Source organism: Pleurodeles waltl, chromosome 9 (assembly GCF_031143425.1).
Source record: "Pleurodeles waltl isolate 20211129_DDA chromosome 9, aPleWal1.hap1.20221129, whole genome shotgun sequence".
NCBI classification, from domain to species: domain Eukaryota; kingdom Metazoa; phylum Chordata; class Amphibia; order Caudata; family Salamandridae; genus Pleurodeles; species Pleurodeles waltl.
Genome location: NC_090448.1, coordinates 788,820,344 through 789,108,701, shown reverse-complemented (window position 1 = coordinate 789,108,701; position 288,358 = coordinate 788,820,344). Strand labels below are relative to the sequence as shown.

The window sequence follows — 288,358 nt, the reverse complement described above, 5'->3', positions numbered from 1 at the left end:
GGTGGTCTTGTGGCAGCTGTGGAGCCTGTGGACAGTGAAGAAGAGGAGGCAGAAGAGGAGTATATCGACAACAGAAACAACATAATCATGCAATACTTCCAGTGAGACACAGGTAAGAAGATGTCACTGCCTCCCATATCTCATACTATTATTGGAGCTAGCATTAGTCTGTCATTTTCACTCAGTGTATGGACCCTGACTTGTCACTTTGGCTTTCCATTTCACAGATGTGGGTCCCACTTTGTGCCCTCTGCTATATTTCCTCCAGGCCTACAGCTGTGTTACATTGGTATGTGCACAAGTAAATTGACATTGCTATATTCCATGGTTATTGCAATTACACGTTTGTGAAAGCACAGACTGACTCCAGATTGTTCTGCGATTTAAGTGTGTTTATTTCTGTGCAAATAAGTGGAGGGGGTTGTAAAATGGGCTGGGGGGATGGTGGAGAAATGTCCATGGCGGAGTCTAGTCTATTTGTTTCACAGGTGCATTGTCCAAAGGGGCATAGGAAGTGGAGCAATGGCAGTTGAAGGATGGACAAGGTGACAAAGTGGGGCAGAAGGGTGACATTCAGGGGGGTCTCATTTCCTGGCTGGGGTCTTGGCAATGTTCTGTCTTGTTCCTGGATCTCAGGGACCGTTTGCGGGGTGGTTCTCCATCTGCAGGGGGTGGGGTGCTGGTGTCGTGTTCCTGTGGCGGTGCCTGCTGATTGACGTGTCCTGGGGACAGCGGTATGGGCCCGCTGGGTGGGTGCTGTGGTGGTGTTTCCTGAGAGGGGAGGCTCTGTGGTGGCTTGTCCCAGTGTCAGTGGAACCGACTGTCCCGAGGTTTCTGATGGGCCAGGCTAGTCATCTTGATCCAGTTGTGCAGAGCTGCTGTCATCACTGTGGGTCTCTTCTGTGGGGGGACTGGATATGACTATTACCTCCTGTCCGGTGACGTTGGGTAGGGTTACTGCAGGGGTGTAACAGCATGATTATTGCATCTGTGTGTGCCATCGTGTGCAATGGGTGAGTGACCCTGAACTCCAGTGCTTGCATTCTTGGCTTGGTCCCTGTGTGATATTTGATTTGGGGTCTGTGTGGGTATCTGTAGTGGACATGCTTTGGTGATGGGTGTCCATGCTTTGGTGTTGCATGCAGGGCTTGGTATTGGGATGGGTGGGTTGGGATAGTGGGGCATATGTGAGGTGTTGGAGTGATGGGGGTGAGGGTGTAGGTATGTGATGGCATGCAGGTAGGGTGGGGGATATAGTAGTAAAGCTTTGACTTACCAGAGTCCAGTCCTCCTGCTACTCCTGCGAGGCCCTCAGGATGCAGTATTGCCAAGACTTGCTCCTCCCATGTTGTTAGTTGTGGGGGAGGAGGTGGGGGACCACCGCCAGTCCTCTGTACAGCAATCTGGTGTCTGGAGACCACGGAATGCACCTTCCCCCGTAGGTCGTTCCACCTCTTCCTGATGTCATCCCCAGTTCTTGGATGCTGTCCCACTGCGTTGACCCTGTCGACAATTCTGCGCCATAGCTCCATCTTCCTTGCAATGGAGGTGTGCTGCACCTGTGATCCGAATAGCTGTGTCTCTACCCGGACGATTTCCTCCACCATGACCCGGAGCTCCTCCTCAGAGAACCTGGGGTGTTGTTATGGTGCCATGATGTGGTGTGGATGATGTGTGAGGTGGTGTCTGTTGTGATGTGTGAGGGGATGAGTTGTTGTGTGTTGTTTGAGGTGCATGGATATTGTGTAAGTGATGGTGTTGTGTGTCTGTGGATGCTGGTGTTGTTTAAGGTAGTGTCTCTCTCTGGGTGTTTTCAAATTTCTGGTAGTAAGGGTTTGTGGGTGATGTGGGTGTGTGCTTTATATTGGATTGAGTGTGTGGGTGTGGTGTGTGTATGTATATCAGGTGTGTGTATTTCGATTTGTCCAATGTGGTTGTGTTTTGTAAATGTGTATGTATTTTGAGTGCAGCGGTGTGTACCGCCAATGGTTTACCGCGGTTGAAAGACCGCTGCGTTGATTCGTGGGTCGTAATAGTGTGGCTGTATTCCTGTTGGCGTGACGGTGTTGGTTTTGTTATCGCCAGTTTATCACTGACCTTTGGTGTGGCGGACTTGCGTGGGTGTCTGTATTATGGCGGATTCCGAGCTGTGGGTCGTAACACCTGTAGCGGAATTCCACTGCCGCAGCGGTATGTTGGCCGGCTTCTGCACGGCGGTAAGCGGCATTTACCGCCAGGGTTGTAATGAGGGCCATAGTCTGGATTTCACATACTGCCGGATATAGACATCGCCCGATCACGTCAGGCGATCTTGCACTATTTTCCTATGAAAGGCGGTGTGCGGATTAGTCCAAGGAGAACACCACAATATTAAGGGAGCTAATTTAATGGCATCCTCTGCATAATCCACCCCAAGCTCACATGGATAATGTGTGTGGTGCATGTTGGTGGGACCCCCGAGAGTCTGCATAACACCCTATTCTGCTCACCTTGAAGGGGCTTAGGATTTGAAACGCCCCTCAAGCCAACATTGTATAATAGGATGGGCAAGCACATTCCCTTATAAATTTTCAACAAGGGGGACCATGGCTTTTCTCACAATGCAACATCACAAAACAAAATAATATGCCCAGAGGTGGGTCCCTTGCTCACTGTGCCACTGGATTCAAGCTAGCCCGGCTGATGAAGGGTGATACCCTGAAACCGGTGCCAGGATGCTTGTTTCTGGTGCAGGGAGGACCTGGCCTGGCATTTCAGGCTGGGCTGTTCCCATGAGGAACAGGGTCAAGACTGATTTGCATATGGCTGGGTCCAAACTGGGGTGGCATGGTGAGCAAAAGAACGATGGATTAAACCCAGATCTGTGACTGGGGGTGAGTGTTTGCATTGTTCAGCACTCCATCCATCATCCTTTTGTATTGCTAAAGTTGTCCTAAGTGGGAAGGGTATGCCCAGATGTGGGTCCCTTGCTTACTGTGCCACTGGATTCAAGCTAGCCTGTCTGATGAAGGGTGATACCCCGAAGCCGGTCCCAGGATGCTTGTTTCCGGTCCAGGGAGGACCTGGCCTGGCAGTTCAGGCTGAACTGTTCCCATGAGTAACAGGGTCAAGACTGATTTGCATATGGCTGGGTCCAAACTGGGGTGGCATGGTGAGCAAAAGAACGATGGATTAAACCCAGATCTGTGACTGGGGGTGAGTGTTTGCATTGTTCAGCACTCCATCCATCATCCTTTTGTGTTTTCTCACAATACACCATGCCAGATTGAAAGTAAACACAATAGAACAAGCACATTTATGCCACTCAATGGAAACACAAGGTCTCCTGGTCCCCTTCGAGTCAAAGACAATATCCAAATAAGAAAACTCTGGGGTAAGGCACACAGGATGCCCCACTATCTTGATGCCCCTCATTTTTGTCTTCCCTAAATTACATGCCATCGTAAAGATTTTGGAGCGGTTAGTGGCAAGAACCAGGGATCACATGAATGAAACAAACCCAGCAATGAGTATTTTCAGGCTTCTGGGTGGTCTGGCCAGCAAAACTACACCGTCAGAATAGAGCAGGATGGGAACCTTTTCCCCCATCTACAACTGGATCATCCACAACTCTGGCGGACAGGACAGGGACAAGGCTGTTAATATAGAACAAAAATAGCAGGGGGCTCAAATGCACCCCTGCCGGACCTCATGGTCTAGCTTAATTTCCCCTGTCCTTCCCCCAGAGGGGCCATACCTAACTGGGGCAGAGAGGTCAAAATGAAGAGCTCTAATGAACATGACCAGGTCACTATCTAACCCCTGGTGGATAAATAACTCTCACAACTTAGATCTCACCACGCTGTTGAAGGTGCAGGACAGGTCCATGAAGACCAGGCACATGGAGCCCTGCCTAACGATGGTATGCTTGCTTATCGGCAGGTGCAGATTTAAACACTGTTCCAATATGCCAAGCCCCTCACGAAAGCCATAATGTACCTCTGACATCACACAAGTACCCCCCACCCACTCCATGATTCACCTAAGACCATCCTACCCACTATTTTAACTGCTGAGTTGAAAAGTGAGATTAGACAATAACATACAGGCAACTGCGGATTGTCTTTCATGAAAACAGTGACGATGACAGCAAAGTGCCAGGACTGGGGTAAGCCAGTCTTGAATAGGGCATTAAAGCCATCCAAAGGTCAAGGTCCATAGGCACACCATCTGGACCAGGCCTTCTTAGATGGACTACTATTGATGGCCTCCTTAACCTCCTCCTCAGAAAATTCCAGGACCAAGAAGAACACCACCCCCTCGTCCCAGTGTCATCTAGGGATCCATAAACTGATTTGAAGTGATCACCCCATGACTCCTGCCTAATAGTGGTAACCACTGTATTTGATTGGACTGCTGCCGACCTTATGTGCCTAACTACTGCCCAAAAAGCTCTAGAATCCTTCAGCCTGCAGGCCCGCTCCACATCCCCCAATGCTCAGCTTGCAATTGCTTCTGCCTAGCCCTGTGATCATCCCTGTAGGCCCGTCAGCACTGACGCACCCTTAGCACGTCCCTCGCAATAGTCTTCAGGGCTTTGTGCCGGTCCCTATAGGTCTTTGTAGAAGGAGGGTCAAACCAAGAGGGACCTTCAGGCCTGAATTTACCAGGCTCCATTAACAATTCCCTAACTACTTGCCCAAGGTCAACGAAGTGGAAAGCAACCTCATGATGGCATTCTGACGACTCCAAACACGCACAAATCGGGGTGAGGGAGTTTGAACACAATTTCCCTTGGAGTACAGCCATATCTACACTTCTCCAGACTAAGCACCACCCCAGTATTTTTGTATTCAGAGAGTGTGAGGGCATCATAGCTGGACCGCCCCCCCTCCCGCCTTCTCCCTCCAGGATACCCAATTCCAGGCACAGGGGGTTGTGGTTGCTACAAGGGCTTGCTTCAACTTTATCCCCCAAAACAAAAGAGCATAGCTCATGCTCAAGCAAAATATAGTCTATTACTGTAGAGCTCCCTCCTCTTTCAAAAGTTACCATAGATGGATATAAGGGATCAAAAATCTCCATTATTAATAAATCGAAAAGGTTTGATGACCTGGAATAGACCCTGGCCTACCCTTATCTCTAGATGGCTAGGACAACCAAACAACGGTTTTTCAAAAACGTTTAGGGGATGCTCCATTTGAATGAGACCCAATTTGGCATTAAAATCCCTTCCTGAAATAATTTTAAAATCTTGACAATAATGGGCCAAAAGTTCCCCAAAGCTCGAAATAAAATCCTGCAGCTCTTTAAATTTTATGGCATGATCTGTCTCAAAAAAGACATTATAAAAGTTAATTAAAACAATATACATACCATTTGGCCACTTAGTTAAGAAGGCTGGGGGGACAGAAAATGACTGATACCCATCAAGTAAAATTTCCTCAGTTGCCCAAGTCTCGTGGGGTAATATATCATGTTCCTGTAGACAGTTTTCCCAAGTTTCTCAGCCCTGTTTGCTGGCCAACCCCACTCTGTTCCAGTAAAGCAAAATGACACCTATTTGTGGACCTTTAGGGTGCCTGTGGGGAATTACTCTAAGCAACTGAACCCTTACATTTGTGGTCCCCTGGGCGATAGGACGGAACAATAACAAATGGGTTGGAGATGTATTGGAGAGGGGCTCGGGTTCCTCCACAAGAGGGGTTGCTAAGGCTTTAGGATTTCTGAGTCAATCAGAATCAGATAGGCCCTCTAAGAGAGTAAATCATTTGGAGGTAGGCACACCAGAGAAAACAGATGTCGCCTGCATCGGGAGATAATTTCCAGCCAGATTCCTATAAAAGAACACCATGGGTAAATTCTTAATCTTGCCCGGTGGATGGATATGATAGCTTGCATACCCCTGTAACGACAATACAGTCTCCCTCCAATTCCTTTTGCATTTTCCCAACCCAGCCCACCCTCCTGGCCATTAAAATATTCGGCAGTAGATTTTCTTGCATTCCTGTATTGACCCGAAGCCAATGGGCCACCTGGTTAATCAATTCCAGGTGGTCTTCTTTGCATTTTGGGGCAGTCTAGGAACGTCAGCCAAAATGGTCAGGTAATTGCAGGTAGCCATGGGGAGATCACACCTGGAAGGACCACCCTTGGAGTGTAGAGTGTTCCCCTTTGGGTCTGGAAATTTTCCACTTGAATGTGGACCTACGTTGTGCGCATTTCAGCCATGTTTGTTTTCAAGTAAGGCTGCATTTAGATCTTGGGTGGGGGGGGGGCAATTGGACCAGGGTGAGGGGCCTTACTGCGTGCTTTAGACAAAAGATGAACCTTCTCTTCCTGGGCAGGGTAAGCGGGTTGGAAAATGACTACAACTTCAGTGGTGGCAAGACTGGAAGGTCTTGAATGAACAGAGCTGATCTTAGGGCTAATATTTGCTCCTGCTACCCCCCCCCCCCCACTCTAAGCCTCTCCACAGCTCCACATCTCCCCCCTATAGACCATAGTGGACTGTTTATGCTCAGTGCACCCTAATCTGTCAATAACCCCCTTCATTTTAGAGTCAATGGCTTCTATGATATCTCTTCCCAATTGCTTAATAACTTCCATGGCCTATTTACAGAAGTTAGGAAATTGAGTTCGCTTGTCCAAAGCACTTGTTATAGAACTTAAAGGGTTCCTAGATAGTTTGGCATTTTTCTTTACAGGCGGGCGTTTCTTTTCTCCTGCATCCGAGAGTGATGGGCAGGAACATGATCAGGAGGTAAAAGTGAGGAGTTAGGGCGGTAACAACCCTCTTCACATACCCCCTGTTGGAGCTGTTGTGGACAGGTGGATCCTTTTGAGTCAGGACAGAGGATAAACAGTTCACTACTCGAAAAAAGTCCTTGTCTAGTGCGCCCACAGCCTTCTCAAAGTAACCGTCTAATGTGCCCGTTCTTTAGACTGCTGTAGCCGCCTCCATACTTGAACCCAGCTTGCATTTTGCTTTTGTAAGGAGTAGAACAAATGCAGAAGGGAGAACCTGCCCCTATACACGCTGCCCCTCAAAGGGGCCGACCCAGAAAGAGACTGGTACCCCGGCACCGGCCAAAAGAGAGTTGGGGCAAACCTTAGGTCAGAGTCTCGCAGAAAAGAGGTCTGTAGAGTACAGAACAGAAAAGGATCTTACCAGGGTAGGGACAGCATACAATTTACTCCAACTCAGTCGGGGATTGCAGAGCCAAGGTGGGTGGCCCTGCGTCTGCGCCTGCGCCTGCGCCTGATGGCACTGACGGGCGCAGGATGGCATGCCCTTTGCTGGGGTGCGGTCCGCGCATTTTCTTCGCTGCAGGACTGCAGCACGCCTTTTAAAACGATGTAATGAGGCACAGGTGAGTTGGAAGTGGGATTATGGGGCTTGCAGTCCCGGTAGCGGTGATGGCTGCCCACAAAATGACTCCTTTAACCCAGGGTAGGATTGGGATGAAAATTAGGCCCGGGCACCATAAATAAATGGCCCACAACTGCGGATTATTCCTTTTCGCATAACACTGCTTCCGTGTTTTAAGTAGTATCAAAATAAGAAGGGGGTGGGAGGGATTTCTCCAAAAGAGGCATGTCTAAAAAACGGAATTAGCTCAGTCTATCTGCCGAGATCTATGAAATAGTTATTGTTACTTAACTTTTGTTTTCTTAACTCCGGTGATAATAAAACAAAAATGCAAACATCGCCAGCACTCCTCTGCATGGGTGCATGGATTAGTTCACATAAGTGAACTATAGCTGAATATCATTGAGGTCACTTCTATTCACCCCCCCGTCCCCCCCACCACCCCAACCCCGCATCTCCATCTACATACATAGGAGTGCTCCCATTGATGACTCCTGCCGTTTGTTGGTGAAAAGAAGGTAACAGAATCCCATGTACCTCCAGAAGGCCACTTAGGCCCCCACTGAGCCTCTGTTGGCATCCGAACAGAAGAGATCGTTCGCAATTCGGTCACCACTCTGCTCTAAAAAGCAGCCCACAGCTGCATCTCAGACACCGGCCCATCGGCCATTGCCCGTGTGCCTGCCTTATCCAATCCGACCCTGCAGATTTACAGCCTCACACGCGTCATTATCCTCACTTTCATGTCTCCTTTCTGACTTCACGATACCTGTTTGACGCGTTTTGGCATAATGGGCTTTTAATCCCCTCGTCTGTTTTTCACACTTCCTTATCATTAGCTACATAAGCAGTATTTCCAAACCTATAACACATCCTTTTCAAACGTGAACCAGTGCTGCTACTCCGGATACTTTTACAACTCATTCTTATTCTCACCCGTACTCACCACATTCTCATCTGCCTCCATTTCCTAATTTCTCTTCTCAGTCTTCAATGTTGCACACCTTTCCCATTTTGATGCCTTGAGCAATGGATATGGCTTCTTTTATTTTAGAATCACGCAACAGCGACAAACTCTTGGATTTTCGGATTAGGTTTTTCAATATGAATTGCTCTCTGGTGCATTCATCCAAATCCTCAGTAAATCTACAATTTACAGTCGCTCCCCTTAACATTGCAACGTATTGATCCACAGATTCATTAGTGCTTTGCCCACTAGAGAACCATGGATACCCAGTGCTTAATTTGTGCTTGTTGTTTCCGGTGCTGAGCACCGACACTTATTTTTGAGGGCCGGAGCTTACTCTTCTGCTTTAAGCATTTGCTGCGAGCAAAAGACACACATGGGAAAGACGGAGGAAGGGAAAAACGAAAAAGCGTCACAGAGGGAGAAAGTAGAAAGCTACTAAAGTGAGCTGAAGGGGCAGGGAGTGGCTGTAAAGAGATTGAAGAGGCTAGAGATGGCTTCAGAATTACGCTGCCTCAGTATTCCGTACTCGCACATTTAATTGCAGCAGCCTCGTGTTTAAGAGGAGGGCTTTGGGCACCAGTACGTTTTTATTTACAAATTAAGCACTGTGGATACCTATCCACAATCACATTAACGTTTTTCAGGGGTGTAGCTTGGTCAGTCTGACTGGGGGAGGGGAGGGGCGTAGGTTTGTTTGTATGATTGGGGAGGGGGGCAGCAAGCATCACATTTCCCAACAGTCACGCTGATAAAATACTTTATCTGAGAAGCAGGGCGTGATTGGGCTTTGGGGGCAGTGAGAAAGGGAGAGCAATGCGGATCGTTAGGGCTACATAAAGCACAATGTAATATAAAATAATGAACAGTTTGAGGAACTTTAAAAAAGAGAGGAGAGAGTGTGTGTGTGTGTGTGTTGGTATGTTTTTGTCTGTGTGTGCTTGTCAAATTCCTAGCTGAAATTCGACAGACACCTCACTATACCTGACTGAAAGCACATGTACTCAGCTATTTACTGAAGAATACATTTATGAGGGAGTGTAACGCCCCAAACATCCCCCCCATGAAGTTACGCCCCTGACCTTTTTGACAAAATGCGCCTTCAACTATTTTATCTCCTGCAAATATGACGATTTCTTTGTACTGCCTTTTTCATCTTCAACCTGAAACAGACTCAGATCTTTTGCCCCTAAACAGTTCAATCACATTGTTAACTTCTATTCTGAGTGTTTCACCTCAGTGCTGAGATATGATGCAATACGAACATGCCCTTTAGCTGCTCCAGGTGCATTATTGATGTATTAGGACATGACAGAAATGGAGGTGGCACATTAAGCTACTTAGTGAACATAAATAATGTAAAACAGACACAACAGCAACCATCCTGATATTTCCGAGGAGGTAATGTTCCAGTGACGCCAGAGATGAATGGGACAAAAGATCGAGTTTGCTACAAACCATTCCCAGATTCCGCCTCAGTCAGAAACTACATTTACCACTACAATTATTGCAAGATATTTTCTTCGGTGCCCTTTTTAGGTCGAAGGCTACCAGACGGCGCAGCTGTCAGGTTTGCTAACATCATCTTGCCAACATTTCAAAGGCTTCCCTGGAAATGCATCCCGCCCATTGTTAACCATTGGCTATGTAGCCACATTTCCTTGCTTTCTTTTAGCTGGTTCTATTTGATGTACGCTGTCCAGCTTGAGTTCGACCTTTCTCTTGCATAAACCTTATTTACTGTATTTCTCCACCAGTACTCGCTTTGTGTAAACAGGCCTTTAAGTCTTGTTCTTATCTAGTCTTTTTTGCTGTGCATACCAAGACAGAGGTCAGATGTCATCCTCTGTCTTCCAGGGAACTTGTGGTGTATTTTTGTTTCTCTGACTTCAAAAAGAAAGGGTTTATGTGACAATCATGCTGGCTACTGGGGAGTGCTGTATAATGTTAATTTTTTTCTACCAAACAACACAATTTAAATGTCTGTAGCTGAACTGTGCAGATATTTCTGAATATATCAGATTTGGAATAGCACATTTTTGGTAATTCTGAAATGTGGCGGAAACAAATATTTTAATACGATCAAAGCAAATCAATACACTAGGTGATGACATTTCCACATATTATCATTTGTGCGCTGTATACTTTTATCAGTAAAACTGTATACCTGTGCAAATGTAATGGTCATTTCAATTGAAGATGTGTTGTCGGTAATGTTAGTGCGGTACCACACCATGCATACTCTATTTTAACCCACTCCACTCTACACCATTCCTTACTACTCCACCCACACAATGTCACACTGCGTCACTGCACTCTACACTGCACGCCTCTCTACTATGCACCACTGTACTCTATGCTAATATACTTGTTAGACCTGGCATCCTTGGCATGTTTTCCCCTGTCTTTTGGCCTCTGCCTCCTGTATTTTCGACTGTGTGCTGGACTTTGTTTTTGCTGGTTTTGGTACTCTGGGCACTTTACCACTGCTGATCAGTGCTGAAGTGCAAGGGCTCCCTGTATACATTGTGATTATGATTGGCTATCCACGATTGGCATATTGATTCACTAGTACGTTCCTCATATAGTGCACCCTGTGTGCCTGGGGCCTGTGAGTCAAATCCTACTAGTGGGCCTGCAGCACTGATTGTACCACCCACATGAGTAGCCCTGTAAACATGTCTCAGACCTTCCACCTCAGTGTCTGTGGGTGCAGTTTTAATCTTCTATGTCGGCCCGTCAAGTGCAGCCACTTGCCAGGCCCAAACCTTCCCTTTTAGTACATACAAGGCACTCCTAAGGTAGGCCCATGTTGCCCCAAGGGCATGGTGCAGTGTATGTAAAAGGAAGGACTTGTACTGGTGTGTTTTACATGTCCTGATAGTGAAATATGCAAAATGTGTAATTCATTATTGCAAGCCCTATCCCTCCCATAGGTTAATATGGGGGTTGCCTTGCAGTATCTTTTAAATGTAATTTCTCATTGGGAGCAGATAGAGATATGGAGTTTTGGGTCTCTGAACTCACAATTTAAAAATGCATCTTTTAGTGAAGGTGGTTTTTAAATTGCGTGTTTGAAAATGCCATTTTTAAAAAGTGGAGAGTTTCTTGCTTAACCATTTCGTGCCTCTGCCTGGCTGTGGAATACACGTCTTGGTCTGGATGACAGTTGGGCTGGTTGTGAATTCACGCCGCTACACAGGTAGCTGAGGTCTGCCCTGCATATCACAATGGGTCTTCCTGGGCTAGAGTAGTGGGGGGAGCTGACACTTGCACCTGAATAGGGCTGTATCTGTCCTTACACAATGCAGCCTTCAACCCCCTAGAGTGTGTCTGGGACCAGGGCAGGTAAGGAAGGGTCTTGTGCATTGCAAAGATGTTCCTTTGAAGTTTCCCTACTTCAAAGGCAGAAATGAGTATAAGTATTTTACCCAAAACCCCAGACTTTTAGAACACTTCTGGAGCAAGAGGAGACTCTGCCAAGAAAAAAGAGCTGAAGAGCTGTGAGGAGGAGTACTGCCCCTTTGCTGTGTGTGCTATGCTGGGCTGGCCTGCAGTTGCTGCTTATGCTTTGGAGAGGACAAAGACTGGACTTTACTGTGCATCCTGTTTGTGAAGTTTCGCCAAGGGTTTGGACTGAGTTTGCCTCCTGTTAAGAAGTCTCAGGGACATCAAAGACATCCCCTGCCAGCACCTTGGCTCTCTTGCTGAGGACCCTGACATGCCAAGAACAGCCCACTCCAGTTCCTAGGCCCTTGGGAGTGATGTCTGGCAGAAAAACAAGAAGATCCAGGCACACTGACGCCAGATGACTCAAAAAGCGGCGCCACTGCCCAATTCCGTTCACTGCCTGCACCCGAACCCATGGTCCCCACTGAAGTGTGAGGACCACGACCGACACCACAGGCCCGATGCCCCACAGCACCTCTGAAGTCCTGCAACACTGTGAGTCCCGAGTGTCGTGTCACCGTCATCCAAGACATCTGCCTCTGTTGCGGCACCTGTGGTCCCATGGTGTGACCGCTACACCGCAAAGTCACCTCATCATGTCTAGACCCGCGGAACTCATCCCCCCGCAGGATCGTAAGGAACCAATGCCTCGCCGCTGACTCCACCTCTCCTCCGTAAGGAACCAACGCCTCACCTCCCCTGCGTAGCAGTAATGAACCAACACCTCACCTCCTAAGCAGCAATACGGATCAGACGCCACACTGGCTCCAGCTACGCCTCACCTCCCCGGCTCCGTGCCACTTCTTGGACTCTGATTGTCCGTGCAGCTCCATTACTGGCACTGCACTCCCTCACAAGTGGTGTTGGACTGTTGGGTACGACTCCGTCATGACGCCGTGGTACCATCAGTAGGAGCTATTGTGTTTCTAAGTGATTTTATTGTGATTTAGGGCCACATGTACGAAATATAGGATTTGCGACTCGTAAATTGCGAGTCAGAGCGACTCGCATTTTGCGAGTCGCAAAACCTTATGTTCAACAGTGTCAATGACACTCTTTGCGATTCACAAGGGGGTCACAAATGACCTACCTCAGAAGTATTCATGAGGTAGGTCGCAATTTGCGACCCCCTTGGGAATGACTGCCCTCACAGGGATAGTGGCCTGCTGGAGACAGCAGACCACCATGTCTGTGACTGCTTTTAAATAAAGCATTTTTTTTTTAATGCATCTTGTTTTCCTTAAATGCATCTCGTTTGAAACTGGTGCTAACTGCGATTGTTTTGCGACCGCATTTGCGGTCGCAAAACAATCATACATGGCACAGTGACTCGCAATTAGGAAGGGAACATCTCTTCCTAATTGCGACTCGCAAACCCTTTTTGCGATTCAGTAAATAGTTTACCGAATCGCAAAAATGGGTCTGTACATCCCAAAGTGCGTTTTTCACATCGCAAACGGCCCGATTCGCCGTTTGCGACGTGCAAAATGCTCCGTACATGTGGCCCTTAGTCTTTTAAAATCATATCTTTGCTTGTGTATGGTGGATTTTTGTTGTTTTGATCTTGTTTTACTTAGATAAATATTGGCTATTTTTCTAAACTGGTGTGGTGTCGGTTTATTGTGTTTCACTGTGTAACTGTGTGTGTGGGTGTGGGTGTAAATACTTAACACATTGCCTCTGAGGTAAGCCTGACTGCTCGTGCCAAGCTACCAAGGGGGTGAGCAGGGGTTACCTTAGGAGTGTGACTCCCTTACCCTCCCTTACCCTGACTAGAGTGAGGGATCCTACTTGGACAGGGGGTAAACTGACTGCCAACTAGAGACTAACAGCACTGTACCTCACACTACTCTACTATGCACCACTGCAATCTACACCACACCTCTCTGCACCACTCCACTCTGCACCACTGCACTCTGTGCCACTCCAATCTTTTGCCACTGCATTGTACACTGTACCACTCCACTCTATGCCAGTGCACTCTGCCAATCTAATCTGGTCTGCACTCTACAACACTGTACTCTCCTGTGCACCACTTCACTCTATTCTGAAACAATCTACTCTACCCCACTCACTTGGCCTCACAGCACTTGACACCACTGCATTCAGCACTACTCCACTCAGCCCCCTCCACTCTGTCACTTCATTCTGCTTTACGCCACTCCAGTCTGTTCTGTGCCACTGGACTCTAATCTGCACCACTGCGCTCTAATCTGCACCACTGCACTCTACTCTGCATTCTATGCCAATGCACACTACAACACTTTCCTCAAAACCAATGCACTCTTTTCCAATCTACTCTGCACCACTGCAGTGTATGCCACTAGACTCTACTCTAAAACACTTTATGTCATTGCACTTTACAGGGTACTCTACAGCACTGCACTCTACACCTCTCTATTCTACTATGCACTACCATACTCTATGCCACTCCAGTCTGCACCAGTCTAGGCTGCTGCACTCCATGCCAGTGCACTCTATGCCACTCTACTGTACACCATTACACTCTAAGACAGTCTACACTGCAACACTGCACTCTCTGCCATGGCACTGTCTGCCACTACAGTCTATGCACTATACCCTGCACCACTCCCCTCTACTCTCTGCCACTCTGCTCTCAGCTTATCTACTCTGATAATTTATTCTCCGCCACTGCACTCTATGACACTGCACTCTACTCTGCACTCCTCTATTTTGCAGCACTTTACTGCACTCTGTGTAGTACAATGTATGCCACTGCACTTCTCTACTCTGCATCACTTCACTCTACTCCACTGCATTTTACCCAAATCCCCTTTATTCTGCAACCAATTAATTCTATGCCATGGCATTCTACCCAACTACCCTGCACTACTGCACTCTATACACCACTGTACTCTACTCCGCAACACTCTACAGACCTGTACGCTATGCCACTGTATTCTACTTTGCGCACCTCTACTTTGCGCCACTCCACTCTTAGCCACTCTGTGCCTCTCTGCAAGACTGCAATCTCTGCCACTGATCTCAATGACATTCTCCTCTGCACTACTGCAGCCTATTCCACTCTGTACTATTCTGCACCACTCTTCTTTGCATCACTGTACAGCAGTACACTTTATGTCACTGCACTCTACGTCACTGCACTCTTCTCTTCACCATTCAACAATACGCAACTACAATCTGCATCACTCCACACCACTCTAATCTATTCTGCACCACTGCCTGCCATGGCACTGTACTGTACTCCACTCTACACCTCTGTACTCCACCTTGCATCACTCCTCTCTACCCTAAATTATTCCAGTATATGCAGCTCCACTCTAATCTGAAACAATCTACTCTATGCCACTGCAATCTACTCTGCACTTTTCTACTCTATGCCACTGCACTCTATTGCACTCTACATCACTGCACTTTATGCCAGTGCAGTCTACACCACTTTACTAAAAACCGGCGCACTCTAGACTAATCTACTCTGTACACTGTACTTCATACCACTCTACTTGAAGCTACTCTGCGACACTCCACTGTACGACACTCCACTCTACAGTATTCCACTCTGACGCTCTACTCCATTAAACTCTGCGCCATGCTATATGCACTCCATGCCACTCCACTCCACAGCATTCTACTCCACTCTAAGACACTGTACACAACTCCCTCTATGCCCCTACATGTCACATTACTAAGCTCTGTTCTATGATACACTACTCCAGTCTATGCCACTCCACTCTATCACACCATCCTGACACAGTATGCCACTCCACTCTTTGCCACTCCACTCTACAACACTCTACTCCACTCTATGCCATTCAGCTCTCCTACACTACTCCACTCTTTGCCACTCCACTTTGACAATCTACTCCTCTATACGCCACTCCCACTCCACACACTCTATTTCACTCTATGCCACTCAAATCTCCTCCAGGCTATGAACTTCCTCTCTACGACATAGAACTCCCTCCATGACACTTCACACCACTCAACTCTAGTCTACAAGTCTTCATCACTACATGCCACTCAATAACACTCCACTCTACTCCATTTTACAACACTTCATTCCATGCCATTATAATTTACCCCACTACCTTTTAGCCACGCTGAACAGCAGTGCTGGTGTACAAAATGGCTAAAAGCCATTGCTTAATTTGAAAAAACTTAAGTGCCAGGGCCCTCGTCAGGAGGCCACTGCAGCTTGCATCACCCGTTGCCCATGCCACTGCCATGAATAACAAAGCCAGCCCAACTACTAACATCATACCCCACAAGTGTGGCAATTCAGAGTATCCCAGCTACCCAAACCTAAAAGAATGGCTTGGCAGCATATACTAGTAATTTTTAATGTATATTAAATTAATAAACAACTGATGTTGTGTTAATTTAATTTATACAAACAATGCCACCATATGGCAGACTGTCATAAGAGCCGATGTTGACAATTAAGTGCCAGGGCCAAACACTGGAAACCACTGGCTCAAATTAAGCACTGTGCAAAATCAATTGCTCTTGCATAGGCGAGACCTATTGGCTTTGCCAATGCTTGTTCTAGCAGGATCGCCTTTGCTTAACCTGGTAGTGATCCCATTGTAAGTGTGCACTTCATATCACCTGGCACATACTCCTTTAGACTTTGTGAAATCTCCCCAGTACATGTAAATTCAGATGCACCAAAGACAGTCAGTGTCTTGGTGCATCTCAGTGTTGTGCACCACAAGGATCATAATTCACAGAGTATACCTTGAATAATTTCTATTACACATGACTTTTTTTTTTACTTTTTTTTTATTTGTTTGGCTTGCAGTGAAAAACATAAAGAGAATCATACAAATACAAAGTAAGCTGCAACTCTGATTTTACAAAAAAGAAAATACCATCATACAAATCACATTCATTCATCGCATGTTACAAACTATCCTTTAAATGTCCTGGAGCCATGATGACAATGGGGCCCATATTCTTGCTACTATTTCCCTGCCAGCTTTGCCTTTGACAGCATACAAGTTGTTTTCTAGATAGTATATCGAAAGGAGCCGAGCTAGCCATTGACTACAAGATGGGGGATCTCCCTCAACCAGTCTAATGCAATACAACCCCGCAAAGCCGACATAGCCAAAAAAGAGAAAATGCTGCCCTTGGCCTTTATAGACCTCTTCATCAATCCTGAGCATTACCATTTGGGGTGATAATAATACTTCCTGACACAAGACCTTTTCCAGGAACTTCATATTATCCTTGATACCTAAAGACAACTTTTCACAGCTATAAAATATATGGCATAAATCAGCATTTAGGCTGTGACAGCGCGCGCAGGTGATACCTTCTGTCCTTTCCCAATTGGCTAACTTGGCGGGTGTGCAATATAAATTAAACAGATTCTTATAATGTTGCGCTTGTGGTCCAGCGGATAATAATACGCTTTGGGCCATGTCTAAAGAAGCTAAAAAAGTAGTTTCACTAGCCCCCCAGTTTCTAGCTTGTTTGACCAAATCGCCTTGCATAGAGTCTAGTAGTTGTGGATATAAATTCTCAGTGGTACAGATATCCTCGCTCCCCAGTAATTCCATAAATCTAATCTTCTCACCACAGGGATTCTTCTTGGATACAGATAACAAAAAGTCTAGAATCTGCAGAAATGTGAAAAAATCCTTACTATCCAAGGAGAATTCCTCCTGCAGCTCAGAAAAAGGTTTTATTTGACCACCCCCACTAAAGAGATCCCCCAGTTTGCAAACTCCACCATGTACCCATTTTAAACAATAGTTATCCTTAAAATTCCCTGGAAGGGATGGGATATTCCAGAGTGGCGTATAATAACTAAACCATCCAATCCCGACTCTATGCTTAACCTGTTACCAGACTTGGAATGCAGCCCTGATAGTCTTAAATGTAACCTTTTAAAAGTAGCTGCGTTCGTCTATTCTTAAGAAGGCAGCGTCGGCCATATTACCCCTTAACATTGTATATATATAGATAGAAGGGGATCCACTACCAATTTGCCAGGATAATTAGGTATATATATTATCTGACTATATTGCAAAGCCGCAGCCAGATAATATAATCTAAAGTCGGGGAGTACCCAGCCCCCCTCTCTCTAGGTAATACTAGATATCTAAAGGCTCGGCGTGTTTTTGAAAAGGAGCATATACAGCTACTGACCAGTGCTTCCATTTGCTTAAACCAGTTTTGGCCAAATACCAACAGGATAATCCTAAAAAATACAGTACTTTGGGAAACAGATCATTTTAATCACAGTACAGCGTCCCACTACTGAGAGATGTAGATTATTCATCCGCTGCAGTTCCTTTTTAGAATTGGCCAAAACTAGGGTGAGGTTGCTCTCTACTATGGTATCCAAATTGGCTGACAGTCTGACCCCCAGATATTTGACTTGTGCTGTCTTACGCTCATTGTCAATATTTATCCAATCGTTGGTCATTATCTGGCATTTGAAATTATTCAGTGAATAGCCAGAGACCTTCCCAAATCTTGTTGTTTCTAATTCTATCTTTGCTTTTGCTGGATCAGGTATTACAACCACAATGTCATTGGCATAAGCGAGTATCTTGGTACTGCCTCCTGCCATTACCATCAGTTCAATTTCCTTTGTGTTTAGCAGCACTCTAATGAGCGGATCTATGTATAAAGCAAAAAGAAGTGGAGAGCAGGGACACCTCTGTCTAGTGCCCCTAGAAATTAAAATAGGTTGAGATTTCAAATATGCTATTTGCAATTTCGGTATTGGATTCCCATACAAATTCTTAATAGCCCTGATAAGGCCTGGGCCCATATTAGCCCTACGAAGCGTAACTCAAAGATACGTCCATTCCACCCGATCAAAGGCCTTCGCTGCATCCAACATTATCAATGCCATAGGTGCCTTAGCCACTTGTGAAGCGTCTAATAGTGCTATCAACCGTCTGATATGAACATCTGTACCTTTGCCGGGGATAAAACCGTGTTGCCATGGGGAAGATACTTTGTCAATCACTGCGCTTAGTCTAGTGGCAAAAACGTTAGCATATAATTTTGCGTTGCTATTAACAAAAGAGATAGGGCGATATGAACCAGGTAACCACACATCTTTTTCTTTCTTAAGAAAGACTACCATACTCGCAGTCAGCCATGATGTTGATGGTTGAGATCCTGCTTGCACACTGTTAAATAAGCTAAGGAGCACCTCACTCAGTTCACAAAAAAATACTGAAAAACTTCTAAGGAGATCTTGTCTGGCCCAGCAGCCTTACTACTTGACAAAGAACTAACCACAGCTGTTATTTCCCCTAGAGTCAGAGGGTCCTCTAGCTTTTGTTTATCCTGTTCCTTCAACTCCCTCTAGGGACACTAGCCAGATATTGAGCTATCTGGACCTCTAGGGGATTATTATCCTGTGAATATAGATTCTGATAAAACTCTCTAAACACTCTTAAGGCTTCTGGGTTGCCACTTAGTAGGTGTCCCCCAGTATCCTTGAGTGTGCCAATAGAACCATGAGTTGTCTTTTGCCTTACCTTGAGGGATAATAGTTTCCCGGCTCTTTCGCTGTACTCATAACATTCCTGCCGATGCACATGAAATTTAGCTGCTACAGTTTCCACATAAAAGTTAGTATTTCTAGCCTTTATCGCCATGATTTTATTTAAGATCCCGGTCACTGGTTGATCATTTCTGACTGCCTCCACTATATGTTGTTGAAATGAAGGCATCTCTGCCTGTGCTATCTCCAACCATTGAGAGCGTTCTCTCTCCTTCTTCACACAGATGCTGAGGGTCTCTCCCCTGACATCGGCTTTAAAAGCATCCAACACTATATGGCTGGGGCAGTCCCACAATTGTTCCAAAAAAACACTGGAATCCACCCCCTCATGTGTTGAATGTATAACTGATCTATTAATAAGCCTCTGTCAACAGCCCAAGTCCTGGCATGCCGAGCCACCTGCCCCAGTCGAAATCCCATGAACCAAGGGCTGTGGCCTGACATAATTCTTGGATATTCCTCAATTGATAGTTCTTCCCTCAGATCCGTAGAGACAAAAAAATAATATAGTCTCGCTAGCTTCTTATGAGGGAAGGTAAAAAAAAAGTGAACCAAGGATCTAAGGCCGTACATTGTTGCCAGACTTCCACTAATCGATAGTTCTTTACTAGTGTCTGCAGAGCCTGAAAAACTTTAGGTTTTCTCCCCTGATACCGTCCCTGACCCTGAATGGCATGATCATTATTTATATGGATATTTAGATCTCCGCAGAGAATTGCTGGTGACGGCCAGGTTGCAAAATCCAGTAACTCTAAATCTTCTAAATTAGAGCCATAAACAGAGCAAAGTGTAAACTTTACTTCTCCAACTACGCAATCTAAGATCACCCAGCGGCCAAGATTATCTACAAACGTCTTTATCGCTTCCACTGACCTGTTGCGGCCACTACTGCCACCCCCCTTTGTTGTTGTACCTTGGGTCGAGCAGATAATAGCAGTGAAATTCTAGCAAATGCTTCTGAGAGCCTAAGATATGTGTCTCCTGCATGCAAATGATATCTGCTCTAAGGGATTTAACTCTTCGGCTACCATCCGCCATTTTTTGCCATCATTGAGCCCACATATATTCACCATTTCTATACATAAATTGCTTCTATGTGGCATACTCCTGTGTTTATTGTTACCTTGAAAAAAAACATTGTAAGCAGCTTCTCCAAAACCAACATTAAATTCCCCATTTTGTACCGTTATCTTCCTGTGCGCCCCCCATTTATCCTCCCCTACCCTAGCACCCTTAACCATCCCAAAAGCCTTACCCCCTCCTCCTACCCCCGTACCCCTCCCCTTTCCAGCTACTAGAGACAGCCAGACTCTTAAGTCTTTGAGTTGGAAGGAGTGCCCCTACCCCACACACAGCACACCTATGTGCCAACCTTAACCTTTCTAAAGTGTTGATCCTGATGCTGAAGGTCATGCTGATAAGCCTATCATAAAGGGCCCTCAATAGATTTAATATATTCCTATTTTCACCACCGTCTTTCCACGGTAGCATGGGTGTAATCAGGATGCAAGAAGAAAGATACACCCTGCGCATTTATCTTTGAATCAGGGCGGGCTTTTCGAAAACTGCTTGCCGCAGTAAATAATTGCTGAAATATACAATGACAACCCTAGGATACCTTTGACTATCAGTCTTTCCTTCCTCTTGCCTTTTTCTATAGAGTGGAAACCGTTGTGCTCTTTGTATCTCTTGGTCCCAGTTCCAGCACTCTAACTCAGGAAAGGCACTTTTAAACCGGTTCAATATATATGCCTCCGTGTCCTGGCCTTCAAATCCTTCTTTAACACCCAATATCTGCAAAAAATTTCAACGCTGCCGATTTTCTGAGTCCTCAAATTTACACTGAATTTCTGACATCTGCGTTTCCTGCATATCCGTCCGTTTGGCCACTACAGCCATTTCTGCTTCAAGAGCATTGGTACGAGTCTCGATTATGGTTATACGTTCCCCAATTTCCAAACAGGTCTTTGCAACCCTCCTTACAGAAACTTGAAGTTGCTTATTGGCAATCCTAGCTTTCCTGCTGTCGCTTTGTGGCTGCTAGTGGTGTTGTATCATTGTGCGACAGATTAAGTCTAGCAAAGGGGGCTCTACATTTTCTGGGGCGCTGGCCACGGGCTTTATCGGTAGATTATCCGTATTTTAATATTTCTGTTGAGTTGCTGTTTAGTCCCATAGCATTCCCCCTGTTCCTCTGCCTTGTTTCTTACCATCCCTCTTGTCTACTTTCCTGGGGCTAATTGCCTTCAAGTGTTTTGTAAAAAATGTTTTACAAGTCGACACATTTGACCCAACTGTGGAGATCGCATAACTCTCGTCAGTATCTGTGTCTGACAATGATGTATAGTCATCTGTATCCCTTGATTGATCAGATAGCGAGAATTTTTTTTCCACCATCTCCACTAGACCCGTTTCTACACCTTTAACCCCCTCACAATCATGGGTTTCGGCCTAGTTTCCCCCACAGTGGTCGAATGTTCAATATTGCCATCCTCTTGGTTGACTATGGGTATAGAGTCAATAGCAATCGAACACGCCATGTTTTCTCTCTGTTTGGCTACCTGCGATATGCTCCTAATCGCTTGATGCATCATACCACACTTATCCCCCGAGGCCATCCCTTCTTCTACAATAGTCAATTAATCATAATCCACCGACCTGACCTGGGGGGAGTCTCCATCTCTGACTGTGGATCCCACTGAGTTGAAATCTGGCTGATCCACATCTTCTTTCACCCTCTGCTCGACGCCAGCATCGCTCCAGACCTCACTATAGATCGGAATTGAAGTCTCTGGGACCAACTCCTTTCCGGATGATGGTAAACCCAGACATTTCTCCTGTGATGGCTGTTTAAACATATCAGGTATCGGGGGTCCCACCTCATATGTAGTAACGTCCTTGCCACCTTCTCCATGTCTGGAGCCTGTCTGGTGTAGCGACCCTTTCTCCGGATAGGGGCCGCTGAGCTTTTTCACCTGACTAGTCTTGATATTAGTAGCAGCGCTGGTCCCTGTCTCTTGGAGGGAAAGGGGTTGCCTTCACTCATTTCGTTCCCTCCTCACTATGCCTGCAGGATCAGGCTTTCCCCGTAAGCATCGGAGAGCCTTCAGCGCCATGCTGACCCAGTGCACCTTCTGCCGTTTCTGCGTCGAGACCCCGCGGCCACCGAGCAGTTCCCCATTCAATAGCCTCAGACCTGCGTCCCAGCGCCGCTCGGGGCTCCCGCTGACCCACCTCTGATTCTCCACAGCTGCGACCAGAAATGCTGGTAAACCTAAGCAGGCAGGACGATGGCTCCGCAGATCCTCATCCCATAAGGGGGTCCGTAATTCCAGGTTCAACACTCATCTCACCACTTCATTTTCTCTACACACCGAGCTGGGTGCCATCTTGACTACACACGACTTTTCTGGTGAACTAGTCTTCATATGACCTGCAAAAACAACCCCCCATTTAACCCCTTCGCTGCCAGGCCTTTTCCCCCTCAGGTCCCAGGGCTTTTTTTGTCTGTTTGGGGCAGTTCGTGCTTAGGTCCTCATAACTTTTTGTTCTGTTCACATAAGCTACCCACGCCAAATGTGTGTCATTTTTTTCCAACATCCTAGGGATTCTAGAGGTACCCAGAGTTTGTGAGTTTCCCTGGAGGAGACCAAGAAATTAGTCAAAATACAGTAAAAATGTATTTTAAAAAAAATATTGAAAAAAGGGCTCCAGAAGGCGGCTTGTGTTTTTTTTCCCATGAAAATGGCACCAACAAAGGGTTTGTGGTGCTAAAATTACCATCTTTCCAGCTTTCAGGAATAGGCAGACTTGAATCAGAAAACTATATTTTCAGCACAATTTTGGCATTTTACTGGGACATACCCCATTTTTACGATTTTCTGTGTTTTCAGCCTCCTTGCGGTTAGTGACAGAAATGGGTGTGAAACCAATGCTGGATCCCGGACAGCTAAACATTTCTTAAAAGTAGACAAAATTCTGAATTCACCAAGGGTCATTTGTCTAGATCCTACAAGGTTTTCCTACAGAAAATAACAGCTCAAATGAAAAGAATTGAAATTGAGGTGAACAAATACAGCCATTTCTCTCCAGGGTAACTTTTTCCTGCCATGTTAGATTTTCGAAAGCAATATACTGTTATGTCTGCTCGACATTTCTGGTTGCGGGGATATATAGGGCTTGTAGGTTCCTCAAGAACCCTAGGTACCCAGAGCCAATAAAGGAGCTGCACCTTGCAATGGGTTTTCATTGTATACCGGGTATATAGCAATTCATTTGGTAAAATATAAAGAATGGAAAAAAGGTATCAAGGAAACCTTTGTATTTCTAAAATGGGCACACAATAAGGTGTTGAGAAGCAGTGGTTATTTGCACATTTCTGAATTCAGGGGGTCCCATACTAGCATGTGAATTACAGGGCATTTCTCAAACAGACATCTTTTTTACACACTGTCTTACATTTGGAAGGAAAAAATGTAGAGAAAGACAAGGGGCAATAGCACTTATTCTTCTATTGTGTGTTTTCCCCAAGTCGCCCGATAAAAATGGTAGCTCACTTGTGTGGGTAGGCTTAATGCCCCCGACATGAAACGCAACATGGACACATCACATTTTTACATTGAAATCTGACGTGTTTTTTGGAAAGTGCCTGGCTGTGGATTTTGGCCTCTAGCTCAGCCGGCACCTAGGGAAACATACCAAACCTGTGCATTTTTTAAAACTAGACAACTAGGGGAATCCAGTCTGGGGTGACTTGTGGGCTCTCACCAGGTTATGTTCCCAAAGAATCCTTTGCAAACCTCAGAATTTGTCAAAAAAACACTTTTTCCTCACATTTCAGTTATAGAAAGTTCTGGAATCTGAGAGGAGCCACAAATTTCCTTCCACCCAGCATTCCCACAAGTATCCCGATAAAAATGTTACCTCACTTGTGTGAGGTAGGCCTAGTGCCCGGGAGAGGAAATGCCCCAAAACACAACGTGGGCACATCACATTTTCCCAAAGAAAACTGACCTATTTTTTGCAAAGTACCTAGCTGTGGATTTTGGTCTCTAGCTCATGCGGCACCTAGGGAACCCTAGCAAACCTATACATTTTGAAAAAACTAGACACCTAGGGAAACTCAGAATGGGGTGACTTGTGGCACTCTCACCAGGTTCTTTCACCCAGAATCCTTAGCAAACCTCAAAATTTGGCAAAAAAAACACTTTTCCTCACATTTCGGTGCTGCAAAGTTCTGGAATCTGAAGGGAGTCACAAACTTCCTTCTACCCAGAGTTCCCGTAGGTCTCCCGATACAAATGGTACCTCACTTGTGTGGGTAGGCCTAGTGCCCGCAACAGCAAATTCCCGAAAACACTATGTGGACACATCAAAATTATCAAATACAAAACTACCTGTTTTTTGGGGGAAAGGGCACCTGCATTTTTGGACCTGGGCTCAGCAGCCATCTGGGGAAACCTACCAAACCCAGACATTTCTGAAAACTAGACACCTGAGAGATTCCAGGGAGGTGTGACTTGTGTAGATCCCCCAGTGTTTTCTTACCCAGAATCCTCAGCAAACCTCAAATTTACCTAAAAAATCAAATTTTTCCCTCATTTCTGTGTGGGATCACCGCACTGGAACAAATTTCCTACCACCCAACGTTCACCTCAGTCCCTTGGTAAAAATGATACCTCACTTGTGTAGGTGGGCAAGTGCCTGTGACAGGGAAGAGCCAAAAACATGTTGAAAAACAGGGGGAACCAAAGCGGGTCCAAAAGGGCAGTTTGGAAAAAAAAGTTTTTAAGCTGATAAGTGGGGTAGAATTTGTATCAGTATAGATGCGACAATGCTGGGTGATAGGAATTTTGTGAATTCCTGCAGATTCCGGAAGGTCCATCACATAAATGTGGGAAAAATGTGTGATTTCGAGCAAAGTTGGAGGTTTGCAGGTCATTGTGGGTAAGAAAATGGTGTGAGGTGCATGTGAAGCACACCACCCTGGACTCACCCAGATGTTTAGTATTCAGATGTGTCTAGGTTTCATACATTTTTCTACATGGCAGCGTCCCAAATTCCAAAAAGTACAGCCCTCACCATTCCAAGTGGGACGAATTTGAGAATTAGCCAAGCTCTCATAGCCCAAATGTAAAACCAAAACCCGAAATAATCAAATGTCCTCTTGCTTGCTGTGGAATAAGATATTTTATTGTGCGGGGGAGAGCTGAAAGACTGTTACCCCCTTCAGTTGGGTGGGGGCATAACCATGCCTATACTGGTTGGTAGCCACCACACCACTATTTTGTTTTTATTCCCTGGCATCTAGTTGGCTTTCTGCCCCCTTGGGAAGTGGATCAGGGGTAATTGTCCCATTTACCCACCGGTGGGCAGAACAACTGTGTCCCCATTTGTTTGGGGTGGGGGTATGGCCATACCCCCACCCTCTTTTTTGGAAAAAGAAATCTTCCCTTGGGGGCAGATGAAGCTAAAAAAATAAGCCAATCTGCCCCTAAGGTGGGCAGAAATGGCCATCAGTAATGTGCCCCCTCTGGGGGGGCGACCCTCGCCAAAGTGGCCGCAACCCCACACAAAACATATACAAACAACATCCCTGGTGCCTAAGTGGATTCTGCCTCCCTTGGTGGCAGATGGGCCTACAGAAAAAAGGCCAATCTGCCGCAAGGGGGTCAGAAATGGCCAGCAGTTGTATGCCTCCACACTAAAAAAAAAAAAACTTTCAAAATCCCTGGTGTCTTGGTGGCTTCTGCCTCTTTTGGGGTCATATGGGCCTAAAAAAAGATGCTGATCTGTCCCCAAGGGAGGGAGAAATGGCCATCAGTAATGTGCCCCCCTCTGTGGGGCGACCCGTGCCAAAGGGGCACACAGCAAGAGGGGGAGACCAGCTCATCCAGGGCACCCTAGGGGTTAAGGTGGACTTCAACAGAGGCCTGGCACCCCCACTCAATACTGGTAACTTTTGGATGTAAGTAGTCCATGTCCTCAGGGTCAGATTGAAAGCACATGCCATAAACTGCTGCCTCCTCAAGGATGGTGTTCTCCTGGACTAAATGTAGACATACCTTACGCAGTGCTAACAGTTTGGGAATCCTGACAACGAGGTTCCTGAAGATGCTAACCAAGGTAAGGGTGCACAGGCATCAAACGTATGTTTGGTCCAAATTACCCCAGTTTGGAAAATTACTGAAAATGCAGTGGTTCATGGAAGCATCTCACTTTCTGCTCAGTGGTGTACAGTAGAGGCATGTTGCTCCAATTGATAAATCCACATTCTATAATAAACACACAGGTTTCTTCTAGACTTAGTTTGAGACTTGGGTTTTTCAGTTAGTTTTTCAGTTAGCGTTAAGGTCTGATCTTTGTGGAGAGGAGGCTTAGGCTTCATTTCTCAAAAAGATAAGGTGTCCTGCTTCTTTGACCCACTCTTGACTTCAGAATCAAATCAGGAACACAAGCTGAAGAGAGAAATGGATTGGTAATAACCTGTGGATGTTCCACCAGATGATGGAAGGTCACAGGCAGTACTGGAATGGCGCTAGGAAATAAACAGCCGAAAAGTGCAGCTACCTGTGACATCCAATCACAGTAGTGATACTCCAAAGGCTGCCTTCGGTCTACTTATACATATTCACAGGAAGGTCATGACCTGGAAAGGGAAACAGAATGCAGGAGATGAAAATAGGCTGTCATGTTTCATACATTCTACAATTTAATATTGTGCCGTAGTTTCCCAAATAAAAAATTGGACTAGAATAGGAAGGTTGAGTTAACTGAAATAAACTGCAGACGCCAGCAATGCATTACCAGAGTTCTGCATTGTAAGTCTCCCCGAAAAACGCAAATTGGGAAACTGTTGCAAATTATCCATGATAGCTGAGTTTCTATGGACCTCACCCCTGAGCCAAGGCAAGCCTTGCAACCAGCATCCTACAATACCTGGGAGAACATAGGACTGCTGCACCACGTAGATGAAAAACACCTCCACAATAGCGAGCCAAGTAAGATTTCTTCCTTTCATAGAGTCTGACTGCGATGCAAAGACACTTTACTCTGAGAGAGAGAGAGAGAGAGAGAGAGAGAGAGAGAGAGAGAGAGATGGTGACAAGAGGCCTCGCTCTTATACCGAGGGGTAGGCAAGTCCTTGTCTACAGCATCCATTTTAGGACATCCTCATTCCTCACTCCTCATCCCTACTTCTCATCCCTGCTTCTCATCCATCATCCCTACTTCTCATCCATCATCCCTACTTCTCATCCATCATATAGTATCCCTACTTCTCATCCATCATCCCTACTTCTCATCCCTGCGTCTCATCCCTGCTTCTTATCCATCATCCCTACTTCTCATCCATCATCCCTGCTTCTCTTCCATCATCCCTATTTCTCTTCCATCATCCTAACTTCTCATCCATCATCCCTACTTCTCATCCATCATATATCATTCACAAAACTGAAAATGTGTTGGTATGACTGAGGGATGAGGAATGAGGAGTAGGGATGATGGATGAGGAGTAGGGATGATGGCTGAGGCATGAGAAGTAGGAATGATGGATGAGAAGTAGGGATGAGAAGCAGGGATGAGGGATGAGAAGTAGGGATGATGGAAGAGAAGTAGGGGTGAGAAGCAGGGATGAGGAGTAGGGATGATGGAAGAGAAGTAGGGATGATGGATGAGAAGTAGGGATGATGGATGAGAAGTAGGGATGATGTATGATGGATGAGAAGTAGGGATGATGTATGATGGATGAGAAGTAGGGATGATGGATGAGAAGTGAGAAGTAGGGATGATGTATGATGGATGAGAAGCAGGGATGAGGGATGAGGAGTAGGGATGATGGATGAGAAGCAGGGATGATGGAAGAGAAGCAGGGATGATGGATGAGAAGTAGGGGTGATGAATGAGAAGTAGGGATGATGGATGAGAAGTAGGGATGACATATGATGGATGACAAAGTAGGGATGATGGATGAGAAGTAGGGGTGATGGGAGAGAAATAGGGATGATGGAAGAGAAGCAGGGATGATGGATGAGAAGTAGGGATGATGGATAAGAAGCAGGGATGAGACACAGGGATGAGAACTAGGGATGATGGAAGAGAAGTAGGGATGATGGATGAGAAGTAGGGATAATATATGATGGATGAGAAGTAGGGATGATGGATGAGAAGTAGGGATGATGGATGAGAAGCAGGGATGAGAAGTAGGGATGAGGAGTGAGGAATGAGGATGTCCTAAAATGGATGCTGTACTTGTCCATGGAGACAACTGTAGCAGCATCCTGCTTCTCGAGCAAAGAGGGTGGTGTGGTGCCAAGCACTGACCGACTCAATGCCAATAATGTAAGACGACTCCACATGCCAATCTCAAGAGTAGAAATCTGGATTAAATACCCCACAGAGCAGTTTCCAGGAAAACAATGTTGATAAACTTAAAACCTTTATTAGAAACACTCCATTGATGATGTTATTCAACAGCTGGCATGTTAATACTGTATCTGATAGCAACATTCAACTACAACATACATCTTAGTAAGAATCATTCCTCATGCATCCAGATATACCATATAGTTGGGTTTTAACGTGCCCACAGCAGGACTCACCACCACGACACATCATGCAGTGCAGTAAAGCAAAACAAGTTAAGATAGAACCTTTAATATAGGTCTTAAATATTCCTTTCAATGGCTATTACACTCAGCAGCAATACTTTACATGCATGCGCTCTGTTGATCAGTGGACCGACCTGTCATTCCACAAAACGCATAAGAGATTTATTTGTCCATCTGATCTCACCCCTCAACCACCAGGAATATTAAATCACAACTCCTTTAGCTTAGCACATTCATAATAACATACCCATTCTCTCTGATTATTACATATTCATAAGCCACATAAAACTTTGGTCTGTGATGGAAACCTCAGAGTTATTGAGAAATTACCACCGACCAATATTGAAAGGCTTGTCAGTGGCAATATGTGAGTTATAGAAATACCAATAACATAAAAACAAAAAGTTGGCATATTCTGCTCCAGAAAGTGGAATTTCCGGTCTTTTCCTTCCCAACACTGGTGAGCCTCCAAAAAAGTGGGAACTCTGCTACAGGGCCTTCAGCAGTTATTTTGTTGCAAGTGAATGAATAGATTTTCCATTTGATTAGAAATGAAACATTCTTTTCCACTCCTTTGACATGGTATTCTAGATAATATATGCTCACCTGCCTGAATATAGAGATGTGGCTAAATGTTTTGGTTGCTGCACGTTTGAAGAGGAACAACAATGAAACAGAATCATGTTTGAGTATTCTGTAGAGGAATTCATATTGAAATAATGGTATGAAAAGCAGTGCTTCAAGTTAATGTTCAAGGTTGTAAAAGGTTCAGGACAAGCTTTCCTTCAAAGATGGTTGGTTGTGTCATGAGAACAGGTTAATACCACGTAACTTGATATAACATAGTCTTTTCTTTTTGGCATGTTATGGGTGTTTGTGGTCATCAATGATCAAGTGAAAGTTGAGAAAAAAGAAATGTGGTGAGAAGCTGTGGATACTAAGGATGGATCACCCATTGTGGGATGCTATGTTCAACAGATTCGTAGTGCACACTGTCACTCGGAAGGACATTCTGGCACTGAGGGATCTTCTGTATGGTCCTTACCTGACAATTCTTCAGTTGCACATCAGGCCCCTGTGTCTCCTGTGGAAACCTCTAATGGCCTCTGCATAAATTGGTGTCATTCTGCCAGTTATTGTAGTGTTGGTGAGCCTACCAAACAATGTTCTTTTATAAAGATTATCTGTCCTGTTCTAGAACTTGTTATAGATATTTATATGTGTCAAATGTGTGGTGGTTGGACTTGGGAGATAATTGCTGCCAGTTGCAGCTAGCTGTCAGATGGGGCTTCAATAAAGGAACGTATGTGACTTGAAGTGTTTACTGCTTCTGTTATCTCTGGCAATAAGTGCAGCCCCAGGTGCATTTCCATTGCTGCCCTAGTCCTCTTCACCAAGGCATCCATAGTGTCCAGAGGGCACGACACTGCATTAGAAGCCCACAACCGGAGATGTCTTCAAATGCTCATATGGGCTGTTGGAGGGGTCTTCTTCAACTAAGAGTGCTACCTGTTTTTATCTGGATACTTGCAGTCGCCACCCTTGATGTTAGCAGGGGTTTTGACAACCCTCATCCTCTTTACCCCTTCTGATGCTGCTTGGGCTACCATCTTAGAGAATCCTTGCACTGAGTTGCATGAGGAGGCAGCAGTGATGATGTTGATAGCGAAGGTTACTTGAGCTGTGACCTTGTTACTTAATATGGGTCAAGCATCTTAGCGCTCCTTCAAGAACATTTCCTACTTTGGTTGTTCAACAAAGAAAATGCTGCAGAATTCAGCACGCTGAATCTACTGCTAAGGTGAGACTTTAGTGCGACTGCCCCAGTTATGGCTGTTGTGACATGGAATGCTGAAAGTGTGATTTTTATTTCTCTGCCTCAGTTTTACTCCCCTGTGACTGGGAGTTATACTCCTTAAAATGTTTAGCAATATTAAATATAAGCACGAAGTGTTACCATAAACCATTGCTGGTTTTCAATATTTTTGACATTTTTGAGTGAGGAATACTAATACACAGACCATGTTGCATCGAAGTTGCATAACTACTTCAGTAAATAATATTTACCTTCACACATCCTTAGCCTTTTCTTCCTGTACCAGTTAAAGCAGTCAAGTAACTACCCAAATAAAGACATATTTTTAACTAATTATCTACAATTGAAGAAAATGACATTGTACCTAAAAAAAGGAGATAAACTCCTGTACTTTTCAGGCCCATTAGGATTGAAGGGTGTTAGAAATGGGGTCTCTAGTTGGCAGTTTGTTTGCACCCTGTCCAAGTAGGGACCCTCACTCTAGTCAGGATAAGGGAGATACTCGCTCAGATAACCCCTGCTCACCCCCTTGGTAGCTTGGCACGAGCAGTCAAGCATATCTCAGAAGCAATGTGTAAAGCATTTGCACATTACACACAGTAATAAGTGAAAACACTACAAAAGGACACCTCAGCAGTTTTAGAAAAACAGCCAATATTTATCTGTGTAAAACAATTCCAAAACGATAAAAATCCAACATAAAGTGCTAAACATATGAATTTTGTAAGATTTATCCTAAAAATACAGTTCCTTGAAGTCGATAGCTCCTCCAGGGGCTATCACGGCATCGTGATCAACAAAACCAACAGTTCAGGGCGGCCGTGACATCACGGACCAGTTATGTTGTCGGGAAGACCAGCAAACAGTACCTTGGATTTGCAGGGCGTCGTGATCCTCTCGGTGAGCTCTGGAGAGCGGCATCGCGGTATCAGTTCTGGAGTCGGTGCGGGAGTCGTCGAGCCCTTGAAGTCACATGCGTGCGGATCAAACTCCGGGCTGATGAAGTCAGGAGCGCTGGCATGGACGGCGTCGGGCTGCAGTGCGAAGCAGAGTGATGCGATGTGCGGTGCCCACAGGTCACGGTGCAGGCAGCGGCTCGGTGACGACTTCCAGCCGGTGAGACCAGGGCTGTGGTGTGAAGCGGGGCAGTGCGACTTGCGGTGTCACCAGGTCATGGTTCAGGTAGCGGTGTCGGTGGACTGTCGCTGCAGTGTGGGACTGGACGGTGCATTGTGTACCTCACGAGCGGTGTCCACAGGCCACGGTGCAGGCAGCGGCGCCGGTGTCAGCAGGAGCGGCGGTGTCAGGGATGCCTAGGCTGCGGTGTGAGCACGCAATGCTGGAGTGCAGGGCCCACAGGTCGCGGTGCAAGCAGCGGCTCAGTGAAATCGTACGATGACGGCGTCGGTGAGACCAGGGTTGTGGTGCGAAGCGGGGCAATGCGACTCTTTGTGGTGTTGGCAGGTCACGTGCAGGCCAGCGGCACCATTGGTTGCGTTGCAGTGGTTTCGCCTCTTGAGCAGCACAAAAAACACAGTTCCCAGTGCTGCAGGTCGAGGAAACTGAAGTCTTTGGTGTCCCTGAGACTTCCAACAGGAGGCAAACTCTACTCCAAGCCCTTGGAGAACTTTCTCAAGTCAAGCAGAACACATAGCAAAGTTCACCCTTTGCACTCTTTTAAGGCAGAAGCAGCAACTGGAGGCCAGTCCAGCAAAGCAACACAGCAAAGGGACAGTACTATTCCTTCAGCTTTTCAGCTCTTCTCCTTGGCAGAAGTTCCTCTTGATTCTGGAAAGATTCTAAAAGTCTGGTGTTTTTAGTCTTCCTTTTATACCCGTTTCTGCCTTTGAAGTTGGCAAACTTCAAAGCTAAGTCTCAAGTGTTTGACAGATCCTTCCTTGTCCAGGCCAGGCCACAGACACACACAAGGGGGTCGGAGACTGCATTCTGTGAGGGCAGGCACAGTCCTTTCAGGTGTGAGTGACAACTTTTCCCTCCCCTCTAGCTCAGATGGCTCATCAGGATAAGCGTCCCTTTTGTGTCACTGTATACAGAGGTGCAAAACAGCCCAACTGTCAAACTGACCCAGACAGACAATCCACAAACAGGCAGAGTCACAGAATGGTTTAAGTAAGAAAATGCCTGCTTTCTAAAAGTGCCATTTTCACACAGGCAATTTAATTTCAATAAAAGATGTATTTTTAAATTGTGAGTTCAGAGACCCTAAACGCCACATTTTTATCTGCTCTCAAGGGGAACCTGTGCTTTAAGGATATTTAAAGTCAGCCCCCATGTTAACCTACGATAGAGATAGGCCTTGCACAGTGAAAACCGAATTTGGCAGTATTTCACTGTTAGGACATATAAAACACACTAGTATATGTCCTACCTTAAACATAAACTCCACCCTGCCCCGGGGGCTACCTAGGGCCTACCTTAGGGGTGCCTGACATGTAGTAAAAGGGAGGGTTTAGTCCTGGCAAATGGGTACCCTTGCCAAGTCGAATTGGTAGTTTAAAACTGCACATAAAGACACTGCAGTGGCAGGTCTGATCCAGGTTTACAGGGCTACTAATGTGGGTGGCACAACCAGTGCTGCAGGCCCACTAGTAGCATTTGATTTACAGACCCTTGGCACCTCGGTGCACTTTACCAGGGACTTACCAGTAAATCAAATATGGCAATTATGGATAAACCAATCAACAGTACAATTTACACAGAAAGCATATGGACTTTGGCACGGTTTAGCAGTGGTAAAGTGGCCAGAGTTCTAAAGCCAAAAAAACTGGTCAGAAAAATTAGGAGGAACGAGGCAAAAAGATTGGGAATGACCCTGCGAAAAGGGCCAGGTGCAACAAAGGGTAAGCAACAAAATTCAAAATTCATAGATCAGAAGCACAGGCTGATGGGTTCAGAAATGCTCATTACATCCCATGGGAATCATAGTACGGCAGACAGGATATCTGTCATGTTTGTGACAGATTAACCCATCCGCCAAACACTAAATCAGGCCCTAAGTGACTATAGCGTTTTCAGTCACTGCAAAAGATACCTTAACTTGTGTGTGGGGCATTGAATATAATAGACAATTTTTGCAGGGCAGTTTATTTATTATTAGGACTGATCATAAAACTTAAGTGAAAATTCTAACTTCTAGGTGAATATTACCACTTCAACCCGTATTGAGCGCTTCTTACTGAGGTTGCAAGATTTCACTTGCTGTGTACAGTATATACAAGGAACTAAGAAAAGTGTTGCAGCTTTTTCAAACAGTCTCTCTTTACCTTTGCAAGAGACCAGGAAACGAGTGCAAAGGGTGTCAAGTAGTGTTGGTGGAGAGCAATATATCTCTTAGGAGAATGGGGAGAGAATTTATGGGGATGATAGGTACTTGGGGCTTGGTGTACAAAATGAATTCGCTATAGCAATAACACGGTTTTCTACAGCTAAATCACTTTTTCTGATGTACATATTCCGAATTACATAAGGGGTTTAGAAACCTATAACTGAGGAAGTAGCACACTAATGATTTTCCTTTGAAATTGCGAGTTGGTACTGTATGTATCATTGGGTTGCGGCTATAATTCTAAGCGCAAACCATTGATCTGTTACCAATCCCAGGTTGGGGGGACAAATGATTTTAGAAGGGCAACTCTGGACTCCTTTGGGAAACGATATGCCAGCTTCAGTGGGAGTGGGCAGTGTTTTAAGGTACCACAACCTGCTCTCATTGAAGTTTTCCCTAAACAGACATATATTTTTTCTTTTTAGTGCAGGCTGGGTTCCTTTGGGGCCCTCAGAAGGATGATGGTCTGCTGACAGTCCACCCTTCCTGTGATTGTAGCCAATCACAGGGGTTTAGTATTGCATCCTGCCTAATTATTAATAATTAGGCAGGTCATTTTGTGACCCCTCCCCTGCAATTCAGTATTTTGCGATCCGACCTATGTGTACCTAGGTCAGTTTGGTCTAAATCAAATTGCATATGCAAAGTTGGTGTACACTTTACAACCACTTTAGGCAACGCCCTTGGTGAATTAAGGATGTATTTAAAGGTTTGGCCAATCAAGGCGAGTGGGAAGGGTGGGTTAAAGACATTTAGGGGCGTTAGAAAGTAGTGAACAGAGGAAGGAGAGTTCTCGCTTAAAAAATAGAAGATTGTACCACCTGTGAAGCTGAGAAGAAAAAACATCCAAATCTGTCATAAATGTCACCTGTGCATTGTGAAATTTTAATTTAGAGTCAAAGATGTTTACTGGTGGCCTGGGATAGATAATTAAGTTGAACATATTGGAGACTGTGTCTGGAATGTGGAAGGGCGAATAAGACTTTTTGACCAGGAGGTGTCGAGATGTGCGATGGGAATAATTCGAGGTTTTTTTTGTCCAATATTGGATGATGAAGGGAAAGGTAATTATATTTTTGTTAAACAAAAATATCTGTGTCTTCCAAATTGCCCAAGGTTGCATTTGTGACAAGGGACGATACAGATAGTGTTTTTGAATTCCTGAATAAATTCTCATAGGCAGATGGCCTTTTATGGAGAGTTCCTAGTGACAATGACCACTAGTAATGGCCCCCATTTCAAGTCCATGTTTGTAGCAGGATATGTTGCATGTAATACAGTTACTGAAACTTTACACAACATTGCCTGCCAGGTGGTAAAGAGATGGTGTTCTGTGTGTAGAGTGACCAAAGGAGTGATGCAGCTAAGGAGGCATCTCAAGAAGTGCTGGGAAATTGAAGTTAAGAGGTTGATTTGGACATACCTCAACGCAGGGTAAAGCCCCTTTGTTGTATTAAGAAGGAAGGCTGCTTTTATTTCATACAGTGTTAGTTCCAGAAAAGAGGGCGCCCCAGGAGGAATGATCTCCAGACATTGTCAAGGAGCACACATATAAAGCTGACACTGCATACAAAAGTTGCTATGATGAATAAGAAGGGTAAATAAGGTACGCTTCACAGCAGGAGATTTGGAGAGGGTTGTGTCTGGAGGCAAGGTAGGTTTGCTTGAAGATTGAGAGGTTATTAATAATCTCAGCTGAAATTAGTGATGGCAAGGTCTGGCCTATGAGTATGTAGGCCAGATACAATGTGTCTTCAGAGGTAATTGCTGAGGAAGATTTAATGGACACTAGAAAAATGGTGGTTGGAGGAGAGAAAGGAGTTTGGTTTGGCAGTGGAAGGAACAGAGAGAATTATGGTATAGGGGAAGGAATTGTTGGTGACTTCGGGAATGGAAAGTAATTGACCACATAGGGTCCTGTTGATGCTGGAATTCATGGGAAGAGTGTGTACAAAAGTATGATGGGTTGTTAATAGAATGTGCCATCAATATTTAAATAGTATGTGTTGGGCTAAGTCCACATAGATAGTAATGTGTTTTATTTATTTGTGTTTACTTGGTTCATAAGAGACAATGTGTGTATAATGTGGGTAAGTCTGCAGGCTTACCACAGAGCACAATGTTTATTTTGCAATGTTTCTTTGTTCTGGTACAGAACTTGTTATGCATGTTGTATAGGTATGACATGGATGCCAGTTGTATCTGGAAAATTGCTGCTGCCAACTGCAATTAGTTGTTACCAAGGGTTGCAACAAAGAAACTGATCTGACTTGAAGTATTTACTGTTTCCTTCAATTATCATTAGCAAATAGTTATGTCACAACCCAAATCGATTACTATTCTGAATCAATCAATGTTAGAATTGTAGAGTTTCCCCACAATGGAAAATGTAGTAAAATCTTTTCGAAAACCTTTAAGAATAGAGTGTTCTCTTTGTTACTCTCTCTTCTTCAGTGTTAAAGGGACGTCAGGGTTATCAAAATGTAATTGTCTTTCTTTTCAAAATGTCATTGGTTTTCCTGTCCTCAGTATACTTATTTCACACTTCACCATATTATGCATCAGATTTGTATGGCACAAAAAATTCTATTTTCAGAAGGTCATCTTGGTCTGTGTGCCTCCTAGATTCCTACTTTAAGGTCAGATTTTCTGTTGAGTGTGCCTCTTTTAAAAAAGCTCACTCTTATGAAATGACTGTTGGTAAAATAGGATCCACGATTTGACGCTCTGTCCTACGTAACAGTAGAACAAGGGTCTCAAGTGATCCCGGGGGGGGCAGGCTCTGGCCAAAAGAAGCATTTCACAGATAACAGTGTTTTGTTTTAAGCAGAAGCATGTTATTGCATTTTTAAAATGGCAACAGTACTTAACTGCAATGTTTAAATACATCTAGGCATATTAAAACATTGCCATCTTTATAAAATATTTGTGAATTTTTTTGAAAGGGGGGCAATGATTTTTATTTTTCAACTGGGGGCGCAGCATTAAAAAGTTTGGAGACCACTGCTGTAGAAGATCAAGGAGACTGCAGTTTTTTCATACACTTTCAACGTATCTCTTCAGCTAAGGGGCATGTAGTTACTTGACTATTGGCCATTATTCATCACAAAAAATATTTTTGCATGTGTCACACTTTTTTAGCTCCTTATTGATTCAGTCAATCCTGCAACGTTAATTCGTAACAATAAAGTTTAGTTTACCTCTGCCTAAATGACGTAATTTTTAAGGATGGTGGTTTATCTAAGAGTTGTTCTGCTTTATATCATTCCCAGGTGACTGGATTGTCTGACAGGACAAATCGCTTTGTCAAAAAAATGTATGCAGTGGGCTGTTAGTGGTAAGATTCCCTGTATGTTATTTTCTTTTACTGACAGGCTGTGCCATTGGATTGTGTGTCGGAATATTACGTTTAAAAATATTGTGCTAGACAAATAGCACAGCCAGAACTTTGAGAAACGAAAAAATAAACATGCCAGTAAACATTGGTAGATTTACTATTCACAGCCACAGAATCCTGAAAAAATAGGTTTTGAAACCAACTACAACCATTTATTAAATCCTTCAATTTACGCCACCCTTTTCAAGTAGGCTTCAGACCATGACACAGCACAGAGCTTGTAAGAACGTCAGCCCGGACAACCTACCACAAGTTGTAGATAATGCAGGCATCAGCACATTAGTGCTGCTGGATCTGTCAACGGCCTCTAACACTGTTGATCGTACCATACTTATTTCTAGGATGAAAACCTTAGTCTGAGATCATCAGTCTGTCAAATCGAATGAGAAATTTCTTACCTCCTGAACACAGACCATCTTACTACTACTATTCAAATCGGGGTGGGGAGGCTAAATCCACCTTCTGAGTGGTGCTGCAGAGCTCCGCCATTTCCCCTCTGCTATTTAAAATCTGCATTTTACCACTGTTTCAACTTCATCATTTAATGGGATTACTGTGTTACATGTGCGCAGATTTAAGCTTTCCAAGACTCAGTCGTTGCAGATGACTTCCACCTTTGCCTCCAACTCTCTCTTCTTTGCTGTATTTACAGTTTTACATCGGATGGCTACTAATTTCCTAAACCTGGACCGTAAATAGGATTTTTCATCACAGAAATGACTTTCACAAACTAAACTCCATCAGTTAGGCAGAGGTCATTGACACCCTTCCAGTGCACTCACGAGTTGCCTGTAATGTAGTATCCACCTAGACACAGATCTTTCTTTAGAATATCAGATCTCCTTTGTGGCCAGTTTATGCTTCTTGCAGCTCAAACTGTGTAGAAAAATCTTACCTTACAGCAATCTGAACTATTATATTCCAGATGACTGGGCTCTGGTTCAGTCCTATCTTGATTATGGTAAATCCTGTTACCTGTGACTTCCTGACTTGCTGTAGCTGCTCAGCTTATGACAAGCATCCTACTGCGAGAACACATCTTCACCACCATTCTTGAGCATCTTCACTAGTTGCCATTAAAGCAGAGGGTTCTGTTCAAGACACTAACAATCATGCAGTGATATATTCATGAGTTTGTCCATCACTTCATAGCTTCCATTCACAGAATTGTCGACACTGCTCATTTTCAATAGTGGTTAGTAGATCTAGCCAGGGTTTCGGCCATTGATTGAAGATGCCTTGCGCCACTTTCAAATGTAGGCACCTTTTGCGGTCCAACAGATGATCCTTGCTGAGTTCAACCATTTAGGATTGGTATTTTGGAATTGCTGCATTTAGGAAGCCTGGTAAGTGGTTGGCAACCCGGAACATGTTCTGCTAGTCTAGCAATCTCCAGAGGTGTAGCACCTCCTTACACTGGATCCAAGACCCCACTCTTCCCTGCTTGTTACACTTGGTGGTGATGCAGTCCATGAGAACCTGCATCTGCCTTCCCTTTGAAAGATGGTATAAAGGCTTTTGGAGGGTGAATGATTACCTGAAGCTCCTGAAGCTCGGCGTAGCATTTTCTCTCGTATGGAGACCAGAGGCCCCTGATTTCTACCTCTTGTGGATTATCACTCTCCAACCCAGCAGAGATGAGTCTGTCAACACTGTGAACTCTGGATGGGTAATGGAGACTGGCCTGCGACAGGTCAGGTTGGCATCTGCCATCCAGTACTGCAGGAACTGCATGTCTCCTTTGGGATCTACACACAGCTGGAGGGGCAGCCATGATGCTAGGCTTACTCAGATCCAGGGTCAGTTGCAGGGCATGTATGTGTCATGTGGCTTTAAGTATCAGAAAAATCAAGAAGCCACAAAACCAATCCTCACTAAATCCCTGGACTGATCCCAAAACACCAAGGTCACATCCTGAATTTGCTGCAACAGAAAAAAGGCCTTGAATGCCGATGTGTCCAGAAATGCCCAGTTGAATAGAATGTTCTGCACCGTGCTCAGGTGCATGGTAAACCTAAAGGATATCAGGAGTTTGGCTGCTGTAGCCAGATGGTCAACACTGCTTGTGGTGAACAGCCAGTCGTCGAAATACAGGAATACATGCACTCCCAATCTCTGAAGATGGGCAGCGACCACCTCCATCATTTTCCTTAACACCCGAGGGGCTGTGGTAAGGCAGAAGGGAAGCACTTTAAATTGAAAGTATTTCTGGCTTACCTTGAACTGCAGGTAACACCCGTGGAACTGCGGGATGGGTGTGTGGAGAGAGTTCCACTCTCTTGCGTCCGGAGCTGACAGAATCTGAGCCAGAGTGAGCATATTTGTCTCTTCAGCAGGTGGATGTCCAAAATTGGCATGAATCTTCTGTCATTCTACTGAACGAGGGAGTAACACATGTGTTCCCTTTTCCCCTTCTCTGAGTCTGAGTCCGACAGCCGCTCATTGGCACCCTTGAACAGCAAAAGCCTGACTTCTTGAATCCGAAAGTCGAATCTGGAAAGAAGGAGGAATCCAGAGAAGATGAATGGCAGAACTTAGGGCCATATTTATACTTTTTGACGCACAACTGCGCCAACGCAGTTGTGCACCAAAAATTTTAACGCCGGCTAACGCCATTCCAAAGCGCCATGCGGGCGCCTTATTTATGGAATGACGTTAGCCGGCGCAGCTGACTGGTGTGCGTCAAAAAAAATGACCCACACCAGGCAGCGCCGGCGTAGGGGAAAATGGAGCTTGGGCGTCAAAAAGTGGGGGAAGTCAGGGCTGAGGCAAAATATTGGCCTCAACCCGATTTGCGCCTTTTTTTTTTACTCCCAACCCCCATTGAAATGACTCCTGTCTTAGCACAGACAGGAGTCATGCCCCCTTGCCCAATGGCCATACCCAGGGGACTTATGTCCCCTGGGCATGGTCATTGGGCATACTGGCATGTAGGGGGGCACAAATCAGGCCCCCCTATGCCACAAAAAAATAAATAAAAAATACTTACCTGAACTTACCTTAAATTCCCTCGGATGGGTCCCTCCATCCTTGGGCGTCCTCCTGGGGTGGGCTAGGGTGGCAGGGGGTGTCCCTGGGGGCATGGGAGGGCACCTCTGGGCTCCTTCCGAGCATGAGCCGAGAGGGTAAACTAAAGCAGCTTAGAGGTTGCAGCAGTAGTGGAAGAAGAATGTGAGAATCACTGGCCCTGCTGATGTGAACCCTTTTCTACTGGTGTCACGTTCACATCCTCAAAAGGACTGGCTCAATTGTTTCAGAACAGGTTGGGAGAGCTGGTGTTGTCTGTAAGTTAGCCTCCTGGAATAGCCTCTGAATTTTGGTATTGGTAGGAAAATTGTTCATCTGATGTCAATATCCCCAGATGTCGTGCTCTGGTGTGACTGTCCTTGAATCCTTTCAGTGCCAAATCAGATTCTTTTCTCGGAAGAGTCTAAAGCCATTGAAGGGCATGTCTATTATAGATGCCTGCACATCTCCAGAAAACCTGGTTTATCTCCATCCAGACATGCCTTCTGAGTAGGATGCTGGTGTCAATAGCTTTGTTGATGTAGTTGATAGTGTATGGGCCAGCACAGAGCACATAACTGACTGCATCCTAACCATCATGAATCATTTGGGCCAATAAGGTCTGAGGGTCTCTGGAATAGTTGACAAGGCTTTGGCGACCATAACCCAAAAACAAAATGCATTTATTGATCAAAGGATTACACTAGCTCAAAATAACATTCTCTTTCCAAAATCAAATCTCTCCGGGTCGTCAGGATCTAGTCTGCCGCCTAGCCATGGAGGTTGTATGTTGGGCATAAACGTGGTTTGGACCACGTCGCCGGAAAGCCACAAGTAAGGGCATCATTAATGGCAATAATGGCTCAGATGAAGCTGGCCTTCGTTGAATATTCTCAGTCAACACATTTGTTTTCATCACAGTTTTGGGCAACGTCTATTCAAAAGTCTCAGATGCCCTCTGAACCACCACTCCAAACAAAGCACTTTTCTCAATTGTTGGCCCATGTGGATCTAGCTTTGTTTCGGGAAATGTGTCTAGCCAACAGGTGTTTTATAAGTCTAAATACAATACCTCATCAGTATAATCAATAGGCAGCAATCTGTCCCTTTCCTCATTATCATCAGCGTCCTGAGTGACAATCGTTTCTTGCACTAGGACTGGATCAAAGCAAAAAGTATCATGAAACCCCTGCTGATATTAGCTTTGAGGCAAAGGTCTGGGATTGGAATCTGGTTGTATGACCACTGGTTGAGTTTTCATGATTGCATAAAAATATAGGCCTCAAGTGGCCAAACTTTGGTTGAGAAGTCGAGACTGGCACCAGTTTTGGATCAATTTGCGTCCACAAAATGATGCAATTTCTGCAAAAATCGAGTATATGCCACTGAGGGGGTCATTTTGACCCCGGCGGGCGGCGGGCGCCGCCCGCCTGGAGGGAACCGCCATATGGCCGCTCCGCGGTCGAAAGACCGCGGAGGCCATTCTGGCTTTCCCGCTGGGCTGGCGGGCGACCGCCAGAAGGCCTCCAGCCAGCCCAGCGGGAAACCCCTCCCCACGAGGAAGCCGGCTCCGAATGGAGCCGGCGGAGTGGGCATGTGCGACGGGTGCAGTTTGCACCCGTCGCGTATTTCAGTGTCTGCTAGGCAGACACTGAAATACCCAGTGGGGCCCTCTTACGGGGGCCCCTGCCGTGCCCATGCCATTGGCATGGGCACGGCAGGGGCCCCCAGGGGCCCCGCGGCACCCCCTACCGCCATCCTGTTCCTGGCGGGCGAACCGCCAGGAACAGGATGGCGGTAGGGGGTGTCAGAATCCCCCATGGCGGCGCAGCAAGCTGCGCCGCCATGGGGGATTCCCAGGGCAGCGGAAAACCTGCGGGAGACCGCCGGTTTTCCCTTTCTGACCGCGACCAAACCGCCGCGGTCAGAATGCCCTGCGGGGCACCGCCAGCCTGTTGGCGGTGCTCCCGCCGACCCTGGCCCCGGCGGTACTGAACCGCCGGGGTCAGAATCACCCCCTGAGTGTTTAAACAAACTGAGAAACACTCCTGCCCTGATGGCAGTGTTGTTAGTAAACTAAAGGAAGTCCTAGGTTGTTTGGGCTAGACCTCATGGATATGTGGGTTAGATTCTTGTGATGCATGCAGAAAACCTTAGTCTACTTAATAAAACAAAAGAGTTTTTATGTACTACAGAAATGCTGAGCTCCCAATGTGCAATCATATGTAAGAATTAAGAAAAAGGGGACTCTGTAAACTATTTGCCTAGGATCACAATTTGCGACCCGTTTACGGGTCAAGTACATTACGGTTAGTTCGAGATTATTTAAGTTACTCGACCTGCAGGACTAGTAACATTTTTATGATTTTTCGAGCCCTGCCATACGGATCCCCTGGTACGCCAATGCCCTGGGTACTTATGTACCATATACTAAGGACTTACATGGGGGCACCAATATGCCAAATGTGGGGTGAAAATGTTACAAGTTACCAAGTTTGAAGGAGAGAGTATAATCACTGGGGTCCTGGTTAGCAGGATCCCAGTGAACACAGTCAAACATACTGACAAACAGGCCAAAAAAGTGGGGTTAACTATGCTAGAAAGAGGCTACTTTCCTACATGCAGCCACGTCTGGACATTTCTAAACATGTTTCACACGGTCTGGCGTTCTTTACCGGACAGCAAGCAGTTCATGGTTCTCTTTGAGGGTGTTTAATATGGCATTTACTCATGCCCATCGCAGCAGTAATTCTCCAACCACTTCCTGGCTGGAAAAGGCTTGAGAGAGAAGTGTGAGAATAATAACTTTGTATGCCAAAACTTACCAGGGAATTGTCACTCTCGCACACTGAGCCATCTCCACTATATACCCCTATCCTGAGGTATTTGCGGACCCAAAATTCCTTAAGTAAATAACCTGCATTACTAACTACAACCATTTGTTCATGTTAGACATGCACACCTAAATGATTTTGTGAATCAAGCCTAGTGGTGCCCAGTGCTACGGCTGCCTAGTCTTGACCCTACCTTCATCCTACACTTCCTTTTTCTTTACCTCACTCCTGCAGCTTTTCATATCTACTTTCTCCCTTTGCCCCTTTGTCTCTCTCTTCCTAGCTTTCTTTTCATCCTTCTTCCCTTTTCTCTTTTCCCTTGGGCAAAGTGCGATGGAATAAAATAGGCCTAGCTCCTAAATATGAGTCCAGATGCCCACCCCGGTCACAAATTAAGCACTGGGACTCGACCTGAAGAGGGTTTGTGTGTGTGCCTCAATAGCATGTATTCTCTTCCATAGCCCTGGGATGGAACCAGTTATCGGATGTAAACAGGCGCGTAGTCGCCCACACTGTAAAGGAGTCACTATAGAGAGCGACCCTCCTCTACAATACATCTTACCCACTTTGAATCTGAGGGCCATGCGCATCCCAAGGATTTGAATAAATTGGTTGAGAGTCACTCATAGCCTTTTGCTGGCAAAATCATCCAGTGTTTGTGTGGTATGTGATTTACACCTTCAGGACCGGGGCCTAACTACCACCTCATAGACCCCCTGTACATTGGCAATGAGGCGGGCGGATCCCTGCAAGATTGCGTGGTTCCCCACAAGCCCCATGCTACTGCCCACAACAACTGCACTGCTGTGGTGGCTATCTGCTGCCGCCCATACCGCTTGCCTATGCGGTGCATGGTCCCAGGAGATGGCATATGGCCTGGCAATAGAACTCCCGCTGGGACACGTGGGTGTCGACGAGTGTGTCTCAACCGGCATCTGAGCCACCCTCTCACCTGCACTCTGGTCGCTGTGCCTGTTTGGAGTGTGCTGAGGCAACAACACTTAAAGTAATCCGCGTTGGCTGCAGTGTGGCCGGAAAAGGCTTTTCAAATGGGTTTCATGCTCAGCACCTGGCTTCTGAATGCGGCGCTACAGGCTACAAGCTGCAGCTCCCCATTAGTCTGTTTCCTGACTTCCTCTGTCTGTCCTGAAGCTGACTGAGGCAGCCACGTGGTCTTCTCCCATATCAAAGACTAAAGTAAGCTGATCACTTCATATAATGATGGGATTGGGGGATGATAACCGTCCAGTGTACAGTCCCCCTACTAACATACATATAACATCAAAGTACACTTTTCTGAATTGAGGAGTCCTACTAGGACTTCACTGTGAAATACAGGTCAAACTAAGCAATGCTATAGGTAGAAGCAGGGGCCCTCACACACCCAACTGGATGTCATGCTTCATCCTCAGGCCTGCTCCTCATCAGACCGGTGCTGCAGTGTCTGACGGGCCGTGCAAGGGGTCTGTTTGCCAGAGATCTTTCTAAGTCACTGCTGTTTGTTGAGTGCAGGAGTGGATTGGCCCTGTGAAAAGGAGTGCGTAGGACTGGAAAGTTGGTTAAAATTGCTCATAGACCCTCAAACATATGTGTTTATTAAGTAACCAAAGGGTCTATGTCAAGGTTAAAAATAAAGTGGAGGTTCTGTAGAGGATGATGTCCACAGCTCAACCCGCACTAAAAAGGCTTTAAGCTGCACCAGGCCAAACAAATAGATAACGAGTCAGTTGATATGTTTTATGCCCGTCCCCGAAACCACCTGGCCAGCATGTACAACTGCATTAACCAACATGAGGAGATACACTCATAGATCACACGGGGCTTTCAGTCGACGACGCTACCATGGCTCATCTTCAGACAACCTGGCATCTTGCTGGATGAGATCTTGTTCCTAGCACACTCATATGAACTGTCAAACAGTCGAGCGGGGTACATAGAAGCAGCTTTACCTAAATGAACATCCACCCCTGCGCCTCAGAAGGTGCCAGGTGTAAAGGAAGAATGGGTTGATGCAGTACAGAGGTGTCCAGGGTCGGTGCAGCCAGTGGTGAACACCAGATCACTGGGCAGAAGTTGTGGCAAATGTGGCTTTGAATACAAGAACTCTGGAGTGTGTCCTGCTAAAGGAAAGTCCTGCTCTAAGTGTGGGAAGGCCCACCACTTTGCAAAAGAGGGCAGAAGTGGGAAATAACAGCCCAGGGGAGAATACCCCAAAAGAACCACAGCAGATCTGCGTCAGCTCACGCTGGAAGATACCACAGAAACTAAGACCTCCCCTCACCATGAAGCAGGCAATCTACAAGATGATGAAGATAATAACATCTTTGTAACCTTCTTTGCAGGGCGGCCTGGCCGCAAGAGACAACTCCCACCCATGTGCACCGTCCATGTGAAAGGCACTCCAGTGATCGCCGTCGTAGACCCAGGGGCATCTGTGAACGTGATGGACTCTGAGTAGTTCAAAGGACTGGAGCCGTGCCCTCCACTAATACCCAGCTGGGCGAAGATCTACAGTCTTGGCGGGACTGATCCGCTACCCCTAAGAGAAACCATTGAGATAGATGTCAAGTGTGAGGACCAATCTACACGGGCTAAGGTTCACGTCCCATAAGGAAGAAAAGGTACTCTGTTTGGATGCCACCCTGCAGAAGATCTGGAGTTGGTAATCTCTGCGAAACAGATACACGAGTCACATGCAGATGCCTTGCTGGCAGAATTTCCACACCTTTTCAGAGGTCTGGGCAAGCTGAAGTGAACACAGGTCAAGCTGCTTATTGATGACTCCATCAAGCCCAAAGCCCTGTGCACCCTTTTCATCTGAGGCTGCGGGTCGAACAGTAACTGCAAAAGCTACAAAAGCAAGGAGTCATTGACTGAAGGTAGCTGGTCCCACACCATGGATGTCGCACTTGTCATTGATCCGAAACCCAAGCAGTCTAGAGCTATATGGTTATGTGTGGACATGAGGCTTCCCAACCAAGCCATCTGAAGGGAAAGACACATAACGTCAAATATAGACAACATTGTGGTGGATCTCATTGGGGCCAAATGGTTTTCCAAATTGGATCTCAATTCAAGTTACCACCAGCTTGAGCTTGTCCCGAAAAGTTGCTACATCATGACTTTTTCAACACATGCCGGTCTCTGATGCTACCGAAGGCTGAGCTTTGGCATATCATCCGCGCTATAGGTCTTTCAGAATGCAATTAGAGAAGTTCTCTCTGGACTGAAGGGAGTGATTAATTTAAGTGATTACATCTTGATATATTCTGAGAGCCTGGAGAAACATCATGTTCGACTGAGGGCCACCCTCCAGCGACTAGCAGACTGTGGTCTCAAGTTGCACAAGATGAAATGCTCCTTCTTTCAGGACTCAATTGACTTCCTTGAGTATGTGTTTTCAAGGGAAGTATTTAAAGTGGATCCAAGAAGGTGAAGGCGATACACAACACACTCATATCCCAGAATCGAACAGAAGTGTGCAGTTTTCTGGGGATGGCGACATACTCTGGGAGGTTCCTTCGAACCTCACCATGATGGTGGAACCTTTAAAAACCCTCAGAAGAACAGTTGTGTCATGGACCTGGAGCCCAGATGCAGAGAATGTGTTCAGGGCTATAAAAGAACGCCTTCTAGGAAAGCCACCATGGCTTACTTCTACCTTCAGCGGAAGGCAGAACTGGTGGTTGATGCCTACCCGGTGGGACTAAGGGCAGTGCTCCTGCAAGAGAATGAAGAACATACACCAGCCGCATTTGCTCATCCACTGAGACTTGCTACGCTCAAAACGAGCGGAAGGCACTAGTGATCATGTGGGCCTGTCATCATTTCCATCTCTACCTGTGTGGCCACAAATTCAGAGTGTTGACAGACCACAAGCCCCTCATCCCACTATTAATGGGCACTTCCTGCCTTGCCCCTCCAAAGATCGAGAGATACAGCTCCAACCATATGCTTTTCAAATTGTCTACTACCCTAGGGCCAACAACCCGGCAGAATATTTGTCCAGGCATCCTTTCCTGAATGGATCTGACAACATAGCGGAGGAAGAGGAAGGAACGGAAGGATTTGTGCAAATGATCGTGGAAGGGGCATGTCCCAAAGTGCTGACACTTGACAAGATCTGAGACGTCCAAGGACGGAGGCATAGCAAAAGCAAAGGAGGCATTAGCGCAGCAGTGGCAGCACTTCCTTGATGGATCTAAGTTGTTAAAGCAAGAGGAACGGTCTGTTTGACAACAACTTTGGTGAGTGAGAAGTGAGCTGAGTGAGAGCTGATACATATTACTGCTGTGAGGCCAGCAGATAGTGATGCCAAGGAATCTAGGGGACCAATTGATTGACCTTACACATCAAGGACATCAAGGAACCCACAAAGACGAAGGCCTGGTTACACAGTAAGGTCTGGTTCATGGCGATGGGCACTTTGGTGTAGCTAGAAAGTACGGCAGTGGTGGTCAACTCTTATTCAAAATTCCCTGTGGTGGAGCTGGTGCTGTCTATGTCATTTTCACATGTCAGGCCATTTTAGAAAATATTTTTGCAGTGCTAGGACTGCCAGTGGAAGTTATTTCTGATAGGGCACCCCCATTCCAGGGTCAGGAATTCCAACACTACATGGTGGCGCTTGCCATCCATCAATGGAAAAACACCCCTCAATGGCCTCAAGCCAAGGGCGAGGTTGAGAGGTTTATAAGGACCTTGAACATGATCCTACAAATAGTGGTTGATCAGGGAGAAGCTGCAAAATGCTGTTTACACAAGTTCCTGCGGGCATACAGATTCCCCACAGCACAACCAACTGCGCTTCAGTAACCCTGTTGTTCAGGTACCCCCTAAGAGACAGCATCCTGACAGACCCGGATTGGACACCTGCTGAGTTGGTTGTGGAAGTGACCCAGAGGAGAAGGCAGTACATGAATAACAAGTCTAGCCAACATTGGCGAGCACGTCGCCATTCCTTCAGGTTGCGACCAGTCATCATGAAGGATCGACACCATGGTTGGAAGTTTCGAGCACCCTATGAGCTGGAAGTGTGGGAGGTGATCAAGACTGATGGCACCATGATCACGGTGCAATGTGGACGCTGCACCTTGTGAGAAGTACATTGTGGTTCAAGAAAGTAAATGGAACCCATGACACCTGGGAACTTGAATCTAGGGAGAATGCCAGGATCGAAGCTGGATGCACCTTACCTTTCACACCTCGAAGAATCGGCGGTCAGGAGGGTGCTAGTGGAGACTGACACGACCACCAAAGTTTTACCGTCAGGAATTCACTGGGAACAGTCAACTTCCCAGGCGGGGCGGTCCTGGAGGGACGCTGAAGAGAATCGGGTGAGACCAAGTACAGCCTTCACCAAACCCTGTCTCGAGTCAGAGAATGAATGACTTTGTATTTAAGACAGTTATATATACGTTTTGTTCCTTGCTAAAAGATGGGAAGGGTGTTAAGAGCCACCCGGCTTCTAGAATACATTGTACCCACTTTCAACGGCGGGCACGGCCCGAGGATATAAATAAATAGGCTTAGGGTCGCTCGTGGCCTTTTGCGGACAAAATTGTGTATGTGTGTGTGTGTGTGTGTGTCCCTCACTCGAGGCACTGGAGGTGCCGCGTGCCTCGTGAGTGAGGTGCGACTTCCGGCGCTGTGCTCACCTCGCCGGGTGAGAAGCCTGGACAGGTGTGTTTTGTGAGAGTGATGTGGAGGCGGCAGCGCTCGCCGTGCCGCACCGAAGATCCTTTACAGTGAGGAACTGCTCTTTTTTTAGAAAATAATGAGAAGCCCGAAATAGCGGCGAAGTGGGAGGGGAAGCAACGGAAGGGAGGATGCGTGGAGATAATGGAGGAGAAAGATGAAAAGAGGATAGGGAGAAGTAGTGAGGGGAGGAAAGTTAATGATGGAAAGAAGAGGCTCGGGGAGTCAAAAAGGGAAACAGGGAAACGGAAGTCCTGGTCAGGGGATGGAATAAAGAAGGAGGGGGAGCGGAAATATATTAAACGTGAAGAAGCTGATAAAGAGGAGTGGAAAGACGCTGAGAAATAAAAGGAGCTACGAGATGTAAAAATTAGGGAAGGAGAGAAATAAAGAGATACCGGCTGCAGAACGAGAGGACATGGGGCGAGAAAGGGCGCTAGAGGATGAAAACGAAAGGGGTGGTTATAAAAGAGGAGAAAGAAGACGAATGGCAGGGGGAAGGGGATCAATAAAAGGAGGTAGCGGGGTAGAAAGACGCGAGCCAGAGGTCGGGAGGGAAATGAGTAGGTGTAGGATGAAGTCACGAGAGGCTGCGATTGGAAAGGACTCACGGGGTGACCGGAGGGGAAAGAAAGAGGTTGGCGCGGATACGATGCAATGGGGCAGACAGATGAGGAGGGCGCGGACCGGGAAGGGCAGAGGGTACGGGAATGAAAGGGGAGAAGATGATCAGGAACCTGAGGGATAAGGAAAGAAGAAAATGAGTGGGAAAAGATGGGTCAGCGAGACGGGGAGGAACAGCAGAAGGGCAAAGAGACTGCGGGAGGACACTGGAGAGGTAAGTGGGAACTAAGGACGAGAAAAGGAGGGGTAAGGTGCAGGGAGGGGAAAAAGATGACTGGGTGAAGCGGGAGTGAAAACCTGAGAGCTGAGACACGGGTGGAAGTGAAAGCCAACGAAGAGGCAGGTAATGGTAGAAAGATGTGGTGGGTGGTGTTGGGGGGGAGGGGTGAAGATCAGGAAAAAGGAGGTAACAAGACCAAATGGTAGGAGGAGAAATAGAAGTGATAAAGGTTTCAAGAAACGGGGATAGAGGAGTAAGAAACTAAAAAAGAATGACTTGAGGAAAGGATGGCAAGAAAGCGCTAGAGAGTGGGAGGGAATCCATTGAGTCGGGAGTATCTGCAGGACGGGGAGTTTAGTGAGCAGCGCCCGGGGAGGGGCGGGGACGAGAGCCGCAGGGAGAGCGCAGGATCCCAGGGACACGCGTTTTTTCGGGGTGTCTGCATTTCCTGTACCAGGAAGTTTCATCGTAGAGAACGCTGTAGCTTCCCGTCCCCCTCCTCTTCCTGTAGGAGCCCCCACCCCGCCTCTCCGGCTGGAGCTGGCTGCCACAACTTACCCTCCGCCCGCAAGCGCTGCCAGCACCCTGCTCTCACTGAGGGCTGCCCCCCTGGGCTCCTAACGCTGCTTTCACCGTCCTCTCTCGCCACTGAGACTGTCACTCCCCCCTCCAACTGCAGATGCTTTCCCCACCTCTCTCTCTGGAGCAGCTGTCAGCCTCTTCTTTCGCCTTGTTGTGGCTGTCGCCCCCTATCTGCTTCCCTTGTGGGGGCCGTCAGTACCCTCTTGTCCCTACTTGCCGAGCTGTCACCCCGACCTTCCGGCGGCAGACCCGCCCCTCCTTCTGCGACACGCCCGACAGTGAGTCCAGGTGAGTATGGTGGAGCTGGGAAGCTGTGTGGGGCACGTGAGTTTTGTGGGGGTGTTATATATTAATGTGCAGGTCGGCACAGCGCTAAAAGAAAGTTGGCCATGCGAGGACGCAGCGCTGTGGTGAAGGTCGGCTCTTTGGTGCAGATGAATCGTGTGTTAGAACTGAGGGGAGTAGAGTTGAGGGGTGTCTCGGGTGAGAGCTATGGCGGTGAGCTGTCTGTTGAATAAAGATGAACAGTAGTTGTGTGCTGGAAGAACGTCTGTGCTCGGGAATTTAGCTTAGTAGAGAACTGAGTACAGGGGTAGGCGGGGTGTGGCGGACAGGTGGGATGTGTGATGCAGGAGAGTGGTGTGGAGATGAGCAGTGTGATGCAGGTGTATGGTATGTACAGATGTGCAGTGTGATGAGGGTGTTTGGTGTGCACATTTGTGCAGTGTGACGCAGGTGTATTGTGTGCACAGTGGTGCAGTGTGATACAGGTGTATGGTGTGCACAGTGGTGCAGCGTGATGCTGGTGTATGGTGTGTACAGTTGTGCAGTGTGATGCAGGCGTCTGGTGTGTAAAGTTGTGCAGTGTAGCAGGTGTATGGTGTGTATAGTTGTGCAGTGTGGCAGGTGTATTGTGTGTACAGTTGTGCAGTGTGACGCAGGCGTCTGGTGTGTACAGTTTTGCAGCGTGACTCATGTGCACGGCGTGTACAGTTTGATGCAGGTGTATGGTGTGCACAGTGGATCCAGATTGGGATTGAGCAGAGTGTTCTAAACTGGTGATCCATGGATGTCAGTTTATATGTGATTCAGTTGAGTGGTATGGTAGACTTGAGCAGTGTGACACAGATGGTGTGGGACATTTTAAACGTGCAGTGCACGTGAGGGTGTGGAGAACTTGAGCACTGTGTTCAGGAGAATGGTGACGCTGTGCAGCGCGCTGCAGAGAGGGCGTGGTGGACAGCTGCGTGGTGTGATTCATCGGAGTGGTGTAGTGTAGATCAACTATATGGAGGTGGAGATGGTTGGGTGCATATGGGTGCTGTAGTGCAGGTGCTTGGTGTGGGGGAGGTTAGTTGTCTGGTGGAGCTGATCACTGAGTGTTTTGCTGGGTAAGTGACTCGGTCTAAGTGATCGTCACGGAAGTGGGTGATGTGCTAAAATGTGAACTGTGATGGCACAGTACAATACCCCCTAGTGAAACCGGACAATATCTGTGTAACCTTGTGAACTGTTCCTCGAAGTGACAACTGAGCCTGTAAGATTTAACCGAGTACGTAACCACGCATTCTCCATCTGGATGTTCTGTGTTACCTGAAGTGTAGCTCTGAACTGTCTGTCAAAGCTCACAGATACCTCTGCTCTCTGAAAAGCGTGTTTCATCCTATTGAAAGCTGAGAGTCTCAGACTAGAGTAAAACCTGTGAAATGTGTGTAACATGGGACAGTCTTGCGTCGGTACCTGCGGAATATGGTTAGCCTGAGAGATAGCTCTGCTGCCTGTGAAATATGTGTAACTTGAGAGGATAGCACTGCCGTTTCTTCCAAGACCTGAGCATGGGAGCGCTCACATTAGAACACATTTCCCAAAAGAAAGGATATTGTCTGATCAATTTTGTAACTGAAGTGAAGGTGACAACAATAATGAAGTGAGACTGTTAATGCTGAACACCAGAACAGTTGTAATGCGAGAAGGAGGGTAAAACTAAAGCGCTGACAGGAAACGTACAGCTTTGGCTGCTTATCGGCTCTCCCAGGCTCCGTGTGTGGTTGGTTCTCACTCCTTCGCCCCCTCCGAGCCGAGGTCTTGAAATATTTCTGCTCTGTCCTCGGATGTTTGTTGTTGTGGCTTCCTGTGTGAGATTGCAAGACCGCGCACCCGTGGAGATGGTGCCGTCAAATAAAAACTGCACCCTTAGAGACAGCGATTAGAGAGATACAGCACACTCAGAGAATACTCACATGGAGGGAGTGCCCGCTCGATGAGACTGCTCTCGTAGAGAGCGCGGCTGCAGAGAGACTAAGTAGGTACATTGCGCAAGTGAAGAGGTTGCATTACGCGTGAGACGCCACCCTCAGAGGCTGTTCGAGCTGAGTGGAAGCACTGGATCGCTCAAAGATCGCGCCTGTGAGAGACTGCCCGAGTTGCGGCACTGTTCCGAAAGAGAGACGGCACAAGTGGGGCCACTGTGCCCTCGCGAAACTGCACCGGCAGAGAGACTGCACCGGTTTCGAGACAGCGCCGGTTGTAGGCTTCGTGGCGCACTGTGGTGTCCGGAGAGAGCTAGAGACCGTAGATGGGCACAGGAGGTGAGCGGCGGCTTGGGTAGCGCTGAGGACGAGGTCTGCCTCTCTGAGCGCAGAGTGTGTATTCGGCTAGTGTACGTCGCAGTACGTTCACCGGGCCCCTGTATGGATATGGACACAGTGTGTGTATATTACGATGGGTGTGTATATTGAGGTACTGTGTATTCCGCGTGAAGGGCTGTTGTGCTTGTCACGAGTGTATTATTGTGTGAATTGGTGGATGTGCGTGTTTACTGAGCAAGTGTATTCACGAGTGTCAGTTTGTGTGCTGAGGTACTACTGTGTTTTCCTGCAGTATGCCATTTTATGTGGCTATGTGTGGCTTGGGGCATTATTTCTAATTGGATTGCATGGTAAATAGGTACAGTTTGGAAACGAGTCAGTGTGTGTATCCGTGGGCTCAATGTGTATTATTACAGTGTGTTTATCCGTGTCTTGTGTAACTGTGGTTTTTTTTTGTATAAGACACTGGCGTATCCATTACGTGAGTTTACGAATTGGGGCTGTAGTGTATGAAGGTGTCTTTGATTAGGTAATGTTGTACCCGACAGTATAGATTAGTAGTAGTGAATTCATTGCAGTAGTGCACTGATAGTGTGAGAGTTTGGGCATGACCTGGGTTTGTTTCTTTTAGGGGTCGTGTGTGTATTGTAGTTTGAATTTTGTGAGCAGCATTCCTGATGGTAAGTAGGCGTCGAGTATTGGGGTTTACGACGCTCCTGCGCTGAAGAGCAGGTGCCAGCCTTTACCCCGCATCCGATCCCTTCTCTTAGAGCTGAGTTTCCCAGGCTGGCATGGGAGAGGGCGTTGTTGGCACTGCTGTCAGTGTCTGGCTGTCCATCCCTGCCAAGTCAAACCGCTGAAGGTTACTCAGTGTCTAAGAATGGCCGTGGTACGAATATACCCAGAGGTCCTTGCTGCCAAACTGGACGCAGCCTGGGATAGATGTGTGGGTACATACCCTCGTGAGAAAACACCCCACTCCTTCACCAACGCTGGAGAAACGGGCGCGAGCTCTCCACAGATGAAAACACCCTGGATCTGTCCTCGCCAAGCCACAAAATACCGCAGGAAGCGGGTCTGGGGTCCAGAAGGAATAGACTAGGAACACTTATCTCCCCAAACAGGAAATGCGTCACGTGTTCTCCATACATCTCATTCATACCCTTGACTAACATCTTCAATGCTACAGTAAACAGGGCCTGGGATCTGAAGGAGATATAGCCGGGAAGATGGCCAAGGAACTCCATATGGAGTACACGCCCTGGGCTCACTCGCCTGCTTTCTGCACAGCAATAAGCAATACGTCCTGTGGTCGATGAGAACAAAGACACTGCTGGCTTTCTGCACCAGCCCCTGCATCACAACATAAAGGAGGCTCCTCTATAGGGAGGCCTGCGCTCCGGACAATCGCCCTCCGGGCCTCTTCAGCTCCACAGGCACCTCGGATCCGCACCATTTAGGTGGGTTTTACAGAGCACCACAGGTCACCCGGGCCTCTTCAGGGCACTGTAACAAAGAAAACGCACAAAGCAATGAACAGTTGAGCACACGAAAGCCAGAATGCAACCAGATGCGTGGGATGAACTTGGGTCTGACATTCCACGTGGCTCCCAAGAGGACCTCAGATTGAGTTGAATTATTGAATAGTTCGGACTGCAAGAGCTGTGTTTCCCATGTTCGTATATTAAACGCCTAGAGCTGGTGTGGCGTCCTAGCTGTTTTGGTATGGTTTGTCTGGGAGTGTCTAGCCTCACTTGCCATGGGCTGCCTGGAGTGTGTGTTTACACGTTTGCTAGGTTGTACCATTGCATGGTGCTGCCAAAGTATAACACATGCGATTGTGCATTGTATGCTTGTTGTGTGTGCATGTACATGGTCATGGGTAAGTGGGGGTGGAGTTGTAGGAGGAGGACGTTGGCCGTGAGATGTATGTGTAGGCTTGAATGGACTCATGTTGCATTGTTTGGCTTTTGGTACTTCAGTGGTGGTGTGCCTGCAGGAGGGATTGGTGATGCAGAATTGAGATCAGAGAGGCAAGATTCAGGTTTGTTGACTGGGCGATCAGGTATCAAGTGCTGTGTTGAGATGGCTCCCCACCAGCGGGGCTGGTTTTGATGCTGTCGTGGATGAGCGGAAAACAAGATCTATGCTGAGGTGGTGGATTGTACACATTTTTGTGATGTGCAGGAATGCAGCTTGGGTTTTAGCAGGTTGTGGCATTCTTCTGTGCTTAGTCCTGAGTATTAGAAGTTGTGTTTAGTGCTGCTGGACAGCGATACATTGTCTATCTCCATTGCCCTCAGTGCTGTGTAGGTTGCGAGAGAGTGTAATGTTAGTAGTATATAGTAGGCTGTCTTGTATCAGTGATGTTGAGGTATATGACTGGTGGGTGCCAGTTCGGATTGTGTTCAGCACTGATGCTGAAGTACTGCTGGTGTAGCCCTGGGTGCTGAAGTAATAAAGTGGGGAATTTCACATCTGAGTTGGAAAGTGGCTATTGAGGTCTTTTGGAGCAGTGTAGTGCTGTTAAATAACAGAATATTGATATCTGTAGGCTACCTGGTTCCGTGATGGTGGAGTGAGTGTGCAGTTGAAAGTATACTGTGTTGTATTTTTTAGCCTCAGGTTTAAGATGTGGATTTGGAGAACTCACATGTTTCAGAACTTTTGACTTTTAGACAGCTTGTGCAAAACCGAGGGTACACTGCAGGAACTCCCTTCACCAGACCTTACACCACAACAGGAACCACTGGAGGACCTGCAAGCGGTCTACACCCCTCAACAATAGAAATTATTTGGGTGTAGCCAGAACTATCAACTACTTCTCATGTCTCGGCCGCTTTTATACGTGGCAGTGGTTTTGCAATCCCTGGTAGTGGGGGGGGGGGGGGAGTTTATAGGCAATGAAAGGAACCAAAACAAAATAGTGATCTGACAGCCTTGTCAACAGTTACCACTCCATTCCCTTCCACTAGGCTTTCACCAGCAAATCAGAGGCTGTTGATGGCCTATGCGTGGGACAGGAATTAGTAGGGTGATGTTACTGGGGGTCAAAGGATGCCTGATGTCGCTTCTGCTACTACAGGCATTTTGGTAATCAGTTTACATGGCTGAAACTCACTTCGTTACTTCCTAAATAATTGCAAGAGATATGGGGCCAGATGTAGCAAAGGTTTTTACCCATTCTGTGTCTATGGGAAAAAGTGTTCGTGCATATGGCCCATGGTCTTGTATTTAAAGGGAAGAGGGCACCGCTTGTAAACATACAGTGCAGCAGCATAAGTAACCATGCCAGAGGGAGTACACCCCTGGCACCCCGCCCACCAGCACTCTCACTGCCACGTAGGCCAGGTGTAGCCCTCTACAGGTAGCACACATCTTGCACTTGCCTCAGCAGTCCATGAATAGCATAGAATCTGCCTGAAACTCCTAGGGGTGTATCACGGAGTCTCACGTTGCCAGAACCTGCAACACACGAGGCAAATTAACTTGAAGTGTTCACGAAGGCGATTCTGTTAGCACCCATCTTACCACAACAGGCAACTGAGCATGTGATCCCCTTGCAAATTACAACCTTGCCCCATGGTGCAGGTCTCAACGAGCCTGGGGCCAGGCCTGGAAAGAGGATATGCCGAATGGTTACACCCCTAGAATTCACTCATCAGCCCCTGCTCCACTACCAGAAATAGGACCCGGATCCCAACACAGTGGTGGGTGGTTCGGACAGGCTGTTCATCATGTTGGCCCTTTTACCTCCATAGAAATCACGAGCCGTGTTCCAGCTTGAATATACCCCTGGGAGTCAACTTGCCAACCCCGTTCATAACCAGGTTCTAATGGTGCAGAAATGTAAACGGGTCCTGCTTCTCAGACACTCACAAGACACAAAGCTGGTTATGGACACAGCTGGAGTGCTCCCGAACCCTAGTACTAGTGACTGCCCCCTTCGCCCCCCTCCCCCGGAGACCCACTGAGGGCCGAGGAACTGTTGTTATGTACAAGGTGCGCTCACTTCGGCGAGCTGTCAGCCACTTCCTGAGCACAGCCACGGTGGTTTCCGCTCGCTGGTTGCACACAGGCAGCCTGTAATTGTGAAACGCCGGGGGCACGCCTATTCACTTGCCGCTATTTCCCCATCTGCCCCAGCCTCCCAATACTCACTGGAACAAATGCAGTGGTCTCAGCTAACTCTGCTCGCACTATGGGCAGCCACAGTAGCACTGGGTTCACCATCCCGACTGCCTGGGGCCAGAAGAGACCGGAGCTGGCTTCTGTGACCTAGCGCTGGACCCGTAGAAGATGAAACCAGGGCGACCTGCCTATACTTCCAGGCAGCCACCATCAGCCCACCTTCACAGTCCACTCAGTACTGACGAGGACATGCACCAGATGCAGAAAGAGATCTGCCACTGAATGACTGGCATTTGGGACGACCTTAATAGTGTCCATTCCTGCAGGTTTCACTCTCGACCCTCGCCAGTTTCAAGACTGGCCCCTCTAAAGTATTACACATTATTTCAGCACAACAGCGTGCTTAATTTAAGCTCCCCAGAGGGTGCTGGCAGTTTTGCCAGTGGAGTAAAGCATGAAAGAATCCCTGAAAGTGAGGGGTTAACCTGGTGCTCAGAGCCTCTGACACTGTACTGACTCACAGGTCTATGCGCCTCCGCAGAAAGCTGGGGTTCACCATGGGGGACCAGTGGTCCCACAGAGCGTCGCCCACAGAGACTCACAGCTGCTGGGAACGGGCCCAAGACTCCCCCACCCACTGGCTGGAGTGATGTCAACCTGAATAGTAAACACAATGGAAGCAGGGAATCCCAGGAGGGAAACAGGCGCTATGCACTTTGGCAGCCTCTCCTATGTATAATCCTTGTTCTGCTGATGCTCATGCGAATGTGTCGGGGAGACTGGAAGAGTTAGGGTGAAGTTTTAAAGTACAACATTCACCAGACGCAGGCAAGCTCAGCAAAGTAAATCTAACAGGCATTTGCAATGCAATATGTCTCACATATTTCGAACACATTGTCATCTTTTGAGAATAACATCCACGAGCAAAAACAAAAGAAATATTAGCGACAACTGAGAAGAGACGAATTAACAAAATAAAATAAAGTTCGTTTTAAACAATAAAACTTTGCAATTTAGTTTGTCCTGCCAGGCATGTTTTTGGCAGTCTCAAGCCTTCAGGTTGCTGGGCTCTAGAAGTTGCAAGGAACAAAAGAGTACCTCGATCGCGTCGGGAGCAGCAGACGGGCACTGATTAAGTTGAAGTCAATTGGTGCTTGATCCCTTCTCCAGAAGGTGAGCCTTGATGTATTACGAGGCTGTAAAGAAGAGTGCCACATAAACCAACAAATGGTAAGCCATGGGCGGGCTCCAAGCCCTTTACTGAACGCAACAGAGTCTTGCAAGTGAGACGCATGCACAAGCGCATACACTCACAGGCTCGACCCTATAAAGGTGCTTTTCTGCCATTGGTCTGGAGCAAAGCTGAGCAGGAATTTGCATGTGTGTCATTGAAAACCTACAGGTTTTTGGAGTACTCCTTTTTTTTTTTTCGCTAAACAGTGAAATTATCCTTTAAACATGCTGACCCTCTTCTTCTTTACTGTTTGTTAAGTCAGTGGAAGGCAGTGATAGTGGCATAAAAATAGCTTCCTTTGCGTTTTCTTCATGCAAGACAGATCATTTCAGACTGAAATAGTATAAACGCTTTTCATTAAAAAATAGCTTTATTTCGGCCACTAGGACCATGAAAGCACACACAAAACATACAAACATAATAGATTATTAAAACTCACTTTTAGCAAAGAGGGTCATTTCAAATACATCAAATCTTAAAAAACCTAAATTTAACAATATGAATAAAATGAGCAGCATGGCATTACACAAAATTAGGAATCATTCTGCGAAGTCTCCACATAGCATCCACAAATTTGGCCACAGGAACAACATGTGGGACTGGGGGTCAGACCTCAAAATGCGAAAGGTGACACAGTGCTTGCACATGCCCAAATGTCTACAGATAGGGGCTAGCCATAGGCTACCCGGGCGGGCATAGGTGGGGCAGACAAAGGAAACATGAACAACACTCTCTACTGAGCAAGTGCAAACTTGACAAGCATCTGTGGACCCAGTAGTCCACCTTGCTCCCAGGTATCTCAGTGGGAGAGTGCCCACTCGAAATTGGAAGTATAGATTCCGATCTAGAGGAACAATAGCCAAATCACAAAATGGCTCATACATATTGACAGGCTTAAAGTAAAAAAAGTAATTAGACTGACTGGCAGAGACAGCTTTCCTGGAGTCATTCACTACTACGGTCTCCCAGTAGTGACTTCAGTACATTCTTTGTCGGGAAACACGAAGAAGCAGGGTGTTCCCAGAGGTCTGTCAGCCCAAGAGAATTGAGGGATTTTTTAATTTACAAGAGTCGTGGCGTTTTATGAAATTGGTCAGCCTTATTAGTATCTTTTAAAGCTAATGCATGGTGGGCTAGTTCTGGAGTGGTCCACAAGTGCCTCCAGAACAGCAGAGGCATAACCTGGCTTTGACCACAAGACTTTCAGGCCCAGATGGTGACAAGGCAGGTGCAGGGGGTACTAGTAGGAAGGGAAGCAAGAATATTAATGAGTTTATTATCCACGCTACTGAATAGGTCGCGGTTGGAAAAGGGTCACAGTTCTGCACCATAAAGGGCAGAAGCCAGTGCCTTGGCCTCATAAATGCAAAGGGTTGGAGAGATTTGTCTGGTGTGAGAAGAACACAATTCTTTAAAAAGGGCACCCAACATTTGTCTGAACTTCATCACTGCTTTGTTGGAATGGGATTTTCAGTACATGCTTTTAGAGTGTGTGATACCCAAATAAGTGAAGGAATCAACCATCTTAAGAGAGTAACCTCCATAACAAAACAATTCTTATCGGACCTGTGCTGATTAAAGGACATCAACTTGTTTTTTTGTGTGTAGATCTTTAGGCTCTAAACGAAGCAAAACTCCTCAAAACAATGGAGAAGCTTCTGCATCCCGCTCAGGGTCTTTGCAATCAGTAAAGTGTCATCGCCATATAGGAGAGTGGAAACCTCAGAACCAAAAAAGGGGCATCAGCTTCAACTAAATATATAGAAAAGACAATATCATTGATAAACAATGAAAAAGTTGTGGGGGCCAAAACGCAACCCTGCCTTAAGCCACGGAGCACTGGAATTTCGTCAGTCAATTCACTTTGGTTGCCCCACCTGATTTGGGCAATGTTGTCAACATGGAGGCATCTAACCAGCGACAACAGGTGTAATGACATTTTCATTTTGTGCAGGACCTGCCAAAGGCTGGAGTGTTGTACCAGGTCAAAACCAGATCTAAGGTCTACAAACGCTACGTACAAAGAACCCTTGCCAATGGTGACAGTGCGCCAATATAACTGAAGAAAGCGGAATAAAATGGAAGAAAGGGAAAATTTATTTTTCTTGAATATAGTGTAGTAATGTAGGCCAAGAAATAATTGAACACACAGCCTTATCCTTTAGTGAGAAGGAGGTATTCATCCAGTGGCTGAAATGTACCATGTGTAACTGGGAATCTTGGTACTATATCCTGGGATCCCCACTTGAGAAAATTATGAGGTCTTAAACAAATCATTTGACTTGACTGTGCTGCAATTTAATTTAGCATCTGATCTGAGATGACTTTCCAGAAGCTTAGTTCTGTGCTGTGTTAAAAAAAAACCCCTCATGTATGGTTTACTAGACAGGTATTCTGTTCTGCTGTATGTACATTATATGAATATCAGATTTAACCACATATGCATTTACAAAGCATACATGTACCACGCAGGCACTAAAATGTGTTGACCTTTGTAAAGCATTGAAATACCGTGCAGGGCTACCATGCATGCCTTAACAGCACAATGTATTCGGATTGTCTTATATTATAAATAGACAGAGAGAGAGAGAGAGACACACACACACACATGCGCGCCTGCGCGCGAAAAAAAACAAAATTAAAGAGACATTGTTCTTAGATGAAGATGTCAGTAAAACATTTGAAACTAAAAAATACACTGAAATTCACCAGTTATAGTTAACTGAAGTAACTAAAACTTACACCTCACCATGCACAACGATGTCAACAATTACATCATATCACTTTTCATCAGTGATGTTATTGATGATATCACGAAACATATCATGAGTGTTGTAATAGATGCGGTCTTAGGCAGGGCATGGCGAGGGCACACATTATAGTTATTTCAGTTAACTATAACTGGTGAATCTCCATAATTTATCTAGTTTAAAATGCTACATTTTAATATACATTTTTATCTAGCTATAACAACACTTTATCCTTTTTTAAAACATTTCTGAGTTTTTGAAAAAAAAATATAATGTAACATATTAGTATCATACATAAGTATAATGTGACATTAATCTTTGGTTTATTCAGTGAATTTCTATGTTTGTTTAATGTAAAGCCCAACAGTGAGGGGTTGGCTCTGTGGCCTGGAGATCAGAATGTAAGGAGGGGCATTTTAAATAAGGTAGACCTACTGGCTTTGTCAATTGTAAAGAACATACAGCTATAAAAGGCAGGTAAATTGACTCGGTCGGGGGTTACCACATTAATAAATCAGTCATTTGTCATATTTGCTAATAAAACAAATCAGTACCATATTCCAATACATTCATCATTAATACACACAGTGCATGGTTCAGTAATAGCAATTGTCACTAAAATATTCTAAATATAGCATTTATAATGAAAATACCCATAAATATGTTTTTTTTTTTTAAATCATCTATTGACCTCAACCAGTGAATGTGACCCTTTGCTATATGCTTTCGACACTGGGAGGTACTTAGTTAGCTACATCTGGATCACATTATCTAAAGCTTTAGTACTGCTAATGAGTATATGCATTTTGAACATGCTTGGCCTCCTAATGAGACTTGCATGTGTGGAGGATGTGCGCTGTACGTGAAGAGTTGTCTACAGGACAAAGGCTGTGCATAGCAGAGTCTTCAGCACCTACCAGGGTTTAATATTGTGTAGGTAGTAGACTCTGGGTGAAATTGTACACAGGGTGTGCATAGTAGGGGCTTAGTGACCTAATGGGACTCGGTTGTCTGGAGTGGCCTCTCTGTGAAGAACTCTGCCCAGGGATAAGTCTGTACATAGTAGGACTTGGACCATTGAATGGGGCTTGGGTGTCTGGAGGGAGTAGACCCTCCCTGAAGAGTTTTGCACAGGATAAAGGCTGTGTGTAGTCGGCATCTTGATGTAGTGGACTCTCCTTCACAAATCTGTGCACATTGAGAAGGATGAGCATAGTAAGGGCTTCACCACCTAGTAGGTCTTGTGTGTCTAGTAGTAGTAGACGACTATCTAATTATTTAATATAAGCAGATATGTTTATGTAATTTATGTTTACATGATTCTATGCCATTTAGAATGTATTTACACATTTTAAATGCTGTACTGGTTCTTAGACTAAATTGAACATCAGTATGGTGGTTGAAGTCATCAGTGATGTCATAAATTGTCATTTGAGTAATGTCATTAATGATGTCATTGAACATGTCATGAGTGTGCTGGTGCTGTCCACACACTCGCAAACATAGTGCAGACTATGCGTAGTGAGGTTTGGTGAGAGATAAACCTCTTTGCAAAGACCTCTGTACAGGGTAAGGCTGTGCGCATAGTAGGATTTGAGAGACTGGCTTCTCCACGAAGACCGCTGTACAGGGCGAAGGCTGTGCATAATAGCGAGCGATAAGGGACTGGCCTCTGCAAAGACCAGAAAGCTGCTCCTCCATAAGGGCGGAGGAGTGTTGCTCCTCCCCCCCCCCAACCAGCAGCGGCAGCTGCAAACCTTTTCCCCCATAACGATAATTAACCTTTTTTCGGGAAAAGGGGCAGGGCCATGGGGTGACGAGCAATGATGGGGAGTGCTCAGCACTCCCCCTCACTGCACATGTATGTTTGGCCGGCTGTCTCGGGCCAGCCAAAAACATATGCACAGAAGGGTCTCTCCAGTCCAGCAACACAGTTGCCGGGCCGGAGAGAGCCTGCACAGACACCCAGTCTTCCTGGGAGCCCCCTGGTTGGGCTGAGGTGGGTGAACTTCTGTTTTGGAAACTTACGTGGAGCTTCATCAAACGGTGCCAAAGTTATTAACTCAACAAAATTATCTTCTTATGGAAAGTCTAACCTAACTGTAACTTTACAGTGGCAACCACCACTGAGTAATACATATTACGCCTTAGAGTACTTATAACATGTGCTCCTGCCATGCACAGTTTTATCATCAGTGATGTCACTGCAAATGCTGTAGTGGTATTTTCAATGATGTCATAGAACATGTTATGAGCGTCGTCATATATAGGGTAATTAGCAGTGCATGGCGAGTTGGTGAGTTGGCGAAGTGTAGGTAATTTAGGGCACGTTATAGCTACTTGAGATAACTATAACTAATGTATTTCAGTGATTTTAGAGTTTAAAACATTATGTTGTCACTGAAATTTTCACCTAACTATAAACGTTACTTTAATCTATGTTTTTTTCAATTACATTTCCACTTTTTTAATGTAAAGTAAGATATAATTACAATTCCTAACTGTAACGTCACTTTAACCTTTGTTTTTCTTTTAGTGTATTTCTATGTTTTTTAACATAAAATAATATTTTCTTACCATACGTAATGCAAACCCCCCCCGTCCCCCTGGGCTTGTGCAGCATGAGATTGGACAGAGGATCTGGCCTTCAGGCAGGCTCTTCATCCAACACCTTGTAAGCAGCCAACCCCATACCCCTCACAGCCTTCTGGCATGGGCAGCATGCAGTTGGTCTCTCAGGTCCTGGTCAAACTCAAAACAGACTTACTGACTTTGTCAAAGAGTCACAACATCAAATTATATAAAATTGAGCCTATTGGCTTTTTCAAGGCATGAACATAGAAGTACATATTGAGCAGATACATAGTTTTTCTCCAGAACTCACCATTATATTGTTAATCTAATGTATACTTCAGTAATTCACACAATGCAATGTTTCATAACAGTGATTATTGTAAAATGTTTAATAAAGTTTTAATAAAAAAATGATTAAGGCCTTAGTTACAAGTTTGGTCCATCAAACTCCTGACAGGGTGGCTCCCACTGTAGGGGTGACCTCCCTGCTGGAACTATTATGATTTTCCTGCCGGGCTGACGGGCAGCCCAGTGGAAAAGTGGTGGCAGCGTTGTCCTCGGCTCGATTATGAGCTGGCGGCAATGCTGCAGCCCACAGGGGGCATCAGCAACTTCAAAACGCACACTGTCTGCACAGCAGACACTGCGCATTACAAGGGTGCTGCAAAGTGAGAACTCGCACTCCTCATGCCACATGCATGGCCATTATATGGCCCCCCCTATGGCCCCAGGAACCCGCTATCCGCCAGCCTTTTCATGGCTGTGAAACTGCCAAGAAAAGGCTGGCAGAGAACCAGGTTTTAATCAGCAGGGCGGTGCTGCACGCAGCGCTACCCCGCTGATTATAACCTGCACCTGACGTCAGCCCGTCCGGATCAGCAATCCTAGCGGTGATGGTGAGGGTCGTAATGTGGCGGTCTGACCTCCACAGCAGCAGCAGTCCATACCGCCTCCGCGAGTCGTAACAGCCACACTTGTAATGAGGCCCTAAGTCATTCTTTTAATATAGTTTTTATTGTTGCATTTTATGGGCTGAAAAATGTTTAAAGAAAGGCTCAGAAACACACATATATATATATATATGTCTGTACTAACCCCTGAACCCTAAAAACCTTTTACCTCTTTTTACCACTAATCACCCCTGATCCATAAAAATCCCTTACATCCCATTACCTCTACCCAGCCCTGAATCCTAAAAGGGCCTTAGCTCTCTTTATCTCTACCTCCCAATGAACTTTAAAAAAGCCTACCTCCCTTTACCACTGTGGGCACCAACCCTTAAAACCACTTACCTCCGTTTACCTCTGCCTTGTCTTACCCTTACCATCCTGAACTCTTACCCATTGCTTAACCTTTAAGTCCTCTTTTATAAATTACATAATAATTATGATATTAAAAACAAACACCTGCGTTGTAAAGTACTGCATGGTAAAAGACCAAAAAAGGACCTGCAAGGTACTTACTTGTGTGGAACTTACTTGTGCTGTAAGGGCGTAAGACTACATACTCATTCCACATGACAAAATGGCACACACTTTGTTCACAGAGCGCCTTGTTGTCAGGATATTTTAAGTAAGTGGAGAAGAATTCATATTTAAAAACTATTTTTAACAGAAGCCAATGCAGTGATAAAATCTAATGTACTATTGTGAAACACAAACATTCAAGAAATAACCTTTTATTAATCTGAGAGTCTTTAAAATATGTTCACATGATATTTACTTGCCGAATCTTTTGATGGTTCAGCCCATTCTGATCACCTCTACTGTAAACTGAAATTTAGGGTGGCCTGCCACTTTTTTTCTGAAGCATTAGTTTACAAATACTGCTAGAGAAAGGTGAGTGTGAACAAGTCTACTTGACCCTAAGACAGATGTCCAGGCAAGAGCTAGGGTGTCCACTACCTTCACAAAATGGATCACATTGAGATTTCACTTTGTGTACCCCTATGCTTGTTTCCCATGACTGATCCTTTATTCTGCATCGATGAATGAACACAGGTGCCCATACTGCATAGGCAGTCCACCTATAGGCCCTAGCTGGTGGCAGAGACGGGGGTTGATCAGGGGGAGACCCATAGTCAAACTAAGGTGATCAGGAGATTTGAAGCCTCTTAATTTGCCAGACTCTTGATTCGCCACTGTGCTGCAGCCTGAAGGAAGACATGTGGTGCTCTTACTGAAGGCCAGAGAGATCTAATGAAATCTGTCATGCTTGTCTTGAGAAAAGCACCTCAAAGGTTACCACTTCTTAACTCGTTGCTTGATACTCGTAGAATGGGACAGTCTGCAGCATGCAGAGGTGGAGGCCTTTTTGTTTGTTTTTTAATTTTGTTTCTTTCTTTTTTAAAGTTGTGCACCAAAAACATTGAGGAGAACCCTCATTCACGAAACTGACTATCTGAAGCACAACCATTCTGTGGTCTAGACGCACAGCTGGGTGTGGAAAATGGATCCCTCCTATTTGGAAAAGGGCTGCACCGTGGATGTTCTGCTGAGGATGTGCATCGAGTCATTTGGTAAGGGTGGTTTTCTTTCTGCAGTGCTATCTGTCCTTTTACCCTGGTGATCATGCAGGGTGAGGAATGGGGAGGTATACACCGTGGAGCCAAGTGTCCGCTCTTGTGGCTTTAGTGGGAGGAGGTCCTAATGATTGGATTTTGGTGGGTGTCTCTTCTGCAGATGTGTGAGGATGATTGGAGTTGAGGACTCTCGTACAAGGGGGGGTCAGGAGAATTGGTAGCTGCAACTGTAAGCGACAGAGGGTCACAGGTGACACATGGGTGCTCATGCAGTTTTCTTTGTTGTTTCAGACTCAGAGGGCAAGGTAACGAACCCGGAGCTAGTGCGTATGTTCCTGATGATGCATCCTTGGTACATCCCTTCATCTGAACTTGCAGCAAAGCTGCTCACACTATATCCTTCTGAATTTTGAGCCTTGTGGCCAGCAACAGTGGTAGTCATATTCTTCCTCCCAGGAACCTGCTAAGAGATAGATGTAATGGAACCTTGATGCAGGTTCAGCACACAGTGGATTCTTGTCTTGACAGAAACCGAACCACGATTTTAGACTTTTGAAACCTGTGATTGTGATGCAATGGCTAACTGCCAAATACACGGCCACAAAAACCAAATTCAATATGAGACCAAAATAAGTGGGAGGGTTGTTAAAACCAAGGTAGTCAGTCACCTGAAAGGCTTTGGGGATGGTTTGTTGAAATCCAGCTGATCTGTGATCTGAGCTTAAAAGAGCTTTAGACACTTCCATATACTTTTCCCATCTAATCCGCAATAAATCTGTGACTCCTTATAGAAGCTCAGCTTTTCACCTTCGTGTGTAAGCCTCAATTTTAGCCACAGTCAAGTTTTACATGTAATTAGGTTTAACCACCACAATATTTACACTATTGCTGTTCAGTTCATTCAGCGCACACAGCAGTCATGGGTTTGAGTAATTCACTTTAGGTTTATTTATGTGCAGATTTTCTTCTGAACCTTTCAGCTTTCTTTGAAAGCGACGTGGGTTATGTTCAACATACAAACATTAGATAACAGTCCAACCTCGACGAGCGTGCAATGGTTTTGATTCTCTTTTTACTTATAACGTTTGAAAAAAATAATGACAAACATAACAAAATAAAAGAGTGGGCCAGGAGTTCATGCACTGAAGTGCACTATTGTTTCAGGTGTTGTTCTCCTGTGATGAGGCAAAACGGCGTCACTCACTGCACAAGACAGCCTGTCGATGAGGGAGGTCGGCCCATTGCTGCATGGAGAGGGTTTATTGAAACCCCTTGTATGAATGGTTTGGCAAACAAAAGGCAGGCAAGGCAGCTCAAGCTGTTTCTATGCCAGACGTACAACGTAGTCCACTTAAAAACATGAAAAGCAGGAGCAACTGTAGAAGTTTAAAGGAAATTAATTATCATTTCTTTTCAATTTATCAAATTCACACCCGTCAAGTCAAGAAAGGTGCAACCGCGGTGTGTCTATTTATGGGAGTGCAAGCTTAGTTTTGACTTGTGACAGGAAGCTTCTTCGAACTCCTAATTCTTTTATTTGAAGGCAATCAGGTGCCTTTCTGTGTGGGGTTGGTATGAACCCAAGCTGAGCTACTGCGGTTCAATAATTACAGACATTCCAGGAGACGTTTTTCTGAAAAAAAGGGTTTCCATTTTAGATCACAAAAAATGACGCTCAAATTATTGTACGCCAGTGACAGTCTAATAAATGGAGGACACACTTCTCTGAAATGTCCCACATTACTTTGAAACACTGTTGCTCTGCAGTGTTAGGCCTTCCGAAATAATCGGCTGCCAGTGCACGCGAGACAGAAGACTGTCTGTGCCAAAGGAGAGAGTTTTTTCCAGCATGAAAGATTAGCCAGTTGATGGAACCCATCATACTAAATCATATCTTCAACGTGACCTTCCCAATTACAGTGCCAGAGATCACAACTATCAGAAGTAATGATTCCACTAACAATGCCCTCTTTCTAGAAATCAAGACTTCAAGCTTTATCTCAGTAATAGTGCCCCGCCAGTGCATTTAATATACCTGTAATAAGGCCACACAGCAGCTGGATGTCAATATATCGAGGTCGTTAATATCGACTTACAAAAATATTGCTTCCACTGAAATGTCAGCTAGGTATATATGCACTATTTTTTAACTCCACATCCACTTACCTTGAAGATGTCGTTGTAGTCGATGCAGTACATCCAGTATTTTATCATGATGTATCACATGCGTAGAGTCAAACCAGCCTGCAATCATTTCTCCATGCCCATGATTTCTCCCTGTAAATAATTCCACTAACCCAGAATATATGTTTATGCACCACAAGTCCAAATACAGGATTGGAGTTGATAATCCCTCTCTCCCATTGCTAGTAGTAATTTATGCCATTTTTAGTTCGCTCTCGGGATTTAGATCAATGTTTAATTGCCCCATCAAGATAAATGCCAATATTCAGTTACACTTCCGGATTTACGCACTTTTCTGTCACCAGTCCAAATCCCGCCTTTTTTCGCATCGTTATCCAGGGTCACTGGAGCTGTGCAGGAGGGGAGCACCAAATTATGTGGCAGGGCTGACTAAATTGCGCGGCAAGAAAAGACAAATTATGCGGCACAGTGCCAATTTTTTTTGAATGTTCATTATTTTCAAATTTTTACACGTGGCGATACTATCTGGGCAAAGATTTCACATCATTTGTACAAGTTTAACAACTAAATGCAGAAAAAAAGCTAATGAAAGTTGACCATTTTGACATTTAACCTTTGCATAAGGCCTTACACTGCACACCAGCAATATTGCAACGTTTTTCTTAACTTTTGATGTGTTTGAGCTAAAAAGAGATTATGCAGCAGACGATGTATTATGTGGCAAACGTGGCAAATCTATAATTTGAAAAAGCTGCAGCACCGCATAATTCCAGTGTTCCTGTCGTTTTCCTGTGGATCAAAGCAGGGGGCTCCATCTTTTGTTGTTTCAGAGGTTTTTTATGTAGTACTGCTAAACCTCATAGAGTGATAGTGTGCTTTATGACAAATATTAATAGAATAGAAGCTTCCACAATATCTGCAGGTGGAAGAGATATGAGATAACATGTACAATAGTGAGAAAAGAAAGCTATAAGCATTAGTATCCCTATTGGTCCACAGAGCTTGCAAACTGCGTGTGGATGCACAGGCCTCGCAAGGGAGCCTTTCTTGGTTGGGCTTTTACCCTGCTTTAGGAAACCAGTAGAGAAAAGGCATTAGGTCTCCAGAACCAGGGTACCTGCGGCGATCCTCTATTCTCCCGCACACACCACCTCCCTGCCCAGATACCCTGTGTACTGAGCTCTAGGGACTATCCTGCTGTACCTTCTTTTTGCAATAACGGGACAAATTTCTGCAGAAGGCACCTAGTGAGAGTCAGACATATACTTACTGATCCCTTTTCAAATTGGAAGAAGTTGGGGTGTATGGGTGAGCCCCTGCATGCGCCTGTTAATCCTCAGAGTATCTGGGCCGCTCTGTATATGTGAATTCTGCGCTCCTCTTTAACCTCCACGGCTGTGTAAGTGCTGGAAGCTGTGCATTCTTGCCTCAGGGCTAACTGTTGATTTGAATCACAGGTTGGTTGGTGGGTGGAAATGGTAGCAGTTCTTTCTGGGAGCTTTATCCAGTCACTCTGTGGGCTCTAAAGTGCGACAAACATTGTTTTTTTGGACTCTTCCTTAATTTGTGTGTGTACTTCCCAGGAGACATCGGGGGCTGAAGCGAACAGCCAAAGGGCACAGACCTGCCACCTGGTCAGGTGAGTCTCTTACTGTCCTGTAACAGTCACCACATTTTTGGGCAAGCAGGGAAGGGTTGGGAGTTGGGTGGTGGAGGTGGACATTGCATACAGCTGATACTGACGTTAGCAGTGTTTGGCCTGCAAATTCTTCACCTGTCAGCCATGTTTGCCTCACATCGGTGACCTGACAGCCATGAATAACTGTGGTGTCCTGCTGTCCCCCTTCTCCCTCTATGTAACGGGCATATGTTTGTCATTGCTTAGGCTGCTTTGGAAGTGTGACCTGGGTATTGCTCCTCACAGGCAATTTATGCACAAAGAGCATTGTTCTCTTTAGTGGTTCAAAACTTAGCAATGCACAGAGTTGTCAAGTACAACCTAGGACATTTAGGGAAGTTCAGCTAACTATGCTCTGTTCATGTGTCTTATGTAGCACTGAACTGCTGCCTCACGGGTGCTGCAACACTGTTAAGCACACTAAGCATATAGATTGCCAAAACAAAGTTGTAGCCAGATGGCACCCTAATGTCTAAGGATATATTTTGGGTGGTTATGCACTCCATGTCCATGGTAAATTCAGGAAATCTTCTGGTGATCACCAAAAAGCTTAAAGATACCTTCATCTCAATAACGCTGTAGACCAAGCAGAAGGCGTCAAGTTAGGTACCATGCACAATTCAGAGAAAATACACAATCTTTGACTAGGCTCATCTTACAAATCAGCGATAAAAATGTAAGGGTCAATCTAATTTACTTCTGAAATCGGTATTTAGTATCTAGTATCAGTATCTTCCCTGATTCGAGGGCCACCATACATCTGAAAACGGATCAAGGACAGACAAGACATGCAGACAGGGGCACCCGAGTTGTGTATATTCCGGTGATTCCTGGCATTCTAGCCCCTCAGTGTCTTTGTCATTCTCTTCACAGAGGAGAAGGTGCTTTCCTCAGTCCCTTCGTGAGTAGTTCATCCAGTCCTAGGTTTTTCTTTGCATTCTGAGACCTGCTGGACTACTTTTATAGTAGTATCCGAAATACAAATACCAGAATGCTTAGAACATATCTGGCCTGGATAGGTTACTCGTGCGTGGATAAAGGGAACTCAGGAGATCTTGTATGCCCATATATTCAATATCTGTTGTTGGATAAATATATAACTAAATACCTCCTCCCCCATGCTCCCCTCCCTTTGGGTCCCACCCACCGCTGTGTTCAGTTTCCACCTCATACTTTCTTCCATCTAAACATGCTGCTTTCATGGCTTCCTTACTGCAGTTTGATAATACTTTTATCTAAGACTTTGTGTTACATTTACATTCTGTAAAGCACATCTATACCTTTGGTGACCATGCCCATTGTAAATCTATATAAATAAATAGCTTTCCATTTACTGCTTTTGGGGTATGTGAAAGGCAAATGCAAACTACAGAAACTAAACATTGTTCTAAGAGTGCTATCTACCTTCAGTTTCTGCCTTTTCTTTGATGACCCCTTAGACTACAAGGTTGGGGGGCAAATGACTGAAGAGTACCAAAGGGAAAGCAAGGAGTAGGGACTGCTTGCTAAAGCTATCTTGACTACACAACATTGAAGTCTGTGCCGCAGTCCTTCTTAATCCTGGCACCTACATAATGCAGACAAGTTTTCAAAGGTAGGGGACCCATGATTCTGACCTTTTCAGGAGGCCAGCATTCATAAGAGTCTCCACCGACCTCCCAGAGAGATGTATCACATTGACCACTTAGTTCTGTGACGCAAACAGTGGGTATCTTCCTGTACTTTTTGATGACAGCATAATTCCTTTGGCAATTTCTTTGGGACCATAGCTTTGTACTGGTTTGAAGAGTTAGGTTTTCTTAGATGGCAACAGATGTTATGATATACCATCCTCTTATGAACTACTAGGATTCCTCCCAAATCAATACAGCCATTTGTTTTCCTTATCAATTAGCTGTCTCCAATGTACTTGCCTCCCTAGCCCACATTTACTAGAATTTAAGCAATCCAGAAGTCCCCCTGAAATAAATAAAGGTAGATGCAGAAATGTTCTTCTTCCACCTAGAGGTGCCATTGCTTGCACTGCACCAGAGACGATTCAATATGTTACTTGTGCTTTGAGCCTAAATATCAAAAACCTATGGATAGAAATAACTGAATTCATTTGAACTACGGTCAATTACTCTGGGAAGTGTTGCATTCTTCTGTGTTGCTTGAGTCTGATAATTACATAAAGTGGCCAACCTTATGAATATCAATGTTGAGCCTACCCTAACTCTGCCACATTTGTTCACACTGGACGGTCTCTTTGTATTTCCATTTGGTTGATCTGTAAGGGTACAGACACCCTAAAACAAAATGATTGAATGAAATATGCTTATTCTACTAGGAGTGATTCAGATTAATGCAAGCATAGATTCCATCACATTCTTGCTGTCTGAGCGTGTTCACCTTTAGTCACAATGTATGCACAGTCATGGGTCTGGAGCTCGCAGTACCATAGAAGCTGAGGTTGCACCTCACCTACAAGGCCTACTAAGGACAAAAGGTGGGCATTTGTACCACACACTTGAGACTCCACTATGTCCACTCCAATGAACCTTTATCTTGAACAGAGGCTGACATCACAGATACAATAACATTGCAATGAAGGTGAAGCACATTTTGCCACACAGTAATGACCAGAAGGAGTACATTTGCAAACCATAAATGTTTGTTAGCAGATTAGGAAAGTGGCAATCTCCAATCAAATCGATATACATACATCAAAATTCACCTGAATATGATCCAAATAATTCAGGTATTAAATGCGAGCAATGTATTATAAAAGGCACTTATGCAAATCAAAGAATAGTTTCCTTTCCATAAAGGAGACTCCCTAAGGCTAAGCTAAGTTGTGGGCTGGTCAGGGAAATTCAGAAGCAGCGAGTGTCAGCAAATATAGCATCAAAAGAAGAGCCAAATAAAGGTTCTTATTAGAATGAGAAGGAATGTGCTTGCTCTAGAGAGTAACTTTAAGACCAGGTAAATAAAAAGCATTGGTCTTGAGAAGGAAGAAGGTGTTCGCCTGCTAAGATGGACAGGGGCATGTATCTAACTAACAAGTTTCACACAGTTAAAACGTGAGTTCTATCCAAATGATTTATTCTTCAGGTTCCCATCTGGCAGGAACTAATCGAAAGCCAGTATTCCTTCTGTACTTTGTGTTGGCCTCCTTCTCACAGTTAATACAATGCCAGCTTCTTCCATTACTGAGACCATTACAATATCTCACAAAGGAGTAATCACCTCTTGAGATTTTCATCTCATGCAGTTCCTGAAAATCATCATCCAAACCAAATTGCTACTCTACGGCTTTCAAACCGAAACCTAAGAAAGAATAACATTTTCAATGAGTACATGGTGTCGCTGGTGCCTGAAACATAAAAGGTCCTATGCACAACAAGCATAAATACACTTTTTATTTCAGAAAGGAGTAAGGCACCTAAGCCTACTTATGATTAATGTTAAGATGCCCATATGCTCATCAAGTCAATCAAAGGCATGTGGTTGATTCAGTTCTCTACGCCTAAATAAAAAACAACACAGAATAATGTATGAAATTATATGTGTGAATTAATGAATAGATCATTTGTAAATCAAGTATAAATTATGTGAGTAAGGGTGGTAAGGGTTACAGATTAAGAACCTGATTATGAGTTTTGCAGTTGAACAACCCAAACTCCATTATGGCGGTGAGGAGGCTGCCGTCAACCCGGCGGCCTCACAACCTTCATATTACTTTGTTTCTGCCGGGCTGACTGGGTAATTTTTTTTTATTTTTATATATTTTTATTGAGTTTTGCAAAACAAGTCTCTGTACTACAACCATGTGTTAGCATTAACAGGATGCTGATGATCTAATAGATCCTTTGCATTCAAACTCAAACAACTTAAACAAATTAAACAAATTGTACACATCCAGGTCCAATTGCTGCGTCCAGTGTTCTTAACTGCTGCGTTTTGCTGATGAGTGTTATATCTTAATGTAGAGTAGCCCCACGTCCCACCCGGGGGTGGCTTATTAGTGTTGGTCGGGGGGGGCGATCTGCTGGGGTGCTAGTGATGAGTGTTGTGGTTGTTCAGGTGTATGAGTTCTGTATGGTGCTCCTGCGTTCGGTGGCTAGTATATTGTCGGTGGGTGTGGGGTGTTGTTGATGGAGTTAGCTATGTCCGCGGCTGGGGTGTTGTGACACGGCCAGCTGCATGACAGTGGCTATCTGGGTGTTAGTGTTATTGCGCAGCTCATGGTGGTTTCTCATTGTATTTTGCCTCCAGCTTAGATACTAATGTACCCCATACTTCGCAACCTGCTTGTTGTTGTCCCTCGCTCGCTAATTTCTTTAGTACCTGATACTCTGTGCAGGACCAACGCAGCATGAGGGTGTGCCAAGCTTTCAGGTCAGGCGCGTTGGGTGCTTTCCAGTTCATGGCTATCAGTCTTTTGTACATTACATAGGCCAGGTCTGCAAAATTATGTAGGTGTTTGTGTTTTTTCGCCCTTGTCCTGAGTCCTAACAGGCAGGACTTGGGGTCCACGCCCAGTTCAAGACCCGTCATTTCTGCTATTATTTTTACCACCCCAGCCCATTCTTTTTGTACCCGAGGGCAGTCCCAGATCATATGGTAAAATTGCGCCACTGGGGCATTGCATCTAGGGCAGGCCGGGTCCGACCCAGGGAACATTTGTTTAATCCTATCTGGTGCTAAGTATGTTTGGTGTGTATAATTGAACTGCGTGTAGTGGAATCTGGGGTTTCTTGACACCTCGTGGGTGTGGTATAAGGCTTTTGACCATTCTTCATGTGAGATCGGGTCCGGTAAGACAGCGTTCCACCTCTCCTTAGCCTTTTCCAAGATGGGTTCAGGGGGCTTACTCAGGAGTTTATATAGGTTCGAGACTGCTTTTGCTTGGGTGTCATAGTTCAACATGTGGTGTAGTGTGGGAGAGATCTCTGGCTCTAGTTCTCCAGCCGCCCATGTTTTTCTAATTGAGTGGCATATGGCATGGTAGGTTAAGAATTGTCCCGGGTTCACTGCTGTGAGGGCTTGCATAGATTAGAACGACATTAATTTACCTTCCTCAAAGCAGTCTCCCACTGAGTGTATGCCCGTTTCCGACCGGGCGAGTGCGACCCAGTCTTGGCCCAACCGGGAAGCTGATCCAGTGGGATGAGCGGCGAGTAGGGGAGTTCCTTTTGACATTTTTGAATGTACCTCCCCCAACATGCTTGAGCCACTACCATTAGTGGGTTGTCACTTGCGCTTTTTGTTTTTTTATTTGTCAGCCATGCGAGCAGGGGAGCCCCCTGGAGTCGGGCCGACAGCCAGGCGGACTCCACCGACTCAGGCCTATGGATCCAGTTCAATATCCACTGTAGCTGCGCGGCCGCATAGTAAAGTTCAAAATTGGGGGCGCCCAGTCCGCCTGCGTCGACCAGACGCTGCAGCGTGAGGACTGCGACCCGCTTCCTGCCCTCTCCCCAAATGAGCTGTAGTAGGACAGCATTCAAGTTATGGAAGAAGCTCCTAGGGACAATGAGCGGCAGTGCCGCAAAGTAATATAGCAATCTAGGCAGTATCAGCATGCTAACTGGCTAAAATAGTGCGGCGGCATTGGCCTCTGCTACCTTAGGGAGCCAAGACCAATGCTGTTCCACGCAGCACCCTCGGAATGTGCACTGTCTGCCTGAGCAGACAGTGCGCATTCCGAGGGTGTTTACGTGAGGGCCCAACTTTGCCCTTTCACCGGCCTTTTGATGGCGGGGACCATGCCAGAATTGGGACGTTCGGACCGCCAAACTCATAATCAGGGCCTAACTTTTCATTAAGCACAAATAAATGATATTGACAGTGACAGCATCACCACCCTTTCCGAAGGGGCTTCATGATATAGTCTGGACTGCCTATTTTGTGACTTGCCAAGACTGATGAGTATGTGGTTGATACCTGTCAGTCAGGGGGCAGACCAGATAAAACTGAAGTGAAATTTTGGAATGAGCTCAGATTGATTAACCATGGTTTATGTTATTGCAAACATTTCCATCTGTCGCTTGTTAGCTGAGTGAGTTGTCCTGTATAGTACTGGTATGAGTAGGTTGAGCATGATGTACTTTGGAAGTACTTTAGTCCATCAGCATCAGAATACCAGGAATACAGTGATAACTTTTAAAGTACGGCAAATTCCAGAACTAGCAAATCTGGGGTAAACACTTTGAGAAGTTCTTAGCATTCACAAATTGTTGGCCATCGTGAGTATTCTTCTAAGAGACCTAACGTTATTCTAAGTCCTTTCTTCTTGCTTTTAGTTTATTTAGTTGGCTTGGGTTGGCCCCAGGACTCCCTGCAGATTCTGTGTTTTCCCAGCCACCGGAAATTCACCAAGCTATTCTAAGCCTTTTGATTTTCCTTAGTGAAATAATTTTGTTCACCCTTTCTAAAACAACACCCTGGACTGTTTAAGTAGTTGTTGGAATTTATTGCGTGTGTTGCCAGTGCTTAATTTGGGCGGTGGCTCCAGATGGTGGGCTCTTGTACCTATTTTTGCGGACAAAGGCTTGTAGTTCATCGGATTATGATCCAGGGCAAGAGAGACAAATATATATAAATGTAGGAGAATCAGCTCTTCGGTGTTGCAAGACTTTACCACCTTCTTCAGCGCCCTTGGGGCCTTTAACAGTGTTTCTGATGGATACTGCTTCCCACCACGTCCTCATCTAGAAGTATCTTCAGACATCATAAAGAATTTTTATTCAGAGGGACACCAACCTACTCTGACACAGAGCTCCAGATCTGCTAGATACCGCTGCTGGAAGAGGTAAAGCATTTCCTTAAAGGCTTCACCTGTGCCAAGGACATTGGGTCATTTTTCTGGAATGGCTCTTGTGAAAGGATCTGGTGGATGGCAAATTGTTTTGTCTGTTTTTTTACCTATACAATCCTATCATGACATAGATTTTTGTCATGTCTTGTGCTAAATCTTGCTTTTAAGCTTTGTCTTGAGTACCGGAGGCAAAGTCTGTGATTAACGACTGTTGTTTCCGGGACCACAGCATTACACTAGATTCTAGAACTCCTGCACTCTTAGACAGTCGAAGAGAGGCAGAGAAAGTTGTTCATGGTCCCTCACAGACAGGAGAAGGGTTCAATTGTCAAATGGCCATCTATCCCTTCCTCGGTCTCTTATTCGAGAGCCTCCATGGCACCCAGGGCAACATTAACATAAAACACAAAATACGCATCCTTTTCCTCCTTCCATCAGAGGTGTGAGAGTTCTGAGTAATGCTGCTACAAACCCAATGCATCAGTGTGTGACAGACATAATTCTGAAGAATCCTCATGTCAACCGCATAATTTTCCTTCTGGGGGGTCTACGTCTGAGTATTTAGAGGCCTTTAAATGGGCTATGCTGCTGACTTCAAACATTCAGTTACGACGTGAAACTCTGGTGCACCCCAAGAGCAGTTAATGATGTTACGACTTCAGCAGCCACGCCATTTTCACTTTGTGGCTGCATCTAATGCCTCTGCTCCTGGTCCAAGCCCTTCTTTCATGGCTCCTGTGCTACGAGGCTCTGTGCCTCCTGGAGGTCACTGCAGGTCTTTACCTCTTTGGGCACTGAACATGGCTGGAGTCTGGGTTTGGCACTGTGTTTGACTTGGGTGATGTTATCTGTGGTGTTGGCACCAGGGGAGATGGCTACTACTATACCTGCAAACACTGATCACAGATGTAATATGGCAAAGAGCCAAGAAGAGGAAAGCTACAATCTGATGTTAAGCCCTCTCAAAATAAGTACCCAGACCCCAGTGTTGTGTTTGCTTTGACGTAATGTTCACTTCTGACATTGATGATCCATTTCTTCAGACATCCAAAATAAAGGAAGCTGGCCAGGCTGCCCCTTCATTAGTCTAGAATGTGGATATGGTGAACACTGATTGCCATGTCTGTTTTTCTGTGTTCACCAGAGCAGAGGCTATACGTCAGTGTACCTATTGTGACTATATTTCGGAACGGCTCGCAGAGCTCATGCTCTCCAGCATCTTCTATTGCACCTTTTTGAGATTTTGACCACGCCATTCGTTTTTGATGAGGCCCTCATTCGAACCCATACAGTAGTGTATCCTGTGCTTATTGACCCTGAAAACAATTGTCCTCATCTGCTCGAAATGTGGGCATCTAGAGTTCGGTCTCATTAAGAACCCCATAAACATACTTTCTTTCTTTTAAGCCAGTTGGGAGGCTGCATCCTTTACTCCAGGAAGTGTTTTCTACAAGTTCAGTTTTACAAATAAAATGCCATCATCCTACTTCTTTCAGGCTCTTTGGCTTAAAAAGATGGAAAAGCAGTTCCATGACTATGTCCCGAAGAGAATTTTTAACTTATCAGTGGGGCTTGGAGCATAGCATTGTCAATAAGCTTTTTTGGATTTCTCTGGTGCTTAAAAAATGACAAATTCGGCTCAACTAAGTCTAGGCAACTGGAAGGGGTGTCCATCTCGGATATCTGCCAGGCAGCATCTCAGTGTTCTTTTCATATGTTCACCAGACACTACTGCTTTGATTTTGATGCTAGGAGTGAAACATGTTTTCACAGAGTGGTTCTATATAACTTATTAGCCTGAATGAAATATTCTATGATCTGCTGTGCCTCCTCCAGTCATGATAATTTCTGTGAGATTCTTTAAAGTTGAGTAATCTGTGAGAAGAAGCATCCATTTGTAGAACTAGATATTTGCTTTCTGCAACACTTGTCTTCCGTCCATTACTTTTTTGTGTTGCTATATTTGCCCTAAGTGCCTAGTGTATGCCCAGACGTGGGTCCCTTGTTCTCAGTGCCACTGGATTCAAGCTAGCCTGGCTAGTGAGGGGTGATGCTCCAAAACCGGTCCCAGGATGCTTGTTTCTGGTCCAGGGAGGGCCTGGCATGGCAGTTCGAGCTGGACTGTTCCCATGCGGAGCAGGGTCATGAATGATTTGCATATGGCTGGGCCCAAACCGGGGTGGCATGGTGAGCAAAAAGACTGTGGATTTAACCAAGATCTGTGACTGGGGATGAGTGTTTGAAAAGTTTCAGCACTCTGCCCATCATCTTTTTGTGTTGCAATTAGTACAAAGCACCAGATCAAACATTAAAACAATCAGTAGGAGGGGCTATAAAATAATTTGAAAAGTATAGTCAGCAACTGTAACAGTTGATGCTTAACAATACCAAGTTTGATGCTGAGATATTAACCCAGAGGTTGGCACTAGTACAGGAAGTAATCTGAGCCCTGGCCGAATTATCAGGTCCTGTTTATAATAAGTTTTGAATGGAACCAGCCACGTGTACTGGGGTCCTTGGGACAGAAAATGATAGATGTGAAGCCAATGCAACGATAGGCACTGAATTAACTCACTGTATTTTGTTGCCCAATACCTGGACAGTTACTGGATCTCCCAATTTCCAGCGGAGTTTGACCTGAACCCGGAGCTGGCGGAGCAGATCAAGGAGCTGAAAGGACTGCTGAACCGCGAGGGAAGCCGAAGGCAAAGCAGCCTCATCGACATCGAGAGTGTGTATGTGCTGGGTCAGTGGGGAACCGGGCTCGGGGGCAAGCTGGTACCAAATGCAGGGAGGCAGCAGGTCTAAGCTAGGACAGAATATTAACACACAGGTTCTGGTTGCCTCTCCTGGGAACTTGGTTGCACAGCTGCTATACAATGCATGTGTCTAGGCATGTAGTGAGTGTGTACCTGAGATCACCCATTCCTATAAGTGTGGGCATGTGATAATACCTTCATGTATGTTTATATTTGCACACTCTTTCTCTGTGTCCATGTATCCTGTTTGCATGCTTTTTTCCATTTGCCTATCTCTGAGTATATTTGTGTACATAGTTATGAATTCCAAAAAGGTTGTATCCATTTAGGCAGTTTCATGTATATTTGTAGCCGGTCTTCTAGCTATGTTGATTTACTTCTTCATTTCTCTGTGTTAGACCCATTCTGTACTGTTCTCACATTTGTGTTTACCTGTGCAAGCAGCATGCGCCTTTGACAATAACATTATTAGTGAGACTCGAAATGTCCTCAGGGCTAAAGTAGGGAAGTCCACTGACTATTGATAGATGTTCACTTCCAGAAGTGCATTGTTTTGGTAGTGATGCACTGTACGTGCAAGTCAAGGGATAGGGGTACGATGTACTATTATTCCATACACAAAGGGTTTGCATATTGTGCACCAACGTTTTTGAGAAGTAATCGGATTTTGCAAACCAACATATGTACTAAAAGATTGGTTATAAATTAACGAGTCACAGAACCACCTGCCGAATTTATATTGATTAGTCAGGTTTCAATTCCCCCCCCCCCCGTGATTGGTTACAATCACAGAAGTAGTGGCCTGCAAGGGACAGCAGACCAACATCCCTGTGATTACATTCCAATTCGGATATTATTATTTTTTAAAGCAGCCCGTGTTCCTTAAAAGAACCGGTGCTGCTTAAATTCAAAAAGTATTTTCTGTTTTGAATAATCTCGGTGGGAGCAGGTAGTAGTCACCTGGACCACAACCTACGTCCACCAAGGCTGTGGCTCCATATCACAAAGGGGAAGAACGTCAAAAGGAGCCCATTTTACAAATCTGTTATCACCACTGTTTCAGAGTATGTAACTGATCAACGGTTTGCGACTGACACTGCGATCATTGATACATACCAAATCAACATCAACGTAAGGAACGCTCCTTAAGCCCACATCGAAAATGCAGTTCAATATGGCTCACTAACCCTAGTTTACAGATCAGAGAAAACCTTCCAAATAGGTTAGTACATAACAACAAGTATTGGCTTAGCCAATAGATCTTGCCTTTGGGTATTATTGTTTTTTAGGCGTGCTGTAAAACATCCCACATGCTGTGCAGTATTGACTCATGATTTAAAAATAAAAGGCTTTGATGCAGTTATCTATGTCATTTTATATGCACCTAAAAATGGTGTAGCTGCTTTTTTTCATTATTGTTACTGATCAGAGTTCTATAAGTACCCAAAAAGAAAAAAAAATGTGTTTTTGTTATGCTGGTGTCAGGTGAGAGAAGAACTCTGGGGGAGGTCGTAGCACCGGGGTAATGGTGGAGTGGTGCAGAAAAATAGGGGTGTGGGTAGGGGTGAAAGCAATACAGGGCAGGGATGGAAGAGCACCATGAAGGGCGTGAGTGAGGAAGAAGCAGGTTTCAGACTGAGAGCAAAATGAAGCGATGGGTGGTGCGTACGGGCGATAAGAGGAGACATGTAGTGGGCATGGGAGATGCACACCTGTGAAAAAGAAACCGGGAGGTGGGGAGGAAGTACAGAAGGGCGAGTCCAACATTTAGGGTGGGAGAAAGGCACACAGGCAACAGTGAACAACATAACTTAGAATGTAGATGGAGAGAAGTACACACAGCAGACAGCTGCAAAACACATACTCCAATGGAGCGCTTCACCCAGAAGAAAAAAAGTCGTGCTTTAAAAGCATGTAGTGGGAGCATAGAAGCCAGCCACTCACAAGGGATAGTTAGGAGGGTGTGCTATGTAGTTGGGCCAAACACAAGGTTGACAAGCTAGAACACAAATAAGAAGCAAGCAAATGAGAGTAACAGGAAAGCCAACTAATGATAAACAATGAGCGGGCTCCAAGCTCAGTATGTTCTTGATAAGGCTTCAATTTGTCTTGCAAAAGACAGTGCATGCGCTGTCTAGTAGGCAAGACCTAAAAAGGGATTTTGTGGTTGCAAACCTAGTGATTTTCGAGAATTGCAGTCTTTGCTACCACATTCCATATGGGTACCATTCTAAAGGAAATACTTTGACTTGATTTTCATTGCGCTACCCTAGTGTGCTGCATATGGACATGGGCGGCAATCCATTACAAAAGCAGAAGTGACCTCACACCCTTTTTTGCTCCAGACCACATGACAGGGTTGACCTCAACAGCGTTTTATTTGCTGATTTTATTTTACGAGAAGGACAAAGACAGAAACTACCAAAATGAAACAAGGCTCATAGAATCCTTTTTACGTTGCATTTCATACGGCCAGTTCCTGACACTGTCTTCATGACCACTGAGCAGGGGCAGTGCCAAGAGCAGCTGACACCGTGCACGTGGATAATTGGTAGTTTGGCCCAGCTGAACCGCGTGCATAGTTCACTTGAACTGTCCAAAAAAGACACGTAGCACAAAAACCCATCAGAGGTGGCAGGTTTCCGCATTCTCTGTGATCCGCGGTCAGGTGAAAGGGCGTGCACACCACCACTAATTACAGCCACTACTCTCGTGAAATCAGTGTCCACAGGGAGCCGTTAAAAGGGCTCAAATTTATTTCAAACGCCAAAGTCGTCTTGAATAGAAAGTAAACGAGATGGGATGGCAAATACAAACATAAGGAAAGAATAATATTTCAGCCTCTGAATCCGACCACGACCAGAGGGAGTGTCTTGGAAAGTAACCCACGATGGTCCTGGGACAGACGTGGTGCCGTTTTCACTTCCGTTGTTCTCCCAGCTTTAACAAAACAGAGGGCGTTATTCTTAAAGCGCCAGCGCCTGTGAATGTCCTGTGCCCAATCAGTGGGTAATTTCCATTAGGGTTGCAGCTGTGGGCCGAAGCGTTTATAGGAAGTTGCGGACAGTGGCACCCCCTCTGTGTCGGTGCTGGCTTTCCTTCACTTGTAGGTGACAGACTGCTTTGACTTTGGTCGGGTGACATGTCGGCCCACTTGAGATTCGTTTTAGACAGCTGCCCTGCTTGCTATCGGAGTTTAGGAACATTTAACGACACGCTAATGTCTCAATAATCAGTGCAGGCAGCGCCAAGCGACAGCCCTTTGTCGCTTCTCTCAGGAAAATGAGAACAAGCGGTTTCAGTACCTCATTTCCTGTCGCCATTATCAAGCCAATGAAGTTCATGTTTATTTGACAAACCTACTCGAAGGGGAAAGCTGTCAACAATTCCCACCACGAAAATGTTTTACTTTTTCTGAAAGCGCTCCCATCCCAAACTACCCAGGCTACAAAGTAAACTTGCGTGGAGTTTTCACACGAAATCGCTTGACTTCCTGCCTCCGCATGCAGCCCTAGGCCGTGGGGGATTTTCGAAAAACAGTCGTTGTCCTCCGGTGACCTGGGAGGAAATCGTTCTTTCAGCAGTGTCTATATCTTTCATTTTATCTCACCATAGATGGATGTCTGTGTGTTTCGACATGAAACTCTGTTTCATTTTTTTGTGTGTTTATTGTGCATGGTTTCTCTTGGGATGGCGGATTCCAAACTAGGTCCTAAGCAAGAATAAGTCTAGGTTCTTGAGTTCTGAGAATGAATGATAAAGCATCCCCCACACATCCTTGCTGCTTCCCGTTGTGTTTGTGTGTAAAATGTTTTCTTGCTAATAAGCTGGGTGTTCCAAAGGACTCAGTTGCCAGGCGGTGTTAACAAGGCTGGTTGCCTTTAGGGCTCCTCTTCTCATCTTTCCTAATAAACTCATGTTAATAGTTCGGAGGAGTCTTTGTCACAACTAGGGATCACCACATATACCTAGAAAACGATCGACCTGGTTCTTTTTTCACCTCCAGTTGTCACTTATGTTTCAAGCCTTTCCTGTCTGGCCAGGCTGGTAATTAGTTTCGGCCACTTTTGTGGTTACTATGCCTTAAAGTGGTGCTGTTGCTTCTAGACCGAACAAAAGTCACAGTGGGTAGGTTTTATCCAGATGTGTGATGTGCTCAATGTAGTCTTGTCTTGCACAGTATCTGTGTTTTTCATCTTCCTCGGATGTGGACCTGAGCTTGGCTATATGCAGAGGTCCCCATGAGTCAGTGTTGGTGTTTGCTTTTTTTGTTATGTTGCAGTTCATTGGTGCCACTGGTATAACTGTGCAAGCGTTGCCTGTGCGGGTGGCTATCAGTCTGTGTGGTTTTATGTCTGGACAATTGGTGAGTCTCTTAATTTGTGGGTATCTTTCTCTCGTTGTATTTGCATGTTTGTTATAATATGCAGGTGTAATTGCAATTGTGTGCTTGTCAGTGTGTCTCTCGATTAATTTGTGTAGATGTATGTTTGTGACTATGGTTCTCCTTTTAAGTTTGAGCTGTTCTGCGGTTTTCTGTGTTCCCTCATCTTGTGTGTGGTTGTCTTTCTGTCTGTCTTTGTGTGTTGCCTACATTTGTGGGGATTTCTCTTCTTTGATCTGTGTCCGTGTGTATGTAATTTTCTGTTGCTGGGCTATATGCCTGCATGTTTTTTCTGTGTGTCACTCTCTACAGTTCTGTCTTTAGCGGTGTACCTTTGTGCATGTGATTCTGATTAGGTGTTAACGCAGGTCTTTGCCTTTGTATATTTTTCAGTGTAGACATTTGTTCATCAGTGTACAAGGTTGTACAGCTGTCTTTGAGTGTACCCGCAAGCAGTCATGTCTTTATTGGTTTATTCTGTGCGAAAATCTTTTCCAGTGTAGTATCTTGTATTGAGCTTTTCTTATATGTACAGTTCTTTAACATTGCATCTGTATTAGATGTACACGTGTAGTTAAATAATTCCCTCAATGAGGGTAGAATCCATGAATAATTATTTACTCAACCTTGTGAATCTTTAGGGGATTCCATTGTAGAAGGCCAGTCACTTTACCAAGTGTTTATGCTTTCTTTGGATGCTTCTTACTAGTTTTATGTGTGTGTATTTGTTGTATCTATGTGGATTTGATCTGTGTCTGTCTCTGAGTGTGTCACAAGTCATATGAGAATTAAGCCAGTGAAACATAATAGAAAAAAAGCAATGAATGAATTAGTGATTTGTGGAGTAATCAATGTAAGGCATATCTCTGTGGACAACAGTTGTTGACATTTACATAGTTGTGTATGCACATTATGATACGTACTGGTGAGCAAAATGAAGAGCCACACTTTTTGCACTTGTGTCAACAGACTCTTTACCTTTTCTGTCTCTAGCCCTTCGTATGAGTGGAAGCGTCAGGTGACCCAGCGGAGCACAGCTGCTCAGAAAAAGCGTAAGATGTCTCTGTTGTTTGATCACCTGGAGTCCTCAGAACTGGCGGAGCATCTCACCTATTTGGAGTACCGCTCCTTCAACAAGATCTTGGTAAGTCACAATTTTCTTGGGTTTGCATAACTTAACTGAAGCCAGGCCAGAGCAATCCTTTATTAAGTTTCTATCAGACACTAACACATTTTACACCCCAATAAGATAGCTGCAGTACCCAAAATGGAATGTTGTCATTTTAGGAATCAAACATAACGTAGGTCGTCATCCTGACCTCAACAAATCAGACCACTTAAGAACTGTTCTGGTTAAACCTAGACAGGTGGCAACACTACTCTTCTACACTACTACTGTTCCACGACTCTCCTACTCACTGCCCATTGGCTTCTTGACAACCTCATCTTACTCCTATCCCAAACAGTCAAATGCCTCAGACTGACACTAACTCCTGTATTTAGCAGGTATTGAAGAATCTTTAGTGTTCCGTCCTTACTATTAATTTTTCACCATTATGTTATGTGGTTTTAAGGCCATTTCTTGAAGTGCTCTGTTTTCCCCAGTGGCCCCTTGGCACAGAAAAAGAATACTTTCAAGTCACCATACAACTCTTAATTAGGTTGCGAGTCTTTAGAGGGTGCCTAAATGTCAAGTGGTTCCTCAAGTGTCGGAGATGCGAAGGGAGGAAGTTCCACAGCCAGGCAAAAACCAAAAAGTCTATACTCTCTAATTTGCTCATCTGGATCATAGGAATGATAAGACTGCTCTGAGAGAATCTGCAAATCTGAAAGGCCAGATGGCTGGTAGAATGAGAGCACTTGTGACTGTAAACCATCCTTTTATGGTGGATGGCCCCGAGTTGCAAGCAGAAGGACTTAAATACAACTGGAAGACAGATAAGTGGTCACGCCATTTCAAGTTCAATGGAGCTCACACAGCATATTTTTGCAGCTGCCACTATTCCGAGATTAGATACTTTGGACTCCCTAAATAAGTTCTGCTGCCACCGCACAATCACAATTATAGCCTTGGCAGATGTGGCAAGTGCAGAAGTTTAAATATCTTTTCAAGCATCAATAGATGTTAAAAGCCAGCAGTAGCCACACTGGATGCTCTCCCACCGTTGTGTTGGCTGTGTGCCTCACCCTGGGAATAAAACGCACTGTTTGAGAAGTAGCAGTAATAATACCAGGTGCTATACCTTCAAAGGGCGAAATAGACACAGTCCTGGAAATACACAATATCTCAAGCAGAACGTCTTTACCATATGAACCCAAGGAATCCTCAGAAAATATAAACAACCACATCTTCATTCCATAATCTTAGAATCAAAAGAATGGTTTGAACAAACAAACAAGCAATAGCTATGTGCACTGTTACTAGTGGGATCATACCCTGAACCCCACCCAACCCAGATATGTTGGCCTGTTGGCAGTGACACACCAGGTGCAGTCGCTGGAGGAAGTGATGGTATTCTGGAGGCCGCAGTGTATATGACAATATGGTGGGGCTTGCAGTCCCTGTCCTGGCAGATGAGATAGATGTAGATTTCTGGTAATGGTGCTGCCATTTGGTGAGTTGTGGGCCAGTGGCAGAAGGATGAGCAAGCTGGCAATCACACAAAGGAGTAAGAAGACTTTGGGCTAGGCCATGTGGCATTTATTGATCTAGGATAAAGGGAGGACTAAAGTAGAGCGACATGAATTACAGTGGTCTCCAAATAATAAACGAATAACAATACTTTAGCAGGCTTTGGGTCCTGTGTTCTAGTTCCTTTTCGATGTCTTTCTACGCCATCTGTATCCTGGGCTTCGAGCCTTTCCCAGGCATCAAGTAGAAGTCCTGCTCACCTAGGGAGCTTCCTTGCCAGGCAAGTGGACCCATTCCCAACTCTCTAAGGCAAATGAAGCTTCTTCTGGCTTAGCTGCTAAACTCTACAGTATGGGCTAATTTTTAGGAACCTCTCAACATTCCTTTGTGGAGGAGTAGACAGCTGGTCTTCGGACCAGCCCTGTGGATGGGGATGCTTGCATCATTGAGAAGCCGTTATCCCTGTCCCCTAACCTGCCCAAGGCTATGTTGAAGCTGTTCGGAGACACCCATGCAACAACCTGAGAGCAGCAACTAAAAGTAGAGAAAGATGGAACTGGCAGCTGGGGAATGATTAGAGGTTCCTTGAGAAGAGGAGGCGTCCTCATAGGGATACCTGATACCATCCCATAAAGGCAGATCTTTATACGTCTCATGCCGTGACGTTCTTGCAGAATGGTTTAACAGTGACAGGTAGAGCATTACAAAATCAAAAAATAAACAAACCAACAACTGATTTTTAAGATAGCCACAACACAGTAGAGGACATATGGTCTGGTGACTAAGCTAGTCGACTGCGAAACCAGGGGACCAAGGTTGTAATTGTGGCAGCACTTGCCTGAAAATAACATGAATCTGGCTTAACCACTTAATCGCCATTTACAAAAGCAATATAAATATGTGTCAAATGTAATGCAGTTGTGAATATGCAAAATGTGGTTGTGAGGTTCCATGGCGTCAATGTCTACTTGATATGGTCCTGTGTAGTCTTACTAGTTAGGTCTGGGCAAAATTCACACAATTTCGTTTGCAGGAATTACACGAAAAGCCCAAACAATTACATGAAAGTATGGTCGGTATGTTGTGCTCTTTTATAGTGTGAAATGCGTCCTTGGTTCTATTTTTGACGCAAGGATGCGTTGATGCTAAAAAAAAAAAGCACAAAATTGCGCTCAGACAAACAACCATCGTTCACTTTGTTTGTTCACATTGATCCTGTGCTCACATGGTAGAACTTTTACATGAACAACATCTCTACTATGCAACTTGGTGTAATCTCCAGTATTTCACATAAGAATATAATGCAAAATTCTGAAAATTATGCACGATTACAGCAGTGTAAATGAAATTTCATTGTGTCTACTTCATGTCTCCCTATTAACGTACTCCGTGTTGATATCCAGCTATGTTTTTATACAAAATACCAATATATTCAGTTTCGTGTAACTGCACTTTTTACTTTATGCATTAGTAGATATCAGATAAAGCCATCTGCAAGTATCTGGCTCGGCCTGTGTGGTTACCAGACGTGCTATACAGCTGCTGGCATCTCTGTGCGACAAGTACAAACAGTGCATAACCAGATTTATTGGTTTGGTTGATGTGTTTGTTTGCACCTTATCTCAGCTTTTCTATCGGACTATAGAAAATGACGGGTATGAAAAATATTACAGAAATTTAAAAATAATTGAGAAGCCCATGCACAGCAACCCTTGCACTGTAGTACACCTATTTGCAGGTGGCTCTGCCCAAGTGATGAAGAAAAAAGGGTCACCCGCACTGGAATACAGCCAATGGAAGAAGTGAGCAGTCCTATGTGGTGCTGAAGGGGCGGGCGGCGCGTGGGGGGGATTGGGAGGGGGGGGGGGGATAAATATTTATTTTATTTAATAAAATAAAATAAAACACTTACCTTTCCTCGTCGCCGCGCCGCTCCTCTCCGTCGCTGGATGCTGCAGGCACAGGATCCCAGCCTGCCCTGCGCCAATCCTGACGCTGCTCAAAGCAGTGTTAGGATTGGCTGGGAGTGCCCAGCCAGGGCACTCCCAGGCAGACTGGGAGCCTGTGGAGGCTCTTGCCGGGCCGGCAACTGTGTTGCTGCGCTTGAGAGAGCCTACTGCGCATGTGTGTTTGACCGGTCCGAGACAGCTGGCCAAACATACGGGCAGTGAGGGGGAGTGCTGAGCGTTCCCTCTCGCTGCTCTTCACCCCCGTGGTCCCACCCCCTTTACCAGAAAAACGATCAGAAACAAAGTTTATGATTGTTTTCTGGTAAAGGTTTTGCAGCTGCGGCTGCTGGCAGAAAGGGGGGGTGATGCTCCTCCGCCCAAACAGAGGAGCTGCCACTGATGTAGTGTGGTGTGGAGAGCAGTAGCAATTTGCGAGTGAAACTTGAAAAGGCCAAAGAATGAAAAAGGGCTAACCAGATACTTCGTATGTAGGTCTATATGTATGTAGTATTATGAAGATATTTTGGGGAGAAAATATGAGGCCGCTAAAGCTATCTCACTTGCTAAAACTGTCTCACCATTTACAGCTGTTTCTAGGCCAGATCTTAAATTACTCAGCTTGCAGTTCAAGCCTTACATTATTCATTTTTTGTGGTTGTAGTTTAATTTTTAGGAACTAGCATTCTGGAATCTGATTTGATGGTCATCCCGCCTTTTTGTACTGTTCATTTGTTTAAGAGCTGAACCAAGAGGGAAACTAAGTCCACGCCACTTTAAAGTGGAAGAATTTGGAAAGATGAGCATGGACTGAGGCACATCTAATTCTATACTCTATTTTTTCTGTACTCTGTTTTTTGCTGTGAAACCAGCATTTGTACTGTTGAGCTGGCAGTTGGACACTGTCAATCTGATGGACTTTCATTGTGACTTTAAAAACGGCCAAGGTGTAACTATATTCAAATTATTTGGTACTACAATATATGTAAATCTTTCTCTTTCCGTGGATCGGACACCAAATCTGGGGTCAGTATGTTTTGATATTTTATTTCTACAGACTGTTCATGCATATGTTATTTTGTAGAAGCATATCAGTTTCAGGGGTTATCTTCAGTCATACAGTCGTGTAGATCATGATTACCTCGTGGTTCACATTAATGGATTAAGGTCCAGCGAACCAGGTTGTTTCTTCGTGGTTGAGGCTGAAGGTGGCATTAGCTGTGTTGAGTTGGAGGAGAGGGCTTCCCTTGCCTGGAGTGGATGATCGTAGTGTGCAGTGTTCCCAATCCCTTGACCTTGTGAGCAAACGATGGCCCCAGTGTGTCCACAAGGTTTTTGGTATTTCCCAAACTGCACTGTATACATAATAACTTTTGAACTGGCTTGCAGGCTTCTACAATGTATGTTAGATTGTCACACTTTTAGTATTGTGTTGCACCACACAAGTGTTTGTGTAAAGACTAGAAAATATACCCCTACATCTCATCCCAAAAATAGCACAAGAGAGGTGAGACATATGCACCATATGTCAGTCTCCTTTATTGGGAAGGTGCTGAAGTCATGGGAGAGCATGAGGGGATCCTTCATGCTAGGGTGCAGAACGTTCAAGCCTTCCAGTACTGGGTCATATGACAACAATGCCACTCCATGGGAAAGATTTATCCGTACTGGTCCTAGTGCTGTCTGCAACTATAGACATAGAATAGGTGAGACTGGGCACGGATCCTGAGCTCCTTGCCTTTAGTCACGCTGGGTTAACCAGGCCGCCCTACTCCTGATGACTGCACTGTCCTTATTGACCTCCTGCATTACTGTGGACCGAAAGAACAACATCATTGGGTGAGTAGTGTGGATCATGTCGGTCAACATAGCAGGAACTACCCCCTCTATCTCTCCGTAAATAAATATGCCATTGGGTTACCTAGAAACCTATACCAGGATCTGTTTTGGTTTAGAGCTGGTCCGCTGCTAGTACTAGTGGTCAGCACTAGTCAGCACTGATCTGTGCTCAGTCTGACACACATCGTGGTTATCCCTAACGAAGGGGCCTTGCATGTCTGTCAACTTAGTGTTTCTTGTCAATAGTCCGAATTGATGTTTTTCCAGTGAGTCTGGGACACTCCATCTGTAGGATCAGAAGAGTCCACCCTAGGGATCCCCAGCTGGCAGCTCAGGGTGGGCCTAGTACCTCCCTTTTCTTCTCCTGGGCATCCGGCAGTTCCTGTCTCAGTCTTGTTGGACTCTTTCCATACAGCGTCCCAGTAGATGTGCTCCTCTGTAGGTGCTCCTCTGTGGGTGCTAGGAAGCTGCCACCCTGTAGACTTTTTCTCTGAGGCACTGTTTCAGCCTCTATCCACGGCCATTCTGATACAGGCCGACTTCAGGGATACCCATTCATCCAGCTGGTAAATACAATACTCTCCCTGCGAACACTGGCATCCAGGCCTTTCTTAGAAGCCTATCAAAACCACTCCTCTGTTGTTAGGGAAGCCTATAGTTATCCCTCCCCCGCTCTATCACGCGTAGGATTGCTAGCAAAGTGGCTGCAGAAGCATGAACCTAGGTCATTCACCCTACAGTCAATGCCACTCATTCCTGCGACCTGTACCAACATTCACCAGAACCCTCATTCTGTAGGGGGGGACACCGCCAGGATTACAGAGCAGTGTATGAATGCTACACATGTGGTTTTAGAGGTAGTGTGACTAGCGCACAACACACTGTAGTTCTGTTGATGTAGAATGGTTATTGTACAATCCAACGAAATTTAATATTTTCGTGTGCTACAGTTAGCAAAGTCTCATCTCGTGCAGCATTTGTTTGCTTTCGGTGTTTGTTCTTTGCTTCATATTCATGCAAGCCCTCATCATCACACGTTAGTGTGGGTTAAAATTCAGAATCCATGCCACATAATGTGCCTGCGTTTGCACTCCAGTGTGCAAATAATTCAGCTTTTTAGTGTACATCTATGTTTTTCAGTGTGCTCTTGTTTTTAACTTTGTGCATTGCTTTGTGAATGGGTAGAGGATGTTATGGTGTGCAGATTAATTCGTCTGTTTTGCTGTGTGCAACGCAGTATTACAAGTTGAAAGGTTCTTGCACGTGCAGTGGATTACTCAATCCATCCAAGGTGCTTGTTTGCTCTTCATGTCCTGGGTGCCAGGGGATTGATTACAGGGTAGCAAAAAGTAATTCAGTGTTTTGGTGTTCAGTTGTTCCTGTGCCAGTGGATTGCTGGTTGGCAAGTTGTCATTCAGGGTGCTCGTATGGAGTGGCGATTGTATTACGGTCTGAGGACTGGTGTATTACTCGCGTAGGAAGATATGTTTCAGGTTTTTTTTGTGGATGTTTGTTGCTGAGGATTACTGGACTAGAAAGATATTGTCTGTCTGCTGTTAGGGTTTGGATTCCCGTGTTCTTATTTGAGTCCAGTGCGCTAGGCGGAAATTTAGCAAACAGTCATTCACTGAGGAAAAAATATATTGTTACTCCCATTGCAGAAGTTCAAAATCTCGTTATTTACATTTCATTTTTAAAAGTAAAGGGTCCTGCCGATTAATATTTAGATTGAAAGATCTGTGTGCTGGAGCCAGTGCTAGATTTGCCGGGGTTGCTGCGAGGTAGGCCTGGGGTGCCATTGAAATGCGTGTCCATGGTGTATGGTGAGTGTAAATGTTCATTTATTTACAAGAGTATTTCATACAAGTATTTAGATAGGTTCTAAGTGCTTGTATATATGAACATATATGAGGCTTGAGGTGCGAGAAGAGTAAGTGATATGCCCAGGATCAAAAAGTATGGTCATAGGCGAAGCTGAGATCCTGGTCCCCTGCTTCCACAGATGGCTATTTAGCCAGAATAGTATGTTGTTCTGCAGGTCAGAACTGAGGGTCTTTAGTGTAGGTCACAGTGTTGCATTTGCAGAGAGTGCTGCAGAATTGGGGTCCGTTGTCATAGTTCCATGTGGTTGGACCCTTCCAGGACCAGTAATGTTGTATTTCAGGGTAGTGGAATTGGCAGCCTACGGGCACGCGTCTTATTGGGCATGAGCCAGTGTTAAACATAAAAGTAAATAGCTTCTGGCACGTTAGGAGACGAATTTCTAACTAAATTACAAGTTGGCCATCACCACTTCTTTAGGATTTAATGCATAAGTACTCAGCAGCTGCAGTAATAAAAACACGCATCACAGCAGTAAAGGAACATTCATAGGTTTAAGTTCACATAAAAAATGAACAAGTAGTGAACAATGAAATGGTGCCGGGCTTCCTGAAAGATAAGTCCCGGATGTCATCTCTCCTAAAAGGAAAAGCTCTAAAAAGGCACATTTGCCACAATTCGAGTGCCTTCCTCGAACAAAAAGTCTTTCTCTGGCTGTGCTATTTTTGAGCTCTTGAAAGGTTACTGAGCTTCCTGTTGGTGCCAGAGTGCAAGCGTCCTGCGCCATCTGTGCCACCCGTCTATGAGTCTTTCGAGGTGCGCAACCTAGCTTGTTGGGGGGTCACTTTGTGAGGGCGCATACCAGGGTTCCTCTCACCATGTGAACGCTGTGGATTATTTCGACTCATTGCCCAAAGCCTCGAATACAATGTCCTTAAAGCAAGATTGCGAGGCGTGTCCTGCCGCATCTGCTTGTCTTTCGGTTGAGCCCTTCCTCTTATCCAGAGAACATAAAAACCTGTTTTAACCGGAAGTCATGTTTGTTCTAATCTATACCCCAACTCTCAAGTCTGTCCAGGAGGGAGAGAACCTCGGACTGTTATCAGGAAGAGTGAAACTCATTGTAATGAAGAACACAGTAGGTAATCAGAGCATTACTATTGCATTACTCTTCCACGTTATAGTTAATAAAACACAGTGTGGAGTCTTAAATCAACACCCCTCAACAGTCATACAAAAGTGCAGCGCTGCTAATGACTGTTTTGGTTCCAGAACACCGGCAGGGTTGGATGGCATATAACGTAGTCTTGCAGTGTCCCCCAGGGCTGGGCTGGCTTAATTGGGGCGGGCTGTTTTTTTGGATGTTTGTAGGCCTGTTTTATTGTCTGATCTCGTGGTCTGGGCCGTTTGCTTGCAGCAAGCCACGCAGGAGTGCATGCAGTCATCCCTATCTTGCAAAACACATATAAAGCTTGTCTTTACAAGTTCAAAACTGCACCGACTTGCAAATATGGGGCACTTTTTCAGCTATCTGAGTCACAAACAAAGGCAACTCTTATTTTAGTGCCCAGCCTGTTTTCTGTCCCAGTCCAACCACAAACACTGCTCAGGAAGGTAAGCCACTTATCTGGGAACCATCATATGACAGGCAACGAAGTCTGTCACCTTAACCTAATATTTCGCAATAGGAACATTGCTGACCTGCAGGAAGACTCTATAGACAAATTAATAAAGAGCGAGAAGACCAAATGATCAAATGTCAACTATGGGACCATATTGAACATCAGGAGTGTATTAACACTCTCATCACCTTGGCACAACAGAGAAAAGAAATCTGCAATATAAGTATATAAGAACAAAAGGTTGATCATGTAACACTGCAGTACCCTTGATCTGAGGAGAGTAACACACAGCAAACCCACAAGACAGGTGGGGTTGCATATCCAGCATAGCGAGTAAAAAGAAGGCTCATCCAAGGGCACAATCTTCATACGTCATGTGGGCCTTAAAATGTTTCAGAGAAAGTAGGGCACAACCTTCCTCCTTCTCAAGAAAAACCTGCAGAGTAGTGTAGGTGGGGTGCACATGCAACTAGCAAACGTGTAACCATCTATTAAAGCTAGCTGCAAAGTTATTGACACAAATGAACAAACAACCAGGGAATGTTCTAAGCACCATGGGGGGACATGGAGGTTAAGCTACACCAATATCTAGTAACAACTATAAGCAAGCATGAGCAGCCTAGACCACTGACTTTGTAATCATGCATCTATATATAGGACCAAATCATGTGTCAAGGATGACTAAATTAAGTTGCGGACAGAGGCACATTATGCTGCTATGCAGCTTTTTTATTTAAATAGTCAACTTAAGTTTGACATTCTGTGGCTTTATTTTTAATTGTATTTTCACTTCAATACATCAGGTCAAAAGTGAATCTAATACTATAAAAATACTTAGGTTTATTGAACATTAAAATCACACATTAAGCAGAGCCTATTCAAAATGTTACTTACGAACAATTCTTGGCTTGGCCTTGTCTGAAACAGTGGTTTATTGATTCCTTCCCCTCTCCCAAAAGACATTGTGTACAACTATTTTACAATGCAGAAAACAAATTACCATTTATATTGTTGTAATAAATAAAGGTGTGCTTTTCTATTACACACATCACATTTATTTCAGAATTTCTGTTCAGTTTTACCTTTACATCTGTTTATACTGTAGGACCTCTGGAAGCACTTCGTTCCGTTAAGAAATGTCCTCCAGGAGAGTACTTTACCTTTATAATAGCACATATCCGCCACTAGGACACAATTCAGACCTTAAAAAGCAGTAAAAAATGTTTGAGAATCTTCCAAACTTTAGAGTACGCTTTTGAAAAAACTGCTGCTCTGAGAATAGTGTATTAACTAACTGCTGATTTGAAATCCATATGTCATGTGCCTATGAATTTGAAAAATAAAAATAAAACCTTTTTATTACAGAAAGTGAATCATTCTCTTCATCATGTCTCAATTATTTCTAAGTATTTTAGGCGTTTGGTTTCTGCTGCAGACCACATTCATTTACCCATTCACAGTGTGGGGATAGGTGCACTGTTGTGTAGCTATTTTAGCTATAGTTATATACACATTATTTTAGCAAACTAGGCCTGCTGCTGTGCACTTTAACCTAGATAAGTTTTCTTTTAGCTTCGTTATATTATTTTAACATTAGCCACATTTGCGGTCTTGTTTTATTTTCTCTATCTAGCTGTTCTTCGCCTAGGTCAGCACTACGTTCTTAAACAAGACATTTCTTTCACTTTGTGCTTTTCTCAAGGCTGCAGTAGGATAGGTTGCCGGCAAAAGTGGTACGCTTTGTCTCCAATGTTCACAGAAACCTACACACTTTTACGTGGGAATCCTTTCTTGGAACATCAGCTGTTTTATTATAAAGACACTACTTTGACCCATGTATGTTAGAGGGAGATTCCAGCCAGCCAAATGACCACAACTGTATGCTGATTGCTTCCCTACAGCTGCTTATGTAGACTACAGGCCTCTTGATCAGGTATGAGGGATGATGTCTCTTCAGGGGGAACCTGAAGGGCAGAATTAGAGCTTAAAATGATGTGCTCTAACATAGCCTAGGTAAGAACTATCTCTACAAACTCTAGTGACAATATGGTAGCGTTGTTCTTGTATTTTACTCTACTTGTCACACTTTTAATCTTATTGTGCTTCATTGTCCTAGTTATTGCAATACATGCCTTATCATCCAAGATGCAGTTACTTCAATAAAACCTTATTGAACTATACTCTGCCTCTGATTGTCCTTACATACATGAGACTAATGTAACTGAGAGAAACGGATGAGATATGAGTGCCCACGATTCCCCTGAGGAGTCATTTATGTCATGCGCCTGGCTGCCCTAATCATCCCTGCTCTTGGGTGGAGATGAGGCACTGTTAGTTAACCGAAACAAACCCAGATTAGGCCAACAGGTGTCACATGGTGCGGGATTGGACTCAGCCCCCGCAGTACAGGTGATTCTGCCGCCCAAATACAGTAGTCTCATTAGGATAATGAGAACCTACGTGACATGGCGCCGCCAACGTTTGGTCAGGCACTCATTTTCGGGTCCTCCTGAGTAACTCTGTCTCACTACATGCAAAGGCACCTCAGTACTATTTACTATTACTATTTGGTATTGAGATTTTGTTTTCTCCTCAGCTAAGTAGGGTGTACCTAACTAATGCTGTAGGTTGTTCAAGCTTGAACTCTAAAAGGATTATCCCCATTTGGTGTGCTCATCTCTGAACAAAATTTACCATTCACCATGGCAAGCCCACAAAGGGTAGCAATTGCAGTTAATATGCGACCACCCCTTACTGCACATTTACTGGTACATGGCACAATTTGTTGTTGAGGCTCATCCAGCCTATAGAACAGAAACATTCTATTCCTGGATCACATTTCCAGCAGTCGATGGGAACACAAATACATTTCACCACTATACACCTGCAAACATAACTGCACAATATAGAGCATATGCATATTTAGATATACCTCTATCTTATCAAGACCATAATAATTGGCTTGATGGCGCCCTACCACATAGAATCCTACATGTTAGGTTAGGTCCTCTTAGTAATGATGGTCCTACCTGGCCTTTATTGGCCACATATACACCACACCCTGATACAGCAACCTTGACAGTAGCTGAGGTTCACTTCTTATATATTGAGCTTTCAGCAATATACAGACTATTAGAACAGTTTGTAATGCAAAGATTAAATACAAACCCAGCACGTGCTGCCCCGGTGCAACCACATGCAGCAACGCCAGGCATTAATCTTACGACTGTAAATTCGATCATGGTGAAGTACCTGCCAAACGGTAAGAGATTTCATTTTGGTTAGCTCAAAAAATAAATGCACTGGAAGCAGTATTTCCCCATAATGGACCTCAGGATAAGCATAGAATATTAACTATGTGCTTGCCATTTGGGATGGTTCCCTGAGTAGATAACTGCAATCCTTGGGGCACGGTATTTGCCACGCTCTATACTACTGCACAAGTTACACCGACACTTGCCAATCTTCCGGAAGTGTTAAAACAAATTCAAGATGAATACTTGGATGCCCTGGCCCTATATTTGTTGATGCAACTTATGGGAAATTTTGGCACTTTATCCTCAGTCATATTAAGTAACCTTAAGGGGGAAGGAGTTACACTAGCAGTGTGTATGCGGCTCCGGGACGTTCCTCCACAGGATCAAGAAGGTGAGCTGCCAAAGATTATTGCAAAGACCTACTCTAGTATTGGTCGACATAGTCTGGGGGCCAGACTCACGAAACCACAGTTTCAGGGTGAATCTAATAAAGATTCTACCAAGCAAGCACCTGAGGGTTCTAAAAAATGCTGGGATTAAAAACAACAAATACCTAAAAAAGAAAGAGGAGAATCTCTGCACTCGGAGACCCCTCAGAATAGATAAAATCTCAGAAATAGAGATAATATAAAAAGGCCTGACAGATATCAGTATACTGACACACGCCAATCTCATTCCTTTCAGCACTCACTGGAAAAACGCAGTGAGAGGTGTGCGGTCAGAACGCAGAACTGAGTACGTGAAACCGAGACAGGAATCGCAACGCTCTACAGAAGTTTCTGTTAAAACAGAAGATAAACTTCCCCAACAAAAACCCCAATTTAAAAAGAAAAACGTGGCAGCAGTTGCGATTCGTCATGCCACTCAGGAAGAGGACTCTATTGAAGAACAAGACGTAGGCACTAGCTCTGCTAGACAGCGCAGCAAAGGTCACAATAATTCGCCGGAATCTTCAAGAGCATCTGGAGGTGAAAGCAACTGATGACTTCTTACAAGATGAAACTGCTGACATGCTCGTCTCCATGTCTGACTTGGTGTACAAAGTAACAATACAGTTAGTAGGAGATATTGAACGCACAATTGACGCAATCTTTTGGGATCACGTCGTTAACATTTATGATATTTTACTGGCCGAAAAGGATTGGCCACCTGAATTTGTCTGTACTTGCCCATATGGGGAAGAGGTTATCAAACCTTCTTTATCGCCTCTTGTTCCCGATGAGCTTGCAGAATCCTACACCATTGATTGGGCATTAGCACAGGCACCTGCGTTATATCGCAACCACTTAGGGTGGGACAAAGATTCCCCCTATCATGTAATTCCAATTAAAAATCAACCTCAATCTCAATACCCAATAAAATATGATGCTAAAGCACCCGTGAGGGAAATCATCCAACAACTAGAGTACCAGGGCTTAATCAAAACCCTGTGTCTCACCAATGAATAATCCTCTGCTCCCTGTAGCTAAACCGGACCATTCATACAGAATAGTCTTAGATTACAGACACCTAAACAGTCATACATGCACGTATGCTACACAAAACTCTCATATCACTGCACTTATGAACAACATAGTGTGCAAAAAATAGAAACAACACTGGATATTTCTAATGGTTTCTTCTGCCAAAATTTAGCGCCTGAGATTAGAGACTTAACAAGTTTCAACGCACTAGGCTCCAAGAAAAATTCTGTAGTTTACCACAGGGGTAAAAGAACAGTCCAGGACTGTTCGAGGCTTGTGTAACTTCAATATTGCACGACATTGACCCTGAAGCATTCTCCTATGTCGATGATAGCTATCTTACGGATGATGAATTATTGCAACATCTAAGATGGGTAGCCCGCATTGTTGTAGGATTTGCCAAATTCGGCTATAAATTTTACTTCAAGAAAATAAAAATAGCCTTCCTAAGTGTCCTGTTTCTGGGATACGAATGATCAAGTGAAGGAAAGAGCCTAGCGCCACAATTCTTAGAAAAATGCACACAGTTACAACCTCCAGACACCATTAAAAAACTCCAATCCCTATTGGGTTTTCTAAATTATGGCAGAACATGCATTCCAGATTATGCATCACGCATCGAACCCTTATATGACTTGATACGTCCTGACTTTTCCAGTAAATTCTGGACAGTCTAACACACATGCATTCTTAGAGCATTGCAACAAGTCATACTTGCAGCACAACACCTACACACAAGGGACAATAAAAAACACCTGGTCATCAGAGTATTTGCTGGTGTCATTGGTTTCACCTATGTAACATTCAGTGAGGGTGAGACGGTCCCAATTGCATACAAATCACATTTGTATTCAACAGTAGAACAACGTTTTGCTCCCACTGAGAAAATTCTTACTGCTGTCCAGATGGCTGTCATTAAAGAAAGACCACTAGCCCAGGGGAAATGCATTATTGTTCTATCTCCAATCCCAGCCCTCGAGGCTGTTACCAAAGCCAGCATTCCAAACGCTAAAGCATTACATCCATGTGGGATCCAATGGGCAACATCTTTGACAGCCACAGATGTTGACTATATTTAACTCAAGAATTTTTGCAATATGAACTAGAATACCCAGTTTCGGCAAATACATTGCCTATTGAGCAATATCAAAGAGTCATGTACAGCGATGGCTCACCACAACCTACTATAGGCACAAAGCATTAATACTCTGCTGCTTGTGGAGGGTAGTAAATTCTATCCACAACATACCTTTACGCAAACCCTAGGGGATTGCACTGCACAACTAGCAGAGCTAAAGACTCTGGTGGTGGCACTGGAACATACGGATCCTGCACCGCTAACACTGATTGTCTGTGATTTGTACTGTTGTATCCAGTCCTTCAATGAATATCTGCAATAGTGGCACCAGAGTGGGTTCAGAGATTCCAAAGGTAACACTATCAAACACTGACTTGTGTGGGGGAAAGTAGCAGATCTGAAGGAAACGCTACCAAACGTCCATGTTGTACATACACTTGGACACCAGCGCGTTGGAATACATGTTGCTGGAAATACACTTGCTGATGAAGAAGCCAAATCAGCAGTAGCAACGGCTTCTGTTGCTACAGTAACTCATTCTAGAACAAAACTGGACGATGAAATGCTGGCTGCTGTGCAAGCCTCGGCTGACGGCACACCTTTACCTAAAGGATATCCCATTAAATATTCCTACTGGATGGGAGGCTTCCTTGATGCAGAAGTAAAAATACCAGGCGTAGGAGTTCTAGTAATTCCCAATAAAGACCTAAGACCAGAATTGATCAAAGCAGCGCATGAGTGAGTTGCCTCTGCTCAAGTTGGTGTGGCGGCTGCAATATCATTATTGCAGGCTCGTTATTGGTGGCCAGGTCTATACAAGCAGTATGTCCTTTGTTGTGATATCTGCCAACAAATTAAGGGGTCCACCGTCAAATGCCCACCACGGACGCCCCTCCTAATTTCTAACAAACTATTACAATGTGTGTACTTGGACCATTGTGGTCCCCTGACACCTGACAGTGCATACAAATACATCTTAGTCGCTGTTGACTCCTGCTCCACATTTCTATGGGTGTGGCCACAATGCTCGGCTGACGCTCGGACTGTTATTAAAGATTTGCAAGTCTTTATCGGCACATATGCAGTTGCGGCTTTCCACTCCAACCAGGGCCCTGCTTTCGCCTCGAGAGCATTGAGGGACGCCATGGCTTCGTGAGGGGTCCAACTCCATTACTCGTCTCCATTTCATCCCGAGGGAAATAGTGTTGTGGAGTGGCAAAACCGAGTTTTAAAGCAATCCTTAACGTCCAGAGTATTAGGTACGGGTTGTAGTTGGCTTAATCACCTGTGTGGAGTCCAGAGAGCACTTAATAATCTGCCTAAATGGTCCCTGGGGTTTGTACTTCATACGTGTGCCAGTTTGGAACTCAAATGTATGTTCCAGATCTTGATGGTCCTGGCATGGAGGTGGCAGAAACCCATTTGACATAAATGAATGTGTCTTGCAGGAATTACAACATTTCAGTGACAACGCTTCTGCCAGTGCTGCCTCCTTAGGAATTACCTGACTAAAATTATTAACCTCTTGAAGTGCATGGCGTACCAAGGTGAGGTCACAATCCAGTCTGTATTCACAAAGTGGTAACTGTCCCTCAGTCTCTCAAGTCTGTGAAAACACATACTGAGGGACCGCTTCCACTTTATGAATCTGCTACCTACCCTCTTTTGAGACTTGATACCTGATGTTTTGCAATGCAATTGAAGTTTGAGATCATTGATACATAGCATATGGACTCACAAAGGTGTGGAGAACACCCATTCCCTTCCCTCTTTTCTCTGCAAGTTGATATATGGTCTCAAAAGGCACTTTGCAAGCAGGAAGAGCTTGTTTACTTCACAGTGTGTCTGCAGAACATTGCAAAATACTTTTTTGGAGTTGCAAAGCATTTGATTTTGCAAATCACACACTTTGCCACCTCATAACAGTTTGATACATCAGGCCCTAGTGTCTGAATGCAGCATTTAATTGCTGACAAGTGACCAGTTAGCTTTGGCAGAGTTGCATACCTAGTGTTGCAGCCTATGTGCAGCAACTTAAATATTTTTTGATACATTCGAACTAGAAACATACATTCGTTTGATAAAAAATACAAATTATGCAGCAGACAGTGAATACATTGGCAATGGCAGTCAATGTAAATTTACACTGGGACAGCCACAACAGCAGAATCATATATTTTACAGGCTCTGATCAGGACCAGGGAACCTAACAGCAGAATTACGAGATGCCACTTGCACATAGGCCAAATGAGGATAAACAATGTTATGCAGGAATGTCTGAAAAAAAGCGCAGCAGTCATCACCTGGACACATACATCTGGAGGAATACTCAGACACAAATATGCATGCAACTAAGCTGTGGATTATGCTACTTACAGCTCTATGCCACCAAACCTCAGTGCTTATCCTATCCTACATAGGAGAAGATTTGGAGAGTGATTAGAGACCTTCTAAAGCACTAGTTCCCAACCTTTTGACTTCTGTGGACCCCCCACTGTATCATTACTGGAACCCGGGGACCCCCACTGAATCATTATTGGAATCCGGGGACCCCCCCAATGAGTCATTGCTGAAAGCTGAGGACCTAATCTGTCAATATTATTTAGTTTTTTAAGCAGTTGCAGACCCCCAGAGGTTTCCGGACCACAAGTTGGGAACCACTGTTTTAAAGCATGTAATGAACTTGAAAATAAATATGTTAAATGAAGGGCCTTAGATGTTCCTAAACCACAGACAAGAGGAACTAAGCACACGAGCCTAAGCATTTGATATAACATTATGATACAGAATTCCGCCTACTGTGGACCAACATCTATGGTGAACACCTTGGAGAAATAGTTTGCAAAGGTGAAAACTTGCTACAGAACACTTATATTACATAACAGGGGCAGCGTCAACACCATCTTCCCACAAGACTCAGGTCTCCGCAACCTAATCTACTACTGCAGTCCATTCTACCCAGGCAGGAATGATTCAGCTCTTCTCTGTCCTATTAAAAAGTAATGGCTACAGAACCCATAAACAGTGCAAATAAATTATTCATTTAGCTGCAATTATCTCATACAAACTAGAGCAGAAACCACAATGAAGCAGCTCGGGCTGTACACCCTAATCAGTAAGAGATTAGCTGCCAGAAAAGGAGGCCTGCTTGCCAATGTCCTGTAAAGCAAAGCATTGTCCTCGAAGGTCACAAGTTAAGCTGCCAGAGTGCTAGTACTACCAGACAAAGGTGCATCATTAGCATGATGCCTTGAAAGAGAATGTGAAAATAAAACAGCAAAGAGTTCTTACATGTCAAATGCCAATTTTTAGGATGAACATCTTATTATGCACTTCATAGTATGATACCTTATTGTAGTGAGAGTGGTTTAAGCAGCAGCTTCTACAATAGAACTTTCCTGTCGCTGCTTGTTAAAGAATGACATAAATACTGTGCATCATAAATTTGAGCAAAACATATAAAAGAGGATCCTGAAGGGATAATCTTACAGTAGTAGTAATTCAAAGGTTTGGTCTAAGCTGAATCCAGTCCACCCAAAAATTAATTTATAAGGATAGAATTTTTTAAAAAATATATGAAGATGTACTCTTGTCAGGTGCATGACCCAGACCCGATTCAAACCCTTGTCACCCCCGCCATGCTTATAGCAACCCAGTCACTTACTTGCCTTTGGTCTGATTGTAGCTGGGCACTCAAATAGTTGTTTTCTGAGTTGAATACCTGGGACTTACCTTGAAAAATAGAAAAAACTTTGCTTTAAGTCACTGTATCGTTGTTCCATATAGGTTAAAACTATACAGACATCCATATGCCATATATTGCCTGGGAACCCCCTTTTGCTGAACCTGTGAAAGTACTCCGATCACCGAGCCCTTTTCCCAGAGGGATTCCTACTCGAAAGACGAGCTGGGCCAGACCGTAGAACCAAAAGAGCCCTGGCAAAAACTCTCAACCAGCCCGTTCCCTTTGACTCCTCCCGCAACCTCTTTCTTTTCATCCATAATTTTCTCTACCCTCTGTCTCCCCCTCTTGAAGCCTCTTGTGCGGCTTAAGTTAATCTTGGTGGCGAGACAAAGCTCAGAGACTGGGTGACCCAGAAGAGGTGTGGAAGAGGTGCGAGGTGTGCTGCTCAGCATGTGTGCGACCAGCAGCTGAGTCCCGTGTTGGGTCTCCTTGCGGCCCTTAGCCTTGAAGAAGGGTTGGAGAGCCGCTGAAACAGCCGCAGCTGATACTTCTGCCTTGTCAACGCAGCAGTCTCCCCATTTCTTCACCTGCAACCGTGCAGCTGCACTATTGTGCTAGAGAGTAGCAGGCACAGGGAGCAGCAGGACAGGGGGATAGCAGGACGGAGGTGGTGTTGGCGAATTGCCCTGAAGTGACGGCCACATTTGGTCTTCTCGTCCTCCAATCCCAATGCTTCCTCGAAGCCCCTCTTATACAGATCGAGGGACACAGCCTGGTTGCAAGATCTGGCAAGTAAACACACAGTAACGAAGTGGTGAGTCAGTGTACTCAGCATGCTCCTCCCCCATGATACCGCAAACAAGGGACAGGTGGTGTCCAGCGGCGCTGACTGGAAAATTGGGGGAGGGATAGGAGGAGTGCCGGAAGGCTTGTGAAGCAGAAGTTCTAAGAACCACCCCCCTTCTTTACAGAGTATTAAGTGTCAAGGCAACTGTGTGCACACCGAACTGGCCAGGACTGGGCGGACATTTGATGCTAAAAATATCACAGCCTCAAGTGTAAACTCTGTCCCTGATTTTATATTGCTCTAAGCTTTCGGTTATCTCCGGCCACTACCAGGCTTCTGGCCCCTAGTGTGCTCGTACCCCCTCCTGTGCAAAATACTAAAGAGACAACCAGCATTGAGGAGGGGGGTTGCTTGGTGGAGCCCTGACAATCAGAGCCTATAAGCCCCAAGCCTCAAAGTCACCAAGCTAATGTGTGTGCAAACTTGGCCACACTGCGCCCTAGAGGATTCCTAAAATTACAGTGTGGTCTGGAAAAATGAGGGATCAGGTCCAAGCCCAGTTGGAATCTAATAAAAGGACGCAGGATGTGAGATGGGAGAAACAACGTCAAAAAAGAGGGCCAAAGGAGTAGGAGTTGCAAAGTGTTTAAAGAGCCTCTCACCGGACACTCATGATATATTTAATGATGAGGATAAAGCTGCACTTGACGGCTCTTTAGCTAAAGACCTATTGGGGAGGGCCGGATAGTCGGCTGGCCCAACGTTCAAGCTATTCCACGTAAGATGAGTAAAATAAGCTAGATATCAGATTTCTTCCAATCTCTGAGTGAAGCTGGAAATGGAAGTCCTGCGTCTGGGGCAAGTGATGTCAACCCTTTAGACATAAGAAGTGATGCCACTATTAATCCAGCAGCACTGGGTGTAACATCAGGCCAAACGCATGAGCGGTACAACCTGACTCCAACCGGAGAAGTTCCCTGATTTCCCTAGACCCCAAATGTACCGATTCTAAAGAACATATGCCCCACCCCTCCTCCTTTGAGACAGTAACAGAGAATTACCTGATTATATAATAAAGGTCCTGGAGCCTACAGCAACCCAGCATATCATTCAGTTGTCATCTGACTGTGAGCGCTGGCACTGTTTCAATGATCCAAGTGCTGCCCAGCATGCCTTCTGCTCCTTCCCAGAGTATAAAGCTTTCAAAATGTAGGACCTAGCCTTCCAGATGGGTGGCAGTAGTTGGAGCATTGAACACACCACACAGAAAAGGAAAACATTCAACCCAATCATGTTGGTAGATTCAAATAAGGACAGGGCGGGGTCAACAGAGCAGCATGATGACCCCCAAAGCTCAGTTCACACAAACTATGGACTGCTATCTTGAGCTCCACACCAGCAAAATGGACATTCAAGTGGATTTGCTTAATACCATGGAAGTTTTTGTCTCGGGTATTTATGACAAGCTTGAAAAACTAAACTCCCTGATTACTTGGGTACAAACCAAAAAGGACAGCAACTTCACCATATGTTCCTGCAAGAACGTGATTGACAAGCCAGTGCGGCTTCAGGCAATCCTTGAAGGAATACTCTGAGAAGGAAAAGCTAACCTTGCACCAAAGGGCATCCACTCAAGCTGCCTCACATGCTCAATTTCAACAGTTGTCTGTGTTGATGCTGGAAGTCTTGCACAGCAGGAGTCCCCCACTAAGGAGGAAGATGGAGGGAAAACTCGATAACAGAGTGTGTAGACGTATGAGAAATTATCTCAGAAAACTCGGATACCAAATTTTCCTGAATAAAGGACAGGTAGTGATACACATTAATAACAGGACAGGACGAATGTCCTGATAAAGGCCTTATGACCCTAGTTGGCAGATCCAAATGGGCGAAACATGTTGACCCTTCACAGACATTGGGGTGTACAGTTAGTTAGTCCCTGGTAGCACCACCTCTGATATACTTTTAATCCTGCCCAGGCTACACAGGAATACATTAGATAAGTGATCAGCCTGAGACAGTTTTATACATTTTCTGTTGTTCGTCTTCAGTCCCTGTGCAATTTTGTTGTTTATGTCTGATGTGTTTCATGTTCCCCTACCCTTAGTGCTCCACTCCGTATTGGACATATGCCGGAGTGAGTTAGCAGGGCCCTATGATGAAGCATGCCACAAATTGTGGGTGAGGGCAGTTTTTACATATGAGTGTATTACCCTATGGGATTCTCACACTCAGAATTCCTTTTTTCTGTCCTCTAGTGTGGTTTATTGGTTGCCCTCCGCCTTATCCATGGCAAGCACAAGGACTGAATAGAGGTGCAGACCTCTATTAATAAGTGGGGTGGCCTACAGATTTGTTTGTGGAATATGGGATGCTTGCACTCAAAAATTGAAGACCCCTCCTTCAGGGAATTCCTGACTGTTTTTGACATAACATTGATCCAGGAAACATGGACTTGGGAGAGTGTCCCCCCTATAGGTTTTGTGGAGTTTATTGAACCAACGCATAAGAATAGTCACTTTGGAAGGCCTGGGGGTGGCCTTGCACGTTAACTCAAACCTGTCCAGAAAAGTCACAGAATTACCAATGAGCAACCCTTCGTTTATGGCCCTCTATTTGGACTGCTGGGTGCACTTCCCAGCGAAATCATTGTTATTGGTTAACATCCATATAAACCCGAAAAAGAAAGCCATAACAGTCGCTAATTTCACAGCAAATAAAGCAGCATCTAAAAACGGGTTGTCATTCAACAAACTGCCTAATCTCAGGAGATTTTAACCTGAATCTGTTCCATCGGGCATGCGTAGAACATACTGCAATAACTGGGCGCCTCCCAGATAAAAGCCATTAATGCTTCAAACGAAGGGACAGGGTGGGTTAGAAGTTGGTAAGAGCATGTGAGTTGGCTGGTCTTTTTGTGTTAAGTGGTCACCTATTTGGTGATTCACTACCGAAATGGACCAGATCATCAAATAAATGGGTCTCGTATATAGACTACACAATGGCAAATCACAATCTATATAGTCGTGTAGTGGATTTTAGCATTCATCATAGGCCAGCGAGTGAGCATGACCCACAAATAATTTCCATTGGAATTAAGAAGAAGAATCATGAGCCTGCAAGGGTCCTCCTGAAAAATGCTAACAGGAAACCTCAAGCGGCTGAAGTGGAGCCCAACTATCAATAAAAACTTGGCAGAAGATGCTGTAGAAACCGTTAAGTATTTCACGTAAGGAGAGAACAATTCCATAATTGGCCTGGGAAAATGTTATTGAATATTTGACATATAAGTACCCAGAGAAAATGTTTTACAAAAGGGCGTGCATTGGGCCCTGCATTACCCCAGTGATGCCTAGACACATTCGCTCGCTGAGAACCAAAATCGGCAGAAAACTCAGGCAGCTAAAATACACTACAAATGACCTAGAGTACATTACGTAATAAGAAAAGGCCCTTGAAAGGGAAGGTATGGGTCCACAAAAGAAACATTCACATTCAGGAAGTCCTAAGGACCAAGCTCCTGCATATCTCAAAATTAAAGGATGCAAAGATATTTTGGAAACTGATCAACAACATTGAAAAAGGGGTAAGGGAAGCCCATAATGCAAATATCAGTGAGAATGAATGGGTGTCGCATGTGGAGCGGCACTTCAGTGCAAGTACAGAAAAGGCAGCTGGGCCAGGGTCTTTTCAAGGCACTCCTGTTTTATGCACCACTACTGAGCCACTGGAGTACACAGCATCTGCAATTTCTAATATTCTTGAAAAATCTCGCCCCAATTGTGCCTCTTGGCCAAATGGAATTCCCCAAGCACTTTTTAATCAAAATCCCTCATCCTGGGCTAAGTACCTGTTGGTGCTTTTTGATAAGATTTTATTGATGGGGTCCACTCAGTGAAGTTGGAAAAGCTCAATCATCCATCTTAGTTTTAAAGGAGGAGAAGCTTCAATGCCAACTAATTATCATTTATTAGCCCTCTTGGGTAGAGACATTAAATACTTCTCCACGCTACTGCTTTAAGATCTAGAGGCGTGGGTATCAGACACAAACAGATGGCCATATAACCAGACAGGGTTCGTAAAAAAAAAAGCAGGGAACAGTAACCAACCATATGGCAGTAGACCTAACCCTGATTAGGGAAAAAGCTAGTGACACCCCACTATGCCTGTGTTTTGTGGATTTTAAAGCCATGTTTGATCGCGTTCCACAGGAATACCTGTGGGCAAAACTACTCTAGTGGGGAATTCTGCACACACTTTTGAAGGCAATTGTGATGCTCTATATGGACACCTGGATCAAAATTAAGGTGGGGGTGGTACCCATCTGTCAAGAGAAGTGAGGTCATTGATGGGTCTAAAACATAGGGAACCTTGGTGCTGCTTCTGTTTAATGTATATATTTTGATCTCTCCCCGGCACTTGATGATGCCCAAGCCTTGGCGGGGTCCAGCTGTCCAATATTCTGTATGCAGATGACTTGCTGTGACTCAGCAGTAGCAGGAAGGGTCTTCAAAGATTAATTAGTCGCCTGGCAATTTTTGCAGCTGATAATGGGCTGGAGATCAACTTAAAGAAAACTAAAGTAATTTTGTTAAACCGTCACATCCTGAATCAATGCAAATGGTGTCTCAGTGGAGCTAAGATTGAGGAAACTTTGGAATATGTTTATGTAGGGCCTAAGATTGACTCAAGAGCATCCTTTGCTCCACAAAGGGAAGCGATGAAGGAAAAGGCACTGGCATAAAAGTTTGCGTTTTCAACATTGACAAAACCATCTGAGGGCACAACCTCCAACCACTTGACATAATAATGGGGTCAAAATTGATCCCTACACCCTCATATGGGGGCAAAATGAAGCTGGCATGGATAAACATGTAATACAATCCTATAAACAATAATTTAGTCTTCCAAGATCTGCATCTCCCATACAAGTAAGGGTGGAGTCCCTTGCTAGACCCTGAACATTTATAAAATGCTGCCACAAACTGAGATCCATCACCAAGGTCATGCTAGCCAATTTGGTTTGGATGGAAATCAATTTCCAGAGGAAAGGGTCTCTATAAATTGTACTCGGAGGAAAGCATAGAAAAACATGGACTGAGAGAGCTACGGAATCTGTATATATAATACAAAAGCATTTAAGAAGCTGACCAATAAGGGTATTAGGATGCAAAGCTGGCTAGAGGCTAAAGGAGCATTGGGCAAACATTTGCATGGGTGGCTGGTCTTGAATTGCTACGATAATTGAAAGGCACAGCGGCTTTTAGCAGCTAGATCCTCGTTAAAAGGTAAGCAAAAATTTCTGTCTCTGAGACTGGGAGTGATCCTTACTCTGACTTTACACCAAAGGGGCAGGAAAACGTACTATGGAAGGATATGCAATGTTGTCTATGCAAGCAGTCCAAGAGACAATCGCACATGTTGTCTGTGTCTGCCCACGATTAGGTCATCAGAGGAGGTCTCTGCTGAGGAAGGAGTTTAAGGTGCTGGGTGTCAGAACATGTAGGTCAGCAGTAATAGTCACTAGATCCACAAAACATCATGCTCACCGTCTCTCTGGTACAATTCATGAGCATTTTAAAAGGCTTTAACAGATTCTTGGCCCCCCACCAAGGGTTTTAAGATGCTGGTCAGGATGAGCCAGTTATGGCAGGCTGCAAGGGGAAATGGGCAATATCATCTCCCTATCCTGCCTTGGGTAATGGCTTGGTAAAGGTAGCCACAGAAGGTGGCTGGCATAATGTAGGTACCATCAACTCTCCCTCCTCTGGTTCGTGGCTGTGGTATGGATATAGGCTCATTGAATTGTTCACCAAAGTAATATATACCACCTAAAGAGCCTGCCAAGTGCCTGACCAATGACTCACCTTTTATGTTCAACCACCTATTGGGGGTATAGATGCTATGCTGGGTTGACAGGTTAGTACATATCACTTCAGCCCCCTTTTTTCTTTTAGTCAATTATTCATCTGGGTGGGCAGCTGGGCGACATAGGTTTTACTATTCATTTATCTGACATTTGCACCGTGGCACTTTACTAGTTTTTTAAGTGCATGTATGATGGTTAGGCAGCTGGGGCAGTATAGGTTTTATTATTCATTTATCTGACATTTGCACCATGGCACTTTACTTGTCCTTCTAATGGATGTATGATGATGGTTCTTTATGTAGGAGCCTGTTCAGAGCTACAGGAAATTATGAGCGTGAAATGTTTTGATATGCCCTCCTGGGAATCCATTGACTATGACACTTAAATCTTACCATATCATTCACCTTCATGAGGATTTAGTGTTCAAGTCACATCTGCATAGGTTTGCATAGACCTCAATAAAAGATCTGGATGAAACGCCCTGAAAGACCCTAACTTGCTGAACTGGGGCCATTTAGGCTCAGTCTTGACAGTGAGTTATACACCTGAGAATTTATCATCAGGGATGACTGACTATGAAATGTCTCTGTAAGGTTAATTGCAGATGCTGAGTTGCTTACTTGAGTTTTTATTACTTGTGGTGAGAAACAGGTTATGTAATGATTTCACAAGGTTTCTGATTTTATTGACTTTATTTGCCTTATTTGATTTTATACATTGTCTGCTGTGTTATTAAGTGTGATTTGAAAAAACTGTGCAAAGTTTATGGCTTTAATTAACTTATAAACAGTATTGAACCCTAAAAAAAAAGAAAAATACATGGAGGATCACTAAATAGCACACACCACAAAAGTCCACAGCAATTGCTTAGTCCATCAGTTCATTGAGGGGCCTTAGATAATGTATCAACCATTCAGCCCAAAAATATAATCTCTGTTACTCTATATGAAGCATCAAATATGAATTTGATGGGCTGATCAGATATATTTGTCACCGGTTCATTCTCCAGTGGTAATAATCGGCTAGACCATCAACTGGATGCTGAGTCCATATACAACAAAAGTGGGCCCTTTGAAAACAAACATGAAAATAAAACAAAGGTTAAAGCTTAGTTATAGTTATGAAAACGTTTTTCCCTATACAAACCAAACGTGAACTACAAAACGTTAAAAATGTTAAGCTTAAAGCTTTCATTTACAATGTATCCACCACCTTCACACTCTCAGCTTGCTAACCAGACAACACTAACTATAACTTGCCACTCTACTAAGCACTGTGTTGTGAATTTATAAATCTTGTTATGAATGCTATGATTTCACATGCTATAAGTGATGTAGTATGCAAGGGTATAACCGGTGCATGGAAAAGGCAAGAGTTATAGTTAATGTAGAGTGGCACATGAGGTGACAAGACTGTGTTTGGAGGTGTGCGACTTATAGTAATTTTAAGGTGGTTTGTAAATTATAAATTGAAGTTATAATTATAACTTTACAGTTTTTAATGTTTGTGTATTTTAACTCGGGGTTTGTATAGAAAGAGTAAGTAAAGTATTTCTAACTATAAAATTATTTTTATTCTTTTTTTTCATTTTATGTTAATGGATTTTATTTTTTAATAACAATATGTTTTAAATGTTGGTGTGGAGTGTCAAATACTGGAATCTTGTAAAGTGCAGCGTTGTACAGTACAGTGAAGGAGTGTATCGTAGAGTGGAGTATTGTAGAACTGAATAGAATGGAGTGGAGTGCAGTGGAGTAACCTAGCGTACAGTGGATTAAAGTGTTATACGGTGGTGTGGTGTGTCGTATAGTGGAGTACCGTAGAGTGGAGCAGTGTGTGCTAGAGTGTAGTGGGGTATCAAACCATAAATTTGAGTGATGTACAGTGGATTGTCATTGACTAGAGTCATGAAATGGACTGTGGTGGAGTGTCATCGAGTAGAGTGTCAGAGCTGGATAGAGTGGAGTAGAATGTTGTACAGTTCAGTGTTGTCAAGTGCAGTGTTGTACGGTAGGGTGGGGGTGAACTTCCTACAGTGCAGTGTCATACAGTGGAGTGTCATAATTTTTGAGAACACCGTGCATGGTAGAGTGGCGAGTTATAGTTAGTGTTGTGTGGTTAGCAAGTAAAAAAGAGCGTGTAGCGAGGTGTGCTACTAATAATTTGAAGATGGCGGATAAATTGTAAATGAAAGCTATAACAATAACTTTATAATTTTTACCTATTTGTCAATGTTACTTTCACATTTTTTTATAAATATATGTTACAAATCATGGAGTTTAGTGTCTTTGAGTGGAGTGTTGTTGTGTGGAGTGCCGTACAGTACTGTAGAGGAGAGTGTTGTAAAGTTTGTCACAGAGTGGAGTTTTGGAGAGTGGAATAGAGTAGAGTAAAGTGGAGTGGTGTATTGTACAGCGTAGTAATGTGTTATATAGTGTAGTGCATGGCATCTCATATATTGGAGTCAAGTATTGTAGACTGGAGCGGCGAGTTCTACATGGGACTGGCATTTCGTAAGTAGAGTAGGGTGTTGTATCCTCTCATAGAGTTGAGTGTTTTAGAGTAAAGTAGGGTGAAGTACAGTGTCATAGAGTGTAGTATCATCGAGTGGAGTGTTGTAGAGTACAGTAAAGGGTGTATCGTAGAGATTTTAGGGTATGGTGTGTCGTCCAGTGTCACACAGTGTAGTACAGTGGCTTAGAGTGGAGTTGTGTGTCATACGGTGTCAGAGTGTATTACAGTGTTGTAGAGTGGTGTTGCATACAGTGGAGTAGAGTGCCAGACAGAAGAGCAGTGTAGAGTGGAGTATGGTACAGTGACGTGGAGTACACTAGAGTTGGATTGCGTAGAGTGGAGTAAAGTGTCATTGAGTGGAGTGGAGTGGCATAGCATACAGTCGAGTAAAGTGTCATAAATTGCAGTACCATGTTGTACAGTAGAGTGGTGTGCTGTACAGTATTGTAAAGTGTTGTAGACTGGAGTGGCATACAGTCTAATTGACTTTTGTAGAGTGGAGTGGTGGACAGGGCAGTGTTACAGAGTGGTACATTGGGTTAGCAAACACTGTTAGAGTACAATGGCATACAGTGACCTTGAGTGGGGTGGCGTAAAGTGGAGTAGTAGAGTACTGTGTTATAGAGTTGAGTAAAGTGGGGTGCAGTGGCATACACAGAGTTGAGTCCAGTGTTGTATAGTGGACTAGAGCAGTGGTTTCCAACCTTTTGACCTTTTTGGACACCCACTTTAACATTACTGGAACCTGGGGACCCCCACTGAATCATTATAGAAATCCAGGGACCCCCCCCACCCCACACTGAGTCATTACTGAAAGCTGGGGGAATCTGTGGGAACCACTGGACTAGAGTATCGCAGAGCCGCACAGAGTAGAGTAGAGTGTTGTACATTGGCATACAGTAAAGTACAGTGTTGTACAGTGGAGTGTAGGGGTGTAAACTGGAATAAAGTGTCAGAGAGTGGTATACAGTGTATTAGAGTGGAGGAGCATAGAGTGCAGTAGTGTGTCAAACAGTGGAGCTCCGTAGAATAGATTGTTGTACAGTAGTGTAGAGTGAGGTAAAGGCTCATACAGAAGAGTTGAGTCGAGTGAAGTAACAATGTGGAGTAAAGTATACTTTGTGGAGTTGGTTACAATGGTGTGGCATACAGTGGAATATCGTAGGGTGGAGTTGCCTAGGATGGAGTCGCGTACAGTAGAGTAGCATTGACTGGAGTGGTGTAGAATGAAGAGGCATAGAGTAGTGAGGAGTGGTGTACAGTGGATTGAGGTAGAGTGTAATATCATATAGTAGAGTGATGTACAGTAGAGTGACGTACAGTGGAGTAGCGTAGAATGGAGTGGCATACAGTGGAGTGGAATAGAGTGGAATACTATACAGTACAGGGTCAAAAATGAAAGTTTTGTACAGTGTAACTGCATAGAGTGGAGTACCCTAGAGTGGAATACTATAGGGTGGAATAGCATAGCTTGGTGTTCCCTACAGTGGAGTAGAGTGGAATAGCATACAGTGGAGTGACGTAGAGGGGAGTGGTGTCCAATGGACTAGCATGGAGTTGAGTTGTGTACATTGGAGTGGCACAGAGTGGAGTAGCATACAGTGCAGTAGTGTGCAGTGAAGTGGTGTAGACTGGAGTGGCATATGCTGTGGTGGGGTAGAGTGTTAAAGCACACAATGCATTGGCTTACAGCGGAGTGGCATCCAATGGAATACCATAGAGTGGAGTGCTGTGTTGTACAGTATAGAATAGAGTTGTACAGTGGAATAGAGTGTTGTACAAGGGAGTTTAAGAGCATAGAGTGGGATATGGAGCTGGACATTGGAGTGTACTTGGATAGAGTGTTGTAGAGTGCCATAAAGTGTAGTAAACGTTTATAGGGTGGAGTTATATAGAGTGAAGGAGAGTGTCGTACCTTGGAGCGGCGTACACTAGTGGCGTAGAGTGGATTACCGTAAAGTGGAGTAGCATACAGTGGAATAGCATACAGTGGAGTGTAGAAGAGCGAAGCGGCATAGAATGGAATAGTGTAGAGTGGAGTGGTGTACAGTAGAGTGGCTTAGAGTGGAGTAGGGTACAGTGGCATGGCTTAGAGTGGTGTACACTGAAGTGGTGTAACATAAAGTCGATGAAACTGTTATAAACTAGAATGGCTTCTCATACAGTAGAGTGCAATGCTGTGTCGTACAATGTTGTAAGCTGCCATAAAATGGAGTAGAGTGCTCCACTCTATGGCGATATGGGCATAGAGTCAAGTACAATTTTGGACAGTGGAGTTTATGGGTGATAGAGTTGAGTGGAGTCTAGTAGAGTAGCGTATAGTATAGTAGAGGTTTTTAGAGTAGGGTTATATAGAGTGGAGAAGAGGATATTGGAATGGCATAGAGTGGAGTAGCGTGGTTTGGACTGGCATATAGTGGAATAGCGTAGAGTGGAATAGCATAGAATGGGGTGGTGTAAAGTAGCGTACCATAGAGTGGAGTGTTGTACAGTGGAGTGGCATAGAGTGTAATAGAGTATAGAGAACTATTGTACAGGGAAGTGGCGTACAGTGGGGTGACAACCAATGAAATAGCAAGGAATAGAGATGCCTACAGTGGTTTGGAATAGAGTGGCATACCATACAGTAGAGTGGTGAACATTAAAGTTTCGTAGAGTGGAGTGGCATAGAGTGGAATAGCACACAATGGACAAGGGAAGAGTGGAATAGCATGCAGTGGAGTGGTGTAGAGTGGAGTGGCTTCCAATGGACCAGCATAGAGTAGAGTGTCGTTAAGTGGAGTGGCATATAGTGTAATAATATAGAGTGGAGTAGCATACGGTGCAGAGCTGTAAACTGTAGTGGTTAGTTACAGTGTAACAGCATACAGTGGATTGGCTTACAGTGGAGTCCGATGGAATAGCATGGAATGGAGTGGGGTACAGTGGAGTGCATACACAGGAGTGGCGTAGAGTAGTGTGGAGTTGGGTACAATGGAGTGGTGTACAGTGAAATGACAGAGTGGAATATCAGATAGTGGAATATCGTATAGTGGAGTGGTGCATACTAAAGTGGCATAGAGTGGAGTTGTGTACAGTATAATGGTGTGGAGAGGCGCAGAGTGTAATAGTGAAGAATGGAGTGACATACAATAGAGTGGAGTAGACTGGAGTGGTAAACAGTGTAGTGGGATACCGTGTAATAGCACACGGTGTGGTGGAATCCAGTGGAATAGTGTTGAATGAAGTGGCATAGAGTGGTGTGCCATACACTGGAATAGTGTAGAGTGGAGTAGTGTACAGTGGATTGGCCTACAGTGGATTGGTGCAAAGTAGATTGGTGTACAGTAGAATGCCGTACAGTAAAATAGCGTATAGAGGAATAGTGTATAGTGGAGTAGCCTCCAGTGGAGTGGCATAGGTTTGAGTGGCGTAGAGTCAAGGTGTGTACAGTGTAGGAGCAGAGTGTAGTGGGATACAATGGAGTTGCATACAGTGTAGTGGCGTAGAGTGAAGTCTTGTACAGTGGAGACGCATAGAGTGGAATACTGTTGAGTGGAGTGGTGTATAGCAGGGGTGTGGAATTTATTAAAATATCTACTTGTCCAGGGGACAGGTTGCTTCTCAAATCTACTTGTCCTGTAAAAAGATCTACTTGTCCCTTTGGTGCCATGTAGTGTGGCGACAAATTATGGCAGCAATCTCATTATGTAAGTGCTCTGATAATAGCCTCTCTGATTATGCCAGGGCTTGAATACTTGCAGTTTCAATCCCTACTGTAGAAATTTACTTATTTTGCCACCTTTCTGCAGATCTACATACTGGGGCTGGAGGAAGCAGTAAGCAATAGTTCCAGGGCTGGAATGCCTTTGAGTCTGCAAACCTACTAACCTGCATGTTTTAAAGATTTTTACCAGCTTCTCTCTAATATTTTCCCATAATAAGAAAGGTTGGACATTTACTCCTGACAATGGCAGAATTAGAACTTCTTCCAGGGTTGGGAAAAAAGTGGCTGGAGGGAAAATGAACTTGCAAATGCTCAATAGATTTTTACATGAGCAAATCTACACATCGTATTTACCCATGCTAAAATACAGTTCACAAATATTTTATAGAGGTACGACATATACCATGGGTGCACTTTTGTGACTTTCTTTAAGAATTTGGGGCCACATGTAGGTAGGTTCAGATTTGCGACCTGCAAATTGCGAGTCGCAAATCCGAATGTAGGATGGTGTCCCTGACACCATCTGTGATTCGCAAGGGCTTCGCAAATGGCGGCCCTCACAGGGATGGTGGCCTGCTGGAGACAACAGACCATCATGTCTGTGACTGCTTTTCAGTAAAGCAGTTTTTTTTTTTTTTTTGTAATGCAGCCCGTTTTCCTTAAAGGAAAACGAGATGCATAACAAAACCGAAAAATGAAACGTTTTCGTTTCATTTTTTCAGAGCAGGCAGGGGTCCACAGGACCCCTGCCTGCTCTGAAATTTTTTTTACAGTGACATTCACAATGGGAAAAGGGATCCCATGGGGATCCCTTCCCTTTTGCGAAAGTGTTAGCACCCATTTGAAATGGGTGCAAACTGCGATTGGTTTGCGCCTGCGGTCACAAAACAATCCTACATTGCACTGCGAGTCGCAATTAGGAAGGGAACACCCTTTACTAATTGCGAGTCGCAAACCCGGTTTGCGTTTCAGTAACCAGGTTACCGAATCGCAAAACTGGGTTTGTGCATCGCAATGTGCTTTTTGCACGTTGCAAACAGCGAAAGTCGCTGTTTGCGACATGCAAAAAGCTACCTACATGTAGGTCTTGGTCCCTAATTAGGTCTGGTGTTAACAAAGACATTTTGTTTTTATTAAACTTCTATTTCTCTCTCTTTCGGCTGGCTTTACTGTGAGTGATCGCATTCTGCTCTTCCACAAGGAGCATATTGCCACACAAAGTAGTTTTGTTCAGTGTCAGGAACTACAGTGGCAATCGGTGACGTAACGAAACTGGAGGGTGCCCCTTTGCAAAGAACATGGAGGAGCCCCCTCTCCAGACTCACTCAGGGCAGGTGCTGTGCTGAAGGGGCCCCCTGGAGGGCGGCTGCGGGGCCTTTGTTATGCCGCTGGTGGCAACGTGTGCTTTTAGAGTTCAAAATCTTTTTGAGGGGGTTTTGCCACTGTTTGTTACAATGTTGAGGGCCTGGTAGCTCCCACAACAATAAAGTGTTACAAAAGCCATGTCAAAACAAGACACGCATTGATGAAACTAAAAGACTTCTAAAAATATGTCAGATCAGTTGGCGTTGTCAGTGTTTGTTTATTTTCATGCTTCCCATAATCGTGTTGAAAATGGTTACACTGATTTTCCATTAGAAATATTTTTGGGAAATACCAGCATGCATCAACACATTTTACTAAATGACACTTCATTTGCATCTAATCAGAGAGCATTCTGGGAGCATTATATTTAGCCTCATAGCCTAAACTTTTCAAACATGTGTATACACTTTTTTTTTTTTTTGTACTGGAACCAACGTCAGTAGTGAAGTGTGACCTTAAAACATTTATTTACAGCACTCACCCTAATAATGAAGGCTTTCAAATAATGAACCATAAATACAAGTTCGAACAGCATTATCTTTTGGAAACACATTACCTCAACTGCAGAGAGTTCCACTCTCTGTAAACAGGCAGCCAAAGGGTTTGTGCTGCAGGGGGTTGGGCCTACTTGTCCCAAGGACAAAGTAAACATTAAAACTTGTTGCCCTTGACCCCAAACAAGGTGTCCCGGGCGTCGGGCGATAGGAATTCCACATTCCTGTATAGTGTAGTGGGTTACAGTGGAGTGGCATATGGATGTATATGAAATTTAGCAGCAGTGTAGATTATGGTGTGCAGAGTAATGCAAAACAGCAAATTGCGCTGGCTTACATTTCTCCAAATTTACCAATCAACGCAACCCTAAGCATGGTGGCCGTGTGTTGCTTTGTAAATCTGACTTAAGTATTGCATTGTCTGTGCGAAACCATGTGTAATGCAAGAGGTACTACAATACAACAGCACATCTAGACCTTAGTTATATTTTGGGCTGTGGTGTACCATGGTACATGGCAATGACAAGCCAGTATATTATTGGGCAATGTCTTTTTTTTTTTAAATAAAAAGGCAGGCATGTTGTTCTTACTACAGTATGGCTGTGTTCTGTGTTAGGACCTTAGATATAGCTAAATTTTAGGATTTATTGTGGTTCCATACATATTACCACTTTATTAAAGTGGTAATTGGTAGAGCAATATATATGTTTTACATAATTTTAAATGAGTTACGGAGTACTGTGCTAATACCTAGTAAGTACCATAGATTTTAGGTACTTCCTCAGTACTCCATGCAATTTGTTTTACCAAATTAAATAATGTTAAAAACTGTTAATACACTTTGGGCCTCATTCCAACCCTGGCGGTCTATGACCACCAGGGTGGAGGGACGCGGAAGCACCGCCAACAGGCTGGCGGTGCTTCAGAGCCCATTCTGACCGCGGCGGTACAGCCGCGGTCAGAAAAGGGGATCCTGCACTGGCATGGGCAGTGCAGGGGCCCCCTAACAGGGCCCCACAAGGATTTTCACTGTCTGCATTGCAGACAGTGAAAATCGCGACGGGTGCAACTGCACCCGTCGCACCCCTGCAACTCCGCCGGCTCCATTCGGAGCCGGCTTCATTGTTGCAGGGCCTTTCCCGATGGGCCGGCGGGCGATCTTTTGGCGGTCGCCCGCCGGGAAAGTCGAAATGACCCCCGCGGTCTTTTGACCGCGGAGCGGTCTTTTGACGGGGTAACTTTGGCGGACGGCCACCGCCGCCCGCCAAAGTCAGAATAACCCCCAATATGTGTGACATATAGGGCCTGATTCTAACTTTGGAGGACGGTGTTAAACCGTCCCAAAAGTGGCGGATATACCACCGACCGTATTACGAGTCCATTATATCCTATGGAACTCGTAATACGGTAGGTGGTATATCCGCCACTTTTGGGACGGTTTAACACCGTCCTCCAAAGTTAGAATCAGGCCCATAGTATATTACAGAATGTTTAACATTTTTAAAGATATGTATTATTTTTCTTATTCTTTTTAAGTACTGCAGTACTTTCTAGGTAATGCAGCAGTACTCTGTAAAATATATAGAAGCATATTAATATTTTTTCCCTATCTATTATCACTTTACAAAAATGGTAATAGGAGGGCACAAATGCAAAACATAATCCCTATATCTAAGCCCTAAGGCAGAACACTGGCAAAGTGGCCTAAGAACAACATGCTGCTTTGTTGTAAAGGCAGACAGTTTCCAATCAGATAATGGCTTGTCATCTCCATGTCCCACCTAGTTTCACAAAATTTGGCAAAATTCAGTGAAAGTACCACATTCACAAATATCACTAAGTTTAGATGCCTCATAACTTAAAAAGACCCTACTCATCTGCAGTACCCAAAAAGGATCGTCTGTGCAACATAATGTATAATCCAGCCAAATTGCATGTAAATCTGTTCAGCTGTTTTTGCGCTAAGCCAAATACAATAGTCTGTGGAAAATGCATTGGTGGAAAAACATGTTTTGCTCCCCCCGCCCTTTTATCTTTGCACCCCTTAACGATTCACTGCAAAAATGTACATCATCACAGAATGTAGAAAACACCTTAGGTTTGGAAAGTTTTATGGTGATTAGTCAAATGGGTGGAAAGGTATTACAGACTGAAAATCTGTGGAATTCCTATCTCTGATATAATATGGTTTCTTACTTGTTAACTTTTGCATTTGTTATGTATTTGTTTATTGGTGTGATCATAATTGTGTCTTTAGTTGTTCATGTAGTAATTCTGAAACTTTACATGTGTAGTCTAGTGTAGTTTTTGAAGCTCCTTGCTACTTTTAGTAGAATTGTGCTTCATATGAAGGCCAAAGTGAATGAAAGTCAATTATTTGTTTTCCTATTGGCCAATCATCACGGCCTCCATATAGTAGTTTATGTAGCTCATTGCTAGGTCACTTTTCCATTTTGTTCCACAGGAGTGCATAAGGGAGAGGCTTTTTATTTGACTTGTTTGACACAGTTGTATTTTGTGAGCCAGAAAGCATGCAAAGGAAGCTTATGTAGATGAAGATGTATTCTATTTTATTTTATTTTTTATTTAGCAGGTGGTGATTACATTACATATATTCATCCAATTTACATCATAATCTTATACATTGACATATTCATTAGAACACTATGTCCATAGATAAACTTCTTAAAACTTCACCCTCAGCTTCCCCTCCCCCCCACCTGATCTACTGCCAAATTTTTACTCTTTTCCCATATCCCTTAATATCTTTGCATTGCTCCTAACCATTGGGCTTACAACTTTTCTTTGACCCTGGTAGATTCCATTTTCGCCTCCCATAATGCGTATGTCGGAGGAACTGGTGATTTCCACACCTGAAGAATAAGTGATAAGGCTATTATAGTACCTACAAATAACATTTGTCTGCATGAAATAGGAAGATTTGTGATTTGTGTAAAGCCCCAAAGTGCCACCAATGGGCTAGGGGCTATCTCATAGGCTATCAAAGCACTCAACCTCTGAAAGATCTGCTCCCAGTAATTTGCCAGAAACGTACATGAAAAGCACATATGTACCCAATCCCCCTGAGATGTTTGGAAACGTGGACAGAGACCTAATGTCTCTGGGTGCATTTCTGTTATCCTGGTGGGGGTATAATAAAGCAATAATTTAGAGAATAAAACAATCCTTTAAAAATGTGCCCCTTTTTGTGCTTTATGCGACACCTCGTTGTGCTTTTTCCAGTGCTGTACCTCTACCTTACATCCTGTCATGTTGGCTATTCGAACCAAGAGTTGGGAGGTTGCCTTGATTGACCCCGTGACCTGAAGTAGTTTATACCATTTACCGATATCTAATTGATTGTCGTAAAAAGCCTGAGCAATGGCTTCGTTAGCGCCATTCAGTGCTTGTCTCGTTGAGTGTAAAGAATGCTGAAATTGACAATATGAAAATTTAAAATTTTCTGAAATATCGCTTGCACCCATTACACACTATTCCCATGTTTTGAAATGATCCGCTAGATAGAAATCCGCTAAAGCCTTAAAGCCCAGCCCTTCCCATTGCTGTACGTTTCTATTTCTACTTCTAACATCCAGATGTTCCTTACTCGTTCCGAATATGTCTTATCAATTTGGTACCTAACCTGCATCTGTAATATAGCAAACTGAATCATAACCGGTAATTTATATCTAACCCTTTTTGGTAGGCAAGGAAATTTCAGAAAGTGTGAAAGATGAATATTGGTTTCTACCAGCATCTGATTGAGATAGATATTAAGTTTTGTTTTTTGTGCTGCTCTTGATGCCCAATCCAATAAAGCTGCTTCATAATAAGTTGTAATATTGGGAAGAGCTAGTCCCCCATCTTCCACTGCCAAAGTTAATTTTGCCGACTGGAGCCAGGGTTTCTTATGATTCCATATGAATTGTCTGATTAGTACGTCTAGCTTGTCAAAAAAGGTTTTAGGTACTCTCAGAATTACACTAGAGAGAACAAATAGTAGTAGAGGCCGGATCATCATTTTGACCAATGCCATCCTTCCTATAATGGTCATAGTAGTATCCTGCCACTTAAGAAATAGTCCTTGAATCTTTTTAAGAACATTCATGTGATTCAACTGGAGCAGATCTGCTGAGGTCCTGGACACGTATATATATCTAGATATCTAATGGGGTGAGAAGATGAAGATACAACACGGATATCTTTCGGCAAGACCGATGTCTCTGCGTTATACAACAGAGCCTCTGATTTAGATTGGTTGATTTTATACCCCCTAGCTCTGAAAAGGCCTTGATCTTTGCAAACGTTCTGTCAATATTGTGCTGATCCGCGCGAAGATACAAGATCATATCATCAGCAAATAACTTCACTTTGGGGGCCAAAGACAGTGGCGCCTGAATATGTAGATCTTGTCGAATCGCTGCAGCCAAAGGCTCAATAAAGAGTGCAATCAAAACTGGAGAAAGGAGACAGCCCTGTTGCGTGCCACGTGAGATTTGTACTGACCCGGCTATTTGAGTGTTGACTGAAACTTTGGCTTGGGCCCCTGTATAAAGTGTCCGTATTGGCTGAATAAACTTCCCGGGAGCCAAATTTTGCAAGCACCAAAAATAACGCTTGCCATTAGACTAGATTGAGTGTCTTTTCAACGTCGAGCATTATGATTGCCGCCGGATGGGAACTATGCGATAAATAACCTATTGCCTGTACCAAAAAATTTGTATTAGTGGACAATAACCTACCCGGCATGAATCCGCACTGGCCCTCATGTACCAGTACTTGCACCACCTGAGCTGTGCGAACTGCCAGAATCTTGGTAAATAATTTATAGTCCTGGTTTAACAAGCTAATTGGGCGATATGAGCTGGGATATTCCAGTAGTTTGTATTTTTTGATAAAGCTAACCACTATTGCTCTTGAAAATTCAGAAGGAACATCCGCTCCTGCTAGTATTGCATTGAATAAGTCTACTAATATTTCAGCGATTTGATCTTCTAGAATTTTATAGATTTCTGCCGGAAGGCCGTCTTCGCCTGGAGCTTTACCATTGGGAGCGCCCCTTATTATTTTAATAACTTCTTGAAGAGTAATTGGGGATAATAATATATTCTGTGCCGCTGCGTCTAACCTTGGTAAAGTTACTGTATGTAAGTTGTTTAACTTGCAAGTTATTTACTTGTGTCTTCTCTGTATATAGTTTACAATAATGTGAAAGAAATACTTTTTCGATCTCTTTGGGGTGTGTGACCATTCTGCCTTGCTCTTCGTCGAAAATAGCTTTTATTAAATTAATACTAGATCGCTTTTTGATTGGCCAGGCAAGAAATCTACCTGCATGCTCGCTTTCTTCATATTGTCGTTGGAAACTAGTATGTCTATTTAGTATCTCCCTTGAAAGAAAAAAATCCCTTAGTTTGGCTTGAGCGCCTTGCCAGCCTTAGTGCGGTCTCTGGACTAGAAAGTAATTGATTTCTTTTTAATGCCTGTTCTAGCTCATTTTGCAGTATAATACTTCTTTCACTGGCACATTTACCTAGATATGCCTTGAAGGAGATTGCCTCCCCCCATACGAAGGCATTGGTGGCCCCCCAGATATGAAAAAGAGGGGCGGACCCCTTATTTATCTCTAAAAAAAAGTAACTAATACTTTAAGGTACCCAGTCTTCGTCTGCCAAATGAGAGCTATCCAGGCGCCAGTGGTGCTGCTGGTTGCCAGGCTCCTTAAGATCATTAAAAGATCATTAAAATCGACCCAGGGAACAGAGTGATCTGGAAAATAATTTGCAAGTATTCCTGTTTGCTGACATTTTAATGCGAATAAAACTAGAATATAGTCAATTCTTGATGCCGTATTGTACCTTTTAGAATAATGTGAATTCTTTAGCATAGAGGTGGTCGGCTCGCCACACATCTACTAAGGCTAGCTCTAACATCAGTTTTGCAAGCAGTTGAGAAGTTTTTGGTTTATTCTGCACTTTATTCTTCTGTGATGTGTCCCACAAAGTATTTGGTATAGTATTAATGTCCTCTCCTATTATGAAATAGCCTTGGAGGAGGGAAAGGTGCGTATACTTTGTCTGCATTGGCTTTGTATCATCCTCTATCGGGCTGTAGCAGCTTACAAAGTGGACCTCTTTGCCTGCCAATATAGCAGTAACTATTATCCATCTCGCCTGCGGGTCTCGCACGACACTATTTATTCTCCCTACAAATTTTCTAGAGAACAAAACTGCCATTCCCCATACTGCGGCATCTGCTGATGCATAAAAGGAATGAGCAATACATGCCGGGAGTCTGGGTAGCTTGATTTTAGCCTTTAGATGTGTTTCTTGTAAAAGAACCACTTGAGCCTGTGCTGATTCCAGCCAGTTGAGTGTAGCTCGAAGTTTCGCGTTATTACTAGCCCCATTTAAATTACAGGAAGCTACTCTTAACTTAGATCCCATCCTTTCTCAATGTGCCAACCCTTTGCTGCCACGCCCAATTGTACTAGTACTACTAATTTGACTAAACTTTTGTCTTGTGTCTTCTCTTCAAATAAATAGTAAAGTTTGTTGATCGCCACCTGCATTTTTTGTTCTGACTTCTCTCTGTTGCCCCCATCCCCTCCCAATGCTCCCAGCTACACCCTGGGCCTTACCCGCCCTGGCCCTTCCCTCCCTCAACCCCCCTGGGATCCCCCCTGTTGCCCCCCCATCCACACCCACCCCCCAATTCCGGATTAGAGTGCACTGGCACGGCACTCATAGGGCATAACCCGGTGCAGTCAGCAAGATCGACAGACGGAAAGGGAAAACAAAGAAAATGGGGGGGGAGGGAAAAACTCCAAAGAAATTCCAAGGAGGTACATGTGGAAGAGGGGCATATCACAAATGGTGTGTCTAGTTCCAACAGATACCATTGCTTCCCCACACACCCCTCACTTATACCTCTTGCTCTTCTCCTGACTCCTTTCCCCTCCCCTTACCACCCCAGCCCCTGTTCCCTACGCTAATCATGTTGACACTGTTTTAATGATACTAAGGGGCATATTTATACTCCGTTTGCGCCGAATTTGCGTTGTTTTTTTCGACGCAAATTCGACGCAAAACTAACTCCATATTTATACTTTGGCGTTAGACGCGTCTAGCGCCAAAGTTCATGGAGTTAGCGTCATTTTTTTGCGTGAACACCTTCCTTGCGTTAATGATATGCAAGGTAGGCGTTCCCGTCTTAAAAAATGACTGCGATGCATATGCGTCGTATTTATACTCCCGGGCAAAAATGACGCCCGGGAGTGGGCGGGACTAAAAAACCCGCATTTGCGCCGGATTTTAGCGCCTGGGTCAGGGCAGGTGTTAAGGGACCTGTGGGCTCAGAATGAGCCCAGAGATGCCCTCCCAAGCCCCCAGGGACACCCCCTGCCACCCTTGCCCACCCCAGGAGGACACCCAAGGATGGAGGGACCCATCCCAGGGAAGAAAAGGTAAGTTGTGGTAAGTATTTTTTTTAATTTTTTTTTTTGCCATAGGGGGGCCTGATTTGTGCCCCCCTACATGCCACTATGCCCAATGACCATGCCCAGGGGACACAAGTCCCCTGGGCATGGCCATTGGGCAAGGGGGCATGACTCCTGTCTTTGCTAAGACAGGAGTCATGTTAATGGCGTCTGGGCGCCCCAAAAAAATGGCGCAAATCGGGTTAAGACGATTTTTTTGCCTCAGCATTACTTGCCCCATTTTTGGACGCCCAAACGCCATTTTTCCCTACGCCGGCGCTGCCTGGTGTACGTGGTTTTTTTTCACGCACACCAGGCAGCGCCGGTCGGCTAACGCCGGCTAACGCCATTCAATAAATACGGCGCCCGCATGGTGCTTCAGAATGGCGTTAGCCGGCGCTAATTTTTTTGGCGCAAAACTGCGTTAGCGCAGTTTTGCGTCAAAAAGTATAAATATGGGCCTAAACATTTTTTAGCATCCTGTACGCACTGGAATACATGCTCTTGACATTTATGCAGTACTTTAAGTTTGGACAGTTGCACGATCCCAGCCGGTGCTCCCAGCCCTTTAAAGTCATCTATAAGGCATACAAACTCTCTGCGTCGATGGGCTGAATTAGCAGACATATCCAAAAACACTCGAAAGATGAAAGTGTCCCCAGATCTAAAGTTTTTTTTCTGGATTGCTTGTGATAGAATCTGTTCTTTGATCCTGTAATTCCCAAGGTTTACGAATATAGTACGAGGGTATTTTGAAGTAGTAGAGCGCGTGAAGGGTACTCTATGTGCTCTTATTATTGAAAAGTCGGTCTCTGCTCTTACTGCATCAGGAAGAATGCAGTTGGTAATGAGGTCTGAAACCACCTTAATTACTGTGGACATTGCCTCTGTCCCTTCCGGCACTCCAACGAACCGCAGATTTGATCGTCGAGATCGATTTTCCATCTCATTCATCTTTAGTTGGAGATCCTCTAATTCTGTTTGGAGCTGCGGTATTGCTGATTCCATTTGTTTGCTGGCATCTTCTAGATCTGAGACTCTCTGTTCTACTTGCGTTAGTTTGGTAGAAAGGTGGGCTAGATGGGTGTTTAATTGGGTAAACTGCTCTTTAGTCTCTTTATGAGCCACCTCTTAGGATAGTTTTATAGTGCGTAGTTCCTCTAGAATCTGCCTCATCCAGCCCTTCACTGAAAAAGTATCACCCATTGTTCTGTGATTATTAGGACTAGAATTTGGAGTGCCAGGAAGAGTACTAACGTCTTCCTCTATGGTGGTATTGAATATTAATGAATCTGTTCTGACGAAGGGGGAGACCTCCCTACCGGGGTCTACTACCTTATTTGAAATTATAGCACCATCTACAATCCCTGTTCTGGGTGCAGATATGGATTTCTCCCAGTCCTCATTTTTGATCTCTTTTCCTTCAGGCGCTACTGGTACTGGTACTTTTGCAGGCGCTTTTTTGTTGGTGGAAGTTGAAAACAAAGGGTATGTAGATAGTTCCTTAAGCTGAGACCTAATCGCCAATAGAGCGGGGGATTCACTGCCAGAGAACTCCATAATTGAAGTAGAGGCTGATGAGGGGGGTATATCGATAGTCTTGACGTCCTCCCAGTTTGTGCTTGTCCTGATACTGATGTCACATCTGAAGCAGGCACTGCTAGCCCCGGAACTGCTGACAACATTGATGGAGTGGGCGAAGAGGAGGCCTGCTGCAGCGAGCCTTGCGCCGCAATAGAAATTCTGAACCCTCTATCTGCAGACAGAGCCTCCGAACTGCTGCCCTGTCTGCTCGTAGCAGAACTCAATGGCTTAGCTGATGTTTTCATTTTAGGTCCTTTTGCTGTTTTACCCATTGTTCGTCCACTACAGCTTGTGTCTCTAGTAATCCTTTTCATACTAATGAGTAAGGCACAACGAATTTGGAGACCCCTCCAGGAATTCACCTAGAACGCCTAGAATGCGCCAAGAGCTCCTAGAGTCCACTCATTAAGCCAGAGAAAGGAAAGTCACGCCAGGGTGGTCCAGCGTATAACACCTCATTTGCTGCGTCTCTTATGCCCCTTTGAGGTGACTAACCCCAATGTTGCTCCAATTCTCTGTGCTTATCAGAAAATATTTGCAGCTGGCTGCTTGTAATACTACTTGTAAATAGCCTTGGTTTTGGACAACAAATCCATGGTTAGGGAAGCAGTTTTTAAAGCCCTCCCAGACCCAGCCACTTTCACACCTTGTTGAGGTCTCTTCTCCAGTCTCAGCAGTCTCACCAGTCTCACATCAAGGTAACTTGATTTGCAGTGTACCCTGTTTTGGAGGGAAGCAGGAAGCAGGAGGGGCTGTAGACCTTAGCCCCTACTATGACTGAAAAGCTCCCCTTGACCGTGGCTGGGGAAAGCAAAATCCATGTAGAATCGTGCCGTCAATTAAGGTGCTTGCTTCGAGTAACGATGTGCCTGCAGCGTGCCCGTGGCAACCAAAATTCTCTCTAGCGTCCGAGGACGCTATCCACTGCCATTGTTACTACAGTACGAGCCATCTCTGGCGCAGCGCGTAAAGCGGGAGAGTACTGCTCACGCGGTTCTACCTGAGCCAGGTGCGCCTCCCGCTCAAAAGAAAGCTGCGGGTAGAGCTCTTCCGTTTTACCGAGCAGCAGCGCAAGCCCCAGCTCCAGTGCTCCGCTCAGTCCGTCCGCCATCTTGGCTTCGGCTTGCCGGATCACTGGTCCCGGAGCATGACAGGAGCTCCCACGGGACCCACTCACTTCCGGGTACAAAGTGACCACCGATGTATTCTATTTGTTATTTATTTGTTTATTGTTTTCAATTAGCATGTGACCATAAATGGGTCTTTAAGTTGTTCATGTAGTAATACTGAAACTTTACTAATGCAGTCTAGATTATTTTTTAGGCTTCCTTGCTACTTTTAGTAGTGTTGTGCTACATAGATATCACTAAGTTTTGGACCTTGTAACTTCATAACCACTTCGTAACATCACTTGCAGTAGTAAAATGATCCATCTACATAGTCTAATGACATAGCTGTGAAATTTCATTTCAATAAGTTCAGCCATTTTGTCGCTATGTCCAATACAAAAAGCCTATGTAAAATGATTAGATTAAGAGCCAATTTTAGTGTTGTCTCTCCTGATTCTCTTGGTGCTTATGATAAGGTGTTCAATATAACTATACCGAACAAGTCACTATTAGAGGATTTCGGCTAAGAGCCCCCTCCTTTGGGGAGCCCGTCAGGCATTGCAGCGCCGGCTTGACGAGGAGCATTCCCAATGATGAAGCTAGACATCCATTGTGATGCGTGAGGGTGCTTGCTCCTGAAGAAATAGGTCCCCCTGTCTTTCTTATTTTGGAGCAGTGTACCCTTTGTTTTTGTGATTAAAGTCTATGGGAGACTGTACACTGGACCATTAATTCTCCCGGTTTCCCCTCCCCGTTTTGTCTTAGATGTTCTTCATTACTACATATTATGGTGATGTGCTTCCTTAAATTTGTGTGGGTAGTGTGGGGAGCTCAATTTAACTGTGCTTTCAAAAGAACATAATGCTGTCGTAGTCTTTCAAGTCCTCTGAGATCAAGCTAATTTTGTGTAAAAGTATCTGGTTTTGAGGAAAGTTCATTCAAACCTGAGGTTGAGTGGGTGGGTTCTGTGGGACTCTTTAGTCCCTTGCTTCACTGGCCACTTTTGGCCTCTCTAGGATCACAAGGGCTGGGGAGTGTCAGTTGCTTTACAGTATCCTTTATGCGGGGAAGGGCATGAAATGCTGTGTTGGCTTCTCTAAACAGCATTTAGGGCAGAGGTAGAAGTTGGGTCACAAGAGGAACTGGTGTTGAGCCGTGTGGGCCCAAGCAGGAAGTTGGCAACTGATGGTGGACAGCTTGAGGGGAATTTGGATTTCATACCAACGGTGGCTCTCTGGGTTGAAGTGCAAAAGTGGGAGGTGGGAATCTCTTAAGGTGCAAGAATAAGGGTGATTCTTGGGTGGAATTGGGAGTGTGAGAGGGATGTAGGAAACCAAAGCAGGAATTAGGTAATCAAAGAGAGGAGTGGGATTATCTGCCACAATGTAGGATGAAGGCAGTCTAAGGATGGAGTTTGTTAGGATATGAATATCCGAAAGATATGTGTCGGTCCCTCGTTGCGTTGATCAGCCTCTAGTGGCCACTAATGTCTGTAAATGTAATATTTGCATTAGGAGTGGGTGTATTTACAGGCATTGGACTAGATAGAACATGAGTCGACTTGAGGAAGAGGTGAAGTGGGCAAGGGAAAAGGGGAGACTATAATGCTTGAGAGCGAGAAGAAGAGTTGGTCCTATTTTTGCAAGAGTTTCATCTGTGGATTGAATCATGACTTTGCTGTTTGTGAAGATGGTGATTAGAATGGGCGCTCTAAGAACCACTGATGAAGAGAGCGAGTTTGCGGCTATTCTTGGAGGGGTGGGGTATTTTCAGCTCTTTCTCAAACAACTGTGACCATAGAGAGTTGTTGTGGAATAAAAGCAGATCCGTTCTTGGGTTGCCATTGGTGCTGTGGTATTAATCAGCAAAGAGTCTTTCAAGTATACTATAATGAGGCTGTGCTTATAATTATGACTATATTATTCAAAAGCATGCAAATAAAATAGTCAAGTCCATTTGGCATGGAAATACTTGCACATAGCCCTATCCAGCAATGCAACAGCTTTGGCATTTGTCTAACACAGGAGACAAGACAGCGTCATTAGTCCCTGTACCATAAACATAAACAAGCATTTGCAATGCAATGGTTCTCACGTTTGCTCGAGTTAGAGTTATTAGCGTTGTACATTTCTAACTGGAATTTTCTTGCCACACAAACTGAAAATAAAAAGTAAAACAGCAGACATAACCAAGCCTATTCAAAGTGCTGCCGTGAACGTGAAGTATAGAGACAAAAGGAAAAAGAAGTTTGCTCGCAGTCAAAGTTATTGTCAGTAGTGAAATTATCCATGTAACAGGATCAATGGCCAAGGCGTAACAAAACTGCCCTTTGGGACACAGTCAGTGACCCAGTGTTCTTAAAGTGTAAAAGGCCATTTATTTAGGACAGGATTGCCTCATATACAATAACATTATACAACTAAACTTTAAGCAAGGTAAAAAAAAACACCCCTTTGAAACCTCTCCCCATTCCTCTTTTCACTCATCCCCTCCATTAGCCTCCGTTCATCCATCTTCCATTTCAATTGACCCACACAGCCCCCTTTCCCTTTCATCCCCTGTCTGCTTCCGCCTTCCCCACGCTATCATCCTTCACCTGTTTCTTTTCCCCCCCTGGATGAGTGGCCAAGCCCGCATCTGACTCTCCACCCTCCCCCATCTACTGCTACACACCTCCGCAGCTAAAACCTGCCCTAACTGGTGTCAACCCAACCCAGCACTGAAAAACCATTAAAAAAAAACCTCACACCTATATCTAATGTAGGGAGGGTAGGTGGCCAAACTTTCAACCGCGCGAACAGCTAGTGCTGAAGGGGCCAGCCCCAACGCCCCTCACTGATATATACCTCTCCCATATCCCACCCCCACGTACCTACCAACCAATCCTAACCTCCCTCCGTCACTTCCCCCCCGAACGCTCGAGTGGAGAGACTAGACTACGTCTGCTGTCCACGGGGCCCTCCAAAGGAGGGACAAACGTAAAGCAGTTACCAACAAAAACAAAGGATTTTTGAAAGGCAACCCCATGAAAAAGTGATAGTGATGGGCGTGCGGTGGGCGTGGTTAAAAGCCCAGATAAATACCAACACGATGGAAAAGCAGTGCCAAGCTATGCTCGGCCTAAAAATGAAATTCCGTTTCTAAAAATAGCTTTAACAGGAACCCAAGAAGCAATAGCAAGGAGTTAATTAGCCTGCTTAAGATGACGATGCCTTTGACATCCAAAGTGGTACCAGTGATGTTCCATAAAGGAAAACCATAACACTAGAACTGCGCGATATGTTTGAAATCTAATTTTAGAAAAATTATGCAAAACTACACCGAATTGCGTGAAATGCAAAACCGGCACTTAGTACTATATTTGAAAGCAAAATGCATTTCACTCCAAAATATTAGTGCAGAAACAAGGGCGGGGAAAAGCAGCAACGGGCGTTCTGATCGTTTACGTAGTTCCTGTGTTCTTGCCTTATAGTTTTGACACGAACGGCTTGTAATTACGTCACGTAGTTATTGCAGGGTGATGTTTGAAATGTTGTTTAACTGGTGTAGCACAAGATAACTTGAGAGAGGAATGCCCAGACCAGTCTGGAGGCCTACCAATACTCCACAAAGTAAATTGCAGTTGTGATAGTCAAGGGTTTTTTATTTGCATTTATAAAAACACTTGGTACTGTACATTGCATTACAAGGTACACAAGAACAGCTGAGATCGCTATATAGCCGTATAAAAATGCCTAATGGAGATTTGGCGATTGAGACGCAGACAAAATAGTGTCAATAAAATATGAAGTTAGCAGTTAAGACATACGTGATTTATGGTTTATATGCTGATATAAAAATAATTTCATTATCTGGAGTGCTGCAAGTGGGGTGAGTGGATATATTTCACTGTCGAGCTTTGTCCAAGCTAAGTAAATGAGATTTAAGGAGATACTTGAATTTAAAGGATCGCTCAGTCCCTTTTTGCTCTTCAGTGACCTGAGCACTGTCAGGTCATAATATATTATTGTCAATGCAAGACTGAAAATACTCATATCATAGGCCACAGCCAACAGCAACCTGTGATTAGCAGCACAGTTAGGGTAATGCTAAACCAAGGGAATATGTGTAGTCAGCATATTAAGCATAACATCCTGAACTGAGGCTCGAGTTTGAGACGCATTTGTCGGACATATATGGACAGCAATTGCTCAACCCATTGGGCTAACATACCAGTGCTTTAAAAACAAACTGTCATACAGATAAAATAACAAGCATTGCCATAGCCAATGGGTCTCGCATTTTGGATGTGAATGCACTGTTTTGCGTTTCTATTGTGTTATTGTTCTCCCATTGCCACTACAAGCGAAAAAACACACCTAGAAGTGTGTGACGTCATACCTACACGCATCGGAAATATTAAAGGACGGTTGGGGGCTGTGTTCAGAGCATTAGCCAGCTCCTTGTATGAGACTACCGATATGCTTTGTGAATGAGATGCAACCGCTCGCTGTGCCAGAATCATAAAGTGCAGGTTGGCAAATGTAGAAGGGTGGAGGTAGAGATAGAGGTAGAGGTGTAAATTGGGGTAGAGGTGTAGAGAGGCAGAGGTGTAGAGAGGGGTAGAGGTGTAGAGAGAGATGGTTAGAGGTAGAAAGAAGGGTGAAGGTAGAGAGGTACAGCAAGGTAGAGAGAGATCGAGAGAGAGGTAGAGGTAGAGAGAGAGAGAAGTAGAGGTATCGGTGTTGAGCGAAGTAGAGGAGGTAGAGGTGGAGAGAGTTAGAGAGGTGGAGAGAGAGGAGTAGAGAGAGAGAGAGGAAGAGGGAGAGAGAGAGGTATAGGTAAAGGTGTAGAGAGGTAGAGATAGAGAGGTAGAGAAGTAGAGAGGTAGAGATAGAAGGGTGGTGGTAGAGGGTTTGGGAGATAGAGAGGTAGAGGAAGAGGTAGAGAGAGATTTCAGAGTCTTTCTCAAAGCTTAAAAGGATGAAGCAGCTGCCAGCCATCCTCTGCACTTGGGCTGACATGGTAAGGTGCTTGTCCAGCATAAAGCCTAAATTCCTAACTTCTGATTCAGGCTACGGCCGCTCACTCAAGGATGAGGGCCAGCTGATTAGATTCCAAGCGAGGGGTTATTACCAACTATCATAACCGCAGCCATCCAGCTAGAGACTTTACCTAAGTAGCTTGGTAGAGAGAGAGGGGTAGAGGTAGTGAGAGAGGTAGAGAGAGTAAGAGGTAGAGAGAGAGAGATCCAAGAACAAAGTGCCATTGCTGCGCTCGAAGTACAGAGAGAGAGAGAGATCTAAGAACAAAGCGCCATCACTGTGCTCAAAGTGCAGAGAGAGATAGAAAGAGAGAGAGATTCAAGAACAGATCACCATCACTGCGCTCGAGATAAAGAGAGAGACATCCAAGAACAAAGTGCCATCACAGACGAAACCTGAAACCTTAGTTGTGTTTTCACTGGTGTGGTTTGAACACATTGCTATGGACAACCAAAAAAGAACACTAAGGCTGCAATCCCCAGACGGAAGGAGGGGCCATCATATGCTGTAACAGAAGGAAGCGTGAATGTAGTGTGATGGGCAACAAAAATGTTCTCTTAGTGAAATTGCCTGGGAGGGAACTAAGCACACAAACGAGGGACTTTTAGAAAAATGCACCAATAAAAAAGAAGCACTCAAGATCAGCACAATAAAGAATTAATGGTAATAGTGGGTGTGGTTAAAGCCCATAGACTGAATACAGCATGTCTTGCAGACAGCGCATGCGCGCTGCCTAGGCGCACCTTAAAAAGAACAGAGAAAACTACTCATCTGGGATGAATCACTTTAAATGTTCCCCCAGAGACCAGACTCACAAGATGTTCCATTCCAGGGAGAACAGACTGAAACATGCTTCTCTGATTTGAGGGGGCCAGTCTCAGGCGAGCTCATGTCACTCTATCTGTAACTCTGTAGATCAGCCCTGTCCAAATCCTACCCTGATTATCGAAAGGCTCATGATCAGTAATAATGGAGGCAGGAGTGGAGTCATTTCTTGAACAAGGACCACAAGCTCAGGAATATACAGTATGCAAAAGTAGCTTTCTGCCCAGCTTCAATTTTGAATCTAATTGGGGAAGAGTGTGGAAGAACAGCTGACAGTAAGGCAAACCATTTCAGAACAACTTGGAAAGCTTTAAGAGGAAAAGAGGGGTGGGCAGAACCTCCAACAGGCTATATTTCCATGCCAAGACCACATTAATTTGATTGCCTCCCAAAAACTCAATTTCTCGGGGGGGGGGTCAAGATCACTTTACTTCCATCAAGGCTAAAAGTTCCAGCAACCATTGGAAAAGTGTGATATCAACAATCGTATTTTTCTATCTACTTGGAGATGAGTTAGGCTAACCTCCACAGCAGCATATTTCCCCAAACACAAAAAGCTGGAGAATGATTACAGATTTAAATCCACTGCCACCAAACTCAGATAATTCCAAGATTGTCAAAGGGGAGGAAGGGTCGGTGGTTGGACCTGGGTAGCTGCATAGCAAGGTCATGAATCCTGCTTTTCTTAAAATAAAATCAAAGACCACTGGAATTATGCACAGCACAGAGTTGGGCATGAATCACCTCATAAACTTTAGACCCTGTCCTCAGCTTCGAGGAAGGGATATCCTTGGTGACTAATATTGTGAGGATTTGCAGGAGGTGAGGAAGCATAAATCCACATTAAATAGCTGGACCTATGCATTCTTCAACACAGTATTATATATCGTCAAGTCCTGTATTTTATCAAATGCTGTGTCTGTGTGGGGGGCACCTAATTCATGTCATTTATCTTGTTTCTGTTGGTTGTGTCATGTCATGGTATTCCATAGTAGCCTAGGTGTCAATCTTGTTAACTGTGACAGAGCTCCTTGGGGTCAGCAAGAATCAACATCTGTTCGCCTGGTGGGGTATACTTATGACATCCTTATGTTATGCTTATATAACGGTCAAGAAATGTACATAGGACTGTTTCTGATTCTATCATTCATCATTCTGGCATTCAACAGGGGCTCGTCACACAGAACAAACAGGGAACTACTGATTGATCAATCCACCCCAACCCAGCAAATTACCCCCACAGGAACCCCAGGGCATGCCATCTCGGTAATTATTCTAGGGAAGTGCAGGCATCACAGATATCAACTTGCATTGTATTGCGCATCATAATAAATAAATAATAATTAAACTAAATTGTTTTCTGGCTGCAACCTCGGGGGAAATGCAGAAGCAGAACCTCTCAAGGGCACCTCCTTGCTGCAAGAAAACGGAAAAACTAAATAAAAAAAGTAGAGGAACTTAATTACAATCTCCAGAACCATTAATACAAACTACATTTTCTAGGTGAAATGTCGGGTTTGTATGTGCTCAGAGTGAAGGAGTACTACAGTTTTATTCACTTTAAATCTCTGGCATGGTTGATTGTTCCCAGATATAACTAATTTTCATACTAGAAGGCAGCCTAGAAGGATGGTCTAAACTGTAACTGAGGCCCCTTATTTGGGCTTCGTACCGTGTCCACCTGACTTGCCATTGTGAAGCAAGGTGCTTGTTTAGGTCGAAGCCTGGTTTGCTTAAAAATTCTTGTGGTCATTCTGAAAGCTTTCCTGGGAACACATTCCGCCAATTGCTAACCATTGGCTTTGTAGTTTGCTTGGTGTTAACTTTTCTTTCGATGACTTCAAAGTGAGAGAATTTATGACAATCCTGCCAGAATTTTGTGACAGTCCTGCTGAGTAGCCATGTGAGAAGAGAGTGTGTAGGATGTTTTTTATTTTTCTAGAACACAAAAAAATGAACTGTGCTGATGTTTCAGAATATATCAGAATCAGGACAAATGGAGCACTTTTTTGTAATTCTGAAGTGTGTTGTAAACGAATATTTGCATATGATCAAAACACATCAATACACTAGGTGATGACATTTGCACACATTGGCCCTCATTCTGACCTTGGCGGGCGGCGGAGGCCGCCCGCCAAAGTCCCGCCGTCAGGTTACCGTTCCGCGGTCGAAAGACCGCGGCGGTAATTCTGACTTTCCCGCTGGGCTGGCGGGCGGTCGCCTTCAGACCGCCCGCCAGCCCAGCGGGAAAGAGGCTTCCACGATGAAGCCGGCTCGGAATCGAGCCGGCGGAGTGGAAGCTGTGCGACGGGTGCAGTTGCACCCGTCGCGTATTTCACTGTCTGCGCAGCAGACAGTGAAATACATGTAGGGGCCCTCTTACGGGGGCCCCTGCAATGCCCATGCCAGTGGCATGGGCACTGCAGGGGCCCCCAGGGGCCCCGCGACCCCCCCTACCGCCATCCGGATCCCGGCGGTCGGACCGCCGGGATCTGGATGGCGGTAGGGGGGGTCGGAATCCCCGCGGCGGTGCAGCAAGCTGCGCCGCCGTGGAGGATTCAATGGGGCGGCGGTACACTGGCGGGAGCCCGCCAGTGTTGCCGGTCCGACCGCGGCTTTACCGCCGCGGTCGGAATCCCCATTGGAGCACCGCCGGCCTGTCGGCGGTGCTCCCGCGGTCCTCCGCCCTGGCGGTCTTTGACCGCCAGGGTCAGAATGACCACCATTATGGTTTGTACGCTGTAAAACCGTATGCGGGTGCAAATGTAATGGTCATTTAAATTCAAAATGTATCTCTGATGGCAGTGTACTACCACACCATGCATACTGCACACTATGCCACTCCACTCTATGACATGCTGCTCCACCCCAATCTACCCTACTTCACTCCAATCTGCCCTACTCCACAATATATCCCACTCCACTCTCATCTACCATACCCTACCCCACTACACTATGATCCAGTCTACCCCAGTCCATTTCAGTCTAACCCACTCCACCTCAGTCTACAGCACACTACCCATATCTACCCCACTATGCTCCAGTCTACCCCCTCCACTCCAATTTACCCCAATACACCCCACTTCAGTCTACCAGACTCCATTCCAATATACCCCACTCCATCTAACCCCTATCTACTCCACTTCAGTCTAATTGACTCCACTCCAGTCTACCCAACTCCATTCCAATCTACTCCATTCCAGTTTACCCCAATCCATTCCAATTTACCCCACTCCACTCTGCACCTAGTCTACCACAATCCACTTCACTACAATCTACAAAACCCCACTCCAAACTATCCCACTTCACTCAACCTAATCTACCCACTCCACTTCAATCTCCCCCACTCCACTCTACCCAGATCTAACCCACTGTACCACAATCTGCCCCATTACAATCTACAATCTACCCCTCTCCGCCACAATCTACCCCACTTCAATATACAACAATCTATCTCACTCTTCTCCAGTCTACTTCACTCCACTACTTCCTGTCTGCTCCACTACAGTCTACCAAATCTACCCCACTCTGTTCTTCCACAATCTACCAGACTCCATTCCACCCTACCCAGTTTACCCCACTCCAACCTACCACATACACCACTCAAATCTACTCCACTCTGGTCCAACCTAACCAACTTCACCCCAATCCTCCCCACTCTAACCTACCTCACCCCACTCCACAACAAACTACCTTACTCCACTCCATCCCAATCTACTCCACTCCAATCTACCCCACTCCTATCCAACTCCACTCCAATCTACCCCACTCCACTGTAGGCAGCACCATTCTACTCCACCTCAAATGACTCCACTCCTATCTGTCCCGTTCCAGCCTGCCTCACTTCACTCCAATCTACCCTACTATAATCCACCCAGTCTACCCCACTACAGCCCAATCTGCCCCTCTCCACACCAGTCTACCCCACTCTACTTCAGTCTATCTCACCCCAGTATACCCTGCTCCAATCCAATCTAGCCCAACCCACCACACTGCACTCTTCCCCAGTCTACCCAAGTATATTCCACTCCATTCTATCCCAAGCTATTCCACTCCAAACTAACCCACTCCAATCTAATCTACCCCATTCAACCACAATGTACCCCAGTTCATTCTATTCTGATTCAGTCTACTCCTCTCCAGTCTACACCAACCCATCCCAATCTACCTCAAACCACTCCAGTCTACCCCACTTCAATCTGCCCCCCACTCCATTCCAACCTACTCTGCTATAATCCACGTGTCTACTTCACTCCACTGCAATCTACCCCACTCCAATTACTTCAAGCCACCCCACTCTAGTCTACCCCAGTATATCCCAATCCACTCTACCCCAATCTGCCGACTCCAATCTACCCAGCTGCAACCTACTCCGCTCCAAGCTACCATGCCTATCTACCCAACTCCCCCACTCCAATCTAAACCACTCCATGCCACTTCTGTCTACCCCAATTCACACCCACTCACTCAGTTCTACCCCAGTCTACCTCCCCAGTCTACCTCCACGCTGTCTCAGTCTACCCCATTCCACTCTACTGCATCTACCCCACTCAATGCTACTAACTTTTAGGGATTCTGAATAGCAGCCACACTGGTGTACAACATGGCTGAAACACTTTGCCAAAGCCAATGGCTTTCGCATAGGCAAGACCTATTGGCTTTCCCAGTGCTTGTTTCTGAGTGATATTAGTGCAGAAATCCAAACCAACAACAGCAAACTGAGGCCCATTTACAAAGGCACGAGGTGGGGTCCAGTATTCCTGGCATGGAAATGTGAACTAGGTCCCTATGTTTAGGGCTCCAAGGCATTAAATTCCAGGCTATCACAAGGAATTTACTAAAGCCCCTCTCAGTTCCTTACCATGGACAAAACAATTACTCTGATTTGGCAGTTATCTCTGCTTGTCATGACCACACTTTGACAGATTTATGCTCTTATTATTAGTGCCATAGTAACTGTGTACGAATTCCTGCACCAGAAATTTGTGTGCGCTGAATTCCTCCTGTTTACAAATTCAGAAGCCATAAATGTGGAAGAAAGAGGGATATTAATGTTTCCCGACTGATTACTGACGTTTTCCCCACTTCATTTTGATAGGTTTTTTCTTGTAAAACCTGAATGGTTCACTTACCAATGTGCGTTTTTTTCCCCATTACTTCTAATAGTAACTCAGTCGATAACTTATGCTATCAGCCAAATATGGGTTACCACTACACTAACTGTTCTAATTCCACTCCTATCAATTTTGGCATTTGAGCCATCTTGAAGTAATGGCAGTCGATGCAATGGCCATGTTGATATTAAGGTATATCTTTTAAAGGTGCACAGTGTTATAATCACTAATATCATATCAGATGTCATCATTGATTTTATTAATGATGCGATACAGCATGTCATGAGTGATGGTATATGTGAGGACATAAGCAGTTTATGGCGAGGGTACAAGTTACGGTCATTTGAAATAATCATAACTGGTGATTTTTTTTTTTAGTTTAGTTTAGTTTAAAATGTTATGTTTAAACTGATACTTTCACCTAAATATAACATCAGTTTCACCTAGGTATTTTTCAGTGAATTCTGAGAATTTTTTCATGCAAAGTAATATATTATCATACCTAACTGGTCACTTTAATCTTTGGGTTTCTTTTCATTGAATTTCTAGTTTTTTTTAACATAAAGTAATATTTTATTACCATACGTAAGTATGCAACCCCTCATGGGCAACGAGTCACCCGCCACGCACAGCCTTTGGCCGTGAGCTTCATGGGGTTGGCTGCATAGCTCATGCCCAACCCCTTGCTGGCAGCCAATCCCTCACTGCGTACGGCCATTGGGCATGTATGGTGTGGCCACAGGCCTGCTTTGTAGCCAGGTCCTTCAACCAACCCACCGTGGGCAGCCAACCCCCATCATGCACAACCTTTTGTGCACATTGTTGGGTTGTGTGAAAGTTCAACCATCTGTACGATCCCACCCTTTTGAAAAAATGCTTTTCTGATCCTGTGGTAGTCTAGCAGGAGCTAGCATGCCCCCTGCACTCCCTTGTGTCTCTGGCAGGAGCATGGGTGTATTGCTGGCTCCCTCAAGAATCCTGAGGGATTGCGGCAACCCCATTTTTTTTTAATTAGGCCCAGGTGGGAGAGGATGGGTGGTTCCCTCTGAAAGCCCTGCACAAGGGCCATGGGTTCGGGGTACAACTACCCTGCCCCCCTTATACCTCCTTTTTTTTAAATTTTCACATTTCTCCTTATGTTGCAGCTAGCCAATCAAAACTTGAGCTCCTGCGGAATTCGCAGGAGCTTCTCGCTACGATGAGGCTGCCTAAAGTTCCTCAACGGCCTCCCTTATTAACGTTCCATGGATTAAGAAGGCAAGATGGGGAGGTCAATCTTTAGTATTTAGAGCCTCAAATCTCTGGCATTCCCTTCCCTTGGAGATCCGCCAGAATAGTCAAGAAATTTCCTTTCGTAAGAATTTGAAGACCCTTCTGTTCACAGCATAAGTTGGCTCCTTGTCGTTCTGCTTCCGCTGTAGTGCTGGGAGGCCTTCGGGTATCCATGCGCTTTACAAACTCCTAAACTAAACTAAAGGGAAGGGGACCCTCTTTTGTTTGAAGTTGTGGCCCGCGGGACAGACCCCCGTGGGAGTCCTGCGAGCTCAAGCATTCAGATATACATAAATTCTGAACCTTAATTTTTGAAAAACTACTAAACAGATTTACATCATATCACAAAAAGCACACTTAACAAGGTAAGATCTATATTTGTGCCAAACTTGGTGTACTTCTTTTAAGCCAATTGGGCTGTAATGCTGTTAAAAAATCCCAATGGAAATTGTGTGGCGTAATTGACTTTTGGGACCGATTTTTTTCCTTAGTCCCTGTTTGACGGATCACCTGAAACTTTCAGGGAGGGAGCTGAGGTGTATGATTTTTTTGAGAAAGTTTGGTGAAGAGTCGTGAAACACTGTCAAACTTATTAGCAAACTGTAAAAAATGCTACCTATAAATACAGAGCGGTAACCGCTGCTATGTTTTATTGATATATGTATATTCATTAAAAAAACAACTTTAAAGTAAAATTAAAGGTAGGTGAAAATTTCAGTGACAGTGTGATATTTAAAACTCAACAAACCACTGAAATTCACCAGTAAACCTTATCTTAAGTAACTATAATTCAAGCCCTGAAGTAAATATAACTCACGTTCCCGCAATGCGCAGTGTTGTCATCAATTATGTCAATTAAGTTACTTCAGTAACTGGTGAATTTCAGTTTTTTTTCTTTTTTTTTTTTTTTAGTTTAAAACGTTATGTTTTCACCTAACTATAATGTTACTTTAAACTTTTTCTAAGGTCTTTTTTAAATGTAAAGTGAGATATAATTACAATACCTAACCAAAACGTCACTTTATCCTTTGATTTTTTTTCAGTGAATTTCCAGGATGTTGTTTAACTTAAAGAAATATTTTATTACCATATGTAAAGCCACCTTCGACCGTGCCCAGTGTTGGGTTAGCCAGAGGGCCTGTGAACACGCCCTGGATCCAACTCTGCTAGCAGCTATTCGCCCACCACACAGGGCCTTTTCCCTCGCAGGTTGTAGGGGTTGGCCATGGGCCAGGCCCTGCGCTCATCCCTAGCTGCAGATTGTGTGTCTGCAGCAGAGGGTTGGGCACAGGGCCTGGCACCCAAACTCTCGCGGGCGAACATGGCTGAATATAATGTGTTTCATTTTAAGTAAGGCAGAGCTACTGACTTTGTTAAAGGATCAGAACAGCAAAATTTAATAATTATGCCAATTAGCTTTATGAAAGGGTGAGAATATCAACATATATATATAGGGAGAGAATATTAATTGCCTCTAATAGAAATGACCAGTAGTTATAATGGAATGTATTATTTCACACGGTTCAATGTTTAATAAAAGTGACTGTCATTAAAAAAATTATAATAAAGTTTTTCTTAAAGAAAAATTAACCTACATGACTTTAGGTCTGTTTTTTAACAGTTTTCAGTCTACGAAATGCAGCCATAGAACCCACCACAAAGGGGCTCTGCACTCGAGTTGAAAAGCATAACGCTCCAACTAGGAGTGCTTTAAAAGAAATATGAAAGCTCTCCTCGGGTCATGGTTTTAAGGTATTTCTATTTTTTTGCCAGAGCTGCGCCCTCAGGGCAGCCGTTTCTGTAATTAAAAATTAATTATTTTCAATGCTTCTTAAAAATACTTGGGGAATTGCAAGGGTGTGGCCACGCAGGCCAACATGGCAGACGCGTTTTTGGTAAGCTCTGCGGCACGCTGATAACCTGCCCAAATGCTGCCTGACGCAGCTGCCCCCCCCCAATGGACCCAAGGGCTGCTGCTCTGCTGTGATGACTCGGAGACGGAGGGGAACCGACCGCATCGAGCGGTGACCAAACCGGCATGGCACGCCTATCCGCGGTGCCTGCCTGGCCTTACGATGGCGGGTGCCACCTGATGTGGGCCTGGGCCGCGGAGGTGCTGAAAACCGGGTCCCCACCAGCCTGGCGGTGCGGAGGCAGGCCCCTCTCCTGGAGCCTGGGATCCGAGCCTTGCTTGGTGGCTGCTGAGGGACATCCCGGAGAAGGCACTGCGGCGTGGAGAAGGAGGTGGGGGAGTGGCCGGACGAGGTTAAAGGAGAGGCTGGCACTAGCCCTGGCTCCCGCTAGGGGGGTGCCAGCTGCTCCCATGCTTTCTCCACACCCTCCCCCCCCTTCGTGAGCAGCGTGAGGCCTCCTGGGGCCTGGTAACCTGTGGAGCCAGCAGGGACAACAGCTGAGCCAGCCTCGGACTGGTGGGCCACACCTTGACTAAGCGGGGGGGCGATTGGAGGGGACCACGGAGAAGCAGTCCAGAGGGCCGACCTGAGGCAGCGTGCGAGTGACCCTCCCCCTTACTTCCCCAGGGCATCACCCAGAGGTTCCGTGGTGGACTTGGTTGGATGATCTGGGGCTCCCCCCCACCCTGTGCCAGGAGTGGCCAGCTGGGTTCTCTATCCACCCCCCCTCCACCCCACCCCCGGGGACCTGCTGCGGGTGAGGAAGGCATGTTACCCGACCTTGGGGCAGAGGATGGGTGAAGGCCTGGACCTTGAGAGCGTGGAGGTGTGCGTCCCACGGCTGGGCGCCTTGGAGCTGGGATGGGCCACCAAGAGGGAGCCTGAGTGAAGACCAGGCGGCTAGTGGCAGTCCCCTGGGCCGACCCCGGACTGGTGCTGCCTGCAACTAGTGGTTGACCGCACTGCTTTGACTCCGTATCCTCCATTCTGTGGCCTTGGGAGACGGAGCTGCCTCGCCATGGGTCAGAGCAGGCTGTCCTCGCTGGCGTAGGCCCAGATGAAGATGGACCAGTACTCGATTCCTAACCCGGCTGCAGAGGATGCCGCTGGAGCAGCTGGTCCCTCACCGGGGCCCCCTGCGCTGCAGCCGGACCTCAGTGTCATCCTTGAGGCGATCCACGGTTGACAAACTCTGAGTAGACCTCTGGACCTGAGGGGGGTAACGGGGAGGGTTACCGAGGCTGGGAGGGGCATTTCCACAACTGAAGACGAGCTGGCCACCCTAAAAAAACACGTCTCCAAACTTATGTCTTGGGTGACTGTACTACACGAACGAGCAGAGAACCGGGCGTGGCATAACAGTCTGCGCCTGGTGGGCCTACCAGAGAATCTGGATGACCCTGATCTAGCTGTGGCCCTTGAGAGGTGGTTTTGCATCTGGGTTAATGCAGAGAAACTGTCCCCAACATTCATCATAGAGCAGGCGCTCCAATCCCTGGCACCTAGACCGCCTGTAGGCACCCGCCGCGCACGATGATCCTTAAGATCCTGAACTTTAGAGGCTGGGACTCGATTTTGCATGAGGCCAGGACCCGGCCAGATCCCCATTACCAGAACTCCAAAATCTTGATATTCCTAGACTACTCTAGGGCAGTGCTGCAAAAGCGCAGATCCTTCGAGGCCGTCAAACAGAAACTCCAAGAGCTGATTCTCAAATATATGCTGCTTTTCCTGGCCCGCCTGAAAGTAATTTTTCAATCCAACACATATTTATTTGAGGCTCCAGAGCGGGTGTGGGAGAGGGCAGTGGAGAAACGCATCCTGGGAATCCTAGGGTCGAAAGAGGGGCTGGTGAGAGTTTCTGGAGACGCTGGGGAGACTTCCTTACCGCCCCAATCCTGAAAGAAGTGCTCCTGCTCGTTGAAGTCGCGAGCTGGGCACAGAGAGTGGAATGGACGCCCAGAGACTTTGCTGCTGCATGAGGTGCGGATGGGGGCCGGCCTGGATGCTGCCTTGGTGGCCACTCCTGCCCGTTTTGGCACAGGGAAAGAGATGCAGATTCCTTCGGATTGACTGCAGGTGCAGTGGGCTGGCCTGCCGGAGGATGGCCTGGGGAGCGGAGCCTGGGCAGGCTGCACTGCAGCCGCCAGAGCAGATTGGCCAGGGGCGGCCGTCATAACCTGAGGGACAGGAATTGTTTTTGTTGATTGCTGCCAGTCGACACATCTGTATCAAAGGCATTGTCTAGCCGTAAGGGCCCCCAAAACTGAGTTGTTTTAGCTTGCTCATTGCAGATGTATTGGGAAAGGAGACAGATGGGTTGGGGTTAAAATTATGGGGAGGGGAGTGTTGGGGGAGTTCACAGGGAGTTGTATTGTATTGCTATGTTTGTGTTAATCGCTTGTTTTCTAGGTTAGCTGTGTTCACAGCGAGTGTCCTATCGGATGGCATATCGTCCCTCTCTGCCCATGGCAGCCTACGCGCTCAGCAGCTTCGATCGCATGAGGGAGTCTGGCCGAGCCCACTGCATATATGCATGCTACTACCATGCCCACGATACTCTCTTGGAATGTCTATGATACATTAAAAGGTATCGCCCCGGTGTTGTTCTCCTGCAGGAGACCCACTTGGTTATTACTCAATGTGCATTTCTAGGTCATTTTGGCTATGACAGGGTGTACCATGCTGGATTCTCCAGAGGCTCGAGGGCGGTAGCCCTCATGCTTCACAAATCATTGCCCATGTCGGTGGCCAGGTCCCATGCTGACCCTCAGTGGAGGTATGTTGGCATAGAGGGCCGGCTTGCCGGCAAACAGGTCAATCTGATTTCCTGCTGTGTCCCTCTACAGTTACAATGGCCCACTTTGACTGAGCTGCAGATCTTACTGTTGACCCTTTTGCAAGGCACTACGATTGTAGGGGGTGACTTCAATGTGGTCCCAGACCCTACCTGAGACACTTCCTCTGACCCCTGCTCAGTTTGGTGGTCTGGAGCGACATGCTTGTCGGCATGGGCGGACTCTCTCTGCCTATGCAACATGTGGCATTCTTGGCATCCGCTACTGCCAGAGATCACCCATCAGTCTGAGGCCCACCACACGGAGGCGCGGATAGATCTGATATGGCTCCCATTGGTGGATCTCCTGACCATGACTTCGGTTCAAATTTGCTTGTGGTATCCCTGACCATGGTCCCATTCTGATCGGCTGGGGCATCCCCTCACAAGCCCAGTGCCCAATATGGCACTTTAGCGCATGGTACCTGAAAGACCCTTAGTGTGTTGAATTCATAGATCAGGAGCTAAAGAACTACTTCAGGGAAAACTCTGGATCAGTGGCATTGCCAATGACCCTCTGGTTGACTGCCAAGCCCTCACTGAGAGGAATTATCAAAGGATATGTCAGCCGGCAAGAAGCCCGGCAAGCCCAATTGATAACTGGGTTAGAGAGCAGGATAGCGGACCTGGAGTGACGGGATCTGCAGTTGGATGGGGGAGAACTGGGAAGACAACTTGCGCTCCTGGGTGCAGAGTTTCGTCAGGCGTCCCTCACGGAGGCTAAACAGTTCTGACAGGCCTCGACACAGAGAGTGTACAAGCTAGGTGACAAGACTGGAAAGCTGCTATACTGGTTGGCGACTCATGACATCTTGGCCCGGGTTCTGCCGCTCAACAAGGACCGGAGGGGTTATGTACAGGAGGAGCTGCAGATGATTGCTCATACTTTTGTCTCCTTTTATAAGGATCTCTGTGCATTGGCCCCTCAACCCTTAGAGGAACCCATTCCAGCCAGGCTGGCTGAAGAGCTAGATCTACCCCTGCCAAGGGAGAAGGTGGAAGACACCATCTCAGGCCTTTAGTCCGGAAAACCTCAGGACCAGATGGGTACCCCATTGAATATTATAAGAAGTTTCGGTCACACCTGGTACCCCATATGTTGAATGCGTAAGAGGAGGCGCTTCAATGAGGCTCCTTCTCCCTGGGTCTCGACTGCGCCACGATCGTTGTCATAACCAAGGGTGACCTGCCCGGGATCAATGTTCATCCTATAGCCCTATCTCATTGATCAATGTGGATGTAAAAATATATGCGAAGATTCTGGTGACCCGTCTGCCCCACATGCTGCCCCATTTGATCCACCCTGATCAGTTCGGGTTTATGCCAGGCAGGAGTTCACATTATTGTATACAACGGGTCCAGGTGGCGCTCTTGCAGAAGGAGAGATTGGAGGGTGGGCTGGCGCCCCTTTTCGTAGACTTCCACAAGGCTTTTGGCACCCTGGCCTGGAACTTCCTTGAAGATGTCCTAGTGCGCATGGGCTTTGGCTTGACATTTCAAAAAATGTTCCACCTCCCTTTTCACGACCAGTTTGTGCAGGTGCGGGTCAATGGCGTTATGTCAGACCCCTTTCCATTTCGGCATGGAATGCGCCAAGTTTGCCCTCTCTCTCCACTGATATTTGTCCTGGCCATTGAGCCACTGGCTTGTCTCCTACGTTGTGACCTGGTCATCAGTGGCTGGAAATGGGGAATCGGCTATGAGGATTGTGTGTCCCTATATGCTGATGACACCCTGGTGTTCTTGGGGGACCCCTTGAGCTCCGGACCTCGTTGTCTGGAGCTCCTGATGCTATACGGCGAGTCCTCCGGGTTGAGATTGAATCTCGGGAAGTCAATACTAGTAGAGGTGCGAGGAAACGTGGGGGACAGTGTCTGGTGCCTGGATTTTCCAGTGAGGCGGAACGCCTTTAAATACTTAGTAATCCACCTATCCCCGCTCCAAGATCTGGTTTGGCAGCTAAACTTTTAGCCCCTGTCCCAAGCTGTCGTTGGGATCTGGCTCGCTGGCAATGCCTGCCGTTGAACCCATTAGGCCGCAATGCCGTCTTCAAGATGATTTGTCTCCCTCGATATCTGTATGTCCTGACAAACTTCCCATATTCGGCGCCTCATAGCTGGTTCCGGTCCCTCACCTTGAAAATGGCCTCCTTTATATGTGCGGCTGGGCGATACAAAGTGGCTTTTTGCTTCACAAAGAAATCTCCCTATGAGGGTGGACTGGGGATACCAGGCATATATATATATATATATATATATATACATCTGGCTGCTCAATTACTACCAGTCAATGAGTGGTTCACTGGTGGGAGGGATGACCCGGCTTATCATCTGGAGCTTTGTCGTCTGGGGTTTGAGGGCCTGCTGGTTTTACTGTACGCAGTCCAATCCCGCAGGACGCCCCTGACTGCACGCAGGTGGCAGTGAGGTGCTGGAGGGTGACCTTGAGACTAATGGGGTGGGACCGGCACCTTACTAAGCTGACGCCATTATGGCAGAGTACTTGGTTGCAGCAGGTGTCCCAGTTGTGGGGCTTTAGGCAGCTGGACACTATCAGGATTACCTACCTGGGTAACATGTGATGGTGATCATTTGAAGTCCTTCCAGCAGTTGAAGGAATATTATGCCCTGGCCAATACCCAGTTCTTTTGCTTCCTCCAGCTGCGCCACGCCCTGCGGGCTCATCTGCTGTCTGACCTGTCCCTCCTGGATTATAGCCTTCTTGAGGCAAAACTTCTTATGGGGTGCCTGGGGAAGGGAGCCATTACCCAAGTCTACTGATCTCTGCTTATAAATGCCCCTGATGGCCTCGCCAGACTCCGGGATAGGTGGACGGCTTGGGTGGGTGAGCTGGATGAGGACGACTGGAGGAGTAACTTGCACCCAGAGAACTTGCCATAGCCGCACGTCTGTAGATGGTACAGATCAACTACTTCCATATGTCATATTTGTCCCCATTGGGGGTACAATGCATATGCCTGCGGCACCTCATTGCTGTTTAAGATGTGGTCACCTGGAGGCGCACCTTCTGCACGCAGCCTGGGAATGTTGGTAGGTATGTCCCTTTTGGGAGGCGGAGAAGCTAGAGATTTCTGAGGTTCTCTAGCGCCCAATTGAATTGACTGTTAAGGTGGCGCTGCTGGGGTTTTTGGAGGAGTTGGGGGGCCAAGGACTGATTGCACTTTTGCATGCCTGGTAGCCAAAAGAGACATTGCACAATTATGGAGAAGCCCGGTGGCACCATCGGTGTTGAAATGGCGATTGGGGTAAACTGGTGCTCTCAATGAGAAAAACCGATATTTGAAACACATGGTTGCCCTTGGAAATATGAGAAACTTTTGGGAAATGGCGGTCTCATCACAGGTTGCATCTCTGAGTGGAATGACTTTGTTATATAGGTATGAGGTATATTTCAAAAATATAGAATCTGTGGAACAAGTGCAAAGTTTGTTAGCAAAAAATATAAACAAAGGTGTGCAAATGTCTCTTCTGATGCTCAGAACTGGACAGTTGTCCTTAGTATTTAAAGCCATGGAAGTCTTGAATCCCTGTTTCAGTGTCATCTTAAGGATTTTCAGTGCTCTGGGCAAGGAATATTTTTAGTCCCCCTGTTTAGAACAAATATGATTATTACTTGATTTCTGTTAATTCAAGCCTACATGATGCCAAGCAATATTGCACAAAAACTTCTGAAAGTCATCCCTGAGACCGCCAAAATGCTTTTAAAAAAACCACAGGGTACAGAAAGTCAGAGGTAGTGATATGCCGAGAGAGATTATGATAGAGAATCGACAAAGTGGTGATACAGTAGAACAATTACTTTACCTGTGGGCCCCCTGGAAAGTGTGAGCCCTGGGCAATTGCCCACTTTACCCACACCTTAAAATATATATGTCCTGTTTATGTTGGACTGCCAGTCCATTCATCTTCATGTCCCACCATTGCTTCCCCATCCTCAGAGATTCACTTCTGGAGCCAGACCTGCTAAAATGCAGGAACCGTGGCCAATCCCTGGAGACATGACCTTATGTATAGTTTACATGAGGTGCACATTCAATCACTGGCCTCTCATCGTGAATACATTCCATGTCATTGTAAACGCAAGCCTTCATGTTTGGGCCTCTCCTCATTCTGAGGCCTTTCTGTCCAGCCAGGGCCACTGGAATTATGCAATTACTCAGCTGCAGCGATTTTCGTATAATTATAGACTTGCCGCAATGGCCACACAATCCCTCATCTGCTGCATAATCTGCATATTTTACTCCAATAGATTTTGTTTCTAGGTCAAGCGGTTCAAAAGTTACTAAAAATGCAGCGGCACGTGTTGCCACACCTTGAAAGGCCCTTTGAAAAGCTGGATTTGTCACCTTTTTGTTGCTTATTTGGGTATTAAAATTATACTAATGCGCTGCAACCAATGCCCAGATAGAGTTACTAAGTTTAAAAATTACGAAATAATGAAGACATACTATTACAAATGTGCCGCAAATTATTTTTTTTCCGCATAATGTATTCAACCCTGTCGTTTACTTTGGCCCTCTCCGGCCGCATAATTCTGGTAGCCCCGTGTATAGCCCTGCTGGGTGCAACCCCTAGGCCTATTGTTGAGGTGATAGGAGGCCACGGTATTAGTCTCCTCACTGCCCCAGAACGTCACCTCCTGCGTGCTCCCGTTTTAACCCAAGACCCTTTTTTTGCCCAGTCGGTGTAGAGGGGTTCTTATGTTTAGAAGAGATGGTGAGAAATGATGCGCGCCGGGGGTGAAACCTCACCTCCTTCCTGGTTGTTGTAACGGCTTCATTTATACCTTCCGGTTCAAAAAGTGCCGATGCAGACAGGAAACCGAAGTGAAGATCAAAAGGCAGAGATTAAAACACGCCAGAAAAGTGCTGGGATACTGCCGAAGAACACGGCGAAAAAACAAGTGTTTGTTTGCAGCAACTCGTTTGTATGGGACTGTGTGCACCAGTGCACAGGTAGTAGACAGCCCGCGTCGCCAGGGCGTGTCACCAACTGAATAGACATCCTGTGCCTCGGAGAACTGCAAAAAGAGAATTCAGCACTGTGCGCGAAGGTGAAGCAGGTGCCAATCTGGGAGTCCCGCTGTGGCTCTGCGCGTATATCAATCAATCACAATCAATCACAATATTTATAAAACGCGCTATGTACCCGTCAGGGTTTCGAGGCGCTGAGGGGAGGGGGGGGCGTGGTGCGCTGCTGTTTAGCGGTCGAAGAGCCAGGTCTTGAGGAGCCTTCTGAATGCGAGGAGGTCCTGGGTCTGGCGTAGAGGTGTGGGGAGAGAGTTCCAGGTCTTGGCGGCGAGGAAGGAGAAGGATCTGCCGCCGGAGGTCTTGCGCTGGATTCGGGGTACGATGGCGAGGGCGAGGTTGGCGGATCGGAGTTGACGAGTTGGAGTGTAGAAGTTAAGTCTGGTGTTGAGGTAGGAGGGTCCGGTGTTGTGAAGCGCCTTGTGAGCGTGGGTGAGGAGTTTGAAGGTGATCCTCTTGTCTACCGGGAGCCAGTGGAGTTCCTTCAGGTGAGGGGAGATGTGACATCGGCGGGTATGTTGAGAATCAGTCGGGCGGAGGCATTTTGGATACGTTGGAGTCGTTTGATGTCTTTGGTTGGGATGCCTGTGTAGAGTGCGTTGCCGTAGTCAAGTCTGCTGCTGACGAGGGCCTGCGTCACCGTCTTTCTGGTTTCTGTTGGAATCCACTTGAAGATTCTGCGGAGCATTCGAAGGGTGTTGAAACAGGAGGAGGAGACGGCGCTGACCTGTTTGGACATGGTGAGGGCGGAGTCCAGGATGAAGCCGAGGTTTCTTGCGTGGTTGGCAGGGGTGGGCGGGGGTCCGAGGTCGGAGGGCCACCATGAGTCGTTCCAGGCCGAGGGAGTGCGCCCGAGGATGAGGACTTCCGTCTTGTCGGAGTTGAGTTTCAGGCGACTGTTGTTCATCCAATCGGCGATGGCTTTTAGTCCCTCGTGGAGGTTTGTTTTGGCGGTGAGCGGGTCTTTGGTCAGGGAGAGGACGAGCTGGGTGTCGTCGGCGTAGGAGATGATGCTGAGATGATGTTGGCGGGCCAGTTTAGCGAGGGGGGCCATGTAGACGTTGAACAACGTAGGGCTGAGGGAGGATCCTTGGGGGACGCTGCAGATGAGGTTGGTGGCTTTGGAGCGGAAAGGGGAGAGACGGACTCTCTGAGTTCTGTCGGAGAGGAAGGATGAGATCCAGTGGAGGGCTTTATCTTGGATGCCGGCTTCCTGGAGGCGGGTCAGTAGGGTGCGGTGGCAGACTGTGTCAAAGGCGGCTGATAGGTCGAGGAAGATGAGGGCTGAGGTTTCGCCGTTGTCCATTTGATGTCTGATGTCATCTGTGGCGGCGAGGAGAGCAGTCTCAGTGCTGTGGTTTCGTCTGAATCCGGATTGTGAGTGGTCCAGGATGGAATTGTCTTCGAGGGAGTGGGTGAGCTGAGTGTTGACGATCTTCTCAATGACTTTAGCTGGAAAAGGGAGGAGAGAGATTGGACGGAAGTTTTTGAGATCGTTGGGGTCGGCCTTGGGTTTCTTGAGGAGGGGTTGTATTTCTTCGTGTTTCCAGCTGTCCGGGAAAGTTGCGGAAGTGAAGGAGAGGTTGATGATCTTGCGGAGTTCGGGGGCGATGGTGGCGTTGGCTGAGTTGAATACGTGATGAGGGCAAGGGTCCGTAGGGGAGCCTGAGTGGATGGTGTTCATGGTTGTTATGGTTTCTGCATCGTCCACGTGGGTCCAGGCGGTGAGGCGGCGGTCGTGGGAGGAGACGTCGGGGGTGGGGTCTGGCGGTGGACCGGTGTTGAAGCTGTTGTGGATGGTGGCGATTTTCTGGTGGAAGAAGGTGGAGAGGTCGTCGCAGAGTTTCTGGGAGGGCGGGATGTCGTTGGAGTTGGCTTTTGGATTGGAGAGTTCCTTCACGATGCCGAAGAGTTCTTTGCAGTCGTGGGCGTTGTTGTTGATGCGTTCGGTGAAGTGGGCGCGCTTGGCGAGGCGGATCCGTTGGTGGTGTTCACGGTTGGCGTTTTTGAGGGTGGCGAGGTTGTCGGGTGTGCGTTCTTGGATCCATTTCTTTTTGAGCTTCTGGCAGATGCTTTTGGAGGTGGTTAGATCGTCTGTGAACCAGGCTGGTTTTTTCTTTCCTTGGATTGCGGTGGGTTTCTTGAGTGGGGCAAGGGTGTTGGCGCAGTCGAGAATCCATTGATGGAGATTGATGGCGGCTGTGCTCGGGTCGGTTGCGTCGGGTGGAGGGTTGTTGATGAGGGTGCTGGTTAGTTGGTCTTGGGTGACTTTGCCCCAGCGGTGGTGAGGAGGTAGCTGGATGCGGTGTTGCTCTGTGATTTTCTTATAGGTGAAATGGACGCAGTGATGGTCGGTCCAGTGGAGTTCGGAGGTGTGGCTGAAAGAGATGTGGTTGCTTGAGGTGAAGAGGGGGTCAAGGGTGTGTCCGGCGATGTGGGTGGGAGTGTTGACTAGCTGGTGGAGTCCGAGGTTGAGGAGGTTGGAGGTCAGTGATGCGGTGTTGGCGTCGTTGGCGTTTTCCAGATGGTAGTTTAGATCTCCCAGGAGGATGTAATCAGTGGAGGCGAGGGCGTGGGTGCTTGCGAGGTCGGCGATGGTGTCGCTGAAGGGGGCTCTTGGTCCTGGAGGGCGGTATATGAGGGTTCCTCTGAGGGTCGTGTTGGGGTCCGTGTGGATCTGGAAGTGGAGGTGTTCGGCTGTCTTGAGGGTGTCGTCCGAGTGGGTGTGGATTTTGAGGGTAGCTTTGTGAGCGATGGCTATTCCGCCTCCGATTCCGTTGGTTCGATCTCTTCTGATGATTTTGTAGCCGTCCGGTATGCCGATGGCGATGTCCGGAGCCGAGGAGTCGTTCCACCAGGTTTCGGTCAGAAAAGCCACGTCAGGTGCAGTGGTGTCGAGCAAATCCCAGAGCTCGATGGCGTGTTTTCGTGCGGAGCGGGTGTTGATGAGGATGCAGTTCAGGTGGTTGGGGTTGAAAATTTTAGTAGTTGGATTAGTCGTTCTGATGCAGGAGAAGTTGCAGGTGCGGCAGGAAAAAGGTCCTTTAGTGTGCTTCGGGGACGCCCGGAAGCATTCAGTGGAGGGGCTGGGGTTGAAAGCGCGGAGTTCGTTGGTCGAGTAGCGGATGTGGGGGGTGCGGGGGCCAGGGGGGGTGGCGCTGGGCGCGGTCCAGGCGCGGACGGGCGCAGACGGGCTTGCCTCTGGCACGCCTCCGGCGCGCCAGCGGCGCGGACGCGCAGCGCCAGCCATTAAGAAGGGAGGGGGGAGGGAGGAGCAGCTCGGAGGCGGGAGGGAGCGGCAAATGGGGGCGCGAGGGGGGCGGGGCCGCAGGGAGGCAGCGGCAGGGAACGGGGAGCGCACAAGGGGCAAAACACTGAAAACGAGCAAAAGTACAAGCAGTTACAATAAGAAAAGCACACAATCAGAAAACAATAATGGCACAATACACGATCGGGGAGACAGCAATCAGGGGGGCACAAAGGGGGCAGAAGCGCCGGCGGCGAGGTGCTGAAAAAGCCAAAAAGCCAAAAAACAACTTACAGGACGGCGGAAGCGGCACACGGGTCAAGTGAGCCCACTAGCCACCAGGGATGAGGCGCAGGAGGATGCCTGCGGGTGGAGGAGGGCCTCGAACACGCAAACGGCAGCGTGCTCGTGGGACAGAGGCAGAAGGCAGCAGGTTGGTGCTGCGGTCGTGGGGGGCGAGCTCAGGACCTGAAACAGGTCAGAGTTCGCTCACTCGCGACGCGCAGCGCCAGCCATTAAGAAGGGAGGGGGGAGGGAGGAGCAGCTGGGAGGCGGGAGGCGGGAGGGAGCGGCAAATGGGGGCACGAGGGGGGCGGGGCCGCAGGGAGGCAGCGGCAGGGAACGGGGAGCGCACAAGGGGCAAAACACTGAAAACGAGCAAAAATACAAGCAGTTACAATAAGAAAAGCACACAATCAGAAAACAATAATGGCACAATACACGATCGGGGAGACAGCAATCAGGGGGGCACAAAGGGGGCAGAAGCGCCGGCGGCGAGGCGCTGAAAAAGCGAAAAAGCCAAAAAACAACTTACAGGACGGCGGAAGCGGCACACGGGTCAAGTGAGCCCACTAGCCACCAGGGATGAGGCGCAGGAGGATGCCTGCGGGTGGAGGAGGGCCTCGAACACGCAAACGGCAGCGTGCTCGTGGGACAGAGGCAGAAGGCAGCAGGTTGGTGCTGCGGTCGTGGGGGGCGAGCCCAGGACCTGAAACAGGTCAGAGTTCGCTCACTCGCGACGCGCAGCGCCAGCCATTAAGAAGGGAGGGGGGAGGGAGGAGCAGCTGGGAGGCGGGAGGCGGGAGGGAGCGGCAAATGGGGGTGCGAGGGGGGCGGGCGGCAGGGAGGCAGCGGCAGGGAACGGGGAGCGCACAAGGGGCAAAACACTGAAAACGAGCAAAAGTACAAGCAGTTACAATAAGAAAAGCACACAATCAGAAAACAATAATGGCACAATACACGATCGGGGAGACAGCAATCAGGGGGGCACAAAGGGGGCAGAAGCGCCAGCGGCGAGGCGCTGAAAAAGCGAAAAAGCCAAAAAACAACTTACAGGACGGCGGAAGCGGCACACGGGTCAAGTGAGCCCACTAGCCACCAGGGATGAGGCGCAGGAGGATGCCTGCGGGTGGAGGAGGGCCTCGAACACGCAAACGGCAGCGTGCTCGTGGGACAGAGACAGAAGGCAGCAGGTTGGTGCTGCGGTCGTGGGGGGCGAGCTCAGGACCTGAAACATATGTTATTTTACAGTCTACCTAGATGTGTTCCCCTACTCAAACGTTTTAAGGCCCCCATTACCAGTCAGGCAGAGGGGTGTCCGATGAGGGGATCCCTGCCTCCTTGATTATTTCTATGGGAGCGTGAACCTCGCATCCGGGAAAACCAAATGTGTTTTGTGCTGAAAGTTTGAGCGAAATGTGTCGATGAACTGTCCTGGAATCCGGAACGGAACGAATGCTGCGGTGGGCTAGGTAAATCCGGGTGACTCTTGTTATCACTCCGAAGGCGAAAACTCATGATGCCCATAAGTGGGCGGGTGATACTGGCCAGAACTGTTAACTCCAGCCTGGTACGTTCCCCTCTGATTACCTGACATCCTGTAATCAGGCCTTAGCGTGGCCTAACGTTCCGAATAACGGGCGTCCACTGGGAATGACTCCCTTCGACGTCACAGAAAGGCCTTTTGGCAGATGAGTTCCAATTTAGCAGTACAGTCTCCACCAGTGCAGAGCAGCGCCACTGTGGATCCTGACCGTACATGGTAAGTCGATGCTGCTCTCGCTCCCATCAGGCGCTGATTCCCACCAGTCTGATGTTAGATGCAGTTTGATGTTTGGAAGAAAGTTGCGCGTAGTGTTAAATGCTCATTTCCGAGAGACAAGACGTCCGCTCTTTGCCTTAACTTAGCACTTTGAAAGCCAGGATCGTAGTCAATTTAAATGCTGCGAAATCCTTCAAAATAGGCATAGGTACAAACCGTTTCATGGTTTTATCTTCTGTGCCTGGTTCTTGATTGCACAGCAGGGTCGGCCTTTTCAGGAACACGAACTTGTGTTGACATTCCCAGTATACCGGTTTACCCTGCACTGATGACGGTCCAGCAGAATACCCGAGTCCTTACCTAAAATCTCCCCATCTCGACCTTGGAAGAGACCTGCTGCCGCGAAGCTGTAGCACGGATCGATGCAACAGGTAAAGGAAGTCAAAAGAATACCCCCTGCTTGTGACAGGTAGAGCCAGCTAAAAAGAATTGCGTACACGTCCACAAAATGTATCCCGCTGGGAAAATCCCACCGTTTAGAGTACTACCCCCTGCTTGTGACAGGTAGAGCCAGCTAAAAAGAATTGCGTACACGTCCACAAAATGTATCCCGCGGGGAAAATCCCACCGTTTAGAGTACTTCCTGTGCGCTCTGCTCGAAAGGCCTCAAGGTCTCTGCAATAGTGTCCCTTTGAAGCAGCAGTCGTGCCACTTTTGTCCCGCCAGCTCATACATCAGGATGAAGTGTTTTGATCTCCTACACTTCTACCCCTTGGTTCGGCCTCCCCACCCAATTGGGTCGGGGGATATGGCTGGACCATGGGCCTTACTGGAGGCCATCCCCCAGGGAGCAGAACCCGGACTTGGCAGATGTAAGGGAGGGAGATAAGGCAGGCAAGGAAGGTTACAGGTTAAGAAATGGGACAATGGGTCGAGCCCAGTCGTAAATTTAGCGATAGGAATGTGGCATGGAAGGTATTTAACTGCGGGTGCTTGGCACGGGCCCTCTTTCTCCTGGGGATTCTTCAGAGGACACCCACCCACCTGCAGAGAAGATAAGGAGCAGCGATTGAGTACTCTAGGGGATAACTGTCCCAGAGGCATAGGAGACTTACATGAGGTCCTTTTGGTGTACATACTTGGCAGGCTGCTGGAAGGGAACAGGCCACAAACAGGTGACAGTCAGGACCCAGGGTGGTACTGACAGGCTACCACAATGGCCTTGTGTGTTGAACCGGAAGGAAACAATCAAGGGCAGAGCCTGTGGCCCGGAAGAAGTTGGTGTAGAGGTGAGTAGGTCAGCTGGCAAAGAAGGGTTGAAACGTTCATGAAGCACCTCTTACCGGACCACCAGATGCTGGAGAACCTAAACCACCAGATGTATCAAAGGATTTTACCCATTCTGTGCCTATGGGAAAAAGCTTTCGTACATATGGCCATATATTTCAGCTCCCTGAAGAGAAGTGCAAGGTCCTGATGCTGAAAGCCATCTTTCAAATCTTAAAAAATTGGTAACATTTCCCAGATATTTTCAGTGTTGGAGAAACCTTTTTAGTCACATCTCAAGGATGGATGGCTATTCTGTTCACCAGATTTTCATCTCACGTGTATTTTTACAACAGTGTGGAAGTGGTTGACTCTAAGAAGTGACTTGTTGGGTGATATGAGCCCCATAGCTGTTCCTCCCAGTGCATGGTTATAGTACGGAGGGTTAATGTATACACAGTTTAGCTGCTGAGCTGCAGAAGTGTACCACGGCACCCACAAGACATGTGGCTAACTAGAGCTCCTGCTGCACCTCCCACTGGGAACAGACAGACAGACAAGAAGGTGACAAGTGCTGGACAACTGGGCAACAGCTCTGGCCCTGCAAAAGGTATAATGATCATGCCTGGCACTAGCAGAATGTATAGCACGAGCAAAGCAAGAACATATGGCAATCTTTGTTACCTCTAAAAACACCTTGAAGTATAGGGCTAGTACCAGCTATTTATTTTACCAACGATTTGAAAAGTAAGTTAGAATGCGTAAATGTTAAGCTAAGTAGTACACTGTGCACAATATATACATATTTAAAAAAAAATCTTTTTATTAATTAGCATAAAAATGTTGCTCAGAATAGACAGTTGGCAGAGATTGATACAGTATCCCTTGGGCCTGGAGGCATAGCTTCAACAGATTGTTTGACACAGTAAAAATGTAGCATCACTGTAGTCAACAAAAAGCAGTGAAAGGTCCAAGAAGTGCCCCACCACTACATTCCTTCCAACACCCACCCTTCCACCCCTCCTCTCAGTCATCCCCCCTGTAAATGCTGCAGCCGCCCCATATATTGTCCCATTTTTTGGGGCATCCCCTTCTTTGGTAGATTATTCTGCCCGCCCCCTGGCACCAATCCAGGTCATTCTTTCACTCTTGGACTCGGGGAGGAATCCCGGCTCCCCAGGCACATGCTATATTGTGCTTGGCCACTATTGCCGCCGTGGTAAGCCATCGCCTTTGATACTTCGGCCAGACCTTTTCTCCAGTTATATTTAAGAGGAGAATTTTCAGGTCCAAGGGGACCTCTTGCCCAAGCACCCCGGTCATAACCCCTAGTACTCCCTCCCAAAAGGGCCGTATCCCGGGGTAGGTCCACAATATGTGGAAGAAGGTTCCCACCTGCCCGCATTGTGCAGACAGAATGGGGAGTCTCCCCAGCCTGTCTTGTGTATGAGAACCGTGGAATAGTAGGGCCTGTGTAGTATTTGCAGCTGGATCAATCAGAAGCAAGCCTGTTGTGCCACCCCCTGGGGTTCTGTTTCGCCTCCACCCAATTGTCATCACCTAATACTCCTACATCTTCCTCTGAGGCAGTGCGTAGGGCGATCAGCAGATCAGAAAAATTATTCATCAACTTCTTATAGATAATTGAGATTACTTTATTTTCAAGCGCAGCCAAGAGGATGCGGTCCTCCAGTGTAGCTGCCTCTGGTAGCTAGTCACCCTCCACCGTATGGCAACGCATGGCATGCCCCAATTGCATATACCTATAGTGCGGTCTCTGCCATGTCGTATTCTTGGCAGATATCATCAAACGTCACCAATGCCTACTCCCTCCAAACATTCCCCAGTTAGTCAATACCCAGAAGTGCCCATTTCTTGAATCCTTTCACAGGTCCAACTTCAGAGAAGAGATCACTGTGCCTTAGAGGGGTTCAGGTTGCCAGGGTACACCCCCATACCAGGTAAAGTGTTGCGTCCTTTCACACCCGCACAACAACACAGGTTGTTTATAACCAAGGCCCGCTCACTCGATTATTTATATAATGCTGCTTCATAGCCTCTGCTCCCCATTGCATGTCTATCTATTTGGAACGCCAGCTCCATTTGGCCAGCAAATTCTCAGTCATTGACAGTCACTAGTTGCAACGCTCAGTAGTACCTACGGAGATCCGGGACAGCCAGGCCCTGTTGTACACTCCAAGTTGCAACTTATGCAGTGCTATGCAAGAACTACCTCCATACCACAGTAACAGTTTGACTTCCCTCACAAAGCACCTAAACACCTTTGGGGAAACCCTATAGGGAGTGTTCTGAAGAACATATAGTAGAAGAGGTAGTGTCATCATTTTATAGATGCCAGCCTTCTCCATTAGCGTAGCGGAAGGGCCCTCCACTGTTCTACATCCCTATGTAGTCTGCTCAATTGGGTAGATGGTTCACCTGCATGAAGTGTTCGGGGTCTCTGGTGAAGTAAACACCCAGATACATAAATCCATCCCGGATGATCAGCGTGGAGCATTCCAGAGGCAGTGCAGGGGGGTCCCCTGTCAATGGATAGACAAGAGCTTTTCCCTATTTTATTTGATATCCTGAGTGTTCCTTACAAATGTGGAAAATGTGCATGATCCCATCAATGGACTAAAGTGGATTGATGACATAAAGCAGTATGTCATCAGCATAGAGTGAAATTCGCTTGTCGTACTCCCCACTGGTCCTGATGTCCCATATCAATCAAATAAACTTTATTCGGCTGTTCACAAGCCATTAAAGCACATAATAAAAATAAATAATCATAAAACTACACAAAAAGGGTAATAAAAACATTAAAAACATGTCAAGTACAATACAAATAGTCTCAGAAATTCATAACTTTATAAATTCGTGTGTGTTCCTGCCCAACCCCAATAAAAACATTTAAACATCTCTGCAGACCCCACAAAGTATGAAGTTACTAGACAAAAGTCCAGATCGCACAGTTACTGGAGAAGAATAATGCATCCATATAAATTCACATTTTAGCAAACATTAAAATTAGCTCATATGACTCCTCCTTGGACAAAAGTATAGTATAAAAATAAAGTGTAATACATGGAGTCTGCTGTCGAAAGCACCACAAGAAGATCAGACTGTTTGTACTCCGAGAGGGCAAACTGCAATAAATCTCTTTAGTCAAACCAGATAAAGACCAATTGAATGTAATCATACAGACAGCAATACATAGATATAGAAATGAAAGGCTTCCTAAGGTTCTTGAGGGGGCTAAGCCTAAAATCCAGTCGTCAGCTCGTTCCTGTAATCTCCTCTTATGAACTATTAAAATACCAATCATAATTAGTTAAAATGGGTTATATAATAAGCATATAAAACTATTCTAGCACGAAGGCCCGGCACAAATGCTACTTGTTATCCTAGTTTTAGCGCTGTAAATAGTAATAAAATCAAATTGGAAAATAATGTGATTAAAACTATAAAATGGAGACACCTGATGCGAGGGAAGCCTCCCAAGAACATGTTTGTCTGAAAATCCCCAGTAGTCCTACAGTCCCTCATGATGTTAAAGATCTGGCACTGTGATAGCCCTACGGCGAATAAACCACGCTGATGTTAAAAACTTAGTTACCGCACTTACGACTAGTGTGAACAAGTCATATCTGCATGTTCTATAAGCGTTAGCTCGATCATAAAGTAGTAAGACTTTCAAAGGGAAGTAATCCATCTTCCTCTTGGATTTTTATACAGAGGACAGAAGAACAAAATGTGTTCGATGGTTTCCCCACTTGGTATTACAATATGAAAATGTATTGGCCTCTCAGCAATTTTTCGGCCAATGGGCGATAAAACTATTAACTGGTAGGGTTCTGTATCTGAGTTGAAGGAATAGAGCACGTGCATGGGCAGGTATGGCAAGATCCAAAAACTGCTCTGGCCTAGGTTTGTGCTTGACCATCAGAAACTCTGAGGTCAATCGTCCCACCCCTGCACTGTGGAGGATCTCCTCATTGGCCTTCTCCCAATACCTTTGCTTAACTAATGGGATGGCATTGGTGGGAATCAACTCCAGCCTCTCCCAAAACAGGGGGAGAGCCAGTTTGTCCCAAGCCATTTTCATCTCCCTTAACCAGCTAACCTTTATCCAGTTACACTGGGACTTTATAAGATCTTTAATTGCCTCTCGAAAGGGAGCCAGTTCTTCCTTTTTCCATAAGCGAATCCTGTATAAAAGGGGTTTCAAGCCTGCTATATCTTTAATGCTGTTTGTTCCGAGGTTGAGTGTAAGAGGGATCAGCGACGTGCCCTTCCCCAGCCTAGTTATATATCTACTGAAATGATTCTCTTTGGTTTGTAGGGCATCCAAATGCCTATGAAACCCCCAGAGCTCTGCCCCATACAATGCTGCACCTCGGATTTGGACTTTATATATTTCGAAAGTGGGGTTTAAGGGTGGACCTACTACACTTCTTACATTGCGACCTAAGGCCCCTCCTCTTTGACATAAAGTGAGGTTCCCTTTTCTAACGGCCGCATCCCAGCTACCTGAATCCAATAATCTAATTCCCAGATAATCGTACTCAGCAACCCTTTCCAGATAGTCACTTTTGTTTTAATCTTCAGTGGGCTGTATAACATCAACTTGGTTTTCTTAACATTAACTTCCAAGTCAAAATCTCTACAATAAAGACAGAATTGGTCGGCCAGATTTTGCAGTCCCTTAGGTGTTTTGGCTAATAAGATGGTGTCGTCCGCATAAGCAGACCTGGAATTTTCTTACCTGCCAGTTTAGGTGAATCATTGATACAGTTATTTAAATATTTAATGCAATTATTTGTATATAAAAGAAAGAGGGTCGGAGCTAAAACACAGCCTTGCCTGACACCTCTTTCATTAGCTACTGGGTCTGTTAATTAGCTGTTTTTACCACACCTAATCTGAGCAAAAGTGTTTTCGTGAAGTCGGACTATAAGATCTAAGAGGCCTTTGGGGACACCCATATTCGATAATGTCAGCCAGAGTTTGTTCCTAGGGACCAAATCAAAAGCCGCTCTCAGATCGTCAAAAATCACATATAGATTCCCACCTTCCACATCCACCATCTCCCATTTAATTGCTAGGAATCTCAGAACCTGGTCTATTTTGCTAACCGCTGGTCTAAACCCTGCCTGAAGATCCGAAATAGCCCCATTCTCTGTAATCCACTCATCAAAGGGAAGCAGAATCTGTTTTGCAAAGAGTTTTTGTAGGTTGTCAAGTAGACAAATTGGACGATAATTAGAGGGGTCATTAGGACTACCTTTTTAAAAAAGGGGGACTACCTCAGCTCCCTTCCATGTCCAGGGGATGGGTGCTCCTGCGGCGACCGCATTACAAACCAAGTTCAAATAGGGGGCCCATCAGGGTTTGATTTGTAGAGGTCACAGGGAATTTTGTCAAGACCCGGGCCTTGCCCCACTTCAGAGAAGTTATTGCTGCCTTAGTTTCTGCTACAGTGAATTGGATTGGGGGTGAATCGAGTTTCCCGTTTTCCACTAATGCCCCTGAATATGGAACGTCCACCCCTGCATAAAGTGACCCAAAGTGTTTTGTCCATGTGACAGGAAGGATCGAGGTACCAGGCAGGGACCGAGGTTCGCCGCTTTATCATTTGAGATCAGCTTCCAGAACTTAGAGGTATCATTTGCTCTGGCGGAGTCCAAAAGCGCAGCCCACCTTTCATCCTCCCAACTTCTACGGGCCTTAATAAGCTCCTGCTTGTAGCAGTCACTAGATTGTCTGATAGGCTCTCTAATCCCCATTCTCAGATCCCTCAATAACTTATGCTTAGCTTCCTTACATGAGTGGATAAACCATCTCTCACTGCTTTTGTTCCTTGGTTTGGCAGCCGATTCTTTAATAAAATGTTTTTTGAGGGAATTAAATAGTTCCATATGTGCAGCCAAAAGGCTAGCCCCATCCTCAGGTGAGCGGAGCATATGCTCCATTTGATCTAGTAGTAGGCTGTATATAGATGTGAGGGAGCCCAACGATGAATTCACGGTGTCCCACTTGATGTTATGTTAGTTGTTAGTTATAGCAAGCTGCTGCACATAGTCCTGCGATTCAGAGGCATCTAATGAGTGCAACAGACCCCTAATACTTAAGACTAATGGTTCGTGGTCACTTTCTTCGTGTTCCTTTACTGCCATATCGATTATATATCCCCACAGGCAAATATCCAGTAGGAAATAGTCGATATGGCTCTTATGGGCTCCCCGCCTAAAAGTAGGGCTGGGTTTGGCATCTGTGCAGGAGCGGCCATTACAAGCACGGAGACCGTATACAAGTGTGATATCAACTATTTGGTAAGCTGATCTGCTCATTCTACTGCTTTTATTCAAAGATAGCTGCGGAATACCCCAATAAATGTCCTCTTCTTCATAAAGTTCCTGGGCCATTGAATGGGGCTCAAAAGTCATATTAAAATCCCCGGAAATTATAATATAGTGGGAAGCAGATTTACAGAATAAAATATTATCTAAGGCCCTCAAGGCGTCAGACACACAATTACTCCCCACACTTCTGCAATATATGTTTAATAGTAGTAGGGGTTTTTCCATAGCAGTCGTCAATATCAGGCCTTGCAGGTGGATACAGCCCATGTCCATCTCTTCGATCTGGCACTTAAGGGAACAACTAACCCAGGTCAATAACCCTCTGGAAGGTCTCCCACAAGTCGCCTTATGGGCTGGGACCCAATAACTTTTGAAGCTGCACCTGAACTTGGGCTCCAAAGCCCATGTCTCTTGGAATAAGCAGATCTTGTGCTCATCTATAAAAAATCAGGGATTTGCATTTTACGCTCTAGACCTGCTATGTTCCAGCAGAGAACTTTCCCTGGGATGTCAACTTGAGCTTGAAATACATCATTCAAGACTTCCGGTATAACTTGGGATGTCTTGGGTGGGTTGCTTGAAGGGTGCAGTGGGTTCATATTACACATTTGGTCTATCAAAGAACGACTCTCCATTAGTCCCCAATCATTGGCGCTAATAACATTACTCTCCTCAGAAAATTCAAAGTCGGCGTCATTCCTACTAGTAACCGGGGCCCTTCGTCATTCTGGATTAACATAATGTTCTGCGTAGAATCCGGAGGGTCCATAGTTGGAATCAAAGTTCCCTCTGGGATACCAGCTCTAAAACCTCCTTGGTCATTAGCATTAGGAGTAGTTCATTCCCTAATAGTTGGTCTGTTCCTCATGACCTCTGACGGACCCTGCAGAATTTAAAGTCTACATCATTGAGAGAGGGTGAGAAGTGCCTGCGCTCAGAGTGATAGACATGTTGTAATTGAAAGCGTGGAGGATCTCTGAAAACAGGTATCGTCCTGCTAGAAACATCATTAATTACTGGGGGATAAAAGGACACCAACCTGCACAAAGAGACTCCATCTGCTACTGGACCAGGTCTGCACGTATTTAAAAACAGCTGTTGGACCAATACGGGAGAATCAAAGTTAACAACAATACAATCGCCCATTCCTGTGTTATTCGACAGACCCACCCAGCCCACCCTCCTCACCATTAAAATAGAAGGTACCATACGGAATTCGAAATTAGCATTAACGTGCAGCCAATGTATGACCTTGTTTTTCAGCTCTTCATCAGATTCCAGTCAATTAGATTGTAATCTTGGAACATTGGAGATAACAAGGACATATGGGCTGGATTCTGGGGGCATATGTAAAACATTTAACTTATCCCCTTGGATCCCCATACTAGTTCTGCTATATTCCAGGACTACCTCTGATACACAAGTATTGGAGTTTGCGACTGCTCCTTCAGGTCCCCCGGTAGAGGTAGCTGTGGGCAATATGGATTTAGGGCTAATAACCGCTGGGTTTATTAGGGACTAGCTCTCTGGCCCACCTCCGGTTGACAACAGCAGTCCTTAAGTAGCAGGGGTCCCTCTGCCGAGGTAGGAATAGTCCTAACATTAGTACCAGGAGGATGGCCCAGAATAATGGGTTGGTTATTCAATTGGATAATATCTTGCGGATGGTTATCAGGGAGAGGGGACTTACAAAATCCTCCAAGTTTGGCCTCGATAGCTTGAAGACGAGTTTCAATGGGGAGCAATCTCCTAGTGAGCTCCTCCCTTATATGCTCTATTATATGGTCAAGCGCCAGTTGGCCAACGGCATTATCCAATTGCATTGTAGAGCTGTGTGACCTGACTTCTGAGCCCGAACTCATGGTACGGGCTCGTTTGTTCCTCAGATTAACCTCCCCTCGCTTTCTTTTCCCTTTTGGGTGAGGTTCTAAGTCAGGTATAAGTATTCTTGCTGGGGAATCCAAAATCCGCTGAACTGGGTCTGCTGAAGTGGCTGTATCCATGATTACTGTAGTGGTATCCCGGATATTTTTTGGGCGAGCATCTGGGAATACAGGCAAAACTGGTTGCATGCTCTGGGACTGCCGGGGGGAGGGTTGAGATAGAGGTGGGGGAGAGAGAGTAAGAATTGTAGAGACTGGAGACGATGGAATGGATAAACGGCGCTCAGCCAGCTCAGTCTCTTTATCTAAGGCGCCAACTGCCTTCTGTAAGAAGCCGTCTAAAGTTTGATTTATTTTACGGTTGGTTTGAGAGGGCACCCCCTTCCGCCTGCCCATTCTCGCTTTGATTTCAACGTTGCCTTGTCTTCCTCCTCTGAAAAACACCCCCAATAACTCTTCAATCCCAGAGCATCGGTCGTTTCCCTCACTTCTAGTTGAAATTAGGACTTCAGGCGATGCTGCTTTTCCTGGTTTGCCCAAACCGCAGAGGGCCTCGGCAGAGACTTAAAACAAAGACTTAGAGGGGTGGCGCGGCCTCTCACGGTCGCTGACGGGTGAAGGACGGGCCCGGGCTTCGCCCGTGCGCAGCATGCGTGCGTCCTGCGCTGCGGGAAACAGATCCGCGCTTTCAAGCACTTGTTGGAGGGTGGGGCTCCTCCCCCCCTCTCAGGCAACAACAACAATCGCGTCCCGCGCTGCGGGAAACGGATCCGTGCTTTCAAGCGCTCGTTGGAGGGTGGGGCTCCTCCCCCCCTCTCAGGCAGCAACAACAATCGCGTCCCTGATGTCCCATATCTAGAGGTCCCGATGGACCCAGGCCACCAGAGGCACTCCTAAACTTACCAATGTGGGCCCATAAGGTGAGCAGATAGTCTAAGCAGGAATAGCTGCCATGTGCCGCTGAATAATAGGTGCATTGTCTTGCCCCGGGGTTCTGCTCCCGCCACAAGTCTGCCAGAACTACTGCTTCCAGAAAGGCCTGCAGCGAGACTGGGTCATCTTAGTCTTAGCATGCAATTCCCCATTTACCTCAGGGTCTGCTACCAAGTTCAGGTCACCTCCCAATAAAAGGAGCCTGGTGGCATTTCCAACAGTAGGGTCCCTATGTCAGTTAGTGTCAGTGCCAGTAGCTTTGGTGGTGCATGCACAGAACAAACATTCAGTGTGTCTCTCTTCCAGACCCCTGGTATCTCCACAAAGCATCCTAGGACATCCCACTGTATGCAAGTTGGTATAAAAGGTACTGATTTTTGTATAAGGATACCTGTTCCTCTAGAATCCGTGGTATAACCAGAATGTGCCAGCAAGGTATATCCAAATCTATCCATGGGCTTATTTTGATTCCCATTTAGGTGCATCTCCTACAAAAGAACCAGGTCTGGGGCATGCCTGCGTAGACATTGCGAGACTGTGATACGCTAGATTCAGCTACCCATCCTTTTGATATTCCATGTCGAAACATTTAGGAATTGTGCTTTTGCTGTCGCCATCCAGTAAGGTATGCCTGATGGAGGCTTCATGCCTGTCCAATGTCCCACCCCTCCCTTTCCTTCCAGTGTAACCTACACCACCCATGCACCAAATCAGCTGTACAATGATGAGCAATGATAAAAGACTATGAAAAACAAACAAACTAAAAGCAATTGGCCCCTCACCCTGCTACACCGTAAAGCGCCTTAGAACCGCCTACCCCCCCAGCCTGTCACCCATATCAGAATCTTAAATCTCGTCCGTGGCCAGCGCTATCTCGAGTAGCCCTCAAAACAGAATAAGAAAACAGTTGATCTGAATCCCCCATTTACATTTTGTCCTGTTTGTCGTGTACCTGAACCAGAAATCTAAACCATACATTGTTCTCCTCTCCTTCCCCCCGAAAATATGTATTTACACTCTTTCTACCCGCTCATCACAACCAAGACTGATCCAAGGCTGGTCCTTTCTCATTGGCCTGGGCCTCACCCCTGCACCTACAGTTAATGAAATACTACTTTAGTCCAGCCCCAGAAGTCACCAGGTTCGCCATATCGCACAGTCTGCAGTTTATGGTGGTGTTGCTTCTCCTGAGTTTTGTCTAGGGTCATGACCGTTCGAGTGATCACCTTCTCTTTTGTTTCCTCGACGCCCCCCTCTATCCTCACGCATAGTTCTACAGCCTAGGGTGCGCCATCTATCTAGCCACTCCCATGCTTCCTCTGGTGTCATGAAATGTCATGTCTTGCCCTCCACAATCACTCTCAAGCGTGCCGGAAAGAGCATCATATACTTGAGTTCATGCTCTCGGAGTGCCTTTTCGTTGCACTTGGAGCATGAAGTCCAGAAATAACAGGATTATGGTGTTTTCAAACTGGAGGTCACTGCAGACCTAGACCCTTTGAAGTCTGCGCTGTACTGTTTGCAGTTGGCGGTGCTCCATCTCCGGTGCCACCATCCCACGTGCGGCCGGGTGCCCACTGCAATCTCCAGCAGGGGGAATCGCACCTTCAGCGCGTGCAATCGTGCCCTGTGAAGGCTGTGCAAATGAGGAAGGGAGAGGACCACGGCTCCCCTGGCAGCTCCACCTCTCCGGCTAAACAGCGCATCACCCACCGGGAACCCGAGAGTCTTCGTATCAGCCCTCACTTGTGGCTGTAGGTGGCCACTCCCCTGTCGCCTGCTCCAGTTGGCATTTTAGGTAGGGTGGGCGGGTCCATTGCAGCCTCTCCTCTCTGTCCCCCGGCCTGTGTCTCCTCAAATGGCTGCCACCTTCATTCGCTGCTTACTGTGACATCGGGGGTCCTGACGGGCAGCAGTCACATAATTTGATCCCGGGCTGCCCCGGCGACATAGGCTTCACTGATCTAGGTGGTGTAGATGGATTGTTAGCCGTATGTGTGGTGGATTCACTTCCTCAGGGTGCTGTCATCTAGACTGGAGCTTAACCACACTATTAATATGTACATATCTTAACTATATGTTTCTACTGGAATATGATGGAAATAATGTCAGTTCCTGGAAATAGCCCCCAGAACGCATTCTAGAATCATTCCCTGAAGGATGGAGTATGTTGGTGTATTTACCTGCTTGTTGTTGTGTGTGTTGTATTTACCAGAGTTTGTAGCAGAAGCATGGAAGATGATGATGGACAGTAATGTTTGGACAAGGTGCATCGCTGGTGTATAATCTGTGCACGTCCAGGACTCAGCATGCTGGTACTTGGCTCTCGGTGGTCTGATGAAGTGGTGAGGACACGTCACAGATGAAGATAGTGATCACTAGTGACAGGAGAGGAATCCTTAAGTGCACTACCAAGCACATTGGAATACTGTGGCTAGTTAGGAGGGACCACGCTGACAAATAGTGAACTGGTTCCCTACTACAAAAGAATAAACCGTTTTGGGCCTCACAGTGAAGTTTGCTATCGGTCTTTGGCTGTAATGACATCTTGCAGGGTGGAAACAAATAGTCAAAAAAGACAAACATTGCCAGGATGTGTGCTGTCTCTAGCAGTTTCTAGGAAGTAAAGGTCACAACCTTGTCTGCATCCATCCCATTAGGGTTGGCCAATTATCTCTCAGGTTTCCACACCACTCGTCATTATTTGGAGCTGGCAGGGTCTTCCAATTATAGAAACAAGAGGGCTGATCTTACAGACCCTCTGCTGTCTGGCTGGCCTTTAATGACTGGATGGAGTTCTAAATTATCAGGAACTGGTATGTAGGCTGAATTGGAGAGGAAAGACTGACTAGTGAAAATCTTGACCACAACTCAATATAATTTGTTTCCATAAATACACAATATCGTGCCAAATCATACAAATCCATTTCCATAAACCTCTAATAGGTGAGTAACTGTAATTCTTTAGCGCTCAATGTTGCTATCACTTTAGTAATTCTCAATTTACAACTCTGCAGCAAAGAAACTGTACATCCCAAATATTTTCATACACAAGCAAACCAAGGTGGCTTATTGTAAGGCAGGCCGTTCCGCCCCATATACATTGTGCAGTTTGTCATCCAAGCATAATATTGGTTTCCCTGCTTACCACATGCCTCAATGCCCACGGTACTCTGCGCCTGACAGCGGTCAATCACAAACGGACACAGAGGCCTCACACAGAGTATTTGACATCCAAAGTTACACAGTGGCGGTTCCCGGCTAGTTACAAAATCCCAGGTGGTGCAGGTATTAGCACTACCGCAAGCACTTTCAACATCCATCAACACCTTTGTCTGCTCCAAAGAAAAGTGTTGATAGATGTGTGTGTGTATATATATATATATATCTATATATAACCTACTGGCAGTTATAATTATAGTTGGGGCCAGGTTTCCATAGTAAAAGCATTTTTGACTTTCCCATATCTTTGGCACTGTTTGGGGAATCTTCATGAAATTAAAAAAACAGGTGTGCCAGTGGTTCTTGTTGTGCACAGAAAGTTTCAGGGTGATCTGTCAAGGGTGGGGGAGGGTGTCAAAAAACTTGCATTTCCTATATTAATTCCTATAGGAGTTGTGAACACAACTACAGCCTGAACTGCTGGACGGAATTACACCAAATTTGGCAGAACGGTAGGTTTCAGTACGTAGATTGCGCTTTTGGATATTTGGTGGATATCCGTTCAGCTGTTTTTGAGATATTAAAGTGGATATAAATTTGTACATATTTGAGATGTCATCAGTGATGTCACTGACCATGTCATGAGTGATGTAATATGTGTGGTCAAAGGCAGTGCATTGCAGTGGCGTAAGTTATAGTTAGGGCTGGTAACTAAAGCTGCTGAATTTCTGTGGTTTTGTGCGAGTAAATTGTATAATTTCCCTGCAACCTTTGGTTTTTTGAGACAGCCTAACAGTATAAATACAGTTTAACATTAGAGGTACCTAAACTGCTGCAATCCTTGAAAACGTAGCCAGCTTTCAAACCACTCAATTTAGTCAAAGTATGCTAAGCAAATTTAACATCATTTATCTTATGTAACTGCATATACAGTCAAATTCCTTTAAAAAAAGTCTCTCTGACCGGCCTTCACAGAGTGTGCTCACTGTGTCATAGGATACCCAGAGAAAAACCTGTACATCTTCAAGAATGTGTGTTCTGGTGCTCATTTAAAGGACTTGAAGAAAGAGCCTGCTAGTAGCTTTTACATATGTTGACAAAAGTTTCTATGAACCTTAAAGTCTTGCTCAGTATTCATAACATATTGGTCCTTTCTTGGGGGAAAGTCATTTCGCATTGAGTAACCAATCAACTGGCAAGTTTATGATGAAGAATACATTTCTTGGCTCCTATCACTCTGGGTTTTGCTATAATTCTTGCACAAAGTTCAAGAGGTTGGGTGTTGGTGTGACTAGACTCTCTGTGTATCCCGCCAGAGCCCAGGCTGAATGTGGCCACTGATGCCCTGTTTTCTGTATAGTATGTGCTAGAAAATTCCAAATATATCATAAGGAAATAACAGTTGCTTGTATTAAAGTTATATAATAGTGACAGGAAGTCATGCCCTGATTTGGAGGCGTTCCACCAAGTTAAAAGAGGAATTAGCACTACTATTTCTGAGGGAGAAAGAAATGTGCAACAGGGAGGAAACCCAACATTTTGAGAAAACAATGACACATATTCTTTAAAAAAGTGACACTGTTTTTGATTAGGAGTTGATACAGTACTTAATGAGGATGAGACCGTATGCTCTTCAAAAGGACATGGCATGATTTTAATTCGAGTTGGTGCATTGCTTTGGGGGAAGTGACATAATGTTAAATGCAAGACGACATGCCATATCTAGCAGGAAATGTTACCATGCCTAATCAAGATATGATATATAATTTGTAAAGCTTACCCTTTCTTTATTGAACTTTTCCACTTTTCTCCCTCCATATCTAGTTCCAGGACTACCACAGTTTCGTCATGCATGGATGTACTGTGGACAACCCAATTCTGGAGCGGTTCATCACCCTCTTTAACAGTGTCTCTCAGTGGATTCAGCTCATGATTCTCAGCAAACCCACCCCTCAGCAGCGTGCCCAAGTCCTTACCCAGTTTGTGAAGGTAGCACAGGTGAGTGGCTGGCAATAAGAATGTGTGAGCAAGGAGATGTCTGCAGTCAGGTCTGTTATGGAGTCCCAAATAAGGGACTAGCTAACCTTAGTTCTTCATCTTGTGCATGTCCTGGAATTGACATCTTATATGGCCAGACATCGAAGTCCGAGGTTTACATGGTGCCAAGTGAAACTGTCTAGATTGTTGTTTTACAACGATGGTGAAATTTTCAGACGTTGCCCTCTGAGCTCTGCATGGTGTCCCTCACAGATGTCTCCAAAATGGGCAAAAGATGGTTGTCCAGTTTCGTTATTTCACTTTGAACATTCTCTTTTCACTTTCATCCTTTCTTAAGATATCAGAATTAGCTCAAAACGGGTTACCTCTGATTAATTTCTTTTATCAGTGTCATGGTTCTCCAGGAACCAAAAAGTGGACACTCTGTTCATCCTAAGCTCTTGGGGCATCAACCCCTGAGACTGTCTGTCCTCCTAAGCTCTCTGATGGTGTACCCTGGATCTGTATGATGACATAGTGCAATGGAGTCCAACTAGAGGACATTAGGTTGGTGGGCACGCGAGGGCTTCACTAGGGGACCTCCAACACCAGGTCTGTGTCATGAATCAACGCTGACCTTTGAACATGCTGTAAGTTAACAGTTTAACCTAGACAGGTTCCTACCCTAGGTTCATGGCAGCCCAGTTCTGAGTCATCTCCCTAATTACGGGTTAGGGAACAAGAACCAACCCTCAAACTACATCACCAACCTCTGCATCTCACACTCTGAATGCTGCTGTCACTCATCACAGGCCAGAGCAGTCCCTGCTAATGGGAGCTGCTGTAAATAAGGAGAGTATTTCAAAGGAGACCTAGCATTTGAACAGCAAAGGAAAATGTGAATTTATGTGTATGACCAGGAGCGCCTTGCGGTGCTTTAAAGGGGCGGCGCGAGCGTGCAGAGGTGGGGGCGCAGGGAATTAATAAAAAATCAAAAAAAACACTTACCTTTCTTGCCCCTGCCACTGCCGCCCCTCTGCTGCAGGCACAGGCTTCCAGCCTGCCCTTGGCGCAATCTGAACGCGGCTGTCATGCTGCTGGCAGCATGACAGCAAGTTCCATTGGCTGGAGCGCCCAGCCTAGCCGCTCCGAGGCAAAATGGAAGTCTCTGCCTTATCTCTCCAACCCGGCAACACAGTGTCGAGTTGGAGAGCGCCCATTGTGCATGTGTGTTTAGCCGGCCCGAGATGGCCGGCCAAACATACATGTGTACTGAGGGGGAGTGCTGTGCACACCCCCTCTTAGCCCGTGGCCCCACCCCTTTTACTATAAAATGGTAATAAACATAGTTTATTATCGTTTTACAGTAAAAGGTTTGCAGCTGCAGCTTCTGGCAGGGGGGTGATGTTCTTCCGCCATAGCGGAGGAACCTTGCCTGTGTATGACCCAAGATGTGTTCTGAAAGCTTTTTGTTAGATCCATTTATTTAAACCCATGAGCCCACAACATGTGCCAATCAATGCACACTGCCAAAACAGACCTTTTCATGCCAGAATTGGGTATGTGTTGTATTAAGTGGATAAACAATGGGTCCTATTCTGTCAAAATCCAAGTGTGTCACTAAAAATATATGACATGGGACATTACAGTCACTAAAAATATATGACATGGGACATTATAGTCTCTAAAAATATATGACACAGGACTTTGCATTCACACCACACCTCACCCTATCACCCACAGCTCAGGCAGGTAATGAGCCTCTCCTGTTACAGTGCACGGTTTGTTGGCACCAGAGTACCTCTCCAGGGAGAGGGAGTACCGAGGGTGCAGCTCTACTTTGGTCTTTGTCTCCACCTTGTTTTATTTAGTTTCGTTTGCTGCTCATGATTCTAATTGATCCGCCTTATCACCACATCAAGGCAATGTATTATTCGTAACTTGTGGAAGGATGTGTTCAAGGCAATTGTCTGGACCTACAGGTGTTCTCCTAAATACATACTTTGCTTCCAAAACAGTTCCTGTTTTTCACTCAGAAGAAGCGGATTAAATTTGGATGCACATGTTTGCTTTTTTCTAATATACCAGCTCCTGAAATGTATTCCTCCCTCTTGTTTTCTGTCAGGGCTTGTTTTGCGTTAATTAAACACCTGCTCAGACCTATTTTGGTGGTGGGTGTAGTTTGTGACAGGTTTAAAAAATATGAAGTCAATTAAAGTCTCTTACGCGCAACACATTTGCATAGGTTTATCTCTGCTGTTTGGTCACCATATATCTGGCTGGTTGCCTGCACCATGGCGATGGCAAGGTTGAGATTTGTTTTTGAGTATCAAAATCCATTGCAACTTGTGGAATTTCTTCAGTCACGCATTGAAAACTCTCAAAAGATGGAACTCTAGAGTCTTCATGAAGTTCTGTGGACTGCTTCTTCCATAGAGAGAAACTTGTTTCTCGTCTCAGGAGTTTTGCTTCCGGACAGTTATGTCAGGCAGCGTTGTGATTTAACATATGATCGCATATGGCAGAAAGGACGTAAGATAATGTTTTTGATTCCTTCATTGATATTCCATACATGCCACGTTCTAGTATTAAGGGCCAGATGTAGCAAGCAGTTTTGCTCATTCTGTGTCTATGGGAAAATGTGTTCGTACATATGTCCCTAAATGTTAATGGAGTACTCGTTCTGCCTTATACGGTTTTATTTGGCATACTAATAAATGGTGTCTGGTCAGCTTTCCCGGCACAGATTCTCTGTGAAACATAGGAACTCCAGGCGATTAAAGAGTGTCTCTGTGAGGAAATGTAGGCGATAGGACAGCCTGCACAGTCCTCTGATCCCGTCATGCATGCCTCTCGCAGCCGAAAAGGGTGATCTGCCTCCAAAAGTATTTTGGATAATTCTTTGAGAAGGTTTGTGCTGAAACAGCAATCAATGTATCCCAAGCCAGGCAATGAATTCTTCCCGTGCTCGCACTCTAAGAAAAGACAGCCCACAGCACAATAGCCTGAGCCTTCTATAAGGCTGGGGGAGCCCTCCTACCTTTACCCTTCCACTGACACTGGACTTTCAGACATCAAGTGCTTTCTCTTAAAGGCTATCCTACAAACACTTATTTTTTTATGTTTTTGAAACAACATTTTGTTTGCTTTTGTATACAAGGTGTCTTAGCATTTTTGGGTAAGAGAATATCCAACAATATAACTTTTTCTCTGGTAGAGTCGGAATAGGTCTCTCATTTTCCTTCTGCTGAATATTCTCCACCAATCAGGGGAGCGTTGTAGAGATATGGATCCCACTTCCTTCTTGTTCAGCGTGTCTGTCATTTCTCCCCCCTCCCGGTTCACGTGAGGAAGTCTGATCTTTTCTTACCATAGTCATTTGAAACTCCTCCGCCACAAGTAATTTTTTTCTTATCTTTTCTCCACATATTCAGGGAGCGGCCCTATTGCTGCAACAGTGATTCATTATTGTTCTTTTAACTATCGGTAGTGCCAGGCCTAAAGATGTGTAGTGATTTTTTCCCTTTTTTGTCAGGGGTGCAATCCCAGTATGCAATTCTTTGAGTGTGTTATTGTGTTCTCCAATGCCCTCCTCAAGGAAGCCACCGCCTGTTTACAAATGTCTCCTGCCAAAGGGCATGTCCACATCATATGGAGAATGTTGTCACCATCATAGTGGCACCTAAGGCATTCTTGTGATCTAGCAGGGTATATTTTATTTGGTATCTGTGGAATAAAACATGGTGGAGAATTTTGTACTGAGAATGACAAAATCTTCTGTTACTTGTCTCTTTTTTTAGATGTTGGTATTCTGTTCTGTTCTGTCTGTGAAGAATGTCCCATTAGCTTTCATCCATTTTACGCGAGTTGCTAGGGTTGTTAGTGATCGGCCCAGGATAAGCACCCTGTAGATATTGGAAATGTGTCTCCTTCCCCATGTAATATTAGTGACGACTGCCATTGTGACAGATGTGGGCAGATGTCTGTCGTGGGAATATCCCCCCGGTAAAACTTGCAAATGTCAGAAATTATCCAACCTCAATTGCTAATCTGCTTCAAGTTTTTTCCAAATGTAACAAAAGGGTTTCCCTCATGTAGGTCTCCCAACACACAGCATCCTTCCTCTATTCATCCAGTGCCCTCTGAAGCACGTCGCGATTTATGGAAATGTGTAAATCCCCAGCTCTCAGTTCCTGTATTGAAAGGGACCTTGTTCATCAAATTAACACTTACTAAACCAGAAATCTACCAATTCTCTTTACCATCTTCTTTTCCGGGGGACTGTAAAGTAATAAACCTTGGTTTAAACCTGTTGAGAATACTCTTTATGATCTAGAGACAGCAGTATGTTCTACAGCAGTTGACACCTGGGCATAGCAAGTGAGTACCAAATTGCTCTGGTATCAGTTAAAGCAATAGGCACTGAGAAAACCTTACAAAAGAATCAGGGCCTTCTGCCGCCAGATAAAGGTCACAAAGCTCAGGTCAAGATGGAAGAACAGTGGTCCGTTTCAAAGATGGTTAATCGTTAGATTATATGTATTGCCATCTCTGGAAGGATGTGACAATGATCTCCTGCCAAGAAAAAGAGTTAAAGTTTTCGGTTTCTGGAGGCTGATTACTTGCTTTAAAATCCTTCAGAGAGCTAGAAAAATGTTAATTCCAGCGGCAGAACAATGTATACCTCTGTTTTCATGCCTAGTTGGAGCTTCCTGATCTTCTCTGACCTGTATCACTGTGTCCAAGGAAAATACTGCACCCCCTACTTGATTGTGTCACTCTGCAAAAAACCTCATTGGTGGTCAAGTTTGCTTCTGAATCTTGTTAGCCAATTACTGTCTAGAACGTAAAATAGCACCAAGATGTAATGCCAAGTCTGCCTTTTAGTCTCTGTCTTCACCGTATATAAATAGGAATCTTATGGCTTCCTGTTTGAGACAGTATTCCAATATACTGAGTTCTTTTTTTCTTATCCCTTTTTGGACTACAATGCATTTTGGATTGCCGAGGAGAACTGAACTATGGCTTCTGTCTTTCTGCCCTTTCAGGCTTTAGCAAGAGGAGCAGTGGCTCAACTAGGGAGACCAGAATTTGGAAACACTCATCCCCATGATTCAGACGTTTCAGTAAGGTTTTTATTTGCATTATTTTACCATCTCAGACGGATATGGAGTCCTAGGTCACATCAGGAACTCACTCATCTAAATCACTATTTTCATTAATATGTGTCTAAAATGGCAGCGCTTACTCAAGGTTTGCCCGGCCTGAACTGAGTGGATTCTCTCCACTCTGTGAATGCGCCTATTTCCACATTTTGATTGGTTAACTCGCCAAGCTACTCTTTTTCATTCTACAGCTGGTTTTAGACATGCTGGTCGGGCTCATGGGTTTTCAGATTTAGAGTGCCTGGGACAAATGCTGTCTTGCCACAACTGGAGGCATCACTTCTGCCCACACTGCCTTACTACTGCTTGTTATTTTCAAGAGGTGCCATTTTATAACTGTGAGAAAGTAGCCTCTTTCTAGCATGGTTACCCCCATTTTTGGCCTGTTTATCAGTGTGTCTTTACTGTCTCACTGGGATCATGCTAGCCAGGACCCCAGTGCTCATAGTTTGAGACCTATTTGCCAGTGGGTTTTTACTGTCTCACTTGGATCCTGCTAGCCAGGACCCCAGTGCTCATAGTTTGTGGCCTATGTGTGTTGTCAGTGTGCTTGACTGTGTCACTGGAGTTCTGCTAACCAGAACTCCAGTGCTTATGCTCTCTCTGTTTACCAGATTTGTCACTATAGTTTAGTGACTCCATGAACCAATTCTAATAGGCACACTGGACCCCCCTTATAAGTCCCTAGTATATGGTACCTAGGTACCCAGGGCATTGGGGTTCCAGGAGATCCTTATGGGCTGCAGCATTTCTTTTGCCACCCATAAGGAGTTCATAATAACACTCCCTCAGGACTGCCATGGCAGCCTGAGTGAAATTGTGCGCACACTATTTCACAGCCATTTTCACTGCATCAGGTAACTTATAAGTCACCTATATGTCTAACCTTCAGTTACTGAAGGCTAGGCGCAAAGTTACTGTGTGTGAGGGCACCCTTGCACTAGCAAAGGTGCCCCCACGTTGTCCAGGGCCAATTCCCCAGACTTCGTGAGTGCAGGGATGCCATTATAAGCGTGCACTACATATATGTCAATATATATATGTAGCTTCACAAATGCAACTCTGAATATGGCCATGTGAGGTGTCTAAGATTGTGAAATCGATCCTCCAATCGGAATCTGGTATTGCAAGGCCAATTCCATGCACCCTGGGGGCTCCACTATAGGCCCCCAGTATTGCCAAACCTGCTCTCTCAGGTTTACACTGCAGCCCCAGCTGCTGCCACCTCACAGACAGGTTTCTGCGCTCCTGGGGGTTGAGCAGCTCAATCCCAGGAAGGCCGAACAATGCATTTCCTTTAGGAGAGGGTGTTACATCCTCTCCCATTTGAAATAGGTGTTACAGGCATGGGAGGGGTATCCTCCCAGAGCCTCTGGAAATGCTTTGAAGGGCACAAACGGAACCCTCCTTGCATAATCCAGTCAACACCAGTTCAGGGACCCCCCCAGTCCCTGCTCTGGTGTGAATCTGGACAAAGGACAGGGGAGTGACCCTGGCGTTAGGCATCTTGGATTCCAAGGTGTGGGGACCCCCTTGGAGCATCTGAGTGACCAGTGCCAGCAGGTGAGGTCAGAGACCCCTCCTGATAGGTGCATACCTGGGTAGGTAGCCAATCCCCTTTCAGGGCTATTTAGGGTCTCTCCTCTGGGTGTTTCCTCAGATTCGGTTTGCAAGACTCCACCAGGACCCCTCTGCTTCAGCTTCTGACCGTCTGATCAACCACAGACTGCTCCAGGAACCATTGTAACTGCAACAAAGTATCAACGAAGGCTACTGTGACCTGCAACTTCAGCTCCAGCTAGCAACTGCAACAGTTTCCAAGGTGTGCATGCTCTGAAGACTGCCTGTCTTCACCCTCCACCAGAAGGACCGAAAGAATCTCCTGTGGAGGGACGGAGTCACTTCCCTGCTTCAGCAGGCACCTCTCTGTGACGACGACCGGTACTCTGGGACTCCTCTCCTGTCGACGAGCGTGATCCCTGGAACACAGGTGGTGGACCGAAGTGACCCTGACTGTCCAAAGGTCCAGCTGTCCAAATTTAGTGGAGGTAAGAGCTTGTCTCCCTGTGCCAGACAGTACCCCTGTGCATCGCATCTTCTGCATGTCCTTGGGCTTCTGTGCATTTCTTCCAAAAGTTCTTCATGCACAGTGTAGCCCAGATCCCCAGCACTCCATCCTGCGATGCACAGCTCTCTGAGTTGTTCTCCGGCGGCGTGGGATCCTCCTGTGAGTGCTGCGACGACCCCTCTTTGCAACCCCTTTGTCCCTGTGTCCTGGGATGCCCGTGGGTGCTGCCTGGTCTTCTGAGGGCTCTCTGAAGTGCTGAGAGCCCCCTCTATCTCCTCGGTCCAAGTTGAGACCCCCAGGTCCCTCCTGGGTCCGGGCAGCCCCCCCTTTGAACCAAAACGCATAATTGCGTGAACCAAGGCTTGTTGGCAGAATCCAGCGACGCAAACAGCCTGCATCCAACAACTCGACGTGGGACATCTCTTGCACCAAGCAGGAACCTGCAGCTATCTTCTTTGGTGTATTTATGTACTTTTCTTCCAAACAGAGAATCCACTTTTGCACCTACTTCCAGGTGGGCAGGGGCTCCCGTTCTTCCTGGACTCTTCATCGACTTCTGGACTTGGTCTCCTCTCTCCACAGGTCTTCAGGTGTAGGAATCCATTGTTGGTTGCTTGCAGACTTGCTTTTTTCTTGCATAATTCTTCATCACGACTTGTAGTGTGTTCTGAGGAAACTTGCTGTACTTTACTCCTGCGTTCCTGGGCTCTGGGGTGGGTTACTTTACTTAGCTTTGGTGTTTTCTTACACTCCCAGCACCCCTCTACACACTACACTTGCCTAGGGGGGAATCCGAGCTTTGCATTTGACTATTTTAGTATATGGTTTGTGTTGCCCCTAGGCCCATTGCAATCTATTGTGTTTTTCACTGTTTGCACTATTCTATGACTGTTTACTTACCTGATTTTGGTTACTAGTGTACATATTATGTATAATACTTACCTCCAGAAGGAGTGCTGCCTCTATTTTTGGCCTTGTGTAGGAGTATTTCTGGCCTTGTGTCACTAAAATAAAGTACCCTTATTTTTGGTAACACTGAGTATTGTCTTTTATTGTGTATAAGTACTGTGTGATTATAGTGGTATTGCAAGAGCTTTGCATGTCTCCTAGTTCAGCCTTGGCTGTTCTGCTACAGCTACCCCTAGACAGCCTAAGCTGCTAGACACTGCCTACATTTCACTAATAAGGGATAACTGGACCTGGTATAAGGTGTAAGTACCTTAGGTACCCACTACAAACCAGGCCAGCCTCCTACAATAACTTTATGTGTGCTTGATACCCATGGCTCCCCGTTTAGAGAAAAGAACTACTGACAACTCTCTCTCACACTCACATTCATGCTCGTCTTGGTTTGTCTGCATTCCTATTTTGGATTCTACCCTCTATTCTGTCTATTATTTCTTGTATCACTATATCTCACTCTGATTTACTGTATAACTCATTGCTACTGTTCCTCCTTGGCATTTATTCTCTTGTTGCTGTCCTCTGCGTCTTTCCATGCTTTTTTCTTTCTATTGCTTTTTCATTTTCTCTTTCATTGTGTTGGAAAGTGCCTCTTTTTTAAATGGTTACTCCCACTTTTTACCTGGTCGCTGATGTGATTTCGACTGGAAGTGCATTGGGTTCCTGCCAACCAGGTCCCCAGTGCCAGATCTCTTTCCCAAAACTATTCCATTGTTTCTCCAATTGACAAATTCTTTAGCACCCTCTGTAAGTCCCTAGTAAATGGTACCCTGGTACCTAGGGACTGTGGTACTAAAGAGGGTCCCCTAGGGCTGCAGCACAAATTGTGTCACCCCAAGGAACCCCTCACCAAGCACAAGACAAGCTGCCATTGCAGGCTGTTTGTCTTGGTGCAGACAAAAGTGAAAACACAACATGGTACACGGCCTGTGCGCCATGTCCCCTAACACTGCATGCAATATATGTAACTCACCCCTACAGCGGCCTTACAGCCCAAAGGCACGTGCATTATATTACATGTGAGGGCATATCTGCAAGAGCAGATATGCCACTGCTATGTCCTTGTCAATTCCTAGACTGGTAAGCCATTTTAAATGCATGTGCTGGATACTAGTCAATACGAGTTCCTCAGCTGCATTATGGCTTCACTGAAGATAGGGATGTTGGGTATCAAACATCTCATATTGATAGACCCACACTGATGCCAGTGATGGATTTACCAATATGTGCCCCCTGAATACCAACCCAGCAGGATGACCTGCAAATCTACATTCCAAGGCAAGGAGCTATAAAGAAGCCCACCGCCCTTGGTATGCAGATCTGGCTTCCCTCACACAGGAGATGCCCCCCCCCAACTTCAGGGACCATTTAGCACTTGGAGAGGCAGGAAATTTAGTATTCAATTTAGTATTCAGAGAGGTGTGCCCTCCTCTCGGATCGGTCTCACCCCCAAGATCAGCTGCCCGATGTGGACCCCACATTTTAGAATCTATCTTAGTGTTGGCAGATTTAGGAATTCTGGCTCAGGGTTAAGTCCACTTCCCACAGGAAGTGGTCATATAGATGGTGTAGTGACCACAGAGGCAGGTAGCTCATTGGCTACTACCCTACAATCCCCGAAACACTCCTAAACTCAGTATTTAGAGGAGCCCCTCTCACCAGAGATGCAGATCCTGACAACCTAGGAAGACCAAGGACACTGAAGAGCCACAAAGAAGAAGACTAGAAAAGCAGCTGACCTGTCACCAACCCCACCGGCCTGTCTGCATCCCTCGTTGAAATCTGAACGAAAGTCAACTTGTCCTACAGCTGTGACTCCAGAAACCTGGGAGGACTGCCTGCCTTCAATAAAGACTCAAGACCTGTGAATAGCAGACCTGTTCTCCTCCAAACTGCAAAGAAAGGACTCTGAAGCCTCTGGATCTGCCAAAACCTGACAGCTGAAGCTACCATTGCACCCGTTGACTCCAGCTTGAGTTGAAGTAGGCCACTGGTGCCAACAAGGTTCCCCAGCCCTCCAGAGTCTGAGTCCATTATGGTTTCATCCTCCTGGACTCGCAGTCGACACCTGCAGCCTCTGCATGCAGCGCCCCCTCTGCCGCAGCCGCTCTGGTAAGGAAAATCTGACACCAAAGCACCCGTTGCCCCAGACCCATGGAGAAGAGGACCCAAAGGTGCCTAACCTGTGCCCAAGCATTGCGAGGCCTGAGCCCTGCTGTTGGTGCAGCCTGACTGGCTTCCTAGCCAGAGCTTGCAGCCTCTTTTCGCAGTGACCAATCTCTGTTGAAATGCATTGGGCACCCAACGCTGTTTTGCAGCCTGCATACGGCCACCCCGTACTGCTGGTGCTGCCTTGGACCTTGCCTGCCACTCACCTTAACTCCTGGAGATTGGTCTTGTAAGTCGCTGTACTTTACCTATTTGTAGAACTTGTTCCTCCTTCCATGGGATAACATTGCAGAGCTCTTTAAAGTAAAAAGAATTCCTATTTAAAAACGTACTTACCTGAACAATTTTTCTCTGATCCTGAAACATATATACGTGCGTTTCATTTATTGACTATTGTCGATATTTGTAGATGTCTTGCACTCCTCCGTGTTAAGCCTAAAGCTGTTTGACCACACTACCTACTAATAGAGCACTTTGGGATTGCACAGCAAGCCCCTGTCCACTATATGGGAACCGCCGGACACTTTACATGTTATATCTAGTTATTGATATACCACATAAAGGGCCAGGTTCCCACACTCAACTCTTCACTCAACCTTTCAGTCTTCATTTTATCGCTTTTGTTTTCATTGCCTCCTCTAGGTTTTTTGTTTGTAGCCTCGGGTGTTTCAAATATCCCACATCTGTCTGTCTTTTTTACAGCTCGTAGCAATCTTCACTCATGTGTGATATTTAGCTTGAGGCTTTGTTCGCTCTTCATGTGATAGGACTTAATTTTAGCCTTGCATCTTCCCTACCTTTTTGAGAACTGCATGTTTTCCCTCTATTGTAAGCTCATCTGGCATGTTTAGTGTTAACAACCCTGGCTTTATCCCAATGACAGCTATCTATTGCTGTATGTTAATACATCTGTATTGTTTGTTCCATAGGTCCTCTGTCTGTCTCTTCTTGGAAACACCTGTGCCCATCTCTTCTTCATACCTTCTCTCTCCAGGAACTATCTCATCTCTTGGTTTGGGTACACTTTTTCTCTGCTATTTGGACATTTCTCAGTGGGCCTTTTGGGGGTCTCCTACATACGCCTCCCTCTTCTATAAACAGTCTTACATCTGTCTCTGTGCTAAGGAGAAAGGCACCGTTTGCGATAATAGACAACCAAATGCATCAGGATTAAGTAAACTGTGCAGCAAAAACTGCCAATTATGCGGCAAACAGAGGCAAATCAGGTGCCATATTTTGTGGCCTTATTCTATAGCTCGATACACAATGATATAAAAGTGATCATAGCCACATAGTAAATACATTTGTTTCATATTCAAGATATTCACATTCAGGAGATCGTATAGATGGATTTAACTTACAATTAATTAATGAGCAGAGGAACACCGTTTATTAACCTTGTATGTTCTAATTCTCAGAGGAACAGTTGCGTAAAGTTTTCATAAAACGTTGTACTCACGTGAACAATGCTTGCCTGGATATTTACTCTTCTAATAAGAAAATGTAAATGTCGTTACTTTGCACACCCCAGCTGTTTTAGTACGTATTTTGCTCAACTGTGTTTACACTATAGGTCCTTTGGAAGCACATTTATCCGTTTAGGAACAGTACCATCGAGCAATACTGTTCATCTCAAGATTATTAGGCATACATCTCGTAGTAGGCACTTTAATAGTCAAACTTTAAAAGGAGATTCTAAATATTTGGAGGACTACTAAACTCGAAGTGCTCTCTTGTATCAAAAGCTGATTTGAGAACAGTGTCTGTATTGTAAACATGATTTTGCGTGAATATCCAAGCAAAGCATTTTTATGAAAAACGGACATTATCGTTTCCACACAGAATTATGCTTAAGCATGTGAGTTTTTTCCTGCTGCAGTCAGCATCTCTTCCGTCTGTTCAGCGGATGAGGTTAATAACGCCATCGGGGCAAAATGCTCCCAATTTAGTTCCTTAATTCAGCAATTAGAAGCTGAAAAGTGATCAGTTTACCTTTTTGATGCACTCGCATTGGGGTTCACCCCACGTGCCAGGGCCTTTATTAACTTAAATATTTCACAGAAAGTGTGTGTAGTACTTTCTTAATGACATAATTTCAGTGGCCACAGTTGAAATTGTTTTATTATTTAAAGAATATTCTGTTTTTTCTTCATTACTCCATAAAGACTGTTCTCTTGGTCTTCTTCCGCCGCTCTTTCCATTATTCTCATTTTCTTCATGTGAAATATTCCAAGTATTTTTTTGTCATTATCATTCTAGATCGCTGCCTCCTTATGTAAAACTATTCTAGCTCACATGTACTATTGATTCTATCACCATTTCGTTGGCTATTCCTAACGTGACTCCCCCTTCTCTTTTTCTCTTTCACGGTTCTTTTTCTTGGATCTCTTTCTGTTTGGTCGTCTGTTTCCTTGCTCTCATGTTTCTTTTTCATTAACAGAGGCTTCTTCAGCTGCAGAATTTCAACACTCTCATGGCTGTGGTTGGCGGTCTAAGCCACAGTTCAATATCCCGCCTAAAAGAAACACAGGTGCATGTCAGCCCAGAGACCACCAAGGTAAGTGGGGCGCAACCTCTCCTGTCCTTGACAGCCAGTCCCTTCCACAATCCCATCTCACCTCCTGACAACAACTGTAAACAGCATTAGTCAGTCCTGGGTTAATCATCTCTATGTGCCAACTGTGTTTGATCACGCCTTATGATCAGTCACCATATACCAAAAATGGAAAACCCAAAAGGCATCTCTGGGGCTAATCCTTGGTCTTTCCGATGACATTTCACCTGTTACCTTCACGTCTACAACATGAGGGGTGGACTCTGTTGACCTTCCCATACCCCAGTTATTCTATCGTTAATTAAAGGCAGAGCTCAGATTCATGAAGCTTTTCCCTGACTCCTCATTTTTGCCCAGGTTTGTTTAGAGACCAAATCTAGCACTCCGTCAATCTCTTCCTATTATTCCACTCGATTCCCCAGCTCAGTCACCCCTCTTTTTCTTCCAACAGCCCTCGGTTCAGTTCCGGAACATTTTTGACATTAGCTAGGTGAACAAGCCAGGACAGCAGCACTGAGCAAAAGGAAGGTGTTCGATATGCTAATATGGTCTCCTCAGTGTAGTTCAGGCCTCTTACTCCTTGGGGAAGTTGGTTGTTGATCTAGGCAGTCTGTTTTTGTCCTACATCTTTCTCGATCCCATTTTCTCACCTAGCGGTAGAACATAATTTATTGGTTATAAAAAACATTGTGCTGGACATTTTTCAGATTTTATCAATGCCCATGGGAATAGCAGTGGCACTAGAAGCAAGAACGGGTCTGTACGGGAGAAAAGAACATAGAGAAGTGAAGCGCCTCCCTCTCCCTATTTCCAAGTTATAGACTGCTGACAGCAGTCATTCATCCCCACCCTCTCTTACTTTTTGTCTAGAGCAACACATTGTGACACAGTCTAGAGTAAAACATGCTTCCTGAAGCTTACCACATCCCTCAGATATACGGTACTAGGTCTGTTAGAGACAGAATCAAAGCATGGCTATAGGTGCTCCTCTAAATGTTTATATTGGCTCATATCTGGTGTTTCACCATTGTCCAACGGGTGGACTATAGAGTTAGGCAATAGAGCTAACTGGATGGAGAATGTGTGCCTCCCGCACTGTTCAGTGATGATACCCTGATAGTGGAATATTCTGGTGATGTCCAGTAACTCTGAAATAGACACTTGTATGAGGCTGCCCCTGGACATGTGGTGCTGGTTGCAATACTTAAACTTTTGTGGACTTAATCTGCCTGCTTTAACTTCACTATCCTGCGTAGGCCTGGAATACCTAGATGTTGCCTATTACAACTATGCCTGGCTGTATGTCTTATTATTGCTAACTCATGCCCCTTTCAACCTCACAGGTCTTTGAGAACCTAATTGAGCTTGTGACGTCCTGTGGGAATTACAGCCAGTACCGCCGAAGTTTTGCTGATTGCCCTGGCTTTAAATTCCCCATCCTGGGAGTACACCTGAAGGACCTCATTGCAGTGCACGTGGCTCTTCCTGACTGGCTTGACAAAGCCAAGACACTTGTGAACGTGGTGAAAATGCAACAGCTCTATACCATCCTGAATGAGCTGGTGTTGGTGCAGGCTATGAAACCTCCCTTTGAGGCCAACAATGATCTACTGAACCTGCTCACGGTAGGGAGAATGATATGGGGGTTAGAAGGGAAGGCGCAGCAACACCGATAGGGTAAACAAAGTGTTAATTGTGGGAAAGTGGAGAAGACCTGATGATTACGTGGCAATACGGACTCCATGAAACACCATGATGGTGCCGCAAAGAGTCAAAGGCTAGAACTTGACTGACAAATGCTGAAGGGGTAGGGCCTTGGGTGGAACTAAGATACAGAGAATAGGGATTGTGGTTTCAAGGAAGGGAGTACTAGTGCTGGCCATAGTAAGTCATTAATGCTATGAAAAAACCTTTGAGGTAAAAGAAGAAGTGCTTACAATGAATGGAATGACCATGCACATTAGTACTGATGGCAGGGGAAAACCTTCTCAAGAGAGGTAGTGCCCAACTTTATAACTGACATAGTTGCCTCACTTCTATTACAGACAATGATGGCATCCGGTGCAGGGTTATGGCCAAAGATGCAGCTCACTGTATCACACGCGCATTCTGTTTGGCTGCTACTCTGCTCACTTACTGAGAAAAATCTCTCCGATTATGGATTACGCTGTGGTCGCCCAGATGAGGAATTTTCTACATTGGCGAACAGAGGCTGTTTGCAGGGCAGTGGCTTTCCTAAAAGTGTCACGTTCTAGAATGTATAAGGATAGGTACGTGTACTGAATGCCGCTTCTCAGTGGCGTAGTAATAGTCTGTGCTTGAGGGATTGTTTGAGGCTACAGGGAAGAGAGTTTAGGAAATGAATCCAATGGTGCTGAAATGCATCAAGTTGGTTGTGGGTGCTGAGGTTTAAGGGGGATGGTGGCATATAGGGTGTTTGTTCTTGGAGTTCAGGAAATGATAACCAAACATGAACTTGCAAGGGTGAAGATGGGCCCTATCTTTGGTTGGGGGTGTTCTAAGGTGCACAGTGAAAGAAGGTAGACGTTGAATTAAAGGGGATGGGATGAACTGGTCTCTTGCTTTGGGAGGCAATTAGAGGATCTGTCTTAATAGCACTGTAGGAGAAGAGGGATAAACTGGAAGGGCTGTCCTCTGAGGTGGTTTGAAGAAACAGGGATTCTAAATTTCAGAGGTTTACTGGAGTTGCATGAAAACTCTGTGGGGGATTGCTTTGGATGTATAGCAAGTGGCACCTGGTCATACGTGTCTATATGGGCATATAAGAGAGTGCATGGTCATGAGAAGATAAAATAGTGTTTTAAACTGTTAGCCCCAGGCGCACAGGCTCGAGTGTGGACCTCCGGGGAGTGGTTGTACACAAACACCAGTGATTATCTCTGTCCTTGTCGGCCAGCTGAAAATGAGAATACTTAAAGAAAATGAAAACTGATATTTGAGAAGATTATAAGTGATTTTGTCGCAAGTGACAAGATGATGTTTAGCAACATCACTCGTGCACTTTCAGGAAATTTAAGCCGACATTTGGTGACAAATTTAGTTATTTGCTTAAAAGGGAAAAACTGTAATTTGGAGACAGATTGAGTGTATTTACAGAAAATGACATGCTGATAATTTGAGACAAAAACAATGTAGTTCCAAAATATCTCAGCTGATATTTACATCTAACCTAAGGGCTCAACTGCTGTCAGCACTTTTAAGGTGTTGTTATACAGAGTTCTGTCTGAGCCTGGAAAATCTGTCAAACCAGACGGATAATTTTAGTCTCCAATGCGTTAAACTGTGAGTTCTGTTTAACTTTCGATTTTTCCACTCGTTTCTTTTAGGCAGATTCTGGGTTATGATATAAGAGTGATCACTTTCATCGAAAGGGTAGGATGAGAAAATTAAAGTAAATAGGAGATATATGTAATGAAAGATGTTTTATACATTTTGAAACATGAATAGAGACAATTCAAAATTGCATACCCATAGTATGCGAACAGCTTGTAAAACCAATACTTTTTAGACAATTTCTTTGGACATAGTGCTGTATTATACATAATTTGATCCCATTTTAAAAATATTTCCTTCCAGGGATACCTCTTGTCTCAAACTATCTTGGGGAAAATCTGTGTTGCTTGGTAATCCTGAAGTATTACAATATGCTATGACTGCTCCTTTAAGACTGCCTATCATGTTTGACTTTTTGGCAATTTCTGCAGAGCATTAATCTGCAAAATGCAACATTTGGCTCCCATTTTTCAAAATATTTGGATTTCACGCAGAGGTGTTGAGGAGTGGGGTTAGCCAAGGCATTGGAGTATTGAGCCTCAAGGTGGACGGCAGGGTACTTTCCTCCATGAGGGTCCATGTTACCATGCCAAGCGACTGTGGTGCTATGTGTTAATGAGGGTGTTTATGGGATGAGACCAATGACCGACCGCACTGGATTACGCAACCTTACATAATCAAATCTCGCGGGCTGATAGAAGTGGAACAACAGGGTAAGAATGACTGTTGGTGTCTCTATCTTTACAGGTATCTTTGGATCAGTACCGGACTGAGGAAGAGATCTACCAGCTCTCCTTGCAGCGTGAGCCACGCAAGACGAACACGGTGAGGGGGCCCATGTTTACCTTTGTGGCCAGACTCTGTGCCATAAAGACTTAGAGAAGCTGAAAGATTTATTAAGAGGAAATGAGCTTAGTGCAAAAGACAATGGGGAGGTTAGTGGATTTGGCTGAGGGACAGGAATGTAATGTTAAGTCGACTGTCCATATACTATTTTGTGCCAACCTTCATTATTCGCCACCAACCCGAATAGCTAAGGGAGCACATGAAAGATGGAAAGAGCTGTAAAGAGGGACCAGGAGACAGTAAAGGCAAGGACAAAATAAAGGGAATGAGGAAGGATGCTTATGCTAGAGTAGTTTCCCCCAAAATCGTTAACTCTCTGGGAGGAGCGGATGTACGTTTTGAATAGTCATTCAGCACAACAGGAGGCAGGGAGAGAGAAGGAGAGATAAGGTAGGTGAGTGGAAGGGTAGAAGAAAGGAAGCAGAAGATAAGGAAAGTGATGAGGTATGACAGCAAGAGGTATCTGGGATTGGCCTTTAGAAATCGTGTGGCATTTTTAGAGTGGCACTACAGCAGACCAGAGATCTCCTTGGAGTCAGCAAACTACTACCACCCCTCTACACTATGTACAGTCAGATCTGTCATGGTTCATGTTTCTAATAGATGTATTTACCTGTTGCTTTAGTTGAAAGGGGTTTTGGATGGAGATATTTTGGGATTGATACTCATTTCCCTAGGTGATCTGCCTTTCAGGATGGCAGAGGCATCAAGTTTTAAGAAGGAGCCCGACACAAGCTGTTAGGGGATTAATTCTAGCACGTGCATAGCTTTGTGTGGCCGGCAGTGGGCTTTCAGTGCTCAAGACTGCACCCCAGGCTTCCTGGCTGGTTGCTCTGGAAAGGATTTTGTTGTTTTTATCCCACAAACACTCCTGACATGTGCAGGATGCAGGCCACAAAACCCTGCCCGTCTTGCTCTACAATTTCTGGTGTTGCTGTCAGAAGACCGATTTGCAGGACTTGTGCTGCCTGACTAAGAAGATCTCAATATAATGGTGGGAGAACTTAGCTTTTCAACGCAAAGCAGTACAATCGAAAATACTTCATTGGCGTGCCAAACTAGAATGGCGTAGTGGTATAGGTTGTTTGCGAGCTTCTATTCACCCCTCTCTTCTGTCTCTCGGTCTTCTGCAGCCTTCCAGTCCTCCTTCAGCAATGCCTCCTCGGCCAGCTGGCCTGGATGAGTGGGCCTCAGCAGTGAAGCCCAAGCCTGACCAGGCCCTTGTCATCAAACACATCGAAAAGATGGTTGAGGTAAGATGTAAGATTTGCCACTGGGGTGCCGTCCATGGTAAGACATTCTAATGGTGGAGCTTGGAATTCTCATAATAAATCCTTGAGTTTTGGCTCTACATTGTGTGACCTTGAGCAGGCCATGGCATTTTTATGCATCTCAGGTGTGCTGCCAACATTTTGCTTTCACAACTGAATTGCTGTTTATTATTTGAAGTTTTGTAAAATGCAGCATGGCACACTCTGTTGCATGAAAGCCCTTTGAAAAAAGAATGGGAAGACACAAGCAAGGCATCCAGGTCCACTCCATCACACAAAGTTTGAACGTGGTTCATTGTGTGCCTTGTGAATGCCTTCAATATATTTCAGCACAAATTAAGGGCAACTTCTGAAAATAACAAGCAGAAAGTTCAATTGAATAGCCTTGAATATAGAGGCCCTCAGGATCAAGTTACTAGGTGGAGAACTTGCAGGTAGTGAGGTTGTTGCTAGGCTTCTATGTAGCTGATGGGTAAAGGGGGTTGCTGACAGTGGAGTTTCTTTTTTCGCAATGTTCAGCTCACAGCTTGAGTTAAAGATGTGTGTCTTCAGGCCCCTCAAGCATAAGAAATTATCTTTCAAGACGCACAAGGGAAAGAATGGTTGGCAAAAGGCAGAACACTGCACATGCGGAGGTCTGCTGATGAATCTGTTGAACCTTTGCTCTCAGAGGGCCAGTAGGCTTAATGAAGCTTTTCTTTGTTAACTGGAATGATGAAATATGAATTTTGGACACATGCTCCGGTGGATCCTGAATATATCTCCCTCCTGCTCCAACAGTCCGTTTTTCGGAACTTTGACGTTGATGGCGATGGACACATCTCTCAAGAGGAGTTCAAGAGCATCAGAAATAACTTCCCTTACCTGTGCAACTTTGGGGACGTGGATGAAAATCAGTGAGTGTGGTGCTCCACCTGCCATATCCTCTTGCGGGTGGTTAAGTTTCCACCGTCCGTAACCTTGGTGTACATCCTTGTCCAAGGCCAACTCTATCTGTTGTGGGCTATATTCTATTTAACTCTTTGTGGGCTCCTTTACAAATGTTGATGTTGTTTTCACCTGTCTTCCCCTGGATTTCTCTCTGTTGTGCTTGCTCTACAAGCTCTGGCTTCCCATGCTGGTGATTTCTTTTCATTGTGGCCATCTCTTGTTCATGTGGCCCACTCCTGTCCTCTGTGGTGTACCTCACTGTGTGTTTCCTGATTTAGTTCTCCTGGCCACTGATTGATGCCTGCTGCTTGGTTCCCTAGGGATGGTCGCATCAGTAAGGAAGAGATGACATCTTACTTCCTGAAAGCCAGCTCTGTGTTAGACTGCAAAATGGGCTTCATCCACAACTTCTCTGAGACTACCTACCTTCGGCCGACATCCTGCGAGCACTGTAAGAACTTGGTGAGTAACTGGAGAAGGACATAACCCCACAGTTTAACATTTCACCACGACATAGTGACTCACAGGCCCTAAGCCGTACCATATACTCTTCTCATGCTAGGTTGTGATTCTGAGCTGAGTGGTGTCATGTTATACTTGCCATCCTGTTACCCAGGTCGAGCCTTCTAAGTGTAGCTTTAGTTGTAACATCCAGTCTTCTGGCCATTTTCTTCTTCGTGGGCCAGCCATAGGATCCACAAACTCATCATCTTATTACAGGACCTCTCTTCCAATCCACAGCCATTACACGGTTTCATGGCCATTTATCATGTCCTAACTCATTATATTATTCTTGGATCTTTCTCTCCAACCCAGACCCTCAATCCTGAGTCATGTCATTCTGTATCCTGCTTTACCTTCCTGTCGGAGCATTCTATCCTGGAATCCATTATTAATAGCTGAATATGTGCATACCTATCCCTAGCCTGTTGCCTTAAAGCAACACACTTTGCCTGGCCTCCTAATACCAGATTCACAATCCTATTCCAGTAACTTGTCATCCTGTTACAGCATGAATTATATTATCCTTGTCCAGGCCATCCTACCCAGAGGCTTGTCATGATGTAACTAGGCTTCCCAGCCTAACTCTGGGTGCTCTTCTTAGCCTCAAGTGTGCTATCCTATCACACAACAGTGCGTTCTGTGGCACACACCATGATCCTATTCTCAGATTATGCTTGTCTCAGTTTATCAGCTTAGCCTTAGACCTGTCATAATATTTCCCAACCCATCATCACACCCTTCCGTTTATCATGGCCCTAGTTTTGCCCTTTAATCCACTGTCTCATAATCCATCCACAGGACCAGACATCCATATACATATAAGTCATTCTGTGCAGGCACTCGGCATCCTATCCATAAACTTGTCATCCCAAACTGAGACATGTCGTCAAATCCCATTTGTTAAAAAAAAAGAAACCCTGTAGCATGGTGTAGCATGGTGGATGAGGCTTCAAGGACATTGGGGTGCTCCACAAAAGAAGCATTTATAAATGCTCCACAAAAGAAGCATTTACAAATAGAAATGTGAACTTGCGAAATCCACTAAATTCAGACCTTTCATTATATTCTCTGCTAAACCATCTATTTACCCAAACACATACTTATTAGTCTACTTGTTCATCTTGTGAACCCTAGCTTCGTCATCACAGACTGACATCTTTCCACGCCAAACACCAGAGCCAGACTGGAAACCAAAGTCATCCACAGCAAAAAAAATGGTCAAACCAGCCAGAAATTGTTTGTTCATGGCAGCCTATACTGCTCTGAAAGTGTTCACTTGGCCGTCTGCCCACTGCTCAGCATGTTTAAGGGGCAGAATGGCAAGTCTGACCCTGATGATCATACTGTCCACATTCTTATCATCACACCCTCACTTGCTAGCCCAACACCAAACTTGTCTTTCTAACCTTAAACTAGTCATCATATTCTGAGATTCATCATCCTTGCCCCATCATACTTTCCTCTGATTCATCATCTCAGCCCAAGGTGCCTTTTACAGATGTGTTGTTGTATTCAAAGACTTGCCGTTGTATTCCATGTGCATCTTCTAGTTCAGGGACCCATACTCAGGCACACAGATCATATTATTACCTTAATTTGTGGACTGTGAGTTTGTTTTCTTCATGCCTCCAACTGTTATGTGCCACTTATTTGTTCATGTTTCATTGCAGATCCTTGGAATCTACAAAAAAGGGCTAAAGTGCAAAGGTATGTGACTGCAATGAAAATGATTGTTGCCTCTCACTATTCAATCAATGATGGCCGTTTCAATCACTATCTAATGAAAGAGCTCTCTCTCATTATGCAATCAAACACTACCCTGTCACTATGCGGGCAGACGCACCTTTTCTGTCACCGTTCATTCAATGGCTACTTTTTCTCTCACTTTCCTGTCACAAGTAGCAATCCATTGTCACCACCCCCTATCTAGTCATACAATTTCTTCCATTACTATTCAATCAAAGATTATTTATAGCACAACCTTTCACTCAAATTAAATTCTTTGTCTCTTTCAAAACAAAGGCAACTTTATCTGTTAGAACTCAAAGACAACATTGTCTATTGCTGTGCAATAAAAGAATACTACCCATTCATTGCGAACTGTCCACAGTCATTTTGCATTTAAATACAATTATTTCGTCCCATTCCTATCACACCTAACTTTTTCTTGTCAAGAATTCTATAATAGGTAAAGTTGTACTGTCAGTTTGCAGCAATGCACATTATGGCCCTCATTTTGACATTGGCGGTAAAAAACGCCTACCGCCGCGGTGACAGACGCCAAAAGACCGTCACCGCGGCCACCAGCCGTCTGCCATATTATGACCAGAGCTGGATTTCTGCCACCAGAAGGGTGGAAATCCGGCTGTGGCCATGCCGGAGGATGGCCGTAAGGTGGCGCTGCTGCCACCAGCAGCGCCACATCATTAGACCGCCGCCAGCCATATTATGACCAATAATATGGCCTGGCGGTGTTCTGCTGGTGGGCGCTGCTGGCGGTAGCAGCCCCCGTCCCGTCTCCTGCCAGAGGATACCATGGATCCAGGTAAGTCGGGTCTCCGACAGGGGTGGGGGGTGTTGTGTGTGTGTGTGTGTGTGTGTGTGTGGGTGTGTGTGAATGTTTGTGTGTGGATGCGGGTGTGTGTTGCGTGTTGAATACTTGTGTGCATGTGCGGAGGTGTGAGTGTGTGTATGTTGTGTTAGGTGAATGTGTGTCTGCGTGTATTTATGAAAGTGCAGATGTGTGTGTGAATGGATGTATGCATGCGTGTGAGCATGTGGGAATGTAAGTGTGTATGCATGTGTGTGTGAACGGGGTGTGAATGTAGGTGGGGTGGGTGGTTAGGAGAGGTAGGGGAAATGGGGGAGGGTAAGTGGTGAGGAAGGGGGGAATTCCCTGTCACTGATATAGCCTACTGCCATGGTTTTCGTGGCGTTACGAACGCCACGGAAAGCATGGCGGTTGGCAGGGTCATAATCCCGCAGGCGGAACAATGTGGCCTGCTACCGCCACTATGCGGGCAGACGCACCTTTTCTGTCACCGTTCATTCAATGGCTACTTTTTCTCTCACTTTCCTGTCACAAGTAGCAATCCATTGTCACCACCCCCTATCTAGTCATACAATTTCTTCCATTACTATTCAATCAAAGATTATTTATAGCACAACCTTTCACTCAAATTAAATTCTTTGTCTCTGTCAAAACAAAGGCAACTTTATCTGTTAGAACTCAAAGACAACATTGTCTATTGCTGTGCAATAAAAGAATACTACCCATTCATTGCAAACTGTCCACAGTCATTTTGCATTTAAATACAATTATTTCGTCCCATTCCTATCACACCTAACTTTTTCTTGTCAAGAATTCTATAATAGGTAAAGTTGTACTGTCAGTTTGCAGCAATGCACATTATGGCCCTCATTTTGACATTGGCGGTAAAAAACGCCTACCGCCGCGGTGACAGCCGCCAAAAGACCGTCACCGCGGCCACCAGCCGTCTGCCATATTATGACCAGAGCTGGATTTCTGCCACCAGAAGGGTGGGAATCCGGCTGTGGCCATGCCGGCGGATGGCCGTAAGGTGGCGCTGCTGCCACCAGCAGCGCCACACCAGTAGACTGCCGCCAGCCATATTATGACCAATAATATGGCCTGGCGGTGTTCTGCTGGTGGGCGCTGCTGGCGGTAGCAGCCCCCATCCCGTCTCCTGCCAGAGGATACCATGGATCCAGGTAAGTCGGGTCTCCGACAGGGGTGGGGGGCGTTGTGTGTGTGTGTGTGGGTGTGTGTGAATGTTTGTGTGTGGATGCGGGTGTGTGTTGCGTGTTGAATGCTTGTGTGCATGTGCGGAGGTGTGAGTGTGTGTATGTTGTGTTAGGTGAATGTGTGTCTGCGTGTATTTATGAAAGTGCGGATGTGTGTGTGAATGGATGTATGCATGCGTGTGAGCATGTGGGAATGTAAGTGTGTATGCATGTGTGTGTGAACGGGGTGTGAATGTAGGTGGGGTGGGTGGTTAGGAGAGGTAGGGGAAATGGGGGAGGGTAAGTGGTGAGGAAGGGGGGAATTCCCTGTCACTGATATAGCCTACTGCCATGGTTTTCGTGGCGTTACGAATGCCACGGAAAGCATGGCGGTTGGCAGGGTCATAATCCCGCAGGCGGAACAATGTGGCCGCCGGGCTGGAGATGGATATCTCCAGCCCGGCGCCTGCTACCGCCATAGCGGTCAGAGTGGTAGATTGGCAGGTTGGCTTCAGCCAACCCGCCAATGTCCTAAAGTGGCGGTAAGTACTGCCAGCCTGTTGACGGTACTACCGCCATGTTAGCACCGAACGCCGGAGTCATAATGACCCCCTATGTGTCTTGTAACATGCAACCATACTGGATGCTTCATAACTGACTGACTTCATTCACTTGAGATTCTTCTGCTTGCAATGTCCAGTTATATCTATAGTGAATAGTCCACAGCCCATATTCAGTCACAACACCTAGTCCTGTCATTAGTGCCTCATAGCTGAATTTCCCTCACGCCAATTTTGCCCACTCTCACCATAGTGTTGGATGGCTGTGTCCATTTGTTGCAGACTTTGCTTTACGATTGTGTAGATTGTCAGTAATCCGGTATTGATATATAAGAACCGACTGCCACCCTTTAATATTCAACAGACCTGTATGCAACTGTAGCATTCGTTTTATGCTCCTATTTTATCACTGCTAGCAGCTATCTTGCCTTATCAAGTTACAGCTGACTTATCCAGTATTGGATCTTTCATAGAATTACATGCTTTAATCATTACCCTTTGTCAAAGTGGGATCCCCACGGAACCATAATAAAGCAGTATGCAAGAACTATAATAGGCTATAATGGTAGTAGGCCATCAGTTTAATATCCTATCTATGTCCTTTTTAAAAAAGGACCAAACTTGAAGTATGACCAATCAGGTGTTTTTATTTTGCCTGTACCCAGAACATCAGGTGAAGGAGTGCAGGATCTGTTGAACCTTCTCCTTAAAAACGCTGAGAGACAGAGAAGGAAGATTGCTTCTGTGGCTACAGAAGTCTAGATCCCAAAGATACAGCTCTTCAGGTGAGGACAGTGATACCACTGCAAAACCTCATAAAAGATCAAGATCCCCTGACCAAGAGGTTTCTGAGAATAGCAGAAAGGTTTTGAAAAGCCATCACGGGGCCCTCACAAAAAGGAGAAAATTCCTATGGTCTCTGCATGGTCAACCTCCCCACAACCATCCATTCCATCCCTGTAGAAAATGGAGACTCATCACTGTTCTTCTTCTGAACCTTCAACGTTGAGATAAAAAACTTAACTTGAAACTCTGTTTACGCCGCCACCACTGTTAACGCTAGTATCGACGACGGTTACCACAGCTACCGTCACCACAGTTTCATTGACGAGGCCATCGTCATCAGCAACATCGTCGATGATGGCCATTAATGCTCCCATCTCATTAACTATGGAATATACCTCAAGATCCTCAGAGACAGTGGATTTAACATCACCGCCATCTAAAAAGAAGGTACCGTAGATGAAGCAATCTTCAGCTAAAGAATCATTGCCAACGTCTACACCATCGTCTACAGGTCCACCGTCAATGGTTCGACAGTCACCATTGTCGTCGACACTTTCATCAATGAGACCGGCGGCAGCACCATGGACGAGACAAATATTACCTACAGCTCTGCAATTTACTATTGCCTCCTCTACCTTGTTATCCACCGATGCTACAACTACTATTAGGATCACCAAGTTCCTAAAGACTGCTTTACATCCTGAGGAAACTTCCCCAAACAAAGCTTCATCCTTTCTCCCAAGCTACCTATTAGATTGGGAAGCGTGTTAATATGAGGGACATTTTGGAGATGCACATTTCATGTTAAATATTAAGATTACGACTTCAATGACCAGGACTATGAGTCCTACTACACCTCACGTAGCAAACACTATGAGCATTATGATTATCCCCAACCCAGACATGATGTTGTACAGATGCCTACCTCTCTAGACAAGATTTGCAGGCCATGCTGCAAGACTACAGAAGGAGTTTCCCAGACTCTAACCAGGATCAGCAGCAGCCGCCAAAAACTCAACCTGTCTCTCTGATCACACCGACGATCATTCCTTCTCCGCCAACACTTAGGCTTACACCAGCCTCAACCATTGCCACACCTCCTTGCGAGGATTATACCTCTTCTGGGAAATAAAGGGAAAAGGAATAGATCATTGTGCCACAACACCCTCATGATGAGTGGGATGACTACTTAGCCCCTACTACATCTCCTCCACCTCCTCAAGTCTCAGACTCTCCCCCTGAGGACATCAAGGGTTTCCACAGCTTAACAGTAAGGGCTTCAACACCTTTTCATCTACCAACTTCCGTGACTCAATTAGGCTGATTTCTTCATGATTTTAAGGAGCAGGCCAGAAAGTCAGTGAGAGCCCTCCCCATCATTGACCACATCTGTAGAGAGGAGCTTAGGCTTATGAAGAATTCAGCTATGGTTCCTTGAGTTCCACCTCGTCTGGATAAAAAGTATAAGGCCATGGAAGATTCCCCTGCTTGTTTGATTGACCATCCCAAGCCTGCTTCTGTGGTCTCCCAGGTTGCTCAGATGCTCCAAGAACCCTTCCATTCCGGTATCTGCTCCACCAGATAAGGAAGGCAGACATCTAGACAATATAGGGAAGAGGTTCTCCCCTATGTCTGCCATCACCGTCCGTGCAGCCAATACCCTAACAATCCTAGAACAATATGACCGCCAGACATGGTCAGATGTCAGCAGCTTAATCAACCTCATTCCGGAGGACAAAAGATCAGAGGCAAAGAAGATACTGCAGGAAGGCGAGCATACTTCTTCAGAGATCATCAATTGCGCCCTAGATATCTCCTCCACTGGTTTCCGCTGGTTAGCCCGAGCAGCGGTTTTACGGTGTCAAGTATGGTTGAAGACCACATCCTTTTGACCAGAGGTCCAATCTAAAATCTTGGACATGGCCTACGATGGTGATACCTTATTTAAGAAACACATTGACGACACCTTATTGACAATTAAAACAGGCACGGACACTGCCAAGTCTCTCAGCACTTTGCAATTCAAGAAGTTGCCCTTTGGAGGTGCCAGAGGGAGAGGTTTCTCTTATTATAGAGGTGTCTACCAGCGACCCCAGCAATTTCCATCCCAATCCCAATACAGGCCCTCCTACCATCAGGCCTATCACCAGCCACCCCCGGCAGCCTACAGCAAGCAAGGTGCACGGTGGAAACAACACCAGCAAGGTCGTGACACAAGCCATTAACAATGACCTGGACCAGGTACCGGCTATAACCCCGCCTTCCACTTGGGTGGGCGCAAACATCTCAGACTACCTCCACCACTGGAAGGAGAGAACATCAGACAAATGGGTGTTGGATTTAGTAAGCCATGGTCATACCTTGGAGTTTGTGCAAAGACCACCAGACCATCCTCTGAGAGGAGCGCACCCACTCCATCTTCAATGGCTAAGGAAGGAAGCATTACTAATGCTTTTCAAGATCACGATAGAGAAAGCTCCCCCATCAACGAGAATCAGGTTCTTCCTGCTGAGAAAGAAAACGGGGGAATGGAGACCCATACTAGACCTTAGAAATTCGAACACATTTCTGACCAAACAATCTTTCTGTATAATTACTCTTCCAGACATCCTTCACCTTCACCTTCTGAACAGTGGCACCCACATGACATCACTGGATTTGCAGGACGCCTACTTCCACATCCCCATTCATCCCAAACATTAGAAATAACTCCGCTTTACCATAGTCAGTACCCATTATCAGTTCTGAGTTCTTCCTTTTGGACTAAAGTCAGTCTCTCGAATTTTCACTAAATGTCTCGCCCCAGTGGCAGCTACACCTCGCAAACAAAGTTATCAAGTGCTTCCCTACCAAGACGATTGGATGCTGAAAGCAGCATCACCACAACAAGCATCCCAAGCCACCAGGGCTTGTCTCTCACTTTTTCGCAGATTGGGTCTCACTATAAACTACCAAAAATCATCTACCATGCCATCCCAAAGGATGATCTTTCTGGGTGCTAACTTTGACGTAATCGAGAACAAAGGTTCCCTTTTGGAGGACAGACAACAACTACTATCCAGTCTTGTTCTCAAAATCTCCAAAAGAAAGTCCATTTCTGTAAGACTCTTCAAGTTGCTCCTGCGGATGATCTCCGCTGCTATAAACCTGGTACCTCTAGTGCGACTAAGGATGAGACCACTAAATGAGGTTCTACAGAAGCAACGGATCTAATATCACATCTCCTTTGAGGATTTGATAAGTGTTACCCCAAGGATGGTGAAAGCACTAAAATGTTTTTTCTCGCATAGATCATATCTCCCAGTCTCTGACATTCCTGACTCCAGTTCCAGACCTTGTCATCACAACCAGCACTTCCTTGGAGGGCTGGGGTAGTCATTTAAAGGACCTGCAGATCCAAGAAAAATGCTCCAACCATCAGAAACTGATGCACATCAGTCTCCTGAAATCAAAAACAATATTCTTAATGCTACTAGCTTTTCTACCATAATTTAACAGGCTCCTCTATGCTGGTCTGTACAGACAATGAGACCAGCATGTATTACATCAACAGACAGGGAGGGACCGGATCGCTATCCTTTTCTCAAGAAGCACAAGCTCTTTGGAATTGGATGATGATTCAAAAAATCTCTCTTCAAGCTGAACATGTGTCCAGCATAAACAATACTCTGGCAGACACACTCAGCAGAACAAAGGACAGTTGCCACAAGTGGGAACTGGATCAACTTGAAGTGGATAACATCTTCTCACGCTGAGACAAAACCAGCATTAGATCTCTTTGCAAAAGACAAGTATGCCACATGCCTGTTCTATGCCAGTCAGTACCCTCTCCTGGGTTTGTGGGGGCATGTCCTTTCGATGTGATGGTCTGTTATCTATGCATATACTTTTCCCCCTTCCTAATGCTTCCCAGGATTCTCAGAAAGATGAAAATGAAGCACTGTTGACTCGTCTTGATAGCTCCCAAATGGCCCAGACAACACTAGTTTACGGAGCTGATTCTGCCGTCCGTCACCAATCCCATCCGTCTTCCGAGGAAACAAACCTTTCTAACAAGGAACCAGGGCCAAATCTTACAGCCGGAGCCAACCTCTCTTCAGTGACATGCATGGCTCCTCAGTTCCATGAGTTCCAAAACTTAACCATCGATCAAGAATGCAGAAATATACTATCCATAGCATAAACTGAGAGTATGAGTAATACTTACGGGCTAAAGTGGAAAAGGTTCTGTTCTTGCTTGCAGCAAACCAACTTACAACCGTTTGAGACCTCTCCTGAACAGAACATTACTTATCTTCTCTCACTGGCTAAGTCTTGCCTTGTTCACGCTTCAATTAAGGTTCACCTTGCAACAGTTTCAAGATACAGGCTTTCTACACAGACTGTCTCAATATGCTCCACAAGACTCATCAAGCAGTTTATGAATGGGGTAATCAGACATTTCCTTCGGTGTGAGTACCTCCTTCAGAAAGGCATCTCAATGTGGTCCTCTTGTAATTGATAAAATCCCCTTTCGAACCAATTCATAAAGCTGAACTGAAGTTCCTTACATGGAAGGGCGCAATTTTACGCGCTCTCACATCCACCATAAAAGTAAGTGAGTTGCAGGCCTTTACAATTCAAGAGTCTTTCCTACACTTCACGGATGAATTTGTCATTCTGAGAACAAATCCCAGGTTCATCCCAGTTTCACCTTAATGAACCTATCATACTTCGAACATTTTTTCCTAATCCTTCTACACTGGCTGAAAGGACTCGCCCCACTTAAGACATCAAACTGTGTTTTAAGTTCTACCTCCACCGTGCTAAACAGATTAGCAAAAAGGATCAACTGCTAGTCTCCTATAATCAAAGGTGTCAGGGAACTGCAGTGGCGAGAGCCACAATAGCACAGTGGATGTCAGCAATAATTCAGTTTTGCCATTCTAATGCTGGCAAACCCCTGACAATAAAAGCTAAGGTGCATGCCTACAAGTGCAATATCCACTTGGGCTGCTCTTTTCTCAGGCATCCAACTAGAGAAAATATGCCTAGCTGCCACATGGAAGACCACCCAATCGTTCACGCAGCACTACTGCCTAGAGTCAACATGACGCAGTGACTTGGCCGTGGGACAGGCTGTGCTACGCCATCTATTCCAATAAAGTGAGCCTCTTTAAATAGAGGTGTTTATTCATATTAATTCTAATGCTTTTTCTGTCAGCTGTATATTGCTGCTTTCTTGTTCTGTTAATGTTAGTTTATCTAAATGTTCAAATATGTTTGCCTTCAATTTCAAATGTATGTCTCGAGACATATAAATGGGTATGCTGGATTGACTATTATGAACATGTTTTGCTTTTACCCACCATCCTCTAATAGTACTTCAGTTGTCTTCAATACTGCTTTCTATTCTGACTCAAGCATGTGAATCTATGAAAGATCCAATACTGGATAAGAAAAAGAGTCACTTACCTGTAACTGCAGTTATCCAGTATTGTTTTTTTTCATAGATTCACATGCAACCCACCCTCCTCCTCTGAGAGGCTCCCCTTATAATTAAGACTGTTATTCCCACTTGTGCTCGAAAATCTGAGGGAATGAGCCTCTCTTGGGAGTATTCTAGAGGGTGCTAGCACCTTTGGTCATACTTCAAGTTTGGTCGTTTTTAAAAAAGGACATAGATAGACTATTAAACTGATGCCCTACTGCAATTATAGCCTATTGTAGTTCTTGCATACTGCTTTATTATGGTAACGTGGAACTCCCACTTCGACGACAGGGGGTGATTCAAGCTTGTGAATCTATGAAAGATACCAATACTGGATAACTGCAGTTATAGGTAAGTAACTCATTTTCTTGTCCTGAGTAATGTCCAATCACAGCCTGTGATTCTATGTCACTATGTAACTACTGCCACTAAATAGTTCATATTACCCAATATTAATAGGATCCTTGCTTAGTCTAACAATTTTGCCATATTTGGCCAGCTTATTGGAACCTTTGGGTACAACTTTATAATGTAGACATACATATCCTTAGGTTGGGTGGAGACCCTAGTTAGAGTAGTACTCAATGTATGGATTGTTTTTCCACCACATCAAACTGAATACATAACAATGCACTAAAACTAAACTCAGACAAGACCAGAAGATGTACCTTTGGTCGAAACATGTAAATTCGGTCTGACGGCTGGTGGCCCTCTGGTACCCCTCTCAGTTGTACAGAGCATGGGGATATACCTTAATAATAGATTATTATTCAGCCATCAAATGAATAAAACAATGTCAACTGACTTTTTTTATCTGAGAATGCTAAAGAAAATGTACTCATTCTTGCCATAGAGATCTGAAAGTTAGCTGCTCAAGCTTTAATCCTGTCAACAATTAGCTACTTGCAAAAGCGTTGATTTAGGTGTTACTAACATCTGTTTATGTAAACTACAGGTTTGACAGAATTCCGCTATTTGCATACTTTTTGGGCTCACAAGAAAGGCACATATTTTGAATACTGGAGGGAACAACATTGGTTGCTGATAGATAAGATGATCCTTCTTAAGTCCCTTTAATAAATGTGTTTAACCAAAATCCAAATGCAAGGGATTAAATTGTGCAACAAGGTAAACACACTCAAGCGATATCAGGACTATTAGAAGAACTGTTACCCTGTGTAAAGTAATTGTTACATTCACTATGTGAAGCAATTAAAAGTTTCCAAGTGTTTTTCACCTGTGAGTGTTGCTGTATTTTGGCAATAACTTCGAATTTGACCTTTGCACTGTAGTGATAAATTTATCTTCACAACCATGGTACAGGTGAAATATATATAATACCCAGTGGCAGTCGCTAATTGGTAGTTATAGTTAGGTCAGCATTCCCATAGGAAATGCATTTTTTGTGATGCTAATAACTTTGGCACCATTTGGCAAGTCTCTATGAAATGTTTAGACAAAGTGCTCTTTTTTGCCTCGTTTGTGCATGGACAGTTTTAGGGCGATCCATCAAGTAGTAGTTCCGCAAAAAGGGGGTCCCAAAACTCAAAATTCCCTTGCACTTTCCATGGACTTCGTTAGGCAGGGCTACAGCTAAAACTGCTGAACACAATTATACCAAACGTAGCTGGAAGCTATTTTTGGTCCTCAAATTATGCTTTTTGTAATTTGGTTTAAATCTGTTGAGTAGGTTTTGAGAAATTATGGTTGAAAAATATTTGTATATCTGGACGGTTGGGTTCGAGGGACTCTTGCAAGAGTCTCTCAGACCCAATTAAAAAAAATAGACCATTTTGATTGGCCCAGGGAGCTTTTTACCTCTTGGGCCATCTCGCTCCTGAGGTAGTTAGACTCCAGGGGGAGTGAGAGCTCTGATTGGCTGCCAGTATCATGTTAAAAATGTGCTGGCTGCCATTACAGGACTTGGGGACTTAGTCCTGAAGAAAATTGTAACAAAATAATATAAGGGGGCAGGATAAGGATCCCCTGATCCCCTAGACCCCATTGGGGGGGGGGGGGGGGCATCGTGGCAGACCCACAGGGGCGCCTGAGGTCCATAAATTAAAAAAAACAAGAATTGGCAATTTTTGCAGCAGAACTTTTGCGGGATTGGGGAAAAACTCCAAAATAGTGCCCGAGGAAGACCACTCCCAGGGCCTAAGTGCCAAAAAAAGGGGAGGGGGCCATGCGACCCCCTCCTTCCTGAGCCTCTGAAGGCCCGAAGACTCCACCACCTGGGGTGCTAAGCTTCAAAGGGAGGCCATCCTCCCAGAGCATTCTGTGGCCCTGGGGACCCATCCCCCGGGGCCGGCTCACTTGCTGTGTCCCAGTGTGCCCACCCTGTGGCCCCCTCCCCTTTAAAATAATTTTAAAAAACAGCCCGGGATGTGGGGTCCCCAGGGCCTAATGTGATTTGGAGAGTGGGGCCATGCAGCCCCCCTCCCCTATAAAATATATATATATGGCCCTGGGTGGTGGGGTCTTACATTTTGGACCAGGGGAATGGTTCCTCGGGGTCATAATAGACTTAGGGAGGGGGGCCCTACCCTTTAAAATAAAAAACGGTGTTCCAACCATTTTCCATGATGAAGGACATTACAGCTTACCAGAGGGAACCGGGTGTGTTTTCTGACGATTTTGATGGCACATTTTAAATGCAAAGGTATGAGAACATCTCCACCAAATAAGCAGAAGTTTTGAGCAATTAATGCTCAGAAAAATTGTATAGCTAGAGAGCAAGGTAGGGATACCTTGACTCCTTGGTCTGGTGGTGGGGTTAGTTTTTGAAAAGTTTGCTGCAAATTTCTAAAAAAATAAATAAATACCCTCCCGAAGTGGGCCAGGGCCCGGGAGGGATGCACAGATAGTAGTTAAGGAGAGGGGTAGCATTCTCGAAGAGGCCTCAGAGACTCCATCCTCTGGGGCTGCCATTTTAGTAAATGGGAGAGGGCGCAGCTCCCTCCCCACACCTAATAAGACCCCTGGGGCCTATATGCTTTAAAGGGGGAGGGGGTGCGACTCCCTCCCAGAGACTAATTAGGACCCGGGTTCTCCATCCTCCAGGGTAGTATGCAAATAAAAGGGGAGGGGGTTGTGCAGTCCCCAAGTTCAAAAAGTCCTCAGTATGGGCACCGGGGCACCCACCTATATGTAGGGAAGGACCTGCAGGATGTAGTCCCCAGGGGCCATAATAAGCTTGGGGAAGAGGCCTCGAAGTCCCCATCCCCTTTTTAATAAAATACAGCCCTGGGGGAGCCAGGTGGTCCCCTCCCCTTTATACTGCCATGCTGCCCCAGATGAAGCTAGGCCGCCCCTTCCTCTTTATAATGTCATGCTGCCCCAGGGAAATCAGGTTCCTGGGGCCTGATAAGGCTCAGGGAGGGAGGCCGCATGCTCGATTCCACTTAGAGTTCAACCCGTGGGTGGGGGTCACTGGAGCCCATTAAGGCTTGGTTAGGGGGCTGCCCTGTCCCTCTCCCCTTGTTTGTTAAATTTGACACTGTGGGATGGGGTCCTCGGGGACTATTAAGGCTTGGGGAAGGGGGCTGCACCCCCTCAACTTAATATATATATTGTTTCGCCTCAGGATGGGGTCCCCTGGACTTGAAGGGCAACCTACACCACCAAAGACTTTGCATGACATGGTGTTGGCAGCTTTTGGGTTAGTTTGAATGGCTGCAGGATACACACACACACTATTCATATATATATATATATATATATATATATATATATATATATATATATATATATATAGAGAGATATATATATATATATATATAAAACCTGGGATGTAATGTCCCATGTGATGTGGGGAGTCCCAATATTAGCATAGTAAACCTTACTTGCAGTGCAAGTGGTTCATAATGTCGAGACCTTGATGTATCTGGAATATAACAGGCTATTCTTCTCAACACCTACTCAGTCATGGCTGGCTGTCTTGGGACAGACTCAACCACAGATGATTCTGTTCACACCAGCTCTCTATTCACAGTTATCTTTAACTCCTGTTTATAGGCCATTGCTTCTATTCATTTCGTACACACTGAGATGATTTATCTCTTACCACCCCCTTATGATGCTTACTCTGTTCATCTTCCGCTTCTCCTCAGCTCCGTCCATACCCTTTGTGTTTCTTTGGAGAATCTAATCAATCCCTGGTGTCTTTCCTTACCTCTTGTCCTCTTCTTTCCTTTAGTTACAGATTTCTCTTCATATCCTGTCTAACCTTAGTTGTTTTCTGATACTGTCCTTCATTACTGCTTCTTCTCTGTTCCTGCAAATTCAGGACTGTTCTACCAGCATGCTGAATGCATTGTCTCCTTATGCATTCTATTGTCTCTTCCCTTTTTCCAGCCTGTGGAATAACTTGCCACAAACAGTGCAAGGAGCGCCTATCTGTGGAGTGCCGCAAGCGCTCTAAAAGCGTATGTGTGGATGGGGTGTCCCCCCAGAAGAGCCGCTCTCTCAGCTTCTCCCTGTACAGCCCAACACGGACTACTGCAAAGCCGCCAGGTATGTTTGCTTCTGGAGGCACACGACTAAGGGATGAGGATGGTCACTGAGGCAATTGACCACCCACAAGGCTGTTACCAAGTCTCCGTACTAATAGAGTCTCCTTTGTGTTAACAGGAGAGTAGGCATTATCTGACCCCCGATTAACAATCTCTCTGTTTAATACACAGGCAGGAAGATGTTACACACTATGGGTTACTTGTTGTCTCTAGGTGTAGTCCCCTGGAAAAGAAACGGCGAGTGCAGAGTAGAATTGGAAGGCAAAACACAGTCTGCAAGTGTGGTATATTATATTAGCTGTTTCTAATGTCCTTTGTATGAATTAGATCGTCTCTTAGAGTGTAACCGATGGGATCCCGAGCAGAGTAAGGCATTGGAAATAAAACAATTGGTCGACAGTGAAAGGAATGAGGTCCTTATAATCAGTTGTGGCATACCATTTTTTATTGTTCGTACAATAATTACAAATAACTGAACCATCCCCTATGTGGTCTTTGGAAGTGCACACTGAGAGCAAAAGAGAACGACTAATGGTAAATCAAGAGGGTACTGTTCTGTTAAAGCATCACTGGTATGTCAGCAAGTTAAAAGTCAGCTGGTGACACTGACAAGAATCAGAGCTTGACAGCAATTTAGAAAATGGGTGGGCATTAAAAGAGGAAGCCGCCCTGATGAAAAGCCCATAACGACATATGACTGTGTTCCCTTCTCCACAAACAGTATCATCAGACAGACCATTCACACGCCCTCATCTGTACAGTTACCTCCAGAGCCCAAAGATGAACAAACAGCTAAAGATGGAGTCAGAAGAAGGGGTGGTAGCTAGTTACACCTGTAACACAGAGGTGTCAGGGTTAGAGAGACAACCTCCCTCTAGTTGATGAAAGCTAGTCCTTGGTGCTCACTTTTCTTAGCATTGCCTTGGCATCCACAGCCCTTTGCCTAATCCTTGGTAGCTGGGGCTGCTCTGGTGATGTCCCATTGGTTATGGACTCACCATTGCTCTGTTTCAATTTTTGGACAAATTGGGTAGTGTATTTCTCAGGCAGCAAGCTAAACAAGCCTGATTGTCTTCAAATGGCAATTAAATGCCACGTGCAACATCCAGTCTCCACTCTTTGGACAGTCAGAAACTATCCGCAAATAGTATCTTCTTGTTTTTCAGCTTCAAACGATGATGGCAACTAGGCCCTGCAGATGAACCTGGACTGGTGATCTGGCATCATGATCCCAACTCTTAACTTTGTCATGTAATAGGTGACCAAAGTTGTCAGACAATCTGTAACCAATGTCTTGTCCCCAAGATCTGTCTTGTAATTAGACATCGCAGGTCAGTCATTAATTTCTTTATGTAGAGTTGTTACAGAAGCGAAGTAGCTTAGCTCTGTCAAATTAGTCACTAAGGCCCGACCTCTAACACTTTGAGGGGAACTGTGACCAAACCCCTTCCCCAGAGCTCCATCTGAAGATTTGTAATCATCCTTTTACTTTGCTGTGTGGTTATTTGTCAAGAAGGCATTGGCTGTGGCAAATCAGTCACAAAAATTATGTTGCTGACAACTGTCAAAAGAACTGTTATGAAGATCGTGTCACGGACCTCTGTGAAATTAACTTTCAACACTGTCCATTTCTTGAACTTTGTCAGGTGATTCGTGAGCAAAACCAACACGGTCTGGTGTCTCCATGAAGTAATGTGCCATCTTCTGGTACCACCAATGGTCATGTTCCATTAATACTGCCAAAGTACCAAAACAGCAGTCTTTTTTTAAGAGTTTGAAGAGCACTGAAAATCCTTGCACTATTCCTGAGCCATACTGAGGCTGGTGTTAAGCTCGGTTTGTACTGTCAATAAAGGTCAAGACATTGGGCATCTGTAAAAATCAATGCTTAACACGAAGTGTCTGTACATCCAGCCTTGCCGCTGCTGATAGACTAAAGGGAGGCTCAACCTCTATATCCAACCGACACGCAGTTTCTGCATCCTGCTGAAATTAGTCTTCTGTATCCTGTCCCCATGATCTGACTCACCAACTGCAGAAACATAATTTGGGAAGAAAGGAAACCAGAGTCTCTTTATCTCAGCTCTGCAAACAGGAAGGCGTCATGGCTGAAGGAGGGCAAGGAGTGATAAGTCAGAAATACCCTATTCTGGAATAGTGACGACAGTCCTTGAAAGTAAAAATAGGCTCAGGGAGATCTAAGCTGTCTCAGTCCGGAAGATGTTGGAGTGAGGATTTGAAAGTAGCAGAAATTCAGAGTAATAGCTAAGGTGATAGAGCTGCAGGAAAACACCAAGATTCCCAGAACAAGGATGACCCTGAGATACATTGAGGCGGAATGTATTCAGAGATCCATAGTCCCTGACAGCTTGCAAGAGAATATTATGTTCTGTTATATTACACAGGAGGCCCATAAAGCGGAAATCGCCAGTTATTAGGTCTATTGGTATTTTTGAGTTCTTAACAGGTCAGAGTGGTCTGCGATGTATGAGTCTACCCATGCAGTGGTATATCCATCCTTCCTCTGGTCCGTGACATGCAGGTCACTGAATATTAGAGGTGAGGTTTAGATTCTAGAGCTCCTCAAAGAATATTGCAGCTCTAAGAACACCATAACTGCTCTAGTGTGGCTAGGTGAGGGATCTTAGCTGTCACGATGAGCATGGCAAGGACAATATGAAGGTCCAATAGGCTCCTCACTGGTTTGTTTGGCATTGTAGTTTTGCTCCATGGGGGTAGCTGGATGTGTTTGCATACTTTATATGTCTTATCTCTGTTTCACGCCTTGTGTGTGAGACTAAACACGGCACTGGGATTGCATGTATTGCACTGGAAGGCAGATGACAGGGTGCATATGTGTAACAGTGATTTGCTTTAGAGTATTGTGAGTGAAATGTGATCTGGGTGCATTCTTTGTCACACTACTTTCAGGGGTCTAACTGAAGTTTCCCTGTTAGACTTTGTCAGGGTTAAAGTCATCCAGAAGTGAAAGGGGAACACTGTATTTTTCAAGAACATCAACATGTTTACTGTATATTAAGTGTGTGAGGGAAGCCTGCACTGCTCTGACTGGTCCTATATCTGTTCTGTGTTTGAGGTAAGCCTGCATTGCTACTGCATGTGCTGGGCTTGTTTTGCATGCAGGAGGGATGCTTGCACTACTACTGCCTGTTCTGTGTGTTCCAGGAGTACCTGGCCAGTCTAGATGGTAAGATTGCACTGCTGCATCCAATGCTGTATCTGTATTGTGTATGTGGGAAGCTTGCACTGGTATCTGTGCCAAATCCATTAATTGTTTGCAATAGGCCTGCATTGCTGCTGGCTGTTCTGTGTGGACAAGGGAAGCTTGCACAGCTGCTGCCTATCCATAGGGTGACCAGATTTTGAGGAGTAAAAACCGGGACAGGTCAGACATAAAAGAAGGACTAACGACTTTACACTCACTTTTATATCTGGCCTGTCCCTTTTTTTGCGTAGCTTTGTGAATGTGTGGCTATACATGTGTGTGTGTGTTTGTGTGTGTGTGTGTGTGTATATATATATACATATATATATATATACATACACACTTACACACATTTACAAGACTACATATATAAAATTAGCTATGGCTTGACATTCCACCCTGCACCCCCAACCCGCCCCCACCCACCCCTCTCTGCTCCCCTCTGTCGCTCTGCTGGGAGCAGGCAGGGGACTGTATTGGCTGACAGTAACAGATACATTATTATGCTTCCCTAGATGATCTGACCTTTATCCCAAAAAACGGGACCTTTATTTAAAGTTAAGAGAAGCGTCGGGACACCGGGGCAGTCCTCTAAAAACCGGGATTGTCCGGGGGAATCCGGGACGTCTGGTCACCCTGGCTATCCATTACCAGCTCTGTACATGAGTAACTCCTAGGCCGCTGCTCTCTGTGCTGTATATTAATATCCGAGTTGTGTAAATGGCATTTTTGCAGGATTCAGTCGGATTACTATCGCGCACCAATTACAAGTGGTACTGGCTGCAGAACTGCAACGCAGTAAAGTCACCTGCTGAAAGCACCTGTAAATGGGAGCAGCAAAGGACCTGGGGTTCAGGGAAATCATGCAACCCCTATTCCAGTAATTCCGGGCCTCAACCTTGTAGTGGCCTGTAAATAGGATGGTGCTAGTGGCCAGACGAGGTAGAGATTAGGACCGGTTTTACAAGCCCTCTCAGAAAGGGGCCCTGGAAAATCGGAATCCCGATGCCCGTGCTGTGCTGCTCTGTGGAAACAAAAGGCCTTTGCTTTCCCCTCTTCTAAATCTGGCATCTGTCAATTAGAAGGGAAATGCAGACAAAAATAAACTGCATTTGGTATTCAGATTGTGTGGGAGGGAGGTTCGAGAAAGATTCAGATTTAAACCTCGCCTCCAGTAGATTTAAATATTAGTTGAGTAGAGGAACCACTCCATCGCGGGGGCTGCTTTTAGGGTTACTAAAGATGCAGGCCCGGGGGAGGGGGGGGATCACTGCGGAAGACCAAAGAGAAGAGGCATTCTTCAAGCATCCAGGTTGGATTTTACTGTTGCGTTGTTTGAAAAGGTCTGTGCCGATTTCAAAGCATTGGTCTTGTTTCCATGGTGATTCTGCAGCTGCCGATTGAAGAAGGCAGCCCATACTGCAGTGAAATCCATCTCCATTACCTGTAAATGTCATTTTTTGTGGCCGGACAGCTCATGGTCTGTCAGTGAGATGCCCAAGATCACACGGAAGCCTAATCTAGACATGCACTTCACTAGGGAAGAACAGACTGGGACAGGGTAGGAAACTTCCGAAGGTGCGAGGAATATGCATAAGACCTTAAAAATCTATGCGAGGGAGGGACTAACGCTTTAGGACTCCACCAGATGGTACTGATCTGGAAATAGTGGGAAGATCAATAGAGGATTGTTAAACGATGTAGGCAGGAGCTGGAAAAGATCACAAATAGGAACAAATAACTAGGCGCAGGACATTTATAATTGGAAACAATCCATGTCGGGAGCACAGCAGCAATTACAATGGCAGGACAAATAAGCATTTTTAGATTAAAAATGGACCTTTATTCTGTCAATGATGGTGTATATTGAGGGCGCATAATTGAAAGAATCGCATGAAATTGTAGGTTATTTTGTGAAATTCACTTTCTGGTATCTTATGTGAAAATTGAGGTCAAAGGTATGCTTCACGTTAAAAGTGACGTGAGACATCAACAATGGGACTTGCTGGAAGAGAAAATGTCTCCTGTGAAGTATTTTCTGAGAGGTATTTTGTGCTTGAGCCAGTTGCTTCCTGCAAAATTCACAAGCTTTGCCAGTTTCTAGAATGCAATAGAAATTGTACAGGGCTTTTCCCGTTACAACTCACATCAATTACAGGGAGTAGTTGATAAGAAAATTACTCTATCTTAAGTTCATTTTACACCAACAAAAAAAAATTGTACATTCTTGAGGACAACGTAATGCCAACTTGAGTGCTTACCTGAAAGACAAACACGGAATTACACAAACTCATTAACTTAAAAAAATGCTAGAAAAATTCAGAAAGTACATTAGAAACAGATTACCAACTGAATTCAATAGCAAACACAGTCAGGGTACGGTGATTGTCAAAAGACGGAGATTGCTAATTAGGGCTGAGACAACTTTAAGATAGAAACTGTTTTGTGGGGTGAATACAAGAGTATGCAGGAATAACTTATATATACTAGATATAAGCAGGCCATGGCAGGTTGTCACAACAAACAGACAGAAATATGCAGTGTTCAGTTGGCAGAGGCATTGCTAGCTGGAAACTGAGAACAAGCAGCAAAAGACAACACCCAGCTAGCAAAGGGAACAGGCTGCAATCATCGAGGAGGGTGAATGGGAGGGAACCAGAAGTGCACATCTGGTTCAACCCCCTACAGTGTACCACAGACAGTTTGTAGCAGCTGACCCATAAAGTTCTGCATACCTTGCTACAGGAAAAGCCGCCCGGAACTTGCCTGCATTCCGTAGGCATGATTGATTCACAACAAGATCTTTGAAGCAGGGATGTAGATATCAATGGTGCAGCATGTGCGTTGGCTCACATTATGACTTTTTTCTTCCTCAACAAGGATGAACGGGACCCATTGGCCCATGGGAGCCCATTTTCCTTGCTTGCACTAGAGCTCATGGCAACCTTTTTATGCCACAGCTTTGAAGAATGACCTGGGGCCATGTTACAGATGGATGCACTGTCACTGTGAGCTGGCTGCACACCGGGACAGCCAACCCTGCCACTGCAAATGCTGCTAACAGTGCAGACTTGACCTTGAGCCTGCACTCTGAACGGCATATTTGAAAAAGACTAACAGCTTTTTGAAGCTAGGAGTTGAATTTCACTGCAGGCGGCAACTGAGCTCAGTTTTAAAGGGCTGGAAGGAATTCCCCTGCAGGTGGGGGCAGTTAGTGATTTCAGCTGCCTACACAGGGATACCTGGGGTTTCCCTCATGCCCAAGTGACACTTTTAGATGGTGGGGGGAGGGTGCATTCACTGTGTGCCACCTCTAGGTTGTGCGCAGTCTGTGCTCCTGCTTTAACCTTCTATGCATCTACGCCACTGGGTTCCCTGATTTATGGGGGGGCCATGTCCCTTTGCTAAAGAGGGAACGCCCATTTCATATTACGCCAGCGTGAGACATTCCAGAAAAGCAACACAAGCTACTGTAGTCCCTTCAATAATACAAAAGTGTTCATGGGGGGAGCAAGAGCGAGCATAATGTGGACACATACAACTATTGCACCTCCAGGCTGTTTGTATGATATGGCCCCGGGTGTACATTTACAATGAGGGTAACCGCGTGTCATGGCACACTGAACAGTAGTTAAACACTACGTAGCTCATGTGTAGTGGTTCTACAGGCAACTGCAAGACGTTCGGACACCTGGGCAGTTCCGGTGTCCTCCACATATGGCAAAAGCTCCCAGCACCTCAAGGAACACTTGTTAGGTGGGTTCCGGATATGTCCTACGAATGATGGGTTGATCTCCAAGACTCTTGTACATGATGTGAGTTCTGCCAGGCCCTCATACCATGGCAGTCATGACACCCCAGTTGTTTTTCCCAGGAATGGTTTGTTTCGTGCATCGAGTAGCAATTTTAAGGGGAAAATGACAGTTGCAACAGCTGGAAACTTTAATTTGTGAGCCCTTCTTCTGCAGTTATGGCAGAACCATTGACTACATCATAAAGGTGGGTTGGTGGTCAGGCCGACAAACTTAAAACAAAGCTTATAATTATGATAGCACAGCATGAGGAGTAGCCTGCCCTTAACACTTGCCACTTGTTACACAATATCAAAATGTAATATGGATCTTATGGACAGCACAAGTAATTCTTTCTTCTGGGTCGATGTTCCCACTCAGTATCTCATAAAGTGAGTTAGTGTGCTTGTTACATTTCTGGATTTTCGGCCTTATCTCAAGACGCTTCTAGTTCCTCAAGTTTGGATAACACATGCACTTTCATGCATGGTTTTAAAATGTTATTCCTCAAAAGCAATTTCTACCCATGACTTTTGTAATAATAAACTGGTGACATGAAATATATATATTTTTTGGGTTGTAAGCCTGTCTACCAAATTAGCAAACTGGTTCAATATTTGCCGTGAATCATACTCCGTTTGAGGTAGTAGATGAATAACTGAAAATACAAGATTGCCAGACAAGCTCTGCAGGCCAGGATCAATTTCTAGCCACTCTGAAATTCCCTCTGTTGCTTGCTGGTTGAGTGTTATCCTTCATTACTAAATATTCCTCTGAACTCGATAAGTCCAAGTTTGTAAAATCTGTGCAGTAGATGCTAGTGCTAGAATTGATGCTGACTGTAGGAGAAACATCTTCCGTTGACATTTTTTAGTGACTACATTTGTTCTATACTTGTGAATTGTAAATGTTAGCGATGACAGACTGAGGGAATTAAAGCACAAGTTACTCACCTCAGCAACTTGACATCCCAGTTTTTATTCTGACTATATATGCAGTTAGCATATAATGATAGAAAATATACATAAGAGCGAGGTATAACACAAACAGTGTCTGGTCCTGAGTATATTGTCTCATTTTCTCTGTCTTCCTGACTGTTTTCAGTGCTAAGGCAGCAACAAGGGTGAGTAACGTATTGGTTTTTGGTACACAACATGGATCCAAAGGGTGCTGGTGGTAGTTTTAATATACTTTTGGGCCTGCTTTCCTCTGTGCTAATTTATATTGTTTGCAGTGCACTGTGTCCATGGAGGCTTAAATGCCTTTGGCCACAAGTCCCCATTGTCCAGCAGCACCTTCTGCTTTTCCCTGCTTGGCCTACTGAATTCCAGGATTGTCTAGGCCTGCCACTTTTCTGGTATACTTGTCCAGACTAGTCACTTTTTGACAAGATTATCTGGCCATATGCAAAATGGAAAAGGTTAGCCGTCCAAAAGCAAACCCGAAGTTTATTTTCTTGCAGAAGGTGGATTCTTTGGGTCCATTCCCTAAACAATTTTGGAACTTTATTTGACCACCTAGGTGGCTAGCCTCTAGATTTAGGAAAAAGAGAAAAATATTTTCCATAACAGCAGCACTGATTTCTTTTGGTTTTAAGCCACAGCAACATCATAGAACTTGACAGATTTATGCACTCTCTCCCCTGCCTGGCGTGCTTTTAGAGAAGTAAACAAGGCAAAATGGGAGTAATTGTTCTTTGAATAAACTGAAAGATAAGAAAAGAAGAAGAGGCTCCCAATAAGTAGAACGTGCAGCTTGACTAAGATGTCTCGCAGTAAGTAACAATTTACTTACCTTTGGTAAAGGTTTACCTGGTAGAGACTATGGGGGTCATTTTGACCTTGGCGGACGGCGGAGGCCGTCCGCCAAGGTACCGCCGCTGAATGACCGCACCGCGGTCAAAAGACCGCGGTGGCCATTCAGACATTTCCTCTGGGCCGGCGGGCGCTCTCCAAAAGAGCGCCCGCCGGCCCAGAGGAAATGCCCCTGCAACGATGACGCCGGCTCAGAATTGAGCCGGCGCAGTTGCAGGGGTGCGACGGGTGCAGTTGCACCCGTCGCGTATTTCAGTGTCTGCTTAGCAGACACTGAAATACTTTGCGGGGCCCCCATGCCATGGGCATGGGCACTGCAGGGGCCCCCAGGGGCCCCGCAGCACCCCCTACCGCCATCCTGTTCCTGGCGGGAGACCCGCCAGGAACAGGATGGCGGTAGGGGGTGTCAGAATCCCCATGGCTGCGGAGCGCGCTCCGCAGCCATGGAGGATTCACAAGGGCAGTGGTAAACCGGCGGGAGACCGCCGGTTTACCCTTTCTGGCCGCGGCTGAACCGCCGCGGTCAGAATGCCCTCGGGAGCACCGCCAGCCTGTTGGCGGTGCTCCCGTGGTCGGTGACCCTGGCGGTCACCGGCCGCCAGGGTCAGAATGACCCCCTATATCTTGCCACAGGTTCCTTACCTTAAACATTTTCCAGGCATCTGACTGGATCCAGAAGATTTTTCGTGAGCAATACCCCAGGGCTCCAGTAGGTGGCATCATTCAACTCCTCTTGCGTCGTTGGCATCATCCATGCTGAAGTGACATCTACAGCACCTAGATATGCGCCATCTAGGCGTGCTAATGTCTGTTTCTTTTCATTACTTTACTTGCCAGAAGCATGGCTCCTTGAATGACTCTGACCACTGATGTGGAAACCTGGGGCCCTGAATGGAAGTAGCCCTGTCTCTAGAAATCTATTCGCAGAGCGGGGAGGATGGGTGGGTCAGTATGGAATCTGTGGCTAGATATAGTCTCTGGCAAATAAGGCATTACCAAAGGTAAGTAACTTGACCATCTGATAGAGACTTCTAGCTGCAGATTCCTTACCTTAGAATAGATATCCAATTAATACCATCCCCAGAGGTGGGTCTGCAGATCAAGTTCAAGAAAGGAAGCCTGCAGGGGCCAGACTGTCCAGGCAGTAGTACTTTGGAAACATGTGCAAAGAGACCCACATTGCTGCCTGGCAGATATCCAGGGCCAGAACTCCGCGTGCTGATGCAGTGGTCACAGCTTTAGCTCTGGTGGAATGAGCTTGCAAGCCCTCAGGAGGTTAATTTTTGGCCAGTGCTTATCAGATCTTAATGCAGAGTATGATCCATCTGGAGATGGTCTCCTTCTGCACAGCCCGACCTTTCTTCGGTCCAACATACCCAACGAAGAATTGGTCGTCCACCAGGAATTCTTGTTCTATCAGGTTAGAAAGACAACCCTCTTTTGGCATCCAGTCGAACCTCTTTAGAGGGATGTGAAGGAGCATAAAAAGTAAGCAAGGTGAAGGATTGACCTACATGAAATTGAGTGACCGTTTTTGGAAGAAAGGAGGCTTTTGTGCGAAGCATCAGTTTATCAAGGTATATGGTGAGGTAAGGATGACAAGGCCTGGAGCACATTTACTCTTTGGGCAGATGTAATCGGCACAAGCAATTCTGTCTTGATTGTAAAAAGCCTGAGGGGACAATTATGGAGAGACTCTAAAGGAGCACACATCAATAATGTTAGCACAAGATTAAGATCCCACTGAAGCATGATAAATGGTGAAAGAGGGAGGACATGTACAAGACCTTTCAGAAACCTCTTTACAATAGACCACTTGAAGATGGATGTCTGGTCAGGCAACCACAGAAAAGAAGAGATTACAGAAAGGTTGCCCTTCGGAGTGCCCAGAGAAGAGCCATGCTAGGCAAGCGGAAGAACAAAAAAAGAAAAGGTGAGAAAGGGGAGCAGAGAAAGGATCAACTTGTTTTTCTGCACACCATTTCACAATTTTTTTCCAATAGCATGCATATACCGTTTAGGTCGAGGGACGCCTGGCTGCCAAGATGATATTACAGACTTCAGGAGGAAGTTTGAAAGATGTCAACTGTTGCCGCTCAATCTCCTTACAAGGAGGCGGAGGCTGGACAGGTTCAGGTGAAGGACCCTCCCCTGCTGCTGCAACAGAAGTTCTTCCCAAATGGGCAGCCTGATCGAAGGATCGATGGCCACATTCAGTAGCTCAGGATATCTAACTCATTGTGCCCAGTCCAGAGCCACAAGAATGGCTTGAACCCAGTCGTTTGTGATCACCTTGAGAGCTCTGGGCAGGAGTGGTATGGGCAGAAAGGCATACAGGAGCCCTACGCCCCACTTGAGATGAAAAGCATCTTTGAGCGAGCGCCACCTTGGAAGCTTGAGTGCGCAAAACTACTGACGTGTGTTTGTGGTGGGGGCAAACAGATCTAACCAAGGCTCTCCTTGCACCATCTTCAAATGGGGATGCCATTTGTGATCGGCTAGGCATCTTTGGCTGAGTTTGTCCACCCTGGCATTCAGATAGCCCACCAGGTGTTAAACCACCAGGTAAATGCCCTGATGTTCCAGCCATGTCCAGAGATGCAGGGCCTCTTCTTAAAGGGTCCGTGATCCATCCCCGCCCTATTTGTCCAGAACAGCTCAGATGAAAGGTAGTGTTTGTGAGGGAGTCAGGTATGACTTCAGCATGTTCATAGTGAACCCTACTGATTGCTGGAGGTCTGCCATAGTCAGATGTGAACTAGAAGCTTATTCAAAGAATTACTGCCAAACCCAAGGACATGTTTCAACTTTAAGATTTATTCTAGGTAGAGCTAGAATTGAAAACAAAATCAACCCTGGCAAGACAAGATCAAAACAGGCCCACACAGCAGGAATCTGTGTCCACAATGAGTCTGTGGGAGCATGGTGTTTTTTTGGTAGGAATAATCAGTTGAAAGCAGCCACTACACCACCGAGCCAGCAGCCCACTGGTGATACCAAACAGGCAGAATGGCCAGCTTAGTCCTGATTCTAGGATTTGGTCTGGTGGACTTTGCATACAAAACATTGAAAGAGCATTATTTATTATGTAAATATGTGACAAGTACAAAAAATACCACATGAAAGGGGAATGCTATCTGTGTTAAATTGCATAATTTCTTGTGGAGAAACGGGAAGTGGGATCAGGGAAAAGATGTCTGGAAAAGACAAACAAAAGAGGCCTCAAGCTTTAGATGAATGTGGTACTACATTTTGCAGCTGACCATAAATGGTTCCACTCAAACTTGTTGGGGGTAACCAAGAGGGAAGGGAACGAGAAAATGTGGGGCTCTCTGCAGGGCAAAAAACTGTGGTTATCTACTTGTTCAGCTTTTTGTCTGTTGTGCAGAACTTCATTTTACAAATTATTATTTCTTGAGCAATTAAAAATGGGCACAATTGTTAAGACCAGGTACAAAATAAACCTAGAAACTGAAAATGGACTGTGCAGTGCAACCTAAAAGCATTGCATTACAGGTTAGCAAATTGTGTACTAAAAAGTAGGGGTATTTCATTTATGTTGTTGCTGTTTCTCAGGAATTCTGGTGAAACTGTCCCCAGACCCAATAGTGAGACAATAACTTTCAGTTCTCTGATCCTGAATGATCGCCATCCTGACAGCTCTAAAATCCAGGATTCATAAATGACTTGGTTCTGTTTTACCAATTAGCCAGACCAGATGAGTTGCAAGTCTCGGCCAAGATTCCCTTTCTCTGATTTTGGTAACACTTGCAGTAATTAAGGTATTTTTGTCTTCTATCAATCTATTTGGCAATTCTCTTGTAGTATGGTTGTATTTGGGTTCAGACCTGCCGAATGGCTCCTGTGAGTCTTTGTGAAATTGAGTTTCTCTACGTTGAACCCCAGGCTTCTCTGTTACCTTTGTTTCTTGTAGCCAGATTAGTTCCGGCTCCGTGCTTGGTCTTGATTAGTTAAAAAAAGCTGGTGGAGAGTATGGGGGTTTCAGGTCATTTTATCACTGTGTAGCAATATGGTTAGTTTGTATTTACATATATATTTTTATTTTGTATTTTGTTGCTCAACATAAAATTAATGTGGCGTTACGTTTATGTTGATATTACTTTATGGAGCTACGACCTTGCGGGTTGCATCGGAGGGGTTTGCGTCGGAGGGGTTTTGGAACTCCGATCGCGTAGGTCTGAATTGGACTGTTGTTCCAGCAGCTGTTCGCTGCTGCTGAAGTCGTGGGTCCTCGTTGGCTTGCAAATTAAACTTCATCAATATATTTATATCCTGCTTGGTGTTTCTGACATTGTGTTAGTCCACTGCAGATCGCAAGGACTTCCAGTTCACCACAATTTGGTACCAGGAGTGGGGTAACCTTTATGGCGCTACGTTTTAAGGAAAGGACCCACCAACAATGTATTGCTTCCTTGGAGTCTTCGCAGCTTGTCTCTTGCCGAATGTAGTCGGGATACTGGCTCCTGCGTATCGGCATATTTGTGAGTTTGTTTATTTTACATTTTGTGATGGACCGGTGTCTTTGGTCTGCGAGGCGACTTCTTCGTTTGCCTACAGGCATCACATGACACATGTGTCATTTTCAGGCCTGCAATTTGACACAACGCGCACGTTCCTTCTAGTGTGTTGCCTGTATAACTTCCAAGGTGGCATTTTTGGCAGCCATATTGAGTTGTCTCTTTGGACATGTTTCCCTGCAATATATATACATTTATGCAATTGCAGCCACGTTGGATTGTTTTTTTTTTTATTTGTTTATTTGTTTCTCCTAACTAAAGGAAGGAAGGAAGAAGTTTGGTTAAGGACCTGCCTCATCAGTCTTCAGTTTGTTTATATTTGAAGTATCTGCTGTCATGGCAGCCAATCAAGGGATCATTCAACCTCCACCATTTTTACAAAAACCTGGGAAGCCTGATGTTAAATGGTCGGAGTGTCTACGCATTTTGGAAAATTATCTTACAGCTATTGATGAGAATGGTTATCCTCCTAACAGGAAGATGGCTTTACTATTTAATCACCTTGGGTTTGCCGGTTAATGTGTTTTTGACAACTTACCTGTGATCTCTTTGCCTGGAGGTGGAGATTCATTGTGGGAAAGTTACGCTGAAGGAAAAGAAAGAGTGAGGAAACGATATTCTGATGACTGTAATGTGTTATTAGAATGATAAAATGTTGCCATGTGTAAGCAATTGGATGGTGAATCAGTTGAAGAGTATATAGCCAATTTGCGTGTTCTAGCTTCCAAATGTGAATTTCGTAGTAATGTTGATATTTATATATGTGATCAATATGTTTTCTATTGTTTCCACAAGAAAATTCAGGAGAGACTGTTAGCTTGTTTCAATCCCACACTGGGAGAAGTTATTGATATAGCGAAAGGAATAGAAAGATTAGTAACTACTTCTAGGGTTTTAGCTAACTAAAATGCTTCTTTAGATAGTGTAAACAATGGGGAAGTAGTCTGCACAGTCAGTAATAAACAGGAAAAATAAAGTAAAGCAAGTGGCGGACAAGAAGGAAGACATGCTAGGGTTTGTTTCCGTTGTGGGTCTAAATATCGTCTTGGAAATTATTCCTCTTGTCCTGCGATAGGGAAAAGGTGCAATCGCTGTCATAAAAGTGGCTATTTTCAAAGTGCATGTTTGGTGCAGTCAAGTAACAAGGGTGGTTATAACAAAGTGAGAATTAGCAATGTGGATGTGAACGGAGAGATTACACAGTGTTCGAATGAGCTTTCAAATGCTTTATTGACAGATACTGCTGATGAATGTTGTAGTAAACCTGAGAAGGTTATTAGAGGTGCATTGTGTGAGGTGCTCATTGATAACAAAACCATTTCTGTTTTAGCTGATTCAGGGGCTCCCATCACCATTTTAGGTGATCATACGTTCTTTAAATTGTGGAAAGACACTATTACCTTACAATCTCCTGCCATCAACCCTAAGGCGTTTGGGGACCATGACATTGATTTGTTGGGTTATTTTTGGTCCAGTTTGCAATGCTTGGGCAGATCTATATCTACCAAGGTATATGTGGCTGTTAAAGGTCGGGACATTATAGGTTTTGAAGATTTAAAAAAACAAAGGAATGACAGTTAAACCGAGTAAATGGAAACTGATGGTTACCAAGGTGGAATATTTGGGCCACAATATTTCCCATGAACGAATTAAACCGAAGTTTAGTAATTTAGATGCTGTTAAAAGTGCATGCCCTCCCACAGACAAAGATGCTTTAGGATCATTTTTAGGGCTGTATGAGTACTATGCCAGGTTTGTTCCTGGTTATGCCATGATGGTACAGCCACTGAGATGTCTTCTTAAAAAAGGAGTTAAAGTTTAGTGGAGTAATGAATCAAACACTGTGTTTGAAGATATCAAGAATTTGATTATCAATGCTCCAGCTTTATAAGTGTTTGACCCAGCTAGAAAACCGTTTATTATGGTTGATGCTAGTTTGAAAGGGATAGGTGCAGTTTTTGGGCAATGGGTTGATGATCGTGAGAACACTGTAGCTTTTGCTTCCAGGACTTTGTCTGATGCAGAAGTACATTATAGTACTATTGAGAGAGAAGCGTTAGCGGTGTGTGAGGAGTCCAGAAGTTTAAAACCTTTATTTAGGGGAGCACTTTTGAATTGTATACTGACCACAAACCACTAGTGTTTTTAATGAATGGTAATGGTTTGGGCAAGGCATTGTCACGTTTGGTTAGTTTGATATACAATCTTTAGGAGTATAATTTTGTTACCAAATACATTCAAGGGGGTAAGAATTTTCAGGTTGATTGCCTATCCCGCATACCGTTGCCTCATGATGCTTCCTTGATTCTGAACAGGAGTGTGTAATAGCGTTGAAGGATGTGCTGGCTGTGTCTGACAATCACATTACAGAACGTGAGTGGTTAACATCCATGGTGAGTGATGAGAAACTATCAAAAGTACTAGTTTTCTTAAGAACGAAATGGCCAGCTGAGAAAAAATTAACAGGTGAACTCAGATGTTTTCAGCAATTAGCCAAAGAGTAAGCTTGTGTAAATAACATTTGTTTAAGGGGTGATCTCATAGTTCCACCTACAGAACTTAGGAACAGAATCATCAGTATTGCACATGAGGTCATATGGGAATCTCTGCGACCTCTAAGAAGTTGAAATTGACATATTGGTAGCCTGCGATGGACCAACAAATTGTGAACTTTGTGAATAAGTGTCCTGAATGTATCGTTTCTGACAAACACTGGAAATCGGTCACCAAACCGTTATGTCATGTTCCTCTTCCAGAAAAACCTTGGGGAAAAATAGCCATGGACTTTTCAGGATCATTTTATGTTTTACCAAAAGATAAAAGGTACTTGTTATTAGTGGTTGACTATTTTTCAAAGTGGATTTATTATTCTTTTGTACCATGTGCAAATTCTGACACAGTGATTTCTTTTTTTAAGCAAATTGTTCAAACTGGAGGGTCCGGCGAACACTATTGACACTGACAATGGTACTCATTTTGTGTCCAAACAAATGTGTGATTTTATGGATTTGCATGATATTAAACATTTGAGAGTAGCTCTATATAGTCCAGCTTCTAACGGGTTAGTGGAAAGGGCAAATCGTATACTCAAAGAGGGAATACAGACCGCCTTGGCATCTAATTATGATGTTGCGGAATTTGTACAAGAGAAAGTGTGGGCATATTTAACCACCCCTCATTCCACTACGGGAGTCACTCCTTTGAAATTGCTTAGAGGAAGAGAGCTTAGAACAAAACTTGCACCTAGTTGGTTGGGTGCACTGTTAGGTGAAAAACCTGGTTCAACTGGTGATAATGATGACTTTTACTTGAGAAACAGAGTTGGTAGTAAACAGATAAAGCAGGAAAATGATATGATTGCAGGAGAAATACCAAATGTGTTAAATTATGTGCAAATGATTGGGGTTTGATTCAAAAACCATTTAGAGTATGTAAAGGGGAATCTAGGTGTTCATTACCCATAAAAATTGTTGAGACCACGAAAGCTTCTGTGTTATTAGAAGGGAAAAGATGGTGGAATAAGAATAGTGTCATTCTTATTTCCGATGAACATGCACAAGCTTTCAAGAAAATGCATCAAGGCAGAGACATTGAAAGTTCCATGTTATCAACTGAGTTGGGAAATTCGTTTTTTTTAAATGCTACACATGACATTGTTTCTACCAATGACATCTATGGAAATTCTGGGTATTCAAGGAATATTACAGAGCTTACAGGTGAAGATTTGAGAGGCACTAATACGTCTGTTAATGGCAATACTTGTGATATAACCCCTGATGCTATCAGCTGTACTGGCGGACTTGAATCTCAGCATAATGCTGTGAGCGATGTGGATTACAGTTCCAGTGAGGCCAGATCAGAACTGGTATCTACACGCACTTGCAGAATTAGCACCCTACCTTCAAGATTTTGTGATTATATACCTGTTTGATTTGTGTTGTTTGTTTTGTTTCTTTCAATGAAAGAGGTGATGTAGTAATATGGTTACTTTGTATTTACATATAAATTTGCATTTTGTATTTCGTTGCTTAACATAACATTAACGTGGCGTTACATTTACGTTTATGTTGATAGTACTTTACGAAGCTGCGACCTCACGGGTTACGTCGGACGGGTCCTGGAACTCCGGTCGCGTAGGTCTGAATTAGACTGTTGTTCCAGGAGCCGTTCGCTGCCGCTGAGGTCGTGGGTCCTCGTTGGCTTGGCAATTAATCTTCATCAATATATTTATATCCTGCTTGGTGTTTCCGACATTTTGTTACTACACAGCTCATCACAAGGACTTCCAGTTCACCACACACTGTATTTTAAAATGCTCTTTTTCTTCCCCTTGGAACAAGTTAGCGTGATTTGTGTTGGATGGCCAATTTTCTGTTTTGTTTTAGGGTGCTCAGCTCCAGAACAAACATCTATATCTAACCTGGTAAATTCCTCCTGTATTTTCTCTATTTAACTCTCTTTTCGAGGACTGTATCTCAGTTGGTCATTAGATGATCATGCTTCATTTTGTATATAAAGTATTCTTCTTAAGGTGTACAAGTATTTGCCCAAGGCATTATAATGTGATAGTGGCATGACACGTGTTCATGTACCTTGGGATCCACCCCCCATCATTTAAGCTCTCATGAATGCCCACTTTTCTTCGAATTGCCATAACACTTTTGAGTTCTCTCTAATACACCTTCCACTTCCATCTACATTTCTCTATATTCTCCCCTTGCTTCTTTCTCTGAACAACTTGAGTATGTCTCTGATATGGCTAGTCTCTTCATGACTCTTGTTTGTCTTCTTCTCCCAGCCTCTGGGAGACTCTTTATTGCTGGCCTGCTCACAACTGAGCTTTCAGACCCTTTTTTAGGGTAGAGCGCGCAAAGCGCTCTGTCCCTGGTGTAATCTCTCTGTGGGCTTTTAACCAAGCTCTTGTCACGCCTATCAGTTTGGTTGTTTGTGGGTTTACCTTTTAAAATTTGCTCGATTTAATCAGTGTAAGGCATGCATACGTCATGCTTTTTCAGGTGTTTAGCCTGCCTTGAGCACACCGGCCAACTACTGAAAACATACAAGACTCCATGTTTTCAATATAGTTTAATGGCTACTTTTTCTTTTTATTTCCTACTCAGTGCGATCTCACTGGGCAGTAGTCAAGCACTTTGCCTGACATCAACCCCGTTACATTGATATTTGCACTTTAGCTGGTTTCAGGGATAATTGCACTTTTGCCGATACGTTTCACTGCAGGCGAACTTCTGTTTCCTTTTGTGCGTCTGCTTTGCGCTCATGGTGGCCATCGGCTCGCTTACATGACACTGTTTTACTTTTCATTTTCAGTTCATGTGGCAAGAAAAGTCCGGTAGGAATTTACAACGCTAATAGCTTTAACTCAAGCAAATGCGAGACCCATTGCATTGCAAATGCGTTTTCTGAGACTGGGCTCGTGCAAGCGGTAACAGGAGAGGATTGTGGTTTATCAGACTGGCTTTTTTAGGGGTGGAGATTCCTTTGTTATGGAACTTCAGCGATTTACATTGTGTCAAAGTGATTGGAAAAACCCTGGGAATCTATATTTTTGGGCCTAAAACATTTTTATCTCCTGGGCTCTTGGATCATTACGATTCTTTGTCCCCGTAATGCTTCTCACGTAAAGTTTGTAAAGAAAGAAAAGTGGAGTTGAATCGATAACTTAGTGTTTCCAGAAACGGCGTGGTATCCTGAAACAAGAAATGGGGCGGGTGACAAGCAGGGCCTTGGGAGCCAGGCAGAGTCTGAACTGCAAAGTTAGCAAAATCATGACACAGGCAGGAAAGGGAGCAAACATTTTCCACCCCCACCTTACCACGTCAGCTTTTTTATGTGGACACCTCTCTTGTGCAAGGGGAACTAACACTGGCTGCATTTTGAATGACCTTTTAGGTGCTGCTTAAGCCCACTTCCTTTTATTATCGGCCTTCTCTTGCTCAACTGTTTACCCTCACCTCTTTCCTGTGTCAGGCACAGAAAGATGCAACCTACAAGGGTTACTTGCATGTCTGAGTTGACAAAGTGGTGTGTCATTTACATGCCGGGGTGGTGTGGCCACTTACATAATGGAAGCATCTCTACCCATAGATAGACATCTAACATCTGGAGCATGTAGGATAAGTAACCTAAGGACATTAACTAGCTTGGACAAGCCTTATTACTGGGGGACAATCTTTCGGAGCATGCTGAGGGTGTTGAAACAGGAGGAGGAGATGGCATTGACTTGCTGGGTCATGGATAATGAGGAGTCCAAGGGGAATCCTATGTTGCGTGCATGGTCAGTGGGAGTCGGAGCGGCTCCGAGAGTGGCAGGTCACCAGGAGTCATCCCATTCTGAGGGGGTGGAGCCGAAGATGAGGACTTCCATCTTGTCGGAATTGAGTTTGAGGCAGCTGCTCTTCATCCATTCGGCGATGGTCTTCATTCCTTTGTGGAAGTTGGTCTTTGCGGAGTCCTTGGTGAGGGAGAGGATCAGCTGGGTGTCATCAGCATATGAGATGATGTTGAGGTTGTGGGATTGGGCGATGTTTATGAGCGGGGCCATGTAGGCATGGAAGAGGGCCGGACTAAGGGATGAACCCTGGGGTACGCCGCAGATGGCCTCCAAGCGGAATGGGGGGAGGCGGACTCTCTGGGTTCTTCCGATGAGAAAGGAGGTGACCCAGTCCAGGGCTCTGTCGCGGATTCCTTTATTGCTGAGTCGTGACCGTAAGGTGTGGTGGCAGACGGTGTCGAACGTGCCTGAGAGGTCCAGGAGGATGAGGGGCGTGGTTTCGCCATTGTCCAGTATGGTTCTGATGTCATCGGTGGCGGCGATGAGGGCGGTTTCAGTGCTGTGGTTTCTGCGTATTTCAAAGCTGGCTTATTTCTCTTGGAACAGGAAGTTGAATTTGGCATTTATTGTAGCAGGACGTACTACTTCAAATAGCATCAGCTGTGGCCTGATCTGCATCCGCTGTTCCACTTCTACACCGACCGCCAGGGTCGTAATGAGGGCCTAAGTATGCCATCATCATGCTTGCACTTTGTCAATGATTCTTGTACTCATGCCTTTGGTTCATCCATCCAGTAACTCATTCTTGCATTCATGCACTTACACATCCACAACAATACACACACAAACTCAACAAGCATGGGCGAGCTAAATTAAAAGAAAAAAATAGAAAAAAAGCTGCGGCTTAAACATGGTTGCCTTACTCTTGCAATCAAACATATAATATTGCAGTGAGTGACCTCCTTGCAATAGTATTGTTCATAGTGTATTGTTATATTAAAGTTCCAATGTGGCTGCCTAGTTTAGAAGCAATGTATCACCCACCTTGGGATGGTAGAACAATGATAAACTATGCACAATACTACTTCAAGAGGACCACTCAGTAAACATCACACTGAGTGGCCATTTTGGAATAATAATGTGCATAGTGTATCACTGTTGTACAGTTCTAAGGTGGCTGACATAATGCTTCTAAACATAGCTGTCATCTTTTAAGGGTAAAACAATTTCACACTGTAAACATTACATTCCAAGATGGCTGCCTGTTTCAGAAGCAATAGACACAAGATGTGATGCACAGGAAGTAGCAAGCCAATGACCTTGTATCACAGTTTTAGGAGCTGCAGGACACTTAAAAAATCAGCTAAGTAAAAGGAGAGGTAAACAAATTAAAAAGGATGTATAAAAGGTAAAATGGAGAACTAAAGACCTGGCCCACCAACCCTGACACACATTAATTTACAGGCTGATGTAAACATATGATCAGGCAAAATGCCAACAGTTACTGCTCAAAAGAGGCAATCACTGAAGCGGACTGACAATATATATATATATATATATATATATATATATATATATACCAAAAACGAAGTTGTCCTCATGTGAAAGCGCACTCCCAACAGGTTATATAAACGGGAAGAAAAAGCAAAGCCAGCAACTCACAGTGAATTCTTTAAGCAGTTTCATTATTCCAGGCCTTAAGTTATAAAATCATCTCTGGACACGTGTTTCAAGGTCAATCCTTTCTGCAGCAGAGAAAAATATAAAAGTGTTTCACCCTAATAGGTGCAGCCAGTGCTGGAAGTGTTCCAGGCATTTCTTTCTTACTGAAAAGACCGGCATGGATTCAGCTAGTCTAATTATAGGCACCTGATTAGTCTCTTTAAATACCAGTCCGCCCCAGTGGGCCTCTCAAGTGAGCAGTGCATGCTGGTTGTGGTGCTGCAATTTTTTCATTTTGCCCCAAGTGGGTTGCTGGAGCCAAACGAAATAATGAACCAAAGTGCAAAACCTTTGTAGGCGAATCCAAAGTAAAATTGTCAGATTTGCTGTGAATATCCCAACCTGACTGCTCTTATGTGACAATCCATTTTTAGTCACACAGACCTGCTACGATATGCAGTGGTGCTGCTTTCCCGACCGGACAGGCCGGTTAGATATCAAAAACGAAATGAATCCTCATGTGAAAGCGCACTCCCAACAGGTTATATAAACGGGAAGAAAAAGCAAAGCCAGCAACTCACAGTGAATTCTTTAAGCAGTTTCATTATTCCAGGCCTTAAGTTATAAAATCATCTCTGGAGACGTGTTTCAAGGTCAATCCTTTCTTCAGCAGAGAAAAATACAAAAGTGTTTCACCCTCATAGGTGCAGCCAGTGCTGGAAGTGTTCCAGGCATTTCTTTCTTACTGAAAAGACCGGCATGGCTTCAGCTTGTCTAATTACAGGCACCTGATTAGTCTCTTTAAATAATAGTCCGCCCCAGTGGGCCTCTCAAGTGAGCAGTGCATGCTGGTTGTGGTGGTCCTGCAATTTTATTATATATATTCTTCAAAGCAAAAATGGTCTAAAGGTTGCTGGGTGGTGCACTCCACTGCCGGTGCCAGTGACGGAGAGGACCAGTCTCGAAGAATACAATTCACCAAAAGTATTCACTGCACTCCATGAAGTTTCAATAGTGCCTATTTATTGGTGCCAAAGTAACAACCACCAATGCGTTTCAACTCCACAAGCAGTCTTATTCATACTTTTGGTGAATTATATATATATATATATATATATTAATCAAACTCCAAAGGTCGGTCCTAACAGCAATGTGCCTAACTGTCGGTGCTGCGTTGGGGCAAAGGACCAAGCCCATAATATAAAATAGAAAGAGAAACGCTGCACTCCCGGAGATTACATCAGCTGAATATTTATTCCAATCAGTAAAGCATTTTGGCACCACAACGCGTTTCGACATCCGTCTTTATCAAGTGGTTTCCGCCATCAAGAGTAACAGGCGGCATGCTGGTACTTATAGTTCTCCCTATTGGCTGCAGCTGAAACATTGGCAAGGGAATTACGGTTACACCGTCATTTCATTAATTTGACTCATGTGAGTAATATACTTGAAAATAAAAAAGTCACCAGGGTAATCTCACGTTCGAATTGTGTGTTTTAACAAAATTAATATCACCAAAGTCCGCATGGTAGCTTAATCAAAAAAACGAACGTGCAGCAGTAGAAATCCACCTGATGAAAACACTTTGTTCTTTTTGCCAAATAATTATAAATATCCAGAAATCAATCAGGCCATACTATGGCTTAGATATATCGATGATCTTTTCATAATTTGGAAAGGTTCTGAGAATGAGGCTAAGTGTTTCATCGAGAAACTCAATAAGAATGAGTACAATATTAAATTGACATATGATATTACAGGGACGTTATAGTTAGGCTCCACTTTAAACATAAAATTCACCTGTTATAGTTATCACAAGTAAGTATATCTCACGCCCTAAGGTAACTATAACTCATGCCCCCGCCATACACAGTTTTTTCATCAGAAATGTTACTGCAAATATTACATTTATATTATCAATGATGTAATCAAAGATGTCATAAGGGCCATAATTTGTGGGTAATTACCAGTGCATGGCCAGGGCGCGAGTTATAGTTACATTAGGGCACGAGTATTAGTTAGTTGAGATAACTGTAACTATAACTGGCAAATTTCTAAGGTTTTGTATGTTTAAAATGTGAGCCTAACTATAACATTCCTGTAACCTTTGTTTTTTTCAGGGTATATATATATATATATATATATATATATATATATATATATATATAAAACCTAGTCGCCACTAGATAGTTATAGTTAGGGCCATGTTTCCAAATAAAAAACCTTTATTTACTTGCCTATATCTTTGGCACTATTTGACCAATCTTCAAAAAAATTTCCCCAAAAAGTGTCTCGGTGATTCTTGTTGCGCACGCAAAGTTTCACGGTGATCTTCAAGAGGGGGCAGAGGAAAAGGGGATCAAAAAACGTTGCCTTTCCCATGTTAATTCCCATAGGATTGTTTAGACATGTCTACAGCCTGTATCACTGGTCGGAATTATAGCAAATTTGGCAGAAAGCTAGCTTTTGGTATGCAGATTACACTTTTCCTAATTTGGTGTAAATCTGCTATCTGTTCAGTTTTTTTGAAATTTACAGAAATTTAAATGTGTATATCTTTGGCCACAAAGTATTTGCAAACAAAAGATGAGCTGTGCAGGGAAATGCACAGCACTGATTGGCTGCCAACCCTTTAAACCAGGAAGTGTTGGCATCCATCTTGGGGATCGGCTAGAGGTGAGTCCCAGAAACAAAGTTTTTTAAAAAGAAAAGGGGCCAGGGTAGAGTCACCCTAACCCCTTAGCACTGGGCAGGGCATCACAGAGGGACCCCCTATAGCAAAATAGCATTTTTTAAAATTATTTTTTGTTGCATATTAACAAATTCACGCAAAAAAAGCGTGTGCTCCCGTGCTTGTTTTTTTAGGCCCCAGGACCCGAGGGCATTAAAACTTTTGTGTGTGGGGGCCTTTAGGTCCACCCCCCACAGACCTGCCTGTAGCCCAACCCTTGCGGGCAGTCCCCACTGCACACAGGAGCAGCCCGTGCACAGTGCAAAGTTGGGTGCTTATAGGGGGTTGGTTTTTGTGACCAACCGCCGCTGCCCACGGCCAAAACCATAGAATTCACTGAAAAAAATGCCCTTAAAGTAACTAAAATGCACACCTTTGCCATGCACAGCTAATTAATCCACATATTATATCATTGATGACATATTCTAGGCCATCTTTCATATTCTCACTGCACCATTTGCAATAAAATTATTGATAAGACAGCTGTGCATGGCGAAACCGTGAGATATAGTTACCTTAGGGCGTGAGTTTCAGTTACTTAAAAGAAATCTAACTATAACTGCTGAATTTCTATGGTTTTGTACGAGTAAATACAGAACCTAACTATAACGTCCTTGTAACCTTTGTTTTTTTAGTGTGTGTGTATATATATATATATATATATATATATATATATATATATATATATATATATAAAATCAAAGAATCTTTATTTGGTCATGCGAGGCCAAAAAAGACACAATCAGTTAAATACAACCATGAAATAGGAATATAAAATAACACAGATTAAAAACAAATTAATCTGCTCCATAAACACTTCAAAAATGTATTAGCGTGATAACCCCTTAAATAATCATACTGCCCGACAATGTGTTAAAAGACAATGGGGGTCATTCCGACCCTGGCGGTCAAAGACCGCCAGGGCCGCGAATGACGAAAGCACCGCCAACAGACTGGCGGTGCTTCCCTGCCCATTCTGACCGCGGCGGTAAAGCCGCGGTTTAGAAAACCGGGTCCGGTGGTTTCCCGCTAGATTTTCCCCGGCTGGGCGAATCCGCCATGGCGGCGCTGCAAGCAGTGCCGCCATGGGGATTCTGACCCCCTTACCGCCAGCCTGTTTCTGGCGGTTTACACCGCCAGGAAGAGGCTGGCGGTAACGGGTGTCTAGGGGCCCCTGGGGGCCCATGCACTGCCCATGCCACTGGCATGGGCAGTGCAGGGGCCCCCTAACAGTGCCCCAGTCTGCTTTTCACTGTCTGCCTAGCAGACAGTGAAAAGCGCGACGGGTGCAACTGCACCCGTCGCACACCTGCAACACCGCCGGCTCCATTCGGAGCCGGCTTCAGTGTTGCAAGCCCCCTTTATGCTGGGCCGGCGGGCGCTAACAATGTTAGCGCCCGCCGGCCTAGCGGGAAGGTTGGAATGGCTGCAGCGGTCTTTTGACTGCGGAGAGGCCAAATGGTGGTTCCCGCCAGGCGGGCTGCGACCGCCGCCCGCCGGGGTCAGAATGACCCCAATATGTTTACAATCAGCAGCGCCCATATAAAGTCCTTAGTGCAAAAAATAAAATATAAAAAGATCTTTAAAACAACAATTATTAAGATACAAAACATACCATAAACTAAGAAGCACTTTGAATCACTATTACATGACTGTACCAAGATGAATACCCCTCCATGCTTTTCGTAGCTTGAACTGTGGCTTTAAGAAATGAGCTCACCTTAAAACCAATATCTGGTGTATTTAATAATTGTAGGTAAATAAGGGTGTCTCTATTTCTACGCAGTCCCAGGGATTTTGAAAGAGGTTTGAGAATAGTCCTTGGGGATAGCTGAAATGAGTGCAAAAAAACATATAGTGCAAAAGTGACTGCGCAAAGTCCCCGTCACAAGAACAGGGTGGAGCTGGTCTGTTGGAGCTTTTGTCCCCCAAAAGCTCCAAGTTGACTCCCAGAGCTCAAGAGTCCCCAAACTCTAAAAAGTTGTGTGGGTTCTAAAGAGAGATAAACAGCAGATTCCAATATAGTGAAAAACATATAATAAACCCGCACAGTTCTCTTCTCCAATTTGGTTTACAGCCTTCTTTCTCACAAAATTCCCAGAAAAAGCTCTTCACCCTGAGTTTATCTTCTTTCTTTATACTCAAAGGGGGTGTATACAAAGAAGACATCCCCAATGCCATAAATGTTTTAGAGATGTAACTCAGCCAAGGAATGGCACACCCTCTGTCCAGGCTAAGACAGTTCAAGCTGATGTATCTACAGAATTGTGCTCTGTGATTAACCCATACACTAATCCACAATAATAATAGGACCAGCTGGAGTCTGTCCTCAATATAAAACTGATTTAACTGAATGATGTACTTGGAGGCAGTCGGTGATATATGCAAGAGCCTCCTTCATATGTGGTTTTCCTCAAGCTGGAGAGCGAAGCTGTTATGATAACCCCAGATCCATGCCCCATGGGTGGCAGCAGGGACACATTGTGCATTATACAATTTTACCAAGGATTCTATTGGAACTTTCCCCCTTGCTCATCTACTCTGGTTGTCCAACCGAGTTTAAGGCTTGAGCTAGTCAGCTAAGACTGCCAAGAGCCTGAACAATTAAAAACTACGCCCAGATAACTAAAGTATTTTACGCTATGCAGCAACTGGCCCTGAATGGCAAGCCTACTGATGTCAGTTCTTCCTGGTCCACATGCCATAACCTGAGATTAACCATAATTTGTTAAAGTGTATAAAATGGTCCACCAACATGCAAAGCATTGGGAGTTCGGGCCATTAAGACTGCTTGTCTGCATATAGCAATGCAGGCAGCTGGATGCTGGCGACTCTGGGAGTGTCAACCAGAGTAGAAATCAGAGGCAAATCTTGTTGATATATAAAATAAAAACTAGCGGGGCAAAATACAACCTGGATGCACCGCACATTTTAAACTGAATTCCGGGGACATTTCACCAGTTGGGCTCAAGCACACTTTGGCTTCCAGATCAGTGTGCAAGTTATCCAGAACGTTCACCAGGGATACTTCTACACCCATGTCCAACCACAGCTTGGCCCTGTTGACTGAATCAGAAGCTGTTGAAAGGTCCATAAAGGCCAGGTACAGAGGGTAGCGCCTTGAGTAGATGTACTTATTAACAATCAAATTCAGATTAAGGCAGTGCTGTATCGTACCCAGCCCTGGACGGAACCCAAATTGGAAAGGGGAGAGAATATCTTGTTCCTGAGCCCAATTAAGAAGACGATTATAGATCACCCTGCCAGTGATTTTAGCAGTGCTGTCTAATAATGAGATTGGCCTGTAACATTTAGGGGACAAATGACCGCCCCTTTTAAAGATAGGCACAATAATCAAAAGTTTCCAAGAACGAAGGATGTGTGTGTGTATTTAAGAAACTGTTAAAAACTTTAGTGCTCAAAGAGCCCCATAGGGCGGCGTTATATTTTATGAGGTCAGTTGGGACCCCATCTGGGCCATGCACTTTGCAGCCTGTACTCTGTTGTAAGGCCAGGTCAACTTCAGACAGTGATACTGTTACCGGTGGTGCACTACGTAACCTTGTGCGCAAAGATTTAGGCACCTCAACAACCTCGTCTAGATGGTAAATGGCCAAAATGTGCGCTGCCCAGTTGGTGGCTAAAATATTACACTGCAGAACTATCACCTCTTGACCTGATTCTATTTATGGTGTCCAAGAAAAACTTGCTATTATTACCGCCACTGCGGTTTCCAACCTTTACCAGTCCGACTTATGGAGGGCCTTCTTTCTAGTTTTAATGGTGGACTTATATGCATGATGAGCAAACTTGGAAAAGCGGCCAATGGTCACCTTAGCTGACGGTTTGCCACCGATCAATGCTCATCAACCATCGTGAATCTCCCTGTCTTGCTGGCTCAAGTTTAAAAATAGATTGTTTAATAGCCTGACTTAGGGCGGCATGGTGGGCTGGTGGGCTGACACAATGTTACCACAAGCTACTGACAAGCAGTTAAGAAATAACCCCGGATGTTGATTCGGAAGTGTACCCAGGACAACTGGAGGATACAAACAACCCTTAGCCCATCAGAAAAGAGTGCCGTGTAGGAGTGATTTTAGTGGTAGACTTAGACCTATTGATGGGCAGCTGCCTCAAAGCAGACAGACCGTTATGATCCTCCCATTCTGTCCATTCTATGTCTCCCTTGATGAATCGCTGCATAATATTTCCTAGTTGCAAAAATATAATCGATAGTTGAATGATGACTGTGACTTCTAAAAGTTGGCAGGGAGTGCCATTCCTCACTCAAGGTATCGACAAAGTCAATCAGATCATGCACAGCCAAATATCCAGCCAGCTCTTTTCCTCTCGCTTCACAAAAATCTGCCTGAGGTCCCCTCCTCCAAAGCCCCCCTCACGCAATTTTGCGTTAAAGTCTCCACATCGTAAATATTAAGGCTGCGTCTCAGTGCAACCCATAGGATGCTGCAGGTTAAGAAGAAAATTAAACAGCTGCTCAAAATGCACACATTAGGGGTTAACAAAGTTGTTATTGTAAAAAATAAGTAAAAAGAAAATAGAGAAAGACGGTTCTGAATCAGTAATACTATAAAGGCTGCAGACCTACAGTCGATAGGTATCGCTACCACATATAAATGTACACGGACCCAAATTGTAAGTCCTCCCATGGCCCTTCCCCACAGAGAGTGAATTGCTTGACTAGAATAACATGCAATACCATCAGACGAACCGGGAGCAATTGTCCAAGTCTTTTGCAAAGCAATAATGGCATACTTATTAACAAAATCCCGCCAGTCTGGTTTGTCTATTTCTCCTTAGAGGCCAGCAACATTCCAACTTAGCAGAGAATATGTACGAGCAGCATCAAGATAAACAAGTTCACCCACGAGGGGAGCGGGGGTTTGTTCAGCATCAATAACAATTGGGTAAGTAGCTGCAATAGAAAGACAATCAATATTTGTAAGAGCATCAGATCTATAGCTGTGGGAATGGTAAAAGAGACAGTGGACCTCTGTAGGGCAACTAGTGGACTTTGAGAAGGGGCCCTCTACAACATTCCAATTGGATATAATTCAGAATGATTAAAAGGAGGTAGATGGTGGAAATCACTGAAAAAAACAAAGGTTACAGGGGCGTTATAGTTAGGTACTGAATTTACTCATACAAACTATAGAAATTCAGCAGTCATAGTTAGAGTTCTTTTAAGTAACTATAACTCGCACCCTAATGTAACTATAACTTGCGCCCTTGCCATGCACAGTTGTCTCATCAATAATTTTATTGCAAATGTTGCAGTGATAATATCAAAGATGCTATACAAGAGCTCATCAATAACATGTTGAGTAATTAGCTGTGCATGGTGAAGGCGCGAGTTATCATTACCTGAGGGTGTGAGTTATAGTTACTTAAAAAACTCTAACTGCTGAATTTCTGTGGTTTTGTACGAGTAAATTCAGAAAGTAACTATAACGTCTGTGTAACCTTTGTTTTTTTTCAGTGAATTGCTATGTTTTTTTATTGTAAAGCAATTTCAATTACTATACGTTGCAGCCAAGCCCTTCCACCCAACCCCACACCACGCACAGCCTTTGTCTATGGGCAGCACAGGTTGGCCACAGGGCTTGTCTCTGTCAGTGGATCTGTGAGTGCGTGCATGAGTGTTTGAATGGGTCTGAAAGTGGGTGTGCGAATTTGAGTAGGCGTGAGGGGGTGCATGAGTGTCAGAGTGGGTATGTGACTGGATGCATGAGTCTCTGAGTGCATGTATGAGTAAATGAATTAGTGTATGAATGAGTGTAGGAAGTTGGCTTTCTATGCACTATTTCAAAGTAAGAAATAGCATGCACAGAGTCCAAGGGTTCCCCTTAGAGGTAAGATAGTGGCAAAAAGAGATTATTCTAATGCTCTATTTTGTGGTAGTGTGGTCGAGCAGTAGGCTTATCAGAGGGTAGTGTTAATTTTTTGTTGTTCACACACAGGCAATAAATGGGGAACACACACTCAAAGACAATTCCAGGCCAATAGGTTTTTATATAGAAAAATATATTTTCTTAGTTTATTTTAAGAACCACAGGTTCAAGATTTACAAACAAAACTTTAAATGAAAGGTATTTCACTTAGGAACTTTTTTGGACACACTGCAATTTTCAACAGTTCCTGGGGGAGTTAAGTGTTTGTTAGTTTTGCAGGTAAGTAAACCACCTACAGGGTTCAAAGTTGGGTCCAAGGTAGCCCACCGTTGGGGGTTCAGAGCAACCCCAAAGTTACCACACCAGCAGCTCAGGGCCGGTCAGGTGCAGAGGTCAAAGTGGTGCCCAAAATGCATAGGCTTCAATGGAGAAGGGGGTGCCCTGGTTCCAGTCTGCCAGCAGGTAAATACCCGCGACTTCGGAGGGCAGACCAGGGGGGTTTTGTAGGGCACCGGGGGGGACACAAGTCAGCACAAAAAGTACACCCTCAGCGGCACGGGGGCGGCTGGGTGCAGTGTGCAAACAGGCGTCGGGTTTGCAATGTAGTTCAATGGGAGACCTAGGGGTCTCTTCAGCGATGCGGGCAGGCAGGGGGGTGCTCCTCGGAGTAGCCACCACCTGGGCAAGGGAGAGGGCCACCTGGGGGTCACTCCTGCACTGGAGGCCGGATCCTTCAGGTCCTGAGGGCTGCGGGTGCAGTGTCCTTACCAGGCGTCGGGTTCTTAGAAGCAGGCAGTCGCGGTCAGGGGGAGCCTCTGGATTCCCTCTGCAGGCGTCGCTGTGGGGGCTCATGGGGGTCAACTCTGGCTACTCACGGGCTCGCAGTCGCCGGGGAGTCCTCCCTGTAGTGTTTGTTCTCCACAAGTCGAGCCGGGGGCGTTGGGTGCAGAGTGCCAAGTCTCACGCTTCCGGCGGGAAACGTGTGTTCTTTCAAAGTTGCTTCTTTGTTGCAAAGATGCTTCTTCCTTGGAGCAGAGCCGCTGTCCTCGGGAGTTCTTGGTCCTTTTAGATGCAGGGTAGTCCTCTGAGGCTTCAGAGGGCGCTGGACCCTGTGGAACGCGTCGCTGTAGCAGTTCTTTTGAAGTGGGGAGACAGGCCGGTAGAGCTGGGGCCAAAGCAGTTGGTGTCTCCGTTTTCTCTGCAGGTTTTTCAGCTCAGCAGTCCTTCTTCGTCTTAGGTTGCAGGAATCTATCTTGCTTGGTTCGGGGGGGCCCCTAAATACTCAATTTAGGGGTGTGTTTAGGTCTGGGGGGTTAGTAGCCAATGGCTACTAGCCCTGAGGTTGGCTACACCCTCTTTGTGCCTCCTCCCTGAGGGGAGGGGGGCACATCCCTAATCCAATTGGGGGAATCCTCCATCTGCAAGATGTAGGATTTCTAAAAGTCAGAGTCACCTCAGCTCAGGACACCTTAGGGGCTGTCCTGACTGGCCAGTGACTCCTCCTTGTTTTTCTCATTATCTCCTCCGGCCTTGCCGCCAAAAGTGGGTCCATGGCCGGAGGGGTCGGGCAACTCCACTAGCTGGAGTGCCCTGGGGTGCTGTAACAAAGGGGGTGAGCCTTTGAGGCTCACCGCCAGGTGTTACAGTTCCTGCAGGGGGAGGTGAGAAGCACCTCCACCCAGTACAGGCTTGGTTACTAGCCACAGAGTGACAAAGGCACTCTCCCCATGTGACCAGCTAAATGTCTGGTGTGTGGCAGGCTGCTAAAACTAGTCAGCCCACACTGGAAGTCGGGTATGGTTTTAGAGGGCATCTCTAAGATGCCCTCTGGGGTGTATTTTACAATAAAATGTACACTGGCATCAGTGTACATTTATTGTGCTGAGAAGTTTGATACCACACTTCCCAGTTTTCAGTGTAGCCATTATGGTGCTGTGGAGTTCGTGCATGACAGACTCCCAGACCATATACTCTTATGGCTACCCTGCACTTACAATGTCTAAGGTTTTGCTTAGACACTGTAGGGGCATAGTGCTCATGAACTTATGCCCTCACCTATGGTATAGTGCACCCTGCCTTAGGGCTGTAAGGCCTGCTAGAGGGGTGACTTATCTATACCTATGGGCAGTGTGAGGTTGGCATGGCACCCTGAGGGGAGTGCCTTGTCGACTTAGTCATTTTATCCCCACCAGCACACACAAGCTGGCAAGCGTTGTGTCTGTGCTGAGTGAGGGGTCTCCAGGGTGGCATAAGACATGCTGCAGCCCTTAGAGACCTTCCCTGGAATCAGGGCCCTTGGTACCAGGGGTACCAGTTGCAAGGGACTTACCTGGATGCCAGGGTGTGCCAATTGTGGAAACAAAGGTATAGGTTAGGGAAAGAACACTGGTGCTGGGGCCTGGTTAGCAGGCCTCAGCACACTTTCAAATCATAACTTGGCATCAGCAAAGGCAAAAAGGCAGGGGGTAACCATGCCAAGGAGGCATTTCCTTACACAACCCCCCCCCCCCCAAACGAAAGAGGATGAGACTAACCTTTCCCAAGAGAGTCTTCATTTTCTATGTGGAAGAACCTGGAAAGGCCATCTGCATTGGCATGGGCAGTCCCAGGTCTGTGTTCCACTATAAAGTCCATTCCCTGTAGGGAGATGGACCACCTCAACAGTTTTGGATTTTCACCTTTCATTTGCATTAGCCATCTGAGAGGTCTGTGGTCAGTCTGAACTACAAAGTGAGTACCAAAGAGGTATGGTCTCAGCTTCTTCAGGGACCAAACCACAGCAAAGGCCTCCCTCTCAATGGCACTCCAACGCTGCTCCCTGGGGAGTAACCTCCTGCTAATGAAAGCAACAAGCTGGTCAAGGCCATCATCATTTGTTTGGGACAAAACTGCCCCTATCCCATGTTCAGAGGCATCAGTCTGCACAATGAACTGCTTGGAGTAATCTGGAGCTTTGAGAACTGGTGCTGTGCACATTGCTTGTTTCAGGGCGTCAAAGGCCTGTTGGGATTCTACAGTCCAGTTTACCTTCTTGGGAATTTTCTTGGAGGTAAGTTCTGTGAGGGGTGTCACTATAGATCCATATCCCTTCACAAACCTCCTGTAGTACCCAGTCAGGCCAAGGAATGCCCTGACTTGAGTCTGGGTTTTTGGAGCTGCCCAGTCCAGAATAGTCTGGATCTTGGGCTGGAGTGGCTGAACTTGGCCTCCACCTACAAGGTGTCCCAAGTAAACCACAGTTCCCTGCCCTATCTGACATTTGGATGCCTTGATAGAGAGGCCTGCTGCTTGCAGAGCCTTTAAAACCTTCTTCAGATGGACCAGGTGATCCTGCCAGCTGGAGCTAAAGACAGCAATATCGTCAAGATAAGCTTCACTAAAGGACTCCAAGCCAGCAAGGACTTGATTAACCAACCTTTGGAAGGTGGCAGGGGCATTCTTTAAACTAAAGTGCATAACAGTGAACTGATAGTGCCCATCAGGTGTGGAGAATGCTGTCTTTTCTTTTGCTCCTGGTGCCATTTTGATTTGCCAATACCCTGCTGTCAAGTCAAAGGTACTTAAGTATTTGGCAGCACCTAGTTTGTCAATCAATTCATCTGCTCTTGGAATGGGATGGGCATCTGTCTTGGTGACAGAATTAAGTCCTCTGTAGTCCACACAGAACCTCATCTCTCTCTTTCCATCTTTGGTGTGGGGTTTGGGGATTAAGACCACTGGGCTAGCCCAGGGGCTGTCAGAGTGCTCAATGACTCCCAATTCCAGCATCTTGTGAACTTCCACCTTAATGCTTTCCTTAACTTGGTAAGACTGTCTGAAAATGTTGTTTTTGACAGGCATGCTGTCTCCTGTGTCCACATCATGGGTACACAGGTGTGTCTGACCAGGGGTTAGGGAAAAGAGCTCAGCAAACTGTTGCAGGACCTTCCTACAGTCAGATTGCTGTTGGCCAGAGAGGGTGTCTGAATAGATCACTCCATCAACTGAGCCATCTTTAGGGTCTGTGGAGAGGAGATCAGGGAGAGGTTCACTCTCAGCTTCCTGGTCCTCATCTGTTACCATCAAAAGATTCACATCTGCCCTGTCATGGAAGAGTTTGAGGCGGTTCACATGGATCACCCTTTTGGGGGTCCTGCTAGTGCCTAGGTCTACCAGGTAGGTGACCTGACTCTTCCTCTCCAGCACCGGGTAAGGGCCACTCCATCTGTCCTGAAGTGCCCTGGGAGCCACAGGCTCCAGAACCCAGACTTTCTGCCCTGGCTGAAATTCAACCATAGCAGCCTTTTGGTCATACCACATCTTCTGGAGTTGTTGGGTGGCCTCCAGGTTTTTACTTGCCTTTTCCATGTACTCCGCCATCCTTTAACGTAGGCCTAGTGCATAGTCCACTATATCTTGTTTAGGCTCATGAAGAGGGCTCTCCCAGCCTTGGCCAAACAGAAGGTCAAAGGGGGAAAACCCTACCCCCTTCTGAGGCACATCTCTGTAGGCGAAAAGCAGACATGGCAAGAGGACATCCCATCTCCTTTTGAGTTTTTCAGGGAGCCCCATGATCATGCCTTTCAATGTCTTGTTAAATCTTTCTACAAGACCATTGGTTTGTGGCTGGTATGGTGTGGTGAATTTGTAAGTCACCCCACACTCATTCCACATATGTTTCAGGTATGCTGACATGAAGTTGGTACCTCTGTCAGACAGCACCTCCTTAGGAAATCCCACTCTGGTAAAAATACCAATGAGTGCTTTGGCTACTGCAGGGGCAGTAGTCGACCTAAGGGGAATTGCTTCAGGGTATCTAGTAGCATGATCCACTACTACTAGTATGTATTGGTTCCCTGAGGCTGTGGGAGGTTCAAGTGGACCCACTATGTCCACACCCACTCTTTCAAATGGGACCCCCACCACTGGAAGTGGAATGAGGGGGGCCTTTGGGTGTCTACCTGTCTTACCACTTGCTTGACAGGTGGCACAGGAGACACAAAACTCCTTGACCTTCTGGGACATGTTGGGCCAATAGAAATGGTTGACTAATCTCTCCCAAGTCTTGGTCTGTCCCAAATGCCCAGCAAGAGGAATATCACGAGCTAAGGTCAGAATGAACTCCCTAAACTCCCGAGGCACTACCACTCTCCTAGTGGCACCAGGTTTGGGATCTCTTGCCTCAGTGTAAAGGAGTCTATCTTTCCAATAGACTCTATGGGGGTTATTACAACTTTGGAGGAGGTGTTAATCCGTCCCAAATGTGACGGATATACCACCAGCCGTATTACGAGTTCCATAGGATATAATGGACTCGTAATACGACTGGTGGTATATCCGTCACTTTACCGTCACTTTTGGGACGGATTAACACCTCCTCCAAAGTTGTAATAACCCCCTATGTGTTCCTGTTATTTTTCCTTTGGACCCTTCAGCAGCTTGCTGCCTAAGGCATTTCAAGAGAGGGACATGTTTCTTGACCCTTACACAACTGTTCCCTTGAGGGTCCCCCTGGGCCTAGGAGCACAACCTGATAAGGTTCTATCTCCATGGGCTCAGTTCCCTCAGAGGGCAGAACTTCTTCCTGAGAAGAGAGGTTCTCTTTCTCTTGTTGTGTTGAAGCTGGTTCCCCAGTCTTCTTTCCTTTTCTCTTGGAGGGTTGGGCCCTTTTTCCAGGCTCCAACACCACTTTTTCAACCTGAGCCTTGCACTGTGCCCTTGTCTTGACACACACCAGTTCAGGGATACCCAGCATGGCTGCATGGGTTTTGAGTTCTACCTCAGCCCATGCTGGGGACTCCAGGTCATTTCCAAGCAAACAGTCTACAGGGATATTTGAGGAGACCACCACCTGTTTCAGGCCGTTGACCCCTCCCCACTCTAAAGTTACCATAGCCATGGGATGTACTTTAGTCTGATTGTCAGCGTTGGTGACTGGATAAGTCTGTCCAGTCAGGTATTGACAGGGGAAACCAGTTTCTCTGTCACCATGGTGACACTGGCACCTGTATCCCTCAGGCCTTCTACACTTGTCCCATTAATTAAGAGTTGCTGCCTGTATTTTTGCATATTAGTGGGCCAGGCAGCCAGTGTGGCTAAATCCACCCCACCCTCAGAGACTAATGTAGCTTCAGTGTGAAACCTGATTTGCTCTGGGCACACTGTTGATCCCACTTAGAGACTGGCCATTCCAGTGTTAGCTGGAGTAGAGTTAGAAGTGGAACCTTTCTTGGGACAGGCCTTGTCTCCAGTTTGGTGTCCTTGCTGATTACAGCTACGACACCAGGCCTTTTTGGGATCAAAGTTTTTACCCTTGTACCCAAAATTGGATTGTGAAGAGGCTCTGGACCCTCCCTCCTGAGCAGGTTTTTGGGGCCCTATAGAAGACTTTTTACTTTTTCCCTTGGATGTCTCAACACTCTTCCCCTGGGGAGTCTTTGTGACCCCTTTCTTTTGGTCACCCCCTGTGGAAGTCTTGGTCACCCTAGTCTTGACCCAATGTCCGCCTTCTTTCCCAATTCTTGGGGAGAAATTGGTCCTAGGTCTACCAGATGCTGATGCAGTTTATCATTGAAAGGTGTTCTTTCACAAATAAATTGTACAACCCATCATAATCATTTACACCACTGCCATGAATCCAACCATCCAGTGTTTTCACTGAGTAGTCTACAAAATCAACCCAGGTCTGGCTTGAGGATTTTTGAGCCCCCCTGAACCTAATTCTATACTCCTCAGTGGAGAATCCAAAGCCCTCAATCAGGGTAGCCTTCATGAGGTCATAGGATTCTGCATCTTTTCCAGAGAGTGTGAGGAGTCTATCCCTACACTTTCCAGTGAACATTTCCCAAAGGAGAGCACCCCAGTGAGATCTGTTTACTTTTCTGGTTGCACAAGCCCTCTCAAAAGCTGTGAACCATTTGGTGATGTCATCACCATCTTCATATTTAGTTACAATCCCTTTTGGGATTTTCAACCTGTCAGGAGAATCTCTGACCCTATTTATGTTGCTGCCACCATTGATGGGACCTAGGCCCATCTCTTGTCTTTCCCTTTCTATGGCTAGGAGCTGTCTTTCTAAAGCCAATCTTTTGACCATCCTGGCTAACAGGATGTCATCTTCATTGAGGCTGCCCTCAATGCTTCCAGAGTTGCTGGACACTCCTGTGAGAGAAGCAGCATCTCTGACTATCACATTTGGAGTCAGGGTTTGAGAGACCCTGGGCTCCCTATCTAGGACTGGAGGTGGGAAATCCTCCATGTCACTAGGGTCCCCCTCTGTGAGGCCATCATCAGAGGGGTTGTTTTTAGCAAACTCTGCCAAAAGCTCCTGGAGCTGTACTTTGGTAGGGTTTGAACCAGTTTTAATCTTTTTGATTTTGCAGAGAGACCTTAACTCTGACATCCTAAGATGCAGGTAAGGGGTGAGGTTGAGTTCCATCACAATCTCTTCTGCATTAGACATTATGGGGGTTATTACAACTTTGGAGGAGGTGTTAATCCGTCCCAAAAGTGACGGTAAAGTGACGGATATACCACCAGCCGTATTACGAGTCCATTATATCCTATGGAACTCGTAATACGGCTGGTGGTATATCCGTCACTTTTGGGACGGATTAACACCTCCTCCAAAGTTGTAATAACCCCCTATGTTTCTAAAAGCTGGAATACTTTTTAAGAATCTAAAACTATCTCTAGAACTTAATTCAAACTTTTTCAAAACTTTTAAACTCTAAAAGAAATGCTCACAGGGACTAACACAAGGCCCTAGCAGGACTTTTAAAAATTTAGAAAAATAGCTCAAATTTCAAAAATCAGTTTCTAATGACAATTTTTGGAATTTAGTCGTGTGATCAGGTATTGACTGAGTAGTTCAGCAAATGCAAAGTCTTGTACCCCACCGCTGATCCACCACTGTAGGAAGTTGGCTCTGTATGTACTATTTCAAAGTAAGAAATAGCATGCACAGAGTCCAAGGGTTCCCCTTAGATGTAAGATAGTGGCAAAAAGAGATAATTCTAATGCTTTATTTTGTGGTAGTGTGGTCGAGCAGTAGGCTTATCAGAGGGTAGTGTTAAGCATTTGTTGTTCACACACAGGCAATAAATGGGGAACACACACTCAAAGACAATTCCAGGCCAATAGGTTTTTATATAGAAAAATATATTTTCTTAGTTTATTTTAAGAACCACAGGTTCAAGATTTACAAACAATACTTTAAATGAAAGGTATTTCACTTAGGAACTTTGAATTAGCAAAATAGCATATACAGTTTTCACACAAATGGCAATAAGCTATTTTAAAACTGGACACAAGGCAGTTTTCAACAGTTCCTGGGGGAGGTAAGTGTTTGTTAGTTTTGCAGGTAAGTAAACCACCTACAGGGTTCAAAGTTGGGTCCAAGGTAGCCCACCGTTGGGGGTTCAGAGCAACCCCAAAGTTACCACACCAGTAGCTCAGGGCTGGTCAGGTGCAGAGGTCAAAGTGTTGCCCAAAACGCATAGGCTTCAATGGAGAAAGGGGTGCCCCGGTTCCAGTCTGCCAGCAGGTAAGTACCATCGTCTTCGGAGGGCAGACCAGGGGGGTTTTGTAGGGCACCGGGGGGGACACAAGTCAGCACAAAAAGTACACCCTCAGCGGCACGGGGGCGGCCGGGTGCAGTGTGCAAACAGGCGTCGGGTTTGCAATGTAGTTCAAAGGGAGACCTAGGGTTCTCTTCAGCGATGCAGGCAGGCGGGGGGGGGGGCTCCTCGGGGTAGCCACCACCTGGGCAAGGGAGAGGGCCACCTGGGGGTCGCTCCTGCACTGGAGGTCGGATCCTTCAGGTCCTGGGGGCTGCGGGTGCAATGTCCTTACCAGGCGTTCTTAGAAGCAGGCAGTCGCGGTGAGGGGGAGCCTCTGGATTCCCTCTGCAGGCGTCGCTGTTGGGGCTCAGGGGGGTCAACTCTGGCTACTCACAGGCTTGCAGTCGCTGGGGAGTCCTCCCTGTAGTGTTGGTTCTCCACAAGTCGAGCCGGGGGCGTCGGGTGCAGAGTGCCAAGTCTCATGCTTCCGGCGGGAAACGTGTGTTCTTTCAAAGTTGCTTCTTTGTTGCAAAGATGCTCCTTCCTTGCAGCAGAGCCGCTGTCCTCGGGAGTTCTTGGTCCTTTTAGATGCAGGGTAGTCCTCTGAGGCTTCAGAGGCCGCTGGACCCTGTGGAACGCGTCGCTGTAGCAGTTCTTTTGAAGTGGGGAGACAGGCCGGTAGAGCTGGGGCCAAAGCAGTCAGTGTCTCCGTCTTCTCTGCAGTTTTTTCAGCTCAGCAGTCCTTCTTCGTCTTAGGTTGCAGGAATCTATCTTGCTTGGTTCGGGGGGGGCCCTAAATACTCAATTTAGGGGTGTGTTTAGGTCTGGGGGTTAGTAGCCAATGGCTACTAGCCCTGAGGGTGGCTACACCCTCTTTGTGCCTCCTTCCTGAGGGGAGGGGGGGGCACATCCCTAATCCTATTGGGGGAACCCTCCATCTGCAAGATGTAGGATTTCTAAAAGTCAGAGTCACCTCAGCTCAGGACACCTTAGGGGCTGTCCTGACTGGCCAGTGACTCCTCCTTGTTTTTCTCATTATCTCCTCCGGCCTTGCCGCCAAAAGTGGGCCCGTGGCCGGAGGGGGCGGGCAACTCCACTAGCTGGAGTGCCCTGGGGTGCTGTAACAAAGGGGGTGAGCCTTTGAGGCTCACCGCCAGGTGTTACAGTTCCTGCAGGGGGTGGTGAGAAGCACCTCCACCCAGTACAGGCTTTGTTACTAGCCACAGAGTGACAAAGGCACTCTCCCCATGTGGCCAGCAACATATCTGGTGTGTGGCAGGCTGCTAAAACTAGTCAGACCACACTGGAAGTCGGGTATGGTTTCAGGGGTCATCTCTAAGATGCCCTCTGGGGTGTATTTTACAATAAAATGTACACTGGCATCAGTGTGCATTTATTGTGCTGAGAAGTTTGATACCAAACTTCCCAGTTTTCAGTGTAGCCATTATGGTGCTGTGGAGTTCGTACATGACAGACTCCCAGACCATATACTCTTATGGCTACCCTGCACTTACAATGTCTAAGGTTTTGCTAAGAAACACTGAAGGGGCAGAGTGCTCATGCACTTATGCCCTCACCTATGGTATAGTGCACCCTGCCTTAGGGCTGTAAGGCCTGCTAGAGGGGTGACTTATCTATACCTATAGGCAGTGTGAGGTTGGCATGGCACCCTGAGGGGAGTGCCATGTCGACTTAGTCATTTTATCCCCACCAGCACACACAAGTTGGCAAGCAGTGTGTCTGTGCTGAGTGAGGGGTCTCCAGGGTGGCATAAGACATGCTGCAGCCCTTAGAGACCTTCCCTGGCATCAGGGCCCTTGGTACCAGGGGTACCAGTTACAAGGGACTTACCTGGATGCCAGGGTGTGCCAATTGTGGAAACAAAGGTACAGGTTAGGGAAAGAACACTGGTGCTGGGGCCTGGTTAGCAGGCCTCAGCACACTTTCAAATCATAACTTGGCATCAGCAAAGGCAAAAAGTCAGGGGGTAACCATGCCAAGGAGGCATTTCCTTACAACGAGTCTGTGGTTTTTCCTACAAATGTTCAATATTCACAAATAATACACACAAAATCGCAAATTTTCACGAATATCGTACAGGGTGACGCAAAATTATTTTCAACACATAATATGCACCTTTAACACACCTATATCACTCCCCTGGGGTCAGGGTACCTTCAACCTGACCCATTATACCACTTTCAATTTGGATTTTCACCCCCCAGGGACTATGTCCCGTGAAATAAAATAGAAGCTGCAACTTTGTAGTCAGGTTGTGGTCAGCCATGCACGTATTCGTGCAAAATTTACAAATTTTGTGAATTCTTCGCAGCAAGAGAAATACAAATGTATTTTCCCTTCAAAATCTCAAAAACACCTGAACAGATTCACACCAAATAAGTGAAAGCTTAATCTGCATACCGACAGCTAACTTTCTGCCAAATTTGATGTAATTCTGTCCAGTGGTTCGGCCTTTAGTCGTGTCTAAAGAATCTTATGGAAATTAACATGGGAAACGCAACCTTTTTTAGCCCCCTTTTTCCTCTGCCCTGCTTGATGGATCTCCCCAAAGCTTTCCATGCGCAACAAGAATCACCACTACACTTTTTGGGGGGGAAAATTTCATGAAGGTTCCTCAAACGGTGCCAAAGATATAAACAAGTAAAAAATGCTTTTCCTATGGAAACATGGTCCTAACTATAACTACCTAGTGGTGACTCCCACTAGGTAATATATAGTGCAACATTCATTTCATCAGGGTTTGTCAGTATGGCTAATACCAGTATCAAAAGCTGAGTTTATTAAGCCAGTTTGTGAGATTCCATGTAATAAAATATCTGCCACAGCCTTTAGCAAAGTATAATGACAAGCCATCCTTAATTAATTTTTGGTTTTCACATAACATATGATTTTACCATACTTATTCATACGATACAGATCAAACCTTTGGGATTTGGCATAGCATTTCTCAATGAACCAATCGGGCATATAGCCTTTAAAATTGGCTTGTAAGAAACGCAGGCATACTGTATTGAGCATGAGCTTTTCCATAAGGAAACCTTCCAATTATAACTGTGTACAAAATTACAGTTGGTAAACCAATTTACCACCACTCATACTGCTGCCTCATACGAATTGTAACAGTGCAAGCCTTCTACCTCCTGGGTTTGCAAGAGGCTGTTAATCATTGTCTACTAATATAAATTGTGAGATTCTGTGTAATATCTGTTTTGTAACACGTGGAGTAACAGTCCACCACGAAAGGCCTATTGACTTTAAAATAGTTTTCACATAAATGTTAGTCCTAGATTTTTCATAACTTTTCATAATAAACCAATCATACATATTGAAGTTGAGCATACCTTTTCAGAATGAGCTATTGAGGCATACAGGCTTTATAATTGGCTTTTCATTACAAGATTGGGATTACTGTGTTGCGCTTAAGCTTTTACACAAGGCAACTATAAGGCATACTGTCATAAAACTGCAAATGTATACATGATTAGATTTGACAAAACATTATACAATTTCTCCTGAGAAGGGTTAACAAGGATTATCGGAGTGCAAATATTCTACCCACTGGGATTGTCAAGGGGTGACCAGCACAAAACCCTTTGCATACAACAGAAATCTGTGAGGCTCCATGCACACAATGCCTGCCTAAAGGCTTTAACAAAGAATGATAACAATCCACTTTTCACAGTAAATAGGTGAGGAATAGCTGTTTTTCATAATTTTCAAAATAAACAGATTATACTTCAGGTAACTGACAAAACTTGTCTCATGACCCCATCAGACCTATAGCCTTATCATTGGCTTGTCATTATAAACAACTCTGGCCTACTGAACTGAGTGTCAGCTTTCTGAAAAGGCAACCATCAGGCATCCGGTTACAAATTTGCAAATATAGAAAATGAAAGTTAGGACAACAAAACTTGATCCCATTTAAGAGGCCCAGACAAGGGTTAGCACACTGCAAATGCTCTACTCCCAGGGTTTGTCAGAAAGGGTAACCGAACCTCTTGCTTTTCTTAGTAGGTATGTCATGTTTACTGCTTTTGTTATAACTTCATAATAAACAAATCAGACCTAGGACCTCTGTCATACACCCAGTGAACCCAGTTTGGGCTGTAGCTTTTTCATTGGCTTGCCATTGTAACTCGGGCTATTGTATTGACTGTAAACTGTCCCACAAAGTAAACTTCAGGTATGCAGTCATAAAACAGCAAATATGTACAATGTTACAGTTGGCAAGACTGTTTACAACTACCCCTCAGAGGGACTAACAATGATTTTTAAAGTGCAAATCTTCTAGCAACAGGGTCACGGTTTAATACACAGTACCTGCCTAAAGCCTTTAAAATTGTCTAATAAAAACCTACAATTAAAGAACTATATGTGTTGATAACATGTTTACACAGGTTCAGCCTACAGCTGTTGTTGCAACTTATATCAAAAAGGTTAGATGTATAGCATGTGACAAAACTTTCTCTAAATATCGAATCTTTAATTTAAAACAGTGCTGTCATCATAACCAAAGAACACCCACTGGTATACATACATTTCCCACTAAACAACTGTCAAGCATACAATCCTAACATTACAAATATTCACAAACTTACAAGCTAATACTTGGCAAAAAATATATAAACTCACCTAAGGCGAGTTGACAAGAATTTTGAAACCCACAAGGCCTTTCAGCACCAAAACCATTTCCAATTAAAGTTTTGTGTGAGATTCCAGCTCGCTCACTGTAGTAACAATCGACCCTTAAATGGCTACTGGTTGTAAAATATGATTTTCACAATAAACATGTCAGGCATACTATTTTTTTCGTAACTTTTCATTATTAGCGAATTAAGGGCCATATGTACAAACACATTACCCATTGACACAGAATGGGAAAAACCCTTTGCTACATCTGGCCCTAAGTCTGTTGCCTTGATACAGTACTGCTAATAAGCATACGTTTTTCAAAAGATAAAAAGCACAGTCCACGCCCTCTGCCAAATCAAATGCTGTACTCAAGTGAAGGGACACCTGAGTGGAGCAAAGGCCCTCATCTCAATAGTGCTTTTTGAGGCTCTTTTCCGGTTGATCAGAGAAGGCCTGACCTAAAAATTACGTATACGCTTTCGCCAAAATGTAACTATTAGGAACTACTGCCACCGTGTGGCATGACCGTTAGCACATTTATATATTCCTTAAAAACACATTTAAGTTTTAATTTTATGGTTGTGTGATCTTAAGAAACCTAATAAAGAATCTTTGAGAAGTTAATTAGTGGCATAGGCACTGTGTATACTGCTCGTCTATAGGGCGGCGCTTCCACTGGCATGTTTGGAATTCTTACGAAGATGCCTATTTTCTCAAAAGAATGCTACCTTCATAGTCCAAACTGAGAAAAATAAACTGGAATATCAACATATATCTGAGTGTCTGAAAAAATGGGAGCCATTCATTTTTTTTCTTGTTTATTTGTTTGAAGTTTGAGGCAACGCGTAACCGTCGTTGGGCGTCTTAACACTTCAAAAATTAATACAAAAGAACAGTAAAATCAAAGAGTAAACATACAGTGAGTCACAGTGAACCACATTAACAGTCAGTATTAAAACGAGAAAAATAAGTCTGAAATGTATACAGTGTGTACAAAAACGGAAATATACATACTATACGTGTAATTATCATGAGCATTGTCTTAAGACTGAACATAGAGCTCCTAAAAGGACAAATCGGAACCAGGAACCAGTAGCGCTACATGCAGATCTTTGTGTCGAAATATAAGAAGATACCCAAAATGGGACCTCGGTAGAAACTCCGAGATGAAGAAAGAATGGTATTTAGAAGTGACACAGCAACAGGTGCTGTGGAACTCACCAAATCCCGTGGAGAGCAAGTCCAAACAAAGGAAGGATATTGGGATTTTATTTATACTGTTTTTTTTATCAGTGCCTATTTGAAATCTGATGTTTACAAAATAAAGAGATATTTTTCAGTCAGTTATTGAATTATGGGTGCGATGTATGAGATGGTGATGTATCCTCAAAGCCTCTGGTGCAGAAAATGACAGCTGTGCAAAGTAACCATAGTAATAATGTATCCAGTGGGCATAGCGAGTCACAGATGAATGTGCGCCGTGCAAAGGCCACATTGTGACTTGCACAGAATAGGACCATAAAAGGGGCACGCCCACCTTCTTGCAGATAAATAGCGTAGGTATCAATTTTTTGGAAGCTCTCTATTAAGGGATGTTTCCACGTTGTGAATGTGAGCACTTGAGGGAAGAGACATTGGTCCCCACTCCTGACCCTTTGCAGCCCTTATCCCATTAATGGTCGAGGGAGTACAGACAATTTGGGGTTAGCCACCGTAAAACCCACCATATTTAGAGTGGGCAGTTTGATGCCTTGTTTTTTACTGTCCATCATAGGAGGAAACTGCAATCGTGTCGGGCCATTTTGTTTTTCTTTTCAACATCAAACTCCCTCTTTGGAAGTTTGTTTTCGAAAAAGAAAACACTTTAAAAGCATGGTGTACGCGTCCATCACCATTGACGGATGCACACCATACTTTTGAATGGATTTCCACCATAACAGCATTTCATACAAACCCAGAGAGTTCAAAGCAGGGCCCGCTGTGTGCTCTAACTTTGGTGGACGAAGTAAAGCCAGGGTGACAGACGTAAAGTACTGTGCCACCCTGACTGCTTTAACTCCGTCTGCCAAAATCTAGCCAGGCCCTTAATATGATGTAGACAATCAGTAATCAATTTCACAAAAAATATGACTGCTCAATATAGTTATTTTACTGAAACAACAAAAGTGCAAATCTTATAAATGTGCCAGTTATTTTACATCACACCGATAAGTTATGGGTTTAAATACATTTACTTTAATTGCATTTGTATTATTTCTTTCATTATGAATAGTAAATAAATACTTAAAAGTGAGGTTCACAGCATTGCCCTTTATGACAGAATCAAACGCTTAAATACATATTTACATTTTGAATGCTATTTTCCTGTTATGACTAAGCTAAGGAAGGCTACAAAACCTTTTCATGATCTCTCACTTCTGCAGTTGGCAGGACAGGCACCGACTAATGCAACATGCTACACGGGCAGAGAAGGATTCTAAAGCTGTTTTGTCCAGCAGAATGGCACCCAGTGTTTACAGGTTTTGTTTTTGCTAATTACCCTTTCAAAAACCGAATATAGGGTGTAATGTACAAAGCCCTTTTGTAGTCTCTATCGCCGCGATTCGAAAATCACAGGGTTTGCAATGACAAACAAGTCAGGAACGTATCCCCGAATCGTAAAAGGACTTTTGCAATCTTTTCCTTATCACAAAAAAGAGGGGGCATGAAAGGGTGCCCTCTTCCTATTTCCAGTCGCAAAGGAATGTATCAATTGTGATTGTAAACCACTGATGGGTTAATAACTGATTGGCAAAAGGGAAAGGGTCCCTGTAGGACATCTCCCCCTTTGGGAATCATGTTGGCAGCCTTAGAGGAGTAGCACATGACAGAGGACCACAGCCTTCTCTCCCTGAAGTTTTCCAAAATAGAAAACTTTAAAAAAGCACCAGTTTGTGAGGATTAGGGTGTACTTTATGGTATGGCTGGGAAGCCCTACTGTGCAGTACACTCACAAATACCATCTTGGGCCAACTCAAGTATGTATACTTAACCTTAGCTCAACCCTGGGTAGCTGTGGCTTCAAGCAGTAAGGCTTAGCAAAGGACCAATATCTAAGGCATTTAACCGCACCAAATAACAGAAAAAGAAAGTCACACAACAAGAAAGAAAGAAGACACCAGTTTATATAACAATAGAGCAGATGTTTATACATCTTTAGGGACTTTGATCATCAAAATCTTCCAGAGGGTTCTGGAGATGCAGATTTGAGAAATAACTTTTATATCAACCGCAAACAAAACATTGGCAACAAAAAGTTTGGAAGCTTTTGAAAAGATTGTAAAAGTTAGTTCAACAACTCCGAACCCAGATGGGAAACGAAGTCCGGTAGGACAGAGGTCTTGGGGATCAGAAAGGATACTCTGGACAGTTACCTGGCCACCCGAGTGTTCTGAGAGCAAGATCCAAACTTTACATGATGACTGCCATAGATGACAATGGAGTCGTCCTGATGCTGAGGGATACTGGCTCAAAGATGTTCATGAATGCTCCTGATGCTGTGCAGTCGATGGGAAGAAGTCTGGTCGAGTCCATGGCCCACAGGTGAGCGGGGCGACTATGTCTCTGGATATCACGGTCCCACAAAGTCCTCTTTGTAGACTTCCGAGTGCTGCCGTTGCAGACCTTGCGATTTTGCTACACAGCAGTACCTGTGCAAATCTTTGGCTGGTGCCCCTATCAGTTGACAAATCCAGTCACAACCAACATCCATGGGTCCAGCAGACATGGGTGCGCCTTTTGGCAACTGTCTCCTGAAGTGCCTGGTGTCTGGTAGCGGCAAAACCTCTCCATTGTGGCTACCAGAGATGCAGCTAGGGCTCTTTCAGCTTTAGTATCCCCAGTGCCAATTTGGAGGTCAGTCAGCTGACCCTTGGAGTCTCTGCTTCAGACTGGAGCCAGGAATCAGCTTTCCCCCCAAGCCAGGAATGCAGATCAGGTTCCAAAGTGCAGCAGGTGCAGTCGCTCCCGTGTTGCAGCCTCTCTTTGTGCGCTTCCAATGGGTGCAAAGTGGTCTTCTCGTTCTCTTTCCAAGTCCAGTGAGTAGCGTGGGTCATCATTCCAGGGGTGCCAGATTTATCTGTGGAAAGTGCCCTAAGGGGACCACACAGTCACTAGCCATTGAGTTTTGGCTACCTGACAGCAACACACCCACATTAAACCCGGTTTGGGGGCGAGTTTCCCCTCTCTGGCCCTGTCACCATGCTGTCTACAGGAAAAAAAGGCATCCTGCTCAGAGGTGTTGGGCCAGGTGGCCCATTAAATGTGGCTTCCCCTTTTAAACACGTTTCTGGGCTAACACCGAGTGGCCACACTGGCAAAGGTGACAACTCCCTGCTTCAGGACTGCCTTTGCTCCTGGTCCTCGGAGTTGTTCACATGTCTCTCCAGGCGGTCAGTGTGTGTATGCGTTTGTGAGGCTACTAAATGAGCAGAGCACAGAGTGGCAACACTCTAAAGGTTGCCTATCTTTAATTTTGGCATTAATTTCGACTTGGGCATCAGGTTGCATTTAATGCCATGATGAATTTGATAACTCACTTGACCCAGTTCGGAGTCCCAGTCAAAAATCAGCCGGGTTGGGATGTCACCCGGTAACTCTGTATTACCCAACTGAGCTACCAACTGTACCTGCAAAATGACAATTTGGAAGTGCTGCTGCTAAGCTGCCATTGGACAAGATAGGCCTTCTTTAGGAGGGATTGCATATAAAGTTAAGCGATAGGGTGGCTTTGTCATTGGTTTGAAAGGCAAAGTTGAACTGGCAGTGAAAACACTGCCCTTCCAGTCTTCAGTGACACTGGGAGCCATTTGTAACTTGTCACACAAAGGGTGGCACAAACAGTGCTGCACCCCTGAGTTCTGCCTTAGATGCCCTGGCTTACCCTGGGCACCATATATTAGCGACTTATATGTAAGCCAGGCCTTGCCAATTTGTATGTATCCAATTCAACACGGAATTTGTATAGGGTTAAAACACTGCCACTAAGGGCTGGTTATCAGGCCGCAGTGCACTCTCAGAGTCTAAAAACCAGCATCATCAGTCAAAAAATATGGGTGTGAATAGGCAAAAAGAAGCATTTCCTTACAGTTCCTCTAAGAAAAATGTACAGCTTAAAAAGTTCTGTTTTGTAGAGCAAATGACTGTATGACTGCAGCCAATCACAGGGGTTCACATGTTATGAAATGCCTCATAAATATTAATGAGGCATATTATTTTCCGATCCCTATGAGATTTGGTATTTTGTGAACTGGCTTATTAGTTTAAAGTTATATTTGCAAAATCCTAATCCATTCTTAAAAAGCGCCCAATTTTTATGAATGAATTAATAATTCTTTAAGCCCATAGACACATACATAAGATTTACAGTCACAAAATGGGAAAAATATTGCATGTGATTCATAAAGAAACATTAGGTTTGAATAAAAAGTGAACATTTGATAGCTGCAACAGCAGTGCACTTTTTTTTTCATTTATGCAATATAAGCATGCTTATCTTTCCACGGCGATGGGCCCTTTGCCACACCGCTGATGTCACTGTGAGGAAAAAGGAGCATTGGGCTTTGGCATCTTCTTATGATGGCTGGCAGTTAGGTGGTCACACATCATATGCAAGATACATTCTGAATTCCTATCCCATTCAGGATTGTTTATCCTGCTTACCCAGTCCGTGGCGCAGACATAGGTTTGACTCACGTTTGCTCTTAGCCAATGGAGTCTTTTACACCAAAGGGCATACGTTTTGGTGAACTGGTGATAACGTTTGTACAGTCCTTCACCAATGACCAGATCATGTATTTTTAAGGGGGGCATTTGAGATTTTGATCTCTGCATTCCTCTCATCTTTTCCCCGCCACTTAACAATGATGCATTGATTACCCTTCTTCTTCCACAATAGAGTTTTTTCACCCCTGTTCTGATTTGTCACTCAAAAGATCAGTGTCATGTCTGGCCTTTACATTTGCATTAACCTGCTGCAGAAAGTTGAGATGTGCAATAGACTAAAGTCTTGTGAGGGTTCTTTAACCTTGGGCTCAGTGCTTCTTCCAGGATACCCAACAGCACCTTTGTGGACCCGAGGAATAGAAAATTGGTGTCCAGTAAATAGTGCCAGTATTATCTGGCTTAATCTCGGCCTTACCATTGATCAAAACTGTTTTATTAAGGCCATCATCTCCGTATTGTCCCTCACCCTCTCTAGTTCTGCCCTCAGAGTGGTCATTTTTGTTGAAATTCGATTATTGACAATACGTGATTACAAGACATTTCTGGGGATTCTGACTTTTGGGGGGAAACTGAGGTTGCAAACCAAGCTGGACTACTCAGCGAGGAAAATGTTTTCGCTTGTAGGATAGAATAAGGGGCGTCGCTCCTTCTTCCCGGCCTTTTAAAGCCGATCACAGTAGAATTTAATTTATTAATGAGATAATAGTTTCAAAAGATTCCTGACTGGGCCAGGGCAGAGAGGAAAAATAAACAAACTGGCGTGGGCTCAAGTATCGAGTCTGGAATATGGCTGTAAATGTCAATGAATGCCTCACACTGATCAAACACTAGCTGCAGTGAGTCAGTAACTTAGAGGATTCCCGTTTACCGGTTGAAACAGCCTGCTGGCTGCCACATCCTCATAATATATAACAAGAGCAAGACCACTGACACTGCAACCAAGTTCACCACCCCTACGACCAGAAGCCCCAAACCATCATCTCTTCTGGCCTTGAAACAGAAATTCCAGGAACAATCCGTGCTGGGGGTTACAGAGGTTTGGGGCTGCAGAGATGCTGGGCCGTGGGGAATAATCAAGGCCAAGGCGGCGACCCACATAACGCCAGCATCCTCATTGCTGCGAAGCCGCATCACGTGTGCGCACCTGTAGCAGTGTGCGTTCTCCCACGTGTCTCCGCCTCAGTCTGTAGGAGTGCACCCACTGCGTGCACATTCTGTGAGGTAGGTTGGCGCTCTAGTGCTGCTATTCACAGAGTAGCTGGCTGGCCTAGCAAAGGCTTTGTGCTTCTCCTGCAGCACGAGTTTAGGTCAGCAGGCAGACACACTGCTCTCTTTTCTCAGCCCTGGAATGGGAGACCAGTTTTCAGTGTTTGCCCAAGCTGGGCCATGGTCTAATTGAAGTGTGGCAGTCACCCCTGCCCCTACCTAGCACAACACCTGAATGTTCTCTCCCACCTCCGCCTTTACTTTGGCTGACCTCAGTGGAATTATTCCTTTGCTGTAGTTGCTGCGTGTGATTTTGCCCACATCACATTTTCACACTTAAAGCACCGCTTTTCCAGTGCCTGACTCCTAAAAATAGGCTGCGGGCATGTCAATATGGGCAGTAGACATAGACGGGCCATTATGCTTTGAGCATGATGTACTCCTGCCTTTTGTTTCAAAACATTTCATTCACCTCACACCTTCAGGAAGAGAAATACAGGTGCTTAAACTCCTGTATGTGATTATTGCAAGTTATACAATGGATAGATAGAAGCTCTATCACTGGTTCCGGAGAAGAGAAAACAGAAAAGGAAGAGAAAGATAAACAAACAGTGATTCTGGAGAAAGCAGGAGTGAAAAAGAACCTGCCACAGTGAGATGGAGAGACAGGAAGTGTAGGGTGGAGAAAGGAGGAGGCCGGAGATGGAATCAAGCTTAAGAAAATGTTTGGGCCGCTGTAATTATTTTTTTCTAATTAAGTAGTGGTTTCGTGGGGAAACTGTTAAATCTGAGGAAACTCTGGTGTCATAATGTTTTTTTTTAACCATTCTGGCCTTAGGGTAAGGAACTTGCACCTAAGAATTCTCCTCTGCTTTGAAATCTTTCCTCGACAAACTGTATAATTTTCCTTCAATGCCCTGGCATGTCTGAACACATGTTTGCAAACAATAAATGTTGCCACTATTTTTAGTGTTGCGCTACCCCCTAGTGGTTAGTCAGAGAAATGCAAGAGGGTATATTCTTACCAGTGCCAGGTCAACTCATTGAGTTTTCTTTAGTATTTCCATATTTTTTTCAATTTTCCAAATTCCACTTATCCGGGTTTCAGAGCGCTGTGCAATGGTTTGAAGCAATAGACTTTTTGAGATTTGTGGTGACGCAATTATACAACTGAGAGAATTAGAGGGGTAATATTGGAATACAGGGAATTATTATAGTTTAAGTAGGGCATTGTATAAATGTAATAATAACAGCAGTAGAATGCACCCTCGGTGAAACAGTTCCAGAAGGTTGTACAAAGCATTTGCAAATATGAGTACTAGAAGCATTTAGCAAAACCATTTGAGTGCTGTAAAAGAGCATTTGCAGTTACAGCAATCCTGAAATATGTCTACTAGGCTGAACCGAGTGTACTCAAATGGTAAACAAAAAGTGTCTGACAGTAGATAATGTTAGAAATGGGGTTTCTGGTTGGCAAAGATATGCGCCTAAGCCAGGCAGAACCCACCCACTCTAGTCAGGGTGGGGAGTTACACACTCAAGATAACCCCTGCTCACCCCCTTGGTAGCTTGGCAGGAGCAGTCAGGCCTATCCCAGAGGCAATATGTAAAGCGATTGCACAACTCACACACCACGCGTGATGCAATAAATACACCACAAGAGAAACACAACACCAAGTTATATAAAAATAAACTGTATTGTACACATCCTTAGATTAAACACACGTCAGTAATACCCTGCTACACAAGTAGTTGTCAGAACAGTACACAGGTTACTAGTACTCTGCAGAAGTAAGCAGTAGTCATAATAAAACACACAGGTCAGATAGACATATAGATTACTGGTTGTCCTGTCACATAAGAAATAGTCAGGTTGTCATTATTACCAACAGTGCACTAAGCAACAGAAAAATATCCTTATGAATGCCCAAGCATCATCAAGTGTGCACAATAAGTGAAACATTCCTGTGGGGCATAGACCATGTGACAATGCACCCTACATGAGGGAAACATTAGAGTGAAAAAGCAATTACGGCCAGAACCACCCACAACCCCGTCGATATGAGAGCCTCGTGCTCCTGCACGTCTTCTAAGGAGAATACAGTGACTGTGGCACAGTCCGGTCCCACAGGAACTCTTACGCTTCTGCTACCATACTTACTTTCCACTGCCTCGCTGCCCGCGATTGCATAGGGCAGCGGTAGGAACCTGGCTGATGGGATCCGGCCGGGCACACCCCTTCTGGGCACAGATCACCATCAGACCGCTTCGTGGACTGAGGCAGCTCCTTCGCACTGTGTCTCTATGATTCCCAGGGGCCGGCCTCCAGACCTCAAGCCTCAGGTTCTAAGGGCGCGGTGCCCCACGCTCCCGCTCAGCTGGTAGGACTGCTTACTTGCCTCAGCTGACGGGATTCCCCCAGCTGCCCTTGTTGTAAGATGTATGTCCAGGGCCCTCCAGGGCCTCCCGGACAGCCTGGCGTGGTCCTCCTGTCCCGCTCCTCCTTTAGGCAGAGGTGCCCGAACCCAGCGTGGTGCACAAGTGTGTCTTCTCGGTTGTCCCTGGCTGCTGCAGTGATTTCCCCTAAAGGGGATGCCTGCCCGTGCCCCGGGGGTACTCCTGACAGCGCTCCTCACTCCGGGGCACTAGTCAGAGTACGTTGATCTGCGCTCGCCCGAGCCTACCAAGCGATTCCTTATTCCCCTAGAGCCAGGGAGGCGAGGGGGGCAGCAAAAACGACAAGAGCAAGAGGCGCTTCTCGCACAGGGGCAATTGTAAATTCAGCACCCTTTTCAGGGCTTTCAGAAAGGAGATTGCAGGGGAAACAGGTGCCACAGCACCCAGCCCCTGGAGACAGAAAGGAGGGAACACAGGGCTGCAAGGCCCAATAAACAGGCCAGCACAAGGGTTGCAGACAGTGGTGATTCCTCCTAGTGGCCCAGCAGGCCACAGGTCAGCACAACAGCAGCAGTCCAAAGTGGTTCCTGGTGAGTCCCTCTAGCAGCATTCTATGTCTGTCAGTAGTCCATTAATGTCTAAAAATGTTGGGGAAAGCCCCCTGTACTTATACTCATTTTGCGCAGTGTCCACAAAAGGGGGAGAATGGGAGTCAACCAGTTCCAACTGGCTCTAGGAGTGTTCCCTCTCTCCTCCAGCACTGGCTCCAGACATCATTGGGGGGTAAATGAGCGCTTTGTGTGAGGCCAGGGCACAGCCTTTACTGATACAGGTGTGCCCCGCCTCTCATTTTCTCAAGAACATTCAGTATGCAGATGCACCTCTGTGACCCCTCCATCCTCCATATGTACAGGCTGTCTGAAAAGTTTGCACAAAACCCAGATGTCACTCTGCCCCAGATGTGGATTGGAGTTAAGCTGCAAAACACCAGAGTTATAAGCACAGAGAAATGGCCACTTTCTGGAAGTGGCATTTCTATAATGGTAATAAAAATCCACCTACACCAGTAAGCAGCATTTCTCACTATCATTACAACCATACCAAACACGCCTATGCTACCTCTCATAGATCAGACAATACCACCCAGATAAAAGGTAGGGCATTTTCAATGCAATCCTCTGAGAAGGCAGCGCTCACAGCAGGGAGAAATCGAAAAGGCTGATTGTCACTACCAGGACAAGCCACACAACTAGGCACATGTCCTGCCTTCTACATATAGAGTACCCTGCCCCTAGGGCTAGCTAGGGCCTACCATAGGGGTGACTTAAATGTAGTAAAAGGGGAGTTCCAGGGCTGGCAAGTACATTTAAATGCCAGGTCCCTGTGGCAGAAAACTGTGCACGCAGACCCTGCTCTAGTAGGCGTTAGACAGGTTTGAAAGGCTACTTCTGTGGGTGGTGCAAGCAGCGCTGCAGGCCCAGTATTAGCATTTAATTTACAGGCCCTGGGTTTAGGGATACCACTGTACATGGGACTTACAGGTAAATTAAATGTGCCTATCAGGTATAAGCCAATCATACCAAGTTTACAAGGGAGAGCACGTAGACTTTAGCACTGATCAGCAGTAGTAAAGTGAGTCATTATGTCAGAAAAAAGTGTCAGAAAAAATAGGAGGAGAAGGCAAAAAGTTTGGGGAATGACCCTGTAAAAAAAGGCCAGATCCATCATGACCCCCTACCATCCTAAAGCCAGGGTGGACCATTCACTACCTTGATGGACTTCCCTGCTTGGGGGCGATAAAACATGGACCCTGGCCTGCAACTACAGGGGCACGTTCCAGTTCTACAGCAATCTCAACCCAGTTGGATCCCTCTGTCTATGTTTCCCAGACAATATAAGCTAACCCAAGGAGGCGTCCTAGTTGTCTGTGGCCAGAGCCAGATCCCAGGCTATCCCGTGTCCTCCGGTCTCTCAAACCTCTCTGAGTGGAGGGCGGTAGCCCCAGGTCCATAGCATCCTCTCTCCACTCGACTTCCGACCAGTTCAGGGGTTCTACCCTGCCACTGGTGCTCCAGCCTAGGGACTGGTTACATAGACTGAATAGGGGGCAGGAGAGAGTCCTTCCTCCCCCTGTCCCGCCTTCTCAGGTTCCGCACCCTCATTTTTAGAGTGGTACCCACAGAGTCTAGAACTGCCACGGCGCTGGTGTCAGTCGTCCTTCTCAGCTCAGAGGAGTCCCTCTGTAACTGGCTTCCCAACTTAGGGTCCTCCCTTTCAGGCTGAGCTGGGGTCAGGGAAGAGTCCTTCCTTCTCCTGCCCCTTCTCCTAGAGTTTAGCACCCTCCTACCAGGAGTGATACCTCTAGAAGTAAAAATGGTAGAGAGGTTGGGGACAGCTGTCTCTACCTCCAGGTCAAGAGGGCATTTCCCTGGGCCTGGTACTCCAACCAAGCGTCTGAACCCTTGGGCTGGTCATGAGTTAAGGGAGAGTCCTCCCTCTCCCTCAAACCCTTCCCCTCAGGAGCAGTACCCAAAGAGGACAAAATAGTAGGGACGCTGGGGATACTTGTCTCCCTGGACCTGGTCTCCCAACCTAGGGTCTGTACCCTTGGGTGGGACTGGAGTTAGGTGGGAGTCTTCCCTCCTCCCATAAACCCCTCAGTGGAAGCTTCTGCAGCCCCCTTGCGGGGTGGTACTACCGGTCAGCAGAGCTGGTGGGACACTGGTTCCAGTCGTCCTCCCATTTTCTCCTGACACTAGGGAATCCCTTTCAGTGGATGACTTCCCGGTATAGACTTAGGGCCAGATGTAGGAACCGTTTTGCATGTCGCAAACTGCGAAAACCGCAGTTTGCGACTTGCAAAATGGCCATCGCGATGCTGATTCACATTTTGCGAGTTGGTGCCGACTCGCAAATGTGAATCCGACTCGCAAATAGGAAGGGGTGTTCCCTTCCTATTTGCGACTCGCACTGCGATACTGATTTGCTTTGTGACAGCGAAAACGGTCGCAAACCAACTCGCAGTTAACACCCACTTGAAGTGGGTGGTAACTCAATCGCAAACGGGAAGGGGTCCCCATGGGACCCCTTCCCCTTTGTGAATGTCGCTAAAAATGATTTTTCAGAGCAGGCAGTGTTCCAATGGACCACTGCCTACTCTGAAAAAATGACACCAAATGGTTTCTTTATTTTTTGTATTGCAACTCGTTTTCCTTTAAGGGAAACGGGCTGCAATTAAAAAAAAAAAACTGCTTTATTAAAAAAGCAGTCACAGACATGGAGGTCTGCTGTCTTCAGCAGGGCACCATCCCTGTGAATGCATGGACTCGCTATGGGGTTGCAAAATGCGACCCACCTCATTAATATTCATGAGGTGGGTCTTTGCGACCCCATAGCGAATCGCAGAAGGTGTCTGAGACACCTTTCTGCATATGGTTTTGCGAGTTGCAAATTGCGAGTCGGCGAGACTCGCAATTTGCAAGTCGCAAAATTTTACTTACCTACATCTGGCCCTATGTTCCCTCCTTGGGGGCCCCCTCGGGGTGCTTTCCACGGACTGTGGCGGGGCATAGGATCATCTAGAACCTGCACCCTCCCCACTCTGAAACCTGTCTGGGTTACTCTGAACCTCCCCCACCCTTGGTTGGGGGAACCTGAGCAATTCCCTTTTGGGTCACTCCCCAGTGCCTTACCAGCTCCTCTAGCACTCGGCCAGAGGTCGACCTCCTTTGCAAGTTCCCTGGGGTCACAGAACTTGCTCTACAACAGGTTCTGGCATAGCCCTGGAAAACAGCAACGGAACATGTGCTCTCTGACAATACGATTGAACATCCCTTTATAAGTGTTTGCTGTGCCACCCTTCACCCATCCTTCTAGTGCCTTGCAACAATCCTGCACACAATCCTCCCAAGACTGGTGAGACTGCTTCCTGGTACCTCTTATTGTAGGTCTATAATGAATCTGAATAGCTCATGAAAGACGTGGATAGTAGAACAAATTAACTGAGTCTACTGCAGAAAACAAAAGATTCTTCTGCAATCACATCAAGATGTTTGTCATTGAGTATAGTTTTAGAAGGCATTTGAAGACAGAGGAAGAAGGGCTGTTTAGGATATGCAGTGGAAGAGTGTGCCTGACTGTAGTTTATGGAAGATGTGTGCAGGATGCACACTTTCTGGAAATATGGAGGCAGAGAGATTTCTTGCTGTTGGATTACAGGTTTTATGAACCTCCAGATATGTTTTGAAAAAAGTAACTGGGAGTTTTGAAGAGTAAGACTTAATATGTGAGGCAAGCAGTTTTTAGGGTGCAGCTAACATCAATACATAAAAATTGAAGGAAAGCAAGAGTTATGTGATATATATGTTCACGGTTGTTATGTAGGTTAGAATTCTCACAGCATCTTCAAGGCAGTTCTATGTGGAATGGAGCCCAGTCTGTTTTGGGGGAGCTTGGTGAGGAGGCTTGAGCTGTTATCCAGGTGGGAAATTACCAGCGCTTCAAGTGCTCGTTTCAAGCCTTGTGCATAAAGTATATGCCTTAAGTGCAGCTTCTGGAGCTGAAATCTTGGCATTTTAGCCAAGGCTTGAATATCCCCCTCGTGTTTTGTGCTTTCACCGAAGACCAGTTCAAAGAATTTGGAAATGGTTGGAATTTTTGGAGTATTGTCAGCGTTTTAAATTAGAAAACCTTCCTATTACTGTTAGGTGTTTAGGGATAGTAAGACAAAACCATTCTTCGTGGAACTGATTTTTAGGTGTCTATGCTCCCATTCATTTTTGTGTAGTAAATACATGTTTTAAGTGTTTGAGCTTTTGGAGTTAAAATCTATTGAATTTAGCCATGGCTTGAACATTCTAGTTCAGGTGAAGGTTTTCACGAGAGTAGAGTCTAATAGATATGGCAGTAGTCATGGGGCAGGACTGTGGGGATATAGGAACTGCAACATCTTACAGCTAGTTGAAAATGATTTTTTAAAGTTCATTTTAAGTGTTCCAAAATCCACCCCAACACTGGTATGCCATATGGAAATGGGGGTAACATACCTCATAGACTTAATTCGCATTTAACCAATCCTACTATGGCATAAAATATGGACTTCTGATTCTGCTAGGCTGAACAGGGCCATCATAGAAGATGCATTAGCATTAACTTATCCGTTAAAAATCCCATGGCTAAATTATATAAATCATTTTTTCATAGAGCTGGGCTACTCTGAGTTATATTCCACCCCGGCCAAACTGGACACAATCTCCAGGAAGGAATTGAAAAATATCTGTCTTAATCACCTGGCTGATTTAAGATGGGCCACTGAGGCAAAGAAACCTAGCGTAATGAGGAATTTTATGTTGCAACAAACAGATGGCATGGAATCATATTTGAGCAATGTATTGAACCCAAGGCACCGGTTTGTCTTTACGCGCCTAAGATTAGAGATTTTCCATCGTCTCGTTAGTTTCCCGCGTATTAATGACTGCACCTTAGCCTTGGCAAAATGTCCTTGTGATTCAGTGTCTGACCAAAGTACAATACACATTCTTTTTTTCTGTAAATTCTATTCAGACCTAAGGAAAACGTTTGTGGTTCCACTTTTAAAATTAATGCACTTCAAACAATGTCGCCCAGCCTTCAGTTATCTTTTGTCCCTACCATCAACTATGATTTGTAATGGATTAGCTTCATTTTTATGTGCAGTGATTAAGGCTAGACTACATTATCAGTAAATGTAAATTAGCACTTGTATAGCGCACTACTCACCCGCTAGGGTCTCAAGGCACTGTACTCATACCGCTATGGAACCCCTCCTGGCTTTTCCCTGTGAGGCACCCACTCCTGAGCACCCCCAGGGTGAAGCCAGGCATCCAAGCGCTGTTGGGGCCGTTGTGGAGATTAAGCAAGCTATTGCCCAGAGTTGCAGAGTGGGACCCATGAATTAGATTAGACACCGAGGGGAGAATTATCTGGTCAAGGGGAATTGAGCCCAAGACCTGCCGAAGCGGGACTTGAACCCTGGTCTTGAGCCAGATCTCTGCTTTAGGGTCTGCCGCTCTAACCATTGAGCCACACTTCTCCACATCAGTCAACCTAGCGAGGTTCTTTTTCACATAATTTTTATATGCATTTTATTAACGATAATAACTATTGTCTTAAAACATATTGTTTTATTGATCTTACAAATGGTTTTTATGAGAAGTTATTTAATACCTTGTAATGTAAATCTCGCTACATGGTCCTTTTAGGTACGGTTTGATCTATTTGTGTTCCTTTATCTTTTTAACTATTGAGTGATGTTATTAATATGAATTACCTGCTTTTATGATTGTTGAATTCAATCGTATAAAGTATTTTTGATGATGACAGTAGTCATTCAAGTGAAGGTTTTCATGAGAGTTGAGTTGAAGAGATATGACAGTAGTTGTTCAGGTGAAGGTTTTCATGAAAGTAGAGTCTAAGCAATATAACAGTAGTGACATGTTTTGAAACAATGCTGTGAGTTTTGATGGTTTGGCTCTAGATACACCTTCCACTACATTTAGATTTTCAGGAGAGTATCAGAAATTCAGTTTTCAAGGAATTGGATGTTAGGTTATGTGCTACATCCAGTCGTGTAGAAAGTATATGCTATATATAAGACTTTGTGCTTGTGAGGTTGAAGTATTGCATATGTATTTGTGGTTTGAATATGCTCCTTGAGGTGTAGGTTTTCATCCCAGAAGAGTCCAAAGGATTTCAAAGTGGTGCCATGTGTTAAAGTGATGCCAATGTCTTTGATGGATTTGAACAAGAAATACCTCCTAGTAGAGTTAGCTTTGTTGGGAGAGTAAAAGATCAGTCTTTGAGGAATTTCATTTCACATATTTGTGGTCCATCCAGCCTTACGTAGAAAGATAATGCTTTAAGGGCTTGAGCTTCTGTAGTTAAAACCTTGCAGATTTATCTTCGCTTGCCTTGGATATGTTCAGTTAGGGGAAAGTTTTCATCCAGTAAGAATTTAAGTGATTTGACAGCAATGGCAAATGACAAGTTTGTTTTACGCCTCCTTCTAAGTTAGCTTTGGTGTGGAGGAACAGAAATTCAACCTTACGTGAATTGAATTTTAGTATTTTGTGAGTTGTCCTTCAGTTAATTTAAATCAGTTTTTTTAGGAACTCAACCTCTTTTTCCTGTTTTTCTAGATAATAAATGTGATTTAGGGTCTGGGTCTTTGATATTTTATATTGGGTTCTGCTTCTTTTGAATTGCGGACTTCTCCGTTTCTTCTTTCTTTAAAAAAGATGTCTGTCACAGACTCCAAAGCTGATTGTACACTACGCAAATCAGAGAAGTGACCAGAGTTCACACCTTGATATCAGCCACAGTGATATGTGCATGAAAAGGTTAATCCCAGACCCCCAGCCTTACTCTTTATAATTCCCTCAGTCTCTTCCGTTTTCCCTCCAGTGTGTCCCCGCCCAGCTCACAGGAGTGCAGCAACACACAAATCTGTCTCGGGGGGACTCCCCTTCTCCTCATGTCTTCACCAGGCAGGCCTGTACTTCCCAAAATGAAACCCAGGGATTCCATACAGTGTACCATTGCAGGCACACTCACTCCCTGTACTTTCACAACACACTTCGGGTCCAGCACTGCTACCCCTAGGCATTGTACCCTTACATGTACACATGCATGGTAGGAAGTTGGCTCTATAAATACTATCTCAAAGTGAGAGATAGTGTGCACAGAGTCCAAGGGTTCCCCTTAGAGGTTTATAGTGGCAAAATCAGATAATACTAATGCTCTATTTTGTGGTAGTGTGGACAAACAGTATGCTTATCAGAGGGTAGTGTTAAGCATTTGTTGTACACACACAGGCAATAAATGAGGAACACACACTCAAAGACTTAACTCCAGGCCAATAGTTTTTAAATAGAAAAATATATGTTCGGTGGCATGTGTAGCTGCAGATACACATGCTGTGCACATGTTTTTCTTCGAAGAAGTCTTTTCGAGTCACGAGACCGAGGGACTCCTCCTCCTTTGTTTCCATTGCGCATGGGCGTCGACTCCATCTTAGATTGTTTTTTTCCGCAATCGGGTTCGGACGTGTTCCTTTTCGCTCCGGGTTTCGGGACGGAAAGATAGTCAGAACTTTGGAAAACTACGTCGGTATTGTTTCGTTCGGTATCGGGTTAGATAGAATCGACACCGAATCGTGAAGAGCTCCGGTAGCCCTTCGGGGTAACTTCGACCCCCGTCGGGGCCTGGTCGGCCCAACCGCGTGTAACATCGACACCGATGGAACGGACCCCGTTCCGATTCTGTCCTAAATGCCATAGTAAATATCCATATACAGACCAACATTTGGTCTGTAACTTGTGCCTGTCGCCCGAGCACAAGGAAGAAACGTGTGAGGCCTGTCGTGCGTTTCGGTCCCGAAAGACGCTCTGTGACCGAAGAGCCAGAAGGTTGCAAATGGCGTCCACGCCGACAGGACAACGAGGGTTCGAGGAACAAGGAGAAGAAGAGGAAGCCTTCTCCATCCATGAATCGGACTCAGAGGAGTTCGACGTCGAAGAAACCGTGAGTAAGACATCGAAACAAGCACCACACGGGAAAACAGACAAGGCCCAGGGGACGCCACTGCCAACAGGCCATGGCTCAACCCATAAAATAGGTGACCGTCCATCGGCACTGAAAAAGGGCGAACCGGTGCCGAGATCGTCCGACTCGGGTCGAGACACAGGCACGCAGCAATCTCGGGACCGAGAAAGTGCTGCCGAAAAGGGTCGACGCCGAGACAGCGGAACCGAAGCTGCTCGACGCAGAGACAGCGGCACCGAGGATGATAGACTCTGAGAAGGCTTGACTACAAAAAAGAGAAAATTCTCCTCGGAGCCGAAAACAAGCAAAGACACAGTTTCGGTGCCAAAACGCCCAGCAACCGAACCGACTGCCAGCTCGTATTCAGAGGAACAATCACTGTCCTCTCAAATGCGCAAACACAGATTTGAAGAAGAGTTACAAACCACTGACGTAGACCACACCCAGAAGCAGATCTTCATACAGAGTGGGACAGGGAAGATCAGCACTCTTCCCCCAATCAGGAGGAAAAGGAGACTCGAGTTCCAAACACAAGAACAAACACGACAAGCAAAAGTGGTGAAGAAAGTAACTCCACCACCCTCTCCTCCACCTGTAACTCATACATCACCGGCACAAACTCCGTCACATTCACCAGCTCATACCACCATGAGCCAAGATGACCAGGACGCTTGGGACCTATACGACGCCCCAGTATCAGACAATAGTCCTGAGTCGTACCCTACCAAGCCCTCACCACCTGAGGACAGCACAGCGTATGCACAGGTGGTAGCTAGGGCAGCAGAGTTCCATAACGTGTCGTTACACTCAGAACCTGTCGAGGATGACTTCCTTTTCAACACCCTCTCCTCCACCCATAGCACCTATAAAAGCCTGCCTATGCTCCCGGGAATGCTAAGGCACGCAAAACAGATCTTTAAAGAACCTGTCAAAAGCAGAGCGATAACTCCACGGGTGGAGAAAAAATATAAAGCACCGCCCACGGACCCTGCTTTTATCACATCACAACTGCCACCAGATTCCGTTGTAGTAGGGGCAGCTCGCAAGAGAGCCAACTCGCACACATCAGGCGACGCCCCACCTCCGGACAAAGAGAGCCGCAAGTTCGACGCAGCTGGAAAAAGGGTTGCTGTACAAGCTGCAAACCAGTGGCGCATCGCAAACTCTCAGGCGCTCCTAGCGCGATATGACAGAGCCCATTGGGATGAGATGCAGCATCTCATCGAGCATCTACCCAAAGAATTACAGAAACGGGCAAAACAAGTAGTTGAGGAGGGACAAAATATCTCTAATAACCAAATACGCTCCTCTATGGATGCAGCGGATACAGCTGCAAGAACAATAAATACCGCGGTAACCATAAGAAGGCACGCATGGTTGCGCACATCCGGGTTTAAACCCGAGATACAACAGGCAGTGCTCAATATGCCGTTCAACGAACAACAATTGTTTGGACCCGATGTGGACACGGCAATTGAGAAATTGAAAAAGGACACTGACACGGCCAAGGCCATGGGCGCACTCTATTCCCCGCAGGGCAGAGGCACTTTTGGCACATTTCGCAGAGCACCCTTCAGAGGGGGGTTTCGGGGTCAAGCCACACAAGCCAGCACCTCACAATCAACACCGTCTACCTACCAGGGACAGTACCAAAGGGGAGGCTTTCGGGGCCAGTACAGAGGGGGACAATTCCCTAGAAACCGGGGAAAATTTCAAGGTCCCAAAACCCCTACAACCAAACAGTGACTCACATGTCACTCAACCCCTTCACACAACACCAGTGGGGGGAAGACTAAGCCAATTTTACAAAGCTTGGGAGGAGATAACAACAGACACTTGGGTCTTAGCAATTATCCAACATGGTTATTGCATAGAATTTCTCCAAATCCCTCCAAATGTCCCACCAAAAACACAAAACATGTCAAAACAGCATTTAGACCTTCTCGAATTAGACGTTCAGGCATTACTGCAAAAGGACGCAATAGAACTTGTACCACGTACACAAAGGAACACAGGAGTTTACTCACTGTACTTTCTAATACCAAAAAAAGACAAAACACTGAGACCAATCTTAGATCTCAGAACACTAAACATCTACATCAAATCGGAACACTTTCACATGGTCACGCTACAAGACGTATTACCACTGCTAAAACAAAAAGACTATATGACAACCTTAGATCTAAAGGACGCGTATTTCCACATACCGATACATCCCTCGCACAGGAAATACCTAAGGTTCGTATTCAAGGGAATACATTACCAATTCAAAGTGTTGCCGTTCGGTATAACGACTGCACCAAGAGTATTTACAAAATGCCTAGCAGTAGTAGCTGCACATATCAGAAGGCAGCAAATACACGTGTTCCCCTACCTAGACGATTGGCTAATCAAGACCAACTCCCTAACAAAGTGTTCACACCACACAGAGTATGTCATACAAACCCTCTACAAACTCGGTTTCTCCATCAACTATGCAAAATCACACATTCTGCCATGCAAAACACAGCAATACTTAGGAGCGACAATCAACACAACAAAGGGGATAGCCACTCCAAGTCCACAAAGGGTTCAAAATTTTTACAAGGTTATACAAGCCAGGTATCCGACACAAAAAATACATGCAAAGATGGTATTAAAACTCCTAGGCATGATGTCTTCATGCATAGCCATTGTCCCAAACGCAAGACTTCACATGAGGCCCTTACAACAGTGCCTAGCATCGCAATGGTCACAGGCACAGGGTCACCTTCTAGATCTGGTGTTGATAAACCGGCAAACATACATCTCGCTTCTATGGTGGAACAGTATAAATTTAAACAAAGGGCGGCCTTTCCAAGACCCAGTGCCACAATACGTGATAACAACAGATGCTTCCATGACAGGGTGGGGAGCACACCTCAATCAACACAGCAACCAAGGACAATGGGACGTACATCAAACGAAGCTGCATATAAATCACCTCGAATTGTTAGCAGTATTCCTAGCGTTGAAAGCATTTCAACCCATCATAACCCACAAATACATTCTTGTCAAAACAGACAACATGACAACAATGTATTATCTAAACAAACAGGGGGGAACACACTCGACACAGCTGTGCCTCCTGGCACAAAAGATATGGCAATGGGCAATTCACAACCACATTCGCCTAATAGCACAGTTTATTCCAGGGATCCAGAATCAACTAGCAGACAACCTCTCTCGAGATCACCAACAAGTCCACGAATGGGAGATTCACCCCCAAATTCTAAACACTTGCTTCCACATTTGGGGAACACCTCAAATAGACCTATTTGCAACAAAGGAGAACGCAAAATGCCAAAACTTCGCATCCAGGTACCCACACAGGCAGTCTCAAGGCAATGCTCTATGGATGAATTGGTCAGGGATATTTGCATACGCTTTTCCCCCTCTCCCTCTCCTTCCATATCTAGTAAACAAATTGAGTCAAAACAAACTCAAACTCATACTAATAGCACCAACATGGGCAAGACAACCCTGGTACACAACACTACTAGACATGTCAGTAGTACCCCATGTCAAACTACCCAACAGGCCAGATCTGCTAACACAACACAAACAACAGATCAGGCATCCAAACCCAGCATCGCTGAATCTAGCAATCTGGCTCCTGAAATCCTAGAATTCGGACATTTAAACCTCACCCAAGAATGTATGGAGGTCATAAAACAGGCTAGAAGGCCATCCACTAGACACTGCTATGCAAGTAAATGGAAAAGGTTTGTTTGCTACTGCCATAGTAATCAAGTTCAACCATTACATGCATCTCCAAAGGATGTAGTAGGATACTTACTACATTTGCAGAAATCAAATCTGGCCTTCTCTTCCATAAAGATACACCTCGCGGCAATTTCTGCATACCTGCAGATTACCCATTCAACTTCACTATTTAGGATACCTGTCATTAAAGCGTTTATGGAAGGCCTAAAAAGAATTATACCACCAAGAACACCACCTGTTCCTTCATGGAACCTCAACATCGTCTTAACAAGACTCATGGGTCCACCTTTCGAACCCATGCATTCTTGCAAAATGCAATTCTTAACGTGGAAGGTTGCATTTCTCGTTGCCATTACATCTCTAAGAAGTGTAAGCGAAATTCAAGCGTTTACTATACAGGAACCTTTTATTCAAATACACAAAAATAAGGTAGTTCTAAGAACTAATCCTAAATTTTTACCAAAAGTTATTTCACCGTTCCACTTAAATCAAACAGTAGAACTACCAGTGTTCTTTCCACAGCCAGACTCAGTAGCTGAAAGGGCACTACATACATTAGACATCAGAAGAGCACTAATGTACTACATTGACAGAACAAAACTAATTAGGAAAACAAAACAACTGTTTATTGCATTTCAAAAACCTCATACAGGAAACCCAATATCAAAACAGGGTATAGCCAGATGGATAGTTAAGTGTATCCAAACCTGCTACCTTAAAGCAAAGAGAGAGCTGCCCATTACACCAAAGGCACACTCAACCAGAAAGAAAGGCGCTACCATGGCCTTCCTAGGAAATATTCCACTGAACGAAATATGTAAGGCAGCCACATGGTCTACGCCTCACACATTTACTAAGCACTACTGTGTAGACGTGCTATCCGCACAACAAGCCACAGTAGGTCAAGCCGTACTAAGAACTTTATTTCAAACTACTTCCACTCCTACAGGCTGAGCCACCGCTTTTGGGGAGATAACTGCTCACTAGTCTATGCACAGCATGTGTATCTGCAGCTACACATGCCACCGAACTGAAAATGTCACTTACCCAGTGTACATCTGTTCGTGGCATTAGTCGCTGCAGATTCACATGCGCCCACCCGCCTCCCCGGGAGCCTGTAGCCGTTTGGAAGTAATCTTCAACATTTGTACATTTGTAAATATATTACTTAAACTTTATTTTGTACATACTTATTCATTCCATTGCATGGGCACTATTACTAACATACACAACTCCTACCTCACCCTCTGCGGGGAAAACAATCTAAGATGGAGTCGACGCCCATGCGCAATGGAAACAAAGGAGGAGGAGTCCCTCGGTCTCGTGACTCGAAAAGACTTCTTCGATGAAAAACAACTTGTAACACTCCGACCCAACACCAGACGGCGGACTGTGCACAGCATGTGAATCTGCAGCGACTAATGCCACGAACAGATGTACACTGGGTAAGTGACATTTTCATTTCTTAATTTATTTTAGAACCCTCAAGGTTTGAGGTAAGTAAATAAAATGCAAGGTACTTCACACAGGTAAGTATAGAACTTTGCTTTAAAACAGTAGCTCACACAGTTTTGGTTAAAATGGCAAATAGCTATTTTAAAAGTGGATACAGTGCAAAAATCAACAGTTCCTGGGGGAGGTAAGTTTGGTTAGTTTTCTCAGGTAAGTAAAGTACTTACACAGTCAGTTTCCTGGGCATAGGCAGCCGACCGTTGGGGGTTCAAGGCAACCCCAAAGCGACAGCACCAGCAACACAGGGCCGGTCAGGTGCAGAGGTCAAAGGAGAGCCCAACACACATAGGTGCCTATGAAGAACAGGGGTCCTCCGGTCCTAGTCTGCTTACAGGTAAGTACCTGTGTCCTCGGGGAGCAGAGCAGGGGGGTTTTGTAGAGCACTGCGGGGGGGACACACACAAGCCCACAAAACACACCCTCAGCGGCACAGGGGCGGCCGCGTGCAGTAGGCAAAGTAGGCGTCGGGTTTGCTATAGAAAGCAATGGAGGGACCCTGGGGTCACCTAGGAGATGCAGGCAGGCCATAGAGGGGCTTCTCAGGCCAGCCACCGACTGGGCTAGGATGAGGGACGCCTGCTGGTCTCTCCTGCACTGGTAGGTGGTTCCTCTCGGTCCTGGAGGCTGCGGGTGCAGTGCTTGGTCCAGGCGTCGGGTTCCTTTGTTACCAGGCAGTTGCGGTCCGGGGGAGCCTCTGGATCCTCTATGAAGGCATCGCTGTGGGGGTGCAGGGAGGTCGACTCAGGGTGTCCACGTCGTTAGAGTCACCTGGGAACCGCCTCTGCGGTGTTTGTTGTCCTGGACTCGAGCCGGGGGCGTCTGGTGCAGAGTGTGAAGTCTCACGCTTCACGATAGTTTCTTTATAAGTTGCTTCAAAGTTGCAAAGTTGTTGCAGTTTCTGAACAGTGCACCTGTTCTCGGGAGTTTCTTGGTCCTTTAGGTGCAGGGCAGTCCTCTGAGTCCTCAGAGGTCGCTGGTCCCGCTGGATGCGTCTTTGAGTCTGGAGACAGGCCGGTAGGGCTGGGGCCAAGTCAATTGGTGTCTCAGTCGTCTCTGCGGGGCTTTCAGGTCAGCAGTCCTTCTTCTTTCTTCAGGTTGCAGGACTCTTGTTTCCTCGGTTCAGGGTCGCCCCTAAATACTGATTTTAGGGGTGTGTTTAGGTCAGGGGGCAGTAGCCAATGGCTACTGTCCTGGAGGGTGGCTACACCCTCTTTGTGCCTCCTCCCTGAGGGGAGGGAGGACACATCCCTATTCCTATTTGGGGAATCCTCCAAAACCAAGATGGAGGATTTCTAAAGGCAGGGGTCACCTCAGCTCAGGGCACCTTAGGGGCTCACCTGACTGGTAGGAGACTCCTACTTGTTTTTCTCATTATCTCCTCTGGAACTGGTGCCAAAAGTAGGGGCTGTGTCCAGAGGGGTGGGCATCTCCACTAGCTGGAGTGACCTGGGGCATTGTAACACGAAGCCTGAGCCTTTGAGGCTCACTGCTAGGTGTTACAGTTCCTGCAGGGGGGAGGTGTTAAGAACCTCCATCCAGTGCAGGCTTTGTTTCTGGCCTCAGCGAGCACAAAGGCTCTCACCCCAGGGGGTCAGAAACTCATCTCAATGGCAGGCTGGCACAGACCAGTCATTCCTGCACTGAAAGATTGGGTAAAATACAGGGGGCATCTCTAAGATGTCCTCTGTGTGCATTTTGTAATAAGTCCAACACTGGCATCAGTGTCGGTTTATTATTCTGAGAAGTTTGATACCAACCTTCCCAGTATTCAGTGTAGCCATAATGGAGCTGTGGAGTTTGTTTTGACAAACTCCCAGACCATATACTTAATATGGCCACCCTTTACTTACAATGTCTAAGAATAGACTTAGACACTTTAGGGCAGATTGCTCATGCAGCTATTCCCCCACCTGTGGTATAGTGCACCCTGCCTTAGGACTGTAAGGCCTGCTAGAGGGGTGACTTACCTATGCCACAGGCAGTATTTTGTGTGCATGCATCCTGAGGGGGATGCCATGTCGACTTTGCCTTTTTTCCCCACTAACACACACAGGGGGTCATTCCGACCCCGGCGGGCGGCGGGCGCCGCCCGCCCGGCGGAGACCGCCAGAAGACCGCACTGCGGTCAAATGACCGCGGCGGTCATTCTGACTTTCCCGCTGGGCGGGCGGGCAACCGCCAAAAGGCCGCCCTCGCGCCCAGCGGGAAAGCCCGAGCAACGATGAAGCCGGCTCCGAATGGAGCCGGCGGAGTTGCTGGTGTGCGACGGGTGCAGTGGCACCCTTCGTGATTTTCAGTGTCTGCTAGGCAGACACTGAAAATCATTATGGGGCCCTGTGAGGGGGCCCCTGCACTGCCCATGCCTGTGGCATGGGCAGTACAGGGGCCCCCAGGGGCCCCACGACACCCGTTCCCGCCATCCTGTTCCTGGCGGTTTTTACCGCCAGGACCAGGATGGCGGGAAGGGGGTCGGAATCCCCATGGCGGTGCTGCGAGCAGCGCCGCCATGGAGGATTCTTTGGGGCAGGGGTAAACCGGCGGGAACCGGCAGTTGCCCTTTTCTGACCGCGGCTTTACCGCCGCGGTCAGAATTGCCCATGAAGCACCGCCAGCCTGTTGGCGGTGCTTCCTCCGTCCCCGGCCCTGGCGGTCCATGACCGCCAGGGTTGGAATGAGGCCCACAATCTGCAATGGCAGTGTGCATGTATTAGGTGAGGGGTCCCTTAGGGTGGCACAACACATGCTGCAGCCCTTAGGGACCTTCCCTGGTCACAGAGCCCTTGGTACCACTGGTACCTTTTTACAAGAGACTTTTCTGTGTGCCAGGGATGTGCCAATTGTGGAAACAATGGTAAATTTTTAGTGAAAGGACACTGGTGCTTGGGCCTGGTTAGCAGGGTCCCAGCACACTTCTAAGTCAAGTCAGCATCAATATCAGGCAAAAAGTGGGGGGTAACTGCAACAGGAAGCCATTTTCCTACATGCATTAAATACACACATTCAGTCTGTGTGCACTGGTCAGCACTGAAGATTTTCTTTCTTAACCCGAGGTGTGTTAGTTACAAACACACACATTGCCAGCATACACACTCACTATGTGTGCACTTCACAACACTTTACTCTTCATGTATTGTACTTCATGCAAGCACACATACACCCAGCATGTGTCGTTCCTACACAAGCACAGCACAGTACACATCTCTCATGTAATGTATTCCTCTCATTCATATATACACCCAAGCACATGTACTAACTACACATGCTGCACAATTCTGCTTCATATTTTTACCGTACCCTTCCAAGGCATACATTAAACCAACACAGAGTCTATTCTCCTGTGCTGCGAAGCACTCCACATCTTACCTAATGTAGGCCAAGGGTCAGTTAAGCACACCACAGCAAAACGTTTAAAGTGCTGGGTGAGCCCGTAGGCCTCACTCCAGTGACACATGGTGAAAAGTTCCTGTTCACTACTACTGATCACTACGAGGCATGCTGCCAACACCGCACTTGTGCTGTTTAACACCTAGTGAAGGCAGTAGCCTTCCACCACTATTAGGGTAGCACTGTGGGTGCCCCCCCAAGACAACAATCCATGGGACAGGCCTATGTCATGGTGCACACACCTGATCCGTGCTCACCTATTACAAACAAAATCAGCATTAAGGATTCAGACAACAGTACATTTGGGCCCTCAGGGCAGGGATACACATATTGACCTTGCAGAGGACTTTTCCATCCCAATACTATTATTATGCATAACTACTAATATTGGAGGTATCACTGTTCAGGCATCACTTCCTCTAAATGGAGTGCAGCAAATATTTCTGCTACCATTTGTAAACATTTGCACCTATAAAAATTTCTACTACTATTAGTTTTTCTGTTACTATTACTACTGGCCATACTATCACTTTCAATATTTCTACTGCAGCAAGCAATACTACTGTTAGTACTGGCCATACTATTACCATACTATTACTTTCAACATTTCTACTGCGGCAAGCAATGCTCCTAGCACTATTATTTAATGTACCACAAGTGCTGCTTTGGATGCTACAACTGCTGACAGCACTTACAACTACTACTACTACTTTACCTAATACTTTTAAGTTTTACTTGCCAGGTCATAGACATCTACCATTTAACAGTGCTACATCCCTTGTTCAATCCGTCATAATTTATCTTGTCTTTCCTCTTTTTTCACAAAGAAGTACCTTGATTTAAATTGTACCTATGTAACATGAATACATTTTAAAATACTGCTCTCCTACTTCGCCACAAAGTTGTATATTGACAGCTGTCTTCTAAAATACAACAAAGTTTGTGTTAAAAAAAGCAGGTATTTGGCTTGACATTGATTTATTGTCCATACTGTTTGCACTTTGAGTTATGAGTTGTGTACACTGACCTGTATCTACAACTCCACCCCCAACAGAGCCTTGACTGCTCGACCACAGTTACCACTCAGATTCAAGTGCAGAAGGGGTACTTTGCACAGTTGAGTGGGATCCATAGTAGGTTGGGCCCCAAGTCATATGGAGTAAAAGGCCTTGAGCACCACAGATAGGCCATGCTTGCCCGGTGGCTCTCCAAAAGGGGTTCTGACAAATGAGTGTAGACTTAGTGCCAATAATAGTAGTGGCAGTTGTAAACTGACCATTAATTGCAGCAGTAGAAAAACTTGAACTAGTTCTGTTAATATTAGGACCACTAGTAGTAGCTATCACTATAGTTGTAGTGTAGTACTTATGGTAGTAGTAATACCTGCTGCACTAATATTGAAAATAGCGTCTGGACCAGTGGCACCAGCAGTAGTAGTTGTAATTGTGATAGTAGTTATAGATGTGATACTAACAATAGTACTACTTTTAGTACTTTCCTAGTAGCAGTAAAATTGCTAATAGTACCGGATATCATAGTCACAGTACGTGTAATAGTATTAGCACGGAAAGAGGAAAATGGCAGTCTAGGAGTTTGAAAGCCAGATGCTTTTCAAAGTCACATATTTTTAGGTCTGGCATAAGCCAAAACATTTTAATTTTACCAACATTTTATGTATAAATACTTAATAATAGAGGCTGTCAGACAGCCCTCTTCATCCATTGGTCTGTTGCTGTGTTATTCACATTTTTCGTCCACACACTGGAGCATACAGTTCAGGGTGGTGGGTCAGCGAATGGTTAATTTCACTGTGAGTGACGGCTTTCTGCTTTTTCACAAGGAGCACTGCCGAACACAATGTAGTTTCCTTTGTAGTAGAGACTACAACGGCAATGGCGCGTTTTGAGACTAAAAACTATTTTTTATATTGGCAAAGACATTCCAGCTCCCCCAATATTAAAGTATTACAAAAGCAATGGAAAACAAAACAAGCATTGGCAAAGCCGAAAGGCTGCCTACCAATGCCGACCTGTTGGTTTTGCCATTGCTTGTTTAACGTTGGCAAAAGTCTGCATGTGGGATGCAACACTAGAGCGCAGAAGGAAATCAATGCTGTGCGGCTCATGCACAGTGGCTGTTTACGCACTCTGAGCTAAGCGAAGCCTTATGCATGAGTGGATATGTTCCCCAGCTTGAGCTCCAATTTGATACCAACTGTGTATGGCTATGTCAGTGCACTTAGAGTTCCTGCATTCGGATGTTCTGCCCTTCCAGGACTGGGCACGTGGCTGCAGGAAAGTGGGACTTGGATGGTCAGGAAGCCTTAATTTCACGTCAGGTAAAGTTGGGGAACTTCACCTGCCTTTGTGAACGGTGACTTTTCCCAGCTTCTCTTGACCAAACAGCCAATGTTTACATTTTGCTTGATCCCAGAAATAGTACCAGCAGCACGAGTGGATCTGTTAATAATAGTGTCAGCGGTAGATCAAAACACATCGCTTGTATCAGTAACGATGGAAGAATCGTAAAGTCTGAAAACATTATACCTTTTGATCTCTGTATTTAATAGTATTCAATGTATGCTTTCCTTTTTCCACTTAAAAAAAGTTAATGAAATGTAACTCCGTGAAACTGACCCGATGTAACAGAGCACTTAATGTTACTTTTTATAAGAAAAGACAATAGATGCAGTTCAGTCGATGATTTAGGTAGCAGACGAACTTGGACTTTATGAAATAATTTACCTGGGGCCTGATGTAGTAAGTACTGGTCACCGTTTGCGATCAGCATTATTGTGATCAGTACTTAATTGTACACACCGACCTGTGTACTAGTAGGTCGGTTCATAAAATTCCATATGTGAGCATTCGTCATTTGACTTACCTCTTCAGGAGGGAGGTCTCAAGCTCTGATCACTCTGATTGATGGCCACCGCAGAGATGGGTGGCCAGCAAGTGTCAGCAGCCCGCCATGTCTGTGGTCACCTTTCAACAGACTACATTTTTGTCCTTTTTTTTTTAGAGGAACTCTATCTGCATTTCTCCAATGTTTGTACTAGAGCTGGAATTGATCTACTGGACCACTGACTACTCTCCAACAATGTTTTTTAACTATCACAAAAAGGAAGGGATCCTGAAGGATCCCCTTCCATTTAGTGAATGGCATACTCGGTATGAGGTACTATTTCATTGTTTTGCAAACGGATGTAATTTGGCAGTTTTCAAAGGCCTACGGCAGAAAGGCGTAGCCCAGTTCCTGGCCATATGGGTTTGTGTAGGCTACCTTTCCTTCACTTATAGTTGCTCTGATCACCTTCCTGTGATAAAATAGTCCAGGCATAGTCACGGAGTCTGTCATTTTATACCATCCACCCCCAGTGCAGATACTGCAGCGGTGTGTACACGTGGCATTTGACATGGCATCTGCTCTTCCCGCAGTAGTGTTCAGTAGCTCTCCATATTCATTCACGTGGGTTGACTCCTAGAATTGATGCTGTCCCTAAAATAGGACTTGTTAGTGTACCAGCTCGCCTAGGAAGATCAAGAGTTGTTTTAGAATGACAGATGAAGACTTGGGGAGGGTGAGGGGTCGCTGTTTAAGGAAGGTGGAGGAGGAACTGGGCTAAAACCTACTTGGTTATAAAAGGAAAATATGACTAATTTTGTACCTGTTTGAAAGCTGTGTCCTTTACTAGTTACCATCGAATAATATTGCCTTTCCCTGATTTCTCAGTACAAATAAAATAATGTTGGATACAAAAAAGAGAGATTGGCGGATAATGGAATGAAGGTGAGCTAGAAAGAAGAAAACGTAAAGAATGGATAGTTAAAGGCATGCATGATGTATCCGCACTAAAAGATAGTTTCGTTTAGAGCCCATTTGTGTTTAGCCTCTAACCCTGTGTGTTATTCTCTCATCAGAGATCCAGGAGGAGGATCTGCGGTCTGTGGAGGATGGAGTTTTCGACGTCCACCTATAATCCAAGCACTTGAGATTGCAAGTTCTCTGGGAGCCGAGGCTCTGCAGCCACCATTACTGTTGTGGAGTTAGAATTATGGTGTCACCTTCATCTCCACGGAGCCAAAGAGCCTTCACCTCCATCACTGCCACAGAGATGCTAAACACTCCCTGCAGAACCTGCAGCACAGTCGCTGATAAAAGGCCTGTACTACACTCGCAGCTACAAGGCAACCTACAAACAATACCACATCTCTTCCACTCCTCCTCGGAGTTGAAACTACATCCATTTCCACAAGACTCGCATCATAGCTTCTACCAAGGAGCCACATAACCTGCACCCAAAATATGCAACAGACTTGCTATATCTGAGTGTCAAAAGAACAACAAAACCTCCCCCTGAAGCATTGCCTCATCGTCACAGAACCTGTAACACAGTCATTACCATTGTGCTGTAGAACCTCCATTGTTGCCACTGAGCCATTGAAGGTGCACCCACTTAGTTTCTAAGAGCTATAAACATTTTGTCACAGTGACAGTCGCAGAATATTACCCCCCAGTGCTGAATAGCACAAAATCGTATTTCTCAATTTCGGAGAGTCACAGAAATCGCAACCTTTTACTATAATGGAGCAAGTGATGGTACACTTGGTTCCGTAGATATACCTGCATTACTGTTGCTGCTACAGAGCCACAGAACATGCTCAACCGTCACTGTAATAGAATATTCTCAGAATGAGCCACGGCAACCAAGTTTTTATAACTGCCCCACCAAGAGAATTTGCCTCTGAATTTTTTTTCTTGAAGGTGCAGGTCCTGCACACCTGTGGCTGCGGACTAGGACGTGCAGCTCACCATAGTTCCTTAAAGGACTTACACTGCTGAGTGTTAGTGTTCACGATGGGGGACGAGATCTTCCACTGCAGTTCATGTTCTCCAACAAGCATGGATCTGTAGATGTTTTTTTCCACGTCCCTGGCTTTCTTGAAAGAATCGATACAGGCCCAAAGAAAGACAGAGCATACACCTTAAAAGAGGGCATAAACAATGCAGTGCCTTCCTGTGCATTTGAAGTGAACAACACATCTGGGGAGTATAAAGAGGCACATCTAAGAGACCAAGAGACATTCTTCTGTGGGAAGACTAACCCTTAACGGAGGCAGGAGAGAGACTATCTTTTCCAGTTCCAGAGTTGTGGAAGTCTTGCAGGATGGAATGTGCAAGTGTAGACCTAGAGAAAGACCTCTGCACTCTAGTGTAGGGAGGAGCAACACTGTTCCTTCCTAAAGTAGACCAATGGATAGATACTTTCAAGGGTGGGTGAGGCGAGATATGCTAGGAGATAAAGCTACCCAAGTGTAGAGTAGGGGCAGGGCCTTCCAAAAGTAAACATAAGGGAGAGCCCATGAGAGGGCAGTCCAAGACACAGACCACTCCTTTGACAGATTAGAATACACGCCTTTACTAAGGGCAGATCAAGAGAGAGCACCAAGGGTAAATTAGGAGAGACATTCTCCAATGGGTAGACAGAGACACACCCTCAGAAGGGTAGGGCAAGAGACACATTCTCCACAGGATGAACAAAGAGACACATCCTCTGAACCGTAGACAAAGAGACACATCCTCCAAAGGGTAAACAAAGAAATACATTGATCGATGAGTGAGGTAAGAGACACATCCTCTGAAGAGTAGACAAAGAGGCACATTGCCCGAAAGGTAGATAGAGACATATTGTCCAATGAGTAAGGTACGAGACGTCCTCTGAAGGGTAGACAAAGTTACACATCCTCTGAAGGGTAAACTGAGAGCCACATCCTCCAAATGGAAGGCAAAGAGACACATCCTCCAAAGGGTAGACAAAAAGACAGATCTTTTCAAAGCTAGAAAAGAGGGTTTCAGACCCTCCTAACTATTAAAAGGGAACAGGGTGGGGGGGGCATGGGGGGGGGGGGCTTTCAGAGAAACAGCAAAAAACACACCTTCCCAGGAGAAGATCAAAAGTTAGGTTTTCCATGGCTGGAGGTAGAGACATACATTCTCAAAGGTTTACCACGACTGTTCTAAGTCCAACTGGAGGGACTAACCGTTGTAAGAGAGAGGAGAGAGAATTGGGCATGCTTCGGTGATAGAACAGGAGACAGATAATTTCAAAGGTGAGCAGGAGAGAGACTCTTACAAATTAGACTAGGTAACTCCTTGGAATAGCTGGAGAGAGACTTTCATCTAAAGTCATACCAAAGCTGTGTGACTGAGACACCAGATAACAAGATTGCCCTTGTAGGGGAGAGGACCTAGAGAGCAACCGTCTATTTTAAGACCACACAAAAGTCAATACTCAGTGATGTAAAACTTTCATATCCATCTAGTTTTGAAATTCTCATAGGGAATGTTCTGTCGGACACCACACCGTTTTTGGGACATGTCATGAAGGAGCTATCTGTGATTGCTGGTCCTCTTGCTTGGAGCATTTTGCACAGGGGCACTTCACTAATGTCTTCCGAATTGAGATGGGTCACAGAAGGACCAACTCATGACAGACAGATTGAGTCCACCATTATTAAGCCACGATATATAAAAGCATGCTCATCAGACTCTTGAGAGCAAAGACTGTGTATGTGTCAAAAATGTTAGTCTAAAGTAGAAGTATTGTTTTCCAATGAAGGTGTAATAAATGCAACTGCCTGAAGCATTTAACTACTGCACATATTAATTGTGAGGATGCTACCAAAGAATTGTTTCCATCATCTGTAGGGCAGTTTTATGAGTCATAACGAGTGAGAGTGTGAGATTCGTGCCTGCAGCTGGTCTGAGGTGCTCTCTAACGAGAAATGAAAAACTGGTTTCTGTGGTTCTTCAGTGAACTGTTTCCTACGTCTTGATTTTTACTTGAAGAGCAAGTTGACACAGTAAGGAGGTGAAAATGGCTCTCACTGCATGTGTTTGATTTGGGTGTTTGGAATGTTTAGCGCAGAAGGCATTGTGCTCAGAAAGAAATATTGCTTTCACATGACTATATGTTTGTTTGGTCAGGGCTCTGCCAATGTGAAGTAAGCCTCCCGAGCAATTGCTTGTGTAGGTGAGGGGAGGGAAGGATCTAATATTTAAAAGCATATAAATGCAAGGTTAGGTGGGTTGGGATGGGGATTTTACCTATTGTGCTTCATGTATGTGGGGGTATCTACATGCAAGTGAGTGAGAATCTAAGGAGGTCATTAGGAGTCTGGCAGAGGGACAAATCTGTCTGCGAAACTCCAGATGAGGAGTCCGCCACAGTGCTGGCAGTCTCCGCACTGGCCCCATTACAACTTTCCCACTGGGGTCAGCCCAGTGGGAAAGGTGCAGCAGCATTGTTCCTGGCTCACGATTGAGCTGGTGGCAAATACTTCCACATGAAGGGTGCACCAGCAGAGAGTGCGCATTTCAAAGTTGCTGGGCAGGGGGAACCTGTTTGACTCTCTGCACTTGTTCTCCGCCAGCCTTTTCAGGGCAGACGAACTGCCATGAAATGGCTGGGGGAGAACAAGGTTGTAATCAGCACGGTTGCGCTGACTTCAGCGCCTCCGTGGTGGATTACAACCACGACCACCATCATCCCGTCGGGATCACTAATTCTTGTGGAGACGGCGGTCTTTTGGTGGTCCAACTGCCAAACTCTCAGTTTGACAGTTGGAATGTCAAAACTGCAGCGGTCAGGATCTCCACAGTGAATCTGGCTGTATAGTTACTCCCAGACTCATAATAAGGCCCTACATGTGAACCAGTGTGTTCTTTAGCTTTAGAGAAGAATGTTTGTTCATTGATTACCATATAATGATGTAGTGTGAGGGAAAGCAGTGGGTGGTCCAGTGGGACATATTATTACTTGATCTGAAAAGTTCTGGTTAAGTCTCCTTGTGCTCTGAATTCTTGCACTACACTGGACTCTGGCTGATGTCATCCGTATAGGAGAGTAGTAGTATTACCAGGGCCCTCCTGCTGCACCTCTACCAAAGACGGTAATCCACTTCCCCACCAACAGAAAGTAAAAAAAACATAGGGACCCCGAGTGGAAGTAGACCATGTGATCATCTGCCAGCCAATCGGAGGCCATTACACTCTTCCTGACAGCAGAAAAACTGAATAACCCAGCAGAACCCCCATGTTCTCATCCATTCCAGTGGTCCTCGGAGGAGGCAGGTCATTTAACCTGGGCACTCTAATCAGGTAATCAGAAGCCAGAAACCTTCTCCCTGTCTCGGTCCCAGTATGTCCTCACTCAGGCATTCGTAGATAAGGGCAGATGAAGACAGAGTTACTCCTGTTTGTCCCGTTAAGTCCTGAAACAGGTCCGGTCGGAGAGAACCAAAAATCCCATGTCTTAGATAGCCAGAACCGAATACATTCTCTTGCATGAATCTGAACGATCACTACTGTTAACACACATAGAAACATCCCACCTGCATCAGCATACTCGCACAGCCAATCCCATTCACACCAACCTTACCATTTCTGACTGTACAGGACACACATTGTATCTCATCCTCCTTAGTATATACTTCACAATAACAAATTCGGCTAACATAGCAGACGCTATATTAACCGAGAAACATTGCTGTGCACCATCTCCATAGATATCTTCAACATCTTTGTTCCATCAAGTTACAGCTTTCAACATGTTGATCATTCACATGGAATAAGATGTGGCAGTACAGTCACCCACAAAACCTCTTGGCCTATATATTCAGCAAGAATAAACCTCAATCACATGTTTCAAACGCTTCCCAGATCTCTTTTCACTATTGTGAACTCAAATAAACACATTTCTTCTTCAACAGAGAGGCAGGATCCAGCCCTAGCTTCATTAATTACATTTTTTGATCTTATCATCTCAGTGTCAATCCACTATTTAAAAAAATCCTTAGAGGCTTCACCCTCCAATGTTGATGCAATCACACAGATCTTGAAAAAAACACTCCTCAGCCTCCTGACCACAACAACATCAAACTTCACATCTCACGCCTGACACACATCAAAGACAACACTCTCAGCATCCTCCTTTCTTCGATGCCTGGCTTCACTTGGCTTCCTTTTCTTCTTTCTGGACTCCAGAGATAACACTGACATCTCTCTCAGTATCGCCCACCCTGTTTCAGCACATTTCTTACTTACAAACAACAATAACACTCCTTCCTCCTCAATTCCACTCCCACTTCATCAGCTGCCAATCTCAGGACCTTACCACAGCACCCACCTTATCAAATCCAGCCTAAAGATGTAATTCCAAACTTGACATGTTCAGCTGCACTCTAACATAGATGTTCACGACCCATAGAGAATAACTCACTGGGATGTTTGTAGATATTTGTACCTGAATACTATGCCTGCCGAAGTTGGATTTTATGGTCACAACCACACTTCCTTTTCAAATATGAAACTGTATTTGACCAAGACATCACAGACACAATGGGCCCAATTTACAAACTGCATTTTGTAGTATGTAAATTAGTATTACAGTAGTATCACTCACATGTAATTCACAACACTGCAGCCAGAGACCTCTGTCTCTCCTATATTTCCTGAACAAACTCCACTATGGTGGCAGAGATCTCTCCAAAGGTAAATTTGTATTGCACTAGTAAACATGAGATGAACTTGGGGAGTGGTGGCAAAATGGGCAATATCAATTTACAAATGGGAGGAGTTTAGGGAAATACAAGGAGGGGTTTAGGGAGGGTTGTGCTAATACAATCACACACCCACTAATGAGTAAGACATTTGCTATTCACAAACTATTGTTCTAAACTAGCTCAAAATATAAAGGTGCAAAAGCAAGTGCAAATGCACCATGCATGGCAAACCATTGGTACTGCAACACTCCCATAAAAAATAATGGATGTAATGTATAATTTGCTAAACTGAACTAAAAAATGAAGTACACTTTAAAAATGCAAAGTATTTAAATTAATTAAAACACATAACCTTTCTATTTACTAAATAGTAGTAAAAATAAAAATGCTAGTAAACAGATACATGTGTTTTATCTTTGTGAACCAGGCCCAGGGTGTTATAGTGGTACTTTTTTCAACTGAAGGGTCTTTAGTATGACTCCTGCTGAAAGGCAGCTACCCGCCTGAGCTCACAGGAGATAAATGTGATGGCTGCTGAGCCCCTATTGCAAAGTTCACACTATGGTGCTACGAACCAGCAGGTGTGACAGGGATTTGTAGATTTGAGTCGAACTATGGTGGGGGCTTGCAGAAATAGTAGTGACGAGTAGATTGAGACACAGTGCCAGCTTCCTAGCCGAGGAGGAAAGTGTTTGGGACAACCAGGCCTAGAGATAGAGAGGTAGGAAGTAAAGCCTATGATGGAACAGTGGCATGAGGAACTGTCAATTGAGTAGAGTAGTGAGGGAATGCTCTGAAGTGGCACAACGATGCTAAGAGACGCCAAGAGCTGGGGTAAGGCAGAGATGTAAACTATAGAAGACAATGACCGGAGGATGGGGGATGTATCAGGTTTGATGCTGGAAAAACCACACAGCCAGGACCATACAAGGACACAAAGGTGTGATTACAGTTCCCTCTGCCTTGAAAGAAACAGCAGACAGAGTTTGGTGTAGAAGCCCTGCCAGTATCTGCAAGTGTTTAATAAGGGTGGAGGAAAGTCTATGTTGCTGACTCCAGGCCAAACATAGAGTAGAAGATCCCAGCTCTAAACTATAGTGTAGTGAATCATGATCTTCACTGGGCAACCATGGAGCTGCAAGTCAAAAAAGCACCACATTTCACATATACAAATGAAAGAGACTGAGGCCCATATTTATACTTTTTGCCGCACAACTGAGCCAACGCAGTTGTGCGTCAAAAATTTTACCGCCGGCTAACGCCATTCCAAAGCGCCATGCGGGCGCCTTATTTATTGAATGACCTTAGCCGGCGCTGCGGACTGGTGTGCGTCAAAAAAAATGACTCACACCAGGCAGCGCCGGCGTAGGGGAAAATGGAGGTTGGGCGTCAAAAAATGGGGCAAGTCAGGTCTGAGGCAAAATTCAGGCCTCAACCCGATTTGCGCCATTTTTTTTTACGCCCAACCCCCATTGAAATGACTCCTGTCTTAGCAAAGACAGGAGTCATGCCCCCTTGCCCAATGGCCATGCCCAGGGGACTTATGTCCACTGGGCATGGTCATTGGGCATAGTAGCATGTAGGGGGGCCCAAATCAGGCCCCCCTATGCCACAAAAAAAATACGAAAAAAAATACTTACCCCAACTTACCTCTACTTCCCTGGGATGGGTCCCTGCATCCTTGGGTGTCCTCCTGGGGTGGGCAAGGGTGGCAGGGGGTGTCCCTGGGGGCATGGGAGGGCACCTCTGGGCTCCTTCCGAGCCCACAGGTCCCTTAACGCCTGCCCTGACCCAGGCGTTAAAAAACGGCGCCCATCAGGCTGGGCGCCGTTTTTTAAGGCCTGCCCCCTCCTGTGCGTCAAAATGACGTCACAGTATAAATATGGGGCACAGGCCTTAAAGTCATTTTTTGGAAGGGAACGCCTACCTTGCATATAATTAACGCAAGGCTGGTTCCCCCTTCCAAAAAATGACGCACATGGTGGAACTTTGACGCCCGCGGGGTCGGACGTCAAAGTATAAATATGGGGCAGGGTTTGCGCCGATTGGGCGTCAAAATTTTTTACGCACATTCGTTGCAAACAGAGTATAAATATGCCCCTGAGTGATTACTCCGAAGATTCCGATTGACAGTAGTTTTAATCATTGCCTCAGGAATCGGGGAAAAACATCAGTCTGAATGATTGAACATCATCCCACCATTCACTTAAGCAGTCAGTGTATGACCGAAATCCAATAACCTTGTGCTATGCCTGCTCGTTTTTATTTTTTTTCCCCACAAATCACTAGAAACTCTGATACCTAGGAGTCAGTCATTCAGATAGTCTGAGTCAGGAATGAGATGATTGGGTGAAAGAAAATGGAGCTCCCACAAACCTTTCGGAGGTGGCAGAGGTAGAGGCTTGATCATATGACCAATCATCTCACCAGGACGGCCTGTAAAAAGAAGGAATATACAATTTAAAAAAAAGAGACTGCTTACATTTATCATACAGAGGGTGGTAAAGAGACCCAAATGGTGATTGTGCTGGAGCCAATCCTCTGGAAAATCGGGATTACTAAATGCAGCATTTCCATATGATAATATGACAAATACAATTGGCAAAGTAGTCAATATCTGCCAAGCCACTGAAATTTCAAGGGCAAACACTAATACTAAAAACAGCTAAAATAGCTATGAAATATGGTGAGTGGAGAACATTATCCCTCGGTAGATAAGGAGACTGGATTAGTGACCACAAGGGAGACTGTGCTTAGCCTTGAAAAATCCCTAAAAGAGCCCCATATTTAACTGAAGAGGCAATATAGCTGATAGCTCTGAATGGAGATGGAATACCAGTTGTGAAAGCATTAGAAAGAGAAGAGTCTCATAAAACATAACATGGCTCTGAGAACCACTGCATGTGTAGGGTGTAACTGTGGCTCAATAACCACCATAAACGCCAAGCTAAAATTAAGTTAAGATAGATTGGCTACAAGCTTTTCCACCCCAGTGGAGCCAGATACACCACTCACTATTAAGGAAACAAATAAGGGAGAGGTGAAAACGTATTCAGGATAGTCACAATTTGAGCAC

General features: G+C 45.3%; 1 protein-coding gene across 5 annotated transcripts; it reads left to right on the top strand.

Moving 5' to 3' along the window:
• Window positions 1-49,658: 49,658 nt before the first annotated feature.
• RASGRP2 (RAS guanyl releasing protein 2) lies at window positions 49,659-282,362 on the top strand. 5 transcript variants are annotated; one of them, XM_069208004.1, is made up of 16 exons: window positions 49,659-49,826; window positions 66,043-66,209; window positions 66,504-66,606; window positions 69,934-69,996; window positions 79,441-79,572; window positions 84,974-85,124; window positions 170,981-171,154; window positions 183,939-184,055; window positions 185,396-185,677; window positions 188,094-188,171; window positions 189,326-189,445; window positions 190,244-190,359; window positions 190,714-190,855; window positions 192,568-192,604; window positions 205,814-205,972; window positions 279,640-282,362. In XM_069208004.1, exons 2-16 carry the CDS (start codon window positions 66,140-66,142, stop codon window positions 279,696-279,698), a joined length of 1,803 nt encoding a protein of 600 aa, XP_069064105.1. In that variant the 5' UTR covers window positions 49,659-49,826; window positions 66,043-66,139; the 3' UTR covers window positions 279,699-282,362. The 5 variants fall into 5 exon arrangements, with proteins under 5 accessions (XP_069064105.1, XP_069064103.1, XP_069064104.1 ...); XM_069208002.1 differs by lacking the exon at window positions 49,659-49,826 and adding an exon at window positions 50,096-50,702; XM_069208003.1 differs by lacking the exon at window positions 49,659-49,826 and adding an exon at window positions 52,518-52,716.
• The last annotated feature ends 5,996 nt before the right edge of the window (window positions 282,363-288,358 follow it).

Coding starts and splice junctions, on each gene's coding strand:
- RASGRP2 (XM_069208004.1), top strand. CDS start 66,140: ATGGATCCCTCCTATTTGGAAAAGGGCTGCACCGTGGATGTTCTGCTG. Junction 66,607..69,933: donor GCAGCAAAGCTGCTCACACT/ATATCCTTCTGA, acceptor TTGTGTGTGTAC/TTCCCAGGAGACATCGGGGG. Junction 85,125..170,980: donor GCTCCTTCAACAAGATCTTG/GTAAGTCACAAT, acceptor CTCCATATCTAG/TTCCAGGACTACCACAGTTT.